Below are 278,729 nucleotides of genomic sequence, written 5' to 3'. Positions count from 1 at the left end.
TGGCACCAACCTCCTCTCCGCCCTCCGACAGGGACAACTGACCCATGTGTCCTGTGTAGCTCACGTCCTTAACCTGGTGGTGCAGCGGTTCTTGGGCAGGTACCTGGGCTTACAGGATGTCCTGAAGCAGGCCAGGAAAGTCTATATGCATTTCCGCCGATCATTTAATGCCTGTGCTCGGCTGGCTGAGCTCCAAAAGGAGTTGAACCTGCCCAAGAACCGCCTTATATGTGACATGCCCACCAGGTGGAACTCAACGTTGGCCATGCTGTAGCGGCTGCACACGCAGCAGAGGGCCATCAATGAGTACCTGTGCGACTACGGCACCAGGACAGGGTCAGGGGAGCTTGGTTTTTTCTCACCACGCCAGTGGGGCATGATCAGGGATGCATGCACTGTCCTGTCACCGTTTGAGGAGGCCACAAGGATGGTGAGCAGTGACAGTGCATGCATCAGTGACACTGTACCTCTTGTCCACCTCTTGGAGCATACGCTGCGTGGAATGATGGACAGGGCACTTGAGGCAGAACAGAGGCAGGAAGAGGAGGACTTCCTTGCCTCTCAAGGCCCCCTTTATCCAGACAGTGTTCCTGCTGTGCCACCCATCACACAGGAAGAGGAGGAGGAGGATGATTGTGTCAGCATGGAGGTGGAGGCTGGCACTCAGCAGCAGCAGCAGTCTTGTAGGGATGATTTACAGTCCCAAGAAACCTGTGGACTTGTACGTGGCTGGGAGGAGGTAGCTGCGGATCATGTTGTCCTTAGTGACCCAGAGGACTCCGGACCGAATGCCTCAGCTAACCTACGCTGCATGGCCTCCCTGATCCTGCAAAGCCTGCGGAAGGATCCTCGTATTCTTCGGATCAAGGAGAGGGACCATTACTGGCTGGCAACTGTCCTTGATCCACGGCACAAGGGTAAGGTTGCCGACCTTATCTTGCCATCGCAGAGGATGAGACATCTCCGGGAGGCCTTGCAGAAAGGTCTGTGCAACGCGTTCCCAGAGACTGGGAGGTTACAAACTCCTGGTCCTGGACAACGTGTTGCTGAGGCATCGATCAGAAGGAGCGGTGGAGAAGGTGGCCGTCTGACTGATGCTTTCAGACAATTTTTTAGTCCGCAGCCCTAAGGTATGATCGGTTCCAGCAACCATCGCCAGCGTCTGATTTACATGGTGCAGGAACACCTAGGGGCAAGGTCAGACTTGGACACCTTTCCCACCGAAAATCCTCTGGCTTACTGGGTCTTGAGGATGGATCACTGGTCAGAGCTTGCACAGTATGCAATTGAGCTACTGGCCTGTCCTGCATCCAGCGTTCTTTCAGAACGCACCTTCAGTGCTGCTGGTGGCTTTGTTACCGATCACAGGGTGCGCCTGTCCACCGAATCAGTTGATCGACTGACCTTCATCAAGATGAATCAGTCTTGGATAACCCACAGCTACCAAGCACCTGAAGCTGATGTAACCGAATAATTTTTTTTTTGAAATATCACATCCCTTCAAGACTGCCCTGTTATGTTGATTGTCTATCCTCTTCCTCCTCCGCTGATATGTTGGAAGAACATTTGTGGTTCTGGGTGATGCCATCAGCCCAATTTTTCTGCCCCTGTTTAACAGGGGCGTTTAGTTACAATTTTTGATGCAATGCTTTGCAGCAGGGCTAATTCCTGCAATAAAACTAGAGTATATGGGAGAGGTTGCAGTGTCGTGGCATCAGCACCAGTGCCTAAGGCCCAATTTTTCTGCCCCTGTTTAACAGGGGCGTTTAGTTACAATTTTTGATGCAATGCTTTGCAGCAGGGCTAATTTCTGCAATAAAACTAGAGTATATGGGAGAGGTTGCAGTGTCGTGGCACCAGTGCCTAAGGCCCAATTTTTCTGCCCCTGCTTAACAGGGGCATTTAATTACAATTTTTGATATAATATTTCACAGGAGGGCCCGTTCCTGTGCCCACCCAGAGTAACTGTGAGGACTTATAGTGTTGTGGCACCAGCACCACAACCACCAAAGGTCAATTTTTCTACCACTGTTCAACAATGGCATGTAATTACAATTCTTGATATAATCGTTCACAGCAGGGCGCTCCAGCGCCCACCAAGAGTCGCTTTGAGGGCTTACAATGTTTTTGCAAAACCAACACCTTGTTCCGCCATTTTTGCAGAGCATATAGGGCAGGCCCCTACTTTCAAACATCCAACTTACAAACATCTCCTACTTGCAAACGGAAGGAGACAACAGCAAGTGAGATGAAAAAAGATGGACGACAAAACAAATTATACAGGGGTGATAACCCTTCCCTATGTTTTCCAAAAAGCTTAAAAATAGTTTTTATGACTGGAGCTACACTTTAAAAATGTACCAGTTGAAAATTACAAACAGATTCAACTTAACACAACAAACCTACACAGTCCCTGTCTTGTTTGCACGCCTGTATACTGCTGTTCTGAGTATATAGGGCCTGGGGGCCACACGCATTTCCTTTTTTTAATATGGGTACGGGGTTCCCCTTAATATGCGTACAAGACCCAAAGGGGCTGGTAATGGGCAGGGAGGGCTACCCATGCCATTTTTCTCAATGATTTTCAACCATATTGCAGGAACCAGATATAACATTAAATCCGCAAGCAGTTTTAAATGATGTTGTTTCCGTTAAATGTCATTTTGTGCAGGGACTGTTCTAAACACGGGAAATACGTGGCACTTCACAGGCATACTACAGACACCCCCCAGGCACGTTATTTAAAGGAATATTTCACTATTTTTTTCATTTTAATCGTCATTAAATTCAGTGCTCCTGCCAAAACGACCATTTTTAAAAACATTTTAGGCATTGACCCATGTCCCCTGGGGCAGGAGCCAGGTCCCCAAACCCTTTTTAGGACAGCATCTTGCATATTAGCCGTTAAAATTAGCACTTTTAATTTCGAACGTTCGAGTCCCATAGACTTCAATGGGGTTCGTACGAATTTGGGGTCCGTTCGAAAGTTCTGGTGCGAACCGAACCGGTGGGTGTTCGGCTCATCCCTAAGTGACACTATGGACAGCCAGTAAGATTCTCATGCGTGATATATGCTTATCGGAAATGCAAACTAACAGCATACCTGCAGAAAATAAGTCAAGACTGTAGGGCCAGGCTTGTTCAGTTAATAGGAAGGCTTCAGTCCAGCTATCAGCATTTGCAGTTTTGCAGCCACAACCACAACCCTTCAGAAATGCAAGTGTAGCACTAACCCCCGAAGGAGCTACTGGTTTTATTTGGGCTTACTGTTACCTCACCTACTCGCCTCTTCGTCTTAGGAGGGTCCCGCTGGAAAGTAGCCCAATTGATGATGAATCCGACACTTAGTCCTTTTTTGAAGATTTATTTAGGGTAACAGAAAGAAAACACAGTCCTTCAATAGAGGGTTAGAGGAAAAAGGGATAGTTCGGGCACCTAGTAATTGTGGGTTAGAGGTATTAGTCAGATCCAGAGGACAAACAGCTCCACAGACTGGATCCAGCAATCACCGGATAGGCCCCTCTCACTTGATCTAGCAGCCGATGAGATGCTCAACAAAGTCTCTGCCACAGGCTTGCCAATTGAACTTTGAAATCTTGAGAGTTTTAAAAGAACTACCATACAGTACCAGATTCTTTCAGCCGACCCAGCGATACTGTATGGATATTGATCCGGGATGCATCTTCCAACTGAGTTTCCAGGTTCCTCCAGAGATACCAGCTTTGCGCTCGGTCCTCCGTTGGGAAATGTCCTCCCCTGGATCCTCCAGCTTTCTTGGCTTCTCCCCGCAGGCGAGACAGCGCAGGACCACCCCTGGATCAGCAGGCCCCAAAACATTTCTGGGCCTACACTCTCAGTTGTAAAGCCTTCAGTAGAACGCCTGAAGGTGCTACTTCAATGTTGGTCTTCTGTATGTGGTCAGGCTGTGTAAAAGTCTCACACATGTGGTATCGCCGGGAAGAGTAGCAGAATGTATTTTGAGGTGTAATTTATTGTATGGTAATTTTATAAAAAAAATAAAAAATGTAAATCTTAATTTTGCAAAGAATTGTGGGAAAAAATTACAACTTAAAAAAACTCACTTACTTAGTAACTTTCTAAAAAGGGTTCATTTGGGGGGTATTTGTACTTTCCTGACTTGTTAGTGTCTCAAGAAATTTGATTCAACTGATGTACTGAAGACCTGATCAAATGTGATCAATTTTCAGTGATTGGCACCATAGGTTTTAGACTCTATAACTTTCACAAATGCCAAATAAAATACACTAATTTAGATTATTTTTAACAAAGATATATTTTGGTCAAAATTTATGAAGAAAAATTACTAATTAGCAAAATTTTATGACAGACAACAAAGAAAAAACATTTTTTTCCCAAAATGTATGGTCTTTTTTTTATTTATAGAACAAAAAAAAACAACCCACTAGATTAAATACCACCAAAAGAAAGCTCTATTTGTGTGACAAAAGGACGCAAATTTCATATCGGTACAGTGTTGCATGACTGAGTAATTGTCATTCAAAGTGTGAGAGCGCTGAAAGCTGAAAATTGGTCTGGGCAGGAAGGGGGTGTAAGTGCACTGTATTGAGATGGTTAAAGGAAGGATGAATGGAAAAATGTACCAAGACATTCTTAATAAAAAATCTGCTGCCATCTACCAGGATGATGAAGATGAAACAAGGGTGGACATTTCAGTAAGACATTGATCCCAAACACAAAGCCAAGGAAACGCTCAATTGGTTTCAAAGAAATTAAAGCTGCTAGAGGGGCCCAGCCAATCACCTGACTGGAATTTTGTATGAAGTATTAAGCACATTTCAGTTAGCATGTTCAATACTTTTCCCCTGTGTCATTCCATTTTATGACACATAACTTCATTTCTGAAAGGTATTTGTTTTTGTTTCTTTGTATGTATGGATTGCATAGATTGTTACTGACATGTGGTGAAAATGTCATGTCAATAGCACTAGAAATAGACTTACCTATAAAAATGGTGACGTGTTCAATACTTATTTTACTCGCTGTATTTGTAAAGTATGCGTAAATTGACAGCGCTATAAAAGTACCTGTAATTAAAAAAAAATGAATGGCTTTGTATGTTGTAGTAACAGTACACTTCACTGGTAACACATTAACTTTATAACTTGAAGGGAGTCCATGACCTTGTGGCTCTATGTGTGCTTGTCTGTTCTCGCTGCAGCTTCGTTATAATGCTTTTGATAAACAGAGTCCTTTGATTCAATCAGTTGCTCAAAAAATGTTAGAAAGTTTGGGTTTAGGTGATCCTCTTTATTTCGGTGATACCTTTACTATAGATGCAAGCTTTCAGGACTCCTTAGATCCCTTCTCCATGCTTTATACAATTTTTGTATTTGCCATTAAAGCCCCACTCCGGTATAAAATCCACCCTCCCATCCTCTCCAATTATTCGCCATAATAAAAAAAATAACCTAAAAACGAAAAATTATTTTTACATAAGCAGCCTATAAATAGTTTTTTTTTCATTGAACCAGCAGGCTGAATGGAAAACAATGACTTGACTCCTCCATCCACACTGACTGTGTGGATGGTGGAATCGCTCCCGCTGAGCTATTGCATTCTGAGGGCGGAGATTTCCCTGCCATCAAAACACATTGATCAACACTGCTGCCTATAGCCAGTGCCACTGATTGAGTAGCATTTATAGAGAGGCCCGGAATAGGAGAGCAGGGACTAACGGAGGGCTGGGCATGACGAATGGTGACAGGGAGTGAGAAAGGGTTAAGTGGGAGCGGAGATAGTGTGGAGGAGAGCAAGCAGGGGCGGTGTTGGGTTAGGAGGAGGAGCTAATATAAATAAGGAGGCGTGGCTAGAAATGGGAGCAGAGGGGGCAGAACAGAGAGGAAGAAGTTTCCCACCCACCCTCCCCATTGTTAGGGTTTGGTGTTGTTTTTCTGTGTTCTGTTGTGTTTTTTCTCTTTGCAGATTTCAGGAGATCGGGTTGTCATAGCAGTGCTGCAGCGGGGGTCTTTTGGTCTTTGATGGTGGCAAGTGAACTGATGTGATGGAATGGTGGGGGGGCTCATAGGTGGTATGTGCCCGCCTTTTTGGTGTATCCCAGCGGAAGGGTAGGCTGGCATACGGAAATGGTTGCACTGCGGGAAGGGGGTTGTCTCCGGGCTGATAAAACGGCCGGAGGCCGGTTATGGTAAAGTTGGTCCCACAGTGTACTGGTGGAAATGTGTTTAAGTGGAAAGGTAACAAATCGGGTGCCGACAAAGACCAATTGACTGGGAGAAAACTACTGTTGGTGAAAATATTGTACATATGTTAATGAGGTTAATTTTATATATTGGTTAATAAAAGGCTGCTATGGCCGGTTACACTCCAAAATACTCCTGTGTCGCCTATTTATGTTAAGGTAAAGGTTAATAGAATGGTAAAATAGAATGGTAAAAAATGTATTAATGGGAAGGACATCTGGAATGCATTAGTCATGGACAAAGTGACAGAAACAAAGAAAAAGGCATTTTTTTCACAAAATGTACATTTTTTTTATTTATTTATAGCACAAAAAATAAAAAAACCCACTTGTGATCAAATACCACCAAAAGAAAGCTCAATTTGTGTGAAAAAAGGACGCAAGTTTCGAATGGGTACAGTGTTGTATGATTGAGTAAATGTCATTCACGTGAGAGCCCTAAAAGCTGAAAATTGGTCTGGGCAGGAAAGGGGGTGTAAGTGCCCTGTATTGAAGTGGTTAAATAGTCTGCAGCCCTGAGGAGATGGTATTTTTCTCCCCTGTGGGGATAGATCTGTGAGCTGAGAGGAGAGGGGGGACTGTTTACCCCCCTAGATCCTTTGGACTGGACGTTGAGCCCCAAAGTACTGAACTTCTGAACTTATCCTGCCTTAGGATTTGTGTATAGAGTTTCTTCCTGCGCTGCAACTTGATTCATGGCCCTGGCTCTAAACTGCACTTGTCTACTACTACTTGTGGCCCTGCTGCAGCATGGTCTCCAGATGTGCATCTATAGTAAGGTGACCAGATTTTAAAATTAAATCCCGGGGACATTTTTTTTTTTACTAGCAATGGCGGCAATCGGTGACTCTCTGCCTGTTGCCCCAAGGCACCCCCCATGTTGAGGGCACGCGGCCTAGTACGGCTCAGGAGGGGGGGGGGGCGCTCGCTTGTCCCCACCCCCTTTCCTGGCCGACCGGGTAGCGTGCTCGGATAAGGGTCTTGTATGGATCTGGGGGTGACCCCCACACCGTTTTTTCGGTGTAAGGGGTTCCCCTTAGAATCCATACAAGACCTAAGGGCCTGGTATGCTCTCGGAGGGGGAACCCACGCCAATTATTTTTAATAAATTTGGCGTGGAGTTCCCCCTTCAGAGCTCATTCTCTGATTGGCCACGGTAAAAGTCGCCTGGCCTGGGGCGACTTAAAGTCGTGTTGTAAGTCGCCCCAAGTCATGTTCAAGTCGTGTCCAAGTTGCCTCAAAGTCGGGTTGAAAGTCGTGTCGCCCCTGTGTGAACCGGCTCTAAGTGTCTTAAGAAATTAGATTCACCTGATGTACTGAAGACCTGATCAGATGTGATCAATTTTCAGTGATTGGCACCATAGTTTTTAGACTCTATAACTTTCACAAAGACCAAATAATATACACTAATTTGGATTATTTTTACCAAAGATATATTTTGGTCAAAATTTATGAAGAAAAATTACTAATTGGCAAAATTTTATGAGAGAAACAAAGAAAAAAATTTTTTTTCACAAAATGGATGGTCTTTTTTATTTATAGCACAAAAAAAACAACCCACTAGATTAAATACCACCAAAAGAAAGCTCTATTTGTGTGAAAAAAGGACGCAAATTTCATATCGGTACAGTGTTGCATGACTGAGTAATTGTCATTCAAAGTGTGAGAGCGCTGAAAGCTGAAAATTGGTCTGGGCAGGAAGGGGGTGTAAGTACTGTATTGAGATGGTTAAAGGAAGGATGAATGGAAAAATGTACCAAGACATTCTTAATAAAAAATCTGCTGCCATCTACCAGGATGATGAAGATGAAACAAGGGTGGACATTTCAGCAAGACATTGATCCCAAACACAAAGCCAAGGAAACGCTCAATTGGTTTCAAAGAAATTAAAGCTGCTAGAGGGGCCCAGCCAATCACCTGACTGGAATCTAATAGAAAACCTATGGAAAGAATTAAAGATCAGATCCATAGAGGAGGCTGACGTAACCTTCAAGATTTGAAGACCACATGGAAGAATGGGCCAAAATTACACCTGAGCAATGCATGCGATTGGTTCCTCCATACAGGAGGCATCTTGAAGCTGTCATTACCAGCAAAGGATTTTGTATGAAGTATTAAACACATTTCAGTTAGCGTGTTCAATACTTTTCCCCTGTGTCATTCCATTTTATGACACATAACTTCATTTCTGAAACGTATTTGTTTTTGTTTCTTTGTATGTATGGATTGCATAGATTGTTACTGACATGTGGTGAAAATGTCATGTCAATAGCACTAGAAATAGACTTACCTATAAAAATGGTGACGTGTTCAATACTTATTTTACTCGCTGTATTTGTAAAGTATGCGTAAATTGACAGCGCTATAAAAGTACCTGTAATAGAAAAAAAAATGAATGGCTTTTTATGTTGTAGTAACAGTACACTTCACTGGGAACACATTAACTTTATAACTTGAAGGGAGTCCATGACCTTGTGGCTCTATGTGTGCTTGTCTGTTCTCACTGCAGCTTCGTTATAATGCTTTTGATAAACAAAGAGTCCTTTGATTCAATCAGTTGCTCAAAAAATGTTAGAAAGTTTGGGTTTAGGTGATCCTCTTTATTTGGGTGATACCTTTACTATAGATGCAAGCTTTCAGGACTCCTTAGATACCTTCTTCATGCTTTATACAATTAGTATTTGCCATTAAAGCCCCACTCCGGTATAAAATCCACTCTTCAATTATTCGCCATAATAAAAAAAATAACCTAAAAACTAAAAATTCTTTTTACATAAGCAGCCCATAAATAGGTCAGTTTTTTTTCATTGAACCAGCAGGCTAAATGGAAAAAAATGACTTGACTCCTCCATCCACACAGTCAGTGTGGATGATGGAATCGCTCCCGCTGAGCTATTGCATTCTGAGGGCGGAGATTTCCCTGCCATCAAAACACATTGATCAACACTGCTGCCTATAGCCAGTGCCACTGATTGAGCAGCATTTATTGGACAAAGTGACAGAAACAAAGAAAAAGGATTTTTTTTTCACAAAATGTACGTTTTTTTTTTTATAGCACGAAAAAAAATTAAAACCCACTAGTGATTAAATACCACCAAAAGAAAGCTCAATTTGTGTGAAAAAAAGGACGCAAGTTTCATATGGGTACAGTGTTGTATGATTGAGTAAATGTCATTCATGTGAGAGCGCTAAAAGCTGAAAATTGGTCTGGGCAGGAAGAGGGTGTAAGTGCCCTGTATTGAAGTGGTTAAATAGTCTGCAGCCCTGAGGAGATGGTATTTTTCTCCCCTGTGGGGATAGATCTGTGAGCTGAGAGGAGAGGGGGGACTGTTTACCCCCTAGATCCTTTGGACTGGACGCTGAGCCCCAAAATACTGAACTTTTGAACTTATCCTGCCTTAGGATTTGTGAATAGAGCTTCCTCTTGCACTGCAACTTGATTCATGGCCCTGGCTCTAAACATATAGACTGCACTTGTCTACTTGTGGCCCTGCTGCGGCATGGTCTCCAGATGTGCATCTATAGTAAGGTGACCAGATTTTAAAATTAAATCCCGGGGACATATTATTATTTTTATTTTTTTTACTAGCAATGGCGGAAATCAGTGACTCTCTGCTACGGATGAGCTTCGTGTTTCTAGTCGAACATACGTTCGACTCGAACATCGGCTGTTCGCCCGTTCGGTGAATTCCGAACATTATGGGCCGTTCGCGCCAAATTCTTCTCTATTTGAGCCATCTGCCATCTGCAGGAGTTATTGGAAGTTGTGTGTGCCTCCAGCACAGCACAGTATATATCTTTATTTGCCCTTTATTGCTGGTGTTCTATAATAAAGGCATCTGCAGGAGTTAGTGGGTGTTGTGTGCCTCCAGCACAATATACACCTGTATCTACCCTTTATTGCTGTTCTCTAATAGAGCCATCTGCAGGGCTTAGTGGGTGTTGTGTGCCTCCAGTACAGTATACCCCTTTATCTACCTTTTATTGCTGGTGTTCTATAATAAAGGCATCTGCAGGAGTTAGTGGGTGTTGTGTGCCTCCAGCACAATATACACCTGTATCTACCCTTTATTGCTGTTCTCTAATAGAGCCATCTGCAGGGCTTAGTGGGTGTTGTGTGCCTCCAGTACAGTATACCCCTTTATCTACCCTTTATTGCTGGTGTTCTATAATAAAGGCATCTGCAGGAGTTAGTGGGTGTTGTGTGCCTCCAGCACAATATACACTACCCAATTGCTGTTTTACCCAACTCCCTTCAGGCAATTACCATGTCTGGAAGGCCAGCAAGGAGAGGCAGACAGGCACGAGCCGATAAAAGAGGGCAAGCAGGCTCTGTGTCTAGAGACAACAGTGCTGGTCGTGGACGCGGTGCATCGTCATCAGCACGTGGCCATGGGACACGCTTGTCCTTCTTTTCGGCAGCTGGACATGTTGAGCCGCAACATGCCAACGACTTGGTAGAGTGGATGACCAAGCCCTCTTCATCCTCCTCATCCTCTCTCACCCAGTCTCAGGGTACTAGCAAAGCAGCTGCCAACGCATCGTCTTCCCTCGTCTCAATGTCATCATCAGTGACTCCTTCCCTAGACCCACCACGTCCTCCTGAGGAGTCTCCTGAACTCTTTGAGCACAGTGTTGGGTACATGCTCCAGGAGGATGCCCAGTGTTTTGTAGGCTCTGATGATGACACTCAGCTAGAGGAAGGCAGTAGCGTGAATGCAGAGAGAGGCAATGCTCAAGAAGGACAGCAATCTGGCAGTCATGTTCCACAAGCTGCAGCATACTGCCAGGTTTGCTACAGCGATGAAGAGGGAGGGGATGATGAGGGCACTGACTCCACGTGGGTGCCTGGTAGGAGAGAGGAGGAGGAGGCACATGTCCAACGAGGCAGGATGCCCTCTGGCGGCCGGCTTAGGGGCAGCACACTGACTGAATCACACCGCAGAGCTCCGCCTGTGCAGGGTGCTGCCTCTGCGCGTTATTCTAAAAGTTCTTTGGTGTGGGCCTTTTTTGAGACGAGTGCATCAGATCGCACCGCTGCTATTTGCAACATATGTCTCAAGCGTATCTCGCGTGGCCAAAACATCAGCCGCTTGGGCACCACATGCTTGACCAGACATATGTTGACCTGCCATGCAGCTCGTTGGCAAGCGTACCTCAAAGACCCACACCAAAGAACAAAGCGGACCTCTCCTTGCTCCTCATCAGCTGGCATCTCCAACCCCACTAGACCTTCAGTCCTCTCTGAAACCTGCTCTGAGAGGAATGAAGGTGTAGAATTAGGTGTGTCACAGCCAAGTGCTTCCGGGCACTCTGCTAGCAGTACACCCACATCCCATTATAGCAGGCAAATGTCCCGGCGAAAGAAGTTCACTCCCAGCCGCCCAGCGGTTGAATGCTGGCTTGGCTAAATTGCTAGCACTTCAACTGCTGCCTTTTCAGTTGGTAGACTCGGCCCCCTTCCGGGGGAAGGCGATTCCAGCTCTCTACCGGCATGTGGAAGGCAATGTCCTTGCCTCGCTGGACAGGGCGGTCAGCAGTAAGGTGCATATTACCTCTGACTCATGGTCCAGCAGGCATGGACAGGGACGTTACCTGTCTTTCACGGCCCATTGGGTCACTCTTCTGGCAGCTGGGAAGGATGCAGGACAAGGTGCAGTAGTGTTGGAGGTTGTTCCGCCACCACGCCTCCAAAATGCTACTATTGGTTGTGACACACCTCTATCCTCCACCCCCTCCTCTTCTTCTTCCTCCATGGCCTCTTCCAGTGCTCTGTCCTCAAAACCAGCGGTGCTCTGTAGGCGTTCCAGGGGCTACGCAAGTACGCAGGCAAAACCATGCCATGCCGTGCTTGCGCTGGTTTGTTTGGGGGACAGGAGCCACACTGGGGCGGATGTTTTGTCAGCTCTGCAGGGGCAGGTCGAGAGGGGGTTGACGCCATGCCAGCTTAAGCCAGGAATGGTGGTTTGCGACAATGGCACCAACCTCCTCTCCGCCCTCCTCTCCGCCCTCCTACAGGGACAACTGACCCATGTGCCCTGTGTAGCTCACGTCCTTAACCTGGTGGTGCAGCGGTTCTTGGGCAGGTACCCGGACTTACAGGATGTCCTGAAGCAGGCCAGGAAAGTCTGTGTGCATTTCCGCCGATCATTTAATGCCTGTGCTCGGCTGGCTGAGCTCCAAAAGGAGTTGAACCTGCCCAAGAACCGCCTTATATGTGACATGCCCACCAGGTGGAACTCAACGTTGGCCATGCTGTAGCGGCTGTACACGCAGCAGAGGGCCATCAATGAGTACCTGTGCGACTACGGCACCAGGACAGGGTCAGGGGAGCTTGGTTTTTTCTCACCACGCCAGTGGGGCATGATCAGGGATGCATGCACTGTCCTGTCACCGTTTGAGGAGGCCACAAGGATGGTGAGCAGTGACAGTGCATGCATCAGTGACACTGTACCTCTTGTCCACCTCTTGGAGCATACGCTGCGTGGAATAATGGACAGGGCACTTGAGGCAGAACAGAGGCAGGAAGAGGAGGACTTCCTTGCCTCTCAAGGCCCCCTTTATCCAGACAGTGTTCCTGCTGTGCCACCCATCACACAGGAAGAGGAAGAGGAGGATGATTGTGTCAGCATGGAGGTGGAGGCTGGCACTCAGCAGCAGCAGCAGTCTTGTAGGGATGATTTACAGTCCCAAGAAACCTGTGGACTTGTACGTGGCTGGGAGGAGGTAGCTGCGGATCATGTTGTCCTTAGTGACCCAGAGGACTCCGGACCGAATGCCTCAGCTAACCTACGCTGCATGGCCTCCCTGATCCTGCAAAGCCTGCGGAAGGATCCTCGTATTCTTCGGATCAAGGAGAGGGACCATTACTGGCTGGCAACTGTCCTTGATCCACGGTACAAGGGTAAGGTTGCCGACCTTATCTTGCCATCGCAGAGGGAGCAGAGGATGAGACATCTCCGGGAGGCCTTGCAGAAAGGTCTGTGCAACGCGTTCCCAGAGACTGGGAGGTTACAAACTCCTGGTCCTGGACAACGTGTTGCTGAGGCATCGATCAGAAGGAGCGGTGGAGAAGGTGGCCGTCTGACTGATGCTTTCAGACAATTTTTTAGTCCGCAGCCCCAAGGTATGATCGGTTCCAGCAACCATCGCCAGCGTTTGATTTACATGGTGCAGGAATACCTAGGGGCAAGGTCAGACTTGGACACCTTTCCCACCGAAAATCCTCTGGCTTACTGGGTCTTGAGGATGGATCACTGGTCAGAGCTTGCACAGTATGCAATTAAGCTACTGGCCTGTCCTGCATCCAGCGTTCTTTCAGAACGCACCTTCAGTGCTGCTGGTGGCTTTGTTACAGGGTGCGCCTGTCCACCGAATCAGTTGATCGACTGACCTTCATCAAGATGAATCAGTCTCGGATAACCCACAGCTACCAAGCACCTGAAGCTGATGTAACCGAATAATTTTTTTTTTAAATATCACATCCCTTCAAGACTGCCTATGCTGATGCTGAGTGACTGTCCTGTTATGTTGATTGTCTATCCTCTTCCTCCTCCGCTGATATGTTGGAAGAACATTTGTGGTTCTGGGTGATGCCATCAGCCCAATTTTTCTGCCCCTGTTTAACAGGGGCGTTTAATTACAATTTTTTATGCAATGCTTTGCAGCAGGGCTAATTCCTGCAATAAAACTAGAGTATATGGGAGAGGTTGCAGTGTCGTGGCATCAGCACCAGTGCCTAAGGCCCAATTTTTCTGCCCCTGTTTAACAGGGGCGTTTAATTACAATTTTTGATGCAATGCTTTGCAGCAGGGCTAATTCCTGCAATAAAACTAGAGTATATGGGAGAGGTTGCAGTGTCGTGGCACCAGTGCCTAAGGCCCAATTTTTCTGCCCCTGTTTAACAGGGGCGTTTAGTTACAATTTTTGATGCAATGCTTTGCAGCAGGGCTAATTTCTGCAATAAAACTAGAGTATATGGGAGAGGTTGCAGTGTCGTGGCACCAGCACCAGTGCCTAAGGCCCAATTTTTCTGCCCCTGTTTAACAGGGGCATTTAATTACAATTTTTGATATAATATTTCACAGGAGGGCCCGTTCCTGTGCCCACCCAGAGTAACTGTGAGGACTTATAGTGTTGTGGCACCAGCACCACAACCACCAAAGGTCAATTTTTCTACCACTGTTCAACAATGGCATGTAATTACGATTCTTGATATAATCGTTCACAGCAGGGCGCTCCAGTGCCCACCAAGAGTCACTTTGAGGGCTTACAATGTTTTTGCAAAACCAACACCTTGTTCCGCCATTTCTGCAGAGCATATAGGGCAGGCCCCTACTTTCAAACATCCAACTTACAAACATCTCCTACTTGCAAACGGAAGGAGACAACAGCAAGTGAGATGAAAAAAGATGGACGACAAAACAAATTATACAGGGGTGATAACCCTTCCCTATGTTTTCCAAAAAGCTTAAAAATAGTTTTTATGACTGGAGCTACACTTTAAAAATGTACCAGTTGAAAATTACAAACAGATTCAACTTAACACAACAAACCTACACAGTCCCTGTCTTGTTTGCACCGCCTGTATACTGCTGTTCTGAGTATATAGGGCCTGGGGGCCACACGCATTTCCTTTTTTTAATATGGGTACGGGGTTCCCCTTAATGTAAAAAGGAAAAATTTAACACAATAAGGGAGCCCCCAAAGCTGCATAACCCATAAGTATACAATAAAAACACAGGAAAATTTCCCCAGGGGTCTTTTAGCAGCAGAGAGTTGGTGTGAAAATAGTTGATGTAAAAAAATAATTTATTTGACAGACAATAGTAATTCCTTGAGGTGACAAAGGGACGCATACAAAGCGTAATAGCCTATAATGAAAGGCACCTGCATTTGAGCTCAGACAAGTGGAATCACTGTTTGAGCATAGGAGTATATCCTTTTCCTTGGGGTGCAAAAAGTTGTCCTCTTTTCTTCCCCCCTCCATCTTTTTATGTAATTGATGGCATTGTATATGCCTTTGGCTCCTTCTACCAAAAATATACCTATATTAACATATGATCACCTGTAAATTATTTTATTTGTACTACTTTGCATGCATTGCAGTGTTTTATTTTTCTCCATCCCCTTGGTGCAAACCGCTCTGTTCAGCCCCGCGCCACTGGGTGGGGTGCCTCTTTTCCGCCCCGCTTCCCGGCACGGTGGGGAGACGCAGATGTCATCTGCGATTCTCCCCAATGTTTGCCTCCCTACAGTTGGGTCCTTTTTGGGCCACTGTGGGGGGCTTTCTCCGTGCCGGCGGCATTCCGTGATCGCCACCGGACTGTCAGTGACGTCACGCTTTTGCGTCGGAGGCGATAGCTTAAGCCAGGGCTTATGCCTTCCGGAACGCCGAGGGGACCATGCGGACGACGCCCTTTTGGCGTTGTAGACCTGTGGGAGGGTGGATTGGGTGGGGTCCTACACCTGCAGACAATGGGCAAATCATGCAGATACTTTAAAATCCCACAGCTCCCAGGAGATCCTGAGGTGTTCCCTGGTAGTGCTGTCATACACCAATACAAGACTGATGGAGTGCTTTATGACTGGGTAATCCTTGTACTTATGTGATACCCATTCATTTATTAACATTACTACTTAACCTACACAATATTATTTCTTAGTAATATAATTATAATTAGTGATGGACGAACTTCCGACGGGACGTTTCGCGAACGCGAAACGCGAACGGACACAAACGTTCGCGAAAACGACCGTTCGCCGCGGGCTCCATTGACTTCAATGGGAGGCGAATTTCGCAAACCTTTAGGTCGAATTTGCGGCCACGGGGTAATTATTAGGGGGTAGCACGTAGTCCCACCACCTGGACAATAGCATAATACATGTATGAGGTGAATTTGGGATCGATAACTACAAGCATTTTTTTTTTATTTGGGAAATTGTTCTGACAATTCAGGACTATGGAGCTAATGAAGGCAATGGAGGAGAGGGAAGGTCAGGGACCAGGGTAGGCAAACAAGAGGGTGCAGGAGATACAGAGCACTGACAGCAGCACCGTAATACAGAGCACTGACATCAGCACCGTGACATACAGCGCTGACAGCAGCTCCGTGACATACAGCGCTGACAGCAGCTCCGTGACATACAGCGCTGACAGCAGCTCCGTGACATACAGCGCTGACAGCAGCTCCGTGACATACAGCGCTGACAGCAGCTCCGTGACATACAGCGCTGACAGCAGCACCGTGACATACAGCGCTGACAGCAGCTCCGTGACATACAGCGCTGACAGCAGCTCCGTGACATACAGCGCTGACAGCAGCTCCGTGACATACAGCACTGACAGCAGCTCCGTGACATACAGCGCTGACAGCAGCTCCGTGACATACAGCGCTGACAGCAGCACCGTGACATACAGCGCTGACAGCAGCTCCGTGACATACAGCGCTGACAGCAGCTCCGTGACATACAGCGCTGACAGCAGCTCCGTGACATACAGCGCTGACAGCAGCTCCGTGACATACAGCGCTGACAGCAGCTCCGTGACATACAGCGCTGACAGCAGCTCCGTGACATACAGCGCTGACAGCAGCTCCGTGACATACAGCGCTGACAGCAGCTCCGTGACATACAGCGCTGACAGCAGCTCCGTGACATACAGCGCTGACAGCAGCTCCGTGACATACAGCGCTGACAGCAGCTCCGTGACATACAGCGCTGACAGCAGCTCCGTGACATACAGCGCTGACAGCAGCTCCGTGACATACAGCGCTGACAGCAGCTCCGTGACATACAGCGCTGACAGCAGCTCCGTGACATACAGCGCTGACAGCAGCTCCGTGACATACAGCGCTGACAGCAGCTCCGTGACATACAGCGCTGACAGCAGCTCCGTGACATACAGCGCTGACAGCAGCTCCGTGACATACAGCGCTGACAGCAGCTCCGTGACATACAGCGCTGACAGCAGCTCCGTGACATACAGCGCTGACAGCAGCTCCGTGACATACAGCGCTGACAGCAGCTCCGTGACATACAGCGCTGACAGCAGCTCCGTGACATACAGCGCTGACAGCAGCACCGTAAGCAGCCCCAGGAGGAAGTCAGCACAGCACAGGGATGGTGTGATCCCCTCATAATAAGAACCCCCAGGAGGAAGTCAGCACAGCACAGGGATGGTGGGAGCCCCTCATAATAAGAACACCCAGGAGGAAGTCAGCACAGCACAGGGATGGTGGGAACCCCTCATAATAAGCAGCCCCAGTAGAAATATGACACCGCTCAACCTCTTCAAAGAGGAGGGTAGGGGCATATAGTACGGTGTGCTTTTTTGGGTCAGGGAAGTGAGCCAAATGAATTAAGAAGGTCTGTGTGCTTGATTCCAAAAATTGTTTATAGACATATACATGGTCTACTGATCACATGTGTTGAATTCCTCCGAGATCCATGCCTCATTCATTTTTAGAAATGTGAGGTAGTTAACACTGTGGTGAGCTAGGCGAGTACGCTTATCGGTCACAATCCCCCCTGCTGCGCTGAACGTCCTTTCGGACAGGACACTGGATGAGGGGCAAGCCAACAGTTCGATTGCAAATTGGGCAAGCTCTGGCCAGAGGTCAAGCCTGCCCACCCAGTAGTCTAGGGGTTCATCACTCCTCAGAGCGTCCACATCGGCCGTTAACCCAATGTAGTCGGACACCTGACGGTCTAGGCGTTCCCTGATGCTGGATCCGGATGACACCTGTCGATGGGTCGGCTGAAAGAATGACCTCATATCCGAAGTCACCAACACATCTTCAAACCGGCCTCTTCTTGCAGGCGCTGTTGGATTGGTACCCGCAAATCCTTCTCTGGGAGTGGGAATTGCTCCTCTGCCAGCGCACGCAAAAGCAGAATGCAGCATTTCTCGAAGCAAGGCCTGGAAGTGCTGCATTCTGACAGCCCTCTGCGACGGCGGTAACATTTCCGCCATTTTGTGTTTGTACCGGGGGTCTAAGTACGTTGCCACCCAGTACTGGTCCTTGACCCTCATGCTTTTTATACGGGGGTCCCTATTAAAACACTGGAGCATGAAGGCCCCCATTTGCACTAAAGTGGAAGCGGTGTGGTGGCCTGGCTCCTGCTCATCATCCAGGATAATGTCGTCCTCTTCATTCTCCTCTCCCCATCCTCGCACAACAGGGATCCCAGAAAGGTTTAAAGCATGCTCTTCTTGCTCCTGCTCATCCGCCCCGGCACCATCCTCCTCTGACTCCTCATCAGACTCCTGTTGTTGACTTGTCTCAGATAGAGTAGCCCCCCCTGGGAATTCATCCAGCATTGCGACTTCCTCATCTTCCCGCTCCTGCTCCTCCACAGCCTGATCAATGACACGACGCAATGCACGCTCCAGAAAGAAGGCATAAGGTACCATGTCACTGATGGCGCCATGGCTGCGACTGACCAGTTTGGTGATCTCCTCAAATGGCCGCAGAAGTCTGCATGTGTCGCGCATGAGCAGCCACTGGCGCGGTGAAAAAAAACCCAGCTCCCCAGAACCGTTTCTTTCGCAGAGTTCATACAGGTAGACGTTAACTGCACGTTTCTGCTGGAGCAGCCTATCAAGCATATAGAAGGTTGAGTTCCATCGCGTCGGGCAATCGCAAATAAGACGTCTGACCGGCAGATGGTGTCGCCGCTGAATGTCAGCAAGGCGAGCCATGGCCGTGTAAGATCTTCTGAAATGGGCCGAGATTTTCCTTGCCTGCCGCAAGATGTCCTGGACCCCAGGGTATTTGACAAGGAATCGCTGCACGACCAAGTTTAAGACGTGTGCCATGCACGGCACGTGCGTGATTTTGCCCTGTTTCAATGCGCTAAGCAGATTGGCACCGTTGTCACACACCACTTTACCAACTGTCAAATTGAGCGGTGTTAGCCACTCATCTGCCTGTGAACGCAAAGCTGAAAGGAGTGCCGGGCCAGTGTGGCTCTTTGCTTCCAGGCACAACAGACGCAGCACGGCATGGCAACGTCTCACCTGGCATGTGGAATAGGTTCTGGGGAGCTTGGGCGGTGCAGTGGAAGAGACGCTAGCAGCGGAAAAGGAGGAGGCAGCTGAGGAGGAGAGGGAGGAGGATGGAGTAGGAGGAGGAGAAGAAGAGTCAGGCCTGCATGCAATCCGTGGCGGTAAAACCAAATCTACACGGGTGCCACGGGTTACATGCTTGACGGCCGTCAGAAGGTTCACCCAGTGGGCAGTAAAACTGATATACCTTCCCTGCCCGTGTTTGCTAGACCACGTGTCTGTGGTCAGATGTATCTTGGCACCGACACTGTGTGCCAGAGATACATTCACTTGCCGCTGAACATGGCCATATAGCTCTGGGATGCCCTTCTCTGAGAAATACTTCCTTCCTGGGACCTTCCATTGTGGTGTTCCAATGGCCACAAATTTGCGAAAGGCCTCCGAGTCCACCAGTTTATATGGCAGTAGTTGGCGGGCTATGAGTTCTGACAAGCCAGCCGCCAACCGTTGGGCAAGAGGGTTATCCGGCGTCATCATTTTTTTACGCTCAAACATTAGGCCCACGGAAGCCTGCCTTTTTGCAGAAAAATGTGAGCTTGGCGTGATGGAAGGTGGAGTGGAGGACAATTGTGAGGAGAGAGGAGAAGGAGAAGTAGAAGACGAGGCTGGACGGTGAGAGCCTGCAGTGTGGCTTTGTGTGTTCCGTTGCTCCCACTGGGCTCGGTGATGGCTGCTCATGTGCCTTCTTAAGGCGGTCGTCCCTAGGTGAGTATTGGGCTTACCGCGACTAACGCGTTGACTGCAAAGATTGCAGATGGCAACGCTATTGTCAGCAGCGGACACGTTAAAAAAAGCCCACACTGCGGAGCCATGTGCCGGTGTCCTGGGAGCGCCAGATGTGACCGTACATGGTCGATGACTCGCTCCTGATACATTTGCAGTCTGCTTTGTCCCTGCTGTGCAATGTAAGTCATTGCTGCTTCTCCTCCCTATCTGCTGGTCCATATCTCCCTCTGAACTCCCCTCCTCTTCCTCTCTTGTGGGCACCCACGTGACATCACTAGACACGTCATCATCAACGTCACCTTCCCCACCGCTATAAGTAGAGTAGGCAGCAACACCGGGGACCAACCTCCTCCTTGGGCTGATCTGGGTACTGGCGTCAGACTGCTGAGTAGCGCTTGTTGCTACCTCCTCTTCCTGATCCAATACCAAGAGTGGCTGCGCATCAGAAATGTCCTCTTGATATGGATCGGAAAATAATTCCAGTGACTCAAGCGGAAGGTATGTGGTGGTGGTGGTGGTGGTCGTGTTGTTGGTGGTAGTGTCTTTGGGGGTGCACATAGCAGAGAGTGAAGAAGAGGGTGCAGATCGAGAGGATGAGGAGGGTGCAGAAGAGTAAGGCTGAGCGAGCCACTCAACCAAGTCTGGTGCATCCTTTAAAGTAATTGAACGCACCTTCTGCAACTTCCCACTTTGGCTCAAGCCTGTTGCTCCTGCCCTACCCCTACCACCCCTGCGGAAGGGCCTGCCTCTTCCTCTGCATGTCATTTTTTAAATGACCCTGTGACAAAACTCTTAGTCCCTATACCGCTGAAGGACTGCTGCAGTATAGGTGAGCGGTCAGCAGTGGTGCACGTCAACCCTATCTATTGTGGACCTATAGCGGTCCTTACAGAACAGCAGACTGTACCGCACTCAAGCCTATGTACCGTAGCACCCTATACCAAGTTACCAGTCCTTATAAGAACTTTTGTGGACCAAGCAGGTTGTGTATTAGTGTTTAGCAGACTGTACGTCAGTCCCTATACCGCTGAAGGACTGCTGCAGTATAGGGCAGCGGTCAGCAGTGGTGCACGTCAACCCTATCTATTGTGGACCGATAGCGGTCCTTACAGAACAGCAGACTGTACCGCACTCAAGCCTATGTACCGTAGCACCCTATACCAAGTTACCAGTCCTTATAAGAACTTTTGTGGACCAAGCAGGTTGTGTATTAGTGTTTAGCAGACTGTACGTCAGTCCCTATACCGCTGAAGGACTGCTGCAGTATAGGGCAGCGGTCAGCAGTGGTGCACGTCAACCCTATCTATTGTGGACCGATAGCGGTCCTTACAGAACAGCAGACTGTACCGCACTCAAGCCTATGTACCGTAGCACCCTATACCAAGTTACCAGTCCTTATAAGAACTTTTGTGGAACAAGCAGGTTGTGTGTTAGTGATTAGCAGACTGTACGTCAGTCCCTATACCAATGAAGGACTGCTGCAGTATAGGGCAGCGGTCAGCAGTAGTGCACGGCAACCCTATGTATTGTGGACCGATAGCGGTCCTTACAGAACAGCAGACTGTACCGCACTCAAGCCTATGTACCGTAGCACCCTATACCAAGTTACCAGTCCTTATAAGAACTTTTGTGGACCAAGCAGGTTGTGTATTAGTGTTTAGCAGACTGTACGTCAGTCCCTATACCGCTGAAGGACTGCTGCAGTATAGGGCAGCGGTCAGCAGTGGTGCACGTCAACCCTATCTATTGTGGACCGATAGCGGTCCTTACAGAACAGCAGACTGTACCGCACTCAAGCCTATGTACCGTAGCACCCTATACCAAGTTACCAGTCCTTATAAGAACTTTTGTGGACCAAGCAGGTTGTGTATTAGTGTTTAGCAGACTGTACGTCAGTCCCTATACCGCTGAAGGACTGCTGCAGTATAGGGCAGCGGTCAGCAGTGGTGCACGTCAACCCTATCTATTGTGGACCGATAGCGGTCCTTACAGAACAGCAGACTGTACCGCACTCAAGCCTATGTACCGTAGCACCCTATACCAAGTTACCAGTCCTTATAAGAACTTTTGTGGAACAAGCAGGTTGTGTGTTAGTGATTAGCAGACTGTACGTCAGTCCCTATACCAATGAAGGACTGCTGCAGTATAGGGCAGCGGTCAGCAGTAGTGCACGGCAACCCTATGTATTGTGGACCGATAGCGGTCCTTACAGAACAGCAGACTGTACCGCACTCAAGCCTATGTACCGTAGCACCCTATACCAAGTTACCAGTCCTTATAAGAACTTTTGTGGACCAAGCAGGTTGTGTATTAGTGTTTAGCAGACTGTACGTCAGTCCCTATACCGCTGAAGGACTGCTGCAGTATAGGGCAGCGGTCAGCAGTGGTGCACGTCAACCCTATGTATTGTGGACCGATAGCGGTCCTTACAGAACAGCAGACTGTAACGCACTCAGGCCTATGTACCGTAGCACCCTATACCAAGTTACCAGTCCTTATAAGAACTTTTGTGGACCAAGCAGGTTGTGTGTTAGTGATTAGCAGACTGTACGTCAGTCCCTATACCAATGAAGGACTGCTGCAGTATAGGGCAGCGGTCAGCAGTAGTGCACGGCAACCCTATGTATTGTGGACCGATAGCGGTCCTTACAGAACAGCAGACTGTAACGCACTCAGGCCTATGTACCGTAGCACCCTATACCAAGTTACCAGTCCTTATAAAAACTTTTGTGGAACAAGCAGGTTGTGTGTTAGTGTTTAGCAGACTGTGCGTCAGTCCCTATACCGCTGAAGGACTGCTGCAGTATAGGGCAGCGGTCAGCAGTGGTGCACGTCAACCCTATCTATTGTGGACCGATAGCGGTCCTTACAGAACAGCAGACTGTACCGCACTCAAGCCTATGTACCGTAGCACCCTATACCAAGTTACCAGTCCTTATAAGAACTTTTGTGGACCAAGCAGGTTGTGTATTAGTGTTTAGCAGACTGTACGTCAGTCCCTATACCGCTGAAGGACTGCTGCAGTATAGGGCAGCGGTCAGCAGTGGTGCACGTCAACCCTATGTATTGTGGACCGATAGCGGTCCTTACAGAACAGCAGACTGTAACGCACTCAGGCCTATGTACCGTAGCACCCTATACCAAGTTACCAGTCCTTATAAAAACTTTTGTGGAACAAGCAGGTTGTGTGTTAGTGTTTAGCAGACTGTGCGTCAGTCCCTATACCGCTGAAGGACTGCTGCAGTATAGGGCAGCGGTCAGCAGTGGTGCACGTCAACCCTATCTATTGTGGACCGATAGCGGTCCTTACAGAACAGCAGACTGTACCGCACTCAAGCCTATGTACCGTAGCACCCTATACCAAGTTACCAGTCCTTATAAGAACTTTTGTGGACCAAGCAGGTTGTGTATTAGTGTTTAGCAGACTGTACGTCAGTCCCTATACCGCTGAAGGACTGCTGCAGTATAGGGCAGCGGTCAGCAGTGGTGCACGTCAACCCTATGTATTGTGGACCGATAGCGGTCCTTACAGAACAGCAGACTGTAACGCACTCAGGCCTATGTACCGTAGCACCCTATACCAAGTTACCAGTCCTTATAAGAACTTTTGTGGACCAAGCAGGTTGTGTGTTAGTGATTAGCAGACTGTACGTCAGTCCCTATACCAATGAAGGACTGCTGCAGTATAGGGCAGCGGTCAGCAGTAGTGCACGGCAACCCTATGTATTGTGGACCGATAGCGGTCCTTACAGAACAGCAGACTGTACTGCACTCAGGCCTATGTACCGTAGCACCCTATACCAAGTTACCAGTCCTTATAAAAACTTTTGTGGACCAAGCAGGTTGTGTGTTAGTGTTTAGCAGACTGTGCGTCAGTCCCTATACCGCTGAAGGACTGCTGCAGTATAGGGCAGCGGTCAGCAGTAGTGCACGGCAACCCTATGTATTGTGGACCGATAGCGGTCCTTACAGAACAGCAGACTGTAACGCACTCAGGCCTATGTACCGTAGCACCCTATACCAAGTTACCAGTCCTTATAAGAACTTTTGTGGACCAAGCAGGTTGTGTGTTAGTGATTAGCAGACTGTACGTCAGTCCCTATACCAATGAAGGACTGCTGCAGTATAGGGCAGCGGTCAGCAGTAGTGCACGGCAACCCTATGTATTGTGGACCGATAGCGGTCCTTACAGAACAGCAGACTGTACCGCACCCAAGCCTATGTACCGTAGCACCCTAGACAGACCAAGTTACCAGTCCTGATAAAGAGCTTTGTGGAACAAGTGAGTTGTGAATGATTAGCAGACTGCAGCAGAAGGGCAGCAGTCAAGTATAATATTCTTTCTATATTTGGAAGAAAGAATATTATACGTGTACAAGCCTATTACCGTACCACTGATACCAGTCCTGAAAAGAACCTTTGTGGAACTAATAGTAACAGCAAGTCTTTAAAATTATCCTCACTGCCTGACACACTGCTTCCTGCCTGTCCCTATACAAATTGGCAAAAAAGAGTAGGCTGGAACGATTAGCTGGAACAGCTCTTTTGTGGACCTGATAGTAACAGCTAATGATGATGATGATGATGATGATGAAGAAAGACTAATCTGGCTGAGCTGTCCCTAAAATAGCAGCATACAGCGCTCTGTCCCTTTATCTAAACTGACAAAAGAAACTCAGGCTGCTGACCTAACACCTATACCAGTCCTGAAAAGAACTTTTGTGTACCAAATAGCTAGCGTTTTCTCTGTCCCTACTCCACACAGGATCCTTTCCCTACAGTGACAGAAGAAAGAATGTAAAATGGCCACCGGATCGGGTGTATTTATAGGTTAGGGGGAATGTCCAAGTGTCCATGAGCTGTCATGTCTCAATTGGTTGTCCTGTAACACATGATAAACGTGTCACGAAAGGTTAAAGTTCTTGTATACATTAAACACGTAAGTCCGCCGGGGCGAACGACGGAAAAAGGCGTTCGAACCCGCGGACGGCGAAAGTCGGAAATTCGCCGCGAAACGACCGCCGGGCGAACCGTTCGGCCATCACTAATTATAATCCTACTCCCTCACTTTATGCAGACAGCATTCAGTGTCATATCTCTCATGTTTGGCACCTTGATCCATCTCACTTTCACCTTCTTATTCAATTGTCCACCTTTTTCTTTTCTTTCTCACACACACACATACACGCATGCATCATTCTTTTCACACTTCCAATTTTGTTGTTTCAGTTTTCTTTTTCAGTAGTTTGGTTTTGTTTTCACTTTCACACCCCCCCCTGCCCCGTCATCAGTGTACCTCACATCATGCATTTTCACTTCACCCATCACATCTCCACACCCTATCCCTCACCCACCTTTTCTTTCTGTCAGCTAATCCCTCTTATAATTAATATAACTAATGAAGAAACTACGCCATGCTATATATAACTAGTTTAATTCTTTTACAATATGAATTCATTAATTACCAAGTAATAAGCCTATAACTGCCAAGCACTTCTATATACTCCCTCTAATATTTAATGATGACCTACAAAAAGTTTTTTGCATGTCCATCTGCAGGTGTTTTACCCCCCATCCTCCTCTCTGGGTCCCATAACGTGGCCCCCTGTAAGCTCAGCGGACTATGCACCCACCCAGAGGACGCAAGGGGAACATGTGGCAGCGATGGGATCACTGGATGGTTATAATCCTGCAATGCCGGTTCATGCGACACGTCCTCATGTCCTCATACACCCATTGGTAACTATATCTCTATATGCATGGAGACATATTTTTGCTTAATTTGAAATATTATACCTATATATATTTCTATATTGTCCAAAGTCTTTAATTAGATATTTTGACATTCCCCTAGAATATAAATCCCCCTGAAGAGACCGGAAATCGCAAGGGTCGAAATGCATCGGGGTTTTTCATGTGGATACATATGTTACGAATACAATTGGCAAACCATGCTTGTACATAGAGTTTTTTGCTATGAGTGATGTTCCATGTTTGTATTTGTCGCACTACCTATATGGATGATGTATTATTGTTCATTTGGAATTACTATTGTCTGTCAAATAAATTATTTTTTTACATCAACTATTTTCACACCAACTCTCTGCTGCTAAAAGACCCCTGGGGAAATTTTCCTGTGTTTTTGGGGTTCCCCTTAATATGCGTACAAGACCCAAATGGGCTGGTAATGGGCAGGGAGGGCTACCCATGCCATTTTTCTCAATGATTTTCAACCATATTGCAGGAACCAGATATAACATTAAAACTGCAAGCAGTTTTAAATGATGTTATTTCCGTTTAATGTCATTTTGTGCAGGGACTGTTCTAAACACGGGAAACACGTGGCACTTTACAGGCATACTACAGACACCCCCCAGGCATGATATTTAAATGAATATTTCACTTTTTTTTTCATTAACCACTTGCCGCCCGCCCTATTACAAATAGACGGCGGCAAAGTGGTTTCATAATCCTAACCGGACGTCATATGACGTGATCAGGATTATGAGCACCTGCGCGCCCCCGGGGGCGCGCATCGCGGCGATCGTTGTTGCGGGGTGTCAGTCTGACACCCGGCAACTACGATCTCGGTAAAGAGTCTCCGACGGAGACTCTTTACCACGTGATCAGCCGTGTCCAATCATGGCTGATCACAGTGTAAATGGGAAGAGCCGGTGATCGGCTTTTCCTCACTCGCGTCTGTCAGACGCGAATAGAGGAGAGCCGATCGGCTGCTCCTCTGACAGGGGGGGGGTCTGTGCTGATCGATTATCAGCACAGCCCCCCCGAGGATGCCCACACTGGACCACCAGGGACGCCACCAGACCACCAGGGATGCCCAGCAGAGGTAATCCTCCCTAGACCACCAGGGATGCCAGTCAGGCACAATGGATGCCAATCAGTGCCCATAATGGATGGCAATCAGTGCCCACAATGGGCATCACTGATTGGCATGCATTATTGTTTGGCACTGATTGGCATCCATTAGTACAGTATAACACCTGTGCTGCTAATGAGTGCCCACCTGTGCTGCTAATGAGTGCCCACCTGTGCCGCCAATGAGTGCCCACCCATGCCCATCTGTGCCGCCTACCCATGCCCATCTGTGCCGCCTACCCATGCCCATCTGTGCCGCCTACCCATGCCCATCTGTGCCGCCCATCCATGCCAATCCGTGCCAGCTATCAGTGCCAATTTGTGTCGCCTATCAGTGTCGCCTATCAGTGTCGCCTATCAGTGTCCATCAATGCTACCTCATCAGTACCACTTCATTGGTGCCCATCAGTGCCGCCTTATCAGTGCCCATCAGTGTAGCCCCATCAGTGCCCATCCGTGAAGGAGAAAACGTACTTATTTACAAAGTTTTGAAACTGAAACAAAAAAAAAACATTTTTTTTTTCAAAATTTTCTGTATTTTTTTATTTGTAGCACAAAAAATAAAAACCGCAGAGGTGATCAAATACCACCAAAAGAAAGCTCTATTTGTGGGAAAAAAATGATAAAAATTTCATTTGGGTACAGTGTAGCATGACCGCGCAATTGTCATTCAAAGTGCGACAGCGCTGAAAGCTCAAAATTGGTCTGGGCAGGAAGGTGTTTAAGTGCCCTGTATTGAAGTGGTTAAAATCAGTGCTCCCGCCAAAACGGCCATTTTTAAAAACATTTTAGGCATTGACCCATGTCCCCTGGGGCAGGAGCCAGGTCCCCAAACCCTTTTTAGGACAGCATCTTGCATATTAGCCGTTAAAATTAGCACTTTTAATTTTGAACGTTCGAGTCCCATAGACTTCAATGGGGTTCTAAAGTTCGTACAAATTTGGGGTCCGTTCGAAAGTTCTGGTGCGAACCGAACCGGGGGGTGTTCGGCTCATCCCTACTCTCTGCCTGTCGCCGCTCGCCGCCCACCTCACAGCCTGTCAAATCTTACTCTTTAGGCCCCAGGTACTACTGTGTGGGGAGCAGAGGAAGATCACTCTTCCAGGGGAGGCAAGGAGATAAGCAGGCAGGCGGCTGGCTGGGATTGAGCCAAGGCAGAACATGTGAGCAGAACTGGATGGGCATACACCTGAAACTGAAGAAATATTCCCTCTGCTCCGACCACCACATGATCATCAGAAAGGGGCACGGATAATGAAAAAAAAATACACCCCCCTAATCTAGTAGGAGCGATGGAGCGGGAGTGTGTAATTCAGATTTTTTTATTCTGCACCGACTGTCTTTGAAATTGCCCCAGCCCCTGTTCAAATACAATCCGGGGACAAAACCGGGGACAGACTTGGTCCAGGGACAGTGTCCTCAATCTGGGGATGTCTGGTCACCCTAATCTATAGGCTGTCCTAGTCTACTTAAGATACACTCTCAATGACCTACCAATTAGTGTATCATCACAGCGCTCCCACACTCCCTCCCTCCAGCTGCCACTTAAAAAATTAAATATATCTATCAGAAGGTGAAAAGAAAGCAAATCTGTCACTTGAAATGCAAACAAAGGCACCTAGTGGCGCTAAACAAAATCCACACTGTTAAATAACAGTGTGCTATACTACCCGACGTGAAACAAATATGCATAAAAAATGGTCAACAATACAATCAATATTGATAAAATAACAGTAAAAATCAAACAAAAAAAGAAATATGCAGTCAAAAAAATATTATATAAATCAAACAAATAATAATGCTGTGAGTAAGTGACAAAGTGAAAAAATAAATGAAAAATGAACACAAGAACAAATAGTGCTCTAATAAAAATGTGTGATTCCAAAGTGAATTCAATAAATCTTCAATCAAGGAAAATTGATGGAAAGCAGTAATCCTAATGGTGGCAATAGTTCAAAAAATTGGTGCATTCAACATAAATATTCTGTAGCCAAGTGTCCATCAAGTGAAACGCCTCCACCGCACCCTTGGTGCTCGTGCCCCCCTTGTATAAAAAACTCACCAGAGGTATTGCCCAGCACTCTCGTGTCAGGCAAAAGCGCTTATAGTGTATACAAATGATGATAATTTTCTCCAAGCCACTTCTTATGAGAACTTCACAGGCAAAGGATAGTCACTTATTATCTCAGAATTACCTCAAGGAGACAAAAGAAACTTCCCATAGTGCAATAATGTAAAGCTAGTTTAATAAACGTCAAAGTATTAAAATCACACTCACATGGGTTCAATTAAAAGCAGGCACTTCAAATAGACAATCACTGGTCAATTCAAAGGTTCTCCCCTCATAAGCATTGGTGAGTATACTGGATGCAGGCTAGGTAGTGTCACATAGCACCGTCTCTATACAAGGTATCTGTGTGGTACCTGACAGCAGATATCTCAAACTAAAAGCAGCGCCAAATGGTGATGTTCCGTCCTTCAATCTGTATATTATCCTCCCTCCGCCGAGCGAATAAAAACATTTACTGTTATATTATGACCGGATAATGAGTTAGAAGGGTAGGTTAACCACTTGAGGACCGCCGTATTGCCATTGTACGTCAGCACAATGGCACAGGCAGGCATAATCACGTACATCCACGTGATTGCCTTCCAGCGGGTGGGGGGTCCGATCGGACCCCCTCCCGCTGGTTACGGCGGTCCGATTCGGTCCAGGAGCGCTCCGTGATGAGGGGATGGCCGTTGGTTTTCGGCCACCCCCTCTGGATCGCTCCTGGCCAATGAGAAGCTTCCTCCCCTGTGTATTGTTTACACAGGAAGGAGGAAGTGATGTCATTCTCCTCGGGGCGGTCTTTTTGACCGGACTACGAGGAGAACAGTAAAAGTAAGTGTGCACCAACACTACACTGACATGTAGGTACACACAGGCACACAAACCCCCCCCGATCCCCCCCCGCCCCCCCTCCCCCCCCAGTCACAGTGTCACTGATTGCATTGATCATTTCTTTACTGATCAATGCATTCAGTGTCAGTTGTGACAGTAAAAACTGTCAGGACAGTTAGTGTTAGGTCCAGGGTAGCCCCCTATCACCCCCCAATAAAGATTTAACCCCCTGATTGCCCCTAGAGTTAACCCTTTCACCCCCTTTTGCCAGTGTCACTAAGCGATCATTTTTCTGATCGCTGCATGTGTCGCTAGTGTCGCTAGGTAGCTAGTTATTTTTTTAGGTTCACCGCCAGGTTTTTATAGCGCTAGGTACCCCGATATACTACCCAATAATGTTTTTAACCCCCTGATTGCCGCTAGTTAACCCTTTCACCCCCTTTTGCCAGTGTCACTAAGCGATCGTTTTTCTGATCGCTGCATTAGTGTCGCTACAGTCGCTAGGTAGCTAGTTATTTTTTTAGGTTCACCGCCAGGTTTTTATAGCGCTAGGTACCCCGATATACTACCCAATAATGTTTTTAACCCCCTGATTGCCGCTAGTTAACCCTTTCACCCCCTTTTGCCAGTGTCACTAAGCGATCATTTTTCTGATCGCTGCATGTGTCGCTAGGTAGCTAGTTATTTTTTTAGGTTCACCGCCAGGTTTTTATATCGCTAGGTACCCCGATATACTACCCAATAATGTTTTTAACCCCCTGATTGCCGCTAGTTAACCCTTTCACCCCCTTTTGCCAGTGTCACTAAGCGATCGTTTTTCTGATCGCTGCATTAGTGTCGCTACAGTCGCTAGGTAGCTAGTTATTTTTTTAGGTTCACCGCCAGGTTTTTATAGCGCTAGGTACCCCGATATACTACCCAATAATGGTTTTAACCCCCTGATTTCCGCTAGTTAACCCTTTCACCCCCTTTTGCCAGTGTCACTAAGCAATAATTTTTCTGAACGCTGCATCAGTGTCGCTAGTGTCGCTAGGTAGCTAGTTAACTAGGCTCCCAAAAAGTCCCCCACATGTGGTATCCCCGTACTCGGGAGAAGCAGCAGAATTTATTTTGGGGTGTAATTTGACTTCTGCCCATAGCATGTGTGAGCAATATATCATTTAGTGACAACTTTGTGCAAAAAAAAAAAAGTTTGTAATATTCCCGCAACTTTTGGCAAAATATAAAATATTCCATGGACTCAACATGCCTCTCAGTAAATAGCTTGGGGTGTCTACTTTCCAAAATGGGGTCATTTGGGGGGGTTTTGTGCTATTTTGGCATTTTATGGCCTTCGAAACTGTGATAGGTAGTGAGGAGTTAAATCAAAAATTTGCACCCTTAGAAATCCTGAAGGTGGTGATTGGTTTTCGGGGTGCCGTGCGCGACTAGACTCCCAAAAAGTCCCCCACATGTGGTATCCCCGTACTCGGGAGAAGCAGCAGAATGTATTTTGGGGTGTCATTTCACATATAACCATGGCATGTGTGAGCAATATATCATTTAGTGACAACTTTTTGTAAAAAAAATTTTTTTTTTTTTTTTTTGTCATTATTCAATCCCTTAGGACAAAAAAAATAAATATTCAATGGGCTCAACATACCCATCAGCAATTTCCTTGGGGTGTCTACTTTCCAAAATGGGGTCATTTGGGGGGGATTTGTACTGCCCTGCCATTTTAGCACCTCAAGAAATGAGATCGGCAGTCATAAATTAAAAGCTGTGTAAATTCCAGAAAATGTACTCTAGTTTGTAGACGCTATAACTTTTGTGCAAACCAAAAAATATACGCTTATTGACATTTTTTTTACTAAAGACATGTGGCTGAATAAATTTTGCCCTCAATGTATGACTAAAATTTAGTTTATTCGATTTTTCTTATAACAAAAAGAAGAAAATATCTTTTTTTTTCAAAATTTTCGCTCTTTTTCCATTTATATCGCAAAAAAAAAAAATCGCAGAGGCAATCAAATACCATCAAAAGAAAGCTCTATTTGTGGGAAGAAAAGGACGCAAATTTCGTTTGGGTGCAATATTGCATGACCGCGCAATTACCAGTTAAAGCAGCGCAGTGCGAAATTGCAAAAAGACCTCTGGTCCTTAAGGTGTTTATTGGTCCGGAGCTGAAGTGGTTAAATGTACCTTCTTTGTGTTATATGACTGTGTTTATCTGATCGGGATATGAGCAATGGGGGGCTATTGAGAGATCCTGGCCCACATAGAGATTGTTAGGGGTGGGTGATGGCATTTACGTTGATCCACCCATTTTGGGATTTTGTCGGCCAATTGAAAGACTTGGGGAGGGAGTGGTTACTTGGAGGGGGAGTGTTTGGTCACCTGTGGCTGCAAATAAAAGGGGGATTGTTACAGCTGGATAGCCAAACCCATGAGGAAGTCCATTGGACGAAACATGTCGGGGGGCGTGGCTATACGGCGACCAGCACACACAGTAATCAAGTTGTTAGAAGGCGGAGGGAGGATAATATACAGATTGAAGGACGGAACATCACCATTTGGCGCTTCTTTCAGTTTGAGATATCTGCTGTCAGGTACCACACAGATACCTTGTATAGAGACGGTGCTATGTGACACTACCTAGCCTGCATCCAGTATACTCACCAATGCTTATGAGGGGAGAACCTTTGAATTGACCAGTGATTGTCTATTTGAAGTGCCTGCTTTTAATTGAACCCATGTGAGTGTGATTTTAATACTTTGACGTTTATTAAACTAGCTTTACATTATTGCACTATGGGAAGTTTCTTTTGTCTCCTTGAGGTAATTCTGAGATAATAAGTGACTATCCTTTGCCTGTGAAGTTCTCATAAGAAGTGGCTTGGAGAAAATTATCATCATTTGTATACACTATAAGCGCTTTTGCCTGACACGAGAGTGCTGGGCAATACCTCTGGTGAGTTTTTTATACAAGGGGGGCACGAGCACCAAGGGTGCGGTGGAGGAGTTTCACTTGATGGACACTTGGCTACAGAATATTTATGTTGAATGCACCAATTTTTTGAACTATTGCCACCATTAGGATTACTGCTTTCCATCAATTTTCCTTGATTGAAGATTTATTGAATTCACTTTGGAATCACACATTTTTATTAGAGCACTATTTGTTCTTGTGTTCATTTTTCATTTATTTTTTCACTTTGTCACTTACTCACAGCATTATTATTTGTTTGATTTATATAATATTTTTTTGACTGCATAGTTCTTTTTTTGTTTGACTTTTACTGTTATTTTATCAATATTAATTTTATTGTTGACCATTTTTTATGCATATTTGTTTCACGTCGGGTAGTATAGCACACTGTTATTTAACAGTGTGGATTTTGTTTAGCGCCACTAGGTGCCTTTGTTTGCATTTCAAGTGACAGATTTGCTTTCTTTTCACCTTCTGATAGATATGTCCTAGCCTACTACTTCCTATGCTTTTGATACTGAGAAAGAAGTGTCCTCAGCAGACTGTGCTTAATGTTTTTTTGGGGGCATCCCACACTCCTCTATCCCCTTCTGTTACAAGTTCTTCAAGCAGTAAACCTTTAAAAAGACATCTCCTTGCCTTGCCTGTTCAATGACCTGGAGTGAATGGACTGTTGTATGCCTGGCTGTTTTGGTAAAGAACCTGTTACACTCAGCAGCTCCTATGGGGGTAGCACTACATTAGATCTGTAGTTAAGGTGAAGTTCCAGTATAACCTTGAAATATAGACATAGAGTCAGTAGGATTGATAATAGGGAATGCATTCAATAAAAAAATAACATGTCTGGTTAAAGATTAACTGTGATTCATGCGTTTCCTTGTGTTCCTTCCTTGAAAAACAGCTTGGATATGTGGTTTATATGGTTTATGACAGAGAGATACACATCAGTTATAAAGATCGCCTACACCAAATCTCCTCAAATTTATAAGAGCTACCTGTATGAATCTAGGTTTGGCATACTAGGTGCAAGATATAGTTTACTTCTTCTATCCAAAGGTGTGTGTGGGTAAAGGGATGAGGAGATATCTATTGCTGTAGAATTGTTTTCCTTGCCTAGTACAAAGTCCTCAGTACTGTTATCACTAGGTGAGTGTCATTAAAGGGAAGCTCTAAGGCTGACCATAAATGCAGTGGTGGCTGGTGTTTTTTTCTGGGGGGAGCAGCTAACAATCCACCTGACGCCACCCCAACCGGGTGGCCCTGACCACCACAGCTAATAAAGATAGCCCTGACCACATCCTTCAGCACATCACAGATTATTCTGCAGGTATCATGGATAATATAGCTTGCAATTGTTTGCCCACCATCAACTAATTATGCAGCCTAGCAGGGGGCGTGACCGGATGTGTGGTGCGTGAGGTGCGATAAGTAGTTAGGAGTGAGAGGACGCTGTGTGATCTCCCTCCACCTCTTCTATGAGTTGATACGCTGGGGAGTTTGAATGATCCTCCCCTCGCTTTATGCGGCATAGCGTGGGCTAGCTGAATGCTACAAAGATCCCTGAATGGTCCCGAGATACTCCGAGTTGGCCCAAGTTGTACTGACCTGCACCGAGCTATACCGGGTACAGCCGAAGGTGACGCCGCATGCCACTCGAGTGGAGACACGAGAGCGCCGGAGGAGCTAGGCACGGAGTGCTGCTGGGGCTCGTAGCAGGGTGCTCCTGAGGGTGGCCCAAAAGACGCTCACTGTAGAGAGGCCTTGGCGAAGTGAGGGGGCCGGTGAGTATAAGATAAGGCTCCAGGACACCGTGCAGAAGACAGAGGATATTTCAGAGGCAGGGCGAGGGTCAAACACAGGTATCACTCCCAGAGCCAGCAAGGCTAAGAGCAGGAAGTCCATTAAACAAGCCAGGGGTCAGGTCAGGAGAGAATCAGTGTATTCTTCAGGCAGTCCGGGTCACAACAGGAAGTGGTAAACAGGAAGCAGAGGAACACAGGTGAGCTGAGGAGACAAACCAGCAAAGACACAGAGCAAATGGTTGCCTTTTATAGGCCTGCCAGAGTGATCAAGTGATGTGCAAACCCCCCCCCCCCCCATATCGTGCACCCGTGTGCGCCTCTGCGCTGGTCTACCCCGCAGGCGCACAGGGAAGCACCGATGCTGAAGTCTGTTGATCCTCTGACAGTACCCCCCCATGGGGCAGCCTCCGGATGCCCAATCTGGCTGGTAACTCAGGGTGTCTACGGTGGAAATCCCGTATTCCCATAAGCGAGGAGCTTGAATATTACTGGAGGTTTACCAAGAATTGTCTTAAGGGGGATACCCTTTCCACTTTACCAGGAATTGAGTCTGTCTCCCCCTCTTTCGACAATCCACTATGGCCTCCACCTCGAATTCTTCTTCACCTTCGACTTTGACCGGTGGAGGTGGTGCCACTTCTCTTCCGGGAATCGAGCTTGGGATCACTGGTTTCAATAGGGATGCATGAAACACCGTGTGGATCTTGTACGAACTAGGTAGCGATAATTCAAAGGCCACTGGGTTTACCACCCTCTTGATCTTGAAGGGACTGATGAACTTGGTGCCAAGTTTTTGTGATGGGTATGGTCATTTCAGGTTAATAGAGGATAACCAAACTTTTTCCCCCGATCTTGAAACTCTGACAGTTCTTCCTCCCCCTATTATAATATTCCTCATAGTCCCTCTGAGCCTTTCTCATAGCTTCTTGGATTTGTAAGAAATTGTTTTGGATTGATTTTACCCGTTCTAGTACTGCAGGAGTGGAGACTTCGGGGACGGAATCTGGCAGGAAGGAAGGGTGATAGCCGTAATTGGGCCAAAAGGGTGTTTGGTTGGTGGTGGAGTGTACCGAGTTATTGTAAGCAAATTTCGCGCAGGGCAGGAGAGAGGACCAATTGTCTTGAAAGCAGGAGCAGAAACAACTAAGGTATTGCTCTAGTGTCTGATTTGTTCTTTCTGTTTGCCCGTTGCTTTGCGGGTGGTATGCGGAGGATAGTGAAGACTTGATTTCCAGTGCTTTGCAGAGGTCCTTCCAGAATTTGGAGGTGAATTGGATTCCCCTATCAGACACGATGTTCGAAGGGATACCATGTAGCCTCACGACTTTCTTGATAAAGATGCTTGCTGTAGCCGAAGCAGAAGGAGTGCCACACATAGGTAGTAAATGTGCCATCTTCGAGAGACGATCTACTACTACTAGGATTGTAGTAAACTTGTCAGAACGTGGTAAGTCAACAATAAAATCCATAGAGATCTCTCTAAAAGGGCGTTCGGGAACAGGTAAGGACCTCAAAAGTCCCCAGGCCTTGGTGTTTGCCCCCTTGTTACATTGGCAAGTGATACAGGATTGGACATAGTTCTTGCAGTCCCTTCTCCAACCCGGCCACCAGAAAGAACGACTGATTAAATCGGCAGTCTTCTGGCTCCCAAAATGTCTTGCCATCTTGTGATCATGAAAGGTCTGCAAAATCTGGGGTCTTACTGAAGGAGGAATGAATACCTTGCTGTGTGCCCATAGCAAACCGTGTTTCCTTTCCAAGGAGGATGCTGTAGTTTCAGAGAGTTGGTTAGTGGCTTGTTTGGCAGTTTCTAGATCGGGTTGGAGGATTTGGAGGAAGTTGTGTGGAGACAGAATAGTTGCAGGTTCAGGTGGTTCTTCAGCTTCTGGAAACATTCGGGAGAGTGCGTCTGCTTTCCCATTCTTGGAATCGGGGCGGAAGGTGATATGGAAATTGAACCTGGAGATAAAGAGGGCCCAGCGTGCTTGTTGAGGTCGGAGGCGTTTAGCAGCTCTGAGGTACTCCAGGTTCCTGTGGTCTGTAAAGATCATGATGGGTTGAGACGCACCCTCCAGCAGGTACCTCCATTCTTCTAGTACACACTTTATAGCGAGAAGTTCTCGATCTCCGACATCGTAATTCCTCTCCGGGGGACTGAGTTTCCGTGAAGCGAAGTTGACTGGATGCAGGAGAGCCTTCGGCCCACTCCTTTGGGAGAGGATAGCACCTAATGCGGATTCAGAGGCGTCCACCTCCAACACATAGGGAAGGCTTGGATCTGGATGTAGGAGGATAGGAGCTGATATAAAGAGTCTCTTTAATTCATCGAAGGCTTCCTGTGCTTGTGGAGACCATTGGAATTTGACCTGCTGGTGGGTCAGTTGGGTGATGGGGGAAATAATCGTGGAGAACCCTTGGATGAACCTGCGATAAAAATTGGCCAAGCCAACAAATCGCTGGACAGACCTTTTGTCTGAAGGTGCCGGCCACTCCTGGATGGCTTTGATCTTTTGTGGATCCATTGAGATTCCTCCTGTGGTGATGATAAATCCGAGGAACTGGATGGTGTCTCTTTCAAATTCACACTTTTCTCCTTTTAGGTAGAGCCCATGTTCTCTGAGGACGAGGAGGACCTTCCTGACGTGGGTACGGTGCAGTTCTAATGAATTGGAAAAAATCAGAATATCATCAAGATATACTATCACAAAGTTGTCTAGATACTCACGGAATATATATCGTAGACCAGGTGGTGGAATGTGGCCGGGGCATTGCAGAGCCTGAAGGGCATCACTAGATATTCAAAATGCTCGAATATAGACCTGAAAGCCGTCTTCCACTCATCTCCATCGCGGATTCGGATTAAGTTATATGCTCCCCGAAGATCTCGTTTAGTAAATATCAGTCCAGGAGCCAGCAAGGCTAAGTGCAGAAGACAGAGGATATTCCAGAGGCAGGCCGAGGGTCAAACACAGGTATCAGTCCCAGAGCCAGCAAGGCTAAGAGCAGGAAGTCTGTTAAACAAGCCAGGGGTCAGGTCAGGAGAGAATCAGTGTAGTCTTCAGGCAATCCGGGTCACAACAGGAAGTGGTAAACAGATGGTTGCCTTTTATGGGCCTGCCAGATCGATCAGGTGAAAACCCGTCGTATCGCGCACCCGTGTGCGCCTCTGCGCTGGTCTACCCCGCAGGTGCACAGGGAAGCACAGACGCTGAAGTCTGTTGATCCTCTGACAATTACCCGCAGTGACAACTAAAATATTGAGTAATATATTACCCGCAATTACCCGCAGGGCCAACTGAACGTAATACAAATACTGATGAAATCGCCAAGTCATGTTTACCCCTAGAGAAAGAACCAACGTTGAAGGACGTGCTCCTGGCAGTGAACGTATGTAATGGCTCACTTAAAGAGCTGTGTGATCAAATGAAGGGTGTAAAGGAGGATTTGTTATTGGTCAGACAAGAACTACAGAAAACAGCCTAGAGAACAACAGTCTTGGAAAGGAGAACCAGCCAGCTAGAAGACGATATAGCCCATTAGTAATAGAAGTAAAGAGCATGAAAGAGCAAATATCGAGACAAGCGTTTGAGGAGATGGAAAACAGGAAAACAGGCTCCAAAGGGATAATGTGAGGATGGTGGGGCTACCTGAAAAGAGTGAGGCTTCTAACCCTATAGAGTTTCTGGAAAGGTGGCTGGTTGAATCCTTTGGAAAATAATCTTTTTCAACAATGTTCTCTATTGAAAGAGCACATAGAGTACCCTTCAGAGCTCCATCAGATGGAGGTTATCCCCGGCCACTTTTGATGACGTTTTAAAATTATAAGGATAAAGTGACATTATTGCGGAAAGCAAGGGAGGCAGGAAATATTCTCTTTAATGGGGATTTCTCACTGGAGCTCCAGAGACAGAGAGGGGAGTTTATACAGATCAAGCGTACTTTACAAAAATGTAAATTAACCTTCTTTATCCTGCAAGGCTACGGGTATCCGCATTGGGGGGACTCAAATCTTTAATTCTCCGGATGGGGATGAGGGGGGTGGTTACACAGGAATTGACCGAGAATTAATGCAGGGGAAGTGTGGTTTAAATGAAGCTACAACACAAAGGCCTATATTTGGAAATAACACTGATTTCATGCACGAGAATACACAAAGTAAAAAACATACTTATAGGAAAATAGTGTTTGAAATGTACACGAGACTCTCCTTTTTTTTTCTTTTTGGATTTTACTTATTTTTTTGTCACGAGGTTTGGTAACTATAAAAGGCAATAGTAAAGAGATAGGGACATGGTGTTCATATCACAAATGATAAAAATTAGAATAGAGATACAGATTGAATTAAGCATGAATTTCGTTTTGAATAGGTATTTATTACAGGTTGTTATAGCTTCTCCGCCTCGATATCTAAGATATGACACTTAACATAGGAACCTGGAATGTTAGGGGACTGGAGACTCTGGCCAAGAAAGTGGCAGTATTCTCTAAGTTGGAGGGTTGTGGAGTGGGGTTGATTTGTCTTCAGGAAACACACCTAACTAAACAAACAGCCTAGCATCTGCAGAACAGGAAATATCAATGTCAGTACCATTCGGTATATTCTTCCTATAGTAGGGGGGTTAGTATTTTGGTAAAAACAGGGGTGAATTTTTCTTGCAGACAGATCAGTATAGACGAGAATGGTCATTATATTTTTATGTACTGTATAATTGATAATGGCAGGTATATTTTGGCAAATATTTATATCCCCCCACCATTTAAAATGGATGTTATGTTCAGATTAAATGCAATTCTGTTGGATAAAGGAGATATACCAATCATAGTAGTAGGAGACCTTAATGAGGTCCTGAATAGAAAGTTGGATAGGTTCCCTATACAGATAACCTCAGATACTACAGAGAAGTGTAGAGTGAGCCAATTTTTGGAGGAAGTAGGGCTGATAGATATAAGGAGGGTGCAGAATCCCAAGGCTCAGCAGTATTCATGCTATTCAGCTTCGCACTCTATGCACTTCAGAATAGATATGGCCTTGGGGAACAAGAGAGCCTCACAGATCACATAAAAAGTTATTTACTGGCCAAGGGGGATATCAGATCACTCTCCAATAGTGATCACATTGAAATTAGGGGGGAAAAGAGCCCAGAGGGAATGGAAAATAAATCCAACCTGGTTTGAACTAATTAAAAAAGCAGATGGGATCCTCTCCAAACTGATGGAGTTCATAGAATTTAATGAAGGTACAGTGGCACCTGGTGTAATATGGCATTCCTCAGAGGTATCCTGATACAACGGTTAGCGGTAGCCAAGTTTCATAAAGATGCTAGAGGGGGGGAAGAAAAAATTCAGAGAGAGATGTTAGCAGCCAAAAACAATTATATAACAGACCCAACTGTCGAGAAGAAAAAAACATGGCTAGATAAACAACAAGAGTATAAGTTAGTAATAATGAGGAAGGTTGTGACCAGAAGACTTCTTCAGCGGCAACTCTGCTTTTGCAGAAGGAGAAAGTGTAGGAAAGATGCTGGCTCAGTTGGTGAAGTCCAACTCCCCTCCGTCTACTATTCTTACTATTAGAGCTAAAGGAGGAGAGATTATATCCAATACTACAAAGATAGTCCAGACCTTTAGGGCTTTCTAGAAAAATCTTTATACAGCTCAGAAGGTCGGAGTATGTAATGGAGGACTTTCTACCGAACCTGGAGATACCGTCCATTACGCAAGAGGAAAGAGAGGAATTGGAAACCCCAAATAACCCTTATAGAGCTTCAACAAGCAGCAGTTAGTATGGCAAACCCAAAATCCCCCAGCCCTGATGGGCTTCCGATGGAGGTAGATAAATATTACGGAGGAATTCTACTCCCGGAATTGCTAAACGCGCTGGAGGGTGGGATTAGGGAGGGGCGATTGCCTGCCTCAATGTTAGAAGCAACTATTATAGTTGTGCAGAAAGATGGGAAGGACCCCTTAGATGTTGCAGCATACAGGCCAATCTCCCTACTATGTTCCGATACCAAAATTTTGGCTAAGGTTCTGGCAACTAGGCTGAACAGAATTATTTCAAGAGTGATCCACCCAGATCAGGCGGGTTTTATAGCTAATCGATCCACAAGCTCTAACATTAGAAGGGCATTCTTAAATGTACATAATCCAACGGTGAACGAGGGACCAAGAGCTGTATTGTCACTGGATGTGACTAAAGCGTCTGACAGCGTGGAATGGGGATATATATGGAGAGTGTTGGAGAAGTTTGGAATTGGTCCTTCCTTCGCCGGTTGGATAAGGATGCTATATGATGGGCTCACTGCTAGACTAAAAATTAATAACAAATTCTCGGATAAGATAGAACTGGACAGGGGGATGAGACAAGGGTGCCCTTTCTCTCCCCTGCTCTTCGCCCTAGCGATGGAACCCCTGGCCATCTCTATAAGAACTAGCTCTGAGATAATGGGCTTCCAGAGGAAGTCGGGAGGAGAAGAAAAAATTGCGTTATACGCTGGCGATGTGCTACTTTTTCTGGGAGATAGGGGTCAATCATTAATAAAAGCAATGAATATAGTGGAGGAATTTGGTAGCATCACAGGGTTAGAGATAAATTGGGAGAAATCTGAGCTAATACCAATAGACTCCATCAGTGACTTAACAATACCAGGAATACCCCAGCTGGCGGTAGTGGATTCATTGAGATATCTGGGGATAGTCCTGACAAAAGACCTCAACCAGTTTATAAGTAAAAATCTTATACCATTATTGGCCAAATTTAAACAAAAAGTTACTATCTGGAAGCGCTTTCCACTGTCGGTAGCAGGAAGATGTGGTCTAATAAAAATGATTTGGATGCCACAACTGCTATACATACTGCACAATTCCCCAGTGTGGATATGCAGGAAGTGGTTCTGAGACCCTTTTTAGGCAATTAATATGGAAGGGGGGGACAAGCCAGGATCCGACTCCGTACTCTGCAGCTCCCTATAGGGGAAGGGGGGAAGGGGGGCTAGCGGTGCCCCACCCGGAACGCTATTTTTGGTCATCCCAGCTGCAGCAGTTAATGGGATGTGGCACTCCGGAGGGGTGTACCCCCAACGGAAGAATAATATTGACAGGGGCTCTGTATAATACAATAATTGAAGCTCTAGAGGCGGACTCTTTTTGCTATAGATACCCCACAATAAAAATGATAATTAAAATATGGAAAATAGTCAAAAAACAGATGAGATACAATGGGATGACTGATTATACTCCCCTTTGGAATAATAGCAACTTGCAAGAAGTTCTTCGGATAGGAAAAATTAGAGAGTGGGAAAAACATTGTATTAAGATTGTGCCAACTTTATAGGGGTAATACTTTCAAAAATTTTGTAGATTTGAGACGTGAATTTAACATACTACAGTGTACCTTCTATGCTTATCTGCAAATAGGACATGCCCTTGAAGCCCAATTCTCAAAACAACACTTGGTATGGAAACAAACATCTCTTTTTCAAAATATATTTCAGGTAGGCTCCCAATAAAGGGTTAATATCGGAGATATATAGGCAAATAAGTCAAGAGGCTAACATTGGGGGGAAACTTCAAAATGAAAGAGCAAGATGGGAAGAAGACTTAGGAGTAATAACAAGGGAGCAGTGGAGGAGAATTTTAGAGATGGGTCCGATGGTATCAGTACCCCCCCCCCCCCCCACAGAGGATATCTCACCTGATGTTGGTGAATAGAGCCTATTACGCTCCCAAATGATTATTTAAATTTGGAAGGAGATCTGATGATAAATGCCCCAGATGTCAAGGGACGGGTGATCTCATGCATATGTTGTGGAGATGTCCTAAGCTGTTCCGATACTGGGAGGGAGTGACCAACATCATGAGAGATATATTTGGGATCACATTGGAGATGGAGGCTATGGTATGTATACTGGGGTATAGAAGGGAAAGGGGAGAGAGGAAAAGAACTACAATAGCAATCTTAAGATGCCTGTTTCAAGCCAGGAAAATTATTGCAACTAAATGGCAATCAAAGGAACCCCCTACAGTTAGTAATTGGATTAGGACAACAAAATGAGACCTTTTGTAGAGAGAGAACAGTGTATATAAAAAGAGGTAATCTTAAGGAGTCTGATAGGATGTGGCACCTATGGTTGACTAAAATGGGCCAGCCCGAATAGATTTTTCAACGTTGCTATGCCCTTTTCCTATTTTTTTTCTCTTTAGCATAACATCTTTCTATGCTTGTTTATCCCTGCGTAGATAAGAGAATGTTTACCTGTCTTTTTATATTGGGGTGTTAAAAAAATTGAAAAATAAATAAAGATTTAAATTAAAAAAAAAATATGCAGCCTAGCAAATGAATGACCTATGGTTAGGTTTTTTTTGAACTTGGTATTGTCTTTATGTTTTGCAGTGCACTCATTACAAACACGATGGAGAAGTCTCAAAGACTGTTACAACCAGTATCTCCGTAAGCTGCGAGAAGGAAGGAGTGGTCAAAAAGATTAGCCCCATATGTCCATGCTGGGGATCTCAAATTTTTGTTGGAAATGCAAGAGTAAGTTATCAGCAGGCATATTTGCAGTAATTGACATATAAAATTGTATAATAATGCTTCTTTTAACAATTTCTTATTCGTATTTCAGAACCCAAGTAAGCATTCTTAGCTATCAACTGCTCAATACTTTGTGGGGTGTTTGATAGCTGTTCTGTCCCGCCCACCCCCAATATCACTGCTGAGTTTTGGCAGCTGGTCTTTCTCTCTGTAAGCAGTTACATTACTTGACAGTTTCACACACTGAGTGGCTCTGGCCTCACAATTTGCTCAGTGTGAAACATGCAGCACGGGCTACACACTCCTGATTGGCACTGATAGGCGACACTGATGGGCACTAATAGAGGCCCCTGATTGACACTGGTGGCACTGATTGGCAGCACTGATGGACACTGAGAGGCAGTACTAATTGACACTGAGAGGCAGCACTGATGTCCACTGATAGGCAGCACAGATTGTTAGCACTGATTGGCACTGATTGGTAGCACTGTTAGGCAGCAATGATTGGCACTGATTGGCAGCACTGATTGGTACTGATGGGCACTGATTGGCGGCACTGATTGGCAGCACTGATAGGCCACACTGATGGGTCTTGATTGGCATTGATTGGCACTGATTGGCACACAGGCAGCCTTGAGACTCTCAAAGGCATTAATAGAATCTGGAGACCATTTCTGTGGGTTACCATCCTTTCTGGTCATATCAGTCAGGGGTTTGACCAGAGGTGAGAAGTTACGAATAAACTTCCGATAATAATTGGCAAAGCCAAAAAAAGTTGCAATGGACGTAAGCCCATGGGTGGGGGCCACTGTAGAACTGCTGAAAGTTTCTCTGGGTCCATCACACTTATCAATTTAAAAATACAAGTTATCATCACTCAGCCTCTGACACACATGACAGACATCTGTGTGGTGTCTCTCTAGGGACTTGGAAATATAAGGATATCATCGAGATAAACCCCCACACATAGCTGCAACAAATCTCAGAGGACATCGTTGATAAATTCATGGAAAACTATTGTGGTATTCGTAATGGCCTGTTCTGGTATTAAACACAGTTTTCCATTCATCGCCCTCCTTGATCCTCATGAGATTGTATGCCCCTCTTAGATCAAGTAGTGTGAAAAAGATGCTTCCTTGAGGCGGTCAAATAACTCCGTAATCAATGGAATCGGATAAGCATTCTTAATCGTGAAGTGATTGAGACCCCTATAATCAATACAAGGTCTCAGTTCACCACTCTCCACCACTTCTTTTTCACAAAGGGAGAAACCAGCACCAGCAGGAGATGAGGATTCATGGATGAATCCTTGAGAAAGTTTATTGGCAACATACTCCTCCATGGCTTTATTCCCTGAGACAGACAAAGGGTAAACCTGGCCACGAGAGGGTATGGCACCAGGTTGAGGGTCAATTGTGCAATCATACGACTGGTGTGGAGGAAAACTACCCGCCTGACCTTTGTCAAAGACATCTCTAAATTTGCGGTACTCCTCTGGCAGGGAGGAGATGAAAAGGTGCACAAGACCTTAGCCACTTTCTGAAAACATGTTTTCCTGCATTATGGCGACCAGGAAAGAACCTCAGCATGAAGCCTCTGTAACCAAGGATAAACAATAACCACAGGGAAATGACTTGGAATTGGATTATCTCATGATGAAGAGCCACTATGGCTATGGTCAATGGAGTAGTCTCATGGGTTGTAGAGGTCTCCCATCAATAGCCTCAATGGCAAGTGGGGTGGCACAAAGCTGCAGCGGAATCAAGTGCATAGACACAAAGACACAATCTATGAACAGGCCCACAGCCCCAGAGTTGATTAGAGCCTGTATCTCGATGGACAACTTAGACCAAGAAAGTGTAACCAGGGGCTTATCCTTCTGGATAACTGGGGACAAAACAACACCACCTAAAGTCTGTCCCCTACAGGACCTCAGGTGAAAGCGTTTTCCTGGAGGGGTAGGACAAGACTTCAGGAAGTGACCTGCCTGGCCACAATAAAGGTACAATCTCTCCCTCCTCCTAAAGGCCCCCTCCTCCCCAGAGAGACGTGTGAAGCCCAACTGCATTGGTTCTACTTCACTGGCAGACTTGGTACCAGGAGGCTTGGGAGGGGAGGGAGGCAAGGGTGGGACTGCAAAGCTCAAAACCAAATGTACAGGAGGCTTCCACAAGTGCTCCTTAAAAGTATGGTCTCTCTTGGAGTCTGGAGTCAATGAGAATGGCAAACATGATCAACTTCTCCAGCTCAGTTTTTCTGGCTGCTACCTCATCTTTGATGGTATCCGAGAGACCATGAGAAAAAGCAGCCATGAGGGCCTCACTGTTCCAAGCAACCTCTGCTGCCAGAATACAGAATTCAATGGCGTAATCGGCAACAGTTCTTGTACTCTGTTTGATGGACTTGGCAGCAAAAGTGGAGCATGCAGGAACGTTAAATACCCTTTTTAAGGAAGCCACAAACTCTTGGTAACTCAGAATGACAGGGTTTTGTGTCTCCCATAGAGGGTTCGCCCAGGCCAAGGCTATCTCAGAAAGTAAAGAAATAACAAAGCCCACTTTGCTTCTCTCAATGGGTAACGCCTAAGGCAGCATCTCAAGGTATATCCCAACCTGGTTGAGGAAACTTCCGCATTGAACTGGATCACCCCCAAATTGGGGAAGCGGAGCGGAACCAGACATACCTCTTATAGTGGGAAAATTTGAGGCGGGTGTCTGTACAGAGACTAGAGCAGCAGCAGGGATGGCCTGCAACACAGGTTGTACTGGAACAGCCTCAGTGGAAGGATCCAGGTGAGCAGTGCAAATCAAGAGCATCCATACGCTATGGCAAACTGATCCATGCGGTGACCCTGCTCATCCAATTTGGAAAAAATACTACCAAGAAGTGGATTGCCTACATCTTCTGAATTCATGCCCTTCGCCTACTGACAGTAACCATGAATCAGACTGAGACAGAGCAAACGTAGTCAAAATATAGCCAGGGTTCGGTAACCAGAGCAGGTAGTCAGAACAAGCCAGTGAAACAGGAATATAGAGATCAGCATAGTAGAGGTAGTAAACAGGATCAGGAACCAGATGGGAAGTCAGCCAGGCAAAAGTCTTTAACAGGTAAACACAGCAGAGAGTATCCGGATATGTTGACCAGGCAAAGGCACAGGAGATCTGATCCAGGCAGTTTAAATAGCCAGCAGGACTAGCTGACAAGCAGGAAATGAAGACCAGGTGAGCCACTATGGAATGAAGAGTACTGGTAATTAACGACAGCTGAGAACAGAACTCTGAGAAGGAAGGGCTGAGCCCAGCCCTGACAGTTTGGCATCAGCCACTGCTAGTAAGACAAAACAGAAATATTTATTATAGTTGAAGAATTTAGTTCCACTGACAATGGGCATCACTATTCTTATATGTTTTCCTTCAATTCCCTCAACACAATTTTGGAAAACTGCATCGGTCCCAGATAACTTCTGTTATCTTGCACCAATCTTGGGTAATGGGATTCTTCAGGACCAAATCCCTAAAAACATTCTAGACGGCTCTGCAGGTATCATGTACAGTATTGCTGGCAGTAGTTTTGTAACTAAGAACTCAAAATGCAAACTTACAAAGGAATGTTCAGTTGCCAGGTGCCTAAAATGGCAGAGTAAATACAGTTTATTAGAATGATGCATATTAACAATAAGCTACTTCTATATTATCAATAAAAACTAGCTTGGAAGGAGGTGCCTGAGGAAGTGAAGGAAGAAAAGGAGCGGGAGAAAGACAAAAGATCACCGCTCTAAGACGATTATCTCTCCTCGGATCAGCTGTCTCTGAGTTGAGATGGGTGTCGGTCTGTTTGCAACAGTAGCATGGAAACAAAATTATACTGGACAGCCGCACTCCAAAAATTCACCTTTTGTTTCATAAAAAAGACAGAGGCCCAAAACATCCATGTACATCCACGTACACATGTACCAACACATATAGCTAACGCATTTCACACCAACAAGTGCTTAGTCATAGTCATAGGAGAAAGACACTGGTGATGTACAGGCACAATTAATATGGTAAACACAGTCACACCCACAATTATATGCTAGTATTAATTATTTCACTTAATGTAAAAGTAAAAAGGTTCAAATAAATCTCCAAATGCCACACATGAGGTAAGAAGAAGAAAAAGTAGGTATGAAAAGTTAGTTCAATGTTATGAGTCTTTCAAAAATCAGAATACTCCTTTGGAAACTGGTGTTTTGTTGCTCTAGATGGCTGGAGAGCAAAGCCACCAAATTCATCAAAACTGTAAAGAGAAAATATATGGCTATTGAAAGGTTGTTCCTATCTCAGCCCCTCTTTCCTGTGCTCGAGATGGACTCTGGTGGTCAATGAAAAAACTCTCTGACCGATCGAGTAGTCAAGACACCATACACAGTGTGTGGATGATCAAGAATACAAAGGTTTATACCGACTTCAGAGAATAATATGCAATAAACAAAAAGGGGTCGTATAGGGGGAAGGCCCCATGAACAACCAATCACATTCAAGCATTATATTATACAATTAATATTAACCTAAAAGATATTCATAGTATTTCTGCCTAGAGACAGAATAAACGTCACAATGTTTGACCTTATCACCTTGGCTTGAGACCAATGTTCTCAACACACAATATATGTTCTTAACGTCCAGCAACTAAATGTCAACTCTAACCACAGATGCATCCTGCTTCACACTTCGCCTTAGCACTTCTGGTAAAATTTAGCACAAGCTTAGCATGAGACGAAAACATTTTCTAAAACATTATCTTCTAAAACAGATACTAAGGAGTAACTCTACCTTTCCTTACAATATATAAAGAGTAAGGCCGCGTACACACGGGCGGATTGTCTGCCCAACTAAGTTCGTCAGACAATCCGACAGACAGTCCGTTCAAAATTTGCATGAACGGACTTGACCACACACGATGAGCAGACATTCCGCTGAAAGCGTGCACGATGACGTGTACAGCACGTACGACGGGACTAGAAAAACGACGTCCTATACACTGCAATGCAACCTTCGGCCGTGTAAATCCTTTCTGAGCATGCGCCATACTTAGTCCGTCCAACTTGCCTACACACGAGCGGACTGTCCGCTGAAACCAAGTTTGGACGGACAAAACCAAGTTTGAACGGACAAAATTTCGGAAATTCCGTAAGACTTTGTTCGTCAGACAGTCCGCTGAAAAAGTCCACTGAAGCCCACACACGAGCGGATTGTCCGCTGAAACACGGTTCAGCGGACTAAGTTGGATAGACAATCTGCCCGTGTGTACGCAGCCTTACTCTACATTTCCTTACAGCTATTAGCTACATTGGTCATGTAAAAACGGACAATTTTTTACTCTATTTAATTTTTTTTAACACTTCTAGCTATTCTATGCTAAAAACTAGATATAGAGTCATGGTAACCATGCATATACACGTTTTCCAAAAAAAATCGAGTAGCAGGTCCAAGTTGGCATGAACAAATGTTTTCACCTTATAATTAACATTAGTGTGTAGTTGAAGAATTTGTCTTCATGAGCACGGAGGTCGTTATAATCCAAAACTGATGCCTTCTCCTCCTCTGGTTATCTTCTTCTTCATCTATTAACACTGCTACAGCAACCATAATGACTGCTGACCCAACATACTGCATAACCAACATGTTTGCTAAGCACTATACAACACCTGACAACTAAAGAGGAAGTGGAAATGACTGAGCAGCAAAAAGGAATGATGTCACTATGACCAAATCGCATAAAATCAAAGTCGGATGAAGTAATTTGTAAAGTTGCATGAAATCGCATTAAAAGTCACATTGTAAAGTAGCAAAACTTTCTAGTCGCAACTAATGGAAAAGTAGGCTTAGACTGTAATTGCTTAAAGAGGGGAACTGGGTGTGACTTTAGAGGTACCAATTCACTAGTAAAAGAAAATATTGTAAAATGTACACTTTATTAACAAAGTTTAAAAGTTACCATACACCAAGAGTATATAACAACCAATGCATCAGTAAAACTGCATCATATGAAGTATCATCCATTCAGATAGCAACAGGAAAACCTCAATGTATTTCAACTCATAAAGAGTCTTCATCGTGAGCAAAATGGTATATTCTAGAATATAAATATATGTAAGTATCCATTCTACACTGAATTGATGATTATACAGAGACAAAACATGTTTATATATAAAGAAATTACTTACACATGCTTTAATAAGCATTAATAAAAGCAATAGAAGGATGAATGTCCAAGTGGGAGACCCCAGATAGGAAACCAGATAAGATACAAGGGAGACAAACTGACTCCTAGGTAAGTGTTGATAACCATTATGACAACTAATCAAAAATTGTATCAAATAGCAAAAAAACTGTCAATGTGACACTCTGGACCACAAAAAAAACAAAACAGTGCTGTTGCTATTGTGGATCTGTTTCTCCAACCGAGTCGATCCTTGGCACCCTGGACTCTGTCACCAATTTGTAAAAGGTTTTTTTTTTTTCCTTGGTCCAGAGGGTTTCATTGACTTATTTTTCCCTTACTATTACCGAGGAGTCAGTTGAGCCTTTGTCTCCCTTGTATCTTATCTGGTTCTCTATCTGGGATCTTCCACTTAGACATGCAAGCTACATAGAAGTGAGGGGATATGGTTGTTGGTGGACAGGCCATCATCCCTAGTAGAGATATGCAAGAAAGATCTCCTAATATAATGGGATTGAAGCAGCCCAAAATGGAAAAGTAATGGCATGTGTGGACCAAAAGAAAAAATAATAATAATAATTATATATATTATATATATATATATATATATATATATATATATGAAGTATAACTAATTTATGAATACGTTTTAAAAACTGACATACAACAAGAAAATGCTGGTGTGTAATAGAAAAAAGCCATAAGTACACAACAAAGATGTATATATTAGCATGATGGTATAAGCATATTACAGTTGAGCGATAACTGCTGCAAATTGTGAAACCCAAACGCGTTTCGAAATAAAGATTTCTTCTTTAGGGGGTTGATAGAAAGAAGCAGGGTAACTGTTACGTCCTAAGATTTAACAAGGATAGGATAGCAACAAGCTGTTATATGGTGAGTATTTGGTATGGCAGCAAAAGAGACACACAGAAGCCTCCTGAGCTGCTGTGTGGTTAGACTGCTGTGTGTCTCTCTTGCTACCATACCAAATACTCACCATTAGGGATGAGCTTGGTGTTTGAGTCGAACATACGTTCGACTAGAACATCGGCTGTTCGCACGTTCAGTGAATAACAAACGTTATAGGCCGTTCGTGCCAAATTCGTGTGGCGCTCACGGCCCACAATGCACTGCGCCATCACAGTGCATTGCTGGCTCATGATTGGCCAAGCATGCACTGTGACCCCACATGCTTGGCCAATCACAGCCCCGGCAGCGAGGAGAGCCAATCATAGGTCAGGCTGTGTAGTACACGCCCCACACTATATAAGGCCGCCAGCGCGGCGGCCTTGTGTAGTGTGTTGGCGTTTCTAGGAGTTAGTGGGTGTTCTCTGTGTACCTTCAACACAGTATACACCTCTCGTTATCGACTGATTTACCGTTCTTGCTCTTCTGTAATTGAGCTTTCAGCCATCTGCAGGAGATTGTGGGTGTTGTCTGTGTGCCCTGAGCGCAGTATACACCATTATCCACTGATTTAGCGTTCTTCCTCTTCTGTAATTGAGCTTTCTGTCAGCTGTAGGAGATTGTGGGTGTTGTCTGCGTGCCCTGACCGCAGTATACACCATTATCCACCTATAAAGCTAGCTATATTGCTCTTCTGTAATTGAGCTTTCAGTCAGCTGTAGGAGATTGTGGGTGTTGTCTGCGTGCCCTGACCGCAGTATACCCCATTATCCACCTATATAGCTAGCTATATTGCTCTTCTGTAATTGAGCTTTCAGTCAGCTATAGGAGATTGTGGGTGTTGTCTGCGTGCCCTGACCGCAGTATACACCATTATCCACCTATATAGCTAGCTATATTGCTCTTCTGTAATTGAGCTTTCAGTCAGTTGTCTGCGTGTCCTGACCGCAGTATAAACCATTATCCACCTATATAGCTCTTCTCTAATTGAGCCATCTGCCATCTGCGGGAGTTAGTTGGTGTTGTGTGCCTCCAGCGCAGCACAGTATACACTGGTATCTACCCTTTAATTCCTGTTGTTCTATAATAAAGGCATCTTCAGGAGTTAGTGGGTGTTGTGTGCCTACAGCACAATATACACTACCCAAATGCTGGTTTTCCCATCTTCCTTCAGGCCATTACCATGTCTGGAAGGTCAACAAGGAGAGGCAGACAGGCACGAGCCGATAAAAGAGGGCAAGCAGGCTCTGTGTCTAGAGACAACAGTGCTGGTCGTGGACGCGGTGCATCGTCATCAGCACGTGGCCATGGGACACGCTTGTCCTTATTTTCGGCAGCTGGACGTGTTAAGGCCGCATCATGCCGAAGACTTGGTAGAGTGGATGACCAAGCCCTCTTCATCCTCCTCATCCTCTCTCACCCAGGCTCAGGGTACTAGCAAAGCAGCTGCCAACGCATCGTCTTCCCTCGTCTCAATGTCATCATCAGTGACTCCTTCCCTAGACCCACCACGTCCTCCTGAGGAGTCCCCTGAACTCTTTGAGCACAGTGTTGGGTACATGCTCCAGGAGGATGCCCAGTGTTTTTTAGGCTCTGATGATGATACTCAGCTAGAGGAAGGCAGTAGCGTTTTTTTTTTTTATAATTTAAATTTTATTGGTTTTTTACATTTTAAAACAGGCAGGGAGCATAAGGGGAACAAAAAAAAATCAACAAGACCACCGAACAAGAAATCTATTCATTGCTTATTTACCTTATTGTATTTCCTATCTACCCTCCAGACCTCTTTCCCACTCTATACCCTACTCCCCCCCCCCCCCCCCCCTACCCTCTCCAGTGTTTGTTGGCCCTTTCTCCCCTATTTATTCTTCTAGTGCCTGGATGTAGGTTTCAGTCCTTTTGAATGATCTCCATTTTTTCCAAGTTGCCCAATATCTGTTCATTTGGTTATTCTCCATTTTGATTAAATATTCCATATTATTGATATATTCAATTCTCTGTACCCAATCTCTAATAAAAGGTTTTTAGCTTGTAACCAGTTTATAGGTTTTAGAGCTTTTGCCGCATTAAGCAAAAAAGGTACCAACATGTTTGTTTTTTCTTTTTCAATTGTCATTTGTGGGTTACTGCTTTTTTCTTCAACACCATAGAACAAACATTTCCGCGGGCAACCCATCTCCTCCCTCCTCCTCTCCTTGTCTATGTCCAGAGGTGGCTCTCTCCGCCAGCAACTGACAAGAGTGGATCAGAGGAGAGAGAAACAGCCAGAGATAGGAGTGGCTTTCTCTGTGTAGAGAGAGACCAGCCGTGAACTCTTCTTTACCCCCTTCGTCTCCTCCTCGTTCGTTGCTGGAGTGGCATCGCTGGGGGGGGGTTGCACTGGGTGACACCAACCAGAGGGGTGACACCTGCTAATGCCACACTGTTCCCACCCACTTGCTGTCTCACAAAGTGGAGCAGAATGAAGCCGCCTCTCCCTCCTCTCTGTTTACATTTACGCAGGAGGGGGAGGCGGCTTCAGTCCACTCTGCTCTACTGTGTGAGAGGGAGGAGGGAGTCCGAGGGACACCGCTGTGCCTATCCAGCGCTGTTCTGAGGTCTGTAGTTTAATGCAATACAAATGGACATGTGCTGGGGGGCACTATGGGAGGGCAGAGGGGGGTCTGCATTGATGAAAGGGGATCTGCATTGATGGATGGGGGGTCTGCACTGATGGAGGGGGAGATCTGCACTGAGGGGGGTCTGCACTGATGGAGGTGGGATCTGCGCTGATGGAGGGGGGGTCTGCACTGATGGAGGGAGGGTCTGCTCTGAGGGGGGGTCTGAACTGATGGAAGGGGGTCTGTACTGATGGAGCGGGGGTCTATACTGATGGAGGGGGGTCTGCATTGAGGGGGGCTATAGTTAGTGGAGGGGGGGTGACACCAATTTTTTCTGCACCGGGTAACACTAACCCTAGTGACGGCACTGTGCTACTGTACTAGTAAGCGACGTTTGCCAGCACAGCCACCCACTATGTCTCGTCCCTCACCTTCATATTGGCCAGGGAAGAAATAGAACAAAAATAGGAGCAGAGAAGAGGATTGTGGGACTTATAGTCCCAAGGCCTGGTCGGCCCCACTGTAACGCAGAAACTGCAGCCCACACAATCTGCCCAGCTGAATGGGAGAGAGAAAGCCAGGAGCCTGGGAAAGCTGTCAGGGAAGTGCACCCAGGACTCCAGAGGGAGTGCACAGTGCTGAGGGAAAAACATCAGAGAGAGAACTCTGCTGCCCTGTGCCACCAGAGGGAAGGTCACACAGCCTAGCGCCATCCCAGGTGGAGAAAGGAACGTCATTGCCAGAATACACATCTGGGGGCCACCCAGCGGAGTCGCCATGGGCAATTCAGAGTGAGCTGACTCCTGATCAGAGGAACCGTTGTTGCTGTATCGCTGGGTCAGATGAGAGGACCAATCGGCCATTATGTATTAACTTTCATAGGAACTGCAGTCTCTGACCATCTCCTATATTAAATCTGTGGTCTCTGACCATCTACTGTAATATGTCTGCAGTCTCTGACCATCTCCTGCAGGCCCGGACTGGCCATAGGGCAGACCGGGCATTTGCCCGGTGGGCCGAGGCCCCCCGCTCCAAAGAATGTTGCTGTTTAGGCCGCACAGCGGGAGGTAAGCAGCGACCGTGGCCTGAACATGGTTAACACAGGCCGTGGCCGCCGCTCGCCGCTACCGCTATGTGGCCGTTCTGTGTCTCCTCCGGCGGAACTGGCGGCTGCATGGGCTGAGCTGTGTGTCTCTCTCACACACAGCTCAGCCTCAGCGCCGCGCTGACAGTTCCGCTCTCTGATCCCACGGGCTGCTCCTTCTCCTCCAGCCAAGGTGTCCGCACGGTGAGGCAAGGGGCGGGGCTGCTGTGAAGACGTTTCCCCCGCTCGTGTCCACCCCTTGTCTTGTCGGCAGCACATGTGAGGAGAAAGCTTCCCTCACCATTGGCCACAACAGAGGGCCAATCAGAGACCTAGAGGGGCATCATGGGAAATGTAGTCCCAGAGAAAGGTAGCCCAATTGTTTTCAGCAGGGAGCTGACTACACTCCCCAGCATGCACACTGCTGGGGGGGGGGAGGGAGAGAAAAACCTGGAAACAAACAGAAGTGCCTGTAGCAGCTACTACAGGAGACATAAAAAACGAAAGAGAGGACTGTGCTGGGGAACTAATAGCCCCAGCACCACCAGAGAGAGCCATGCTGCACCGCACCACCAGAGAGAGCCATGCTGCACCGCACCACCAGAGAGAGCCATGCTGCACCGCACCACCAGAGAGAGCCATGCTGCACCGCACCACCAGAGAGAGCCATGCTGCACCACACCACTAGAGAGAGAGTCACGCTGCACCGCACCACCAGAGAGAGCGCCACGCTGCACCGCACCACCAGAGAGCGCCACGCTGCACCACACCACCAGAGAGAGAGCGCCACGCTGCACCGCCACGCTGCACCGCACCACCAGAGAGAGAGCGCCACGCTGCACCGCACCACCAGAGAGAGAGTCACGCTGCACCGCACCACCAGAGAGAGAGTCACGTTGCACCGCACCACCAGAGAGAGAGCGCCACGCTGCACCGCACCACCAGAGAGAGAGCGCCACGCTGCACCGCACCACCAGAGAGAGAGCCCTACGCTGCACCGCACCACCAGAGAGAGAGCACCACGCTGCACTGCACCACCAGAGAGAGAGCGCCACACCGCACCACCAGAGAGAGAGCGCCATGCCGCACCACCAGAGAGAGAGCGACACGCCGCACCACCAGAGAGAGAGCCACGCCGCACCACCAGAGAGAGAGCCACGCCGCACCACCAGAGAGAGAGCCACGCTGCACCACCAGAGAGAGAGAGCCATGCTGCACTGCACCACCAGAGAGGGAGCGCCACACTGCACCTCACCACCAGAGAGAGCCACACTGTACCACACCACCAGAGAGAGCCATGCTGTTCCTGCACCACCAGAGAGAGAACCATGCTGCACCGCACCACCAAAAAGAGAGCAGGTCAGTGTCACTGGGCAGTGTGGGCACAATAGGAGACAGACAGTACTAGCGTTGTATGGCCACAATAGGACTGGGACACTGTAATATAAAGGGGACTGCACTGTAAAGGGGCACTGTAATCATTGCAGTACCCCTTTACAGTGCAGTTCCCTTTATATCACCGTGTCCCTGCACATTACAGTGTGGAGGACCGACACCAGCCACCCCCGCGAATGTCTACCAAATCCCCCCCCCCCCCCCGGTCCCTGGAAAAGTTGGCTGCCCAGTCTAAAATGCCTGGGCCTATTTTTTTTCCCAGTCCGGGCCTGATCTCCTGTATTATATCGGCAGTCTCAAGGCAATTGGTTTCACTCGATTTTAGTTAGGAGTATCAGAGTAATTGGGGCTGAATACATGGCTCCTTCCATGGATACAGTACAATGAGTGTGTTTCATCACCCTAGGGCAAGAAGTGTGTTACTGGCAGGATCAAAGGTAAAAATAATAATAATATCTGACATTTGTGGGGTTTTTATGTTTTGTTATGAAATGCCTTAACACAGTACTTTAGCTATCATTTGTACATAAGCTAGAATTACAAAGTTTATAATTTTTCGCAGATAAACAATGTCATATCTTATATATATTTTATTTAAAAAACTTCACATTGGTTTGATAGATGCATTTTAATAAACAGAATACCAGTGGCGGCCTGTGCATTAGGGGTGACTTGTAAGGTGCCAAAAAAAAAATACACCACCTGCCACTGCAGAATACCTAGATTGATGAGAGGTATCTGGAGTGTACACTGGCCAAGAACGTGCAACTAATATCAGGAAACACAAGTGATATGCAGTATTGTGTATTGTCCACCTGGGGGCAGTACAGTCACAGCCTGTAACTTGTCCACAGCTTCCCAGATTTTTTTACATTGTGGTCCTGACTAGTAAAGCTGAGGGATCATGAATGATAAATATAAGTGACTTTTTCGGTTTTGGAAATTTTATATTCTACCCTTATGGACTGTCAAATCCTGCAAAAAAGATAATGATGAATTCAGAATCCATAATAATCTACATCTACAATGTAACATCCACAAAAAAAAACAACTACAATTTTGGTATAACTCATTGTAACACATAAGATTGCCAAAGAAGTCATATTCTAACTTTTCAGTGCTATCACACTTTGAATGACAATTGCACGGTCATGCTACACTGTAACCATGTGAAATTTTTTGAATTTTCTTCACACAAATAGAGCTTTCTTTTGGTGGTATTTAATCACTCCTGTTTTTTTATTTTTTATTTTTTTCCTAAAATCAAACAGACTATCAATTTTGAAAAAGAAAAAAAAAAAGGTTTTCTTAGTTTCTGTCAGTAAATTTTGTACCTTATACCTTATTTATCGACGTATAACATGCACCCCAATTTAAGAGGGAAGTTTCAGGGGAAAAAATAAAAATAATAAAATAATAATAATAAAATAAACCATTTTGAAGCAATCAGGGCCCATCTGCAGTCTAATCAGTGCCCATCTGCAGCATTGCTCCTCACTGCAGCTTGATCATTGTCCATCTGCAGTCTTGCTGAAATATAGGCTGCCACCGAGGGGAAGGAGGGGACGAGCGCTGCCGAAATAGAGCCGGATCTCCTGTGTACTTGGCTTGGAATTGTGCCCAGTTCCACCCCTTGGTCCGGATCCTATGATGGACATAACGCCAGTCCAATGCCGGGATGTCCATGTTAGGAGCCACCCAGGGGGCGGGACTGAGCGTGACTGCGAGCCAAGCCGAGTACACAGGAGATCCGGCTCTATTTCGGCAGTGCTCGTTCCCTCCTTCCCCCTCGGCGTATAACACGCACACAAAATTTTCCCCCTATTTTAAGGGGGAAAATGTGCGTGTTATCCACCTATAAATAAGGTAAGTAATTTGTCTCCTTCACTGATGAGCGATGATGAGGAGGCACTGATGGCTGCACTGATGATGTGGCACTTATGGTCACTTATTAGGTGGCACTGATGAGGAGGCACAAATATGCCGCACTTGTGGGCACTGATATGTGGCACTGATGAGCACTGATAGGCGGCACTGATGTGTGGCAATGACAGGCACTGGGCACAGATAGGCGGCACTGGTGGGCACAGATAGGCAGCACTGGTGGGCACAGATAGTGCCCATCTGTAGTCTAATCAGTGCCCACCTGCAGCATTGCTCCTCACTGCAGCTTGATCAGTGTCCATCTGCAGCCTTGCCAAAATATAGGCTGGCACTGAGGGGAAGGAGGGAACAAGCACTGCCGAAATAGAGCCAGATTCCTGTGTACTCGGTTCAGCATCACGCCCAGTCCCGCCCCTTGGCCCGGATCATATGATGAACATAACGCCAGTCCAATGCGGGGACATCCATGCTAGGAGCCCCCCAGGGGGCAGGACTGAGCATGGCTGCAAGCCGAGTATAACACGCTCACACGATTTTCCTCCTATTTTAAGGGGGAAAAAGTGTGTGTTATACGCCAATAAATACAGTAAGTAATTTTTCTCCTTCACTGATGGGCGCTGATGAGGCGGCACTGATGGGCACTGATTAGGTGGCACTAATGAGGAGTCACGAATATGCCGCACTTATGGGCACTGATAGGCGGCACTGATGAGCACTGATAGGCGGCACTGATGTGGGCACTGGGCACAGATAGATGGCACTGGGCACAGATAGGTGGCACTGGTGGGTACAGATAGGCAGCATTGATGGGCAGCAGTGATGAGCATTGATGGGCAGCAGTGATGGGCATTGATGGGCAGCACTGATAGCCAGCACTGACTGGCATCACTAATGGCCACTGCTTGCTGGCACTTGTGGGCACATTTTTGTGGAAATTGTGAGCACTGGTTGGCACTGATTGCTGGCATTGGTGGGCAATCATTGCTGGCACTGGTGGTCACTTAATAGTAATCAGGCAACTGATGATCAGTGCCCTGATTACATACCTAGCTGTCCCCTCTCAGGAGATGCCACCGATCGGCTCTGCTCTCCTCACAATCTGTCAGTGTGAGGCGAGGAGTGCCGATTACCCGCATCTCTGTGTTTACATGTGACCAGCTGTGATTGGACACAGCCGATCACTGGTTAAAGACCCTCGGCCGCTGCTCTTTACACAGATCGCCGTCAAGCCATGCCCTAGCAACACGGCATGGCCACGATCGATGTGCTGCACGCCCCCAGCGGCGCGTGGGAGCAGTCATTCTGGGAGGCCATCATATGATGTCCACCCAGAAAGAGAGCCGCACCGCCCAGCCGTCATTTGACAGTGGGCAGGTGGAAAGAGGATCATGAAACTTTATTTTTATAAAGAGAATTTTCCCAGAACCCAGTACGATGGTCTGGCCAGTTACAGTCTTTTTGAAGCCTATTAGAGCCTCTGGCTCTAATCACGTGCTTCAAACAACCCCCCCCCTCCCCCCCCATTGGAATCCATGCGTTCGGCACCCTGCATGTAGATTAGGGGACCAGACGCATTAATGGGGTGGGGGGGGGGGGGTGCCCCTAATGGACGGCCCACCACTGCTATGGAGGAATATGCTTTGTGCAGGGTTTACGACCACTTTAATGTAAACTGTATATTTCTTTAGATTAGGAGTCTGGGGAGGAATTCCGCTCACACAAGTGGAGGGATGCAAACAAGGACAGAGCACAAAAGCACAAAATTCTCACGATCTATGACAGGAAATGTACAAAACGGCAGAACTTCACTTACATCATCTACAGACAACATAATAATTTATTCTCTGTGATGTATGAATAATCTCTTCCTGCACCCAGTGCTAAATATTGGCCATATCTTAGTTGGTGAGATTTTACTTTAATTTCCAGGAACATTTGCTGCCAGATTTCTGTAAATAATCAGGAGAACCCCTAAAAACATATTTATTACAGGAACTTATATAGCACTGTCAACTTACTCAGCTCCTCACACACACACATATATATATATATATATATATATATACATATATATATATATATATATATATATATATATATATATATACAGAGGCGTAACTAGCATCTTCAGGGCCCGGGTGCAAGAAACCATGAAGGGCCCCTGCCAGGGACGTTGCTGGGTCTACAAAAGATCTTGGGGCTAGAGCCCATAGCAGCAAAGAAAAGAAAGTCATACACTTGGGCGGGCATACACATATATATATATATATATATATCTCTAATATACATGTGTCATTACATATCTGAGTATGGGTCCCCCACTTACATCAGGGACCCCAGAGAACTTTCCTACTTACATTAGGGTCCCCAGAGAGCCCCCCCCCCTTACATTAGGGTCCCCAGAGAGCCTCCCCTTACATCAAGGTCCCCAGAGATCTCCCCTTACATCAGGATCCCCAGAGATCTCCCCCTTTCATCAGGATCCCCAGAGAGCCTCCCCCTACATCAGGGTCCCCAGAGAGCCCCCCCCTTACATCAGGTTCCCCAGAGAGCCTCCCCTTCCATAAGGGGCCCCTAGAGAGCCCCCTTACATCAAGGGTCCCCAGAGAGCCTCCCCCTACATTAGGGTCCCCAGAGAGCCTCCCCCTACATTGAGGTCCCCAGAGAGCCTCCCCCTACATTAGGGTCCCCAAAGAGCCTCCCCTTCCATCAGAGTCTCCAGAGAGCCTCCCCTTCCATAAGGGTCCTCAGAGAGCCCCCTTACATCAAGGTCCCCAGAGAGCCTCCCCCCACATTAGGGTCCCCAGAGAGCCCCCTCCTTACATAAGGTTCCCCAGAGCGTCTCCCCTTACATCAGGGTCCCCAGAGAGCCTCCCCTTACATCAGAGTCCCCAGAGAGCCCCCTCCTTACATCAGAGTCCCCAGAGAGCCCCCTCCTTACATCAGAGTCCCCAGAGAGCCCCCCTTTTACATCAGGGTGCAGCACAGTGAACCAGTGGATTTTCTGCAGGTTAGCTGCACTTTGCCGTAAAATTCTATTATATCCTGCAGGTTTGGCACACTTTCTGAAGGCGCAACAAACTCACAGGTAATAACAGAAGTCTATGGCTCAATGCAGGTAACCCGCAGCTGCACTGCACCTGCGGATCAGTTTGAAAGCAGCCCAGTAACCACTGCAAAACAGATATGTCCATATATACTGTGAATTTAGTAGTAAACTTACCTTTAATAACCGTCTTCCATTATGGTATCGCTGGCTGTTGCTGTCCTAGGCAGAGTGCATTTGGTATCACTCCACCTGTGACAGGAGCGGGTACTATACAGAAAGCATTGAGCATTGTTAGCATTGAAAGCATATGTGGCTCTGCTCTGCAGCCACTTGCTTGCACTACCAGTGGCTTCATTCACAAAACTTCTGCTCTGGGATGGAGGGTCAGAAACCCATGATCTGGGCTTGCCAACCTGCCATCTTAGAGCAGGAGGTTGAGGGCCACATTAGAGGGCTTCGCAGGCCACATGTGGCCCCTGGGCCACTGGTTGGGCACCCCTGCTCTAGAAGCTTCTTGGATGCAGAGAATACTTTACTTCATGGAGGAATATCAGAACAAGTCTTTACATCATCATGTCTTTATTATGGAGACAGACAGGAAAAGAACACAAACGAGTGATATAACACAATAAGGATGATACTTCCTCTGATCACCTTACCATAGATAACACACTATAACACTGCAGTGCCACCTGCTGGTATAGACAGATATAATGCATATATATAGTTCACAATATAGTAAGCTATCTACTGTTGTTCTTCCAACATCCCTTCTCAACAGCATGTGCTTTGTCAAAATAACATTCTGCTTCTTCTGGAAATATTTATGATGTTCCTTCAACAAAGGCTGGATGAGCGCATCAGCATCTCCTCTGATGGGCAATATTGAATGTCAATAACACCTTGCTCTTGATTATCCCTTAGTAGGTGATCCTTGAGGTTGACGCGTTTGGTCCTAGGATTGACCCTTTCTGATTATATAAGCTTTATACATCCCTGGTTGTCTTCAAAAATGGAAATTGGTTTTGACATGTCTATCCCAATGTCCTCTTCTGAAGTTTACACACAGGTTTGCCTCCTTGCTCAAACCCTGGTGGTTGCTCCATGTAGAGATCTTCCTTAATGTCTCCATATAGGAAAGCAGTTTTAACGTCTAGGTGTTTCACTTGCATGCCCTTCTTGACTACAATGATAAAAAGCGCTCTGATGGTGGAGTGTTTTACAACGGGAGAAAATGTTTCATCGTAATCTTTACCGAATTTCTGAGATTAACCCTTGGCAACTAGTCTGGATTTATATTTGTGGATATTCCCTTCTGCGTCTGGCTTTACTTTTAAAGTCCAGTTATTTCCTATAGTTTTGCGGCTAGGAGAGAACTCTGTGAGTGTCCAGGTTTTATTTTCTTGAAGTGACTTTAATGCCGCGTACACACGATCAAACAATCGGGTGGAAAAGTCCGGCAAACTCAAGTCCGCCGGACAATCCCCCCGTGTGTAGCCTCCGGCAGACTTTTTTGACCCGAAAGTACGGCGGACTTAGAAACTAGTTTTGCACTCCAATCTTCCCGCCGGACTCGCAGTTCGGCGGACAATCCAGCCGTGCATGTGCCAGTCCGCCGTACTTTTGAAATGAACTGACTTTTCCCACCCGGAGAAAAGTCCGCTCATTTCGAGCGGGTCTCCAGGTAGGCGGGGCCCGCGAAGGAGACGTCGCTGGCCCCGCCACCTGGTATGGACTTAAAGGGGAACCCCAACGCCGAAAAAAATCGGCGTGGGGGTCCCCCCCAAGGTCCACATCAGACCCTTGTCCGAGCACGCTACCCGGCCGGCCAGGAAAGGGGGGGACGAGCGAGCGCCCCCCCCCCCCCCGAGCCGTACCAGTCCGCGTGCCCTCAACATAGGTGGCCCCAAAGCACCTTGTCCCCATGTTGATGAGAACAAGGGCCTCTTCCCGACAACCCTGGCCATTGATTGTCGGGGTCTGCAGGCGGGGGGCTTATCGGAATCCGGGAGCCCCCTTTAATAAGGGGGCCCCCGGATACCGGCCCCCCACCCTATGTGAATGAGTATGGGGTACAATGTACCCCTACCCATTCACCTGTAAAATAAAGTACAAAAAACAACAACACACAAGATAAAATAGTTTATTGCACAGCTCCAGGGGTCTTCCGTCTTCGAAGGTCTTCTAGCCGGACTCCTCCGCTATCTTCTTCTAGCTCTTTTACTAGCGGAGGAGCCCAGCTTTCTTCCTCGCCGCCGGCCTCTTCTTCCGACTTCAGGGGTCTTGTCCCCCTCTTCGGTTCTTCTGCCGGGCCACCGCGCCTTCTTATAGCTCTTTTACAGGCGGTGGCCCGGTCTTCTGTCGCCGCTGTCGTCGTCACCGCCGCCTTCTGTTCTTCTCTTCTTCTCTTCAGATGTTGCCTCGTCGCTTGCTCCGCTCACAATGACGGGGTCCGGGCGTGCAGCGACTTATATAGGGACATCACCGGATGATGTCCCCGCTCATTATGATGTCACAGTCCCAGCATCCAACGGCCAGGGTTGTCGGGAAGAGGCCCTTGTCCTCATCAACATGGGGACAAGGTGCTTTGGGGTGGGGGGGCCGTGCGGCCCCCCTTCCCCAAGGCACCCCCCATGTTGAGGGCTTGCGGCCTGGTACGGCTCAGGGGGGGGGGGGCGCTCGCTCGTCCCCCCTTTCCTGGCCGGCCGGGTAGCGTGCTCAGACAAGGGTCTGATGTGGACCTTGGGGGGGACCCCCACACCGATTTTTTTGGCGCTGGGGTTCCCCTTTACGTCCATACCAGGTGGCGGGGCCAGCGACGTCTCCTTCGCGGGCCCTGCCTACCTGGAGACGTGCGCAAAATGAGCGGACTTTCCTCCGCGTGTGTGGGCGAGTCCGTTCATTTCAAAAGTAGGGTGGATAGTACGGCGGACTTAGTACGCCGTATTAGTCCGCTGAAAAAGTGCCGTGTGTGAGCAAGTAGCCCGTTCGGAAAGTCGGACGGACAGTCTGGCGGGAAGTCCGCCAGACTAAGTCCGTCGGTTAGTTGGCTACGTGTGTACGCGGCATAATTCTTTTTCTACTGCCTTTCTCTATTTATTGGCTTCACGTTTGGCAGTTTTTCTATGTCTCCCCAGGATGTTGGTTCAAGTATGCTGTGTGTTTTGACAGTGTATGACAGGTGGTATCTCCTTTGTAGTCCAAATGGATCTTCTGATCTCAGGCAGTTCAGCAGGATCTGGTGGGGAACTTGATTTAGGCAATGAGAGTTCCACCTCTTGTTCTGACTCCTGCACAGGTTCGCTTTGATCAACCCTTTCTTCTGGTTTGCTGGGTATATTCACTTTAGCTTTCAGGGATTGTTGTTTCTGGTGATGGGCTCACATCAAAGTAAACACTACAGCTTATTGTCACTTTGTCAGTCTTTGGGTGTAGGATTCTGTAACCCTTAGTTTGCTCACTGTAGCCTACTAGAATGCCCTCTACGGCTATGTTCTCCAGCTTAGATTGCTTCTCACTTGGAACATAGGCATATGCTTTACATCCAAATACTCTGATGTTCCCAATGCTAGGCTTTGATCCATGCCACAATTTTAATGGAGCACTTTTAATGGCTCTTGAGGGTTGTCTGATCTGTAGGTAGGTTGCAGTCATGACTGCTTCTCCCCAGTAGTTGTAAGGTAGGTTGGCATCCAACAACATGCATCTGGCCATTTCTATAAGAGTGCAATTTTTGCTACACTGTTTTGTTCAAGAGTGTATGGTGCGGTTGTTTTGTGTACTATTACTTGTCTCTCCTCAAGAATGAGGCCACTTTTTTACTTATGCATTCTCCTCCATTGTCGGTGCGCATTATTCCTGGTTTGCGTTGGAATTTGTTGCTAGACATGGTAACAAACTCTTGAAGTTTCTGTGATGCTTCATTCTTGTGTTTCATCAGATAAGTAGTTGTGTACTTGGAATAATCATCAATGAAAGTCAGTAGATATCTGTTCCCGCCTGACGTGGGAGTTTAAATTGGACTGCATACGTCACTGTTCCTTCCACTGACACCTATAATGTGGCACTCTTCCTCCCATCTATATCTCTTAATCCCATCTATGTTATCTATACCAATCGTGATTCCTCCCACTGACACCGATGATGGGACACTATTCCTTCCACTGACATCAAGGATTGAGCACTATTCCTCCCACTGATTCCAATATTGGAGCACTATTCCCTACAATGACACCAATGATGGGGCACTATTCCTTCCACTGACACCAATGATGAAGCACTCTTCATTCCACTGACACCAACAATGGGGCAGTAGCTCCAGGACATTTTCTACTCCCACTGGAATCCAAAGACATGCAGGTAGGTTAATTGACTTCTGTCCAAAATTGGCCCTAGTTTGTGAATGGGGACCTTGGATTGTGGGCTCCTTGAGGGTAGGGACTGATGTGAGTGTGCAATGTACAGGGATAGGGACAATTGTATACAGTCACTCAGGTTGAACTGGATGGACTAGTGTCTTTATTCAACCTTTCTAACTATGAAACTATGAAACTATGGCAATGGGTTAGCCCCCCCCCCAAAGTCTGAAACAGTCAACTGGCCCTTTATTTAGAAATTTTGGAGACCCCTGCTCTAAGTCATCTTCCACATTGCCCAAACCATCTCACAAAGTCCCAGAAGTCTCCATGTAGTCAAATCTTTATCATTTTCAGTGAGTCCTGTGGCCCCCATTGACGGATTTGCATATCTCTCGGGAAGTTCCCAGTTGTGAAATTACTCATGTAAATCTGATGTCTGGATTACAAGAAGATTTTATTGAGCACAATGTTTATTTTATCATCGCTTCATAAGTCCTTAATATCCATAAACTCCGCTTGTATTACACATTTATGACTAAAATGCTTAACGGGAATAAACAGTGGAATATTAGTGCAGAAGATGGCTGGGATTCTCATGTTATCAGCTTAGGTTTTGGAAAATTCTTTAGAGCTAGGAAACATAAACTGTTTTTTATTCATCCACATGTTCCTTTGAAATCCAGGAAATAATTTGAGGCTAAACCTGCTTCTTACCTCTAATCTGTCTTAGAACTGAGCTGCCACATGCCAGCTGAAAGTCGAAACCAGGCTTAAGCCTCGTACACACGGTACGATTGTTGGAAGGGGATTGTCTGTTGACAGACTGTTGTCCGAAATTCTTACCGTTAGTACGCTCCTTTTGACAATTGTTAGGTTAGTACAGGCTAGTAAATTATTGTCAAGCGACAGCTCCACATCAGATTTTCAAATGGCCAGTACACCAATCCGTCACACAAAAGTCGAAAGTACAAATTAATCAATGCTCACCAAACACGAAATTAGCAGAAGGGGCCCAAAGAGTGGCCTCAAGAGCTGAAATACCTTGTAATACGTCACTACATTCATGTTTGTAGCACGACATTTTGTGTAACGTTAGTATGCAAGACAAGATCCTGGCACACGCCCTTTTGACAAAAAGCAGACGCTCGGTTGTCCAACAATCATACCGTGTGTACGAGACTTTACAGTTGGAATGCTTTCCTTGTGAGTTAAGTAGGAAGTTGTTTTCTTACTAGATCCAGTTACCTGCCTTGAAAAAGTATTCATACTCCTTGAAATTTTCCACTTTTTGTCATGTTACAACAAAAAATGTATGTATTTTATGTGATAGATCAACACAAAGTGGCACATAATTGTGAAGTGGAAGGAAAATGATAAAAATTATAAATGATTTTCAAATTTTTTACAAATAAATATCTGAAAAGTGTGGCGTGCATTTGTATTCAGCCCCTTTTACTCTGATACCCCTATCTTTTTTTTTTATTTAAAGTTCATTTGGTTTTATATTTTAAACAAACATCTATATACATTACATTATTTCAGTTAACACAGTTTAGAATACCCTTTACCCCGTACATATATTCTCCCCCCGTCGGTCTCCCTCATCTGTCTTTATCTCCTACCATCCTGCCCTGCTCCTCATCCTTTCCACCTACTACTAGGTCCACTTTTCTGTATATTGCCTGGTTTTCTTAAACTTTATCCATTTTTCTCATATAATGTTGAATCTTTCTGCATGCCCCTCTTCTCTACTCCTTAGGTATTCCATTTTATAAATGTAGTCTATTCTCTCAAACCATTCTTTTATTGTAGGTTTTTCCGGGTCTAGCCATTTTTTGGGTATTATTCCTTTCGCTGCATTCAATAAGTGTGGGATCATTGTTCTTATATTGTTTTTTTGTACTACTTGTTTTATGGAAAAAGCATGCCTATGGATCTTTTAAAATCTCCTTTCCCATAATTTCCTTTATATAGTATTGTATTTCTTGACAAAACTCTTTTAGTTTTGTACAATCCCACCATATTTGGGCCATATTACCTATCTGGTTACTAGGGATGAGCCCGATGTTCAAGCTGAACGTACCAGGTCTGGTATGGATTTTAAGGGGAACCCTGTGTCAAAATATTTTAAAAAATGGCGTAGGGGTCCCCCCAAAATCCATAACAGACCCTTATCTGAGCATGCAACCTGGCAGGCCACAGGAAAAGAAGGGGGACGAGAGAGCACCCCCCTGAACCGTACCAGACCACATGCTCTCAACATGGAGAGGGTTCTTTGGGTTAGCCCCCAAAAGCACCTTGTCAGAGGGGGAGGGGTCACCCATTTACGGGTCACCGGGTGGCCCCATCCTCCGTTATATAAGAGCTACCACAGCGAAGAGGCATCACTTGGCAGGAACCTGCAGGTGGATCAGTTGCACCTTTTCGGTCCGTTGGGCGGCGGGAACTTACCTCATGGGACATTCTTTTTTTTCTTTTTTTTTAATAAAGGACTTGTCCCAAGCTGTCTCTTGTCTTTTTTACCATTTTGACACTTTTTTGTAAAATGGTAGGGTTACTTGTACCCTTTTACCAATTCACATGGGGGAGGCCGGGATCTAGGGGTCCCCTTGCTAAAGGGGGCTTCCAGATTCCGATAAGCCCCCTGACCCACAGACTACCGGGTAAGGGTTGTGGGTTTGAGGCCCTTGTCCCCATCAACATGGGGACAAGGTGCTATGGGAAGGTCTGGTATGAACTCTGGGTGGGACTCCTACGCCATTTTTTTAAAACTTTTGGCACAATTCCCCTTAAAATCCATACCAGACCTGAAGAGTCTGGTATGGATTCTGGCGGGGACCCCTACACCATTTTCTTTTTAAATTTGGCACAGGGTTTCCCTTAATTTCCATATCAGACTTGAAGAGCCTGATATGGATTTTAGGGGGGACCCCCATGCAATTTTTTTTTTAAATTTTGGTTCGGGGTTCCCCTTAATATTCATGCCAGAACAAAAGGGCCTGGTAATAGATTGGGGGGGGGGGGGGTAATGAGTTTTATCTATATTGCTGAGACCCGACAATTCATTACAGCCACAGTCAGTTTTAAATGACAATTTTATTTATTTAATTTAATGAAAATTTTATAGAAATTTAATTTTGCTGCAGTACTGTTCTAAACATGGGAAAAATTGCCACTTTACAGGCATACTATAGACACCCCCCAGACACAATATTTAAAAGAATGTTTCATTTTTATTGTTTCAAAAAAAGGCCGTTTTCAAAAAAATATTTTGAAATGATACAGGTCCCCTGGGGCAGGACCCAGGTCCCCAAACATTTTTTATGGCAATAACTTGCATATAAGCCTTTAAAATTAGCACTTTTGATTATTCATGTTCGTGTCCCATAGATTTAAGGGTGTTTGCGAGTTCTGCTGAATTTTTTGCCTGTTCGCATGTTCTGCTGTGAACCGAACAGGAGGGTGTTCGGCTCATCCCTACTGGTTACAGCCTCTCCAAAATAATGGTGATTTTCCCTGTTGAAATCTTTGAACTTTCTCGGGTGTTAGATACCATCTCATTAAGCACTTATAATTCATTTCCATCGTTTTTATGTCAGTCGGGTATTCATGTACAGTGGTGTGAAAAAGTGTTTGCCCCCTTCCTCATTTCCTGTTCCTTTGCATGTTTGTCACACTTAAGTGTTTCGGAACATCAAACCAATTTAAACAATAGTCAAGGACAACACAAGTAAACACAAAATGCAATTTGTAAATGAAGGTGTTTATTATTAAAGGTGAAAAAAAATCCAAACCATCATGGCCCTGTGTGAAAAAGTGATTGCCCCCTAAACCTAATAACTGGTTGGGCCACCCTTAGCAGCAACAACTGCAACCAAGCGTTTGCGATAACGTGCAATGAGGCTTTTACAGCGTCCTGGAGGAATTTTGGCCCACTCATCTTTGCAGAATTGTCCTAATTCAGTTACATTAGAGGGTTTTCAAGCATGAACGGCCTTTTTAAGGTCTTACCACAACATCTCAATAGGATTCAGGTCAGGACTTTGGCTAGGCCACTCCAAAGTCTTCATTTTGTTTTTCTTCAGCCATTCGGTGGTGGACTTGCTGGTGTGTTTAGGATCATTGTCCTGCTGCAGAACCCAAGTTCGTTTCAGCTTGAGTACACGAACAGATGGTCGGACATTCTCCTTCAGGATCTCTTGGTAGGCAGCAGAATTCATAGTTCCTTTTATCACGGCAAGTCTTCCAGGTCCTGAAGCAGCAAAACAGCCCCAGACCATCACACTACCACCACCATATTTTACTGTTGGTATAATGTTCTTTTTATGAAATGCAGTGTTCCTTCTACGCCAGATATACTTGGACACACACCTTCCAAAGAGTTCCACTTTTGTCTCATCGGTCCACAGAATGTTGTCCCAAAAGTCTTGGGGATCATCAAGATGTGTTGTGGAGAAATTGAGACGAGCTTTGATGTTCTTTTTGCTCAGCAGTGGTTTTCTCCTTGGAACTCTGCCATGCAGGCCATTTTTGCCCAGTCTTTTCCTGATGGTGGAGGCATGAACGCTGACCTTAACTGAGGCAAGTGAGGCCTGCAGTTCCTTGGACGTTGTTGTGGGGTCTTTTGTGACCTCTTGGATGAGTCGTCGCTGCGCTCTTGGGGTAATTTTGGGCGGCCGGCCACTCCTGGGAAGGTTCACCACTGTTCCATGTCTTCACCATTTGTGGATAATGGCTCTCACTGTGGTTCGCTGGATTCCCAAAGCTTTGGAAATGGCTTTATAACCCTTTCCAGACTGATAGATCTCAATTACTTTCTTTCTCAATTGTTCCTGAATTTCTTTGGGTCTCGGCATGATGTGTAGCTTTTAAGGATCTTCTGGTGGACCTTACTGTGTCAAGCAGCTCCTATTTAAGTGATGCCTTGATTGTGAACAGGTGTGGCAATAATCAGGCCTGGGTGTGGCTAGAGAAATTGAACTCAGGTGTGGACAACCACAGTTATAGTATGTTTTAACAAGGGGGGCAATCACTTTTTCACACAGGGCCATGATGGTTTGGATTTTTTTTCACCTTTAATAATAAACACCTTCATTTACAAATTGCATTTTGTGTTTACTTGTGTTGTCCTTGACTATTGTTTAAATTGGTTTGATGTTCCGAAACACTTAAGTGTGACAAACATGCAAAGGAACAGGAAATGAGGAAGGGGGCAAACACTTTTTCACACCACTGTACCTCTCTCATCACTTTAGCTACTTGTTGCTCATCCATCTGTGCACCTAATTTCCCTTCCCATTTCTCAATAAATGGAGGTCTTCCCTGACCCTCTAGATCTGTGAGTGTCTTATAAATATGGGATATTCCATGTTTCAGTGTTGTCTGAGCACTACATAATCGTTCTATTATGTTCAGATTCTCCTCTGTTGTTATTGGCTGTGGTAATGTTGTTACAAAATGTTTCAGCTGTAGGTACCTCCATTCATTTATCTTTAACCGCTTTCAGATGGGACCATTTTGCTGGCTTAAGACCAGACCACTTTTTGCGATTCAGCAATTGCGCGGTCGTGCGACGTGGCTCCCAAACAAAATTGACATCCTTTTTTTTCCCCACAAATAGAGTTTTCTTTTGGTGGTATTTGATCACCCCTGCGGTTTTTCTTTTTGCGCTATAAACAAAAATAGAGCGACAATTTTGAAAAAAACTCTTATTATTTTTTACTTTTTGTTATAATAAATATCCCCCAAAAATATATAAAAAAAACATTTTTTCCCTCAGTTTACATATTTTTAGTAAAAAAAATCACAATAAGCGATTATTGATTGGTTTGCGCAAAAGTTATAGCGTTTACAAAATAGGGGATAGTTTTTTGGCATTTTTAATAAATTTTTTTTTTTACTAGTAATGGCGGCGATTCGCGATTTTTATCGTGACTGCGACATTATGGCGGACACATCAGACATTTTTTACAAATTTTTGGGACCATTGTCATTTATGCAGCAATCAATGCTATACAAATGCATTGATTCCTGTGTAAATGACACTGGTAGTGAAGGGGTTAACCAGGGGGTGGCAGTGTAGGGGTTAAGTGTTCCTAGGGGTGTGTTACTAACTGTGGGGGGCTGGGCTTTGTGTTAGTGAACACTGATCTCTGCTCCAATCACATGGAGCAGAGATCAGCGTCACTTGTTGCTAGGCAGAACGGGGGAGATGCTGTTTACAATGGCATCTCCCTGTTCAGCCGCCCCGTGAGATGATCGCGGGTATCCCCGTGACGATCGAGTCCACGGGACCCACAACCAGACTCAATGGCCGGCAACGCGCATGCGATGGCAGGGCGGCATATAAAAATGGACGTACCTTTACACTAATATGCCTACCTGTGCCATTCTGCCGACGTACATCGTCGTGTGCCGGTCGGGAAGTGGTTAATAACTCAGTTTTGTTTTTTAATTCCTGGAGAGTTCTTTTTTTCCCTTTATTTAATATGTCTTTTAATTGTGCCTTCTCAATCCAAGCTCAAGATGTGTCCCTTTACCAGGTAAAAAAAGATTTGTACCAGAAAGTACAATTAGTTGGGAATTAAATTCAAATTTTTTGGGTCTATAAATTACATCCCATACTTTAAAAACGTTTCTAGTCAAATTGTGCATGTCCCTATCCAGTGTTCTATGTTTTTTTATATCAATTTATTTTATCTAATTGTGTTTTATTAAAGTGTTTTCCATACTGACCCATCTTTTTGCATTTTTTGTGTTTGTCCACTTTATCATCTGTGCTACTATCACTGCATTATAATATCTTGTGCTGCCAATCCCCCGTGCATTTTATCTCTACTTATTACAGCATACTGTACCCTTGGCTTCTTATCTTACTATATGAATTTTACAATCATTTCATGCAATGTTCTAAGAAAGTTCAGAGAGTGCTATTGGTATCATTTGAAATTGATATACTATTTTCGGGAGTATGGCCATTTTTAACATGTTTATCCTTCCCATCCAAGATAACTGACGTATTGATATTTTCTTTATCTCTGATTTAGGCTGGGTTTTCACACTATTGTGAATTGGATGCAGGTTTCCTGCATCCAATTCTCAATAGCAGGAGGTTTTGACCGGCTCTCTCTATGGAGCCGGTTCACATATCTCCGCCGTCGCTCCAGTGCTAATTTGCACAGGGGTCCTGCACATCTTTTGGTCTGTTTCAGATCCGAATTTAGCCAAAAATAGCCACAGGATTCCAGCATGCGAAGATAGTGTGAACCCAGCCTCTATCTCATTGAGCAATGGAATATACAGTAGTTTACTTGATACATTTTCTCCAGGGAAGCTTATAGTTTTATAGCATATATAGATATTTTAGTTCTTTCTCCACCCATGATAAATGGGAATTCATTTTGTAATGCTATTGCTTCCTTCTTGTTTAAAACTAAATTAACCTGGCTTGATCTTAAGATTTGATAGTTCCCGTATTCCTTCAATTCTTTCATTATATTTGGAAGTGATAGTCTATGCTTAGATATGTAAAATAAAATATCATCAGCATATGCCGCAAACTTATGTTCTACTCCCCCCCATCTTCGCCCCCTCCACATCTGCACTATTCCATATGGTTGCCAGAAAAGGTTCCAGCATCAGCACATATAGAAGGGGCGACAGTGGGCATCCTTGTCTTGTCCGATTGAACATCTCAAATGGTCAGGATGTGTCTCCATTTACTTTGACTGATGCTGTAGGGTGGTTATATAAATTTTTGATCCGTTGAATCATTTTGGGCCCCAAAGCTGAAGGACCTACAGAGTGTAGAGGCTCCAATTATTAATTATAAAACATTAAACACTTGACCAATGCCTCCTTCCAAAATGACCAGATGACAAATTTTATTTGGAGTCAAATGGCCATAGCAGCCTTTTATTACAAACCATTAAATACAACATTCACAAGAAAACAAATTTAATGCATAACAAATAAACCAACCTCAGCTTATGCCTGATCTAAGGTTGTATCTGCCACCCAATCATAGGCCCCCATCCGCAAGTACAGCGGCTCAAGGACAATTAACCACTTACGTACTACCAGATACAATCTAATTAATACCCCAATGTCACCACCGTATTGTTAGGAAGGGACACCCATACCTCAGATGGGCCCAACCCACAATTTCCCACAACTATTTAACCAGCACCGCCTTCAAAGACCCAATAGACCCCGCCTGCTGCTATGACAAGAAAATAAGGACTAAGGTCTTAGAGAGCTTATATACTCATGATTAACCGGTTGTATCTTTCACCCAACCAAAGACCCCCAGCCCCAATTACACTGGCTCAGGGACAATTAACCACTTATGTACTACCAGATACAACCTAATTAATACCCTGATGTTGCCAACATTTTGCTAGGAAGGGACACCCATACCTCAGATGGGCTCAACCCACAGTTTTGCACAGTTAGGAAGGGACACCCATACCTCAGATGGGCCCAACCCACAGTTTTCCACAGTTAGGAAGGTGTCGGGGCTGGCTTAGCCCTTCCTTCTCTGGGCTGGCTGCTCAGCTGTCAGCTAATTGCCAGCTCTCATCTCTCTCCACAGTTACCCAGCTGTTCCTGGTCCTGCTCGTCTGACCTGCCTACTTAAGGCTGTCCATCTCACTTCATCTCTGCCTTCGCCTTGTTCACATCACAAGAAACCATCTCCTGCGTTCCTGTTTAAAGACTGGCTTGCTGACATCCCTTCTGGGTCCTTATCCTGCTTGCTGTTACTCCACTTGGATCCCTGACTTCTGGCCTGGCTGATTATCTGATCTGGTTATTGAACTCTGGCCTGGCTGACTACTCGATCCGGTTACTGGACTCTGGCTATGCTTTGACTACACTTACTCTATTTACCTTGTTATTTTTTATTAATAAACAAGTGTGAGTCAATTGTACTTCTGTCTTGGGCTGGTTCATGGTTTCTGACAGGAAGGGACACCCATATCTCAGATGGGCCCAACTCACAATTTTCCACCGATATTTAACCAGCAACGCCTTTAAATACCCAATAGACCCCCTGCCTGCTGCTATGACAAGAAAATAAAAGGACTAAGAAATTGAATGGCAAGCTAACATAAAACCTAAAAACCAACTACAAATACTGCAGCAGCTTGAGAAAGTAGGAGGCTCCCTCAAACCAAAACAAACAAGGGAGGGAGGGTGGGGAAAAAACTGTCTGATGCTGTGATGAGCTTTGACTGAGCTGTGACACGACCCCCCTGTTAGCAGAGTATAGAAATCATGCTGAAAGTTTGTTTGGTGCAGTAATACGGCTTATCAATGCATGTCATTACAGAATGGAGAAACATGAACACAGAAACAAGGAGCATCCAAGTACATAGAGAGAGGATAGAATAAAGTAATGAGAAGAACAGGTGTTTGCACTCCAACCAGCAGACAACAGGCATTTCCTGAACACCACCCTAAACTGGAATCTAGACATTGCTGTCCCTTCCGCATGCATAAAAATAACTCCTGGATGATTTGCCAAAAAACTTTAAAAAACACCCACAACCCAGACAGGGCAAACTTAAGAAGAGGGAATCCCACAACTCAATCCAAGAACCCCTCCCCGACTGATCAGTGTTAGATTTTATTAACAGAATACCCAAGTAATGTCCAAACTACACATCCTGTATGCTCATACCACCCTCACCACATTTGTTACGGCTTACCAATTCTCCCACCCAAAAAGCCCCCCCCCCCCCAAAAAAAAATGGCCAGCACAAAGACGGCCAAGTTAACCTCATAGGTGGAGAAACAACGTGTACATCATCTTCCTTATGAGAACACCCCCCATCCTCGTTCACTAGATCGCTTCATTCCTGACACACTCTGCAGTATGAGGACCAAGTTGACGCACATACTGAATGACGAATTGAGAACTTGGAAAGGGCACTGCAATGCTCCACAGCGGCAGTGAATAGGTCTAGATCAAAATTGGAAATCACCTGCTCCAGCCAAAGAGAGAGACCATTGTAAGAAACCAGAAATGAATCCCACACTCGTAAGTCTTCACACTGATCCCAGCCCAATATAAGAATGTGGCGCCTTATTGCCAGCTGTAGCAGCTGCCAGTCGTCTACAAAAAAAGTGGCCCATGGGCATACTGCAACAAGCAAAATTCAACTTGCCCAAGAGAGAGTGCACAGCATGAAGTTCATTTTTTTTTTTTTTTGCCTTGCCCAGTGGCAGAAACCGTCCACTTAAGATCTTCAAGTTTGTCCAAAGACAAATGACATTCCATCACCACAATGTGAATGGCAATACCCAGAAACCACAACTCAGTGGCCGGGTCCTCTGTGTTGTAGGGGCCAAGGGCACACCAAAAACCTGGAAAACATGATGGACCATGGCCAAAAGTGAGGCATAGAGGCATAGATAGTACTTTCAGCAGACCCCATGCTCAAGATATCATCAAGTCATGAATGACTGAATTAGGCCGGAAGCATCCCGAACCGCCCATTCCTAAAAGGAACTAAACATTTCAAACAACAAACAAGAAATGGCACAGACCATTGGTAAACATCTATCAACAACATTCTGCCCTTGCTATTTGCACCCCAGCAGATGGCAACAACTAGGATGTACCGGCAACCAACAAAAGGCTGCTGCAATATCAGTTTTGGCCAACAATGTACCTTTACCATACTGCTACGGGAGGACCTGTCACTTAATCAGGTACCATGCCAAATGACTGGTAGCTGTTCTTGCTTGCAGTTACCCTTGGTAACTGCTTTCTCTTCTTAGCCTTGTAGGTTTACTTTTTGTAGTGGTGTTACACATACCTCATAGTGCCATTACAGACCCTCGTTCTTAGGAATACACCAAATCCAATATGTACCCCTTAAATAAGTTCAGACCAGGCTCAAAGTAGTTGAAATGACTTTTACTGAAAGCTTGGCACATCCCTGTACAACATGTATAAATGTCCATCTCCTAACTAAACCTATCTGTGGCTGCCCCAGCATAACTGCACAGGTGAAGTGCTTAGGACAAGAGTCCATACTTGGCAAAACTCAAATGGAGAAGTCCATGATTTGGTGTGGCCCCATAAGCCAGCGATCCGGAGGTCCCAACAGACCTAGCAAGGTTCCCGTTCTCTCTCAAGCCTTCTCTCTCTGACCCCCACCATCCGACCCAAACCTCAGCTTACCAGATATGATCCCATAAGAAGATCCAACATTGCCTCACTGTCTAAAAGCTAAATATGCCACGATCCAAAAAATGTTAAAACTCCTCGGTCTCCTAAGGCAAATAGGTCCCAAAGAGGGTATTTCTTCTGTCAAATTCTTGTATTCAAAAAAGGACCAGCACATCCAAGCTTCAATCCAGCTTGCTAAATTACGTGAGACCCTTCCCAACATGTTTCTCTATAACAAACATCGCCTGAGGAATCGAGCCATCAAGGCTACAGCCTGGAAGGAGACATGGAGGCTCAGATCAGCTGTGCTGTGCCTTAATAACAATTTTCAAAAAGCACAAAGCACAATGAGAGCCTCTAGTAAATATATTAAACACATTTAATAAAATTCACATTCAGACTAAATAAGAACTAAGTCAAATAAAAACTGAATGAAATAAATAACATTACTATTAAAAATAAGGATTGAGAAACTCAAAGAATGGGTGCACTTTGTGAGCACATAATGAGAGGAGAACTAATTAAAAATGTATACGTTTTATTACAGCCGGATTAAAAAACATAGAATACATACACCCAACACCCTATATGGACACAGTTACCAGTTACCCAATAATAATAATGCAATTATGAAGGTTGAATCTGAGGTAGAACAATTGACTTAATGATATGTCTAATAAAGAAAATTTGATTCAATATCGCCTCCAAAACTTGCCAGTCGACACGTTTCGCTAGATATTAGCTTACTCAGGAAAAATACTGGGTAGGTGCTGGTATATTTTAAAACAAAGCTAAAAAAGTGTATATAAGTATTACATATTGTATACATCTGTAAGAGTACAAAGGTGATTACTTCAGCACATATCCAAGAGAGATACATACTGTATAACTATAATGACATGTACAAAAGACAAACAAAAAGAAGACAACACCAAACACATATATGGTTGCCTGGTGAGCCTGTGTCCAGGATACCCCACAAGACTATACAGACATAAAAAAGAGCCAGAGCCTCAAATCAAATCTATGTATATGTCAGAGCGGTACATATGCATAAATCGATGACTGTAATACATCTACTGGGTAGAGGAAAAAACTATAGGCCACTGTGAGATAGGATTCAATTATGAATAATCCTAAAAAATAAATATAAAAAAAGGTTTATGTAAGCATGAACTCCAAGACATTGAAGGGGGCCATATAGTTATATTGGATCCCTATCAGGTCAAAGTAATACTAAGATGATTCTCCCCTGGTACATAGTGAACGCATCGACCACAATGTGGCGGAACCAGAGTCCAAAGCCGCAATAAAGATAGATTCTCATCAAATACAGTATAAACCAGTGATTCTCAACCAGGGTTCCGTGGAACCCTAGGGTTCCTCCGGAGGTTGCTAGGGGTTCCTTCAGCATTGGGCAATTTCTGCCTCTCGGATAAATTCCCACTCACACCATTGATCTTTTTAGCTATCTGTAAGGAGGTAATTCTTCCGAATGACCACAAGTGTAAGGACCATTCTTCCCACTGACCATCACACTAATGTATCATGAGTTGTAGATTTCAAATTTTTAGAAGGGGTTCCCAGAGACCAGAGAACTATTTCAAGGGTTCCTCTGTGTTGAAAAGATTGAGTAAGGCTGGTATAAACCATCAAAGATCAAGGTATCTAGAAATACAGGCGATATCAACATTTAGCCAGACACATAATCATGTACATGATGAAACAACATTTATGAATGGCACTTACCAAGAGTGTAAATATTCTTGAACCTGAGATGCTTTAACTAAGTGTTAAGTAGATAAAGCTCAAGAGGACAAAGCAGCATCTAGGGAGAGATAGTAGAGAGAACTACTAAGCACAGGTGTAAGCTATAAGAGCATATCAGATCGCATTAGTGAATAGGTTAAAAAAGAAGACCTGTCTATATCACATGAGTGTGGCAGATATCCCAATTGCCTCCTTAATAATGTCCTTTTGCACTACATAACAGAATATCTTCAAAAAAGCTTGTAGCGCCCTCAAATGCCAGGGCCCATAGTTGGTAGGAAAGAGGCTAGCATTCAGTCCCCTCCAAAAGTCTCTGTCCCGAGTGAGTCTGTCACATATAGAAAATATTTAAAACCTAAAATGTCTGAGGGGAGAAGAGAGTTATCTGAATAATTTTTTACTATTAAAAATAGAAGGGAATATCTACATTAAATAAAAAGAATCTAAATATTATTTTAATTATTTTTTAAAGAAAAGGGATACCCTTATACGATTAGAATACATGTATAAATGTCCTTCTGCTAACTACACCTATCTGTGGTTGCCCCAGCACACCTGCACAGGTGATGTACTTAGGAGAAGAGTCCATATTTGGCAAAACTCAAATGGAGAAGACCACGATTTGGTGCATCCCGATAAGCCAGCGCACCGGAGGTGGACCACAGGTCCCAACAGACCCCAGCAAGGTTCCCGTTCTCTCTCAAGCCCCCTCTCTCTGACCCAAACCCCTTCCTTTTTATAATACACAGGAGGGAGGCTGGACCCCAGAAAAAGCCCACAGGCATACCCAGGGAAGGGGGCAAAAATATTAACCCCTTCCCCCTAATCTGGGCAGCCAAATAACTATCATACAATACAATAGGATTACTTACATTACAAGGAGCGCAGTCAACTATAACAACATTTTTTTTTAGTAATCTTAAAGACCATTTATGATATTTCCAAAAGCCTCTTCTGCCTCATCCTTGTAAGACAAAATCTCTGATGGCAGATGTAGAGTTCAGCAAAAATTCTGACCAGATATAGACCAGAATTCTCCCTGAGGGCTTTCGGGAAATGGTCTATCAGTGGAGAGAGAATACAGAGAACAGGGTTCCCCCTTATGGGATTTTATAGGGCCTAGTGGTGATATAACACCCATAAACAAAAATATGCATTATATATAAAAATAGAAATGTATTATGCTATAAATGATTCATAAAAAACATGACATACAAATACTTGCTGAGAAAAGCATCACTAATACAATTACATGACAACATGACATAATGACTAGATGTTATAAGGGTCCTAAAACACCACGATATAGAATGCAGGCTTCACACCCAACGCATTTCAGAAATTAGTTCCTTCTTCAGGGGTGTATCAATAGATGCAGGCATTCATACTATAAATGCAAATAGATCAGGTTTACACAAATACAACGTATCAAGACATAAACAATATAGCATTTGTCTATTGTGGAAACCAAGTCCAAGAACAGACTTACATGTTAATGATGAAAAATCGCATATTAGCCACATAAGTTTAAAAATTTAAAAACAGCCGGATCCAACCAGGGGTTCTACCTAAGGACACCCAGCGAGGTCAGAAAGCGGAAAAGCTCAGCATGGCTGATGTGCAGCGGACAAAGTCCTTCCATACGGAGTGGTGTGGCTGCTGAGAAAAAAAGCAAGTATATATATATGTAAGTTTCTGTTAAACAACAACTAAGCTGTAGAAAAGAGCAGAAGATGCTACTTATAAAAAAATATATATTAAATCAGTAGTGGGTGGAAAAGGGGAGGGGGGGTTCCCATTAGTCTGGTGAGGTATGCAGCTTGAGAGGCAAATGGCCTGCATGAAATAAGTGTATATAACACGATTGCAGTAGTCAGCAAAACATAGAGGTATAGTTATAGCTATAGAGTTCAAAATATATATAAATGATTTCAATAATCAAAATAAGGCATTGGCGTCATTATTTTGTAACCTGCAATATATGACTCTATGCAAAAACCAATGTGCTGGTCATTACAGGACAATCAAAGATGGCAATATCCCACCATTACTCACCTGAGAAGGATATGGATTGAAGCATCCCCTGGAAGGAGCTACAAGTCCCCCTGCTGCCAAATAGCATATGGAGGGGACAGGACATTCTGAGCTGCACACCTTAAATACCCCATAAAGGGCATTAGCCGTGATGTCATGGCGCCATGCTGGGCTTGTGTGCGTTCCACCCTTGGCCCCAGGAGTGCAGCGCATGGCACGACCACGTCAGTGGAGACAGTGTTGCCCTTTAACATGTGACATTTAATCTAACACAACTATTTATAATCATTGTCACATATTCCTGACGAAAGCCATAAAGAATGAAGACTCCTCAGATCTCATATATCTCTGGGTCACCAACCCAGAACAACCAATAAAACTAGGGATGCACCGAAATTTCGGCTGCCGAAACATATCGGCCGAAAATGGCCTTTTCGGCATTTTGCCAAAAGAGAATTCTTGCCGATAATGGCGCCGAAAATCGCGCAGTAGCGGTGGGAGAAACTTCGGATGACATCACTCGTTCTGTGGGCGGCTTGCGCGTTCCTCGCGGATAAGACGCCGCACTCGTAAGCACGTTCCCTGCTGAGACGCTGGCACCTTCCCCGCGGACGCTCCTTGTGCTTGTGAGACGCTGCTGGGACCCGAGAGACACTGCTGGGACCCGAGAGATGCTGCTGGGACCCGAGAGACGCTGCTGGGACCCGAGAGACGCTGCTGGGACCCGAGACGGCTTCATAGAGGGCTGCACGTACTGAAGTACAACAGTGGGCACTGTCCCTCCTGGATGGCTACCATTACTACTATTCGCCGGTGAGCAATGCATTGCCTTTTTGCCTTAAACTGCCAAACAATCCAACTAATTTATTTTACTATACTACTGAAACTGTCATAGCAGTCAAACAACATGTATTACTTACGCCTTTGTGCCTTTTGTGCCTTTTGTGCCATGCAGTATGGTATTAATTAAATGTCTTACAGTACATCGTGACGTAGCAAAAAAAAAAAATGTTATATAAAACTGATTTGAAATGGAATGGCATGCTATTTATTCTGTAGTACTAGTATACTATAAAATGTATGCCCTTGTCATTGAATTTGTCATTTGGTATAGTACAGCACACTGACATGACATGATTTTTTTAAAACATGACAGTACGCAATATAATATATTATATTTAACAACTATATATATATTATATATTTTATTGTACAACAACAAGCACATGAAGTTATAGTATTATATTATACTGCAGAATAGCGCCAAAAAAATTAAATATAGCATGCAATTGCAATTGCAATTTGCATGCAAGCAATCCATTCCATTTGCAATGAAATTTAATCAGTGCAATTATATTATATTTTGGTACAAGTCAGGAGATGTACTGCAGTGCAGACATATTATTAACTACCTTGCATGGCAAGAGCTGCAGCGTTTAAAAAAAAAAGTGATAGTTTGTTATTTTTTAAAGCTGCCTCCTGGGGTTTAGCTTTAAAATTAATTTTGTCCTTTTTTTTCTTTTCCCCCTCAGATTTCACTCCCACTATAGATCATTCTATGCTATTATTCTGCGCTACCAGCAAAGGTGGACCATGTCTGCAGTGTGGAAATATTTTAAAGTTTCTGATAAAGACCCCAAATTTGCAATCTGTAGTCTTTGCTCAGCAGAAATTTCAAGAGGGGGTACAGTGCCAAGGCATTTTTCAATAACAGGTTTGATACACCATCTAAAAACACAACATCCAGTTCAGCATTCAGATTACAAGAAAACAGTGCCACTTCCAAAAAGTGACTCAGGCTCAACACCATCTGTGGCCACGGTCTTTGAAAAGGTTAAAAAATTTGCAAGTGAGAGTCCCAAAGCTCGTGCCATAACAGATAAAATTATGGAATTTATTGCATTAGACAACCAGCCATTCTCTGTTGTGGAGGACATTGGATTCCGTAGGCTTATGCAACATATTGAGCCGCGCTACTCACTACCAAGCAGACGCTACTTTGCAGATACCTGTCTACCTGAATTGTTTTGCAGTGTTAGAAAACACGTTCAAGAGCTCATGACTACCGACATCATAGCAATCAGTTTTACTACCGACATTTGGAGTTCAGAGGTCAGTCCAACGAGCATGCTTAGCCTTACAGCGCAGTGGATAGATGACAAATTTCAATTGCAAAACATCCTACTTAACGCACGTGAGTTTGTTGGATCACATACTGCAGCAGCAATAGCTGACACTTTAAAATCCATGCTTGACACTTGGCACATTGAGAAGTCTAAAGTGCATTTGATTGTACGAGATAATGCGCGGAACATGGCAAAGGCAATGGAGGACAGTGAACTTAAAAGCATACCGTGTATAGCACACACGCTGCAATTGGCTGTGAATGAAGGATTGCTGAGTCAGCGCACCATATCTGATATTGTATCAAAAGGAAGAAAAATTGTGGGTCACTTTAAGCATTCTCCACTTGCTTATTCCAGATTACAAGCTTTGCAGATACAGTTTGGAATGCCACCAAAACGACTGCAGCAAGATGTAGCCACTCGTTGGAACAGCACCTACTATATGCTGCAAAGTCTTTTTGAACAAAAGCGTGTTTTAGCTGCATACATTGCAGATTACGAGCTGCCGGCAACACTGAGTGCACATCAGTGGATGTTAGTTGAAAATAGTTTGTCTCTTCTATCTCCATTTGAACAGTTAACAAAAGAAATAAGCTCAACTAATGCTTCCATTTCTGAAGTTATTCCCTTGATTGCCGCACTGAAGCGTCTGCTAGGAAAAGAGATAGAAACAGACCATGGCATAAAAACGGCTAAAACCACTCTACTGGAGGCTGTACCCTCTGTACTGCATTGCAACAGTTCTAGATCCTCAATTTAAAGAGCATTATTTTAATGTTGAGAAAAAACAGCGTGCACGGGAAATGATACAGGCACAAATGGAGGTGGTGGAAGCATCCGGTCAAGGAGTTTTGAGGTGTAGCACAGAGGAAAGTGAGAAGAAACGGTTGCATACAAGTGAAGAGGAACACGCTCCCTCCATATCTGATATGTTTGAAGAAATTTTACATGAATGCACCCCGGTCCATAGCAGTGCAACAACAAGTGCAGCTACCCAACGGCTGGACATTTATTTAGCTGAACAGCCTATCGCCAGAAGTGACAATCCCCTTGTGTACTGGCGCATCAACAAACAACGTTTTCCTTTGCTTGCACAGATTGCACGCAGATATTTATCTGCCCCAAGCACCAGTACAGAGAGTGAGAGACTATTCAGTCTAGCATCTCATATTCTTGACGAGAAGAGAAACCGTCTCTCCTGTGAGAAAACGGAGCAACTTTTGTTCTTAAAGCGAAATCTGCCACTTATACTGAAATAGATTTATAAATCCGTAGCATAGACTAATTCCTTTACCATGTTGTTGAACATAGTAAATAAATTGGCATTGGACTGTGCTATTGGACAATTGGAACATACAACATAGTATGACTGACTACCAGTATGTTCCAGTTGTCTAGTTGTGCCATACTGCCATTAGTTGTTTGTTCATTGTAGTAGTTCTACAGTTTTTGCACTTCTTCAATTTAAGAGATCTCCAGAGTCCGCTCGTGTGTACGCGGCATAAGACTAAGTCTAATGCCGCGTACACACGAGCGGACTTTTCAACATCCAAAGTCCGACGGAATGATTCCGTCAGACTATTCGATCGTGTGTGGGCTGCAACGGACTTTTGATTCGCCAAAGTCTGATGGACTTTAGAATATGGAACATGCTTCAAATTTTTCCGACGGAACTCCGCCGAGCCCGGTCCCTCCGAAAAATTCGCTCGTGTGTATGCTATTCCCGACGGACTAAAACCGACGCTAGGGCAGCTATTGGCTACTGGCTATAAACTTCCTTATTCGAGTCCAGTCGTACGTCATCACGTTCGCATCCGTCGGAGTTTAGTGTGATTGTGTGTGGCCAAGTCCGCTCAGTCGAAAAGTCCGTCAGAACTCTGTCGGAACTCCGGCAGAACTCCGGCAGAACTCCTTCGGAAGTCTGTCGGACATAAGTTCTCTCGTGTGTACGGGGCTTTAGTCATTTTATTTTTATATTATTTTATTTCATTTTTTTTATTTATTTTGTTGTTATGGTTCAATGTGCACTGACTGCAGTCTACACTGCAGGATATGCGGTAGTAATTTATCATTTAATTTTGTATTTTATTTGATTTTATGATTTTATCTTCTGTGTCCACTGTCCAATTTATTTGGGTTGCTTTATTAAAGTACTGTTATTTTCCATTACTGGACTATTCTTTTATTCATAAAATTAATGATTCAGTTGAATATGAATACTATAATGAATAATAATATATAAGGCAATTTTATATATATATATTTTTTTTAATATATAAAAAAAGCCATTTTCGGTTTCGGTGCTGTTTCGGTATCGGTTCGGTTTTCGGCCTAGTGTATTTTTCATTTTCGGTATCGGTTTCGGCACCAAAAAACCCATTCGGTGCATCCCTAAATATAACCTCAGTTAACAAAAGATGTTAACTGATTGGCTTGTATGAATGCATGTCCTGCCCACCATCATTTCATAGTGCCATCCTAGGACTTATTTTGTGAAGAATGTGTAGTATAAAAAAAGAAAATCCTAAAAAAAAAATGTTTTTCTCAATAGGTCAGATATGGCAGGTTCCTGTCAGTAATGAAGCAGCAGGAAGTTACGCTTCACTACTCTTGTCAGTTTAATGTCAGAGCTATTAACTGCTCAATGTACTTTGGTAGGATGGAAAATGAAAAAATTAGAGGCTGTCATGATGTAAATACTACATATAGTGCACATGGCAAGAGTTGATTCTTCTCTACTTACTGCAATGGTGATATTAATTATTGTGCAAGCATTCACCTTTGAATATCAAGTATAATATCTCTCTTTCAAAAATGTATGTAAGCATTATTGGCAGAACCAAAAACATGTTAGAATTGCTAAGAAAATTAGGAATTTGTATGGCTTGGATGTTGGAGGGGAGTCTGGGGACATTAGCAGGGGTAAGTGATAGCATAAGGAGAATATGATGGGCAGTTCAGGTCCATTTTAGGGGTAAGGGATAATATAAAGGGGGGTAGGAGGTGAGTCCAGGGACATTATTAAGGGTAAGGGATAATATAAAGTGGATAGGAGGTGAGTCCAGGGACATTATTAAGGGTAAGGGATAATATAAACGGGGTAGGAGATGAGTCCAGGGACATTATTAAGGGTAAGGGATAATATAAAGTGGATAGGAGGTGAGTCCAGGGACATTATTAAGGGTAAGGGATAATATAAAGTGGGTAGGAGGTGAGTCCATGGACATTATTAAGGGTAAGGGATAATATAAAGAGGATAGGAGGTGAGTCCAGGGACATTATCAGGGTAAGGGATAATATAAAGGGGATAGGGCGTGAGTTTAGGGACATTATCAGGGTAAGGGATAATATAAAGGGCATAGGGCGTGAGTTTAGGGACATTATCAGGGTAAGGGATAATATAAAGGGGATAGGGCGTGAGTTTAGGGACATTATCAGGGTAAGGGATAATATAAAGGGGATAGGGCGTGAGTTTAGGGACATTATCAGGGTAAGGGATAATATAAAGGGGATAGGGGGTGAGTCCAGGAGCATTATCAGGGTAAGGGATAATATAAAGGAAATAGAAGGGGGGTATACAGATATTATTAGGGGTAAGGGATAATATAATGGGGATAGGGAGTGAGTCCAGGGACATTATCAGGGTAAATATAATATAAAGAAGAATAGGGGTAAGAGTAGATAATTTATAAGTATCTCCCTCTTCCTCTGTTCCTGTGTCCCCCTCCCATTTTCTGTCTTAATGCTGACTGTAGATTCTCACTCACTGCTCACATCTCTCTCCATGCAGAGCCCCATCCCCCTATACATGGCATCCATACAGGAGCTCTGGTCTGCTTGCAGTCTCGTATTTTCCCTCTGTTGGAAGTCAGGGCCGCCTTACTGCAGATCCACACATCTATCTCATCACAGGGCTCACCTGATCTGTGAGTATTGGGTGTGGGGAAGGTAATGGTGGTCGAGGGTGGGACCTGCATTAAGGCACTATGAGCTGATTTTGTAAACATTGCACTAAAGGATCAACAGACTGGTCATCTCCTTTCCTGTACTACTCTATACACAGACTGGTCATCTCCATCCCTGTACTTCTCTATACACAGACTGGTCCTCTTCATCCCTTACTACTCTATATACAGACTGGCCATCTCCATCCATGTACTGCTCTATATACAGACTGATCACCTCCATCCATGTACTGCTCTATATACAGACTGGTCCTCTCCATCCCTGTACTACACTATATACAGCCTGGTTATCTCCATCCATGTACTGCTTTATATACAGACTGGTCCTCTCCATCCCTGTACTGCTCTATTCACAGACTGGCCATCTCCACCCCTTAATACTCTATATACAGACTGGTCATCTTCATCCATGTACTGCTCTATATACAGACTGGTCCTTTCCATTCCTGTACTGCTCTATATACAGACTGGTCCTCTTCATCCCTTACTACTCTATATGCAGACTGGTCATCTCCATCCATGTACTGCTCTATACACAGACTGGCCATCTCCATCCCTTACTACTCTATATACAGACTGGTCATCTCCATTCCTGTACTGCTCTATATAGAGACTGACCCTCTCCATCCCTGTACTGCTCTATACACAGACTGGTCATCTCCATCCCTGTACTACTCTATACACAGACTGGCCATCTCCATCCATGTACTGCTCTATATACAGACTGGTCTTTTCCATTCCTGTACTGCTCTATATACAGACTGGTCCTTTCCATCCCTGTACTGTTCTATATATAGACTGGTCATCTCCATTCCTGTACTGCTCTATATAGAGACTGGTCCTCTTCATCCATGTACTGCTCTATATACAGAGTGGTCATCTCCATTCCTGTACTACTCTATATACAGACTGGTCCTTTCCATTCCTGTACTGCTCTATACACAGACTGGTCCTCTCCATTCCTGTACTGCTCTATACACAGACTGGTCCTCTCCATTCCTGTACTGCTCTATACACAGACTGGTCCTCTCCATTCCTGTACTGCTCTATATACAGACTGGCCCTCTTCATCCCTGTACTGCTCTATGTACAGACTGGTGCTTTCCATTCCTGTACTGCTCTATACACAGACTGGTCCTCTCCATTCCTGTACTGCTCTATATACAGACTGGCCCTCTTCATCCCTGTACTGCTCTATATACAGACTGGTCCTTTCCATTCCTGTACTGCTCTATATACAGACTGGTCCTCTCCATTCCTGTACTGCTCTATATACAGACTGGTCCTCTCCATCCCTATACTGCTCTATACACAGACTGGTCATCTCCATCCCTGTACTACTCTATACACAGACTGGCCATCTCCATCCCTTACTACTCTATATACAGACTGGTCATCTCCATCCATGTACTGCTCTATATACAGACTGGTCCTCTTCATCCCTTACTACTCTATATACAGACTGGTCATCTCATTCCTGTACTGCACTATATAGAGACTGGCCTTCTTCATCCCTGTACTGCTCTATATACAGACTGCTCTTTCCATTCCTGTACTGCTCTATATACAGACTGGTCCTCTCCATTCCTGTACTGCTCTATATACAGACTGGTCCCTTCCATCCCTGTAATGTTCTATATATAGACTGGTCATCTCCATTCCTGTACTGCTCTATATAGAGACTGGTCCTCTTCATCCATGTACTGCTCTATATACAGACTGGTCTTTCCATTCCTGTACTGCTCTATATACAGACTGGTCATCTCCATTCCTGTACTACTCTATATAAAGACTGGTCCTTTCTATTCCTGTACTGCTCTATACACAGACTGGTCCTCTCAATTCCTGTACTGCTCTATACACAGACTGGTCCTCTCCATTCCTGTACTGCTCTATATACAGACTGGTCCTCTCCATCCCTGTACTACACTATATACAGCCTGGTCATCTCCATCCATTGACTGCTCTATATACAGACTGGTCCTCTTCATCCCTGTACTGCTCTATATACAGACTGGTCCTCTTCATCCCTGTACTCCTCTATATAGAGACTGGTCATCTCCATTCCTGTACTGCTCTATATACAGACTGGTCCTCTCCATTCCTGTACTGCTCTATACACAGACTGGTCCTCTCCATTCCTGTACTGCTCTATATACAGACTGGTCCTCTCCATCCCTGTACTACTCTATATACAGACTGGTCCTTTCCATTCCTGTACTGCTCTATATACAGACTGGTCCTTTTCATTCCTGTACTGCTCTATATACAGACTGGTCCTTTCCATTGCTGTACTACTCTATATACAGACTGGTCCTCTCCATCCTTATACTACTCTTTACACAGACTGGACCTTGACTACTCTATACACAGAGTGGTCCTCTTCATCCCTGTACTACTCTGTACACAGACTGGTCCTCTTCATCTTTGTACTTCTCTACTGGTCCTCTCCATTCCTGTACTGCTCTATACAAAGACTGGTCCTCTCCATTCCTGTACTGCTCTATATACAGACTGGTTCTCTCCATCCCTGTACTGCTCTATATACAGACTGGTCCTCTCCATCCCTGTACTGCTCTATATACAGACTGGTCCTCTCCATTCCTGCTAATGCCATGTACATAGACTGGTCCTCTATATCCCTGTACTGCCCTATACTCAGACTGGGATATTATAAGGAATTGTAGTAAATCCCCTCTCAAACACTCCTCCTCTCCACCTAATTAGTGATACATTCCTATACAATGGGAGAAGGTGAATTCTAGAATGTTTGCGTCCATAGAAATTGCAAAGTCCCCATAAGCAGTTTTTTTTTTAAAGACAGACTCTAGTAATGTATTTTAGGATTTTCCGTCATTAACTGGGTTCATTAGATGTAGATCTGGTATCACTACAGTGCAGACATCTGTCATCTCTTTTGTTATTATATTCCATATGGTGTTTAAGGGGGGTACAATTGTGTACAAAAACAATTGTGATTGTGTAACAATGACATGCGATGGTCTGACAAGGTGGTAAATATTATCCAGCCACCTGATTATCTATGCTATTGAATCAGACATAAATAGAAGTAGTGCAGGACAGTGTAGTGGGCAACATTCACTGATCGATATGTGCATTGCCGAAAAATGTGTTCATTTTCGTTTCATTTGTTTTTTTTTTTCATTTTTCGGGTCATTCGTTATAATCGAAATTCGAAAATGTGAAAATTTGGAAATTCAAAAATCCGAAATAATAACTAACTAATAATAAATACTTTAACAAGTTGGTTCGGCGGCATGAAAACAACGTACTGGTACGTCGGTGCGTGCACTGGCTTTTGCGGGCATGCCCCCCAGGAGCTTGTCTATGGGTCCAGCGGACTCGATGAGAGAAAGAGAGTCAGAATGGGGATCTGCCTTTGTAAACAAGGCAGATCACCATTCTGACAGGGGAGGAGGGAGAGATCAGCTGGTCCTGGTGATCAGGAACAGCGATCTCTCTCTACTCCCAGTGAGCCGATCCTTCTGACAGTTAGTAAACACCTCCCTAGGGAACACTTAACCTTTGATCATCACTAGTTTTAACCCCTTCCCTGCCAGTGCCAGTTATACAATGACCAGTGCCTTTTTATAGCACTGATCACTGTATTGGTGTCACTGGTCACCAAAAAGTATCACTGCTGCATTCACACCTGAGCATATAATTTTCAGGCAGAAAGTTGCGCCATTTTTTCCACGATTTTGCCACAATTTTGTACAGGTCAAAAGCTCACCAATGTAAAAAGCAAAAAAAACCGCCCCAAATCTGCCCGAATTGAGCTACAAAAAAAGCTCCAGAACTTTTTTGAGCTTCAGGTGTTTGGCTTCAGGCGATTTGGAGTGGAGATCTGAACCATCTCCATAGAGAATAATTGATTTATAATAATTGATTTCTTCTCCTCCAGCGTTTTGGAGCTTCAGGATTCACGCTACAAAACACTTAGGTGTGAATGGGGCCTTAGGGTCAGATTCGTCCGCCGCAATGTCACAGTCCCGCTAAAAATTGCAGATCGCCGCCATTACTAGTAAAAACAATAAAAACGAAGTCCCTAAATCTTTCCCAAATTTTGTAGGCGCTATAACTTTTGCGCAAACCAATCAATATGCGCTTGATGCAATTTTTTTACCAAAAATATGTAGCAGAATACATATTGGCCTAAACTGATGTTTTTTTTTATATATGTATATACAGTGGTGTGAAAAAGTGTTTGCCCCCTTCCTCATTTCCTGTTCCTTTGCATGTTTGTCACACTTAAGTGTTTCGAAACATCAAACCAATTTAAACAATAGTCAAGGACAACACAAGTAAACACAAAATGCAATTTGTAAATGAAGGTGTTTATTATTAAAGGTGAAAAAAAATCCAAACCATCATGGCCCTGTGTGAAAAAGTGATTGCCCCCTAAACCTAATAACTGGTTGGGCCACCCTTAGCAGCAACAACTGCAACCAAGCGTTTGCGATAACGTGCAATGAGGCTTTTACAGCGTCCTGGAGGAATTTTGGCCCACTCATCTTTGCAGAATTGTCCTAATTCAGTTACATTAGAGGGTTTTCGAGCATGAACGGCCTTTTTAAGGTCATACCACAACATCTCAATAGGATTCAGGTCAGGACTTTGGCTAGGCCACTCCAAAGTCTTCATTTTGTTTTTCTTCAGCCATTCGGTGGTGGACTTGCTGGTGTGTTTAGGATCATTGTCCTGCTGCAGAACCCAAGTTCGTTTCAGCTTGAGTACATGAACAGATGGTCGGACATTCTCCTTCAGGATCTCTTGGTAGACAGGAGAATTCATAGTTCCTTTTATCACGGCAAGTCTTCCAGGTCCTGAAGCAGCAAAACAGCCCCAGACCATCACACTACCACCACCATATTTTACTGTTGGTATAATGTTCTTTTTATGAAATGCAGTGTTCCTTCTATGGCAGATATACTTGGACACACACCTTCCAAAGAGTTCCACTTTTGTCTCATCGGTCCACAGAATGTTGTCCCAAAAGTCTTGGGGATCATCAAGATGTGTTGTGGAGAAATTGAGACGAGCTTTGATGTTCTTTTTGCTCAGCAGTGGTTTTCTTCTTGGAACTCTGCCATGCAGGCCATTTTTGCCCAGTCTTTTCCTGATGGTGGAGGCATGAACGCTGACCTTAACTGAGGCAAGTGAGGCCTGCAGTTCCTTGGACGTTGTTGTGGGGTCTTTTGTGACCTCTTGGATGAGTCGTCGCTGTGCTCTTGGGGTAATTTTGGGCGTCCGGCCACTCCTGGGAAGGTTCACCACTGTTCCATGTCTTCGCCATTTGTGGATAATGGCTCTCACTGTGGTTCGCTGGATTCCCAAAGCTTTAGAAATGGCTTTATAACCCTTTCCAGACTGATAGATCTCAATTACTTTCTTTCTCAATTGTTCCTGAATTTCTTTGGGTCTCGGCATGATGTGTAGCTTTTAAGGATCTTCTGGTGGACCTTACTGTGTCAAGCAGCTCCTATTTAAGTGATGCCTTGATTGTGAACAGGTGTGGCAATAATCAGGCCTGGGTGTGGCTATAGAAATTGAACTCAGGTGTGGACAACCACAGTTATAGTATGTTTTAACAAGGGGGGCAATCACTTTTTCACACAGGGCCATGATGGTTTGGATTTTTTTTCACCTTTAATAATAAACACCTTCATTTACAAATTGCATTTTGTGTTTACTTGTGTTGTCCTTGACTATTGTTTAAATTGGTTTGATGTTCCGAAACACTTAAGTGTGACAAACATGCAAAGGAACAGGAAATGAGGAAGGGGGCAAACACTTTTTCACACCACTGTATATATACATATATATATATATACATACATATATATATATATATATATATATATATATATATATATATATATATATATATACACATATATATATATACACATATATATATATATATATACATACATACATATATATATATATATATATATATATATATATATATATACAGTGCCTTGCGAAAGTATTCACCCCCCTTGAACTTTTCAACCTTTTGCCACATTTCAGGCTTCAAACATAAAGATATAAAATGTTTATTTTTTGTGAAGAATCTTTAGCAAATAAAAAACTGAAAAGTGGTGCGTGCAAAATTATTCGGCCCCTTTACTTTCAGTGCAGCAAACTCACTCCAGAAGTTCAGTGAGGATCTCTGAATGATCCAATGTTGTCCTAATTGACTGATGGTGATAAATAGAATCCACCTGTGTGTAATCAAGTCTCTGTATAAATGCACCTGCTCTGTGATAGTTTCAGGGTTCTGTTGAAAGCGCAGAGAGCATCATGAAGACCAAGGAACACACCAGGCAGGTCCGTAATACTGTTGTGGAGAAGTTTAAAGCCGGATTTGGATACAAAAAGATTTCCCAAGCTTTAAACATCCCAAGGAGCACTGTGCAAGCGATCATTTTGAAATGGAAGGAGTATCAGACCACTGCAAATCTACCAAGACCTGGCCGTCCCTCTAAACTTTCAGCTCAGACAAGGAGAAGACTGATCAGAGATGCAGCCAAGAGGCCCATGATCACTCTGGATGAACTGCAGAGAACTACAGCTGAGGTGGGAGAGTCTGTCCATAGGACAACAATCAGTCGTACACTGCACAAATCTGGCCTTTATGGAAGAGTGGCAAGAAGAAAGCCATTTCTCAAAGATATCCATAAAAAGTCTCGTCTAAAGTTTGCCACAAGCCACCTGGGAGACACACCAAACATGTGGAAGAAGGTGCTCTGGTCAGATGAAACCAAAATCGAACTTTTTGCCCACTGTCACGGAAGGGATGCCTAACACAGGCATCCAGCACAGAATAAACAGATCAATGGGCTGCACTGAGGAATGAGGCTCGAAAGGTAAGTGAAAATATAAATATTTATTAAGGAAAAAGGCACACCTGCAAACCAAACAAACACAGCAAACCATAAACAAGCAAGAACACAAATAATACACAGCAAACCATAAACAAGCAAGAACACAAATAATACACAGCAAACCATAAACAAGCAAGAACACAAATAATACACAGCAAACCCCAAAACCCTAAACTAACTAACTAACTAACTATATACATGGAAAGGGAACACATATATAACAAGGCAGGGATGAGAGACAAGGGGAACAGGAGGCCAGGTGGAGGAAGCGGAGCCAAGGCAGGGATCAGGGGACAAGTCACAGGTATAGGGAACAGAGTCTAGGACAGGAAGCAAATCAGGAACAGGTCTCAGGCAACAGGTCAGGCAGGGACAAGGCTAGCAGGAAGGATTCTGAAGCAATGAGCCTCAGTGAAGGGCGGGCTTATATACTTCCAAGCCATACCACTTCAGGTGCAGCTGGATTATTAGAATGTCTGTTTGCTGGGAGACACCCGCTGGTGACCACCAGAACTGCAACCTTTGATGGCAAAATAAACAGTGACACCAGCAGGCGATCCCAGCAACAACACCGTTCCTGACAGTTCCCCCCCCTAAGGAGTGGCCTCCGGACACTCCATTCTGCCCTTGACCTGACAGTACATGTAAATGGGGAAAAGTCCAGAAAAGTCTCCCCTGTGACTGCGGACTTCCTTGCGCTCTCCGGCCAGAGTCTCTTAACCAACTGGGAGGCATGCCACCCAAGTCCGACAATGGAACATGTATCCCACCACCAGGGTCTGGAAGTTTAGATCTGGAAATAAAAACAGGCTGAGCAACGTGCTTCGGGTCATCGGGCTGGGCAGCAAGCATCGGGTCATCAGGCTGGGCAGCAAGCATCGGGTCATCAGGCTGGGCAGCAAGCATCGTGTCATCAGGCTGGGCAGCAAGCATCGGATCATCAGGCTGGGCAGCAAGCATCGGATCATCAGGCTGGGCAGCAAGCATCGGATCATCAGGCTGGGCAGCAAGCATCGGATCATCAGGCTGGGCAGCAAGCATCGGATCATCAGGCTGGGCAGCAAGCATCGGATCATCAGGCTGGGCAGCAAGCATCGGATCATCAGGCTGGGCAGCAAGCATCGGATCATCAGGCTGGGCAGCAAGCATCGGATCATCAGGCTGGGCAGCAAGCATCGGATCATCAGGCTGGGCAGCAAGCATCGGATCATCAGGCTGGGCAGCAAGCATCGGATCATCAGGCTGGGCAGCAAGCATCGGATCATCAGGCTGGGCAGCAAGCATCGGATCATCAGGCTGGGCAGCAAGCATCGGATCATCAGGCTGGGCAGCAAGCATCGGATCATCAGGCTTGGCAGCAAGCATCGGATCATCAGGCTGGGCAGCAAGCATCGGATCATCAGGCTGGGCAGCAAGCATCGGATCAACAGGCTGGGCAGCAAGCACTGGGTCATCAGCCTGGGCAGTAGGCTTGGCAGCGAGCTCCGGGTCATCAGGCTGGGCAGCGAGCTCCGGGTCATCAGGCTGGAAGGCCGGGACATCAGACTGCAAGGCATCGGACTGGAAGGCCGGGACATCAGACTGCAAGGCATCGGACTGGAAGGCCGGGACATCAGACTGCAAGGCATCGGACTGGAAGGCCGGGACATCAGACTGCAAGGCATCGGACTGGAGGGCCGGGACATCAGACTGCAAGGCATCGGACTGGAGGGCCGGGACATCAGACTGCAAGGCATCAGACTGGAAGGCCGGGACATCAGACTGAAAGGCCGGGACATCAGACTGCAAGGCATCAGACTGGAAGGCCGGGACATCAGACTGCAAGGCATCAGACTGGAAGGCCGGGACATCAGACTGCAAGGCATCAGACTGGAAGGCCGGGACATCAGACTGGAAGGCATCAGACTGGAAGGCCGGGACATCAGACTGCAAAGCATCAGACTGAAAGGCCGGGACATCAGACTGCAAGGCATCAGACTGGAAGGCCGGGACATCAGACTGCAAGGCATCAGACTGCAAGGCATCAGACTGCAAGGCCGGGGCATCAGACTGCAAGGCATCAGACTGCAAGGCCGGGGCATCAGACTGCAAGGCATCAGACTGCAAGGCATCAGACTGCAAGGCATCAGACTGGAAGGCCGGGACATCAGACTGCAAGACATCAGACTGGAAGGCCGGGACATCAGACTGCAAGGCATCAGACTGGAAGGCATCAGACTGCAAGGCCGGGGCATCAGGCTGGAAGGCGTCAGGCTGGAAGGCCGGGGCAGCAGGCTGGAAGGCGTCAGGCTGGAAGGCCGGGGCAGCAGGCTGGAAGGCGTCAGGCTGGAAGGCCGGGGCAGCAGGCTGGAAGGCGTCAGGCTGGAAGGCCGGGGCAGCAGGCTGGAAGGCGTCAGGCTGGAAGGCCGGGGCAGCAGGCTGGAAGGCGTCAGGCTGGAAGGCCGGGGCAGCAGGCTGGAAGGCGTCAGGCTGGAAGGCCGGGGCAGCAGGCTGGAAGGCGTCAGGCTGGAAGGCCGGGGCAGCAGGCTGGAAGGCGTCAGGCTGGAAGGCCGGGGCAGCAGGCTGGAAGGCGTCAGGCTGGAAGGCCGGGGCAGCAGGCTGGAAGGCGTCAGGCTGGAAGGCCGGGGCAGCAGGCTGGAAGGCGTCAGGCTGGAAGGCCGGGGCAGCAGGCTGGAAGGCGTCAGGCTGGAAGGCCGGGGCAGCAGGCTGGAAGGCGTCAGGCTGGAAGGCCGGGGCAGCAGGCTGGAAGGCGTCAGGCTGGAAGGCCGGGGCAGCAGGCTGGAAGGCGTCAGGCTGGAAGGCCGGGGCAGCAGGCTGGAAGGCGTCAGGCTGGAAGGCCGGGGCAGCAGGCTGGAAGGCGTCAGGCTGGAAGGCCGGGGCAGCAGGCTGGAAGGCGTCAGGCTGGTAGACCGGGGCAGCAGGCTGGAAGGCGTCAGGCTGGAAGGCCGGGGCAGCAGGCTGGAAGGCGTCAGGCTGGAAGGCCGGGACAGCAGGCTGGACAACAGGCAGAGACACTGGCACAACAGGCTGAACAGCAGGCATTGGAACATCAGGCGCGGAGGCAGAAGTGGGGGATGACAGAATGGTATGGGTTGGGAAAAACTTCTGTTTCTTTTTGGTTTTAGCAACTGAAGATTTGTATGTGGGTACAGGGCTGTAGGTAGTGGATGCAGCTGGTAAGAGCGAAGAGTGGAAGGATGGTAAAACAGAGGGAGCAGAACTTGAGGGGAGATTCAATGGAACTGATGAAGGCAGCTGAGAAGTAGCAGAGGGGTTAAAGGCTGGGTAGGTACAGCAGGAGGAAACAGGGTACTGGTACTTCATTGGTAGCAGGGTGTATGGGTCAGAAATTGTGGTTGTTGGGGGTAATAGAGAGGAAGATATCCCAGCAGGCTGGTATCTGGACACAGAAATGGGTGGTTGGGAGCTGACAGAAGCTGAGTACAACAAGCTTGACCAGGCCTGTAATAATGGTTGCACAAAATCTGGTTTGCACATGGTTTGTCTGACCAGAGACTGCACTGAATCAATACATGCTGCAAGCACCTGTTTAGGACAAGCTGAGTACTGCTCAAAGAAAAAGGCTGAGTCATCTTCCAACAGCCACACCAAAGACTCTACCTGAGCTGCACTAAAAGGGGGTGTATAGTCATCACCTCCACTAGAGGCATCAGACAGAGCCAACTCTGTACAGATCCAAATCAATGGTTGCACATCCTCAAACAGAAAACTGCCCTGATCAACAAAAACATGGGCTATACGGATACATTCCAGCAGTTGCTCTCTAGTGTATTCACCTAATGTCTGACGACAAAAATCTCTGTCATCTGTTGCCAGAAGCGAAAGATACAGGATATCATCCAGATGCATTTTTCTTGGCAATAGCAAGTGTCCAGATCCTATTCCCAAGTGCAGCCGATCTGTTAGTATGGCTTCAGAATTCTGTCACGGAAGGGATGCCTAACACAGGCATCCAGCACAGAATAAACAGATCAATGGGCTGCACTGAGGAATGAGGCTCGAAAGGTAAGTGAAAATATAAATATTTATTAAGGAAAAAGGCACACCTGCAAACCAAACAAACACAGCAAACCATAAACAAGCAAGAACACAAATAATACACAGCAAACCATAAACAAGCAAGAACACAAATAATACACAGCAAACCATAAACAAGCAAGAACACAAATAATACACAGCAAACCCCAAAACCCTAAACTAACTAACTAACTATATACATGGAAAGGGAACACATATATAACAAGGCAGGGATGAGAGACAAGGGGAACAGGAGGCCAGGTGGAGGAAGCGGAGCCAAGGCAGGGATCAGGGGACAAGTCACAGGTATAGGGAACAGAGTCTAGGACAGGAAGCAAATCAGGAACAGGTCTCAGGCAACAGGTCAGGCAGGGACAAGGCTAGCAGGAAGGATTCTGAAGCAATGAGCCTCAGTGAAGGGCGGGCTTATATACTTCCAAGCCATACCACTTCAGGTGCAGCTGGATTATTAGAATGTCTGTTTGCTGGGAGACACCCGCTGGTGACCACCAGAACTGCAACCTTTGATGGCAAAATAAACAGTGACACCAGCAGGCGATCCCAGCAACAACACCGTTCCTGACACCCACAATGCAAAACGATATGTTTGGTGTAAAAGCAACACAGCTCATCACCCTCAACACACCATCCCCACTGTCAAACATGGTGGTGGCAGCATCATGGTTTGGGCCTGCTTTTCTTCAGCAGGGACAGGGAAGATGGTTAAAATTGAGGGGAAGATGGATGCAGCCAAATACAGGACCATTCTGGATGAAAACCTGTTGGAGTCTGCAAAAGACCTGAAACTGGGACGGAGATTTATCTTCCAACAAGACAATGATCCCAAACATACAGCAAAATCTAGGAATGGTTCACAAATAAACGTATCCAGGTGTTAGAATGGCCAAGTCAAAGTCCAGACCTAAATCCAATCGAGAATCTGTGGAAAGAGCTGAAAACTGCTGTTCACAAACACTCTCCATCCAACCTCATTGAGCTCAAGCTGTTTTGCAAGGAAGAATGGTCAAGAATTTCAGTCCCTCGATGTGCAAAACTGATAGAGACATACCCCAAGCGACTTGCAGCTGTAATCACAGCAAAAGGTGGCTCTACAAAGTATTAACGCAAGGGGGCCGAATAATTTTGCACGCCCCACTTTTCATTTTTTTATTAGTTAAAAAAGTTTCAAAAATCCAATAGATTTCGTTCCACTTTACAATAGTGTCCCACTTGTTGGTGATTCTTCACAAAAAATAAAAATTTTATATCTTTATGTTTGAAGCCTGAAATGTGGCAAAAGGTTGAAACGTTCAAGGAGGCCGAATACTTTCGCAAGGCACTGTATATATATATATATATATATATATATATATATATATATATATATATATATATATATATATATTTATTTATTTATTTATTTTTGGATATGTATTATAGCAGAAAGTAAAAAATATTTTTTTTTGGTTTTCAAAATTGTCGGTCTTTTTTTATTTATAAAATAAAAATCGCAGCGGTGATCAAAAGCCACCAAAAGAAAGCTCTATTTCTGGGAAAAAAATGACATCAATTTTGTTTGGGTACAGCATTGTATGACTGCGCAATTGTCAGTTAAAATAACGCAGTGCTGTATCACAAAAAAATGGCCTGGTCTCGAAGTGGGTAAATCTTTCCGGAGCTGAAGTGGTTAAATTATAGGTATTGGACTTTCCTTTCACATTTGGCTGTTAGTGAACGTAACGAATACAAATTTATCCGAAGTTACGAATTACTCGAAATAACAAATGCTGCATCTAAACGAAAGAAAAGTAACAAAATAATAATAATAATAAAACTTTTTTTAAATTATTATTATTTATTATTATTAATTTGTTACGTTCCATTTGTTTAGAAGCGGCATTCATTTTTTCGGATAGTTCGTAACTCTGGATAAATTCGTATCCATTATGCTCACTAACAGCCAAATTTGAAAGGAAGTTCTAATACCTATAATTTAATAGTTAGTAAGAGTTGTTATTATTATTAGTTAGTTATTATTTCGGATTTTCTAGTTTTCGGGTTTTCCAATTTCTGGATTTTCGTTCTTAATTTCGGATTTTCGTTCTTTTGAATTTTCGGATTTTCATTCTTATTTTCGGATTTTTGAATTTTCAGATTTTCGAGTTTCGAGTTTCGAATTTCCGAATTTTAGTTTTTTGGAAAAAATTGTTAAACGGGTTTTTGTTAATTTGAATATTTCCAAATTAACAAATTTGTCGAATTTCATCTATAAAACCAATTTGTAATGAAACGAATTGCACATGTCTGTTCCCCAAAGATGATATTGATAACATGACTGAACAGTGGGCTGTCTGTGGGCCTGATGGGGATGGGCAGTTATTGGGGTATTCATTTTTCATTGTAGACCGGGACTGGGCAGTTACTTGGGTATTCATGTCCTGTTTTTCACTGGGGATGGGTAGTTATTGGAGTACTGATGTTTACAGAGCTGCCATCTGGTGACGCCTCACCAAATTCTCTGAAGTCACAAGTTCAGTATACATGAAGTAGGAGCCCAGTGTCCAGTTAGGGGTCTTATGGCGTATAGGCTGAAATAACAAGTTACGCTATGCGCAGACGATATTGCAATTGTTTTTCCAAGATCCTAACTCTGTGATATGCCATGCTCACTCTGGGGAAGTTTCAGTTTACTCTGGCTTAAGATAGGACAGAATGGAAATTTCTTTCAATAGACCCTATTCCATCTCAGGCTCAAAATAGCATTTATCCCCCTTAGTGGGGTAATACAGATAAAATATTTGGGTATCCAGGTGTTCAGTAACCTGGCAAAGTTTGTGCCCTTAAATGTTTTACTTCTGTCCCTTACAAAAACTAAATTTGAAACATGGCGGCAGGGCCGTCTTTACTGTTTATTGAGCCCTGGGCAAAAAAAATTATTGCCCCCCCCCCCCATGCACATTGTCTCTCCACCCCAACATTCGAAAAAACAAAACACACGTAAACGTATGTATTGCATTGTATTGTAACTGTACTGTCTGCCCTCATGTTGTAAAGCACTGCACAAACTGTTGGTGTTATATAAATCCTGAATAATAATAAGAATGATGGGGGAATAGATAGGGAAGTCCATGATGATGGGTGGGTGGGGAGATAGCAGAGTCCAAGATGATAGGGGGATAGGGGAGTGCAGGATGATTGGGGGAGGGAAGAGATGGGGGAGTTCAAGACGATGGAGGGAAGGGGGAGATAGGAGTCCAGGATGACACACAGGGATTGGGGGGGTGTACTGTGAGGTGTTTGTATCATACAGGGCACAGAAAAAAAACAGCACAAGGGGCAATACTTGCAAATCATCCCCCCCTCCCCCAAAGTAACCATCTATTGGTCACCTCTGCACATCAGTTTGCTTACCTCTGCTCCCTCATCTACAGCTCACCTCTGTACCCCCTCCATTCACAGCTCACCTCTGTATTCCCTGTCTACCTCTGCCCCCCCCCATCCACAGCTCACTTCTCTATTCTCTTTCTATCTCTGCCCCCCCCCCCATCCACAGCTCCCCTCTGTACCCCTCCATCCACCTCTATATCTTTCCGTCCACCTTTGTATCACCCCTCCACCTCTGTACCCCCCATTCATGTTCATCTCTATATCTTTCCGTCCACCTCTGTACCCCCCATGTCCACCTTTGTTTTCCCCATCCACCTCTGTAGTACCCCCCATCCATGTTCACCTCTGCATCCCCCCATCCACAGATCACCTCTATATTCCCCATCCACCTCTGTATCCCCCCCCCCATCCACATTCATCTCTTTAACGTTCCATCCACCTCTGTACCCCCCCACCCCCCTCTGTACATCCCCATGTCAACCTTTGTACCCCCGTCCACCTCTCGGTTCATCTATGTAACCCCTCCATCTCTATACCCCCCATGTCCACCTCTGTACCCCCTCCACCTCTGTACCCCCTATGTCCACCTCTGTATGTTCTCCACCTCTGTACCCCCCGTCCCCCTCTGTACATCCTCATGTCAACCTTTGTACCCCCGTCCACCTCTCGGTTCATCTATGTAACCCCCTCCACCTCTGTACCCCCATTTCCATCTCTGTACCCCCCATGTCCACCTCTGTATCTCCTCCACCTCTGTACCCCCCCCCCATGTCCACCTCTGTACCCCCCGTCCCCCTCTGTACATCCCCATGTCAATCTTTGTACCCCCGTCCACCTCTCGGTTCATCTATATAACCCCCTCCACCTCTGTACACCCATTGTCCACCTCGGTACCTCCCCCACCTCTGTACCCCCCAATGTCCACCTCTGTACCCCCATGTCCACCTCTCACTTCTGCACCCCCCTCCCCCATGTCCACCCCTGTACCAGCGATTCTCTGCAGTCTGCACTTGCACTTACCTGATCACTCAGCAGTGCAACACAGTCTCCAGAGTCCGCTTATCAGACCCAGCACACAGCCAGAAAACTTCCCTCGGCTGTGTGCTACACAGGTCTGCCAGGTGGGGGTGGAGGCGGGAGGAACACAGAGCACTGCTCTGTCATTGACTCGGGTCCGCAGCTTCTGACAGAGGGAGAAGCGGGAGGAGCAGGCTCAAACACATGAAGCCCACAGCTGTCCCGCTCTCCTGTATAATAAATATGGCCAGAACGTGGGAGAGCACGCGCGCGGGGGGGGGGGGGGGGGGTTGAAATCGGCTGCACGTGCTACTCCGGGAAAAACGTGGGAATCGCAGGGCTTAAGTGGCAGCTTGCCTTGGGCCCCACAGCAATGACAGGGCCCAGGGCAGCTGCCCCTTTTGCCCTGCGTTAAAGACGGCCCTGCATGGCGGTCTTTGCTGTGAGCTCTTAAAGGGAAGATTAATTTGTTTTAAAATGTGTGAATCCCTTTATGTCTTTTGAACAACTAGATGTACAAATTTTCTCTTTCCTATGTAAAATTAGAGCTCCCAGATTTAGCTTAAAATCTTCTGCCTTTGTTGTTTTAACTTTGGATAGTAATTTTTTTTTCTGCCAGTAAATACTTTATACAGCCCACTTCTTGTTTCTTGACTGGTAAAAAGACTATGACATCATGCACAGCTTTCTCGCTAACGCTCGTGAGAGTTTGCCAGGAAGGGGGGGGGGGGGGGCTGGTGAGTCATAAGAGGGCCCATGAGAGCTGCAGGGCTGCAGAGCTGGAGATGTGCCTCTGTGTGTCTTTGTAAATCCAGGAAGTGAACAGGCAGCAGCTTCAGCTGCCCACAGTTAAAATGGTTGCAGCCAGACTCAGTGGAGGGAGATTTCTGCAGCATATTTGGCAAGTACAGAATCACAGTATATATAAAATAACATGCAAAGTGGTTGGAGGGAAGTTTCAGAATGGCAAAGATGTTTTTATTACAAATTAGATGAGCAGATTGAAGTTCCTCTTTAACCTCTAGGGATCCACGCTATAGCCGAATAATGGACCTGCATTGCCGGGACTAGGTCTATTGACGTGTCCCGTGCACAAGCGGCCTGCGCATCTCTATGAGACTCGCTGGATCACAGATCGGAGTAAGGGGCCTGACCCCTTACCACGTGATCAGCTGTCAGCCAATGACAGCTGATCACGTGATGTCAACACAGCCGGTAATCGGCTATTTTTTCTCCTCACACTGACAGCTCAAGAAGAAAAAAAACAGCCGATCACCGGCGGCAGTGAGCGGGACATCAGTCCCGGTCAATGCAATGTTCCCAGATCCTCTGTGCCCCCTAAAAGTGCTCCCTACCAGGGCCCACCAGCACCACCTGTCAGTGCCCAACCACCAGTACAGTGTTGTATGACCGCGCAATTGTCATTCAAAGTGCGACAGCACCGAAAGCTGAAAATCGGTCTGGGCAGGAAGGGAGGGTTTAAGTGCACAGTAAGCAAGTGGTTAAACATACTGAAGCAATTGCCAAGTTCGGGTGGGTTGGCCCTTCCTAATTTTTGACAATATTTTTTCACTGACCAGGTTTCACGCACCCATAATTGGCTTACTTGTGTAGTGCCCTGGGGTTTAGTCATGGCGTTCCTCACCAAAATCACCAAATTCCTTGTCAGGAGTAGCTACTGTAGTTAATTTCTAGGGATCCATTGACTTCTCCCTAAGTTTGGCCTAGTTGTACTTTCCTCTTCTACCACCAGGTGGCTGAGCACTTGGAAGTATTAGATTGAGAAAGACAACTCAAGGTCAGGTTATGGGTATATGGTAGAGCTGCACAATTAATCGTTAAAAAAATTGTGATCTCGATTCATTCTTTCATATAAACAAGTGGAGAAACTATCTGCTCACTCAGCTGTCAAAAGAAAACATCCAGGCAGTCTGCCAAGTTTTTTTTTTCCCTCTCTAATCCCGTCTACCTGGAGCCACTTTCAAAATGAACTGACTTTCCTCCGTGTGTGGGCAAGTCTGTTCATTTTCAAAAGTACCGCGGACTCCCACCAAAAGTCAGGCGGACCTAGTCCTCCGGTAAAATACGGTTGTGTGTGGACAGGTCCGGGGACCTCCGCTTCAAAGTCCGGCGGTTTGTCCGCCGGGCTAAGTCCGCTGGACAGTCTGATTGTGTGTACGCGGCATCAGTGTATAATATAGGTATGCAGATAGAGGGCACTCTCAGTGAAGGATACAGGTGTGCAGATAGAGGGTGCTCTCAGTGCAGGATACAGGTGTGCAGATAGAGGGAGCTCTCAGTGCAGGATACAGGTGTGCAGATAGAGGGCACTCTCAGTGCAGGATACAGGTGTGCAGATAGAGGGCACTCTCAGTGCAGGATACAGGTGTGCTGGAAGAGAGTGCTGTCAGTGCAAGGTATAGGTGTGCAGAGGGCACGCTAAGTGTTGAATACAGGTGTGCACATAGAGGGCGCTCTCAGTGTAGAATAGAGGTGTGCAGATAGAGGGCACTCACAGAGTAAAATAGAGGTGTGCAGATAGAGGGCGCTCACAAAGTAGAATAGAGGTGTGCAGATAGAGGGCGCTCACAGAGTAGAATAGAGGTGTGCAGATAGAGGGTTCTCTCAGTGTAGAATAGAGGTGTGCAGATAGAAGGCACTCTCAGTGCAGGATACAGGTGTGCAGATAGAGGGCGCTCTCAGTGTGGAATACAGGTTTGCAGATAGAGAGCACTCTCAGTGCAGGATACAGGTGTGCTGGTAGAGAGTGCTGTCAGTGCAAGATATAGGTGTGCAGATAGAGGGTGCTCTTAGTGTTGAATACAGGTGTGCACATAGAGGGCGCTCTCAGTGTAGAATAGAGGTGTGCAGATAGAGGGTGCTCACAGAGTAGAATAGAGGTGTGCAAATAGAGGGCTTTCCCAGTGTAGAATAGAGGTGTGCAGATAGAGGGCACTTTCAGAGCAGGACACAGGTGTGCAGATAGAGGGCACTCTCAGTGTAGAGTACAAGTGTGCAGATAGAGGGCACTCTCAGTGAAGGATACAGGTGTGCAGGCAGAGAGTACTCTCAGTGCAGGATACAGGTGTGCTGGTAGAGAGTGCTGTCAGTGCAAGATATAGGTGTGCAGAGGGCGCTCTTAGTGTTGAATACAGGTGTTCACATAGAGGGCGCTCTCAGTGTATAATAGAGGTTTTCAATTAGAGGGTGCTCTCAGTGCAGCATACAGGTGTGCTAATAGAGAGTGCTGTCAGTGCAAAATTTAGGTGTGCAGATAGAGGGCGCTCTCAGTGCAGGATACAGGTGTGCAGATAAAGGGCGCTGTCAGTGTTGTATATCAGATCAAGGGTGTAGGATGCTGTCTGTGCAGCAGAGGGCACTGTCGTTGTAGAATTTAGGTCGGCAGGCGGAGGGCACTGTCAGTACTGTATATAAGGTAGCAGGTAGGATGTGTTATATGTGTGTGAGCATGTTACATATACTGTATAATATATAGAAATATTTACATACAGTATAGGATATATGACTTGTTACTGAATGTGTTGTTACATGTTAGAATTATTGCTTTTCACAAGTGTCTCAATTGTGTATAGATTGTATAACACATTAGGTGTATGAGCAGATTTGGGCACCATTTGTCCCATATGTACAGTATGCTCTCGGTATGACTGATACGTGTACTATATAGACAGCCATCACATATGTTTGCTATGTATGTTGTTTGTAGGCAACTGTGCCATAACTGTATAGAATTATTATCATGTCTTATTATAAGGATAATTATAATCATTCTGTTCATGTTAATGTTCTATACAACATATACATATGTAACATATAAGAGCAGATGTCATATGTGTTGGTGACAGTCGTGTTTTTGTCTGTAAGCACCAATTCATGCGAATATAACCACAGTCACATGATCATAATGATAAAGTGAAATGTCACAAACAAGGATCATGCCACATGTATGTAATGTACAGGCAGTTATGAGACATACTTATACAGTACATGTGATGAATTGTATGGGGGACACCCCCAGTTCAAGATCCCCCATCTGCTGCTTGTCCAGCTTCCTGCCGGCTCTGCATTCTCACAACTCCAAATAAGTGGAGAGAGGAGACTGAGAGGAGCAGCAACAACTGATCTCAGCTGCTAAAAATACTTCCAGCCAGAGCTCAGAACGTCTTCCAGAGACCCCCAGAGATTGACCCCCACCTGGAGATTCCCTCTGTCCTGTGTGTATGTGAAGACCACCGTATCTGTATTACAGCCAGCAATCCACAGCTCAGTGTGTGATAGAGACCCCCGGAGACTGACCCCCACCTGAAGACCTCGAAAGGTAAACCGAGGAGATCTAAATATGTATGGATTGCAGTATGTGTGGAGACTGGAGACCCCCAGGAATTAAGGATTATAGATTGCAGTATGTGTGTAGATTGGAGACCCCTAGGAATTAAGGATTATAGATTTCAGTATGTGTGGAGACTGGAGACCCCCAGGAATAAAGGTTTATAGATTGCAGTATGTGTGTAGATTGGAGACCCCCAGGAATTAAGGATTGTAGATTGCAGTATGTGTGTAGATTGGAGACCCCAGAAGTGTCAGATTATAGATGGCAGTATTCTGTAGATTAGAAACCCCCAGGAGATAAGGATTATAGATCGCAGTATGTGTGTAGATGGGAGACCCCCCATGGTTTCTGGAGTGTAGGTTGCAATATGTGTGTAGATTGGAGACCCCCGTGGCTTTCAGAGTATAGATTGCAGTATGTGTGTAGATTAGAAACCCCCAGGAGTTAAGGATCATAGATTGCAGTATGTATATATAATGGAGACCCTCATGGCTTCCAGAGTGTAGATTGCAGTGTGTGTGTAGATTGGGCCCCCCGCGATGGCCAGATTGTAGATCTCGATGTGTGTGTAGATTGTAGACCCCCATGACTTCCAGAGTATAGATTGCTTGCAGTATGCAATCTATAATAAGACTCCCAACAGTAGCAATTTAAAAATTGTGGTATCTGTGTGTATTGAGAGCTCCCAGAAGTTCTGAATTATAAAATGCAGCATGTGTTTAGATTGAAGGTCCCCAGAATTGCCAGATTATAAATTGCATTATATGTGTAGATTGCGGGCCCCAAGGACTTCCAGATTATAGATTGCATTATATGTGTAGATTGAAGGCCCCCAGGACTTCCAGATTATAGATTGCATTATGTGTGTAGATTGCGGGCCCCAAGGACTTCCAGATTATAGATTGCATTATGTGTGTAGATTGTGGGCCCCCAGGACTTCCAGATTACAGATTGCATTATGTGTGTAGAATGTGGGCCCCCAGGACTTCCAGATTATAGATTGCATTATATGTGTAGAATGTGGGCCCCCAGGATTTACAGATTACAGATTGCATTATGTGTGTGGATTGTGGGCCCCCAGGACTTCCAGATTATAGATTGCATTATATGTGTATAATGTGGACCCCCAGGACTTCCAGATTATAGATTGCATTATATGCGTAGAATGTGGGCCCCCCGGATTTACAGATTATAGATTGCATTATATGTGTCATGCAGTCTTCCTTGTGCTCTTTATGTTACCCTCCAGGCCAATCCACAAACAGAATCTGGCTGATATGTTACACGGCACCTTCCCTTTTACAACAGGTCATGGCTTGTATAAGCTAGTGGCCGAGCGAGAGATGTCCCCATCACACCATGGATCACCAAAATTGGGTCCAAAGATTTATTCAGCGATCACATTGTTACAGCACACAGCCACGTTTCGGAACCACGTAAGACCCCTTCATCAGACATGTGATAAAAGGGTCATGCGCGGCTCTGAAACATTGCTGTTTGCTGTAACGATGTGATCGGTGAATACATCTTTGGACCCAATTTTGGAGACCCATGGTGTGCTGGTGACATCTCTCGTTCTGATTGTTCACGGTTCCAGCCAGTGGTCGCTTCAGCACCCACCCACATTTACATACAGCAACTTTTAGAGGAACGCGTGCTTTGAGAATAGTGCGTTGGAAACTTTAAGCTAGTGGCCGGATACACACAGGCATTCAGGTCAGGAGATAAATATTAATATATCAATATTAATCAGTGGACCACCGCATAGAAGCGTGTACTGCTAAAACCTGTGAAAGCTCGCTGCATTTTCTATTTCTGAACTGTTTTCAGACTCTACTGACAGTTGTTAAATCTTTGTGTGAACTAAATGGACAATCTGATAAATGTTTTTTACGTTATGCCCCATACACACGAGCGGATTTTCCATCGGAAAAAAAACTTGGATGGTTTTTCCAACAGAATTCCGCTCAAGCTTGGCTTGCATACACACGGTCACACAAAAGTTCTCAGAACTTTCGACTTTCAAGAACGCGGTGACGTGCAACACTACAACGAGTCGAGAAAATGAAATTCAATGCTTCCGAGCATGCGTCAAATTGTTTTCAAGCATTCGTAGGAATTTTACACGTCGGAATTTGTACAGGCGATCGGAATTTCTGACTGAAAAATAGAGAACCTGTCCTCAATCTTTTGCTGGCTGGAATTCTGCCAGCGAAAGTCCGATGGAGCATACACACGGTCGGAATTTCTGACCAAAAGCTTGCATCGGACTTTTGCTGGCAGAATTTTTGATTGTGTGTATGGGGCTTTATGCCCCATACACACGGTCGGATTTTCAGACGGAAAATGTGCGATCGGATCCTGTTGTCGGAAAATCCGATCATGTGTGAACTTTTTCCGTCGGAATTTCCGACACACAAAGTTTGAGAGCTGGATCTAAAATTTTCCGGCAACAAAATCCGAACGTTTACTTTCCGATCGTGTTTAGTCAATTCCGACGAACAAAGTGCCACGCATGCTCAGAATAAATTAGCAGACAAAACCTTTTGGTTACTGGCCCGTTTATAGTCCCGTTGTACGTGTTCTACGTCACCTCGTTCAGAACGATCAGATTTTCCAACAACTTTGTCCAACTGTGTGTATGCAAGACAAATTTCGGCAATTGGTGGTCGGAATGTCCGACCGTGTGTATGGGGCATAAGCGTTTTTGACACAGCTTATTTGAAGTTTTTAATTCTCTGAGAGTCATAAATATATGTAATATATACAGTATATAGCTTATAAATTGTTAGTGGTATAATCGTACATATACATACATATTTTATACTGTAAAGAAAATAACATCAATCCTTGTCTCGTATTTAGTCGCTTTGGTTGGATCACTATTAATTATTGTCATATTAATTTGATTAGTCTAGGGACAATGTTTAGTGCGCCCCCTGTTGGCTATATGACACGTAATGGTTAATGTCCTTTTGGCTCTCACCAGGTTACAAGTTGTTACAATGTGTGTCCATGGCTGAGGGATTGTCACAATATTCAAGTTTCAAGTTATGTGCAGAACTTTTCTGGCAGCCCTGAATGGAATGAACTTTCTGTTCTGTGATAAGATGAGCGATATATTTTTGGTATTTTAGTTCTGGATTGCCATATTACAAATAGCTAATTCCAGCAATTAAAGCGACAGTTATAGGGGATTTAGTGTGGGCTCAGGACAGATCGCCCTCCGGGGCCTCTGGCACTTTTATAACAGATTTTTTATTTTTTTTAATTGATGCATATTGTCCTTGAGTGCAGCTCTAATAGATTTAGATATTGGGGCACTTTTAGCTTTAACTCCTTCATGCCTGGCATCTCTACACTCCCCACTGTCTGCAGACATTTTTTATTGTATTTAAAAAACAAAAAATAAAAAGTGTTATTTATTGCAGTTTACAGCCCTTAGAAGTGTTGGCTGCATGCAGTTTCTATTTTTTCCCAGCTTTTATTACTTATGATGATGATCCTACCAATAACACACTTCCTGAAAATGTTTTTAGCCTGAAAAAAAGAAAACAAATGCAGTCATCACATATAACGTCCAGGAGCTGCACTATATTACATTTTTATTTTTGAGTTTAGATATCCTTTAGCCCTAATTCACACTGCTGAACTCGTACGATTTCAAACCCGCATTTCAATGCGAGTTCAGGGGTGATTTGAAAGATATCTGTGCAGGTTCATGCACTGATGTCTATTGAAATCACCCCCAAAGTTGCCGAAAGTAGTGCAGGAACTACTTTTGGAAAGCGCTGCAAAGTCAGCGTCGCATCGATTGGGACAGTGCCTTTGCCGTCAATGGGCTGCGATTTGACATGTCAAATCGCATGCCAAATCTCTCCAATGTGTACGGGGTTTAATTTCAGAGATGTGTTACTTTCACATCTGTTTAAATAATATCTATCTTTATTTTTAGTATTTTTCTTCCAGATTATCAAATAACTGGGTTTATTAAAGAGGAAGTAAACCCTGATGAGTTTACTTCCTCTTTCATTCCCTGCAAAGGTAAAGCATAATGGACTACTATGCATCGCATAGTAGTCCATTATGTGTCACTTACCTGACACAGGTGCCAGCGAAGTCACCGCTGTCCCCTGTAGTCCAGCGCATCCATCTTCTCAGTGGGGTCTCGCAGCTCCACCGCTGTCATTCGGCGTAGCCATGATGACGTCACTCCCGCGCATGCGCACGGGAGCCGACATGATCAACGACGAAGATGCCGCGCTCAGTGCGCCTGTGCGCATGCGCCGTAGACAGCAGTGCCTGTCTTTGGGCAAATATCTCCTAAACCGTATTTTCCTAGATTAAGGCTTACCTGTAGGTCAAAGTGTGTTGTAAGGGTTTACAACCACTTTAAGTATGTTTAGTTTAGTCATTTTATGTGAACACTACTTGTTAGGAAGAGATACAAAAAAATAGATATTAAAAAAGAAATTCTAGTAGTTTTCCTACTTTCAGATTTATGTAATTGAATAAATTCCATATTTATACCACAAAACATAATTGTGTAGCTCCAGAGCCTGCCAAACCCATTGTCTTGTCTCAAAGATATGTCTCTTAGGATGCATTTAAAGATGGAGAAAAAAAAAACTTGTGTCATCACTGTCCTCCAGAAAATACTTGTTCCCTGGCTGTCATGCTGATACAATATGTTGATTGTTTTCTTTAAGAAATTGATAAACTGTGTGGGAATCCAGAGGGAATGATTCACTTCTGCATGCGTATATTCCATTTTAATTATTGTACAACTTAGGAACAAAGGCATATTTGTGGTATGGGAACACTAAGAAATACAAGCATCTTCATTTTTATTTTATTTTTTCACATAAATGACATACTTTTTAGGACCATAAAAATATCTATTTCAACTCTATTTTTAGGGCTTGCTTACACTTGCAGTTGGCTCACAACCTCCCCCACTTAAAGTGATTGTAAACCCTCTCATATACCCAGTGAAGTGAATAGCCTTAGGTGATACACCGAGATTAAACAAATCCTCCTATATAAGTTTTACTTTTTTATCTGCAGTCTTCTTTTGTCTACAGCCATTTAAAAGAGCACAAATCCTTCTGCATTTGTAAGGAGTACAGATGAGGGGGTGGAGAGCTGCAGTTACAGCTCTTAAACCCTGTGAGAGCTGATTGGAGGAAAGGAACACCCCCCTCCACATAGGCAGAGGAACAAAGGAACACGTAGAGCTGTATTCTGAATAGACAAGCTGTGTGTTTATCTCCCTCCTCATCACAATTTTATCTCATGTGTTGAGAAAACGTCTCAGAAGGGATTCATGCTGATAATAGAGGAAGGAAGCACCAGCAAGAAACAACACTTAGAGCTTTAGAGAGAGAGAAGTAAACACTACAGATATACAGTATCTCACAAAAGTGAGTACAACCCTCACATTTTTGTAAATATTTTATTATATCTTTTCATGTGACAACACTGAAGAAATTACACTTTGCTACAATGTAAAGTAGTGAGTGTACAGCATGTATAACAGTGTAAATTTGCTGTCCCCTCAAAATAACTCAACACACACTATACCACTGGCAACAAAAATGAGTACACCCCAAGTGAAAATGTCCAAATTGGGTCCAATTAGCCATTTTCCCTCCCCAGTGTCATGTGACTCGTTAGTGTTACAAGGTCTCAGGTGTGAATGAGGAACAGGTGTATTAAATTTGGTGTTACCGCTCTTAGTCTCTCATACTAGTCACTGGAAGTTCAACATAACACCTCATGGCAAAGAACTCTCTCAGGATCTGAAAAAAAGAATTGTTGCTCAGAGCTCTACATAAAGATGGCCTAGGCTATAAGAAGATTGCCAAGTCCCTGAAACTGAGCATCAGCACGATGGCCAAGACCATACAGTGGTTTAACAGGACATGTTCCACTCAGAACAGGCCTTGCCATGGTCAACCAAAGAAGTTGAGCATCTGTGGGGCATCCTTGAAACAAAAGGTGGAGGAGCGCAAGGTCTCTAACATCCACCAGCTCCGTGATGTCATCATGGAGGAGTGGAAGAGGACTCCAGTGGCAACCTGTGGTACATGTCAAAGTAACATCAACAGGAATGGTAGGACCCAAGCTTTCCCAGCAGAACATTCCCCAAAGTTTTTCTGTAAGATTATTCTTGATATTGGTATTGCCTATGCTGCCTTGAAAATATGAGCATTGTTTGAAGAAATACGTTGGCTGAAAATCAGCATTTTTTTGTGATATGCAATAATGGTGTTGCAGTATGTCTGTTTTTGGTGTTACAAATGAATGACAAAGAACCTTCTTTTATGTAAAAAATACATGTATTCAGGGATCAGTGGTTACTATTCTTTCACAAGATTTTTATTGAAAGAAAATAATGGAGCAGAATCAGTAACATACAAAATGTACAGTACAGGAATAAAGCTTAGAAGAGCTAACATATAAACAAAAACAAAAAGATGAGATGTTAATTCCTTTCGCCAGCCGTCAACAGTTTATAAACGGGTCCAAGGCAGCATCAAGGTTGGCAAACCTATATATTTCATTAGGTAAAGGTCCATGTGGCGTAGAAGAAGTAGCCAGTGCAGGGTTTATTCCATCCAATGGTTGGCCAATGGCCAAGAGGAGAGTGGAGCCTGACAGCATGAAAATGTTACCCAATAGGGGCAAGAAGGGAAGCATGCTAGTCAATAAGGTAACAAAGGAAACAGAAAAAAATAAGACTCAAAAAAGGTAGAGAAGTGCAGAGAGAAAAAAAATGAAGGGAAGGAGGATAAAGAAGGGAGGGCAGGAAGGAGGAGGGCGCTGGAAAAAAATCAATCCCTAAGGGACCCAACTGTGTGGTCAGCTAGCTCATCGAGAATTACAAATCTAGAAAACGGATGGGTGGTCGCATGGTTGGAATCTGGTCCAACCAAGGTTGCCAGGTCCACAGGAACTTATGAGTTTTTGTTCACCAACATGCCGTGAACTCGCCTCTTCACTCCGTTGAAGGAGAGGATTGGCCATTTTAATGCTTTTGCAATTGTCTGTTTCAGGGCCATAAAAACATTATTTGCTAAGACGTGTTCTTTCTTTGTTGGACCCTCTATTGGCTTATGCAACAAGGCCTCCTAGGGATCAGGTTGGAATGTGAAATTGTACTGACCATGTTATAGACTCAAATCTGTAGACATTTAACTTTGAGACATGTCCACCACATGGGTTTCCTGTCGGCCTGGTCTGAGCATCCCAGAAAGCAAGAGGCTGGATAAGTTGGGGGATACTTTGCAATTCTCACTGGGGTGTAGTACCACCTGGGAGAAACAAAGGGCCATTTAAAAACTCCAACAAGGGGATGTGGGGGGAAACAAGACCAGCAGAATATTTGACTGAATCCCAGACCGCCAAGGTGTTGGCTAAAAATGGTTTAAGAGGCTTGGGGCACAGTCGAGGAGAGAACCAAAGTAAGGAGGGATGAGGTATGTCTTGTCAGCAAATAGTTACATAGTTAGGTTGAAAAAAGACACAAGTCCATCTAGTTCAACCAAAAACAAAATGCAATCCCATGTACACAATCCTTCACCCACAGCGAAAAACCCCAGCAAAGCATGATCCAATTTGCTACAGCAGTAGCTGTTCCTGCCAGGATCACAGTAGTAAGTCTTGTTAATAAAAGGTACTTGCCTTGATTAAATAAAGTGCAACCCACCATCAGCAAGTATAATGGGCTGCACTATATTTACTCAGGGCAAGTCTCTCTCATCAAGTGCTGATCATTAGCTAAAAGAAAATTGCCCCTCCAGCCCACCAATAAGTAATGGAGCTGATGTGCAAAAACTGAGACTTAAGTGAAGCTGTTGCCCATGGAAACACACAAGGTCTGAAGTTAGATTTACATCTAAGCAGTTCTGTGTGGGCATAGCAGCCCATTCATTAGAATAGGTTGCTGTACCTATGTTTTCTGAACCATTTTTCAGAAATGGCATGGTGCTTTTGCACCCCCACGTGTTTTCTTAAAGCAATGTGTTTTTTTTGCGGCTGTGGGACTGTGTGCAATTTACACGCACTGACTCCAGCACCCACACTGATATGAACTGAGACACATTTTGGTGGGCGTGATTTTTTATTTTTTTTTGGGTGGAGGGGCATTTCATTCTTGGACCCAAGCAGCACAATGTCTTAGGCCAACACTATTCATGTATATTGTGACATATCAGAAATGTATTCATGCAAACTTGTAAAATTGAAGACCAGTCCACTTTAAAACTAGTAGTGAAGGAGGCAACCATTTTACAGTAGCCCATATGTCAAACAAGTGACTTGGAATGGTGACATTGGACTCCCCCCCCCAAACATGTCCTCTGGGCTCCCCCACACTTTCCGCTGGGATATTATAGGAAATTCTCAGTATCTCACCACATCATTACCGCTTAGATTTCACTAAAGACAACAAACTGAGAGTAATGCGGTTTGTTCCCCTGAGTTTGTCCACTTGAAATAAAACAGTTACAGATTTGAAGTAATCTCGGTCTGGCGTCGTTCCGTTCTGTTTGAGCTTTTCATCGTCTGCCACTTCCTAAACGGTAATAATCGGTGGAAGACATGTCAGCCGCGGATTACTGGCAGGAACGCCATGTTTACACTTCTGTTCTGTCTTTTGTTGGCTCATAGAGCTTGTCTCTGGCGATCAGCCTCAGGCAACATGCTTTTATGTACCATTCATAAGAAAACTCTATTTTGGTTGATTTTTGTAATTTATACACACTATTTTGCAATACAATTTTTGAATTTAATAAAAATTGTGTGAATCCACAAGGTACAATTGTCTATTCTTTTTATTTAAATCTTTTTTATTACATTTTTAATTGACATACAAAAATTAACAATTGTCTATTCTTTAAAATGATTTTCCTGCAGTCTTGTGAACAGGACCACCCAGAATCCTCGTCTGTTTGCTTCTGTGTTAGGTGCACCACCTCTCCCAGATTTCTAAACTGAATCTATCCTCTTATTTTAGGCAGCCTGTTGTGTGGTATGTGGCATTCCCAGAAATGGCTTTAGGTTTACTGCCCTAGAAATTTGGTGATCTGTTTGCAGAGTATTAGGTATCCAAATGCAAAAAGGGGTCCTGCAGAGGGCAGCAGTGAGCTTAGTGAGCTCGTGCAGTTGGTACTTCTGTCCAGTCTGGCTACATTTTGCATGTTTTACAGGGAGACATGAACTTGTCCTTCTGCGGAAACAACATAAGTACCTCGTACAATGTGAATAATGGGGTCCTGAATAATATCTGCTTCCTGGATGCTCTGAACCTTGTCCCCCATGTCTTCCTGCTCTTCATCACCTTTCCCATCCTCTTCATTGGTAAGTCAAACTTTTTCCCATAAGCAGCCATGTCTATTCTATCTGTACACAATGAAGCTTCGTTGGGTATGTCACATCATATGCATCCTCTAGGACAATTAGGGCAGCTAATTTATCTTTTTAAATTGAATTAATATTTATACATTAGATATTTATGGGATTCCCTTGTATTGACCAAAGTATGTATGCCGGTAGTGGTCAGCTGTAGGTCATGGAGTAGAGGTAGATGTAGGAGGTCAGTATAGAATAGTATGAGCCCAGTGTAGAGAAGTGTAGCGTAGATCAGAATAAGCTCAATTGTAGGTCAGAAAATAAAATCAATCACTGCGCTCTGGAGTCTGGACTTCAACAACTTTTCTTTCTTTGATTAAACATTGGCAGAAGTGACCTCTGACATATTCCGTACTGGAAAGCACTTTGTAAAAAAGTGAAATAAGTCACCCCCTGCTACTGTTTTAATAAACAAGAAAAGTTAGGTTTAAGGTCGGTTAAAGTGGTAGAGTCATTATATAGGCTCAGAATAATAGATATAGAGAGATAAAGGTCAGAATAGAGTAGGAAAGGATCGTAAAGCGATATATACATATATTGTAGATATAGACATACACTATATTACCAAAGGTATTGGGATGCCTGCCTTTACGCACACATGAACTGTAATGGCAGCCCGGTCTTAGTCCGTAGAGTTAGTTCAGTATTGACCTGGCCCACCCTTTACAGCTTCAACTCTTCTAGGAAGGCTGACCACAAGATTTAGGAGTATGTCTATGGGAATGTTCCACCATTCTTCCAGAAGCGCATTTGTAAGATCAGGCACTGATTATTATTTTATTATTATACAGGATTTATATAGCGCTGACAGTTTACGTAGCACTTTACGAATTGAGAGTTGACAGTACAAATACAATACACTTTGATACAGTAGGAACAGGGCCGGTGCTACCACTAGGTGAACTAGGCAGCAGGACACAGCTACAGCCAGGGGGACTCTGGGAACCCTAATGTAAGGGGGGGGGGGGCTTTGGGATTCTACAGTAAGGGAAGACTTTGGGGATCCTAATGAAAGTGGAGTCTCTGTTGTAAGGATGAACTCTAGGAACCCTGATGTAAAGTGGGGGACTCTGTGGACCCTGATTTAAGGAGAGGGGACTCTTAGGACCCTGATGTAAGGAGGGGGGCAACTTTGTGGACCCTAATGAAAGGGGCAAACTCTGATGTAAGGGGGGTCAGGCCCAGGGGGCCCAGGCCTAAAGCTGTGTAAGGGGCCCCAAAATAGCTGGTCTTGCCTAAGGTGCAAAATAGTCTAGTACTGGCCCTGAGTAGGAATCAGAGGGCCCTGCTCATTAGAGCTTACAGTCTAAGCCCTTGTACACACGGTCGGATAATCCGTCGGAATCTGTCCTATCGGACCGTGTCGTTGGATAATCCGACTGTGTGTGGTATGCATCGGACTGATTCCGTCGGAATATCCGTCGGACCCAATTTTCCAACATGTTGGAAATATTTCCCGACCAACTGGGCCGATCGGACATACTCCGATCATGTGTAGAGAATTTTGATTGGACCAAGTGCCACGCATGCTCAGATCAAATTCCTACATCAAAGCTATTGGCTACTAGCCTGAATGTAGTCCCATCGTAACGAAATTACGTCATCACGTTCTGAAAGATCGGATTTTTCGCCAACTTTGTCCAACCATGTGTATGCAACAGTTTCGGACAAGATCCGACGGACAAAATCCGACGGGCAAAATCCGACGGATTTGGTTGTGGAAATCTCCGACCGTGTGTACAGGGACTAAGACGGAGGGTCAGGAGATACAAGAGGTGATAACTGTGAGGGTTGTGCTAATGGTGAAAATAAATGTAGAGTTGTTAGATGGGGGCCAGATAGGCTTCTTTGAAGAGATGAGTTTTAAAGGATTGTCTGAAAGTAGACAAAGTAGGAGATAGTCGGACAGATTGGGATAGAGCATTCCAGAGGATGGGAGAGGCTCGGAAGAAGTCGTGGAGGCGAGCATGGGAGGGGGTGACAAGGGAGCTAGACAGCAGGGGGTCTTGGGAGGAGTGAAGAGGAGGATTTGGTTGGTATTTTGAGACTACGCTAGTGATGTAGCTGGGGGCCAGGTTGTGGATGGCTTTATAAGTTATTGTTAGTATTTTGAATTTAATTTGTTGGTTGAGTGGCAGCCAATGTAGGGATTGGCAGAGAGGGATAGCAGACACCGAGCGGTTTGTAAGGTGGGTGAGCCTGGCAGCAGCGTTCATGATGGACTGAAGGGGAGATAGTTTATTTAGAGGTAAGCTAATGATGAGGGAGTTGCAGTAGTCGAGGCGAGAGATGATCAAGGTGTGGATTAGAAGCTTTGTGGTGACATAGGTTAGGAAGGGACGTATCTTGGTGATGTTATGGATGTTGGGGAGAAGGCCTGGCTCGCAGTCTCCACTCTAATTCATCCCAAAGATGTTCTATTGTGTTGAGGTCAGGACTCTGTGCAGGCCAGTCAAGTTCCTCCACCCCAAACTTGCTCATCCATGGGAGGGTTGGTACAGAGACTTATTGGGTCAAAACACAGAGGTATTAGGTTAGTTTAGAGATAAAGGGACAAGGCTGAGAGGTATAGGGTCAGTAAAAGGTCAACATAGTGAGATATAGGGTCAAGCAATGAAATGCATTGGGGGTTGCATAAGGAAATTATTCAGGATGGCTGCACTTCCAAAAATCCTTTTACTGAAGCTTCATATGACCAGTGGTTGACAGATGGAGCAAAGAGGTAGACATGTTTTGCGCAACTGTTAGCGCTTAGTCATTACCATTGTGGGTTGGTAATAGCTGGTGTATGTGGGTCAGGGTTGTTTTTTTGGGGTATCTCTTAAATTGATGTTTCTGTATTTTCTCAGGTTGGGGAAGTCAGAGCTCCAAGGTTCAGATCCATCACAACACTTGGCTGCATTTTCCTGGACACAACCTGCGATGGATTCTGACTTTCATTCTCCTCTTTGTCCATGTGTGCGAAATCGCGGAAGGAATCGTCTCAGACTCGTGAGTCCAAGCCATACCCATACACAGCATTGTGGAAAGTGTTCTACCGGGGCTTTCTAACATACAGCCAATACACAACTCATGCCAGGTGTAAAAAGCTGTCCCTACTGTGCAGAATCACATCATAAGAATCAGAATCATAAGTCATATACAGAATAAGATGTGTAATGCCCCTCCCCCACCCCAGCGTTGCTATATGCCTGTATAGTATTAGAAGGGTGACAACACTCTTCATACCCTGCAGTTCTGCACCCTTTGTGGTGCTGCTCAGCCTGCTTTGTACACAGCCACTTTCTGAACTTCTTCCTTTCTGTAAGCCACCCATGCCCACTCCCATCTCCTGCCCATTAGCTTAGGGAACAGCTACTCCTACTGTGAGCCTAATTTTATTTTGTATATGATTTATAACAGCTCAGTTTTTCCAGTTTATATAAAATATATATATTTAGTACAAATGTGTTGGTGATCTATGAGACCTATTAAATACAGAGCTTAATAAAACCTTCCTTGCAGGAAAATGAATTCGAGGCATCTACACCTTTTCATGCCGGCCATTGTGGGATTCATCACAGCAACCACATCCATCATCTATTACCACAATATCGAGACCTCCAACTTCCCCAAACTTCTGTTAGGTAAGAAGAAGCCATTGTGAAAAATCTGTAAATTGCAAGTGATAGGCCATGCAATGCATGTTAACAAAGGTTTTGGTCATAGGTGTGTGCAGGGGGTGTGCCTAGGCACCCCCTAATCACTGTGTGATTCCCCCTACTGCCCACCTCCCTTCCCTTGTTGGCCCTCCTGCCTGTAGTGCTGCTGGCTTCCCTCCTCTTCCCACAGCTGCCGCGGGGGATGTTTCAGGATGGAGAGCGAAGGAAGGGGCTAGTAATTATGTAGTTTACCAGCCCCTTCCATTTCTAAATGAACACAGTGAATACACTCGCTCACTGTGCCCATTCATAACTGAAGCATAGTAAACTATGTTTACTGTGCTTCAGTTTGTGAATGAACAGGAAGCCTCTCAGTACAGAGCGCTTTCATTCACTGCCCTGTGCAGCTGAGGCTGCAGAGAAAGGCATGTGTGTTTGAGCTTTGGGGTGCACACCACAATGCAATAGGCTGCACACACCTATAGGTGTGGTGAAGTGCAGGTAACCAGAGGGTGCAGAGATTAGTGAGCTGCAGGAAACCAGCCAATGCAGGCACTAAGTACTTGTAGGTAAAGACTGACTTCTGTTCTGGCCTCCCCTCTCCTCTCCTACACTTGCACCTGACATACTCCTAATGCCACGTACACACGACCGGACTTTTTGACAGCAAAGGTCCGACAGAACGAGTCCGTCGGACAATTCGATCTTGTGTGTGCTCCATCGGACCTTTGCTTGCCAAAAATCTGGCGGACTTTAGAAATAGAACATGTTTTAAATTTTTCCACCGGAACTCCGCTGGACCCAGTTCCTACCGAGAAATCCGCTCGTGTGTGCTAGTCCGACGAACAAAAACCGACACGAGGGCAGCTATTGGCTACTGGCTATGAACTTCCTTATTCTAGTCCGGTCGTACGTCATCACGTTCGAATCCATCGGACTTTGGTGTAATTGTGTGTGGCCAAGTCTCTTCATTCGGAAAGTCCATCAGAACTCCGCCGAAAGTCCGTCGGACCTAGTCCCTCGAAAAGTCCGGTCGTGTGTACGCGGCATAAGGCTTCATGTACACTGGTGATGCTAAACTGACATTTAGGAGCAGTTGGGCATTTTTTTTTAACTGCCCCTGAACTCTCCTCTATGTTATCTTATCAGTACATGTACACAGGGTCGTTTATAGTCGTTTCTAGGCAGTTGAGTTTAGAGGCCTTTTTTGGAAAGCAAAAAAATTAGTTCAGATGCTGAGTTTAGAGGCCTTTCAAGCGCCAAACACTTCTAGACTCAGTGAATCGCATTTAGCCATGTTTCGTTTACAGTCGTTTTTTTATTTTTGGCTATTTAAAAAAAAAAAAAATTTTTAAATGCTTCTAAACACAAACATGTGAACGCGGCAAAACAGACATTTTAAACGTGGGTTACTATTTGTCAAGTTAAATCGTTTAGGAGAGGTTGTAAAAACGTCCCATGTACCTTAAGCCTAAGAGATAATGTTACAGTATTTTCTACCATGTTCCCAAAATGTGATTTCTCAATGCCCATATGAAACGCAATCTGCCACACCAGTCACTGGAGGAGAGTCACAAATGTTTGGATTGAGTCCAGGCTATTTGGAGTAGTCTTGGCCTTGGCCGAACTGAGCTTCTGTAGACACACCTTGTAAATATTAGGGGTATTGTAACATGTCTGGTCAGATTAAGTCTTTCTTAGTAATGTATGCAATATTTGGAAATTAATTAATTCTATCCATCCATCTCCATGCTTTATTTTGCTGAGAAATCACTTTATAACACACCCCTTGGGATTTATAGCCACAACTATCTAGAGCAGTGATTCTCAACCAGGGTTCCGTGGAACCCTAAGGTTTCTCCAGAGGTTTCTAGGGGTTCCTTCAGCATTGGGCCATTTCTGCCTCTTGGATAAGTTCCCACTGTCACCATTGATCTTTTTAGCTATCTGTATGGAGGTAATTCTTCCCAATGACCACAAGTGTAAGGACTATTCTTCCCACTGACCGTCACACTAATGTATCAAGAGTTGTAGAGTTCTCATTTTTAGCAGGGGTTCCCAGAGACTGGAGAACCATTTCAAGTGTTCCTCTGTGCTGAAAAGGTTGAGAAAGGCTGATCTAGAGTAAGGGCAGATGATTCATGCAGCATTTACTTCCTGGAATCCATCTGCCCTTAGCACAGGCATGCAGGCAGGAGAGTGTGCTTGGCTAAGAAAGCCCCTCCTCCAGATGAAATTAAAAAGATGTCTATGAAAGCTCCAGGGATGTATGACATTTTGACCTAGGCCAGAAACCAGGAAGCAACAGAAGAAATTTAAAAAAAAGTTTAAAACAAGTAATATAATATACCTTCTATCTATTTACTAATCCTAGCAGAATATGGATTAAAATAATGTATGTAGACTAACAGAGTGTAGTTCTGCTTAAATATTCTTGATGTATTCCTAATATCAGCATTACTGCTTTGTCTTACATTCTTTATCATTTTAGCCCTTGGGAAAAAATTTCGCACTTGTAATTTATCAGGTCGGGTTTGATTGACTTTCAAGTGAGAATACCAACATATTTAATCAGCTTTCATTTGTTTCATGCAGCTCTCTTCATGTACTGGGTCTTGGCCTTCATCACCAAAACGATCAAGCTGGTGAAGTATTGTGAGAATGATATTGGTCTGACTCAGCTGCGGTTTTGCATCACTGCGATAATGGTCATCCTGTATGGCCTGCTCATGGCGGTGGAGATTACTGTCATATGGGTGCGGGTATGTTATACTTTCCCTGGCTCTTCTATTTATGTGACTGAATAATTCTGACCTCTTATTTCTCCCCTTTCTTATAGAAATACGTCTTCTTCTTGAGCCCCCAAAAGGTGAAGCCCCCAGAGGATCTTCAGGATTTGGGGGTGCGCTTCCTCCAGCCATTTGTGAATTTGCTTTCCAAAGCCACTTACTGGTGGATGAACCCGCTGATTATCTCTGCCCACAAGAGACCTATCGATCTAAAGACAATTGGAAAGTTACCCATTGCCATGAGGGCACTCACCAACTATGTCAGCTTGAAGGATGCCTACGATGACTTGAAGGTATGAAGTATATGGGTGCTAAGTGACCTCTTTCAGAAGAATTCAAAATAGCCCTGATGCAGGGTTGCCCAACCAGTGGCCCGGGGGCCACAGGCGGCCCGCGAGCCCTCTAATGTGGCCCGTAACCTCCTGCTCTGTGATGGAATAGAATACTGTTATTAATAGTACTAAAATCAGTGTATATATATATGGGCAAATCTGTTTTGCAGTGGTTAACGGTCTGCTTTTAGGCTGGGTTCACACTGCTGCGGGGGGAGATCCGGATGTGATTCGCACAGCAAATCACATCCGATCTCCGTAGCACTGCGAGTTCAGCCATACAGATAGTATGGCTGAACTCGCAGCTGTCCCGCAGCAAACTCGCACAGGACCCTTTTTTGGGTCCGCAACGGAATCGGATCGCATGGGGGTTCACACCATGCGATCCGATTCCTGTGCGAGTCGGCAGATCGCACTGCGATATGCCGACGGATCTGGGGGTGTCATTAACATAACATTGACACCCCCAGCCGTCCGCATAGGGCAGTGTGAACTGCCGGCGGGAGGTATGCGATGCGGGAAAACGCCGCGGATTCGCGGCGTTCCCGCATCGCAATAGTGTGAACCTAGCCTCAAACTGATCCGCAGGTGCAGAGCAGTGCACCTGAGGGTTACCTGCACTGAGCCATAGGCCCCTTTCACTTGATCAGTCCGACCCAATTGGACCCTCCATTCACCTCTAAAAAGAGTAGCAGATGTAAATAGACTTTTGTCCATTTACAAATGCCTACCTCCAATCCGCAAAGAAAAAAAAAGAAAGTAGAGTGGGCTGACATGCACCCGCTCCACTCATTGCGGCCGATTACCAAGTCGCTTAGGTGGCCCTTGATCTTCAAAAGGTTGGGCACCCCTGCCCTAATGGCACCTTTCTGGTAGTTGTTCCCTTAAGAGCTACCAGCACCTAGTATAAGCAAGCATTTGCACCAGTGTCAGTAACATTACTGACATGTGTAGCAAATTACACAATACTAGTGATCTCCCCGGCAATTGGATGCCCATCGGCAGGCTTTTCTCGGTCATGCCCCTTTGACAGAAGCCGGCCGAAAGTTTGGCTTCTGTCAGACCGTATGCCGTATGCACAGGCCGAATGTCAGCCGGTTTCTATTGAACCAGCCGATGCCGCCTGATATCTGGCCCGTGTGTATGGCCCTTAACAATCTCTTGTGACTCGAAAATCAACTTTTAAAACATGACATCAGTCGCTAGAAACCTTCTGCATCCTGAAATCATGACTTGGTAGCAGTTTCTACCAGTCCAGCTAACTTGGAAGAAGTCTCTTGTAATAGGACAAGAATTCCAGTAGTTTTTTAAAACCAGTAAACAACGTCTAGAAGTCAATTGTAATATGGAAGCGGTCTCCACCAACTTTGAAGGTTTCTCTAGCAGGCTCTTTTAATATAAGTTTCTCAAGCAATTTCCTGTAACCTGGAAGAACTAAATAGCAGTATCTCATAATACAACGTCATTTTCTAGCAGTTTATTTTAACTTGAAAGTGTTTTTAGCAGTTTCTATTCTTTTGAAAGAAGTCTCTATCAACCTCTTGTAATATTACAAGAGTGTCAAGCAATTTACTGTATCCAGGAAGGCATCTCTAGCCAGTGGCGTAACTAGAACCTTCAGGGCCCCGATGCAAGAAACCATGAAGGGCCCCCCTGAACCCCAGCCAGGGCCCTTCCCTCCAAGTCTGGCGGTGGAACTCCAGGGCGTGGTCATAGGTATGACCTTTGTGAGCCCTGTAGTTCCACCACTGGCATCAGTAGTTTTTTTTTATTATTTTATTTTTATTTTTAGGGGCCCCATTGGGGGACTGTCCCTAGGCAGGATGGGTTCCCCGTCCCCAGAAGAGATGAGGTCCTTTTCTCCAGGGCAGATGAAGTTACTGCCCCCAGGTGAGAAGGGGTCTCTGTCCCCAGGGGAGATGGGGGTCCCTGTCCCCACGTGAGATGGAGGGTGTAAGTAATGGTGTGTGGGGGATGGGGTCCTCTCACTCACCATGACCAAGCTGCAGGCCGCGCACTCATCCATGTTGGCCTGGGCTCCATCCAGTGTGCTGGACGGGTGATCAGCATATCTCCCAGAAAGACCTTTCATCATGTCAATCAATTACCCAACTGTTTGTAAAATATAAAAGACGAGGTTACACCAAGTAAATAGATACCTAAGTCAAACCTCAAATTTGCGTGTGCCCGTGAAATGGCGACAAACTTTAGTACCTTATATTTTCCATAGGCGACAATTTAAAATACCACTATAGGTCATCAGTTTATTGTCACGGAGAAGGTCTGATATTAATTTTGGCTACAAAAAAACATACTAGGGCTTATTTTCAGGTGATGTCTAATTTATTTACGGTATGTACAATAATATGTCATCTTCTTCTGGAAAAAAAAGAAAAGAAAAAATCCTGATCCTTTAACCACTTGCTTACTAGGCACTTAAACCCCCCTCAGTCCCAGACCAATTTTCAGCTTTCAGCGCTGATGCACTTTGAATGACAATTGCGCGGTCATACAACACTGTACCCAAATGAAATTTTTATCATTTTTTTCCCACAAATAGAGCTTTCTTTTGGTGGTATTTAGTTACAGCTCGGAGTTTTATTTTTTGCTAAACAAACAAAAAAAGATGCAAAAAAAAATAAATCATGTTTTAATAGTTTGTTATAAAATTTTGCAAACAGGTCATTTTTCTCCTTCATTGAAGTGCGCTGATTAGGCGGCACTGATAGGCTGCATTGGTGGGCACTGATGGGCTGCATTGGTGGGCACTGATGGGCTGCATTGGTGGGCACTGATAGGCTGCACTGGTGGGCACTGATAGGCATAGTTAAGGCGGCACTAATAGGCACAGATAAGGCGGCACCGATGGGCACAGATAAGGCGGCACTGATGGGCAAAGATGGGCACAGATAAGATGGCACGGATGGGTGGCACGGATAAGTGGCACGGATGGGTGGCACGGATGGGCACTGATAGGTACCACAGATAGATGGGACTGATGGGCACTGATAGGTGGCACTGATAGGTGGCTCTGATAGGTGGCACTGCTGGGCACTGATGGGCGGCACTGCTGGGCACTGATGGGCGGCACTGCTGGGCACTGATGGGCGGCACTGGGGTGCAGCACCTTTGAGGCAGATTTTGGGTGGCACTGTGGGTGGCACTGCTGGGTGGCACTGTGGGTGGCACTGTGGGCACTGCTGGGTGGCACTGTGGGCACTGCTGGGTGGCACTGTGGGCACTATGGGCACTGCTGGGTGGCACTGACAGGGGGGCACTTACTTTATTTCCGGATGGCACTGCGGGTGGCAGGTGGGCACTGGCAGGGGGCAGGTGTCCGCTTAAATTGCTGGCCGTGATCGGGACTGATGTCCCGAACACGGCCGCCGGCGATCGGCTTTTTTTTTTTCTCCTCGCGCTGTCAGCGCGAGGAGGAATACTAGCCGATTACCGGCTCCGTTTTATCACATGATCAGCTGTCATTGGCTGACAGCTGATCACGTGATAAGGGGTCGGGATCGACCCCTTACACGGATCGGTGATCAGGCGAGTCTCACGGACTCGCCGATCACAGAGCGCGCCGCGCGCGCCCCTCAGGGGGCGCGCAGGCCGCTCGTATCCGGGACGACGTCAATAGACGTAGTCCCGGAAATGTGGGTCCGCGCTGTTGCCGTCATTTTGCAATAGCGCGGTACCCAAGTGGTTAACCTCCCTGGCGGCATTCCCGAGTCTGGCTCGGGGTGGAGATTTTATACCAAAAGCGGTAACCCCCGAGCCAGACTCGGGACCACATCGCTGAATGCAGGGAGAGTTTACTTACCTAGAATCACTCGCAGAATTGAGCAATAGCAATTTGTGGGGAGATCCGTCATCAAATACTGAAAAGTAATGACAGTGACAATTCTGCAACTGAGCAAATTTCAGTGTTTTTGATTTGATTACATTATTGAATAATTTTTATTATTGTTATATTATTATTTGGTATAATTATTTATAGTTATTTATTATATTATAATTTATGATTTAATTTTTCAAACTTTATCATACCCGGGATGTCTGCTAGACTCTGGTTTGGACAGATTTAAGAGAGTTGTTCCTAAGAATTACAGGACTACAATATAAAACGCCAAATTTTCATGCAAAATAATTGTACCGCTTTTAGCACCTAAAATCTGAAATAATCATACCGCCAGGGAGGTTAAAGCATGATAGACAGCACAGTGCTTGTCATTTACCCCTTTAGCAGTCATTTAACCCTCTCCATGTTCTAAAAAACATAAATAAAAAAAGTACATTTTTTTCCTGTGTTCCCTGTCTTCTCTCTCCCTGTCAGCTCAGGAGTCAGCATTATGAAATTCTGTAATCCCAAAACCTAGGTTAAAGTCCTTGTAAAATTATGTAATCCATTCTGTAAAAAGATTTGATTTGATTGATTTGCTGAAAGTGCACTTAGAAGTAAAATCACTGTAGATCTGAGGGGGACATGCAAGGAAAATACAAAAACAGCATTTTAGCTTGCACATGATTGGATGATAAAATCAGCAGAGCTTCCCATTGTTTCAGATCTACCCCTCAGATTTACAGCAACTGCACTTCCAAATGCACTTTCAAGTGCACTTGCAGTGCAAAGTGGATTTACCTTTTGTAAATAACCCCCTATATACAGGCATACCCCACTTTTAAGTACACAATGGGGTTTATTTACTAAAGCTGGAAAGTGCAAAATCAGGCTCACTTCTGCATAGAAACAATGATCTTCCGGGTTTTATTACCAAAGCTTAATTGAACAAGCTGGGGTTAAAAGCTCATTGGTTTCCATGCAGACGTGAGCCTGATTTTGCACTTTCCAGCTTTAGTAAATAAACCCCATTGCGTACTTAAAAGTGGGGTATGCCTGTAATGATATAAAGACCTCGAGCGGGTCACGTGAGTGCCCAGCGGCGCTGTAAATTCGGTATATAAACACTGTACATTATATAATCTTTTTACAGAATGGATTACATAATTTTACAAGAACTTTAACTAGGGCCTATTTTCTGGATAGGGCTTATATTGCAGCCATCCCAGAAAATCATGCTAAGTCTTATTTTTGGGGTAGGGCTTATTTTCAGGGAAACACGGTATGTAACATGTCTATCACAATCAGCGTTTTCATGCGTAGGCGCCCCCTTGACGCATGCATTTACGTTCCTACACACTTCTATGTGGGGGGGGGGGGGGGCTCAAATTTTTTTAGTGGGGATTTAATGTGCTTGTGTGTAACTTTCATTTGTTACAATAAAAAAAAAAAAAAGACCTAACTTATTTTCTTCATCACATGGGGGGTGAGAGGCAGGCCCAGAAGTGACAGCAAACATGTCGCTTTCCGGGTCAACAACAAGGAGGGGAGGAGAGCGGACGTGTGTCCACCCAGTGGCACCCTCTATGTGGGTCCTGGGTAGGGGTGCCATCTCATCCCTTCAAACCCGAACACATATGAATTACACAGGTTGTGCTGCTGATTAAGGTGCTAATTAAACTCACTTGGCGCCTTATCTGCATTAAATTAGCCTCAGAACCTGTGTAATTCATATGTGTTTGGGTTTAAAAAGGGTTGCCACCTCATCCCTTTAATGTAGGACACACATTAATTACACAGGTTCTGTGGCTGATTAAGGTGGTAATTAAACTTACTTGGTGCCCTTTCTGCATTAAATCAGCCTCAGAAGCTGTGTAATTAATATGTGTCCTGGATTAAAGGGATGATGTGGCAACCTACCCTAGTCCCGGGCCCGCAAACGGGCAAGTAGAGCCAGGAATACATGGTGGGGCACATGTGTGCTGTCGCTGGTGTGTGTGTGGGGTGTGTGAAAGCAATCGGGTGGCAGAGCAGCTGCCCAAATGCTTCCATCTGACAGGCAGGAGTCTGCTTGTCAATTTTACACACAATCCCGGGGTCTGTAGCCAAAAGGAATGTGTGGACCTAACAGCGAAAGGGTTAAAAGCATATAGCTCTCAAATGTCCCTGATTTTTGAGGGACTGTGTCTGATTTGGAATAAAGTCCCTCTGTCCCTCTTTTCTCCTCCCTTCTCATGTGTCCCTCATTTTGGTCTGATCTATATAGTTCTATATAATATTTGTTTTTCAAAAAGAGAAAATGACATTTTAGAACAGAAACGAATAAAAACGTTTTTTTCAAAAAATGTTTTTGTTTAGCAAAAAATAAAAATAAATAAACCCCAGTGGTGATCAAATACCACGAAAAGAAAGCTCTATTTGTAGGAAGAAAATGTACAGTGTTGTATGACCGCACAATTGTCATTAAAAGTGTGACAGTGCTGAAAGCTGAAAATTGTCCTGGGCAGGAAGGAGTGAAATTGCCTGGTATTGAATTGGTTAAAGGATATCCAAACCTGTACAAAAATGTAATATATTGCAGCTCACAGTCCTTAGATGTGGTGGCTGCACTAGTTTTTTTTTCCCAACCTGGGAACATTTTCAGAGAATATAGAAAATACCTGTTCATCTTGGTAGATATAGGGGGTTATTTACTAAAGGCAAATCCACTTTGCACTGCAAGTGCACTGGAAGTAAAGTTGCTTTAGATCTGAGGGGGACATGCAAGGAAAATAAAAAAACAGCATTTTAGCTTGCACATGATTGGATGATAAAATCAGCAGAGCTTCCACTCATTTCAGCTCTACCCCTCAGATTTAGAGCGACTGCACTTCCACGTGTACTTGCAGTGCAAAGTGGATTTGCCTTTCGTAAATAACCCCCATTGTGTTCGTGTTACTTTTTGTGAGCTGCTCTAAAGACTATCTTGCTCCCTAGCTGTTTCACGTAATCTACCAATAACCCTACCACCTATGTAATATAGATGAAAATATACAGACATGTTTGTAGCCGTATTGGGAGAGCAGGCTAGGTGACAATTATGGCCCACCTACCATGGATGCAGTAGAGGAGTGATGTAGCCCCCCCCCCCAGGTACAGGAAGTGTAATATTTACAGGACCACCAGGTCGGTGCCAATAGTGCAAAAGAAGCTTGAAAAAAGCAATGAATGCAGCCACCACACTAAGGACTAATAAACTGCACCATATTCCATTTTTGTTTTTGGGTTTAAAGAAGAACTGTAGTCTGCGCACATAATTTGTAATAAAAACATCTTTGCCATTCTGAAGCTTCCCTCTAACCACTTTGGATTCTGTTTTATATATACTGTGATTCTGTACTTGCTAAATATGCTGCAGAAATCTCCCTCCACTGAGTCTGGCTGCATCAATTTTAACTGTGGGCAGCTGAAGCTGCTGCCTGTTCACTTCCTGAATTTACACAGACATGCAGAGGCCCACCTCCAGCTCTGCAGCTCTCATTGGCCCTCTTATGACTCATCCCCCCTCCCTTCCTAGCAAACTCTGAGGAGAGTGAGAGAGAGAGAGAGCTGTGCATGATGTCATAAGCCTAGGCTTTTTACCAGACAGGAAACAGGAAGTGGGCTGTATAAGGTATTTACTGGCAGAAATAAAATGTTTTACTATCCAAAGATAAAACAACAAAGGCAGAAGAATTAATAGATGGAAAGATGAAAAAATGACTGAAGGTCCGCTTTAAGTATACTTTAACATACAGCAATCTTTAGTCTAATGAGAGACTTTTTACTTTGTGTCATTCTCATTTTTACATGCCCAGTATTCCATGTTGATTGTAATGTTTCATATACAGATTTGTAGTCATTTCCTTTTCAGGATAGCTGTATACCAATCAGCACTGAATGGTTGGTACAGGGCAGTAAATGACAGGTTAAGCCTTTCAGAGCGCTTGAGGTTGTCAGTTGAACTCAATTAAAACTCTGAAAGCAGTCTCCTAACTATTGTTGATTCTTATTCTTCTCAGATTATAAACTTCTATTTCCCTTTAGAGCAGGGGTAGGTAACCCCCAGCACGGGTGCCACAAGTGGCAGACAAAGCCTCTTTTGCCGGCACTCGACTCTCTCCCCATCAGCAGAGCAGCGCAGGGAAGTGTCAGTGAGACACTAATGCATTCCAATTTCAGAATTCCCCACACCACACCTGCACTGAGGGGGAGGGCACTGTGCCCCCACACATTGTAAATGATGACACATTGTTTGGTTCTCTAAGTTTGCTGTAGCTGCGATCGTCAGCTTTTGTGATGGGGAAGAGATTGGGTGCAGTTCTTCTAGGGCGGGTCCCTGTTTCTAGGAGGAGGACTGTTATTGACCACTGCTAAAGCCAATCACAGTCCTGCTAGCCCCATCCACCTTCTGGAGGAAAATGACTCGCTTGGTTGCCACTACCAATCTCAAAGAGAAGGGATTTCACTATGATTGAGAAAACCACAATCAGGTGACAGTTTGTGGGATTACTGTTGTGCTTCTGGGAACTTTGTTGAAATTATTCCTGAACCTTTGCGTTACTTACTACTGAACCCCGGCACTGTGTCCCTTTATACCACAGCCAGTATTCAGCGCAATGAAAATCACACCCAACTTTTCCTGTGGTGCAGATCGCCGCACTTTTTCTCAGCTGCGGGGGCCCAACTTATGATCCTGCACACAGGCCCACTGCTTTCAGAAAATACTTCTGACCTGAGCTCATCCTATGTGACATCACATATATTACATATATCACATACATCACATACATCCCATACATCCCACACATCCCACACATTACATATATCGCATACATCACATACAAGCACATGGGCTGGATGCGAGAGGTGGATCAGCAGGATGAGTGTGCCAGGACATGTAGATGTGTCTCATCTCTGCTTCCTTTCACCACTCTACATATCACGCATATCATAGAAGAGGGTACAGAGGTGGAGCAGATGAGCAGGAGGATACAGCGATGGGGAAAATAAGCAGGAGGGGTTCAGAGGTGGGACAAATAAGCAGGAGGGTACAGCAGTGGGGCAGATGTGCAGGGAGGTACAGTGGTGGAAGAGGTGAGAAGGGGGTTCAGCAGTGGGACAGAAAAGCAGGGGTTACAGTGTTGGGGCAGATGAGTAGAGGGGTTTAGTGTTGGGGCAGATGATCAGGGTGTTACAGTGGTGGGGCCAGAGAGCAGGGGGAACAGAGGTTGGGCAGAAGAACAGGGGGGTACAGAGGTGAGACAGATGTGCAGGAGGTACATTGGTGGGGCAGTTGAGAAAGTGAGTTACAGTGGTGGGGCAGATGAGCAGATGGGTTCAGTGTTAGGACAGATGAGAATGTCTTTAAGCAGTGAGACAAAAGAGCATGGGGATACAGCGGTGGAGCAGATGTGTAGGGAGGTACATTGGTCGGGCAGATGAGAAAAGAAGGTACATTGATGGGGCAGATGAGCAAGGGGATACAGTGGTGGGGCAGATGTGCAGCAGGTACAGTGGTGGGAGGGATGAGAAGGGGGTTCATCGGTGGGACAGAAAAGCCAGGAGGTACAGTGATGGGGCAGATGAGCAGGGAGTTACAGTGGTGGAACAGATGAGCATGGGGCGGGGTTCATTGTTGGGCCAGATGAGAAGGGACTTATAGTGGTGGGAAAGATGAACAGGGGGTTACAGCAGTGGGGCAGAGGAGCAGGGGGTACAGAGGTGGGGCAAATGCAGATGGGTGCAGAGGAGAAAGGAGGTACATTGGTGGAACACATGAGCAGGGGGTTACAATGTTGGGGCAGAACAGCAGGGGGTACCGTGGTGAGACAGATGTGCAGGAGGTACAGTGGTGGGGCAGACGAGAAAGGGGGTTACAGTGGTGGGGCAGATGAGCAGATAAGTTCAGTGTTAGGACAGATGAGAAGATGGTTCAGCGATGAGACTGAAGAGTATGGGGGTACGGTGGTGGAGAAGATGCACAGGGAGGTACAGTGGTGGAACAGATGAGCAGGGTGATACAGTGGTGGGACAGAAGAGCGAGGTGGTACAGTGGTGGGACAGAAAAGTGAGGTGATACAGTGGTGGGACAGAAGAGCAAGGTGGTACAGTTGTGGGACAGATGAGCAGGGGTTACAGTGGCGGGGCAGATGAGAAACGGGGTACATTGGTGGGGCAGATGAGAAAAGGGGGTACTTTGGTGGGGCAGATGAGCAGGGTGGTACAGTGGTGGGGCAGATGTACAGGGGGTTACAGTGGTGGGGCAGATGTACATGGGAATACAGTGGTGGGGCAGATGAGCAGGGGGTTACAGTAGTGGTGCAGATGAGCAGGGGGATACAGTAGTGGGGCAGATGTACATGGGATTACAGTGGTGGGGCAGATGTGCAGGGGGTTACAGTGGTGGGGCAGATGTGCAGGGGGTTACAGTGGTGGGGCAGATGAGCAGGAGGTTACAGTGGTGGGGCAGATGAGCAGGGGAATACAGTGGTGGGGCAGATGTGCAGGGGGTATAGTGGTGGGGCAGATGTGCAGGGTAGTACAGTGGTGGGGCAGATGTGCAGGGTAGTACAGTGGTGGGACAGATGTGCAGGGGGTTACAGGTGTGAAGGTGCATGAATGGCATAAATTGAGGCTGATCTGAGGCATGAGAGTGCAGGATGTTAATTTCTCTCTATTAAAGTAGTTTAAAGCCGTTACTTTATAAAAAACCCTTTTCGCGATTGAGAGTGGGGAGGTGACATTATTTTTTATATCAGCACTAGGGATGAGCTTCGAGCAGGGGCGGATCCAGAGTCTAATCTCGGGAGGGGCACTGCTATAAAATATGTTTTTTTGGGGGCAATTTATATGGGAAATGGCTGGTATTTGCGCTTCAATCATTACGGCACCATGGTTGTTATGGTGTCAGGATGATTGAAGCGTATTATTTCTATTATTACATTGTAATATAAAATTAAATGGTTCAACTCACCATAATGCAGAATCAGTGGGAGCCCTGAGGATGTCACTTGCCATGTCGCCTGCCACCAAATGTGGATTGTCACTTGCCACGTCACTTGTCACCAAATGCGGATTGTTACTTGCCACGTCACCTGCCACACATTGCGGATTGTCACTTGCCACGTAGCCTGCCACACATTGCGGATTGCCACTTGCAACGTAGCCTGCCACACATTGCGGATTGTCACTTGCCACGTCACCTGCCACACATTGTGGATTGTCACTTGCCACGTCGCCTGCCACCAGATGCGGATTGCCACGTAGCCTGCCACACATTGCGGATTGCCACTTGCCACGTCACCTGCCACACATTGCGGATTGTCACTTGCCACGTTGCCTGACACACATTGCGGATTGCCACGTCACCTGCCACACATTGCGGATTGTCACTTGCCACGTCACCTGCCACACATTGCGGATTGCCACTTGCCACATAGCCTGCCACACATTGCGGATTGCCACTTGCCACGTCACCTGCCACATATTGCGGATTGTCACTTGCCACGTCACCTGCCACACATTGCGGATTGCCACTTGCCACGTAGCCTGCCACACATTGTGGATTGCCACTTGCCACGTAGTCTGCCACACATTGTGGATTGCCACTTGCCACGTAGTCTGCCACACATTGCGGATTGCCACTTGCCACGTAGCCTGCCACACATTGAGGATTGCCACTTGCCACGTAGTCTGCCACACATTGCGGATTGTCACTTGCCACGTCACCTGCCACACATTGCGGATTGTCACTTGCCACGTCACCTGCCACACATTGCGGATTGTCACTTGCCACGTCACCTGCCACACATTGCGGATTGCCACTTGCAATGTAGCCTGCCACACATTGCGGATTGTCACTTGCCACGTCACCTGCCACACATTGCGGATTGCCACTTGCCACGTAGCCTGCCACACATTGCGGATTGTCACCTACTGTGTCACTTTTCTGCTAAGGTGGTCTTTTCTTGGGTCCCAGAGTGAAGATAGGCAGCAGACAGATGATGCAATCTCTCTGCTGCACACAGCTTCCTACACAGTGAGGGCGGAACTGGAGGGATGCAGGGCAGTGAGAGATGATGTCATCTCCCTGCTCCCCTGCCTGCTGGCTTCCTGATTGGCCAGCAGCCCTCCTAAGCCGCCCAGCTGCCCCCCCCCCCCCTCACCGTCCACTCAGTGCGGGTACCCGCGGAACCGGCCGCGCGGGTACCCATGGAACCGACCGCGATTGGACCCGCGGAACCGGCCGCGATTGGACCCGCGGAACCGGCCCGCTGGTACCCGCGGAACCGGCCGCGATTGGACCCGCGGAACCAGCCTGCCGGTATTCTCGGGGGGGGGGCAATTGACCCGTTGCCCCCCCCCCTGGATCCGCCCCTGGCTTCGAGTTCGAGTCGAACTCATGTTCTACTCGAACATTGCCTGTTCGCCTGTTCAGCGAACAGTGAACAATTTGGGCTGTTCGCAGCAAATTCGAAAAGCCGGAACACCCTATACAAGTCTATGGGAGAAATCTAAAGTGCTCATTTTAAAGGGTAATATGCAGGTTACTGTCCTAAAAAGTGTTTGGGGACCCGGGTCCTGCCCCAGGGGACATGGATCAATGCAAAAAAAAGTTTTTAAAACGGATGTTTTTTCAGGAGCAGTGATTTTAATAATGATTAAAGTGAAACAATAAAAGTGTAATATTCCTTTAAATTTTGTAGCTGGGGGGTATCTATAGTATGCCTGTGAAGGGGCGCATGTTTCTGGTGCTTAGAACTGTCCCTGCACAAAGTGTCATTTGTGCAGGAAAAAAAGTCTTTTAAAATCACTTGCGGCTAAATTGTCGGCTCCCCGTAATACAGAGAACACTCAATGAGCCGGCGATGGATGATCATATCCAGCGACGGGGGATCTCTCAGTCCAGCGCTGTCCATACATCCTTCTTCTGTCTCCACTGCGGAGACTGCGGAGATCCCAGCGCTGACGTTTCTTATATTAGGAGGGCGGGGCCACCCGTCACCTGACCCCGCCCCTCTGATGCTGGAGAGGGAAGCCAGGGGTTCCCCAGTGACGTGTGGGTGACCCCGCCCCCTCTGATGTAACGCAGGTTTCCGTTACATCAGAGGGGGCGGGGTCACCCATACGTCACTGGGGAACCCCTGGCTCCCTTCACCAGCGTCAGAGGGGGCGGGGTCAGGTGACGAGTGGCCCCGCCCTCCTAATATAAGAAACGTCAACGCTGGGATCTCCGCAGTGTCTCCGCAATGGAGACAGAAGAAGGATGTATGGACAGCGCTGGACTGAGAGATCCTCCATCGCTGGATATGATCATCCATCGCTGGACCCCGGAGATCCGTCGCTGGATAGCAAGAGTTGATTAGCACCGCTGGAATCTTTTTTTTATTTTTTTTATTTTTAATAAAGGAATTTTTCAAAAGTGTGTTTGTCTTATTTAACCATTTTGACACGTTCTTTGTGAAATGGTAGGGGTACTTTTGTACCCCCTTACCATTTCAAACAGGAGGGGCGGGATCTGGGGGTCCCCTTGTTAAAGGGGGCTTCCAGATTCTGATAAGCCCCCCGCCCGCAGACCCTCACAACCACCGGCCAGGGTTGTGAGGATGAGGCCCTTGTCCTCATCAACATGGGGACAAGGTGCTTTGAGGGGTCACAGACCCCCAAAGCATCCTCCCAATGTTGAGGGTATGTGGCCTGGTACGGTTCAGGAGGGAGGGGGGGCCGCTCTCTCGTCCCCCCCTCTTTTCCTGCGGCCTGCCAGGTTGCGTGCTCGGATAAAGGGTCTGGTATGGATTTTTAGGGGGACCCCCACGTCAATTTTTTTTTTTAATTTGATGCAGGGTTCCCCTTAATATCCATATCAGACCTGAAGGGCCTGGTAATTGAATTTAGGGGAACCCCACGCTTTTTTTTTTTTTTTTTTTTATCAATGAATGAATGAATTGTCGGCTAATACAGAGAACACTCATTGAGTGTTCTCTGTATTACGGGGAGCCGACAATTTAGCCGCAAGTGATTTTAAAAGACTTTTTTTCCTGCACAAATGACACTTTGTGCAGGGACAGTTCTAAGCAGCAGAAACATGCGCCCCTTCACAGGCATACTATAGATACCCCCCAGGTGCGAAATTTAAAGGAATATTACACTTTTATTGTTTCACTTTAATCATTATTAAAATCACTGCTCCTGAAAAAACGTCCGCTTTAAAAACTTTTTTTTGCATTGATCCATGTCCCCTGGGGCAGGACCCAGGTCCCCAAACACTTTTTAGGACAGTAACTTGCATATTACCCTTTAAAATGAGCACTTTAGATTGTGAACGTTCGAGTCCCATAGACTTTAATAGGGTTCTAAAGTTCACACGAAGTTTAGGTCTGTTCGCAGGTTCTGGTGCGAACCGAACAGAGGGGTGTTCGGCTCATCCCTAATCAGCACACTCAATTTCTTTGAAAACATTTTTCGGCACACTGTTCTTAAAAGGCTTCCTACACCTATGTTAGGGAATCTTCCTGTTTTGTGTTTTGCAGGCAGTTCAGTGACATTTCTGCATTTCTTAACAATTGCTGTCAGAAACAAGCAGTGTTTCTAAGCAACAAAAATCTTCCCCGCACATATCATCTGCGGTGCGCTGGAAAATTTTTTGCATTCCAGATCCCAAGGATGCCATGTTTGTGTTCACCATGCACGTGACAGTAAAATATTAAAGAGAAGACCAAAAAACAACTTCAAGGAATTGAAAACGTGTATTACTTCAGGCATAATATCAGCAGTGTGTTCAGTTTGCATTATATATCACACAATGTGTGTATTTCCCTGTGCCGTGACATATTCCAGAACCAGTCTCTGTGTTCTCTGCATCCCCACACTGAACTCTAAAGCCTCGTACACACGATAGGATTTTCAGACGAGAAATGTGTGATGACAGGCTGTTGACAGAATATCTGACCGTTTGTGTCCATCAGACACTTGTTGGCCAAATTTCCGTGGACAAATGTTGGATAGCAGGTTTATACATTTTCTGCAGACAGCGGTCTGTTGTCGGATTTTCCGAGTGTGTGTACACAAGTCCATCGGACTAAAGTCCAAAGTACAAACGTGCATGCTCGGAAGCAAGGACGAGCCAGAAGCAGTCAGTCTTGTAAACTAGCATTCGTAATGGAGAATTAACATTTGTGACACTGCAAATTATGAAATCTCGAAATGCAGCGCACATTCTCTTCTTCTTTAACCTCCCTGGCGGTATGATTAGTTCTGGTTTTAGGTGCTGAAAGCGGTACAATTATTTTATTTTTGGAAATTTGGTGTTTTATATTGTAGTCATGTATTTCTTAGGAAAAACTCTCTTAAATCTGTTTAAACCAGAGTCTAGCAGACATCCCGGATATGATAAAGTTTATAATATAATAAATAATAATAAAAATTATTCAATAATGTAATCAAATCCAAAAACACTGAAATTTGCTCATTTGCAGAATTGTCGCTGTCATTAGATTTAGTGTTTGATGACGAATTTCCCCACAAATCACTATCGCTCAATTCTGCAAGTGATTATAATTTATTATCGCTGTTTCTAGTTGGTCTAAAATCACTTTTGACATAAAGGGACACTTTTTGGTTGCTATGGGCAATCTCCAAATTCCAGGCAGAAAAAACAGTATTTATAATATAAAACTACATGCAGGGCACTGCACAGACCACTAGGGACAAAGGGGGTGTGTAATTTTTTTATACAGTACTGTAAGCTGTAAGATTTCAGTACTGTGTGTGTTTTGTGTGTTTTTACTTTTTTGAATTTGGCACCGATCTCCGCTCCCGTGCGCCTTAACGTCGCAGGGAACGGAGCTCAGCGGCACTCGGGCACTGTGTGAACGGACACTGTGTGAGGACATCGCTGGATCCAGGGGACAAGGTAGGTAACTTCTCTCTGTGTCCTCCCTGTATCCAGCGATGCGATCCCGAGTCTGGCTCGGGGTTACCGCTTATGGTGCTGAAATCTCAACCCAAGCCAAACTCGGGATTACCACCAGGGAGGTTAATAGGATAATAATGAAGCTGCTTGGTGATACTGATGGAGTTATGGCAAACAAATTTTCAAAGGCTTTTTTTTTCTAGTGGTATCAAGAATAATATTATTATGGTGGTTTTTTATTTTTTTTGGGTTACCACAACACCATTATCCCATAGTTTTTAAGATCAAAGATACAACTATGTTGGTGTCTGCGACAGGAGTCACTTTGGATGGGGGGTTTTTGGAACTCAGCTTATCTTGGCGAGCTGGCTAAAGGGTCTTGGATAGTGCTGGTTCTGGACAAAGGAAACATTTACGATGGACATAGTCCTGTTGAGGACAAGGATTCGTCACAGTGTCCCTTGTCAATTTTACAATGTAACTGCCTACTCCCAAACTGTCACTTGAAGTAAAACACATAGCCAAGTATTATTCTACACAATTTTTTATTGTGCATTAAATAAAGAAAAATTAGACATGCTATCTGCCAATAGAACTTAAAGAGGGATTTCACTGTGAAAAAAAATATTAAAAGCCAGCAGCAACAAAAACTGCAGCTGCTGACTTTTAATAAATGGACACTTACCTGTCCCAGGATCCAGCGATGTCGGCAGCCGAGGCCGATCGTTCGCTCGGCTCTCGGCTGCTGCCGCCACCATTCTAGGTGAGGGAATCAGGAAGTGAAGCCTTGCGGCTTCACTTCCCGGTACCCTACTGCGCATGCGCGAGTTGCGCAGCGCAATAGGAATTGTCCGCGCTGTCTCTGGGACCCGTGTGTGTCCCAGCAGACATCGCGCAGGGACAGGAAGAGGCATAGACTCCCGTGGGAGTCTATGCCCGGAAGTGGGTTTAAATACCTGTCTTTGACAGGTATCTGCACCCTCCCTCCCCCCTGAAAGATGGCAATTGTAACACCGGAGGGGGGGAGGGTTTCGATCAGCGGAAGTTCCACTTTAGGGTGGAACCCCGCTTTAACCAAAAAGTGCATTCTATGCATCCAAAAATATAGAAAAATATACCAAATCAAAATTTCCGAAAATCATCCGGATTATTCTCCTGGAGCTCCCGCAGAATAGGCATATGACATAATTGGTCACGATTAATAAAGCAACCAATTTTTGGTCCAAGAAATCCTCATCCTCCTGTTCCTGGACTGGACTTGGGTCAAAGCAATAACTCCAATGCCAATAATAAATAACACGTTATCTCCTCCGATTCCGCAACATGGCCGGTTGATGAACAGCCGTTCAGAAACAAACTGAAAAGCCCAAAATGAAAAGCGCAAAATGAAAAGCACAAAATGAAAAGCGAATCAACACTCGCCAAACTTCTACTAACACGAAATTAGCAGAAGGAGCCCAAAGGGTGACGCTAAAGAGCTGAAAAACCACGTAATACGTCACTATGTTTGTGTTTGTTGGCCGACAATTGTGGGCCATTTGTATGCAAGACAAGTTTGGGGCCTATGCCCTTCGGACAAAAGTCTGCGATTTTGTCGGCGGAAAATCCGATTGTGTGTACGAGGCTTAACATTTCCCAAACGCAGGCTGGAAAGGTCATTTAAGTGGACCTGCCTTTACATATAAGTGCAACATGCTAAGTAATGAGGGTCCATTCACACCAAACAGGTCTGCTGCTGTGCAATTATGCATGCTAACGCGCATTGTGTCACCCATTATGTGCGTTGTGCTGGGGCAGGCCGTTTATTTGAATGGGCTTCCCAACACACCAGAAGGGAGAAAATATCATGCATGCAGCATTTTCCACAGTGCATCACACATTAGTGCATTGCATTGCGCTTCAACACATGTCTGTCAGCAAGGTGTGTTGGGGTGTCATTAAGAAGGAATGCCTTGGGGTTACACCAACACATGTAATATGATGCCACATGGTAACACACGTAAAGCTACCACAGCATTATAGTGTAAACCAGGGGCATTGCTAGGTGTACAAAAGATCTGAGGCTAGAGCCGATGGAAGCAAAGTAAAGAAAGTCATACGCTTGGGTGGGCATACACATGTATATAATATACGTGTGTGTGTGTGTATATATATATATATATATATATATATATATATATATATATATATATATATATATATATTATATACAGTCACAAAAGTGAGTACACCTCTCACATTTTTGTAAATATTTTATTCTAACTTTTCATGTGAAAAACACTGAAGAAATTATACTTTGCCACAATGTAAAGTAGTGAGTGTACAGCTTGTATAACAGTGTAAATTTGCTGTCCCCTCAAAATAACTCAACATACAGCCATTAATGTCTAAACCGCTGACAAGAAAAGTGAGTACACCCCTAAGTGAAAATGTCCAAGTTGTGCCCATTTAGCCATTTACCCTGCCTGGTGTCATATGACTCGTTAGTCTTACAAGGTCTCAGGTGTAAATGGGATGCGGGAGTGTTAAATTTGGTGTTATCGGTTGGTGTTATGAAACTGAGCTTCAGCACCGGGGCCAAGACCATACAGCAGTTTAACAGGACACTGTATTATATTATATTATATATTATCATTAAATCAGGGTCCCCAGATACCCCCCCTTACATCAGGGACCACAGATCCCCCCTCATTACATCAGGGTCCCCAGAGAGCCCCCACTACATCAAGGTCCCCAGAAAGCCCCATCCTTACATCAGGGTCCCCAGAGAGCCCCTTCCTTACATCAGGGTCCCCAGAGAGCCTCTTCTTACATCAAAGTGCCCAGAGAGCCTCCTCTTACATCAGGATCCCTAAAGAGCCCCCCCCCCCTTACAGCAGGGTCTCCAGAGAGCCTCCCCCTTACATCAGGGTCCCCAGAGAGCATCTCCCTTACATCCCAGAGGGCTCCCTTACATCAGGGTCCCCAGAGAGCCCCCCCTTACATCAGGGTCCCCAGAAAGCCCCCCTTACATCAGGGTCCCCAGAGAGCCCCTTCTTACATCAGGGGCCCCAGAGAGCCTCCCCTTACATCAGGGTCCCCATAGAGCCTCCTTTTACATCAGGGTACCCAGAAAGCCTCCTCCTTACATCAGGGTCCCCAGAGAGCCCCCGCCCCCTTACATCAGGATCCCCAGAGAGCCTCCACCTTACATCAGAGTCCCCAGAGAGCATCCCCCTTACAGTAGGGTCCCCAGAGAGTCCCCCTTACATCAGGGTCCCCAGAGGGCCTTCCCTTACATCAGGGTCCCCAGAGAGCCTCCCCATACATCAGGGTCCCCAGAGAGCCCCCCCCCCTTACATCAGGATCCCAAGAGAGCCTTCCCCGTACATCAGGGTCCCCAGAGAGCCTCTCCCTTACAGCAGGGTCCCCAGAGAGCCCCCCCTTTCATCATGGTCCCCAGAGAGCCCTCCCTTACATCAAGGTCCCCAGAGAGCCTCCCTCTTACATAAGGGTCCCCAGAGAGCCTCCCCCTTACATCAGGGTCCCCAGAGAGCCCCCCCTTACAACACGGTCCCCAGAGAGCCTTCTCTTATATCAGGGTTCACAGTGAGCCTCCTCCTTACATTAGGGTCCCCAGAGAGACCCCATTACATTGGGGTCCCAAGAGAGCCTCCCCCTTACATCAGGGTCCTCAGAGAGAGGGTGGGCAGTGAGATATGATGTCATCTCTATGCTCTCTCCCCCACCCGCTCTCCTGTGCTGCCTGCCGGCTGGCTCTTTGGCTCTGTCATGCAGCCCACCCTCTCTCCGGCTCTCCCGTTCTACCCACCGGCTCTGTCATGCAGTCCGTCGCACTCATGGCCAGGCTACAGAGAGGCCGCGGCCCGGTGATTGGGGACCCCTGCAGATACTCAGGGCTATGGGCCACAAATTCAGGCTTTAGCCCCAGAAGCCACCCCCTAGCAACGCCTCTGGTGTGAACGATTCTTCAGTGTAACACTTTTGGGCATTTATTACCCCTCACAGAGATCTTAGTACTTCCCTTGACAATGCCTTCATCTGCTTATGTTGCAGTTTGATCACTGAAGCGGAGGAAACAAACAAAATGCTTTCTCCTGCCTGCAGCGGACTGATGACATCAGCGCAGCTTAACCAGTCCAAAAGTGCTTCAAGTGATCCCTTGTACGTGCTCCACCATATATAATGAATGGATGCTTACCAGATGAGCAGACCCCAAATGAGGTCTAGTCATGTATTAATGGGCAACACCCCCCACTGTGGGTCTGTAGGTAACACCCCCCTCACAGAACCCATATGTTAGATGTGTCATCCAAAAAAATCACCTGATAATGCGGCCGGCTAGTTGTCGTCATTCATTAACCAGGCATATGTAAAAAAAGGAACAAAATCGCTCATTGCACGATTTCCCAGCATAAGAAATGTATTAAAAGAACAGTATTCTACTCACAAGTAAAATGATAACATCAGGCATTCAGAAATTAATGTCCTTTGCCCTGGCGGGCGTGCTGACATCACTGTTATGTCCTTCGACCCGACGTACGTTTTGTCTCAACAGACTTCGTCACAGGGGCAATTGCAAAACCACTGGATCAAGAGGGGGTATTAGGGGGGCTGAGGGGGGCTGCTGTACACTTAATGCATTAAAGCGGTTGTATGCCCGCAAAAACAAAAAAAACCCTGTAAGGCAAAGGCATGATGAGCTAGTATGCATCGCATACTAGCTTATTATTAAATACTTACCTTAGAACGAAGCGCCGCCATCGCCTCCCGGTCACCGCTGAGAGCTGACATGTTTCCACTGCATTTCTTCCGGGTCCGCGGCTCAGGTCACTCACATCACCTCTTTTGTCCTCTTTCCACCAAGGAGCACTGATTTTCTGACAGCATCTGCCGGACCTTCAGAGCGCATGCGCCACTGACGTCAGTGGCTGCATGAAAGGTGAATATCTTCTAAACCGTACATATTAATTTTTGTAAGTAAAAGCGAGGTATACAACCACTCTAAGATAAAAGTACATTCTGCCTTTAGAACTACGGTACTTTAAGGCAGCACTCCCACCTAAAAGCAATGCTTCTCCATAGACATGATTAACTCCTTGTAATCCGTTGTACAGTTCTTTAACTCATTACACTCTGTAAACTATGGACAACAGCCCCTCGAAACACTGCATTACTCTTCTCCAGGCTGGATTCTTAGGATGCCCCGTGCCGTGAATCAGACCCAGTATTGGAGTTCCAGTTGATAGGGAAAGAGCTTAAGCACACCAAGCCCTTCAATACCTATGCCTTCTGTCACCTATGCCAAGTCACATCGCTTCCCAACTGGCTGGCTGCGTATGTACCTGACACTAGTACTGTAGTCAATGGCAACAGCAGTTATAGCTTCCTCTGAATGGCTTTACTGCACATTAGACATTTGTACTGCATCTTTTTTGTCTCAGTTTGTCCCCAAGTAAACCCTGTTCTGAGATACACCATGCATGCACCCCTTTAGGTTTGTCCTGAAGTGACTTTAAACTAGGCAAAGATATATATATATATAATAAAGTTTTTTACTGGTGTTATTCAAATATAACAAATAAAAAGTTCAGCACAGATTTTTCCAAAACATTCTTATACAAGTTCTTCTATTCTTCTAGCGCCTCTCAGTCTTGCTCCTCTTGCCCCTGCCCCATGAGGTAGTCATTAAATAGGTGAGAAAGTACTTTAGAGTCCTTAAGTCAAATGCATGAGTCCATACTCCTGGAACTCCTCTTGGGTTCACACAAGGGGTGGTTAAGTACAAGTAGTCGATCACATCCTTAGCAGCAGGCTTGTTCTTTGTATGGGGCAACCGGTAACCGAGCCTCATGCTAACGTACTAACTTTGGCACCCCGGAGAAGGGGTTCCCTCCCTTTCTTGCTGTTTGCTCCAGCAGAAGGCAGTACTTCCTCAAAAATCCTGGAAAAATCTGGTCAAGGTTAGCCTTCTCCTCTAGCTATCCTTAAAATGATTCAAAGGTTTAACAAACCATAAAACACTTTACATCCACTTGCTTACAGACCTAGAGCAAATTGATCAATGTAATAAAATTTGGTTTGCTCAATCATTTTCCCTCGGGTATAGAGACCCAGCAATGCCAGGGGTATGCCCCTTGGCTGGACAACGTAGTAGAGAAAGATGGAGCAGCGATCTCACATGAAGGGGTTAAGCTCATTATCAGAAATGCGGGCCTCTGAACATTCATTTCTCTGGTGAAGAGATTTGGCATGTGTTTTGTTTTTCCATTGTGAGGTGAGCCACTTGTCTGGTTGTGCTTTAAACAAGTTTTTGGGTCTGAGCCAATCAGATTGCTCCATAGCTCAGATCTGTCAGGCCGCCATTCCAGTGACGTGACATATATACGAGAACATCGCAAACACAGAACTCAACACAAAATTTGACAACACTGCCGACAGCTGGGAATTTGTAGGACGTCACTTTATATAAGATAGAATTCGCTCTGATCGATCCAGGGCCCTCATTCTTAAACTGACCCTCCAGATTAACAAAGATCTGAATATTAACACAGTCATCTTAGTCCCCAAATTTAATAGGATACTGGGGAAAATTAAAATGTATGGGAGGGGTGTACTCACTTTTGTGAGATACTGTGTGTATGTATATACAGTGGTGTGAAAAAGTGTTTGCCCCCTTCCTCATTTCCTGTTCCTTTGCATGTTTGTCACACTTAAGTGTTTCGGAAAATCAAACCAATTTAAACAATAGTCAAGGACAACACAAGTAAACACAAAATGCAATTTGTAAATGAAGGTGTTTATTATTAAAGGTGAAAAAAAATCCAAACCATCATGGCCCTGTGTGAAAAAGTGATTGCCCCCCTTGTTAAAACATACTATAACTGTGGTTGTCCACACCTGAGTTCAATTTCTCTAGCCACACCCAGGCCTGATTATTGCCACACCTGTTCACAATCAGTGCATCACTTAAATAGGAGCTGCTTGACACAGTAAGGTCCACCAGAAGATCCTTAAAAGCTACACATCATGCCGAGACCCAAAGAAATTCAGGAACAATTGAGAAAGAAAGTAATTGAGATCTATCAGTCTGGAAAGGGTTATAAAGCCATTTCCAAAGCTTTGGGAATCCAGCGAACCACAGTGAGAGCCATTATCCACAAATGGCGAAGACATGGAACAGTGGTGAACCTTCCCAGGAGTGGCCGGCCGCCCAAAATTACCCCAAGAGCGCAGCGACGACTCATCCAAGAGGTCACAAAAGACCCCACAACAACGTCCAAGGAACTGCAGGCCTCACTTGCCTCAGTTAAGGTCAGCGTTCATGCCTCCACCATCAGGAAAAGACTGGGCAAAAATGACCTGCATGGCAGAGTTCCAAGGAGAAAACCACTGCTGAGCAAAAAGAACATCAAAGCTCGTCTCAATTTCTCCACAACACATCTTGATGATCTCCAAGACTTTTGGGACAACATTCTGTGGACCGATGAGACAAAAGTGGAACTCTTTGGAAGGTGTGTGTCCAAGTATATCTGGCGTAGAAGGAACACTGCATTTCATAAAAAGAACATTATACCAACAGTAAAATATGGTGGTGGTAGTGTGATGGTCTGGGGCTGTTTTGCTGCTTCAGGAACTGGAAGACTTGCCGTGATAAAAGGAACTATGAATTCTGCTGTCTACCAAGAGATCCTGAAGGAGAATGTCCGACCATCTGTTCGTGTACTCAAGCTGAAACGAACTTGGGTTCTGCAGCAGGACAATGATCCTAAACACACCAGCAAGTCCACCACCGAATGGCTGAAGAAAAACAAAATGAAGACTTTGGAGTGGCCTAGCCAAAGTCCTGACCTGAATCCTATTGAGATGTTGTGGTATGACCTTAAAAAGGCCGTTCATGCTCGAAAACCCTCTAATGTAACTGAATTAGGACAATTCTGCAAAGATGAGTGCGCCAAAATTCCTCCAGGACGCTGTAAAAGCCTCATTGCACGTTATCGCAAACGCTTGGTTGCAGTTGTTGCTGCTAACGGTGGCCCAACCAGTTATTAGGTTTAGGGGGCAATCACTTTTTCACACAGGGCCATGATGGTTTGGATTTTTTTTCACCTTTAATAATAAACACCTTCATTTACAAATTGCATTTTGTGTTTACTTGTGTTGTCCTTGACTATTGTTTAAATTGGTTTGATGTTCCGAAACACTTAAGTGTGACAAACATGCAAAGGAACAGGAAATGAGGAAGGGGGCAAACACTTTTTCACACCACTGTATATATATATATATATATATATATATATATATATTACATTATATATTATCATTACATTAGGGTACCCAAAGAGCCCCCCCTTACATCAGGGTCCACAGAGCCCCCCTCATTACATCAGGGTCCCCAGGGAGCCCCCACTACATCAAGGTCCCCAGAGAGCCTCCTCTTACATCAGAGTGCCCAGAGAGCCTCCTCCTCCCTCACATCAGGGTCCCCAGAGAGCATCTCCCTTACATCCCAGTGAGCCCCCCTTACACCAGGGTCCCCAGAGAGCCCCTCACTTACATCAGGGCCCACAGAAAGCCAGAAAGAAGGAAAGAAGCACATGGAGTTTTATTAAAATAAGAGGCAGACTCCGGCTAACTCTTTTTGAAGTTCACAGTTGGCCATAAAACTGTGCAGTCAAGGGGGTCTTATAGGTATTTAAAAAACTGCAGATTTTCAAATGTTTTATGAATTTTATTGCCATACTTGTATGCCATTTTTCCCTCCCTGGAAGCCTGGTCAAAAAACTCCCAGTTAGTAATTCATTGGTTTTCGCTAATGTTATGCTGGGAGTGAGAGCCCAACAATTTTCATGTCCTAGCAACAAGGCCAGGTATGGGGATTGCTGAGTTTTTCAGTCAGGCCTACAGATATGATGATAAACTTACTGAACATTTTACCAAGCTGCACAATTTTTTTAATATCAACTGGGGCCCCTTGATTGCATAGACTGCTTTCTGGAAAAGGTGAACCTAGCCTTTATGCATTTTTTTTTCTGAACAAACCATGACCTGCGTAGCCCAACAGTCCCCCTCTCAATAATGTCCCATACCAGCCCTTATATATCTATAATAATGAGACCACACCTTTTCTTTGGAGTAAAATGGCCACAACAGCCTTTTATTAAACATAACCAAAATATTTTACTCCCTCCAAAATATGTATATAAATATATAAATATATAAATATATATCTACAACTGTAAACCAAAACCTTGAACAACTTTTATCAACTCCAGTCTGGTGATCTCTGACGGTGACCCACTTTAATTCCAAAAACACCAACCTCACTGCTTTACCTTTTTACCATACCAGGCCTCACGCTGTGACCGCTCAGAGACAAACAATTCCTGCAGTGAAAAACCTCCCAGTATTCCGTCCACCGTTCGGGAATACAACTGAGGGGCCCATAATACCAATGAGCCCCCCCCACCCTTTTATATCACCTCTGTTTTACCGCCACCGTCAAAGACCACCAGAAATCTCACGCAGCAGCCCCCCAAAGGGCCGACTTCACTGTTGTGACGAACAGCCCACTGCACCTGAAAGACAGAAAACAAACACAACGAAAACACCAGCAATCAAACCAACAACTCACACCCAAACATGCTATCCAGTAGGGAGGGAGGGTGGGAAAGCTGCCTCCTCTGATGTCTTCCCCTCGAGACTGGTCCCGTTCCGGCTCCGCCCCCCTTTTATATGGCTCCTCCCCCTTGCGTGTTTCTCTTCCTCCACCTATCCTCTGTCTTGGTGTCTCTAGGCACCCGGTCATGCCCGCCCCTCCATTACCCCTCCCCTTCAGTACGTGTCATTCCGGGGCTCCCTTGACCTGCGTAGCCCAACAGTCCCCCTCTCAATAATGTCCCATACCAGCCCTTATATATCTATAATAATGAGACCACACCTTTTCTTTGGAGTAAAATGGCCACAACAGCCTTTTATTAAACATAACCAAAATATTTTACTCCCTCCAAAATATGTATATAAATATATAAATATATAAATATATATCTACAACTGTAAACCAAAACCTTGAACAACTTTTATCAACTCCAGTCTGGTGATCTCTGACGGTGACCCACTTTAATTCCAAAAACACCAACCTCACTGCTTTACCTTTTTACCATACCAGGCCTCACGCTGTGACCGCTCAGAGACAAACAATTCCTGCAGTGAAAAACCTCCCAGTATTCCGTCCACCGTTCGGGAATACAACTGAGGGGCCCATAATACCAATGAGCCCCCCCCACCCTTTTATATCACCTCTGTTTTACCGCCACCGTCAAAGACCACCAGAAATCTCACGCCACAGCCTGAAAAGGGTGACCACCTTACCCTTGAGGGCAACCCCACACCCTCAAAGCTTGTTGGATCCCCCCCTGTAAACCCAAAGACCACAGGTCAATCCCGACATCCGTGAGATGAACCCCATCCCCCCTTAGGTACAGACCCACATTGGACTCCAGTTCCCTGTGCCTGATCACCAGCCCTCCATTCTGAATCACGAATCTCCCCACCACCTTATTCACCCGGATCCTCGTCTTCTGAATGCTGGCCACTGACCTTGCCCATCTCCACTGCGTCCGGGCGACAATATCCGACCACAGCAGGATCGTACTGGGAAACCTAGCACGCAGCTTCAGAAAATCCGCCTTAATGTCATTCAGTAAATCCCGGACTTTCCGGGCTCCCAGGTCATTCCCCCCAGCATGCAGAACCAACACATCCGGGGGCCCATGCAGCCACACGAACCTTTCAACCACACTCACCACCCTCTCCCACCGCATTCCTGGTATCCCCAACCATCGCAATTCCGCTTCTGCCCTGGAAATCCCCAGTTGCCTCCCCGCAGGTCTCATGTCTCCTCTCCTGGCCCCCCAACACACGTAGGAGTGGCCCACGATCCAAACGAGGCGCGGTGAACCTCCATCTGAAACGAGAAACCAAAACCTGCTGATCCCCGAAAAACAATAACCCCACAGCAAAACCACTAACCACTGCCCTTACCACCCCACGGAGATCCCAACCCTACCCCCGTGGAAAAAACTCCATCAGTCCCAGGAACGGTTCCTGTATCGCATTCCGTATTACCAACCAACCAGGAATACAACTAAGGGCCATCCCACTCCCTGGACCGCCCAACCGCTAACTGAGGTCGAACGTATGACCTAAACCTACGCGACTCCCAACGACCAATCCTTCGTACCGCCGCCTCATCCAACCCGCACCGGGCCGCCTCTGTGGCCGCCCCGATGCGGAAGGAGTGTGAAGCATATTCCGACTCCTCCCAACCATTAAGCGCCAAACTTCGCCGGAAAACCGCCACGAACTGGAATCTGGACAGGAAAGACCCGTCCGCGTGGACAAGGAATGGACCCGGACTCCCCGGCCTAACCGCTCGGTAACTCCGAACCGCTTCTACCGGGCAAACCTGTGACCCTGCCAAACTGAATAAGCAAATGTTCACACCCCTACCCCGTTGGTCCGTCTTCGAACGCCTAAGAGTTATCTCCACCACTGATCCTGCCACCCGAACATCATGATCCCCCAGCCCCCCAGGAACTTTCCGGGACGGGCTGACCAACTCCCCAATCCGAAAAGCCCCGTAAAAAGCCAATGAAAAGGCCGCCGTGAACAACCGCACCTCGAACGGAGACGTGCAAACCGAAACCAATGTACCACAAATGGCCACCAAGACCCCAAACGTCACCGGACGTCTCGTGTCCCCCCTCTTCGACTGCTTCCGAAAACCCTTCAGCATCTGACGTATCCAAAAACCCTTCGACCAATCCTCCGACCCCAACAACTTAAAAAGGAATGACAAGCCCGCCAGTTTCCGATCGATCACTGCCGCCGAGCGCCCACTCTCCACGTTCCGGACCACAAAATAAAGTGCCAGCAAGCGCCCATCCCCGGCTCCCCCAGTTCCGTCCACCTCTCGCACCAACTCCTGCCATTCCCGCCATACCTTCACGTATGCCGTCCAGGTAGCCCCACTTACAGACCTGCGTATCCAGCCCGCGGCGACTCCAAGGGCAGCGCCCAAATCCACCCCGGGCACGGAATCCCGACTGCCTCCGCGCCAGGTGCCAGTTCCCGGAACTTGTCCCACTGGAAACGAGACAGGGAGTCAGCTAAGGCATTCTCCACCCCAGGTATATGCACAGCATACAAAAACACATTCAAACGCAGGCACCTAAGGACCAATTGGCGCAACAGTCTGATAACAGGAGGGGAGGAGGCAGACATGCGATTCACCACCTGCACCACACCCATGTTGTCACAGTTGATGCGCAGCTTCAAATTCCTGCAACTCTCCCCCCACAGCTCCAGAGCCAACACAATCGGAAAGAGTTCCAGCAACACCAGGTTACCCAGGAAACCCGCTTCCTTCCACGAGCGCGGCCAAGGTTCCGCACTCCACCTGCCCTGGAAAAACGCACCATAGCCCGTAGACCCTGCTGCGTCGGTGACCAATGCGACATCGAAGTTGCTCACCGGCCCCGACATCCACACCGCCCTGCCGTTATAGGAGGACAAGAAATCATGCCACACCCCCAAGTCGTCCCGGTGCTCCTCCGTCAACCGAATGAAGTGCGTGGGCGCCCGCACCCCCGCCGTCGCCGCCGACAGCCGCCGGCAGAACACCCGGCCCATCGGGATGATGCGGCACGCAAAGTTCAGTTTGCCCAGCAAGGACTGCAAGGTCGTCAGCTGAACCTTCCGACGGCCCTGGATCTCCCGAATCGCCCGCTGCAAATCCGCCAACTTGTCATCCGGCAACCTGCACTCCATAGCCGCCGAATCTATCACTATACCCAAGAAACTCAACACCCCCACTGGGCCCTCCGTCTTTTCGGCCGCCAATGGCACCCCAAAAACGCCTGCAATGTGCTGCAACGTGGACAAGAGAATCGCACACACAGCGGAGGCATGGGGGCCGATGCAGAGAAAATCGTCCAAGTAGTGAATGATTGACTCAATGCCGGAAACATCCCGCACCACCCACTCCAGGAACGAACTAAACTGCTCGAACACGGAGCAAGAAACGGAGCAGCCCATAGGCAAACACTTGTCCACGTAGAACTGCTCCCGCCAGTGACAACCCAACCACCGAAAACTGTCCGGGTGCACCGGCAGCAACCGGAAAGCCGACTCAATGTCCGCCTTGGCCATGAGCGCTCCCCGGCCGTAGCGCCGCACCCACCGAACAGCCGCGTCAAATGACGTATACGACACCGCACAGACGTCCGGGTCAATGAAATCATTGACCGAACCCCCCTTTGGAAACGACAAGTGGTGTATGAGCCGAAACTTGCCCGGCTCCTTCTTGGGGACAACCCCCAAGGGGGACACCACCAGCGAGTCCCACGGCTTAACCGTAAACGGCCCCCCCATCCGACCCAGCGCCACTTCCTTCCCCAACTTTTCGTCCACCACCGTAGGGTGCTGCAAGGCCGACCTGAGGTTTCGCGCCACCGGCGGCACCACCTTCAAGTCACAGGGAATCCGGAAACCCTCCCGGAACCCCTCGGCCAGCAGCCGCGCAGCCACCCTGTCCGGGTACCTACTTAGGAAAGGAAGCATCCTTTCCACCCTCACCGGCGTCTTCCCTCTTGTTAGCAGCGTCGCCGGGACGCTTTCCCCTTTTAAAGCAGCGAGACAGGGCGTGAGCCCCCCCGCAGCCGGAACACTCGTGCTTGAACCGGCACGCACTTCCAAACTTGCAGGCACCCTCGTTAAAAGACCAGCACACCCCCCACTTCTTTCCGGCCGACAGTCCTGAGGAGGGTGTACCCCCGGCCCCCCCCTGAAAAAACTGAGGCGGGGCCCGGGCGGAGGACATCAGCCTCATCCAGAGGCTGATGTCCTTGTGATCCCACCGCAACTCCTGACGCACCGCCTTCCGCTGCCGGAACTGTTCGTCGTACCGGAGCCATGCCACCCCCCCGTACACCCGGTGTGCCTCCCCAATGGCGTCCATATAGCAAAACAACGCCGAGCAGTGCTCGGGGTTCTTTTCGCCGATGACGCTCGCCAAAATCGCGAACGCCTGCAACCAATTCGCAAACGTACGCGGTATCAGCCTATAACGCCTCTTTTCCTCATCGTCTTTTTTCGTGTCATTGGGCTTGACCCGATCCAAATTGAATTTTTCCAGTGGGAGCAGCGAGAATATCTCCACATACTCACCTTTTGCAATTTTCTCCCGCACCTCCGGCTTCAGGTGCGCCCCGAGCGGTCCCTCGAAGCAGACGTACACCTCACAACGCGCCGCATCCCCAATCCGAACCACATCAGTACGGCTGGGTGTCGCGGCCGCCTCCTCCCCACCGGACCCCCCGCCCACCACCGGCACCGCCGTTGCGGACGCCGCGGGTTCCCCACCCGCAGCCGGCGGGACCCCCGCCGCCCCCGCTACCTTACCAGCCCCCCAAGGCGCCGTCAGGGCAGGAGATCCCCCATCCCCCCCAAACCTGTCCACCAAAGCCCGCAATCCCTCCAACAAACCCTGCATGGGCGGCGCGGGCCCCGGGTCCACCTGACCCGACCCCGCCACCGACACCCCACCCAGCGGCGCCTCCGGCGCCGCTGAACCAGCCGCCCCTTGCACCACCCCCAGCAACCCCTGCAAAACATCAGAGAAAACAGTAGGTACTGACTTACCGGGCCGACCAGGAACACGTCCCGCAGCCGCGTTGCCGCTCTCCACCGCCGGGGGAACCACGTCGTCTTCAGCGGACAGTTCTCCCTCCGACCGGTCCTCCTCTTCCCTCTCCGCAGGCGCCAGAAGCCCCCTGGGCGATCCGCTCCCAGAGGCCGCAGCAAGCAGGTGGCTGGGAAGATCCTTCACCACAGGGGCCTTGCTCCCAGACTGGCGTAGAGAACCAGACCTAGGGCGCCCCCCCGCACCACCCCTGGGCGTCAGTCCTCCAGTCTGTCCATCAAGTAAGCCCGCATCCGCCCGGCGCCCCCCACCCACCGCCCGTGCCCCCCTGTAGGCCGACTCCGTCCGTCTTGCAGAACCCTCCGCACCGCTGGCTGTCCCCCTGCTCGTGCAGGGCCCCCCACAGGGGTCCCCCACGCGAACGGTAGCCGGGCTGGACGGCGGGGAGCCGGCGCCATCGTGGCCCGTGGCCCCGCCCCCCGGGGTAGGCCGGCGGCGTGCAGACCGCCCCAGGCCCCGATCGTCCTGCTGTCTCCGTTTTGCGGGGGGGACCGACCTGTCCGCCCCCGGGCTCCGCCGATCACGAGGTGGCCGAGGGGCGGGTCCCGGCGAAAAGCACGCCGGAGGCCGAGACCTCCGGGCCCGCAGCACCGGCTCCCCGCTACTCGTGCCTGCCTCCGTCTCACCTATCCAGCGCTCCACCTGCTCGGTTAGCCACTCCGAACCCCGCACCTCCGCTTGAGCCCGCAGCCGCTCCAACACGTGCTCGATCGCCGCCATTTTGCCCAGAGAGGAGCAGCGCTGGAAAGCTGCCTCCTCTGATGTCTTCCCCTCGAGACTGGTCCCGTTCCGGCTCCGCCCCCCTTTTATATGGCTCCTCCCCCTTGCGTGTTTCTCTTCCTCCACCTATCCTCTGTCTTGGTGTCTCTAGGCACCCGGTCATGCCCGCCCCTCCATTACCCCTCCCCTTCAGTACGTGTCATTCCGGGGCTCCCTTATGTACAAAAGTTGTTTTTTTTTGTTTATGGATTGTTCCAACACCTGTAATTGTCACATTTGCTAGAGATCTTGGTCTGTTAAAAAAAAATAACCCATCTGCCGAAACTTGAAACTCCTCTTCTTTTTTATTTTGATCCATAAAAAAGGTTTATTAAAGAGGAAGTAAACCCTGATGGACACCAGGCACCACCTTAGACAGCGGTGCCTGTCTTTTGGTAAATATCTCCTAAACCATGTAGGTTTAGGAGATATTTCCTGGACCTACAGGTAAGCCTTAATCTAGGCTTACCTGTAGGTCAAAGTGATTTATAAGGGTTAACAACCACTTTAAGAAAGTGCAGGGTAAACATACACCGAGGTTACATAGCTATATGTACAATTTCAAAACCATCAATACCAATCAATCTATACATTAGCATATCATGATGAACAAATCTTATCAGCATAGTTTTAATTCCAACCTTGCAAACAACCCAAGAAGGTGCTGCCTGGGTCCTGAAGGACATGTCATCCGTCAGCATGCATTCACTAAAATAGTCTGCCCATGACCAGATCCACCGGGGCGAGCCCCGGTACATCCAGCCACGGACCCCACAACTTTTCAAGCTTCCGGTCACAACGCCAATGTTGGAAGATTATCTCATCTCTCCCACTGTGTTAATCTACTCTTTAAGGGCAGGGGGGTCCTCCGAGATCCAGTGTCATTATTAGCTTACGTGCCAAAAAAAGAGATCTAATAACAGCCACCCTTGTACTTGAAACTCCTCTTCTTGCTTCAAAAAGGTGCCAAGCTACAGGAGATGTGGTGAATATTTGGAGGACCTGCCCTTAGGTTAAGAGTAGTTGCGGCTGTGGATAGGGGGGGGCAGCGACCGTATGCCCTCTATGGATGGGCTGCCACTCTATACCATGATTACCTCAATCCTTTTGATCAACCTTTGATATTACCCTTGGTAGCTCTGCTTCATAAACCTATTGATAATATTCTTAGTCACAGATGAATGGTCATATCACATATGTTTATAGCTGTCATGCAAACCATTGCCCAGGCATGGAAATCTTAAGTTTTCCAGAAGCCAAGAGCCACATACAGGGCATGTTCATTAACGAGAAATTAACTGCTCTATTAAATGACACTCCCAACAAATTCCTCTTGATCTGGCAGCCATGACCCAATAGTTATCCTAGTTCACAACAGACATTATACCTCCTTCAACTTTGAGGCTCTCTAACACACCCTTACCGAAATCCTATATTCTTTTCCAGCAACAGACCCTCTCTAGCTAATCATGCCAGCCTCTGGGAACTTTTCTCTCTTTCTTTGTTTCTTTCTTTCTCATACATAATCCCCTTTTCTGGCCCATCCCCATTTTTTCCTATTCTTCTTTTGTTCCCATTTCCCTTTACCTCTCGTTATAGCCTATCTTCCTTTTAATTACTTTTCTTTTTATTGTCACACACTTATGCCCCGTACACACAAATGGATTTTCCGCCAGAAAAATCCTGGATGTTTTTTTGACGGAACTCTGCTCAAGCTTGGCTTGCATACACGCGGTCACACAAAAGTTCGCTGAACTTTTGACCGTCAAGAACACGGTAACGTACAACACTACGACGAGCCGAGAAAATTAAGTTCAATACTTTCGAGCATGCGTCAAATTGTTTCCGAGCATATGTAGGTATTTTACACGTCGGAAATTGCTACAGACGATTGGAATTTCCAATCTGAACTTTTTCCGACTGAAAAATTGAGAACATGCTCTCAATCTTTTGCTGGCTGGAATTCAGCCAGCAAAAGTCAGATGGAGCATACACCCGGTCATATTTTCTGACCAAAATCTCTCAACGGTCTTTTGCTGGCTGAATTTTCGAATTTCCAATCGTGTGAACGCAGCATTACAGTTTCTTTTTTTTAAACTTATAGTGGTAGAGCCCTTTATTATGCTTTCAATCCATATTGCCTCTTAGCAAGTTCTTTTCCAGCAACAAGCCCTCCCTAGCTAACCTTGGCAGCCTCTGGGAACTTTCTATTTTTCTGTCCTTCCTTCTCTCTCCCTCTCTCTTTCTTTCTTTCCTTCCTTACATTTTTTCCTTCTCCCCTTTTCACTTTACTTTCCCACCCTGATAAATAATGCCAGTCTCTGGCCCATCCCAATTTTTCCTATTATTCTTCCCCCCCCCCCCCCCATTTTCTTTCACCTCTCTCTATATTTCTTCCTTTTCTTTTTTTTTGTCACACTCTCAGCATTTCTGTTTTTTTCAACTATAGTGGTAGAGCCCCTTATTGTGCTTTCAATCCATATTACCTCTTAGCAAGTATTTTGAGGCCTTAGAAAAATCCATTATTATTTTCCTGCAACAGACCCTCTCTAGCTAACCTTGGCAGCCTCTGGGAACTTTCTTTCTTTCTTCCTTTCTTTCTTTCTTTCTTTCTTTCTTTCTTTCTTTCTTTCTTTCTTTCTTTCTTTCTTTTTCTTTCTTTCTTTTTCTTTCTTTCTCTTTCTTTCTTTCTTTCCTTGCCTCGTATTATGCTTTCAGCCGGGCCAGCACTGTTATAGCAAACATTGCACCTCTGTATTCTTCTATGAGTCTAGTAAAGAGATTTGTGGGTGATCAAATGATAAAAATGTACCAAACCAATAAATGGTTTACATTATTCTTTCTCCTTAGAAAAAGGCCATTGACCAACCTCACAAGACCCCCTCCATCTGGGTGGCCATATACAAGGCGTTTGGCCGCCCCATACTATTGAGCAGCACCTTCCGCTACTTGGCTGATCTGCTGGGCTTCGCTGGACCCCTCTGCATCTCTGGGATTGTTCAAAATCTGGAAAACTACAACAAGACCAAACAAGAGCAGGTGTGTGCATAACTTCCATGCAATGTGGGATGTGGTGTAAGGGACATTCAGGGAAAATATGTTCAAGTTATGTTTGAGGTGTGTGTGAAGTCCCCAGCCATCTCCAAGCTGCGATTAGTGTGTATAGTACAAGCACAGGGTAAACTCTAAAAAAAAAGCGAAATTCTTTTTTTTTTTTGGTCACTTGTGTTCTCAACCATTTTCTTTGCATGAATCTCTAGCAAAAACTTTTTTTTAAAAAACTCTGGATTGCACAGGAAAAGTGTTGCAACCCCTTTCAAATTTTTACTGCTTATCAGGATTACAGGAAGGAGATTGTATGTATTGAAGGCCAGGTGTAATTTATTGATCATAGTATCTGTGATAACGCCAACATGCTTCAGTGGTCTGAGGGGCTTCATCAGGGCCTAAAGCTGTCAGCCAACAAAAGGTGATCCGGACAACAGGGCTTAAATATATTGAACATATAATTGATGAAGTAGTCTGTTTCATTCGTCATTTGCTTCTTATATTTTGTTGTTGCTGGTTTCTTCCTCTTCCCTACTAACATGCTAAAGAAATAAATAAAAAAAAGTCAGTTTTCATTCAGGCATGTACTGGCCATCGGGACTACCGGGAGATTCCCGGTGGGCCGATGGCTCAGTGGGCCGGTTTCAGTGACAGCCTAGCCAAATGAATGGCTGCGCTACTCGCACAGCCATTCATTTGAGCACCGCTGTACTTCCGAGAACAGCGTGGCGCACTTCGGCTCTTTCCGCCCCCGCTCGGCGCTCTCATAACACATCTTCGGCCACCTCCGGCCCACAGTCGTCCTTTTCCGCCACCGCTCGGCTTCCCCCGCCCTGCTCCTCTCCGACAGCGAACAAAACTCGGCTATCTCCGGCGGCCCCCGCGGTAACGGACGCTGTGAGTTTAAATGACCCGGGGGCCGCCATGAGAGCAGCCGACAGGCAGAGAAGTCCCTGGAGCAGACGAGGGAGCCTGGAGGATGGCGGTGCTGCAGGAACCCATCCAGGTAACCGGCCGGCCCATTGAATACTGTATATAGCACATGGCTGTATATATATATATATATATATATATATATATATATATATAGCTGTATACAGAATATGGCTGTGTGTATGTGTATATATATATATATATATATATATATATATATATATATAACATAGCAAAGGATGTGGTGCTAAATAAAATAACATAAAAAATTCATTTGGTGAAAATAATGGTTAAAATAATATGCAAAATCCAACATAGCTAAAAGTTCACCAAAACTGTCAATTAATATTAAAATGTGCATAAAAATATTTTCAGCAAAAAAATCATATATAAAAATGCTTATAATTAAAAACCCCCCTTTTTTTGCACTCTTTTTACACTTTAATACCAAGGACATAGTTTGGATAAAATGGTTTTAATTATAAGCATCGTTTATATACGAATTTTTTGCTGAAATTTTTTTTATGCACATTTCAATATTAATTGACACGTTTGATGTACTTTTAGCTATGTTGGATTTTTTGTATTATTTGAATCATTATTTGCACCAAATGGATTTTTTTTATGTTATTTTGGTTAGCATCACATCCTTTGCTATATATTCAATTTATCTGTGGCTTTGTGTAAGGCCCCTTTCACACATGCGGATGATATGTCCGTATTTCATCCATCCGTTTGCAGATGAAATACGGGCATACATTCATCCCTATGGGATAGCGGGTGTCTGCGGATGAACATCCGCAGACACCAGATTTCATCCGCCTTCGCAACAGTCTGCACAGCGGATCGGATGAACATGGACAGACGGTCCGTGCGCATCCGATCCCCATAGAGGAGAGCAGAGATCTGACAGGGCGGTCCCTGCACAGTGTGCGGAGACCACCCTGTCCGCAGCCAGCTCAGCGGGGACAACGGAGCGATCCCCGCTGAGCGAGCGGATCATCACGGGGCGGATCATTACTGATCCGTCCCGTGTGAAAGGGGCTTAAACCTGTTTGATGTTGGCAGCTTCTCATTACTGCGGTTGATCAAAAATAGGTGTGCGCATTAGTTGTTTATTTTAAAATATATAATGCAGAGCCAGACTTCGGGCAGGTGACAGGGGGACACCAGGGGGTGGGGGGGCTGGAAAATAAAAGATCACCAGCAGTGTGCTGTCGGCTTCTGAGTTTGCATACTCCTGCTATGTGTCTAGCCGGGCCGTGATGACGTCACTCTCGTGCAAGTGCGCATTATACTGTTTTTGTGCGTGTTTGCAAAATTGGAGTGGGCCGGTCTGGATGAAGTCCAGGGCCAAATTTTTGTCCCAGTCCAGCCCTGTTTTCATTACACTACCTTATTGTAGACCCAGTGATGTCATCAATAGGTCTCTGTGCCTCTCTATGCATTACGGGCAGATTGTTGCTGGTAGGATGGCCTGACAGGGTGCTGTGCATAGCTTTCCAAAAACATCGGAGCACCACGCTTCAGTACTTTTCTCTAGAGCCCACAGCCCCAAAATGCCTTGATGAGTGAATGTCAGTTTCAAGGAGTGGGCATTCCTAGGCAGGCTGTATTTGCATGCAGACCACCCTAGGTAACGCCCGTATGTGGTGGGCTCTATCTGACTTGCTGCAGCTTCAAATGCACATTGTGAGAAGCTCATGGTGGGCAGTGAAATCATAGAAAGCAATTGCAGTAAAGGAAAGAAGCCTGTGCAACTGTGCAAGCCTGAAGTTCAGATTTAAGGTCTGTTGTTCCAAATTTTTAAAGCAATTCTGCTGCCTCCAAAAAAAATGTAAAAAAGTTGTATGCAAAAGAAGGCTATTAATACTTCTGTCCCCTGCTATCCGTACCTTGGATATTCACTCCCTTGCTTCTTCCTGATAGTTCCAACATTGCTCCAGATTGTCCACCAGCAGCAAAACATTAACACATCCTGCTTGGACCAGCCATCTTCACTTTCTCACAATCTCACAGATCTGTTTTCTCTATTTTATATGCGGCCTCATCTAGCCATTGTTATCCTGCTAATGATTTATTTTGTATGCCTTTTCCAGGATCTACCAAACACTGCCTTCGTCAGTGTCTACTTCATGTCTTCCAAGGAATTTTTGGAGCAGTACTATGTATTGGCTGTTCTTTTATTTCTGGCCCTAATCCTCCAACGGACATTCCTGCAGGCTTCCTACTATGTCGCCATAGAGACGGGCATCAACCTGCGTGGAGCATTACTGGTGAGCACAACGCCTACTGTCCCTGACAATAGCCCTTTCACATAGTGAAGAAAGTACAACACTCCCCTGAAGAGTCCAATGTTTTTAGTAGAGTTCAATCATAGTTGTACTGTGTTGAGATTTGTTAGGTGGAAGTCCTTTCCGCAGAATTTTCATCCAACCATACTCATTCTTAACACAATTCATCTGAAAACCAAACTTTTTTTATTATTGCAGTCTACGTCTCACTGCCCCAATGGGAAGTGTGGTTAAATCTCCCACGGACTGCAGTAAAAATTTTACAAGGGACCTATAATTTCTCCAGTCTGTCCAAACTAAAAAAAAAGTTTTCCCTGAGTTGAGCTTTGTAGTCTCGTGCATCTGGTATAATCTAAGTCTTTATGGTTTGGGCACCCTTAAAAGTACTGTGGACGTGTCCTAGCATCTAGAAAGTGTAGGCAGGAAAAATAGAACCCATACAGTGGAAACTGTGCTGTGTCCAAAAAAGGCAGGCAGGGGTCTAGTCACTGGTATTGCCTGTGGTTTCTTTGCAGTTGATCTGTTCCTCATTGTATGTTTATTATGCCTTGCTCTGCACTGTGTATCTGCATAGAAGCAGCCATTTTGGTAGAGAAGCAAGGTTTTGTATCCTAATGTAAGAGAGGCTCCCAGGTGACTGGTGATTTGATGACTGGTGGGGTACATATAGAGGTGGGGGAAGCACAGATCCATAGAATGGATGAAGCACAAAAACAAGGATACCATTGCCCTGCACGTCCCCAGGTTAGGGTTGCCACCTTTTCATCAAGTCAAACCCAAACACTTTAGTGGCACAGAACAATTTTTTTTTTTAATAGTATAAACCAGGGATCTGCAATTAGCGGACCTCCAGCTGTTGCAAAACTACAAATCCCATCATGTCTCTGCCTCTGGGTGTCATGCTTGGGGCTGTCAGAGTCTTGCTATGCTTAATGGGACTTATCTGCTACAGCTGGTGGTCCGCTAATTGCATATCCCTGGTATAAACTATACATATATTTTTCTGTTAAATAACATTTCTAATCATATAACAAGAGCCCCCCTTTACATCCGAGTCCACAGAGTTCCCCTTTTACATCTGAGCTCACAGAGTTCCCTTTCACTGTAAGGGGTGACTCTGCAGACTGTGATGTAAGGGAGAACTCTGGGGACTCTGACATAAGGGATGCTCTGGGAACCCTGATTTGAGGGGGAACACTGAAAACTCTGATGCTCTGATGTACGGAGAGGACTCTGATATAAGGGGGAACACTGTGGCTTCTGGTGTAAAGGGGAACTCTAATGTAAGGGGTGCTCTGAGAACCCTAATTTACCTTAGTGTACTCACTCAGAGGCAGGAGAGATAAGGGGGGAGACTTCAGTCACAGACGTAGATAGGTTGTCAGCTCACTCACCCCTTGACAGTCAGCAACTCTCATTCAGATGTATCTGAAGCTTCTGGACTTCAAATATCCAGCCCCAACTTTCCTTTTCTGAGGCACATCCCTGGGGATTGGAGTGTGGGCAGACACAGAGGCGGAGGGGTGGGAGGAAGAGGTGCAGATCAAGCCCTCTCTCCACTCCTGTCTGTGCGTGTGGGGGGGGGGGGGGTAATTGATATTGCTGGCTTTGGGCAGCATGAAAGAGAGTGTAACAGACACTCTCGGCTTAGATAACAGCAGCCAGCAACTCTGCTGGGAAGCCATAGTCCAGTCTGAATCATGAGTCCAGGTTTCAGGCAGTCTGAAACCCGGACGCATGATTCCAAACCCGAACTGTCCAGGTGGACAGGACAGGTGGCAACACTACCCCAGGTACAGCTTCCTGTCCAGCCAGGAGAACAGTGAACCTACCAGAAAATCTCATTCCAAATCTGGTGAGACTAGCAATCAGAGGCAGCTGCGTCTTAGATGATCCCATACTGCACATGTACAGCTATGAGGCTACAGAACAGGAGTTCCTAGGAAGGGGAAATGCAGTGCTTTTTGAGAAGAATTTAAAACAAAAGCTTGTTTTTTTCAGATTACTATTAAGCCATAATTCACAATTCTAAATGTTTTCTCTAAGTAAGCAAATATTAATCTTTTGAGGTCAGGTCCACTGTGAGAAACCTGCCATCGTCCTTGCCAAACACATTGTGAAATCTAGAAAAAAAAACACAAAAATTAAAACATGTAGCAGAGTCTGATGAGCAGAACTGAGCAGCCTTGTAGCATTTATCTCCTAATAGATACAGTAGCCAAAGCTGAACTCCCATCTGCTGCCTTAATGTAGCCAATACGTAAGGAGTTCTGGGAACACACATATCTATCAGCTTTCAGTTTAGGCCTAATTCTGACTTCAATTGTTCCCGCTTTGATAAGCCATCACACAGCTGGCTTTCTCCCTTTTTTTTTTTTATTGGTTTGACAGCTATTTTTTTACACATACAAGGATAAAACACATTAGGAGAGACTGCAGGGACTTAAAGCAGAACTCTACTGAAATTCCTTCCTCTGACATCACTGCAGAGTTTAAGCTTCTCGTAATGTGCATTAGAAGCTACAGCAAGTCAGATAGAGCTCATTTCCTGGCTGGAGGACATCCAGCATCATCTAGCACAGTGGTTGTCAATTTATGGGCTAAAGGGGGCCTCAAATGTGGCCCCTGACATCATCAAAGGGCTGTATATAATGTTCAGTGTATGTAATCCTCGAGAGGACTGGCAGAAACTGTCGATCTAATATAGAAAATGATGGCCAGAGACTTGGACGTGCAACATTTTTGGCTGGAGATATGCTGCAGAAGACAATAGTTAAATGAGGCTAGTAGAGATCAATGCTTTTACCCTAATCAATGTTCCTACTAGACCACTGAGGACCGCAAATCATATACCTAAGGGCAAATCATATACCAAATCATATACCAAATCATATACCTAAGGGCAAATCATATACCAAATCATATACCTAAGGGCAAATCATATACCAAATCATATACCTAAGGGCCGCATGCAACCCTTGAGTCAAAGGTTGGGTGGCAGGGATCTAGCTCTTTCATTCATTGGGTTCCAGTTTTTTTAATCATGAACCATTAGCATCACATGTGGACATTACCTAGGGGTGGTCTGCATGCAAACACAGCCCACCTAGGAACTTCCAGTCCTCCAGACTAATATCCACCTATCAAGGCATTTTTATATTTGTGCAACGCCTCCCAAGAGCAATCCCACTGCTGACTTGGTGAGGAAGTGGAACCAGGTAAGGCAAAATATAAGCAAATTAAACTTTAGCTTTAAAATATATAGTCTTCAGGTAAAAATAGAAGAAGGGGGACATGACTGAAACCTTTAAATGAATTGAAGTATTACTAAACACACACTGCTTAATTTTTATTTTCTCTTCTATTTATGTATATGGATGATGGCATTTTAGTTTTTTTTTTATTAAAAAAAGAACATTTAAGTACCTTTTTCCTAATCAATATACAGCTGTCACATGACCCAGATCTTTCCCAGCCTGTCTGCAGGGAAACATAAGCAGGAGGAGCTTCTAGTCCTCTGCTGCTGGTTACATGTTAAAAAAATAAATAAAGAAAAACAGCCTTTGGAATACAGAGTAAAAATAAACAATTAATATCAATAAACTGTTTTCAATTATCATACAAATATATATTTGAAATCAAATATTTATTATTTTTTGGCAATAACATGGTGTGTGCAGATTTCTACCAGTCACAGGCTAATTTACGCCCCTCTAGCCTGTGTCTTAGAATAAGAGGGAGGTGTTTCCTTCATTAATCTACATGTAATATTCCACCCCCCTTGTGTTTAGCTGGTTAGTATGCATGGAGGAGGAGGGAGGGAGTGGGCTGTCATTTACCACTGTGTATACGCCTACATGTGAGACAATATAGTCACATGGGCTGCTCAGATGTTATAGGGAAGAAATACTCAGCATAGAAACTCACTGAAAACTGAGCACGTGCAGAGCTGCCACTACCGCTGCAAAATCACTAGTTAAATTGGGGACATGAACAGAAGGTGGAGATAGAGAGCAGCAGGATCAACCTGTTTTTTTGGCAGAATACAGAAAACGAATCTCATAGTGACTGAGTGATTATGAACAGCATCTAATACACCATTTATTGAGAGTTTTTTTTCTGATGTGGGTTTAGTGACACTTTAAAGGTATGAATAAGGTTCAGGAGGGTAGTATTATCAGTATGTGGAAGGCAAAACAATATTAAACCCAAAAGTTAACATTTATTATTTGAAGCTTACCAATCCTTACATGTGATGGCTGTAAAAGTTTCCTTTTTTAGGCTTTCTTCTGTTTATTTTCATCTGGTGATTCAGCCTGTTTTTCAAAGACAGAAGCTCACAGTAGAATGTATCAGATTACTTGGATGAAACAATCCATTTACCACTGGCTGGGGTGATTAAAATGTAATAATCTTTATTTTTATTCATGTAAAACCTTTATCCCAAAAGGGGAAAACAAATGTTTACTGTAACTGATTATAAAGTGTGAGCTGGAGGCTGGCTTCAATTTGCTAGTGTATTCAAATCTGCTCACGCACAGATAACACCCCCCCCCCCCCCCCCACACACACACACACACACAAACACACACACACACACACACACACACTGACAATGTAGTTGTGGCTCGCTAACACAGGAGGTGTTTTATTGGTCAGATCACCAAGTGAAAACAGGCAAAACGTTAAAGAAAAGAAAATTGATGCAGCCACTACACCTAATGATTGGTAAGCTGCAATATAATACATTTTTGGTTTTAAAATCAAGAACACAGGGACATGACTTCAAACTAACAATTAGAAAGTTCAAAACTAACCTTAGAAAGACTTATTTTATGGAAAGAGTAATTAATACTGTACGTGGAAAATACTTCCAGCAGAGGTTGTCAGCAGTAAATACATTTAAAGTGATACTAAAGTCTTGTTTTTTTAGTTAAAATAACAAACATTTTATACTTACCTGCTGTGTGTAATGGTTTTGCACAGGGCAGCCCCTATCCTTCTCTTCTTGAGTCCCTCTTTGGAGCTCCTGGCCCCTTCCTCCTGTTAAAGAGCAGCTTGCTATAGGGGCAACCGAGCCGAGCCACAGCTCCCTTTGTCTATTCAAACACAGAGCCTTGGCCCAGCCCCACCGCCTTTCTCTCCTCATTGGCTGACTGATTTTGATTGACAGCAGTGGGAGCCAATGGCGCTACACTGCTGTCTCAGCTAATGAGGAGGGGAGTCCCAGGCAGCCGAGACATTCCTGTAACATTGCTGGATCTAGATGGGGCTCAGGCAAATATTAGGGGAACTGCTGCACACAGAAGGCTTTTTATCCTAATGCATAGAATGCATTAAGATAAAAAAAATCTTCTGCCTTTACAATCACTTTAAACATGCTTAGGAGAAACATAGATCTATACTCAGACAAAAAGGATAAATCTATTACCCCTCCACACTATAAAACCAAAAAACATCTGACACATGAATGTAGGGGCTTATGTACAGAAAATTGTGCCTATGGCAAGAGCTGAGAAATGTCCCTGTTCACATATCTGGTACCCATATTTTAGATAAGTTTGCCATGTTATCGACTTAAAAATACAAGTCAAACTCATTCATCTTTTCATTTACAAATGATAGCACTACATAAAAACTATAACCACACCGTGCTTGCTTTAGCTGATACAAGTTGGTCTGATATGAGTTTTTTCAATGTCTTCTCTTTATACACTTAAAGTGGTTGCAAAACCTCACATACACCCAGTGAAGTGCATAGCCTCAGGTGATACACAGAGATGAAATAAATCCTCCTACATAAGTTTTGCTTGTTTATCTGCAGTCTTCTCTTCTCTACAACCCCAAGTGCACAATTGTGATAAAATCCTTCTGCATCTGTGAGGAGTACAGAGGAGGGGGTGGGGAGCTCCAGTTACAGCTCTTATACGTGGTGTGAGAGCTGATTGGAGGAAAGGAACACACACCCCCCTCCGCATAGGCAGAAGAACGAAGGAACATGCACAGCTGTATTATGAATAGACAAGCTGTGTGCTTATCTCCCTCCGAAACATAAATTTATCTCATATATTCTCAGATGTGACTCATGCTGATAACAGAAGAATGAAGCACCAGAGAGAAACGACACTTGGAGCTTTAGAGAGAAACAGTTATAGGCTTCACTCAGATTTCATGACCAGGGTTTTTCAACCACTTTAACAGAGAAGGATCACAAAGTCTGCTTCGACCCATGGAGACTTTAGCTCCAGGTCGCGAACGGTTGCATTAGTAATGCTTACGCTGCATTCTTGTGAACATCAGTGTTGCTCTCCCCTATCTTAGCAGTTTCCCTGGGTCAACAAACTTTTTTGGACCTACAGAGAAGTGAACAGTCCTGTTTATTTTTAAATCATCCCCAAGACCAATATAAATCATATGGCTCTGTACAGTTTATAACAGGGATGCCCCAACAGACAGTCATCCTCTGTAGTGCCTGCTCCTGTCCCTGACTGATTACAGGCTGTCATGGGATTCTTTAGAGACAGCCCCTGCCAGACCCCCCTGCTAGTGCGACAGGGCCCGGTGGCCCAATGGTGGCTCAAACCTTACCTAATGATGAGTGACATGGAGCCCCCCTCATGTGGCACCCAAGGCATGTGTCCGATATGATTGCAATTAACAGAATAAACACATATCACCCAAATCGTCCCCCTCCGTTCCTCCAAGGACCTCCTGCTCTCTAGCTCCCTTGTTACCTCCTCTCATGCTCGCATTCAGGACCTCTCCAGAGCCTCTCCACCCACTGGAATTCCCAGCCCTGGTATATCCGATCAGCCCCTAACCTGCCCACCTTTAGGAGATCCCTGAAAACTCACTTATTCAGGGAAACCTATCCCATACCCACCTAACAACTGTGCCTGAGCCACCCCCATCAAATCATTATCTGCAGCTATTACCTTTTGTACCACCCCCTCTCTTTAGAATGTAAGCTCTACAAGCAGGGCCCTCCTGTCTGGTAATTCTATTTGATCACTGAGCAATGGTAGTAGAAATGTAGTGAATAAAAGATAATCTTACAGATTCTAGATGAACAATTCACATCATACAGTTCCTTTATGTTGTCTGATGTGTTCCAGGCCATGATCTACAACAAGATCCTGAAGCTGTCCACCTCCAACATGTCGATGGGAGAGATGACCCTGGGACAAATTAACAACCTGGTGGCCATCGAGTCCAACCAGCTGATGTGGTTCCTTTTCCTATGCCCCAATCTCTGGGCGATGCCTGTGCAGGTACAGCCGACAAGTAAGGCCACCGCCATAATACCAATCTGATCCCAGCCCTGTCTCTTCACATCTTCTGCCATAATAGAGTGGAAAATAGCACAATATTGTCCTCTGTACACATACTGTATGAATCTACCATCTTCTTCCAGATCATAATGGGGGTCATCTTATTGTACAAGCTGCTGGGCGTCAGCGCTCTGGTTGGGGCTGCTGTCATTGTTCTGCTCGCTCCGGTACAGTACTTCATTGCTACCAAGCTAGCGGAAATCCAGAAGAATACTCTGGTAAGTCTGGGAGAACAACTAGAGAATGATCAGTGATACGTTAGTATTATACATTTATATATTGTAGTACTGTCATATACTGCAGTGATGTACAGAGAATACTGAATCAGTCCCATTAGTCTTTGTACTAAAGGAGCTTACACTCCAATTTCCCACCACGGTCACACACTATTATTATTATTAACATTTATATAGCGCTGACGTATTCTTCAGTGCTATAGGAAAAATACTGAGCCAGTCACATCAGTCTCTTCACCAGAAGAGCTTGCACACTAATGTCCCACCACAGTCACACATTATTATTTTAAATTCATATAGCTCTGACATTTCAAAGCACTGCACAGGGAACATTGAGCTAGTCAACTCAGTTTCTGCACCAGAGAGACTTGCACTCACACACTCACAGTCATTAATCTGCAGCAGAGGAGCTTACGCTCAAATCTCTCACTAGACTACACATATACACCCACAGGCCACCAAACACACAATAAAATACTTATAGCCACCAAAGAATGGACAAATACACTGGCAGGATAAGACCAGGTAAATGTTTCTTTCAATTTGTCTTCCCCTATAAAGAAAAGTTGATTTGGTTATTGGGTGTCTGCTAAGGTCTGCTACCCAACAGACAAGGTGCTATTCATATATTATCCATCTGATGTCTCTGGATATGACAAATCTGTCCTCCACTCTGCACTGATGTATTCATTTCTCATGCAACTCCTTGTTCCACCTGTGAAGGATTATTCCACTGAAAGGCTAAAGAAGACAAATGAGATCCTGAAAGGAATAAAGCTACTAAAGTTGTATGCCTGGGAGAACACTTTCTGTTCCAGCGTGGAAGAGACGCGGATAAAAGAACTGACCAGCCTGAGAACATTCGCCCTGCACACGTCCCTGTCCAGTGAGTGATCCCCTCTTCATATCACGTACAGTGGTTATACATAAGACTTCTACAATATACTCTGTCTAAAGTTATGTTCATTTTCTACACAGAAAACTGATATAGAAAAGGGTTTCCCAACCTTTATTTACATTGGAGGAACCCTTGGCAAAAAGTTTGAGATCTTGGGGAACACCTGAAATAATGTTCACATCTACAGCTCACAGAACATTGGTGTGATCAATTGGCTGTTGATATAACAACACTTGTTTTTAGAAATAGCATTAAATAATAGAATCAATATTAAAACATTCCTATTTAACGTGTGCTTGCTTCTGCACAGAATTTAGGGTCCAAATTGAGATAAGTAGTGTACAGGGGGGCAGCAGGGCGGGGTACAGGGGGTCAGGAGGGCACAGTGCATGGGGGCACACTGCATGTGGGTCAGCAGGGCACGCTACATAGGGGACAGTGGGCAAATTACATAGGCTTGCAGCAGAGCACATTACATGGGAGCAGGGCACATTACATGGGTGCATGGCACATTACATGGGAACAGAGCACATTATGGGGCCCACATCCGGGCAATTTACATTGGAGCTTGGTATATTACATTGGAGTAGGGCACATTATATGAGAGCAGGGCACACTTTTGTGGAAGCAGGGCACATTACATGAGAGCAGGACACATTTTGAGGAAGCAGAGCACATTTTGTGGGAGCAGGGCACATTACGTGAGAGCAGAGAACATTACATTGGAGCAGGGTACATTACATGGGAACAGAGCACATTATGGGGCACACATCCGGGCAATTTACATTGGAGCTTGGTATATTACATTGGAGTAGGGCACATTATATGAGAGCAGGGCACACTTTTGTGGGAGCAGGGCACATTACATGAGAGCAGGACACATTTTGAAGAAGCAGAGCACATTTTGTGGGAGTAGGGCACATTACGTGAGAGCAGAGAACATTACATTGGAGCAGGGTACATTACATGGGAAAAGGGCATATTATGGGGCACACAGCAGGGAACATTACATGGAGCACACAGCATATTACAGTACTAAAGTTTTCCTTCATATGCAGAGCTAAGCAGGTAAGTGGCTGTGATCAATCCTCTTCTGACATGCTGTTCCCTGCCAGCCCCTCCTGTCCATCTCAGGTGATGTCACATACAAGCACCTGGAATGGGCAGAAGGGCAGGAATGGTCGGCGGGGAACAGCATGCCACAGCCAACACTATCACAGCGGCTTCCTTCTTCCTTTCCTGGTTCTGCATTTGTTGGCAGAAGGGATGCAATCTACTTGCCAGCTGCCTGCAACTGAGGGGTAGGTTATGGTGGAACACCTGGGGACCTCTCACAGAACCCTCGGGCTCTGCAGAACCCTGTTTGAAAAAGCCTGATATAGAGAGTATGTGTAAGACTGCAGAGTAGAGCATTGCCAAATAAAGTTACAGTTCTATATTTCTGGGAAATATCTGACCTATTATTTTAATATTTTGTCTTTTTAATTGGATGATTGTGACTTAGACTGATTCATGAATATTTTTCAGTATTTTTATCTTCAAACATTTTGCTGGAAATTTTACCACCCTAAAAAGTAAATCTTTTATTTCCCCAGAGAAAAGCTAGAGAAGGAATTTATTTATATTCATGTCCTTTTTCAATTTTTCAGCATTATGCCTTCTTTTTACCATTTCATTTAACTTTATTTTCACATCACACTATTACTTTTCACACTTTTAGGCTGGATTCACACTAATGCGTTTTTTGATGCATTTTGCAGAAATGCAGGGAAATTTTTTAACATGGGTTCCTATGGAACATGGTCACATCAATGCATTTTTGTGCCTCTGCTTTTTTGGAAAGGGTCGGGGACTTTTTTTTCATGCAAAATGCAGCGTTTTGCATGTAATAGAATTCAATGGACCCGCATCCAAAACGCTATTTATAGCCAATATTACTACCGCATCCATTTGAATGCTGAGTGCACACATGAATAAGGCCTTGACGCACTGCTGAAAAGTTGTCAGATAGAAGCTTGGATGAGTGCAGAGGTTGATTTTTGGATGTGTTTGATAGCGTAGAAATCTTTTTTCCAGACTGTCTGATGTAACTGCTACTTTTGCTGTTTGTTTATGTCCTTATGTAACTATTATATGGTTTTATTTTGGCAGTTTTTATGAATGCGGCCATTCCCATAGCGGCTGTCCTGGCGGTAAGAACATTTTTTCATCCTTCATACATCCTTCTGTTTCAGTTTAGGTTTAATGAAATCACAGCTGAATTATCTTTGTGTTTCTCACATTAGTTAGCTTCTTTTATTAATTGTTTTCTCCTGTGCAGCATAAACTGTGAATCAATCGATTACTAAAAAATTAGCAAGTGAAGAGATAAGATAATATAGGAACCAGAGGTGTGGCCACATCCATACATCAATGACATAGATGAATCGAATCTCGGCTGGTTCAGCAGGGATCGGCCGAGATTCGATCCATCTATGGGCAGGCTGATTGTATTGACATTGATCCATCAATCGACTTCAGTAGAACTAGCTTGTCAGATTTTTTTGCATACAATTATTGGCAGAAAAAGAAGAAAGAGTCCCCTGGGGGCTGGATTTTTAAGGCACGTACAAACTATAATGATATACAAATTATTTTATTACATAAAACAGACAAAAAGCAATTTAGTATACAGTATACATTAAAAAATACACCAACAGATATATATACAACCAGTATTGATGCTATGTTTGATTACGTCGTATCATTCATTTGAACAGAATCACCCTACGTGTTTCGGAGCTTGAAAAAGCATGTCCTTCTTCAGGGGCGTGTAAATACAACGTTTTTGTAGAATCTGATAAATGGCAAGGAACAAGGTGTCACAGTTAAATAATATCTAGGCAGGGAGTGACACACAGATGCGACAAATAGTTAACAGGCAAGGTTTAGAAATACTTACAATACTGCTAACAGGTTTGGCAATAGCCGCTGGGCGCCATTTGATAAAAACAGGTAATTATACAAGACCATATAGGTGTGTTTGACTCCGCTAGTGCTCGAGGTACATCCCCCAGTCTGTCTATACTCCAGTAGGGATTGTAGATATCATGCAGAGATAATGTGAAGAGTAATCTGCAGTCCCCTCTTGGGGGAGAAAGTTCATATGAACTGGAACTTTAATAGTTTTTTACCCAGAACTACTCCTGAATAGAAACAAAGAAACAAAGCAAGAAAAAAAAAAAAAAAAGAAAAAATCAAATAGTAAGATTCTTTTTTATAAAAGTAAAGAAATAAAAAAAAAAATATATATATATATATAATAATGATGACTAGGGTGGGGTAAAAATAAAAATAAATGTGTATAAATGAAAACTGAAAAATGAACATTGGGCAATACTGAAAAAACAAATAAAATAGAAAAAAATTGAGAAAAAGAATGATGAATACAAAAACTGAATAAAAAAGTTGAACCCCAGGAGGTGAGCGGCGCCAGTGGGGAAACACTGGGGCTGACAATTAAAGTGCCGGGCAGAAGACGGTGCAACAGTTAAGAAGTACAGATAAAGAGGTAAGAGTATGAACTGAATCTGGGTAATTCATAGAAGAGGTGGCAGCCAGCTAGTGATGGACGAACTTCCGACGGGACGTTTCGCGAACGCGAAATGCGAACGGACCCAAACGTTCGCGAAACCGACCGTTCGCCGCGGGCCCCATTGACTTCAATGGGAGGCGAACTTTGCAAACCTTCATGTCGAATTTGCGGCCACGTGGTAATTATTAGGGGGTAAAACGTAGTCCCACCATCTGGACAATGACATAATACATGTATGAGGTGAATTTGGGATCGATAACTACAAGCATTTTTATTTTATTTGGGAAATTGTTCTAACAATTCAGGACTATGGAGCTAATGAAGGCAATGGAGGAGAGGGAAGGTCAGGGACCAGGGTAGGCAAAGAAGAGGGTGCAGGAGATGATCACCAGCAGCGTGACATACCGGAATGACACATGCACCGTGATAGAGGCATCTGACAGCAGCACCGTAATACAGAGCACTGACAGCAGCACCGTGACATACAGCGCTGACAGCAGCACCGTGACATACAGCGCTGACAGCAGCACCGTGACATACAGCGCTGACAGCAGCACCGTGACATACAGCGCTGACAGCAGCACCGTGACATACAGCGCTGACAGCAGCACCGTGACATACAGCGCTGACAGCAGCACCGTGACATACAGCGCTGACAGCAGCACCGTGACATACAGCGCTGACAGCAGCACCGTGACATACAGCGCTGACAGCAGCACCGTGACATACAGCGCTGACAGCAGCACCGTGACATACAGCGCTGACAGCAGCACCGTGACATACAGCGCTGACAGCAGCACCGTGACATACAGCACTGACAGCAGCACCGTAAGCAGCCCCAGGAGGAAGTCAGCACAGCACAGGGATGGTGTGATCCCCTCATAATAAGAACCCCCAGGAGGAAGTCAGCACAGCACAGGGATAGTGTGATCCCTTCATAATAAGAACCCCCAGGAGGAAGTCAGCACAGCACAGGGATATCATAAGCAGCCCCAGTAGAAATATGACACCGCTCAACCTCTTCAAAGAGGAGGGTAGGGGCATATAGTACGGTGTGCTTTTTTGGGTCAAGGAAGTGAGCCAAATGAATTAAGAAGGTCTGTGTGCTTGATTAAAAAAATAGTTTATAGACATATACATGGTCTACTGGTCACATGTGTTGAATTCCTCCGAGATCCATGCCTCATTCATTTTTAGAAATGTGAGGTAGTTAACACTGTGGTGAGCTAGGCGAGTACGCTTATCGGTCACAATCCCCCCTGCTGCGCTGAACGTCCTTTCGGACAGGACACTGGATGAGGGGCAAGCCAACAGTTCGATTGCAAATTGGGCAAGCTCTGGCCAGAGGTCAAGCCTGCCCACCCAGTAGTCTAGGGGTTCATCACTCCTCAGAGCGTCCACATCGGCCGTTAACCCAATGTAGTCGGACACCTGACGGTCTAGGCGTTCCCTGATGCTGGATCCGGATGACACCTGTCGATGGGTCGGCTGAAAGAATGACCTCATATCCGAAGTCACCAACACATCTTCAAACCGGCCTCTTCTTGCAGGCGCTGTTGGATTGGTACCCGCAAATCCTTCTCTGGGAGTGGGAATTGCTCCTCTGCCAGCGCACGCAAAAGCAGAATGCAGCATTTCTCGAAGCAAGGCCTGGAAGTGCTGCATTCTGACAGCCCTCTGCGACGGCGGTAACATTTCCGCCATTTTGTGTTTGTACCGGGGGTCTAAGTACGTTGCCACCCAGTACTGGTCCTTGACCCTCATGCTTTTTATACGGGGGTCCCTATTAAAACACTGGAGCATGAAGGCCCCCATTTGCACTAAAGTGGAAGCGGTGTGGTGGCCTGGCTCCTGCTCATCATCCAGGATAATGTCGTCCTCTTCATTCTCCTCTCCCCATCCTCGCACAACAGGGATCCCAGAAAGGTTTAAAGCATGCTCTTCTTGCTCCTGCTCATCCGCCCCGGCACCATCCTCCTCTGACTCCTCATCAGACTCCTGTTGTTGACTTGTCTCAGATAGAGTAGCCCCCCCTGGGAATTCATCCAGCATTGCGACTTCCTCATCTTCCCGCTCCTGCTCCTCCACAGCCTGATCAATGACACGACGCAATGCACGCTCCAGAAAGAAGGCATAAGGTACCATGTCACTGATGGCGCCATGGCTGCGACTGACCAGTTTGGTGATCTCCTCAAATGGCCGCAGAAGTCTGCATGTGTCGCGCATGAGCAGCCACTGGCGCGGTGAAAAAAAACCCAGCTCCCCAGAACCGTTTCTTTCGCAGAGTTCATACAGGTAGACGTTAACTGCACGTTTCTGCTGGAGCAGCCTATCAAGCATATAGAAGGTTGAGTTCCATCGCGTCGGGCAATCGCAAATAAGACGTCTGACCGGCAGATGGTGTCGCCGCTGAATGTCAGCAAGGCGAGCCATGGCCGTGTAAGATCTTCTGAAATGGGCCGAGATTTTCCTTGCCTGCCGCAAGATGTCCTGGACCCCAGGGTATTTGACAAGGAATCGCTGCACGACCAAGTTTAAGACGTGTGCCATGCACGGCACGTGCGTGATTTTGCCCTGTTTCAATGCGCTAAGCAGATTGGCACCGTTGTCACACACCACTTTACCAACTGTCAAATTGAGCGGTGTTAGCCACTCATCTGCCTGTGAACGCAAAGCTGAAAGGAGTGCCGGGCCAGTGTGGCTCTTTGCTTCCAGGCACAACAGACGCAGCACGGCATGGCAACGTCTCACCTGGCATGTGGAATAGGTTCTGGGGAGCTTGGGCGGTGCAGTGGAAGAGACGCTAGCAGCGGAAAAGGAGGAGGCAGCTGAGGAGGAGAGGGAGGAGGATGGAGTAGGAGGAGGAGAAGAAGAGTCAGGCCTGCATGCAATCCGTGGCGGTAAAACCAAATCTACACGGGTGCCACGGGTTACATGCTTGACGGCCGTCAGAAGGTTCACCCAGTGGGCAGTAAAACTGATATACCTTCCCTGCCCGTGTTTGCTAGACCACGTGTCTGTGGTCAGATGTATCTTGGCACCGACACTGTGTGCCAGAGATACATTCACTTGCCGCTGAACATGGCCATATAGCTCTGGGATGCCCTTCTCTGAGAAATACTTCCTTCCTGGGACCTTCCATTGTGGTGTTCCAATGGCCACAAATTTGCGAAAGGCCTCCGAGTCCACCAGTTTATATGGCAGTAGTTGGCGGGCTATGAGTTCTGACAAGCCAGCCGCCAACCGTTGGGCAAGAGGGTTATCCGGCATCATCATTTTTTTACGCTCAAACATTAGGCCCACGGAAGCCTGCCTTTTTGCAGAAAAATGTGAGCTTGGCGTGATGGAAGGTGGAGTGGAGGACAATTGTGAGGAGAGAGGAGAAGGAGAAGTAGAAGACGAGGCTGGACGGTGAGAGCCTGCAGTGTGGCTTTGTGTGTTCCGTTGCTCCCACTGGGCTCGGTGATGGCTGCTCATGTGCCTTCTTAAGGCGGTCGTCCCTAGGTGAGTATTGGGCTTACCGCGACTAACGCGTTGACTGCAAAGATTGCAGATGGCAACGCTATTGTCAGCAGCGGACACGTTAAAAAAAGCCCACACTGCGGAGCCATGTGCCGGTGTCCTGGGAGCGCCAGATGTGACCGTACATGGTCGATGACTCGCTCCTGATACATTTGCAGTCTGCTTTGTCCCTGCTGTGCAATGTAAGTCATTGCTGCTTCTCCTCCCTATCTGCTGGTCCATATCTCCCTCTGAACTCCCCTCCTCTTCCTCTCTTGTGGGCACCCACGTGACATCACTAGACACGTCATCATCAACGTCACCTTCCCCACCGCTATAAGTAGAGATCTCGGAGTAGGCAGCAACACCGGGGACCAACCTCCTCCTTGGGCTGATCTGGGTACTGGCGTCAGACTGCTGAGTAGCGCTTGTTGCTACCTCCTCTTCCTGATCCAATACCAAGAGTGGCTGCGCATCAGAAATGTCCTCTTGATATGGATCGGAAAATAATTCCAGTGACTCAAGCGGAAGGTATGTGGTGGTGGTGGTGGTGGTCGTGTTGTTGGTGGTAGTGTCTTTGGGGGTGCACATAGCAGAGAGTGAAGAAGAGGGTGCAGATCGAGAGGATGAGGAGGGTGCAGAAGAGTAAGGCTGAGCGAGCCACTCAACCAAGTCTGGTGCATCCTTTAAAGTAATTGAACGCACCTTCTGCAACTTCCCACTTTGGCTCAAGCCTGTTGCTCCTGCCCTACCCCTACCACCCCTGCGGAAGGGCCTGCCTCTTCCTCTGCATGTCATTTTTTAAATGACCCTGTGACAAAACTCTTAGTCCCTATACCGCTGAAGGACTGCTGCAGTATAGGTGAGCGGTCAGCAGTGGTGCACGTCAACCCTATCTATTGTGGACCTATAGCGGTCCTTACAGAACAGCAGACTGTACCGCACTCAAGCCTATGTACCGTAGCACCCTATACCAAGTTACCAGTCCTTATAAGAACTTTTGTGGACCAAGCAGGTTGTGTATTAGTGTTTAGCAGACTGTACGTCAGTCCCTATACCGCTGAAGGACTGCTGCAGTATAGGGCAGCGGTCAGCAGTGGTGCACGTCAACCCTATCTATTGTGGACCGATAGCGGTCCTTACAGAACAGCAGACTGTACCGCACTCAGCCTATGTACCGTAGCACCCTATACCAAGTTACCAGTCCTTATAAGAACTTTTGTGGACCAAGCAGGTTGTGTATTAGTGTTTAGCAGACTGTACGTCAGTCCCTATACCGCTGAAGGACTGCTGCAGTATAGGGCAGCGGTCAGCAGTGGTGCACGTCAACCCTATCTATTGTGGACCGATAGCGGTCCTTACAGAACAGCAGACTGTACCGCACTCAAGCCTATGTACCGTAGCACCCTATACCAAGTTACCAGTCCTTATAAGAACTTTTGTGGAACAAGCAGGTTGTGTGTTAGTGATTAGCAGACTGTACGTCAGTCCCTATACCGCTGAAGGACTGCTGCAGTATAGGTGAGCGGTCAGCAGTGGTGCACGTCAACCCTATCTATTGTGGACCGATAGCGGTCCTTACAGAACAGCAGACTGTACCGCACTCAAGCCTATGTACCGTAGCACCCTATACCAAGTTACCAGTCCTTATAAGAACTTTTGTGGAACAAGCAGGTTGTGTGTTAGTGATTAGCAGACTGTACGTCAGTCCCTATACCGCTGAAGGACTGCTGCAGTATAGGTGAGCGGTCAGCAGTGGTGCACGTCAACCCTATCTATTGTGGACCGATAGCGGTCCTTACAGAACAGCAGACTGTACCGCACTCAAGCCTATGTACCGTAGCACCCTATACCAAGTTACCAGTCCTTATAAGAACTTTTGTGGAACAAGCAGGTTGTGTGTTAGTGATTAGCAGACTGTACGTCAGTCCCTATACCGCTGAAGGACTGCTGCAGTATAGGTGAGCGGTCAGCAGTGGTGCACGTCAACCCTATCTATTGTGGACCGATAGCGGTCCTTACAGAACAGCAGACTGTACCGCACTCAAGCCTATGTACCGTAGCACCCTATACCAAGTTACCAGTCCTTATAAGAACTTTTGTGGAACAAGCAGGTTGTGTATTAGTGTTTAGCAGACTGTACGTCAGTCCCTATACCGCTGAAGGACTGCTGCAGTATAGGTGAGCGGTCAGCAGTGGTGCACGTCAACCCTATCTATTGTGGACCGATAGCGGTCCTTACAGAACAGCAGACTGTACCGCACTCAAGCCTATGTACCGTAGCACCCTATACCAAGTTACCAGTCCTTATAAGAACTTTTGTGGACCAAGCAGGTTGTGTATTAGTTTTTAGCAGACTGTACGTCAGTCCCTATACCGCTGAAGGACTGCTGCAGTATAGGGCAGCGGTCAGCAGTGGTGCACGTCAACCCTATCTATTGTGGACCGATAGCGGTCCTTACAGAACAGCAGACTGTACCGCACTCAAGCCTATGTACCGTAGCACCCTATACCAAGTTACCAGTCCTTATAAGAACTTTTGTGGAACAAGCAGGTTGTGTGTTAGTGATTAGCAGACTGTACGTCAGTCCCTATACCGCTGAAGGACTGCTGCAGTATAGGGCAGCGGTCAGCAGTGGTGCACGTCAACCCTATCTATTGTGGACCGATAGCGGTCCTTACAGAACAGCAGACTGTACCGCACTCAAGCCTATGTACCGTAGCACCCTATACCAAGTTACCAGTCCTTATAAGAACTTTTGTGGAACAAGTGAGTTGTGAATGTTTAGCAGACTGCAGCAGAAGGGCAGCAGTCAAGTATAATATCCTTTCTATATTTGGAAGAAAGAATATATTATACATGTACAAGCCTATTACTGTACCACTGATACCAGTCCTGAAAAGAACCTTTGTGGAACTAATAATAACAGCAAGTCTTTAAAATTACCCTCACTGCCTGACAACACTGCTTCCTTCCTGTCCCTATACAAATTGGCAAAAAAAGAGAACGATTAGTGGTTACTGGAACAGCTCTTTTGTGGACCTTGATAGTAACAGCTAATGATGATGATGATGATGATGATGATGAAAGACTAATCTGGCTGTCCCTGTAGCATACACCGTCCTTTCCCTTTCTCTAAACTAACAAAAGACACTCAGGCTGCTGCAAGAATCAGCAGCACAGCAAACCTATCAACACCTAACACCTATACCAGTCCTGAAAAGAACTTTTGTGTACCAAATAGCTAGTGGTTTATCTCTCCCTACTCCACACAGGAACCTGTCCCTATCTTAACAGAAGAAAGAATGTAAAATGGCCACCGGATCGGGTGTATTTATAGGTTAGGGGGAATGTACAAGTGTCCATGTGCTGTCATGTCTCAATTGGCTGTCCTGTATCACATGATAAACGTGTCACCAAAGGTTAAAGTTCTTGTATACATTAAACACGTAAGTCCGCCGCGGCGAACGACGGAAAAAGGCGTTCGAACGTGCGGACCGCGAATGTCGGAAATTCGCCGCGAAACGACCGCCGGGCGAACCGTTCGGCCATCACTACAGCCAGCAAAGTAGTAGCAAAAAGTCCGACACTGAAAGTGCACCAAAGGGACATAACTATGTAATATATATATATTGAAAAAACCTGCTTATTATGCAGTAGGATAGGGAGTATTCAGATATCAAGTGTCATATATGTAGATAAAAGGATATACACTAATTAGTGAAACAGAATTCACATTAATAGTATAGAGGGGAAGGGGAGAGCTTAGACTGCCACAATCAGTATACATAGAAGTAAAACAGGAGATAAACCGCACTTTGATAGCTTACTTAGCGTTGTGAAGTTATGGGAGAGGATAGGGGGTCCAACCAGCCGGCGTCATGCAAGTGAAGTCTGCAGACGCCGATCAGGGCGGTTCTAGTAATAAAGGCACCATTAACTCCCAACAGCTGGTGCTGATTAAGATGTACCAGCTGTTAGAGAGCTCGTATCTCCCTGCACACGCCAGCCCCCTGGGCGGTGTGCGCGGGGCCATGCCCCCACGCCGCCCAAGCCACTATGCAAGCAGCACCGGGCCGAGGACACGCCCACCGCACCCGGCGCCATCAAGACGCCCATCCCGGGGACAGCGCATGTGCCCCGGGAGTAGCAAGATGGCACCGGTGTGCAGCATGCAGGACCACGCCCACGACATCCGCAAAAAGGCCCGACAGCGCTGGAACGAGGCCCCGCCCACTCCTCCCACCGGCACAGAGACTCCATCGGGCAGATAGTGTCCGCAGCAGAAGCAAGACAGGCGATAGGCCGCCAAATAACAATGGCAACCCCGTCACCATCTTTACGGCCGCCCGCAGAAAAAAAAATATTAATTATTGGCAGCGGCTATAGCCATCAGCAGTAAATACTGTGTTTTGCTGTCAGGGAAGGATCCCTTCTGGCAGAACACAATAGTGGCACAGGAAGGATTCTCCCAACAACATTGACAGTGTTTATGGGGGAATTTGGCAATTTTGAAAGAAAATCGCATCATCTATCACCTGCCTGTTCCTAGACTATGGAAATAGCCTGTGCCTAGAATAAGTGAACATGTGCCTAGAATATGGAAAGTAAAGTATTTATATCTCCTTAGCAAGCATTAAATAATTTTTAAAAACAATCTGTTACTAACTTCTGTAGCTGCATCTAGTGTGTTCTGTTTTTGACTTATAATGCACTCTGTGTGTGTTTCCAGACATTTGTGACTCATGAATATGTAGAGAGTACAAATCTTACTCCCGCTAATGCCTTTGCATCACTGTCATTATTCCACATCCTGGTAACTCCGCTCTTCCTGCTCTCTACCGTGGTCAGGTTTGCTGTGAAAGCTCTGGTCAGGTATGTCCGTAAAAAGTCATCTTAACAGATTATTAGAAAATACCTCAATGGTGGGCGCATATCCCAAAAAGAGGCTTGTTTTATTGTTAAATAATCTGATGCTGTCCTACTCTCTCAGGGAATGTCTTGTGCCAGTTAGGGTTATGTATGTCTATATGTGAATATTGGGGTGGTAACAGTGAACTTGCCAGGTTCCTAAAACAATGCTTGCACCTAGGTAGGACATTTAATAGGAGTAAAATAATCCCACACCCCCTAACCTTTATAATGTGCTACCTAATAGGCCAAGCTGCAGTAATGGATACTTGGGAATGACTTTCATTTGTTTTTTTGAAATTGGATCAAATCTGGGTCTAATGTACAGGCGGTATCTGGGTACAAATATGCGTTTTACAAACAATCCCTACTTACAAATGGAAGGAGACAACATAGGACTGATGTAATGGACTTTAACTGTACCAGTGAAGAACATCGAAAACAAAAATAATACTAAATATGTTTATTACAAATTAGTTAAAAAATATTTTACAGGTAAAATCAATTCAGAATTGTATGGCTCCAATCGATTTGACCTCTAATCAATTTGATCGGTCATTATTATGTAATAGATCTCTGTTAGTACAGTGTCAAGAGGTTGCCACGTTTCACATCTGTGCTTCCTCAGGACCTTAAATTCTTGACTAAAAATAGAGATCCTGTTCAGAAAGAAAAATAAAGGAACATAAACATTATTTGCATTTTGATTATGTGGGAGTAGACTCTCTGGCTGTATGTACTGAATAGGATATGAAGATGCTTGTTACTCAAATTGATTAGAGGTCAAATTGATTGGAGCCATACAATTCTGAATTGATATTACCTGTAAAATATTTTTTTAACTAATTTGTAATAAAGATATTTAGTATTATTTTTGTCTCAATGCCCTTCATTGGTAACATTAAAGTCCGTTATATCAGTCCTATCTTTTAAAATATTACAAAGGATGAGGTACCCCCATAGCCAATAAAACTCTATGTATGTATATATATATATATATATATATAAAACTAGGAGGGAGACAACAGGAGGTGGGAGGAAATCTACCCCTAGGAAGGGAAATTCACGTCTCCATGAAGCTTTATCAACAATCCTTGCTTCCACAACAACCCAACATTTTTCAAAATGCAATTGTCATAGGGACAGAAAGTGAGGTGAAATCCTCTGAACAGTGGCACAGACCGCAAAATAAACATTACAGGGGTATTAACCCTTCCCTATGCTATCCAAAAAACATCAATGTTATGTTTTTGACTGAAGCTACACTTAAAAAAATACTTAAACTTAACTCAAATGTACCTGTTCTGACTTACAAACAAATTCAACTTAAAAACAAACCTACAGACACTATCTTGTTTGTAACTCATGGACTGGCTGTAATCTATTTTACAGAAAAATTATGGCTTTATCTTTAATGGTGCTAACTATAATTTCATATAATATCTATAACAACATGATTCAAATTAAAACCTAAATACATGATAAATAAGAATTCCGAACCAAATTCAGCAAAGACTGATGTTTATTCAGAGGACCATAATTACTTGGGTGACAGCAACAAGTACTGCAAATGTGAAATCGGGCAATAAGTAGAAAAACCTGGGCATTCAGTAGACGACCAGGGCCTTTCAGAAGAAGATACAGAGCGCTCAGTAGAAACCCCAGAAATGCAGTAGAAGACCAAGGGCTCTCAGTAGAAGATCCAGAGAACTCAGTAGAAACCCCAGAAATGCAGTAGAAGACCAAGGGCTCTCAGTAGAAGATCTAGAGCACTGAGTAGGAGATTCAGGGTTCCCATAAGAAAACACTGGACACTCAGCAGAAGACTTGGGGTTCTCAATAGAAGACTCAGGCTCCCAGTAGAAAACCTGAATTGCTCAGTAAAATAGCCTGGGCACAGAATCTGCTGAGCTGAAATCTCAAGCAATGTTATCAGCAGTTCACTTTTACCTAACTGAGATTAGATTCATTGGGGGGGGGGGGGGGGGAGGTTGGGCAATGCTCCTCCATTGATAAAGTATGATGAGAGAGTGTTGTCACCCAAGGGCAGGACTTGTATTATTCTCAGCATCACCAGGGGAAAATATCCTAAAAAACGCAGCCAATAAATTTGGAGATTGGAGGACTGCAGTTTTCTTTTTCGGTTTATAAACTTTAATAACTACTGCTGGGCTTTGCATATCATGACTTTTACCTGCGCTATGAAGCAGATGATCCTCCAATTCTATATTACATTGACATGACATTCACATACAAAGGTAACTGTGATTGGCATGATATCATATAAATGTTTCTTATCTGTGTTTTCAATCTGAACTCTCAGATTGATGTTTTTAGTTATATTTAGCCTGCACAGCGGCCCTTATCAGATTTCTCATCTCTCTCATCTCGCTTTCCATCTCAAGTGTTCAGAAGTTAAATGAGTTCTTCACCAGCGACGAAATCAGAGACGACAGTATGAGGAATGGCGATTCACCCAGCTTGTTCGACGCCTGCAGGAAACACCCGGGAATTGTATGTCTCACCAACAGAGCTCTACTAATATAACCCTAATAATACAACGTGATACAATGTGAATCTTGATATGACATATTCAGCGGCTATAGGTACACAAATGTTTAGAATTCTGCAGCTCACTGAGCATCAAATATATAACAGATTATAAAGATGATTTAAAATGTATCTAAAGCCAAAAAATATTAAGTAAGTAAGTAAGAGGTAACATCCCTATCACTTTATTTGCTCTTGGTTTTATTTTAATTAGTTCACACAATAATAACTTACATGAAAATCTGCACAAGTAACTTTTCCAGACATGCTGGAAGTTGTGTTCCCTCCATAACAAGTAATTCACAGTTTGTTACTGTCATTTTCTGTTGCCACTTTTGATTTCTCTCTAGCATTCGCGAGCCATAAACCGGAAGCAGCCACTGAGGTTCCAGATGGACACCTATGAACAGACCCCACGGAGACAAGTTCGCTCCTCTGACAGCGAGGAAGCTGCAATCAAGGTTCTTAATAGCTAATTTTTTTATTGTTAAATAAACATTTAGAGCTATGTCAATACACATCACATTAACTGGGAAAAGTATAGGATGGATAGGAATTCACATCATTATGTCTGGAGAGAGAGAGAGATAGAGAAAAAAGAACACTTCATATCAGTCTGCGCCAAAGCAGCTTACATTCTAACATACCACCACAGTCACAGACTATTATTATCATTATTATACTCTTACAGTAAAACCTTGGATTGCAAGCATAATTTGTTCTGGAAAAATTCTTGCAATCCAAAGCACTTGTATATCAAAGCGAATTTCCCCATAAGAAATAATGGAAACTCAGATGATTTGTTCCACAACCATTTATTCATAGGTCTTTCAGTTTATAGTCCATATAAAAAGATTTTAGCAATGTGATAGGTTGTGTAACAATAAAATGTCCATTCACAAATGGCAGCCTCCACTAGGGGATTAGAAGCAAAATCCAGCAAGAGCTACGGTGTATAAAAGAGAAGAGAGACTCCTGTAAGTGAAGCAATATGGTTACATTTCATGAATGTACAACATTTAGCAACTCGCATGGTTGATTAAAAAAAGGCACATCTAAGAATGCAAGCATCCGGGGTAAAGCTGTCCACATAGACCATCCTCCGCACTGCCGGCTCTCACCGCTATCAGTCTGCAATCGTGACCGGGAAGACTACCCTGTAGTGGAGCGATCTGAAAGCGAGGCTTGATGTGGACAGCTTTACCCCGGATGCCTGCATACTTAGATGTGCCTCTTTTAATCATCAACCATGTGAGTTGCTGAATGTTGTACCCTTATTAAATGTAACCATATTGCTACACTTAGAGGCGCCTCTCTTCTCTTTTATAATCGGTTGTGACAAGATATTGCTTGTTTATAAAGTCAAAATTTATAAAAAAATTTAGCTTATCTTGCAAAACGCCCTCAAGCCAAGTTACTCTCAAACCAAGGTTTTACTGTACAGCATATGGATCTGACATATTCCAAAGTGCTGTACAGAGAACACTTAGCCAATTAGCCAGTCACATCAGTCCATGCACCGGCAGAGCTTACACTCTAATATCTTACCACAGTTACACACCATTATTATTATTATTATTATTATTATTATTATTATACATTTATATAGCTCTAACATATTTTGCAGTGCTGTACAGAGAACTCTGATCAGTCTCTGCACCAGAGAAAATGACGCTTATATGTCCGACCAGTCACACACTTTTATTACTATATATTTATATAGCTGTGCCATGTTCAGCAATTGTGTATAGAGAACACATCACATCATTCTCTGCACCAAAGGAGCTTACACTCTAATGTCACCACCACAGTCACATATATATTTTTGTCTTCTGTCTGATGAGATAATTTCTTCTGCTGATAATGTTTCAGTCAATATGGAATCCATGTTGGTTGTTTTCTTCTTATAGGTGATTGGTGGATACTTTTCCTGGGGAACAGGATTGGCTACATTATCTAATATAGATATCCAGATTCCAACAGGTAGGAGAATACTCTGAGTTATAGGGTTTCATATACAAAGAAGATAACATCAAGCACAAAGAGGTTGATTCACTAAAGGCAAATCCTTCTAATTGCACTTGGAAGTGCAGTCGCTGAGGGGAAGCTCTGCTGATTTTATCATCCAATCATGTACAAGCAAAAATTCAGTTTTTTATTTTCCTTGCATGTCCCACCAGATCTACAGTGATTGCACTTCCAAGTGCACTTGTAGTGGATTTGCCTTTAGTAAATAACCCCCATAGTCTCTCACCAGCAGAACATACTCCCCCCTGCAACTCTGGCTGTAAAGGAAAATTCCAAGTACTTCAAGGTATCGGGGAACTTGTGAATTTTCCTTCCATGTGACAGTGCTGGTGTTAGTGATTGGACATTGCTGTCACAAGGGAGAGTCCTCAATGGTGTTTGATCGTAGACCTACAGTTCACACAGACCTTTCAGTTTTAATCCTTACCCAGATAAGAGTGAAACTCCAGCCCATACTTTCAATTTTAGTTTCAGATAACCACTATCGATTTTTTTTTATTTCTGTCTATATCCCTACTAAGGAGACTCACAATCTCTATTTGTTCTGGTGTCACTGGAACCAAAAGTGGTGGGAAGTCCACATTTTTACAGTTTTAGTAGAGATGTGTTGGTGACACAAATCAGGAGCTTCTATGATCCCGCTTCATCACAGCTTCTAAAGCAAATTTATTGTTATGGGGCTTGCTCAGGTTGCTGGCCCTGGCCGTGGAGATCAGAGAAACACGTTGGCTATTGTGTCCACCACTATGATGAAAAAATCTAACTGGAATTCTGCCTATACTTACATCACTCTCTACTCCTAAATTGCTTCATGTACCCACATTCCTTCTCCCTCAGAACATTGAAACTTTGCAAAGTACACATCTGATTTGCCTTTAGTAAATCAACCCCAAAGGATCAAAGCACCATGCATATACCACTGTCTTTAACGGGCGGTGATCAGGTCCTGGTGCTATTTTCAGTCTTTCATTGTCAGGAATATCTGACTAGTGGTGGCTGGTGCTCAATATTTTAAGCCAAACAAGAGACGGACAGTAATATTAATTCGCTATTGTCAGACAAGTGGGTGGGCTCGGGGCAAAGTGCTCTGCGCCCCGAGCCAACCCTTTTTTGAAGCCAATTAGAGCCTCAGGCTCTAATCATGTGCTTAAAAAAAAATAAAAAACTCCATTGAAACCTATGTGTCCGGTGCCCCGCATGTAGATTAGGGGGCCGGACACATGGATGGGGGGGGGCGGCACCCGTGCGCCCTGCATGAGCGCCTGTATCTGTCCATCCATAGTTTACTACATGCGATATGGCACAGTATGTGTCACTTTACTCGATTTATACTAATGCTGTTCTATTAGCGTTATACGAGAGATAGCCTCTTATTTAATCTTCCTCATCAAATATTTGTCTCATTCTATACGTGATGTAATAAACCCTCTATAAATGTTTGCAAATTCCAGATTAATGTGTCAGTCTCTCTACAACATTGTGTCCTGCGCAAGAAGAGTGTTTACGTAGCAGAAATGTTTGTATATAGTGAGGCGTTTTATGTTACGTTATACTCCGAGTGTTATTAATGAGATGGCAGCGGATTTTTTCAGTAGAAGCTGCAGAAAAAGGAAAATGTTGCGCTGCCACCCAATTTTTATCTAACCTGCTCCCAGCTATGTGACCCCTTTATAACACTTAAACTGGCCATATATTTGTAGATTTTCAAACGAACATTCATATGGAAAGTCTTAGTATATTTGATGGATTGATGAATGTCGTACAGCAGTACTTCAAAATTCTGCTTGTTTTTTATAATTATTATTATACAGGATTTATATAGCGCCAACAGTTTGCGCATCACTATACAATCAAAGGGGCGACAGCACATTTACAATACAATAACATATAAGAGAGTTAGGAGGACCCTGCTCATAAGAGCTAACAATCAAATAGGGATGAATGGACTTTAACAAATGAACACCACATACACTATTAGAAATTTTTTAGTTCAAGTATTATTCTGTCCCTTTAAATTTTCATGTTACTGCGGTCAAAAACAAATGTTGATTTGACCACACTAATGATCAGAAGATCAAATGAATGTTCTTAAATAGGAACATTCCAAACAAAAATTCTACAAGAATATGGCCACCTTTCAAATACCTTCAGTAAGGGAGAAGGGGTTGTGGGGCCAACGCTGGGTGCTTGAATAAGCAAGGTGGCAGGGACTCTTTTTAAATAAATATTTTTCTATCAGTGGTGCTGAGTACACATTTAAGTAGGTAGAACAGTATGTAGAACTTTAATTACATGGGCTGCTCAAGCCTGAGGGCCCCGGATATGTACCAAAAGTCCACATATATCCCTTGGCCTTCAGGTTGGGCGCGAGGGGTCTAGAATAATGGGCCATCCATTGCAACTACACCCACCATCCTGATAGCTGTGTGTATGGTGGTCCCCGTGTGTTATTATCACCTCTCTTCTTTCAGGTCAGCTCACCATGATTGTCGGTCAGGTCGGATGTGGAAAGTCCTCCCTTCTACTAGCTATTCTCGGGGAGATGCAAAAGCTGGAGGGGAGAGTCTGCTGGAATAAGTAAGTCCATAGGCAATAGTTTTATTCAGATGTGAACATCAAGATCATCAGGTCTGCTGCAGCAGATCACAGATCGAAGAATGAACTTATGTTATGAATTAATTGATTATACATATTTCCACTGTCTGATTTTCCCAAGTTCCTGCAGAATTAGACCTGTTGTCTAACATTTTTAAGTCAGAAAATACACAGCTAAAATACATTTGTGTGATCTTTGCGACCTGCCAAAAGACACAACAAGTTTTATGTCCTCCTGTGTAGTTGGGTAGCATAGCTTGGTCAAGGTCTCACCCAGGCTCCTGACTGGACAGTAAAGGAGCATCTCAAGTCATTACTATGATCACTTTGTTGTCTTCTTCTGTCAATAAGCCTCCAGTGCTGGAATGGTAGCCTGACGGGCTTACAGTGAAAAGAGTCTCTCTGCACAGAGGGTTACTGGAAGCTAATATAAAGACAGAATTCAGGTACTAATTGCATATATATATTATACAATATTTATTTAATTACCTCTCCTTTTTATTGCGCTTTTTTTTTTTTGTAATATCAGAAACTCAATTCACAAAGCTAACACATCAGTGTAATAATTCTTATTTTCAAAAAAATGATGGCTTAGTCCAATGTTCAATTAGAGTAAAAAAATGACAGTCACATGCCTAAAATAAAGATATTTATCCTTGTGTTAAGCTTTGTGAACTGAACCTTTTACGCGTATTGAACACTTAGCACTTTCTTTGCACTGTTGCTTGGCAGCTCTGATGTTCTCTACTACTCTTATCAAGATGTGGATCTCACCTTGTAGGGAAGTGAGATTCTCCCTACCGGAGTCTCTGATGTTATGGAAATTAAACATGTATACAGCTATAAACGGTTTGTTATATTTAGTTGTTCTTAAGTGATTTAACTATTTTTACCTTTCTAATATAAGTGTATGTAGAGTCATTTTTATTTATTTTTTTAGTTTAGGAAAGCATACGGAAGGTTACAACTCCTATCGAGTTATTTCTTTGGCACCTTTGTCCTGCCCTCACCTCCTGCCCTAGAGATACAATGGTTAATGACAGGAGATCCCTCCAAAACAAATGGAATTCCCATCCAATAGAATTATCACTGGAATAGGTGTCCTCGTGAGAGGATTCCTCTATCCTCTTTCTCTAATAACAACTACAATGGTCAGTAGGACAAATCTCAGCAGTAGGCACGCAGACGGAATAATGAGAGCATCAGACTAAAGAACTAAGAGGTTGATTTACTAAAACTGGATAGCGCAAAGTCTAGTGCAGCTCTGTGTAGAAACAGCTTCCATTTTTATTTATTTTTGTTGATGCTTAATTGAACAAGCTGAAGTTAGAAGCTAATTGGCTACCATGTACAGCTGCACCAATTTACACTCTCCAGTTTTAGTAAATCATGTGAAATTCAATATATTGTTCTACTGACACTATAGAAGTTATTGTGACTTCAGAAAAGGTTCCTGCACTACTTTGGTACAACTTTTGATGCGACTTTGGACCAAAGAATGTAAAGTCAGATGAAGGTTGCAATGCAAGTCGCACAACTTTGTCTCACCAGTGGTGGCTGGTACTCAATATTTTTTGGGAGGGTGGCAAACCAACGCCAAGCCCCACAGTGGGAGATGGAAGGGAATGCAGCAATTCCCCACCTCCCCTCCCCCTGCGAGAGACAGACGAGCAGGGGAGATGGACAGGAATGCAGCCATTGCTTCTCCTCCAGGCCAAACAGGAAAGGATGATTGACCGGCAGTCCTAAGACTCCCTGGCCAATTGGGTCTCAGGAACTGTTTCCTGATTGACCGGTAGAAGAACCAGGAAGACAATAGCAAATATCAATTTGCTATTATCACACAAGTGGGTTAGCTCAGGGCACAGTGCTCTGCACCCCAAGCCCACCCTTTTTTGAAGCCAATTAGAGCCTTGGGCTCTAATCATGTGCTTGAAAAAATAAAACATTGAAATCCATGCATCCGGCACCCCGCATGTAGATTAGAGGGCTGGACGCATGGATAGAGGGGGCGGTGCTTGTGAGCACTCCTATGAATGGGCCGCCACTGCGTTTCACAAGTGTGAAAGGAGCCTAAGTTATTGATTTACTAAAGGCACATTAACTTTGCACTTTTCAAAGTGCAGTTGTGCTCTGGAAGAGGACAGGCTCCAAAGCTTAGTAAATGAGCAGAAGTTCTGCTGACTTCCATCATCCAATCTTGTGCAAATAAAAATGCTGTTTTTTTATTTTCCTTGCGTGTGATTGAATGTTCTTTGCAAAGTGAAGCTTTACCTCATTTACTAAGCTTTGGAGCAAATGCACTTGCACAGTGCAACCGCGGTTTGCAAAGTGCACAGTCTATTTGCTTTTAGTAAATCAACCCCTAAAAGTCCAAAATCCTTTAATATTAGTGTTTGCTAATAACAAGGAACCACAGAATAGCCAACTTTTTCCGGAGACACCGACACTCCCTCTTCATCAGGACTGTAGTAGAAACATTAATACCAAAATGGAAATAGCTGGAATAAATATGAAAGATTGCGGAATATTTCATAATAGAATGGGATCCAATGTTAAATCTTTTTCATATATATATATATATATATATATATATATATATATACACAGGCATACCCCACTTTTAAATACACAATGGAGTTTATTTACTAAAGCTGGAAAGTGCAAAATCAGGCTCACTTCTGCATAGAAACCAATGAGCTTCCAGGTTTTATTACCAAAGCTTAATTGAACAAGCTGGGGTTAGAAGCTCATTGGATTCTATGCAGAAGTGAGCCTGATTTTGCACTTTCCAGCTTTAGTGAATAAACCCCATTGTTTACTTAAAAGTGGGGTATGCCTGTATACAGTATATAGGCCCAATTTGTGATTGTTAATAAATATAATCATAATGTATCTAGCTAACGGCACAAAAAAAATTGAACTTGCTGGCACAATAGTGAATGCCTAAAATCTGACAATAAGATGAAGTTATTGGCTGTCCAACACAAAGAAATGTACTGTATCCTAATAAAAGTTTCAAAATAGGTACCATGACCACTAAATAGAAGTTACAATCAATGCATCAGAAACTTCTTATATTTACGATAACTGATACTCGATATTTAGCAATACATCTTTCCTCACTCCATCCAAAACTTACATACACCTTGTAACTTTATAAATGTATTTTTCACAAAAAAAGTCTTGGGAATTTTTTTGAAAGATATTTTGGTGTGCGGTATTTTTAGTATTGTAAAATCCTCAGGTTGTGTATATCCCTTAATGGAAGCTTATCTGCTACAGGGTAAGGAAAAAAAATATTTCAAAATGTTTTCCCCATCAAATCCCTTTCCATCAAAGGGCAGGTTGTTCACTTTCCTATCTATGCCCTCAAAGTGTGAAGAACCAATCATTTATTTATTACTAAATCATTTCTGTCATAACTTGCAGCCCGGATGACTGCTTCCCTTCCTCTGATGATGACGGAAGGTATGCCCTTGGCTGTGTGTGCTTTTCATGATATACCTTTTTCATTGTTTAGGTGAATATGTACTATACAATCTGGCTGTACAATCATTTTTTTTTATATCTACCCACAACTTTGTAATGCAAGAACCTGTCTGATTTCATATTAACTGAATTGTATAGGTTTTTCCTGGTATTACAGAGCTTTGCTAAGTCTAAACCAGATTGTACAATAAGATTGTATAGTGTATGGCCAAATTTAGATGAGTCATCTGTGCTGTGAATCTCTAACATGGCGGAACTCGATACTTCCCGTCACTGGCACAGCACAGGAAGTTATCGTGTCACCCAAGTGTGCTGTGTGCCCCATTGTCCATCTCTCTAACTCTGGGGTCTCGAACTGGCGGCCCTCCAGTTGTTGCAGAACTGCAAGTCCCATCATGTCTCTGCCTGGGGGAGTCATGCTTGTAACTGTCAGCCTTGCAATGCCTCATGGGACTTGTAGTTCTGCAACAGCTGGAGGGCCACCAGTTTGAGCCTGCAATTCTTCACTCATTACTAAGGCTCGTTGGAGGTTTTTATTGTAATTTCTTCTTGTTTTATTGTTTCAATCTTGAAGAGAAATCCTTGTGTGCCCCCTGTGCCTTGAACTAAACCTGAAATGAGAGACATATGGAGGAGCTATTGATGTCCAGATTTGGAAATGCTAAGTGCCTGGCTCTGTCTGGGATATACTTTCTGAGCCACAGCATTCTTTTATGTTACTTACTGCGTACTTGTTATGGCTTAGTGACACGAAAATGATCGACTCTGAAGGGTCAGCATTAGAGACCGGACAAATTTCAAATGTTTTGTAAAATCTTGCCATTTCAGTGAAAAGGTGAGAGTCAGTGGGGAATGTAAAATTAAGGTGGTAATTAGTGTTTTTTTGAAGTGCAAAGAACACATACAGTACATCTTGCAGTATGTGCACATTGACAAGTACAGAAAAATACCTCTTGCACTGCCAGAAATCTATTGAGCATCTAAATTCCTGTATTGAGTTGACAATGCTACCTCTGCTACATTTAAATCCCAAACAGTGTTGTCAGACCTACCTACTACAGTACTTCTTCTCTCCTGAACTCCGTTAGCCTCCCACTCCTACATTAATCTCTTCATAGCACAAGAGGGGGACGTACTGTAGTCTAGTAAGGGAGAATTTGGCAGGAGTTAAACGGGGGAACTTTAAATTTACTGCTGAGATGTACTGAGTATGGTATTTTTTTTTGCCCTGACATACACTTTAAGGGTGCAATGGACTTTAAATGGCTCCTAGGGATTTTTTTTCTTTCTTTTTTTAAAATATATTTTAAAGCATAACTTCACCTTTTCACAAAAAGAATTGAAAAGGTGAACTCACATCCTACACTCTCCTTTTGCGCAGCTGTGTGCATTGTCCCATAAGCAAAAATGCACCTGTGGGTTTTTTCGCCCATGTGCAACAGGCCATCTTCATGTCATGCGTTCTCCATGTGTTTCACCCTCCACCCAAAATGATGAAATCGCCTTTCTGTTATTGAAAAGCAAAAACAATTTATCCCTATGGCAAACTTCTCTAATAGACATATTCCACCTTTAATTGCAGATCCTCTACCAATACTAATTTGAATCAGAAAAGCAAACTGTACATAGTGTAAAATCCTTATTAAAACATTATAAATTATTGACATGCACTACAATTTATAGCATACACTACAGCACTAGAGCATTAGCAGAGTTTAAACCAATCCAGCCAGCATTCTCCTTGTTCATGCAACTTATCTGCCAAAACAAGTCCCAGCAGTGGCCCTCACTGGCCCTGCTCCTTTGCTATGTACCCAGGTTCCCTGCGGCTTGTTTTGTCACTGCTGACAATATGAAAGGGTTAGACCCCTTTCGCACTGAGGCAGTTTTCAGGCGTTTTAGTGCTAGAAATAGAACCTGTAAAGCACCTGAAAACTGCCTCCCATTCATTACAATGGGTGCTTTGCAGGTGGAAAAGTCCTGCAAGCAGTATCTTTGGGGCGGTTTGAGAGCAGTGTATACTGCACTCCCAAAATGCCCCTGCCCATTGCAATGAATGGGCAGCGCTTCCGGAGTGCCGCCCTGCTTTGGGGTTAAAAGCGCACCACTAGGGGCCGAAGAGCGCCGCTTAAACAGCGCTAAAGCCAAACATCAGAATGGGGAAGAAAGGGGCTTTAAGTGACTTTGAATGTGGCATGGTTGTTGGTGCCAGATGGGCTGGTCTGAGTATTTCAAAAACTGCTGATCTACTGAGATTTTCACGCACAACTACCTCTAGGGCTTACAGAGAATGGTCTGAAAAAGAAAAAAATATCCAGTGAGTGGCAGTTGTGTGGACGAAAACTCCTTGTTGATGTTGGAGGTTAGAGGAGAATGGACAGACTGGTTCGAGATGATAGAAAGGCAACAGTAATTGAAATAACCACTGGTTACAACCAAGGTATGCAGAATACCATCTCTGAATGCACAACACATCAAACCTTGAAGTAGACGGCTACAGCAATAGAAGACCACACCGGGTGCCACTCTTATTAGCTAAGAACAAGAAACTGAGGCTACAATTTGCACAGGCTCACCAGAATTGGACAATTGAAGGTTGGAAAAATGTTGCCTGGTCTGATGAGTTTAAATTTCAGCTGCGACTTTCAGATGGTGGGGTCAAAATCTGGCGTAAACAACATAAAAGCATGGATCCATCCTGCCTTGTATCAACGGTTCAAGCTGGGGATGGTGGTGTAATGGTGTGGGGGATATTTTATTGCCACACTTTGGACCCCTTAGTACCAATTGAGCATCGTCTAAACAACACGGCCTACCTGAGTATTGTTGCTGACCATGTCCATCCCTTTATGACTACAGTGTACCATCTGATGGCTACTTCCAGCAGGATAATACACCATGTCACAAAGCTCAAATCATCTCACCACTGGTTTCTTGAACATGACAATGAGGTCACTGTACTCCAATGGCCTCCACAGCCACCAGATCTCAATCCAATAGAGCACCTTTGAGATGTGGTGGAATGGGAGATTCGCATCATGCATGGGCAGCTGCAGGAACTGTGTTATGTTATCATGTCAATATGAACCAAAATCTCAGAAGAATGTTTCCAACACATTGTTGAATCTATGCCACAAAGAATTAAGGCAGTTCTGAAGGCAAAAGGGGGTCAAACCTGGTACTAGCAAGATGTACCTGATAAAGTGGCCAGTATGTGTAAGTCGTACCTGTTTATATGCAGCCCTCTCTTGTCGACATCCTCCTAAAACACACAGATCAGAGGCTATTTCTCAGCAGTAGAAGGCAGGGGGCAGGGATCTGACATCACACACATTGCAGAGCTAGAGCACAGAGCTCAGGGAAACCTGAGCAGAGGGAATGAACACACCTCCTCTACACAGAATCACAGTGAAATATACACAGCTGAGGCTGTCAGAAAGGGAGGACATTCAGTCACCCTGGATCCCTGTGGAGTTTGCTTGTATGTATGTCAACATGTATGTGTAGCGGTACCCCCGTAAGGGCTGCTGGTAGTCGTGGTCTGTCACCCTGCCCGGCCAGGCACACAACTTTCAGTCACTCCTCATACAGCCCTTGCACTTGTTTTTGTTATTTTTATTAGGGGGATTCAACTGGGGATAAGTTAATTATGAGATTGCCAGTTGATTGTAGAAACAGATACAGGGACTTGAGAACTATATACATTTCCAGTATATACACTTCCTCTCTTCCTCCAGCACAAAACATGCTTGCAGACTATCACTCCCAGGACCAGCTATCACTGATATGCAGGCCTGATACTGGCTCAGTCAGGCCCAAAGTGAATGCCCTTTGCAAGCAGGGACCACAGGTCCCTATGGTGTAGCAAAAATATAAGTAGGTAGTCCCAATGCTAGCTGTCAACGTGGCTACTGATCCCAGCAACACATCTTCAGGCCCTGCCAGCCCTCCTTGCTGCAGCTGTCATTCCCAACTCACATTAAAACAACCAAGCTTTGCTGCCAGCCAAGTCTGTAAATTGACCTAAACTAACAAAAACCTAACCACTACCACTTCTAGCACACTAGATATATATATTTTTTCAATATATATTATTTAACTAAATATAATATTTTAAACAATGTACAATTTGCTTTTTTTTTTATTCCAGCCAGTATGCACGGGGGATCTGCTATTAAAGTGGTAGTAAAGTCCACTTTTGAACTTGTACCTATATATTTTTATACGTGCTTGTAAAATACAGCATCTATTTTCAACAAAAATTTTGAATCATGCAAAATCAAGTTAGACAGAAAGAAGTGTGCAATGGCATCCTATGTATTTCTCTCTGCTCAGGATTCCTTTAGCAGAACAATTTCTCTAACAGCGATGTTCTTTGGGTCTCTAATCATTTACAAGAATGAATAATAAACATTTGGTGTGTGAGAAAGACAGACATTAATCTGTTTAGCAGCAGATCCCTATAACACCTTATAGGGCTTTTATCTTTTATTTTTAGATTGTGGTGCCATCCACTCCATCGTTTAATGTTTAGTCTAAATCAGCTTTTCTCAACCTTTTTAACACAAAAGAACTCTTGAAATAACTTTTTAATCTCAGGGAACCCCGGTTAATAATTTCTATATTTACAGCTCATAGTACATTAGGATGATGGTCAGTGGGAAGAATCCCCTATTACAGATAGCTAAAAAGATATATATATTATCTGTGCGTCATTGCTCAATGAACCCATAGCAAGCTCTGGACGAATCCTATGGTTCCACGGAACCCTGGTTGAGAAAGGCTGGTCTAAAATCATATTCACTTTCACTTACATGATGTTTGCAAAGACTAAACAATTTTTTATTTCATTTTATTTTATTGTCAATTGATTGAGTGTATGTGATTCTCTTTTCAAAGCTGTGACTAAAGATCTTGAGTTAAAGAAAATGGTAATCATTAAAATACAAGGGAAACAAACAGGCTATTATTATAAAATGTGGCCAATCGTTACAATATATCAGCAACAAACAGGAAACTGATGCAATACAAGGGCAATGAATGGGCTATAATTACAATATGTTGGTAACAAATGGCAATATTACAAAACAGGGCAAAAAACAAGCTGTGGTAACAATATGTGACCAACAAATAGGCAATTGTTACAATATAAGGACAACAAAATAGCAATTGTTATAATATGTGTACAACAATTGGGCAATTGATACAATATGAGCACAACAAACAGGCCATTGTTGCATTTCATGGGCAATAGATGGACAATTGCTACAACACCAGGGCAGCACACAAACTGTTGTTACAGTATATTGACAAAAAACTGACAATTGCTACAATGCAAAAGCAACAAATGGGCACTCTTTACAAGATGAGAGTAAAAAACAAGCAACTGTTGCAATGCAATGGCAACAAATAGGCAATTGTTACAATACAAGGGCAACAGATGGGCAATTGCTACAACAGCAGGGTGACACACAGGCTGTTGTTACAATAGGTTGGCAACAAACAGGCAATTCTTACAATACTCGGGCAACAAATGGGCAGTCTTTACCATATGAGGGTAACAAACAGGTAATTGCTACAATGCAAGGGCAACAAATGGGCATTTGTTACAATACAAGAGCAATAAATGGGCAGGGGTCACATTACACAGACAACAAATGGGAAGTTGTTAAAATGCATGTGCAACAGATGGGCTATTTTTACAATATAAGTCAACAAAGAGACAATAGTTACAATATGTGGGCAATAGATGGGTAGCTGTCACAATTTATAGGTGCCCTTATGCAGAAACTTAGGGCCCCTACAGTCATACATGTATTGTACAATATAAGCAAATCATCTTCCCCAGGGATGGTTGGTGTACACTCACTTCATTCTCTGGTGTCCACTCTGAGGTCTCCCTAACTCTCTAAATGGCCAAACTTGTTGCCTTTTCTGGGGAGAAACGCCAACCATATGTGCCATTTCCTGTTGATAAAATTGGCAGAAAGTCCCATTTATTCTCGGGATGCCAGTACAATACTCACCAGATGACAATCCTTTCCAGACTCTGAGCTGGCTCTGATCTTTTTACTCTTCCTTTTTCAGTAAGAACAGAAATTCCGTGGCCTACGCTGGACAGAAGCCCTGGCTGCTCAATGCCACAGTGGAAGAGAACATCACATTTGGGAGTCCCTTCAACAAGCAGAGGTACCAACACATTTATAGACCACCCACACCATTACACTGAAATACATAGTCTATAAATTCATACTGACATCCACTGGCAGACTGACACTAGAAGCTTGAGCATGCATTGTTCCATAAAGAGGATCATTCTGACCAGCATGAAGAATAATCAGAATCTGCATCTCATTGCTGAATTTTGACCCTTTTCATACATTGGTTGTCAGTTCTTTCAATCATGGAGGTTCAGCATCACATTTGGGTGTTACATAGGGCAGCCTACATCCAGATACAGTCTGCCTAGGAAAGCCCATTCCTCCAGATTGACATTCACCAAGGAAAGCATTTTATTGTTTGCATAACTCCTCCCAAGACCCAGCCCACTGCTTTCATCAGGTCTGGGAGCTCTGGTCTGGAAAGGAGTACTGATGTAGGGTGCTGTGATGTTTTCTGGAAGCTATGTACGACACCCTGCTTGACCCTCCCACCATTCATAATCTATGAATCCTATGATCCTATGATGATGAAATATAAAGAGAAAAGTTTTATTGTTGATGAGTGCGGATTTTCATCTTAGTCCAGTCATTGAGGCCATATATGTGGTTTCATTTACTAAAGGCAAATAGACCATTCACTTTGCAAGTGCTGTTGCACTCTGCAAGAGAATTTGCTCTAGAGCTTAGTAAATGAGGGGACGCTCTGCTGACTTCCATCGTCCAATCATGTGCAACAATTTAGCAGTTTTGTTTTCCTTGCATGTAATTGGGTATTCTTTGCAAAGTGAACCTTTACCTCATTTATTAAGCTGTAAAGAGTGCAACTACTCTTGCAAAGTGAACAGTCTACAGTAAAACCTTGGATTGCGAGCATAATTTGTTCCAGAAACATGCTTGTAATCCAAAGCACTTGTATATCAAAGCACATTTCCCCATAAGAAATAATGGAAACTCAAATGATTCATTCCACAGCCATTTATTCAAAGGTCCTTCACTTTAGAGTCCATATAAAAAGATTATAGCAATGTGGCCAGGTAACCATAAAATGTCCATTCACAAATGGAAGCCCCCAGGAAATTAGAAGCAAAATTTATCAGGAGCTACAGAGTATAAAAGAGAAGAGAGGAGCCTCTAAGCCCTTGTACACATGGTCGGAGATTCCGACTACCAAATCCGTCGGAGTAATTCCGACTATCAAATCCGTTGGAGTAATTCCGACCGATTAATTCCGGAAGAGGTCCGGAAGTGATACACACGGTCGGACTAAGTTGTCGGAAAATCTGATTGTACATAACGTGATGACGTTATCTCATTAGACGGGACTACGTTCAGGCTAGTAGCCAATAGCTTTGGTCTAGGAATTTGATCTGAGCACGCTTGGCACTTTGTCCGTCGGAGTAGGCTACACATGATCGGAGTATGTCCGATAGGAGCATTTTGTCGGAAAATTTTACCGGCAAGTTGGAAAACTTGGTCTGTCGGATATTCCGACGGAAACAGTCCAATGCAGACCACACACAGTCGGAATATCCGACAAAACGGTCCTATAGGACACATTCCATCGGAATCTCCGACCGTGTGTACAAGGGCTAAGTGTAGCAATATGGTTCAATTTAATGAAGGTACAACATTTAGCAACTCACATGGTTGATGATTAAATTAGGCACATCTAAGTATGCAGGCATCTGGGGTAAAGCTGTCCACATAGACCATCCTCCGCACCACCAGCTCTCACCGCTGTCAGTCTGCAATCGTGACCAGAAAGACTACCCGGCAGTATAGCAATCTGAAAGCGTGGCTTGAACCGCTTGTGGAGTGCAGAGTGGAAGGGATGACGTTGATGGCGGTGAGGAGGATGGTTTATGTGGACAGCTTTACCCCAGATGCCTGCATACTTAGATGTGCCTCTTTCTGAGTTGGTAAATGTTGTACCGTCATTAAATGTAACCATATTACTACACTTTTATACTCAATTGTGACATGATGCTACTTGTATATCAAGACATCGCTTGTATATCAAGTCAAAATGTATTAAAAATAAAAAAATAAAAAAATTTTGCTTGACTAGCAAAATGCTCTCAAACCAAATTACTCTCAAACCAAGGTTTTACTGTATTTGCCTTTAGTAAATCAACCCTAAGGATTTCAGTGTTCTTGTTATCAAGCCCTGGGTGTGTATTATCTGGATAAGGCCATGTGTCTTGCAACATGTTAGAGAAGTAGGACTCCCAGAATCCCTGGATATTTTTGGATGCAATATTACAGTACAAATATAGCTGTGTGTGTGTAATTTTTTGTCTTTTCTCTTACAGATATAAAGCCGTGACAGATGCCTGCTCCCTCCAGCCAGACATCGACCTGCTTCCGTTTGGGGATCAGACAGAAATCGGAGAAAGGGTAAGAGAAAATATCACTCTTGTGATATTTGCTTGCACCTACAGCCAATGCCGCAGCCCTCTGCAGCTTCAGGATTGGTGCTCTTTGACAGTAGCCTCATGAACTGTACGCGGGCCTTAAAATATAAAGACCCTGGTGCCGGCATCTAACGTTGCCTACCATACTGGTCGCTGCATTGGCATTCACTTTTTGTGTAGTACAGCAAGATGTAGTTATCTGCTGGGTGTCTTACAGGTACAGAGCATTGATAATCACCAGTATGACTGAGTCCCTGAAGACCCCCTCCATGGAGAAGCGAGTGATAAGGAGATTTCCACAGCTTGGTACTTCTAAGGTGCCTTAAGCCCTTGAGTGGTGAATCAGGGGCTGTGCCTTCTCCTTGTAGGGAACCCCCCAAACAATCTAGAACCCCCATTCCTGGGAGTAGTCCCTGGACCCCTTCTTCCATAGTGCAGAGTTGTGGGCAGTGTGAGGCTAAGAGCAATGTGTCTGTCATGGCTGTGCTGTACTTTTTCCCCTTGCTATAGAAATTGTATAGCATGTGGGTTGGCAGTAGCCCATTCTGTGTGCATAATCCTACCTCTAAAGACAGTCATCCTCAGCCCAGGTGTCTTTTTTAGCACATGCTCTGCTACAAGACAAGTCACTCTCCTGCTTCAGGCACAACTCTGCTCTGTTTTGAGGCCCTGGTCACCAAATGTGCCTTTACCTGTTAGACGGCTGCATCTCTTCTGCTCCACAGCACAGGTTGTGAGTACCCTTCAAGGGGTCCCCTCACCTATATAGTGGACATCAGGCACAAGGAAAAAAAGGACAAAGGGGCAGGCCAACACACACTGTGCACAAGGCCATGATGAGGTAAATCAGGGCTCCTTGGGTAATTCTGCCCACCTCACAATGACGGGACGCCCCCACTTCTATAAGTAGGGGGATGTCTGGTAGCTCTCTCAGCCCTCTGGACTCATGGAATTTCAGATATTTGAGTCTAGGATGTGGCATCTGCCCACTTCTCAGCTAAGATTACAGAATATTCTCATTCGCTCCTCAGGAGTGATTGTTCCGGTTCCTTCAGAGGAATGGTCGTATGGGTTTTATAACTTCAGGAATAGAGCTCCAAAACCCAATGGGGAGTTGGCCCAATCCTGGATTTGAGGTTCGCATTATCCTTCTGCAAGTCCAAAAATTCAGAGAAGGAAGAATGCTGGTGCTCTGCCACTTACAGTGGACGCTGGACATTTTAATGAGTCTGAGGACTCTAAACTGCAGCAACAACTGTTCCCCTATTTGAGGCTCCAGTTCCTGTCACATCAGCTCTGAGACTTGTGTCCAACGTGACTCACTGACGTCACTCGCCTGAGACTCAAGTCAGATGAGTGCGCCTGCAACTGTTCTCTCCCTGGCCTGTTCTCCAGCAGCTCCTGTTACAGTGAGTTACGTCGGCTCTGAGAGTGAGACTCAAGTCCGACGTGACTCACTGACGTCCCCCATTGCTAGACACCAGGCGGCCCAGGCATTAGCAACGAGTGCAGGGAAGAGGCTCCACCCACCTGTTCCTCCTGGTATTAGTCGAGTCTCTCTCTCTGCGCCGCTGATCGGCTGATGTGAGAGAGACTCGGCAGAGGCAGCGGCAGCCGCAGAGAATGTGAGACATGTCAGTGGCAGTGCTACTATTTGGGGGGGGGGGGCAATTGCCCTGTTGCCCCCCCCCCCCCCCTGGACCCACCCCTGGTCTGTGGTTGCCTGTGGAGCTGGGGTGGTCTGAGCACCCCAGGAGTGAAACAATCACATATTTTGCTGGTCTTGATATGAGAAGACTTTTTTTCTCAAATCCTCAAAATCTATAATGCCCAGCCCCAAGATTTATTTACACATATATGTAAAAAAAAGTTTGAATTAGCATTTGATTAATAACTGCAAATTTATTAAGTATTTGACGTAACCTATAAACATAGATGTGGCATATAACGATGGAGCGCTGGCTGGTAACTTATGAATTTCTCTCTAAATGTTTATTAGACGTGACAATTTTAGCAGATCCTGAAATGCTGTCCCATAAATACTGTACACTTAAAGCGACATCTGCGCACTGCAGCTAAAAATATTCCTGCTGTTTGCATTCCTTACCAGAGGCCGCTGATGGCGTCTACAAATTGTTTTGACGCTAAAAACAAAACCATTAATCAGCAGAGTGGAGCGTGACCTTGCAGGGAGCTGTGCAGAGCTGCAGTGAAGCAATAGTGAGCCAAGCCCGGAATATAATACAAGGGAGGACAGGACAGGGACATTCTCTGGACAGACACACGTCACTCCATACACGCAGTCTTTGTTTCCTGCCAAACTCACACAAAATATTCACATATCAGATCTGCTAATTGTTTCCAATTGATCAACAATGAAAAAAATTTGCTTTTTTTTAACCCGTTATTTGTGCAATGGTGAGCACCAGAATCTCAAAGAAAATTATCATGCTGAAAATTTGAATTGTTTTAGTAGATTTGCCTGTCGTGTGTTATCATCGCTTCTGTACACCTTGTACATAATTGAAGTTAAATCTGAACTCCAGCCTTCTTTTAGTCTTGCACAGTTGTACAGAAATAGCTTCCTCTGATTTCACTGCACACTGTGAGCTTCTCACAATGTGCATTAGATGCAGCAGCAAGTCAAATAGAGCTTGCGTTATTTCCTAGCTGGAGGATATCCAGCAGCATCTAGCGCTTTCCTCCCACGCCTGATTGTTCCTGATCCAGGGCCATCTTAATAGCATTGGGACCACTGTACAAAGTAAGGCACTGGGGCCCCTATCAGCCTGCCCCAATTTATGCAAATACTTTCCAGAATTAGGCTCGGTTCACATTCATACGATGCAAGAACCCTGCAAATCAACTGCGGGAACCCTGCGCATCACACCTGACTCACAGGCAGTTCACACTGCCTTATGCGAACCACTGGGAGTGTCCATACAAGTGTCAAATAAGTTAATGACACCCCCAGATTGGTTCGCATATCGCATCCCATTCAGACAGGATTTAGATCACATGGGTGTGAACACCCATATGATCCGATTCTGGTGCGGACCAAAAAAAGGGTCCTGCACGACTTTGGTCCGAATGCGATGCAAATTCAGCCATACAATCTGTATGGCTGAGTTTGCATCGCACAGACATCGCACAGACACAGCAGTGCGGTGCGAATCACATGCGATGTCTGACATTGCACCAATGTGAACCCAAAATGTAAGTACAAATAGTTGGTAGAATTAAACGTATATTTATTAGTACTTTCAAGAAAATAGATTTTAACAATAAGAAAACATGCCATAAATCAAAGACTAATAAACAAAAGACACAGTATGGGGGGAGGCAGAAGGGCACAATACTGGGATCAGGAGGGCACAGTACAGATTCTGGGACATGGCCATCCTGGGACAGCTTAGTAAAAAGCATGACTGTCCCACTAGATCTGGGACTATTGGCAAGTATGATGTAATGCAAGATTATCTTGGGGCCCCCCGACACCTGGTGCCCTGGGCAGTGCCCATGCATTAGGACAACCCTGTCCTGACCTGCCCTTTTCATTTACTGGGTTTCAATTCTTTCAGACATAGAGGCTCAACATCACATGTGGACATTACCTGTCTAGGGCAGTCTGCATGCAAATGCAGCCTGCCTAGAAATGCCCGCTCCTCAAGACTGACATCCACTTATCAAGGCATTTTGATATTTGGATAACTCCTCACAAGAGACAGCCCACTACTGGCATCAAGGCTGAGGACTCCTAACAGGAGTAATGAGATTGAGTGCTGTCACCAGTTATGATCTGCCTGCACTGCATAAAGACGCACATAAAGACTCACAGTCCCAGTTTATACAATTTTATTAAAAAATATCATTGGCAGAGAAGGGAAAATATAAGCAAATTAAACTTTGCCATTAGATATGTCATTTTAAAATATAGCTTTCAGGTATTGCAGTGTAACAGTGCAAGAAGCAAAGCAACCACACCCAATGTATCTCACTCTGGTCTAATGTGCGTAAATTGCTCTGTGTAACTGCACTTTGCACTTACCGCAGAACTAAACCCTCCTATCCTTTTCAGCCATGGAAGCTGCCATCTAAGCTTCTCTTTTATCTGCAACTGCCATGATGCTGCACACGTAATCATTAATGACCCCAGCCATTTGGTGTTTTGACAGTTTGGTTGAGAGCACAACCGATGTGACAGTTAGCATTTCCGATATGCCGGGAATGTAACTGTTTTTTTAAATTGTTCATTCAGTGGTTTAGTTCCGCTTTAATTCTTTGCTGCTTGTACTGCTTATGTGTCTGTTATCAGCATTGCTGATGTGGTGAGTAGGCCTTAAAGCCGGTGTTTACCTCGCTTCCACATATTTACCTACAGGTAAGCCTATACCACAGCTCCCAACTGTCCCTGATTTCGAGGGACTGTCCCTGATTTGGAGCAATGTCCCTCTTTCCCCCTCATTTGTCTATCATTTTGGTCTGATCCTTATAGTTGTATATAATATGCACTTTTTATCCGTCAAAAACTGTTTCCCGGTGCTAAACCTTTCATTTGAATTCTAAATTGCGGCATTTGTAAATTTTAAAAACCAATATAAAGGAATAGTAGGGGTAAAAAAAAAAAGCGCTTGTGGATTTATTTAACCTTTTTTTTGGGGTTAATTCTCCTTTAAGGGGGTGTGGCAGCGGGCGTGTTCTATGCCTACATACATTTGCTAGTAGGTGTCCCTCATTCCCATTTCTAAATTTTGGGAGGTATGCTATAATAAGGCTTACCTGTAGGTAAAATTAATATTTTCTAAACCTGTAGGGTTTAGTAGAAATTCAGCCTGCATGCAGCCTCTGACGTCAGCAGCGCATGTGCTCTGAAGGTCCAGCGGATGCTGCTGGAATATCATAGCTCCTTGCCAGAAAGAGGACTTCCCTGCGCATGCAGGGGAGTGACGTCATCACGGCTCTGGCCACTCACAGCTCCGGAGCCGCAAACCCGGAAGAAACACATGTCAGCTCCCTCAGTGGTGACTGGGTGGTGATGCCGGCGCTTCGTTCTAAAGTAAATATTTCATAATGAGCTAGTATGCAGGGCATTCGGTGCATACTAGCTTAACCACTTGAGACCCGCGCTATAGCCGAATGACGGCTACAGCGCGGACCTCCTTTGACGGGACTACGTCTATTGACGTCGTCCCGTGCATGAGCAGCCTGCGCGCCCCCTGAGGGGCGCGCGCGGCGCGCTCTGTGATCGGCGAGTCTATGAGACTCGCCTGATCACCGATCCGAGCAGGGGGTCGATCCCGACCCCTTATCATGTGATCAGCTGTCAGCCAATGACAGCTGATCATGTGATACAACAGAGCCGGTAATCGGCTATTATTCCTCCTCGCGCTGACAAAAAAAAAAAAAAGAGCCGATCACCGGCGGCCGTGATCAGGACATCAGTCCCGATCACGGCCAGCCCTGCCAGTGCCCCCCTGCCCCCTGCCAGTGCCACCTCAATAAAAAATAAGTGCCCCCAGCAGTGCCCATAGTGCCACCCAGCAGTGCCCACAGTGCCACCCAGCAGTGCCACCCAGCAGTGCCCACAGTGCCACCCAGCAGTGCCCACAATCTGCCTCAACAAAGGTGCTGCACCCCAGTGCCACATATCCGTGCCCATCAGTGTCATCTACCAGTGCCCATCAGTGCCGCCCATCAGTGCCCAGCAGTGCCACCTATCAGAGCCACCGATCAGTGCCATCTATCAGTGGTACCTATCAGTGCCCCTTAGTGCCACCCATCCGTGCCATCTTATCTGTGCCCATCTTTGCCCATCAGTGCCGCCTTATCTGTGCCCATCGGTGCCGCCTTATCTGTGCCTATTAGTGCCGCCTTAACTATGCCTATCAGTGCCCAAAAGTGCAGCCTATCAGTGCCCAAAAGTGCAGCCTATCAGTGCCCACCAATGCAGCCTATCAGTGCCCACCAGTGCAGCCTATCAGTGCCGCCTCATCAGCGCACTTCAATGAAGGAGAAAAATGACCTGTTTGCAAAATTTTATAACAAACTATTAAACATGATTTTTTTTTTTTTTTTGCATCTTTTTTTGTTTGCTTAGCAAAAAATAAAACTCCCAGCTGTAATTAAATACCACCAAAAGAAAGCTCTATTTGTGGGAAAAAAATTATAAAAATTTCATTTGGGTACAGTGTTGTATGCCCGCGCAATTGTCATTCAAAGTGCATCAGCGCTGAAAGCTGAAAATTGGTCTGGGCATGAGGGGGGTTTAAGTGCCCAGTAAGCAAGTGGTTAATATGCCTTTGCCTTACAGGTTTTTTTTTTTTTTTTGCGGGTATACAACTACTTTAAATAGCAGAGATCCTATACAGTCACATGATTAGATATAACATTAGATGTTATAACTGAGGAAGGAACATTACTCTTTTGTATGGTCATGTCTGCATGTTTTTTTATTCACTAGGGTATTAATCTAAGTGGGGGACAGAGGCAGAGGATATGCGTGGCACGAGCCCTCTATCAGAACACCAACGTCGTCTTCCTGGTAAGATGGATTCTTCTCCGAGCCCCCATTCACACCGAATCCGACTATGAAACTGTGCGACTTCACTTGAAATTGCATGTCATAGTGTGCAGTGCTCTTCTGTGTTGGTATTTGCATACATAATATTCGTTTACTTCGCAGGATGACCCGTTCTCAGCTCTGGACATTCACCTTAGTGATCACTTGATGCAGGAGGGAATCATGAAGTTCCTGCGGGATGATAAGAGGACGGTGGTCCTGGTCACACATAAACTGCAGTATCTGCCACACGCGGACTGGGTGAGGAATTTTTTTTGTATCTGAATCTGTCATTTTTTTCTGCTGTACAGCCAGAAGAAAATGAATGTACAGATTCTGTTTGCTGGCTGCCGATGCCAAGTTCTGGAAAATTTGTCAATCACTTCAAATTCATTTTACCGTCACAAAAAAAACTATTTTTTTTTACTTTTTTTAATTGAAGTATTTTCCTTCTATGTTCAAGTGGAATTCACATAGAAAGAAATACAGTGACAGCTTTGCCATGTGATCGCCATAGGGTTAGGTTTAGCTTTGTTTAGCGTTATAGTTTTTTAATGACCTTTATTTACCAAGCAAATTCCATTAAAGCAGAAAATATGGCGAAATAAGAGGTACATTTCGCAGAAATTTCAACCATGGCAAAATTATAATTTTGACACAAAATCATCCTCTCATCTCTACATTGCTAATCCCGGAGAGTAAACCCCTGACAGTCTCCCATGTCTGCACACCTGCTGTGCCCATTATAAGAGGTTCCCACCATTGCCACACTGAGTTCCTGGGTCTAACACCTGCTGTACCCATTATGAGGGGTTCCCAGGATTCTATGTTATATCATAGAAAACTAATGAGGAGGAGCTGGTACTCCTCAAGATAGGAGGAGACTATGGTAGTAGAACCACACAAAGTGGGAGTGAAGGAAATAGTTTTTATATACTGTATATAGTAATCTCTTTTCTAAAAATATACTGAATGTTCCTGGGTCTGCACACCTGCTGTACTAATTATGAGGGGTTCCTGCCATCTCTGCACTAACTTCCCTGTTGTAAACACCTGCTGTAACAATTATGAGGGGTTCCCACCATCTCTATGCTTTATTCCATGGGTTGCACAGCTGCTGTACCAATTACAATTGGTTCCCACCATCCCTGCACTGACTTTTCTGTTGTATGCACCTGCTGTACTGATTATGAGGGATTCCCACCATCCCTGCGCTGAGTTCCTGGGTCTGTACACCTGCTGTACCACTATAGGGTGTTCCCACCATCCCTGTACTTAGTTACTGGATCTGCACTTTGCTGTGCCCATTATGGGGGGTTAATTGTGTTTATTGAAAAATCTTACAAACAACAAGTTATATACAATAAAACTACAATAAATAAAACATATTTACAAAATAATTTAATATTGACTATACAAAACAAAAAAGCAAGAAATGGTGCAAACCAAATTGCGCACAACATAATCCCTGCAAGAGAGCCAGACTAAGGAACATCACCGTCACCATGCATGTAGCCTTCTATCAAAAATATATTTGACCTGAAAATCTAGGGGAGTGAAACAAGAATACAAAGAAAAGCCGAATACCCCGAGATCAACAGGCAGCAGCTACAGAGTCTTGATATTCCTCCACGTCAGGCCTTCTGCTGCCACCTGTCTTTCTCAAGACCCTGAATCTTCCCAACTTCACCCAGAATGTCCTGCATCACCACTTCGACAGGGAGGATTTAACTCCGTAAGGATACCTGACACCGTGCACGCCATGTGACATAACGGACTACTAGACTACACTAGACTACAACGGACTACTAGACTAGACTATAAAAGGGTTTCCAAATCATAATCCCGACTAGGCTGGAATGCCCCATTCATCCACTCTGCATAAGTCATGTAGGGGAGGAAGGGTATACTCAGAGCCCTCCCCACCCTCTTGTACACCTCTATATTAAAAGGGCACCGAAGTAGAAAGTGAGTGGGCAGCCCTGATCACTCATGGAAAGAAACTTCAATTTGCCCTTCACATATAGTTTCCATGAAAGGCAAGCCAAGCCTGATCCCTAAACTTCATTGGGATTCTCTCTAAATTAATCAATCACAAACCCACCCCCAAAACCAGGCTTGGGCAATCCCTTAAGGCCAGTGGCTCGCAAAAGCAGAGCTCATGATCCGCTTCTCAAGAAGTTTCCTTGGAAGAGATCTGACTTCTCCTGCTGTTACTTGCCACTGCCGAAACATTTTCAAACACGGCCAACATAAACTGGCACAGCACTTGATGCACCTGCCCCAGCACCTCTTGCTGCCTCTGCAATTTTGGAAGACGTAGACATAGAAGGATTGGACACATTCTCGGCAACTGATACCTTGCATACAGACTGGGAAGACACTGACAAACTAGGCACACCCGCAGACTGGGAAGACACAGACATTTTGGGTATTGGCACAGGCTCAGATGGACTCACAGTCACTCCATCCGCTGAGCTCTGAGCATCCTCCATGTCCAGGCGTAAAAACTCTCTCATGAGTTCAGGCTTGTTGTGCATTGTCTTAGGACACTGACTGTAAGAATGTCCCACCGCATTGCACAGATTGCGCCTTATAATGTTACAATCCTTTGCAAAATGTCCTACACCCTGACACAGAGAGCACTTTATCACTGGACAGGAGGATGCAAGATGCCCTTTATCGCTACACTTGTTGTGTAGCTGTGGCTGCCCCGGGTAGAAGATGGTCAGCCTGTCCCTCCCCAGGAAAGCTGAGGATGGCAGATGCTGGACGACATTGCCAATAACTTTTCATTTTAACTGCACAGACCACCTCCCCGTCCATATTCCCCGATCATCCAAAATCTTCTTTAGGCTCAGGATGTCTGCATACGTCCTCAACCATACAAATAAATCCCCTTGTGGTATGGATTCATTATGAACCAGAATTGTCACAATTTTAATGAGTGGCTGGCGTGGGGATGAGCCCTTTCCAGTCCGACGGTCCCCTACACACATGCTCATATTTCTCCCAAAATATGTCCAAATACTCCGGGCATAATCAGAGCCCTGAGCCGCCAAACAGCTCTGCAGCTGGGGGAGCCGGGGGAGGGATCTGTCAGTGTACTGCCCGTGATAGTTCCCTCCTCACGCCCCTATGTGATCCCCGACAGCAGACATTCCCTCTCCATCCTCCGGACTTCTAGTAAACACTCCTGCTGACCAGCCACACAGGGACAGCGGCTCCAGAGGTTACATCCAGTGGGCAGGAGGCCATGGCTGCCCCTGGGCGGCTGCCTAGTGTGCCTAGTGGTAGCACCGGCACTGCCTGCTTTGCTCCCCCTTGCCAGATACTGTCACAGCAACACCAGCATATTTTTTCTTACGTTTTTCTTACAGACACACCAATTGCAGTCTTGTCCTTAGACACAATCAAACCTGCTGGCAGAGAGTCTAATTCAGCTGGTATAGCAGTCTTTGGATTGACAGAGGCAGGACCCCCCACCCTAAACACTCAGCTTCTTTCCTGGGTTCAAGCACAGTCCTGTCCACTGCAGACTCCTGGAGAGTTATAGCACTACTGCTCCCAGCTTCTTCTCCACTATTCTCAGCAACAGCCGCTGTGTCTGGTCCAGGCAAAGTCACTGTATTGTCCATGGCGCTCCTGTCTGCAGACTCTTCCCCCAGAAGCTGACAGTTACTCTCAGCAATTTCATCTGAAGCTTTGCTTTCAGCAGGTAATTCAGGCTGCATTGCATGCTGTACATTGTCTATGGGTCTGGGCTGATTGCCCATAGCACTACAACCCTCAGCAAGCCCATTGTCATTAATGTTCACATCACCATCCTGCACATACACTGTACCTCCTTGCTGTGCTGTTACTTCTGAAATGTCATGGCTGACAGTGGGATCAGACTTCCCACCAGTTGTTGCAGACTTCATGGTGGATCTTGCTCTCTCCACGAGACTCTTTTCCACAGGGCTAGGAATGGTATCCTTCTTCTCATCATCATCTGGGGAAGCCGCATCCAAAGGGGATTCCAGCTTAGTGATGAACTCCAGCATGCCAGTACCTCCCTCAACCTCCTGCTCAGATGTTCCATATTGTTGCTGCAGAGGGAGGTGGACAGAGGCCTCCGTATTGAGGGCTCAGTAGATACCTGAAGTGTTGAAGAGCTGGGCTCATCCTCCCCGCCCACTTTCTCACTCTCTGCTGACTCTGAGATATCACGGCTGATCTCTGGGGTGTACCGGTTTATGTAGCTGAGATAAGGAGAAGAGAACATGTTCTCCGCTTCTCATCACAGTACATGACCGTTCTGTCTCAAGCGGCCAGTTTATAAAAGTGATATCTGAAGACCTCACAGCCGTTACACTGAAATATCTCCTTTCCAGATTCACCAGCTCAGAGGTGAAGCGCTTGGGAGAGAAGCTGATGCAATTAGAGGAAGAAGGCTTCTTTCTTCATAATATGAGCACCAGCGGGTTAAGAATGAACATTAACAACATATAAATATATACTATATACAAGTGTGTGTGTGTGTGTGTATATATATATATATATATATATATATATATATATATATATATATTTCTCTGTTTAATTCTCGGCAGTTCTCAGAGGAAAATTATCTTCTCCTGTGCAGCCGGTGTATGAAGCTGAGAACTGCCGAAAATTGAATAGAGAAAAAACTTCTCAGTTTTATAAACGTACACCTCTGCCTGTACCTGCATCTCCTCATTGATTGGGTCACTTTCCATACAGGAAGTGGCTCCTCTTCTCATTTGGCTAAACCGTTCCTCATTCCTATATTTCTCTTTAAATGCTCCACTATTCTCCTTCAGAAAACTCACCAGTTCTTTTTTGCTTCTGCACAGCTTGTTCCAAGTCCTTCAACTTAGGCCTCAGAGCCGGTCTCATCTTGCTGAACACTTATATTCAGCTTTCAAAGCTACCAATTTCTCCTCTTCTTTCTCAGTCAGCTTCAGCGTTTCAACATTCCTCCGTCTAAAGGCAGACAGGGACTCATCTCTCCTTGGGCCAGGCCCAGTATCTTCCACAGGCTGAGGCCTATCCAGGGGGCCCCCACCAGGGTCCTCCCCAAGATCCAGCGTCCCTCCTGGGGCAGAGAAGCAACTCTAGCCCCTGGTCTCTGAAAGCCTAGGAGCTAAAGAACCAGCAACGTCACACCTCACTTTCAAGGAGCAGAATGACCGCTTCGCACCATCCCTGTGCTAAGTTACTGGGTCTGCACACCTTCTGTGCCCATTATGGGGGGTTCCCTCCATTCCTAAACTTAGTTACTGGGTCTGTACTTCGCTGTGCCCATTATGGGGGTTCCCATCATCCCTGCACTTAGTTACTGGGTCTGCACACCTTCTGTGCCCATTATGGGTGGTTCCCACTATTCCTGAAGTTAGTTACTGTGTCTGCACTTCGCTGTGCCCATTATGGGGGTTCCCATCATCCCTGCACTTAGTTACTGGGTCTGCACACCTGCTGTGCCCATTATAGGGGTTCCCACCATATATAGTCCCTTCAACCCTGCTGTTAATTACCAGATTTGCACACCTGCTGTAACAATTTTTAGGGGTTCGAACTATCTTTGCACTGAGTTCCTGGGTCTACACACCTGCTTTACCCATTGTGAGGGGTTCCCAGGATTCTTATTGGGATTCTATTTTATATCATAGAAAATAAAAGAGGAGGAGTTGGGACTTCCCAAGCTGGGTGGGAACTATGGCAGTAGATAAAGACAAGGTGTGCAATTGAAGAAAATAGTTATTATATATAATACCCTCTTTTATTTTTTCTACAAAATAACTGAATTTCTGTGACAAGTGAAGATTTGATCTGGTTACAGATTATCGCAATGAAGGAAGGATTCATCCTGCGGGAAGGGACACTGAAGGACATTCAGAATAATGACAACGAGTTGTATGAACACTGGAAGACCTTGATGAATCGCCAGGACCAGGAACTAGAGAAGGTTTATCTTACAGTCTTATTATCTTACTCTATAGGTACATCCACCCCAATATATTACCAGAAATGATGGTTAATAAGGCTGGAGTATAATCCCTGGGCTTTTTTATTGTCTGACTCTGAGTTTATAGTAGGATGTTATGGAGCGCTCGTATGTTATGCATGTTATGAGGGCACAGGGTGACAGGGAATGATAAGAATCACCACTTATAGGGTGGAATTTGGCTTCCAAAAGCAGATTTTTTTTGGTGGGGGGGCATCAGTAGAGAAATTTTCTGCAAGTGATATTTCTCCTCAAAATTACTCTAATGCCTCGTACATACGATTGGATTTAATGCCAACTTTAGTCATTTAGTCATTTCTTCAGGCCTCGGTCAGCATAGTGCTCACACACCAACAGCACAGAGGAGCGTTTGACGTGGCAATATTAACGGGGATGTCTATGGCAATGACTAAGATGAAATTTCTTCTCATTTCCTGCTGTGTCTCCAAGAAAGTTAAGAGAAATATCCCCAGCAGGAAAAAAATAACCTGAGAGAGGTTTTAACCCTTCTGTACTGTGTCACAAACTAAAACTCTACATACTTTTTAAAGCGGAAGTTTAATCTGCTTATATTTTGTCTACCCTAGATCCTCCCTCCTTCTCTCATCAACATGCCAATTAAATGTTTTAATAAAGTGAACGATGATATATATACAGCGCTTATAGGATAACAGTAAACCAAGTGACAAGAAACAGGGATCAATTAGTATAACCCTGCAGTGATACGTTCAACATAATAATAAAAGTATCTGTTTTCAATGATTAAAGTGGTAAGCACTCCAAATAAAGTGCATTGATTAAATAATTGAAATCATTGGAGCACCTAGGTACTTTATTTGGAGCACTCATCACTTTAATCATTGAAAATATATTTTTTTATTATTATGTTGATAGTATCACTGCAGGGTTATATTAATTGATCACTGTTTCTTGTCACTTGGTTTACAGTTATCATATAAGCGCTGTATGTATATTGTCATTCACTGTGTAATTGTATATAAACTGCCCTAGGTAATGCCCACATGCAGGGCTGGTGCAAGGATTTTTGAAACCCTAGGCAAACCTAATTTTGATACCCCCCCTTCGATCCACCCCTGACTCCACCCCCTTTTCCCTGCCCATGTGAACCTCCCCCCCCCCCATAATGAAGCGCCCATCAAATGCAGCCTCAACCGGGCCTATCAAATGCAGCCTCACCAGCACCCATCAAAAGCGGCCTCACCAATGCCCATTAATGCAGCCTACTAGCGCCATCAAATGCAGCCTTACCAGCGTCCATCAATGCAGTCTACTAGTACCCATCAATGCAGCTTCACCAGCGCCCATCAATGCAGCCTCACCAGCGCCCATCAAATGCAGCCTATGAGCACCCATCAATGCAGCCTACCAGTGCCCATTAATGAATGTTTGCTTGTGTCCATTCATTCAGGAGTTGGGACACAGATACAGTCCTCCGCCCCTGGTTGCGCCTCAGACAATATGTGCAAACGCAGCGGCGGTAGCTGCTGATGCTGAGAATTAGTTGCTTGCTGCAGAAAGAAGACAGTATGAACATCAGTGGTCGGGCGCCCTAGGCAGCAGGGCACGTTAGGCGGCTGCCTAGTTTGCCTAGTGGTAGCACTGGCCCTGCCCACATGTGCTGCTGGGCCTCCATGATTGAAAACTGAAATCCAATGAAAGAGGTGGGCCAGGGATAGTCAGGGTGGGAAGGAAAAGGCTAGATGATGCTGGATGTCCTCCAACCAGGCTCTATCTGACTTACAGAATATATGCAGTGAAATCAGGGAATCAGGGTAATTTCAGGAGAGGAATGCAAGACTGAAGGGTAGGAAGGAGTTCAGCTTTAGATGGTGAATGCACAATGCTTGGGTTGTGTTATGTTTATCACTGTGATGTATATTTTCACACCTTCCATCTCCATTAATTAGTGATCGATTGCCATTGTTCAACGTTTAATGTCAATTGATTCTGTCAGAGCACCAATCAATCCATCCTTACTCTGGTATTGAATGTTGTTTGTATTAAATTTCTCTGGATCAGGACACAGACGCCGACCAAGCCACCATGGAGCGGAAGACCCTGCGGAGAGCGATGTACTCCAGAGAGGCGAAAGCTGCGCTAGAGGAGGAAGGGGAGGGTAAGGATCAGAATGCACTCAAACAGTTCAGAGGATGGCAGTTTCAGTGTCATTCCTCCATCTTGATGCTTCATTCACAGAGTATTGTGGGGGAGATCTCACTCTATTACCAATGTGTCTCTCTCCCAGAGCTGCTATCATTGCAATTAGGGCTGAAAGGACTGGCTTTCACAAAGTTAATTTATTTGGAAAAAGTACTAATTATCCTCTAAAAATGCATTATGTTACAACATTTTTGATAGAATGTAAAAGATGAAGTTGCACTGAGTAAATAGAAACCCAACATGTCAAGCTTTAACCACTTCAGCTCCATAAGATTTTACCTTCATCACCAGGCCATTTTTTGCTATTAGAACTGTGCTAATTTAACTGGCAATTGCGTGGTTAAGCAACACTGTATGCAAACAAAATTTATATGTATTTTTTTATACAAATAGACCTTTCTTTTGGTGGTATTTGATCACCACTGCATTTTTTATTTTTTGCGCTATAAACAAAAAAAGACAGAGCATTTTTTTTAAAAACAATATTTTTTACTATCTGCTATAAAACATATCCAATAAAAAGAAAAAAACTAATTTCTTCATAATTTTGGCCAAAATGTATTCTGCTACATGTCTTTGATTAAAAAAATCCCAATAAGTGTATATTGATTGGTTTGGGTGAAAGTTATCGTGCTTACAAGCTATGGAATATATACTGGAATGTTTTTTTCTTATACTACTAATGGTGGTGATCAGAGGCTTATAATGGGACTGCGATAGTGCGGTGGGCAATCTGACACTAAGACCACTTTCACACTGAGGCGCTTTTCAGGCGCTTTCATGCTAAAAACAGCACCTAAAAAGCTCACGAAAAACGTATTTACATTAAAATCAATGAACGCTTCCACACTGCGGCAGTTTGCTGGCAGGGCTGTTAAAAACTCCCCTCTCCATTGAAATGAATGGAAAGCTCTTCAAAAGCGCCTGAAAAGCTCTTCAAAAGCACTCAGTGTTTTTACTGGCAGTTTAGAAGCACCTCAGTGTGAAAGTTGCCTTACAGACACTGGGGGGGGGGGGGGGGCTGACTAACTGCTTTGCAGGGATGAGAAACAGAAAGATCATACAGAGCCTTGTGTTGATTGTCAACACAGAGTTCTGGACTCAGCAGGTCCCGGCTGTGAATCATCGGCTGGGACTTGCTGACAGGCTCCCGCTGTGTACAATCATGTGCATGCCCTAAATTCAGAAGTAGGCAGTGAGGTACGGGTACATTGCTTTGCCTACACCGTCTGCCCATCAGCAGTACATTGTGGGCAGACGGGAAGTGGCTAAATTTGTGCGCTCTCTCAAAATGACAACGAACTTCGGTACCCTATATTTTCCATAGGCTAAGCTTTAAAAGCCCCTACAGATCATCAGTTGAGAGTTACCCATGAACAGTGGCCCTAGAATTATTGCTTTTACTCTGGCATGCACGGCAATATATTACACATGTATCACAAATGACGTTTTCATATTTAGGCAGCTTGATGGTTGTGTTACATTCTTGTGTGTCCATACGTGGAGGTGGGCGGGTTCTACATTTTTTGGGGGGTGGGGGGGTTAAGAGCTTGGGTGTAACATTTTTTTTTTAAGTTCCCTATGTGATATAATATTTTTTAAGACAGGTTCTCTTTAATAAGACATCAGCAGTCTTTTAGCCCCCTAATGTCTCACCTGCCTTCAATTGAAGCTAATAGAGCACAGATCATGATCCATTAGCTTCTTCCCCAGCCACCTGACACCAGAAGATACATTTTACACATGACTTCTGGGTTTAATCTACCTAGGGCAGATCAGCGAACAGATGTTCACTGGTCTTCCTCCCTTCCACCCAGTGGCACCCACCATGTGGGTCCCAAGCCCACAGGTGGGACAGCAAAGCCCAGAAAGCCCAGGTGGGGCACAAACCAGTGATTAGAGAAAGCAATTGCTTTCTTTAGAATGCTAAAAGCCGGCTTGCGAAGTGTACAGTGTAAATGTGTGTGTAAAGTGTGCAGGTGAGTGTAAAACCTTCACTGCTACCACTGTAAGGGATGTGATGGTAAAATAGTTAAAGAGGGAGTCCACCCGAAAAAAATGTATTAAAAGCCAGCAGCTACAAATACTGCAGCTGCTGACTTTTAATAAATGGACACCCACCTGTCCCAGGATCCAGCGATGTCGGCAGCCGAGGCCGATCAATCGATTGGCTCTCGGCTGCTGTTGCCGTCATTCTCGGTGAGAGAATCAGGAAGTGAAGCGTTGCGGCTTCACTTCCCGGTTCCTTACTGCATATGCGCGAGTCAGGCAGTGCAATCAGAATGGTCCGCGCTGTCTCTGGGACCCGTGTGTGTCCCAGCAAGGGCAGGAAGAGGCATAGACTCCCATGGGAGTCTATGCCCGGAAGTGGGTCCAATTACCTGTCTTAGACAGGTATCTGCACCCCCCTCCCTCCTGAAAGGTGCCAACTGTGGCACCGGAGGGGGGGAGGTTTCCGATGAGTGGAAGTTCCACTTTAGGGTGGAACTCCGCTTTAAGTCTTACTGGATTGACAATTTTTCAAAGGAGTACGCGTAAATTTGTGTTGTACCCTGGCATGCAGGGTGTCACCAAGATGGGAAGTGAGGTAAAATCTTCCTAATAGAGACATCTACAGCTAAAAAGAAAACATTCCTGTTACCCCTTCACGCTATATTCAAAACTATACAGACAGAATTAAAACAATAAATCTTTTCAGTGAATACTGGAGATATCTTTTTTCCCCAACACACAAAAGATGCTGCATGTTCATGTTGATCTTCCCAATCCTTAATCTTCTGCAGAGGAAGAAGAGGAGGAGGATGAGGAAGAGGAAATGGCCACGGCAATGCGTCAGCGCACAAAGATGCCATGGAGGACCTGCTGGAGATATCTGACCTCAGGAGGATTTTTTCTCCTTTTCCTGATGATATTCTCCAAATTACTGAAACACTCGGTGATTGTGGCCATCGACTACTGGCTGGTGAAATGGACGACTGAACACAGAAATATCAGCAGAGAAACCAATGAGCTCAACTCGGTAATGTAAACTTACTGGACACCATATATTATTATTATTATTATACAGGATGTACTATATAGAGCACTAACAGTTTGCTCATCAGCTTACAATGTAAAATTTTTTGTCTTTGCTTCAAAATATGTATATCACAGAGGAGCTTACACTCTAATGCCCCACTACAGTCAGACACTATTTTTATACAGTACATTCATATATTTCTGACATATTCCACAGTGCTGTACAGAGAACACTGAGCCAGTCACATAATTTTCTGCACCAGAGAAGCTTACACCCTAAGCCCTTGTACACACGGTCGGACATTCCGACGGAAAATGTCCGATCGGACCATGTTGTCAGATAATCCGACTGTGTGTGGGCTCCATCGGATTGTTTCCGTCTGAATATCCGACGGACAAAGTTTTAGAGCTGGGCTATAAAACTTTCCGACAACATGATCCGATCGGACTTTGTCCGATTGTGTTTAGAGAATTCCGATCGGACAAAGTGCCACGCATGCTCAGATCAAATTCCTAGACCAAAGCTATTGGCTACTAGCCTGAACGTAGTCCTAACGAAATAACGTCATCACGTTACGTACGATCGGATTTTCTGACAACTTTGTTTATGCAACACAAGTTTTGAACAAAATCCGTCGGACAAAATCTGACGGATTTGGTTGTCGGAATGTCCGACTGTGTGTACAAGGGCTTAGGCTACTTTCCCACTGGGGCTTTTTTCAGGCGCTAAAGGGCTTAAAATAGCACCTGTAAAGTGCCTGAAAAACACCCCCCCAGCCTATCCAGTGGGAAATCCCGAGTGCTTTCACACTGGGGCGGTGCCCTTGCAGGACGGGAAAAAAAGTCCTGCAAGCAGTATCTTTAGGGCATTGCGGGAGAGGTGAATACAATGGGCAGTGCTGGCGAAGCACCGGCAAAGTGGCGCGCTAATTACAGTATTAACCCTTTTACACCTGCCAGCAGCCGAAAAGCGCCACTAAAACTACGGTAAAGCCCCGCTAAAAATAGCGGCGCCTTACCGCTTTACCGCTGACGCCCCCCCCCCCCACCCCAGTGTGATAGTGCTCTAATGTGTCTACCAAAGTCACACACTATAATTAATGATAATAATGAATTAATATACGGTACATTTATATTTCTCTGACATATTCCACAGTGCTATACAGGAAATACTGAGCTAGTCCCATCAGTCTCTGCATCCGAGAAGCTCACACTCTAATGTCACACATTACTATTATTAAAGCCGCGGTTCACACAAAAATGTAATCTCTGCTTTTCGGGAACCCTCCTCCTACCTGTCTAAGACAGGTATTTGCACCCACTTCCGGGCATAGACTCCCATGGGAGTGTATGTTTATTCCGTCACCCCCGCGCTGTCTGCTGGGACACACAGAGGTCCCAGAGACAGCAGGACCATTCGGATTGCACAGCATGACTCGCGCATGCGCAGTAGGAAATGGGGAAGTAAAGCCGCAAGGTTTCATTTCCTGATTCCCTTATCGAAGATGGCGGCAGCAGCATCCAAGGACCGAGGGATGGTTAGGCCTCAGGTGCCAACATCGCTGGACCCTGGGACAGGTAAGTGTCCTTATTTTAAAAGTCAGCAGCTGCAGTATTTGTAGCTGCTGACTTTTAAAAGAAAAAAATTGCGGGACATAAACATTTACACCAATCAGCCATAACATTATGACCACCCACCTAATATTGAGTAGGTCCCGTTTTTGCTTCCAAAACAGCTCTGACCCTTTGAGGCATGGATGCCACTGGACCTCTGAAGGTATGCTGTGGTATCTGGCACCAAACCATTAGTAGCACATCATTTAAGTCCTGTTAGTTGCGAGTTGGGGCCTCCATGGATCAGACATGTTTTTCCAGCACATTCTACAGTTGCTCTATTGGATTGAAATCTAAGGAATTTGGAGGCCACACCAAATCAAGTCAACACCTTGAAGGCACATTCTTCCATTGCTCCGTGATCTATAACTGATCCGACTACACCTTTGCTCCCCACGTTCATCAGTAAGTCTTGGCCATCCATGACCCTGTCGCTGTTTTTTCGGTTTTCCTTCCTTGGACCACGTTTGGTAGGTCCTGACCATTGCAAACCAGGAACATCCCACAAGAGTTACAGTTTTGGGGATGCTCTGACCCAGTCATCTAGCTTTTACAATTTGGCCCATGTCAAAGTCACTCAAACCCTTATGTCCATTTTTTCCTGCTTTCAACAAATCAACTTCAAGAACAACATATTCACTTGCTGCCTAATATGTCCCACCCACTTTCAGGCACCATTGTAAGATAATCAATGTTATTAGCTTTACCTGTCAGTGGTCATAATGTTATGGCAGATTGATTCATAAAGCACTGAGATATTGTGTTGTGAGTACACTGAACCAGTCACTTTAGTCTTTGAACCACAGGAGCTTACGTTGGAATGTCCCCCACAGTTGCACACTATTATTATTATACATTTATATAGCGCTGGCATATTCTGCAGTGTTCTTCAGGGAACTCTGAGCCAATCACATTAGTCTGTGCACCAGATGAGCTTACATTCTAATATCCCACCACAGTCACACACTATTCTTAAACATGTGTGTTTATTCCTGAATTCCTGTAAATAATTGTGTTGCTCATTCTGGAAATGGTGATGAAATGACAGAATATGTCTGATGTAAGATACCTCGCTTTTACAGACTGACCAAAATCGGACGTACTATGTGGTGGGATTCAGCATTCTCAGTGCGTCTGGGATCATGCTCTGTCTCATCACCTCTCTGACTGTGGAGTGGATGGGCCTCGCCGCCGCCAGAAATCTGCACACCAACTTACTGAACAAGATTATCCTGGCACCAATTAGGTATCCAACACCAGATGACAAAAAACAGAATCAATATTTCTATTGAAATACGTGTATTGTGTACACAGAGAATAACAATTTTCTAAGGAAAAAAGGAAGGTTTTTGGCAGGAGATACTTTACATGTCCCTTCTGCCAAAAATGCACTACCTCCTAGTAATTTTATACTTTCAGAGTTTATTTCCACTTTAATCTGCGTCAAATTTTTTTTTTTTTACCCTTTGATGACATCATCTTTAATCGTTATCACTGAAATTAGAGGGCAGTTTTGATGAAATTTAGTCAAATGTGAAAATGAATATTTTGCAGCAGTATCGAACTGACCAAAAATCATCGCTCATCTCGACTGAACAAACAACCTCTTGCATTAGAGTGGGTAGTTTGGGTGGGGCGAGTCAATGTTCAATCTCCTGACTAGTCTTTACCATTTTCTGTAGCTCTCGTATCACCAGTCCATAATTTCTTATGGAGATACCACTATAGGTCTGCAGGGACGTGCAGTCAGGGGAGGCAGGTGAGGCAGAGCAATGGACATAAAAAAAAAGATTGAGCTTCGAGGGCATAGCAGAGAGACCCCAAATTTGGTAGGTAGCTGAAGTCATACCCCACCACTGATCAAAATTTGGGGCTCCTCAGACCTATGGTTCTGGAGATACATGGCTCCTTGCACAGCCTGTCAGTAGCTACATACAGAGTGGCCAGTTTAAATACAAGATGGCACACTCTGTTTGCAGCAGACTGAGAGGATGAGCTCACAGTGCCTCTTACTTCTTGTCAGAGCCACTGAGCTCAATGGACAGCTTGGAGTCTTGGACCAATGGTAAAGCACCACTGGAGCAAGCAGTCTAATAAAAATGCTGCAGTGGAGGCTGTCCTCTCACTGCAGTGTCATAGAAGAGGGCATGTGTCTAAAAGACACATGCTCCCTTCCAGCCCAGCCCTCCTAACTAGAAGGAAAAAAAATGGGTTTATGTGTATAAGGTTTACCCATAATCCAATGTTTTTCTCACACACACAGTTAAGAGGGAGAAACTGCTGCTGCTGCTGAAAAGGTACTTTTTTAAATAACGCTAAATAATATATTATTATGCTATATGTTGTAATATAATCACTTATTATTTTTCTATTTACTGTGAAATTACTGATTTGGAGTTATAACTTCAAACTTCAGTAATTTGTCTGTCAAACCACCTGCTTGAGTACAGTTTTTGAAAATATAGTAAATTACCTTAAAAACAATATATAATAATTATTTGTATATTACTTACTTGTGGTAATTAACCACTTGCCACCCAGGTCAAATCTGACACTTCTCACATACATGTAAAAATCATAATTTTTTTGTTAGAAAATTACTCAGACCCCAAACATTATATATATTTTTAGCAGACACCATAGGGAATAAAATGGTGGTTGTTGCAACTTTTTATGTCACATGGTATTAGTGCAGCAATTTTTCAAATGCCTTTTTTGGGGGGAAAAAAACTGTTTCATGAATAAAAAAATTAAAAAAACACTAACATTAGCCCAATTTTTTATTTTTTTTGTATAATATGAAAGATGAGATTATGCTGAGTAAATAGATACCTAACATGTCACGCTTTAATATTGCACACACTTGTGGAATGGCGCCAAACTTCAGTAATTATAAATCTCCATAGGCGATGCCTTAGTTTTTAGTTTTTTTACAGGTTACATGTTTAGAGTTACTGAGGAAGTCTAGTACTAGAATTATTGCTCTCACTCTAACGATCATGACAATACCTAACATGTGTGGTTTGAACCCCATTTACATATGTTAAAACAAGTCCTTATGTTGGTTAAATTAGTAAACTATGAGAACTAATGAAGGTGCTATATATAATCTATATAATCAAAGAATGGTACAGGTTCTATTCTTTTATTATATAGATTATATATAGCACTTTCATTAGTGCTCATAGTTTACTAATTTAACCAACATAAGGATTTGTTTTAATAAAATCAGGACTGTTAGTAGCTCTATTGAGCACATTGTAATATTTATTTTTTATTTCTGCATTCTGTAACAGCCCTTGACCAGTGAAATCTCAGCATTTACAGGGCTGTTACAGAATGCATAAATAAAAAATAAACATCTGCTGTCCAATAGATTCCTTTCACTAGACGCGTATTTTTCCAAGGGAAACTGATTGACTGTCTGCGCCCTGACGCGTAAGCCAATTGGCTGAAGATGAAGATTACAGTTTTCATCTCACAACGCTCGGCTACGCTGTGGGGGTTTATTCAGTAAATGGTAATGTGGGGGTTTATTTAGTAAATGCTGATGTGGGGTTTATTCACTAGATAATGTGGGGGTTTATTTGTTAAATGGTGATATGGGGGTTATTCACTAAATGATGATGTGGGGTTTATTCACTAAAAGATTATCAGGGTGCACACTAAGCACCCTTAGAAAGTTTCCCTGTGTGTATCTGGCTCTGATACCAGTCAGTGCCTTACCAGTCCCTGACCTCAGCACACATCCCTGGTTTGGTGACACTGTAATGCCATGCTATATGCTGGTGTCTCTGCCCTCTGGTGAATGCTCCATAGGAGAATATGGAGAAAGCAGTGAGTGTCACAGTAAGAATAGTTTTGGGGGGTGAACTCCCACCAGGGTCACAGAAACCAATGCTACAGATTTAAATTCTGCCTCGAGAAACCAAAAAAAATAATTAACATTCGTGCCCTAAGCCAAACTGAATCCACAGGAAAGAACTCTCAGACTATCAGTGGATGCCTCATGTTCTTCCCCATCTTATACTGCAGTATTGGGTGACTTCGACACATTTGATGTCAACTACGGATGAGAAAAATGTATGCCTAGTACACACGGGGCAAATGTCGGGCGTCATTGATTGGTTCAATAGAAACTGTCCGACATTCGGTCCATGTCTACGGCAGCCAGTCTGACACAAGCCGGGCACACGGCCAGCTTCTGTTTAAGGGGCATGACCAAAAAAGGTCTGCATCCAATCAGCGCTATGGCTAGAGCGCTGACTGGGGGTGTTCTGGCAGAGGGGGGTGGCCTTGTCCGAACACAATAGCTTGGCGGGGGACATCATTTTTAAGATTTTTTCAGCAAGGGAGATCGCTGTACTAACCCCCCAAGCTCTTCAGCTTTTTTTGTTCAGCCCACTGGGTATCAGCCTTACCGTTTTTACTTGAAATTTGACATTTTCGATACATTTCTACAAAATGAATTTTCAAGTCAATGGGGAAGTTGAAACCACTGTTCCTTTAAAATGGAAACAATAGGCAGGGATCTGCATGTCCATGTTCAGTCATGTTTATATACCAAACCAAGATCACTTGGATAGCTAGTTATAGTCACATTCTGTTTGACTTATTCTGTAATGTTGATGCTTAATAGCTTCTCAAACCCACTTCTTCAGTTCTGATACGTGTCAGGAAGATATCCCAGTATTTATATTTATACAAGTGGCACAGATAATGTAATCCAATAACTATGGAATGTGTCAAGGTAGACGTCGACCATCTCAGAACAGGTTTGGAGGTGTGAAGGTTGTGGAACCACCCTGTTAAAGTTATATAGTCCATTCCTTGATGTCAGGAAGTTTGCATAGCTCTTAATGCTTTGATTAACATGTTTAAATCGTTGTGAAATTGTCAGGGGAGAGAAGTAAAATGGCTGGAAATTTATGTGGAAGACAGATAGTATTGAGGACAACTGGTTCCCAAGATTCGTAAAAGAGACCATCTACATCCAACTGGAAAATCGCCTCTTTTCTCCATCACCATCTCTGAACAGGAGTGGGGCCTTTGACACTATCTGTCTTTTACGTATAAGGCTGTATTAACATCTCTACTCTGCCAATTTGTCAGAAAATCACCCCCTTCAGCTATGTGAATGGATGTATTAACACCTATTCAGACCCAATGACACCTAGGATGGGATTATATAATTGGAACAGTGTGGCATGGCATGGAAAGTGGCAATTGCCTGGCTGTCTTCAGTCTTTGCTGACCTGGAACAAGCATGCAGCCAGTGAAGGCAGAGTCGAGTCTTTATTTAATAAACACGTCTCTTTTTGTGTCTCTGTGTGCTTTGCAGGTTCTTTGATACGACTCCACTGGGATTAATCCTAAATCGTTTCTCAGCAGATACAAACATCATCGATCAGGTGAGGTGTATTGTTTATTGTGTTCATTTTCTGTCTTAATAAAAAAAAATCATCTGTTACTGTGACATCTTTATAACGTTCTATCACCCATCACGATATCATTCTGTCTGCTGGTTCCAGCACATCCCACCAACACTGGAGTCCCTCACCCGATCCACCCTCCTCTGCCTCTCTGCCATTGGTGTCATTAGCTATGCCAATTCTTACTTCCTGATCGCTCTCATTCCGCTGGGGATCGCCTTTCACTTGATCCAAAAATACTTCCGAGTCACCTCCAAGTGAGTATGAGGGAAGGAAAAAAGATGGCACAGGGAGCTGTATTATTTTTGGTTGATCACCGGATGTCACCCTCCCTTCCTTTTTCCAGGGAGCTTCAGGAGCTTGATGACAACACTCAACTGCCTCTTCTGTGCCACTTTTCAGAGACGGCGGAGGGACTGACTACAATCCGGGCATTCAGGTGTTTGACACTGGGGGAATCTCATCTTTCACCACTTTCACAATAGTAGAGTCTTGTAGTGTATTGGCTATTGATAAATGCAGACATTTTGGAGTTTTAGATGATATCTTTTATTGGCTATTTTAAAGCAGACCCCCAGGCAAAAACACTTTCAATTAAATGTATTCACCGGAAAGGATATAATTTTACTCTATGTACGCCAAATATCTTTTTAAACACAGATATTACCTTGGAAAGGTCGCAGTGACATCATCACTGTGCTATACAGGCATAACCCACTTTTAAGTACACAATGGGGTTTATTTACTAAAGATGGAAAGTGCAAAATCAGGCTCACTTCTGCATAGAAACCAATGAGCTTCTAACCCCAGCTTGTTCAATTAAGCTTTGGTAACAAAACCTGGAAACGCATTGGTTTCTAAGCAGCGAGCCTGATTTTGCACTTTCTAGCTTTAGTAAATAAACACCATTGCATACTTAAAAGTGGGGTATGTCTGCATGTAGCCTATATAGAAGGCATAGATGTTGGAAGGATCCAGCAGGCCCCACCCACTGGAGGCTGCCTGCAGAAACCTACAGGATGGGGTGGAGTCAGGACCAGTCACCCTGCACAAGGAGACAGAGCAGCAGTGACCGGTCTTTATTACAGGAAGCTCCTACACTGAGGTAAAGTGAACAGATCAAGAAGAAATACACAAAGCACAGCAAGCTTCAAGTAAGAATACAGATGACTCTTGTATTCAGACAGTGGGCTCTATTCACGAAAAGGTATCCACCCCTTTAAAGTGGTTGTAAACCCATGAAAATAACAAAAAAACTGCAAGACAAAGGCATAATGAGCTAGTATGCATAGCATACTAGCTCATTATGAAATACTTACCTTAGATCGAAGCCCCCGCAGCGGTCCCGGCACACTGCTGTGGCTGGTGACATGTCTGTTATTTCCTGGGTATCGTGGGCTCTGGCACTCTGATTGGCCGGAGCCGCGATGACGCATGTGCGTGGGACCCGCCGATAACGGCACAGCAGCTGAAGAAACGGCACACACAAGCTGTTTCTTCAGTGTGCATATGCAGATACAGTGAATATCTCCTAAATAGTACAAGTTTAGGAGATAGTCATGGTACCTACAGGTAAGAATTATTATAGGCTTACCTTTAGGTAAAAGTGGTGTGTAAGGGTTTACAACCACTTTAAGATGAATGGTAAAATGCCTCACAGCGTTTTTGAATTTTTTTTTGCCAGTTTAAAAAAAAAATGCAAAATAAGGTAAACGACAAACAGGAAATAAGAGAAAACTAAAAAGAAGAAAGTTGTTCCATCAAAATTTGCAATATTTATTTTTTCATAGTTTTTATTGCTGTCTGTGCCCCTGTTAGAAAGATTCACTCTCTCATTTTCTACTGTTTCTCCTTATCATTAAAAGTAAAAGGCAAAGAAAATGCCATATTTTGGGTTGACTTCGGAAGACTAATAGGGGGGAATCTCCCCAATGGGAAACAAAAGCTGATGTGGGTTGTAACTCTCCCTAACTGTGCAATATCAAAAAAAAAGGTTTTGTCTTTAGTTACATTTTAAAATCATTTTTGCTGTGATTTTTGGCAATTTCATTACTATGTCTTTAGACATGTCTGCTTTGTCTGGTTAGAGCAGGGGTGTCCAAACTTTTTTTCAAAGAGGGCCGGATTTCATGAAGTGAACATGCATGAGGGCCGACCATTTTGCCTGACTTTTTTTGAACCGTTAAAATGAAATGCAAATTAAATTTTTAACCAAAGTTTATTGCAAACGGCATACTTTTCATTTCGTCACATGGATGACGAATCTACACAGGTGTTAAATCACTCTGCCTTTCATATATGACACCCCCAGATCCGTCCGCATATCGCAGTGCGATCTGCACACTCACACAGGAGTCGGATCGCATGGTGTGAACACCCATGCGATCCGATTCTGCTGCGGACCAAAAAAAGGGTCCCGTGCGAGTTTGCTGCGGGAGCGATGCAAATTCAGCCATACTATCTGTATGGCTGAACTCGCATCGCTACGGAGATCGGATGTGATTTGCACTGCAGTGCGGTGCGAATCACATCCGGATCTCCCCCCGCAGCAGTGTGAACACAGCCTTATTCTCTCTCTTTCTCTTTAATTCTCTCTCGCTTTAATTCTCTCTCTCTTTAATTCTCTCTCTCTTTATTTCTCTCTCTCTTTATTTCTCTCTCTCTTTCTCTCTCTCTTTAATTCTCTTTATTTCTCTCTCTAATTCTCTTTAATTCTCTTTATTCCTCTCTCTCTTTAATATTCTCTCTCTTTAATATTCTCTCTCTTTAATATTCTCCCTCTTTAATATTCTCCCTCTTTAATATTCTCTCTCTTTAATATTCTCTCTCTTTAATATTCTCCCTCTTTAATTATCTTTAATTCTCTTTATCGGTAATTATCTTTACCTTTTTTCTCCACTGTTCTGGCTTTCAGGCTGACAGCGCGCGGCGCTGCAAACAATCCGTGCCGCCAATCCGTGCCGCCAATCACAGGCACTGAGAGATCTGCAGCTGCTGCAGGGACAGCTCAGTGTCTGCTATTGGCGGCGTGTGCTGCCAGCTTCCCGGAGGCCTTGGACCGCCCCCAGCATCTGACCGTCAGTGGGAGGCGGGGATGAGAGGCGGGGTGAGAGGCACTAGCAGCCAATCACCGCCACCAATCCCCGCCGGAATCACAGGCTCCGGACCTGCCGCACACGCCTCAGCTTGTTAGAGAGGCGCTTGGGGTGTGCGGAGCCAGGCGGGCCATAATGCAGGAGAGGCTGGGGGCAAGGTGGGGGCCATACAAAACCGGACCGCGGGCCGGACTTTGGACATGACTGGGTTAGAGAGTAGCCATTATCATTCTCTGATGTTCTTCAAAGTGTCACTCTGGTATGCATCTGCCAAACTATCAGATTGATGACATCCCTCTCCTAATAGCTCAACTTCCACAACTTTGTAAGAATACTTGTCTATTCCAAATACGATTCTGTCTTGCAAAAATGTTCGCCAAAAATATCCCCAAAGATATTTATGAAAAATTAAGTATTCCCACTACATATGACATTTGTTCTAACAAGGGATTAGATGTGATTAGGGATGAGCCAAACAAAAATTTTTGCGAACACCGTTAAATTCTATGGGACATGAACATGAAAAATCAAAAGTGCTCATTGTAAAGGCTTATATGCAAGTTATTGCCATAAAAAGTGTATGGGGACCCGGGTCCTGCCCAGGGGACATGCATAAATGCACAAAAAAGTTTTACAAACTGACTTTTTTTTAGGAGCAGTGATTTTAATAATGCTTAAAGTAAAAAAAATGAAATATTCCTTTAACTTCCCTAGCGGTGATCTCAAGTCTGGCTCGGTTTGGGATTTTCTTACAGATTACAGTACTGTATAAAAAAATTACACACCCCCTTTGTCCCTAGTGGTCTGTGCAGTGCCCTGCATGCACTTTTATATTATAAATACAGTTTTTTCTGCCTGGAATTTGGAGATTGCCCATAGCAACCAAAAAGTGTCCCTTTATGTCAAAAGCGATTTTAGACCAACTAGAAAACAGCGATAATAAATTATAATCACTTGCAGAATAGAGCGATAGCAATTTGTGAGGAAATTCGTCATCAAACACTAAATCTAATGACAGCGACAATTCTGCAAATGAGCAAATTTCAGTGTTTTTGGATTTGATTACATTATTGAATAATTTTTATTATTATTTATTATATTATAAACTTTATCATACCCGGGATGTCTGCTAGACTCTGGTTTGAACAGATTTAAGAGAGTTATTCCTAAGAATTGCAGGCCTACAATATAAAACGCCAAATTTCCATGCAAAATAATTGTACCGCTTTCAGCACCTAAAACCAGGACTAATCATACCGCCAGGGAGGTTAAATATCATGCCTGGGGTGGTCTCTTTAGTCTGCCTATAAAGTAGCGCATCTTTCCCATGTTTATAACAGTACCACAGCAAAATGACATTTCTGAAGGAAATGTATTGTCGGATCCTGGCAATATAGATAAAAATCATTGAAAAAACGACATGCCCCCCCCCCCCCCCCAGTCCATTACCAGGCTCCTTGGGTCTGATATGAATATTAAGGGGAACCCTGCACCAAAATGTAAAAAAAGGAAAAAAATGCATCGGGGTCTCCCCAAAATCCATACCATTCCCTTCAGGTCTGGTATGGATAATAAGGGGAACTCTGCACCAAATTTTTTTTCTTAATGGCGTGGGGGCCCCCCAAAATCCATACCAGACCATTATCCGAGCATGCGACCTGGCAGGCCGCAGGAAAAGGACGCTCTCTTGCCCCCCCTCCTGAACCTTCCAGATTCCAATAAGCCCCCCACCCACAGACCCCCACAACCATCGGGCAAAGGTTGTGGGGAAGAGGCCTTGTCCCCATCAACATGGGGACAAGGTGTTTTGGGGGGACCCAAAACACCCTCCCCATGTTGAGGGCATGTGGCCTGGTACAGTTCAGGAGGAGGGGCGCTCTCTCTTTTACCCCCTTTTCCTCTGGCCTGCTACGTTGCGTGCTCGGATAAATGTCTGGTATGGATTTTGGGGGGTTCCCCTCAATATCCTCACCAGACCTGAAGGGCCTGGTATGGATTTTTGGATTTTAGGGGGGACCCCCACACCATTTTTTTTTTTTACATTTTGGTGCGGGTTCCCCTTAAAATCAATACCAGACCTGAATGGCCTGGTATGGATTTTGGGTGGGGCCCCCACGCCATTTTTTTTTACATTTTGGTGTGGGATTCCCCTCAATATCCTCACCAGACCCAAAGGGCCTGGTATGGATTTTAGGGGGGACCCCCATGCCATTTAAAAAAAACAATTTGGTGCAGGGTCCCCCTTAATATCCATACCAGACCCAAAGGGCCTGGTAATGGACTGGGGGGAGGGGGACTCACGCTGTTTTTTTCATTGATTTTACAGCCGCGAGTCGTTTTAAATTACATTTTTTCCTTTACAAATGTGATTTTGCTGCTCTGATTCATAAAACTATGTATGACCGTTATGTAGGCAGCCTAACATAGTTTGGGGCGTGGACTCAGCCCCCTGATCCACGATTGGCCAAAGGCACATGGCGCTGTGATTGGCCAAAGCATGCAGGTCAGGTGCATGCTTTGGCCAATCAGCAGCCATCAATGCACTGTGATCTTGCAGTGCATTGAGTGTCTCGCCATTTATTATGGGGCGTTCTGCGGGTGCTCAAATTTCCGAATGACCCATAATGTTCTAAATTTGGCAAACAGGCGAACACCTGAACTTACGTTCGACTCAAACATCGGGCTCATCCCTAGATGTGATATGCATGTACAGTACATTGTATTATGCTCGGCATGGTTGAGAAGTTTATGGAGCAAATTATGTATTTGCTAAAAAAAAGTCCTCTAAAAATATGTTGAAATTACAGAAGAAAAATATATTTCACTACATATAATATTTCTTGTTATCCATATTTTGGTGTCTATGCATTGCTGTTGAGAGACTACTGATCCAAAAAGGCAGGGCCTACTCCAAATTGGCTATTATTCTTCAATATCGCATGCCTGGATTACTAATTATTTAATGCATGCATGCATTTATTTATTTTCTTTAGTGAATTGACTTTAACTCTGTTTTATACAGTATTTAGTGAGTGCTTGTGCTATTTTCAGTATCACATGCGATATTTGGGGAAAATGTGTCAGGTCACCCAAATACTGCAAACGATATGCTTTGGTGAATGGAGCCCAATATTTGTTCGGGGTTCAGCTTTAAGGTCTCTAAAGCTTGCATCTTTAATAACTTAAGTTATCCAATAAAGGAGAGCCACTTAAACTCCAAACTTTCTGCTCACTTTCCAAATATTTAATCAAAGATCAAAGTAAAGTAGATGTATACCATACTGGATGACATAGAGTTTGCTTTGCACTGTGAATTATACAAAGAAAATACTTGCTTTTCATCCTTTGTTACATTCCAGAGCTGCTTATCTCCTGCATCCTCCTGCAGCCACTTCCTGGTTACATGCACTCCAGCAATAGCTGCCTTTCTCAGGGTGTGTTCCTGATGGTGACACCAGTGGACCATAGCTGTGTGATGTTTATTATCTTCAAGATATCTTGCAAAAAAACACACTCTAATCCATTTCTTATCACCTGTCACATGTAAATAAATAATAGCTTAAGCCTTGGTTCACACTATGAACAACATATGAATTGCACAGGAACCACAGAACATTCCTGTGCAATTCACATGCAATTCAGTGCGGTCCAATTTGAGCCCATTCATTTTGAATGGCTGAAATCACACCACATTGCGCCAAAGATGTGCATGCACCTTTTCTGGATCCACACTGCAACCGGATTGCATGGTCCATTTGAACCATGCGATCCAGTGCAGGCAAACGCACTGAGGGTGTTATTAACTTTGTATTGACACCTGCAGTGGATTGCAAGGGCAGTTTTATTGGAATGCGGTGCTGGAACTGTACACGGAGCGTGTAGTTTTGCCACACCACATTAGTATGAAACAAGGCTAACGGTAGGACCTCTAGATCAGAGTATCCAGTCCTCGTGATTTATTAACATGAAAAAAAAAAAAAAAACGGCAACAGGACAAAGTACACAATCTTTCATAAAATGCAACATTTGAAGCCACCAAATAGGCTATTTTCAAGTACTCCATGCTTGAAAAAGATCCTGTTTGGTGGTTTAAAATTTTGTATTTTATAGAGGACTTGCACTTTAATAATTAACATGTTGCTGCTCGTTGACTTTGCGTATTTAATAAATCGCTCTATGGACTAGGTACTCTAGAAGTCCTCTGTGCAGATGGCTGTTGTTTTACTGTGTGTTGAAAAGGTCTATGGTGGTCTCCATTGGAAACCTGTGCGATCAGGTGACAACTTAGGAGCACAGAGAAAGAGTGTTGTCACCTTATGACAGTAAGTGTCTGTACAAGGACTTATTTTAGAGTATACCTAAAGGCAAACTTTTTTGGGGGGTTTTGGATTTTGGATAGAGTGGAGAGGGATTAGAATCCCTGTCAGTTTTTATTGCTGTCTGGGCTCCCATTAGGTAGATTCTATTAGTCCTGTTTACCATTATTGGTGAAAGTAAAAGAAAATCCCAAATGTTAGGTTATCCCCAGAAAAATAATAGAGGGAAATCTTCCAATGGGGGCACCAGTTCTGGTGACCAGGGGGTTCCCAAGGGATTATTTTCATTTACAGTGATTTCCTCTCATTTCCTGTTTGCCCATGGGACAGGAAGTGAACGGAAATCTCCGAAATGGGACACAGATGGAAAAAAAAGAAATCTGACAAGGGTTATAACCCTCCCTTGCTCTGTCCAAAATGAAAAAAAGTTTTGTGTATACTTCTACTTTAATGAAAGCTGACAATTCATAAAGCTTGAAAATTACTTTTGAAATGGAATTAGCATGTTAACATTGAAAAACCCACTCTGATAAATGCAGCCTTGGCTGGAGTGCATGTAGATAGGAAGTGACTGCAGGAGATCAAAAGATGAAAAAATTGTGAAAAAAAATATTTTATTCCAAAAAGTTCATGACTCTCATTGCTCCGGCAGGAAGTCTAGTCAATGGGATGTATGTGTACAGGCCACCTTAACATGGAGAGGAGGTAATTTTGGCACGCCAAGCCAATTATTTCCTGCTGTATGATTAATAGAATGCCAACCAAAGACTGTCTTCCATTTATCCTCTGTCTAGTCTCGTATGGCTTCCAACTGTCAGAATAGAAGCATCTGGGTGATGGCTTAGGACAGCACAGACAGGTCTTATTTCATACATATAATGATAAACATGATAAATTAGTTCTTATATAATGGACTGGACAGTAAATGAAAGATGTATTATCAATCAGTGTCTCAGTGACACTTTCTGCTTTGTAGGCACGAGTCCCGATTCAAGCAGCGCATGCTGGAACTGACCGACACAAACAACTTGGCCTATTTATTCCTTTCGGCGGCCAACAGGTGGCTGGAGGTCCGGACGGTAAGGAGAGATTGTGGCACTAACAGCAACCAGTCAAAATCTTTCTATATTTTATCCTAGAAAGTGTCAAGATTGAAAGATGATTCTCCATCCCCCCCCCCCCCCCCTTCTAACCCCTACCCCTAATTCCTCCCCTCTGCCCTATTTCTCCTGTCTCCACTTTTCTTTCCTCCTTTCTGGACTTTTTTTTTTTTCTTCTTTCTTCCCTCCCAGTTTATCTTTTCTATTTCTCCTTACTTCCCACTCCATTCTTCCTCTCTCCTTTCTCCATTCCTCCCCTCTATATTCCTCCTCTCTTGTCTTTCCTTTCCTTGCCACTTCCCTCTCTATTCCTCATTTCTACCCTCTCAATTGCTCCTCTCCCTCCCTCATTTCTTCATTCCACCCCTCTCTATATCTTCTCTCCTTCCAATTCCTCCCCTTTTCCCTGTCTATTCCTCCTTTCCGCATTTCCTCTCTGTTCTTTCTATTCCTCTATTCTCCTCTCATCTTTCCCCTCCCCATCCTTCATTTCCTCCCTCTCCATCTCTTCTCTGCCCTCCCATTCTTCCTTTGTTTTCTCCATTCCTCCACTCTGCTCTCTCTATTCCTTCTCCTTACTTCTCTGTTCCTGCCTTCTGCCCTCCCAATTCCTTCTCTCTCACCTTTCCATGTCTCCTCTCTTTTCTCTTCACTGCACTGCTCACCCCTCCCAATTCTTCCAATCTACCATCTCCATTCCTCCTATGCTCTTTCCATTTCTCCTCTCTGTCCTCTTCATTGCTACTCTCTCCTAGGGATGAGCCGAACACCCCCCGGTTCGGTTCGCACCAGAACTTGCGAACGACCCCCGCGTTCGGTACGAACGTTAGAACCCCATTGAAGTCTATGGGACTCGAACGTTCGAATTGGAAAGTGCTCATTTTAACGGCTAATATGCAAGATAGTGTCCTAAAAAGGGTTTGGGGACCTGCCTCCTGCCTCAGGGGACATGGGTCACTGCAAAAAAAAGTTTTAAAAACTACCGTTTTGGCGGGAGCACTGATTTTAATGACGATTAAAGTGAAAAAAAAAAAAGTGAAATATTCCTTTAAATATGGTGCCTGCGGGGTGTCTGTAGTATGCCTGTGAAGTGCCACGTGTTTCCCGTGTTTAGAACAGTCCCTGCACAAAATTACATTAAACGGAAATAACACCATTTAAAACTGCTTGCGGTTTTAATGTTATATCTGGTTCCTGCAATATGGTTGAAAATCATTGAGAAACATGGCATGGGTAGCCCTCCCTGCCCATTACCAGCCTATTTGGGTCTTGTACGCATATTAAGGGGAACCCCGTACCCATATTAAAAAAAGGAAATGCGTGTGGGCCCCAGGCCCTATATACTCAGAACAGCAGTATACAGGCGGTGCAAACAAGACAGGGACTGTGTAGGTTTGTTGTGTTAAGTTGAATCTGTTTGTCATTTTCAACCGGTACATTTTTAAAGTGTAGCTCCAGTCAAAAAAACTATCTTTAAGCTTTTTGGAAAACATAGGGAAGGGTTATCACCCCTGTATAATTTGTTTTGTCGTCCATCTTTTTTCATCTCACTTGCTGCTGTCTCCTTGCGTTTGCAAGTAGGAGATGTTTGTAAGTTGGATGTTTGAAAGTAGGGGCCTGCCCTATATTATAGCGGTATGTACTGGGTACAGAGCACGCAGACAGCACGCACTATCTCCTAACACTACTGACTGCAAGCTCTATTATTAACCACTTGTTAGCCCAATGTTTGCATAAAGTGAAAGATGAAGTTATGCTGAGTAAATAGATATCAAACATGTCACTCTTCAAAATTGCACATGCCCGTGGAATGGCGCCAAACGTCGCTACTTAAAAAATCCCCATAGGCGACGCTTTAAATATTTTTTTACTGGTTACATGTTTTGAGTTGCAGAGGAGGTCTAGGACTAGAATTATTGCTCTCGCTCTAACATTCTCGGCGATACCTCACATGTGTGGCACATGCGAGCACATGGGGACATGGGCGCTTTAATTTTTATTTTATTTTTTTATTGTTCATTTTACTTTATTTATTTTAGTTTGACATTTTTTTTCCCAAAAATATATTTTTGATCACTTTTATTCCTATTACAAGAAATGTAAACATCCCTTGTAATAGGAATATGGGGTGACAGGTCCTCTTTACAGTGAAATCTGGGGGGTCAATATGACCCCACATCTCACCTCTAGGCTGGGAAGCCTGAAATAAAAAATAAAAAAAAGATTCTGGCTTTGATCGTACTGGCGAGTTGGTAGAAGCACCGGAGGGCGGTGAGGGGTGGGGGGCGTCTATGGCTGGGTATTTCAGGGTATCACCGAGTATGGCTGGGTATCTCTGAGTATGGCTGGGTATGGCAATTTATGGCAGGGTATTACAGAGTATTGGCGGGGTATTGGCGGGGTACTACAGAGTAATAGCAGGGTACTGCACTGCAGAGTAATGGCGGGGTACTGCACTGCAGAGTAATGGCGGGGTACTGCAGAGTAATGGCGGGGTACTGCACTGCAGAGTAATGGCAGGGTACTGCACTGCAGAGTAATGGCGGGGTACTGCACTGCAGAGTAATGGCGGGGTACTACAGAGTAATGGCAGGGTACTGCACTGCAGAGTAATGGCAGGGTACTGCACTGCAGAGTAATGGCGGGGTACTGCAGAGTAATGGCGGGGTACTGCAGAGTAATGGCAGGGTACTGCAGAGTATGCACTGGTATTGCAGAGTATTGGCAGGGAATTGAGGGGTTAAATTCGGTGAGCAGCGATGTGGGCACTGCAGATGCAGCCCACATCGCTGCTGACACCGATCTCTTTCCCCTCCGCTGTACCGATCGGTACAGAAAGGGGAGGGAGGAACAGGCGTCATAACATGACGCCGGTTTGTTTCCAAGTGATCACTCCGTCATTTGACGGAGCAATCACGTGGTAAACGGCCGCTATGAGCGGCCGTTTACCGTGATGCGCCGGGTCCTATGGACCCGGCGGTCACGGATGCTCTCGAGTGCGCACACCTCGGGGCACGCGAGAGCAGAATTCTGGGAGGCCGTTAATTAACGGCCTCTCTGAGTTAAACAACCGCCCTGAAGCCGTTAATCGGCAATGGGCAGTTGTTAAGTGGTTAAAGCTAGATCACTAGCTATATAGGTGAGGTGAATATAGTGGTGTATACTGCAGTCAGGGCACAGACAACAACCACTACACAGCAGCAAGATAGGAAATCAGCCAAAAACGATTGGTGTGTACTGTGTTGAAGGTACACAGAACACCCACTGCTTCAGATGCTAAGTAACACACTACAGGAGGCCGCCTTAAAGGCGGCCTTATATAGTGTGGGGCGTGCACTACACAGCCTGAGCTATGATTGGCCACAGGCAGGATGCCTGTGGCCAATCATGGCTCTCCTCGCTGCCGGCGCTGCGATTGGCCAAGCATGCGGGGTCACAGTGCATGCTTGGCCAATCATCGGGCAGCAATGCACTGCGCCAACGCAGTGCATTGTGGTCCGCGCGCGTCACTCGAATTTTGACGCGAACGGCCAAAACGTTCGGAATTCGCCGAACGGCCAATGTTCGAGTCGAATGTACGTTCGACTCGAACACGAAGCTCATCCCTACTCTCTCCTCTCTCTCCTCTTCTCTCCATTGCTCCTCTCCCCTCCCTCTACCTCTTCTCTCCATTCTTTCTCTCTCTCCCCTCTCCATTTGTCTTCTCCCACCTCACAATTTCTCTTCTCTCCCCTCTCTATTCCTCCTTTGTTCTCTCTATTCATCCTTTCTGCTCTCTATTTCTTTTCTCTCCCTCTCTATTCCTCCCATCTGCCATCTCTATTCTTTCTCTCTCACCTCTCCATTTCTCCTCTGTTCCCTCTTAATTTCTCTGCTCACCTATCTCTCCTCTCTCCTCTCCATTCTTCACCTGCCCTCTATTATATATTTATTTCTCCTCTCTTCTCTCTCCATTTTTTCTCCCTACTCTCTCCCATTTCCATTCCTACCCTCTGCCCTCTTCATTCCTTCCCAGGCCCCTTTCCATTCCTTCTCCTCTCACCACTCCATTTCTCTTCTCTCCCCCCTCCATTCTTCCTCTCTCTATTCCTCCTTTCTGCTTTCTCTATTCCATCTCCATACCTCTCTATTTCACCCCTCTGCCGTCTCCATTCCTTCTCTCTCATCACCTCTCCATTTCTCCTATCTTCCCTTTTAATTTCTCTGCTTACCTATTTTCATTACTCCACTTCCCCCTCTCCATTTTTCCCTTGTCCTCTCCTTTTTCTCCTCTCTTCTCTCTCCATTTTTTTCTGTCTCCCTTCTCCATTCCTCCCTCTCCACTTTCCATCCTTCCTGTCTCACCTCCCCATTTCTTTTGTCTCACCTCTCCATTTTTACCTCTTTCTAGTTCTCCTCTTCCCCTCGTCTCTATTCCTCTTCTCTCACCTCTCCATTCTTCTTCTGTCCATTCTCCAATCCTCTCTCTTCCCTTTCTCTCTTCTACATTCCTTCTCTCTCCCTCTCTAGTTCTGCTCTCTGCCCTCCCCTTCTCTCCTTTATCAACACTACATTCCTCTTTTCACTTTTCCATTCCTTCTTTCTTTCCTCTCCATTCCTGTTCTCTCCTCTTTCCGTTCCTCTTCTCTCACCTCTCTGCTCCTCCTCTCTCTCTTTTCCATTTCTGCTCTTCTCCTTTATAATTGCTCTTCTCTCCCCTCTGGTTCCATGTCTCCATTTCTCCTCTCTCCACTATCACCCTTCCACTTTTTCTTGTCTTCCCACCCCTACTCCCCTTTCACTTCTTCTCCTTCCCTATTCCTTCTTCCACCCCTCTACATTTCTCTTTTCTCCCCTCTATTTCCTCTTCAGCTCCCCTCTGCCCCCTCCACATATACTCTTTAGGTCACAGTCAGACACAGATCACTTGAACTCAATGGTCACAGTGATGATTTACAGATTTAAATCGAAAACATAATGTTTCAAACTTTCTGTAAAGTCAGTCATTTTAAAGGAGGAGTGATTAATCCTATTATGGGGAGTCCCGGTAGGTTCAGTATGGCCAACAGTACACTAATGACAAATCCCTTTGGGTTGTATTTTTCTGGAGCTCATTGATATTACCCGTGTGAAAAGAAAATGTCCAAATTCCCTGCGCCAATTGATTTCCAGTTATCAGGGGTTAGAAAATTAAAATAAGAATCTCATTGGTTGGCATGGACAAAACAATTAGTCTTTCGACATTCTTTATTCTGAATAATGTTCACATCTTCAATGTTAGCAAAACAATATATCTCCTTGTATTTTTCATCTTCAGATGGAAGAGTGGCGCAGGCCACACTTTCTCTCTTTTTTTTTCTTTTTCTTCATTATATTTAAATAATTACAATTTTATTCTGGATTTTGATGCGTTCTAGTAGGCATACCTTTTCTAGTTTATGAAATATAACCTAGTTGTTATTGCCTATTTTCATGCCTTTTTCTCAACTTTCTTAGATGTTTACTATTGCCACTAAGCATATCACAATCCAAACAAATGTTTTTTTTTTTTTTTGTCATATTTTGTGAAAGAATGTGTTATGTTTATTATTATTTGTATAATTCAAATGGTACTCCCTTGAGATTTTTACCAGCTTAGTAATGTTATATAATGTGGTGAGTGGAGTTGTCCCCCTCACACCTATATGATCTCTTCTTATATACTGGTTCTTTTATTTTGTTGTTTTTGTAATCTTTGATACAATCTAATAAAAATATATTGCTTAAAAAAAAGAGTGGCACACATGTTAATCATCTCCAACCATGTTGAACAAATATTTGTACAAAAGAGAAAAAACTTTGCTCTCAGTCAGTTGACAGAACACAGAATAGCAAACTGTTCAGGGTTAACCGTAGGGTACACAGTGTGCCAGCAAGCCCGCTGCCCCACCCCCCCCCCCCTTAGAGAAGAGCCAGGCAATGACTATTACCACAAGACTGTGTTTATGTACGCTGATCCGTCTGTCATTATGACGCAGCACAGCCCACATCTTACCAAAGTTTACCACAATGCACACTAATGCATGGCATCCCATGCAGTTTATTGCAGTGCCAATCATTTATGCCCAATCACATCTGTGGGGTTTTAATATGGTGCCATAATGCACACCTATTAACACACGTTATGCTGCACATTCATTTGCACAGTACCAAGGCAGCCCATTCAATAGGATGACAATGCACTACAATGGATCAGAAAACACAACTGTTTAGTGGTTGTGTGGTCTTGGGTTAGTTGTGTCACCTTCAAGTTCTGTTCAAGTATATTGAGCTTTGACTGAAAATTGGCATTGTTTTTAATAATAAGCTAACCCTACCAAAAGGTTTTGGCTTTAGATATACCTACTATAAACCTAACACTAGCTCTAAACTTCAGGCAAAATTTGTACTTTTATACCAAAAAAGAATCATAAATATGGCAATAAATAATATCAGATTCTAGGGAAAAAATCTTTGCCCCTTCTTGTTTCAGATTGTACCATTCTTTCTGGTATGACATCACATCCGGTCCTCGCTCCTACAGGCTCTGCTCTTCTGTTACTGGAGTGTAGCCTGTGGGAGCAAGGACTGGACATGATGTCATACCAGTCACTGGAGTGTAGCCTATGGGAGCAAGGACCGGACGTGATGTCATACCAGGAAGAATGGTACCCCCCCCCCCCCCCCCCATTAATGCTTGATGTTTTTTTTTATTTATGTAAGCAGTATTTTACAGTGGAATAAAGTGATTTTTTGATATATTACACTAATGGGCCATCCTCTTTGGCCCCACATAGTATATGGGCATCCAACAGTGCGTGGGCAAATGCTCTTAAAGTGACCATAACCCCATTACAGAGGAGGAACATCTGAGTAGATAAGAGTACCCTAGTGAGTGGGAGGCCATAGATTAGGTTCAAAATTTGTTTGGTTTAGTGGGGACCGGTTGAATTTCTATCCACCAATGGCCATTCCTGTTCATAAGAAGTCAATCTAATGGTCAACTTCTCATGGCGAGAAGAACAGGGGGTGCCAGACTAAGTGCAGCATTAAAATTGACAGTTTAATTACAGGTTAGGACAAGTGGAAACTCACGAATGGATGAATAATACAGGCACACATCATGGTAGCAGTCAGTCTCAGGACCTCACTGGAACATCCCAATAGTATGGCAGCAACGAGCAGTGGCTATGTAAACAGATGGTAGTAGGAAGTGGCCAGTCACCGCCATAACCAGCGTGGAACGCAAGATGGCGCCAGACCAGACATGACATCACTATGGAGGGCGTGCTGACGTGTAAGTAGGTGGTAGACTTCTGCTTCTTTCTCAGATGTCTGAAAAAGAAGTGGAAGCTTTGAAACATGTTATCGCCAACTTGCACGCCAGCCAGCTCTCAGTAGTGACGTCACATCTGGCTCAGCACCATTTTGCATTCTACAGTGGTTACAGCGCGATTGGCTACTTACTACTATCATCTGTTTACACAGCCACTGCCCAATGCTGCCTGTGACAGGAGTCACTTTGGGTGGAACCCAGCTTACCTTAGAGAGCTCTGGAAACTCCTTGTCCAGCTCCTCTGGCCCCTCCTATGTGTAAGTTATCCTGTGTCTGTTAGGTGCACAGGGTGACCGAGAACCCCAGTCAGGTCTGCACTAAGCAGACTCGCCGTACAATCACACCGGATTCAGTATTTCCTTTTACCCCTGTTATTGTTGGATTGTTGGAAAAACTTTGTTCAGTGTACAGTGCTGCAGCGCTGATCAGTGTACTCTGACAGCAGAGGAACCCTTGCTGTCGGAATACAGTAGCACAGTGGTGAGGATTCCTCTATCCACCTTGTATGCCCAGCTTGATTCCTGGCAGTTACACTAAGATAGCAGTGGCTCTTTGGAGCAGGGCCCCAATGGGGGATCCTCTGGTGGGTCGGTCAAAGCTTGCACACATGCCATGTGATAATCTTCTGGATGCCACTGAATATACATTGTGTGCCCTTCCTGGAGCGCCTACCTTAGGTTGCCTATAAGTATTATAGTTCATCGCGGGCAGTGATAATGAGGGTCATAAACAGCTGATATTGCACACAGAGATTTTTCAACATCCACATGAGCCCTTGCCAGTCCACAAAGGAGATCACAATGTATCCCAACGGTGGTTCGTGGTAAGGTATATAAGTCACCAAACAATTCCTTTCAGAATTATTTGTCCAGTAGATTGTTATCTATTTCAATGTCATCTGAAAGTATATTGATGGATTTTTACATTGCATTATGAATGACTGGCACAGGAAACCTTACCATGTCTTTAAATCATTTTCTTCTGCCCTCAGGATTATCTGGGTGCTTGTATTGTTCTAACAGCAGCCATCACCTCCATCACCTCGGGTATGAACGCTGGAGTTGTGGGTTTGGGCCTCACCTACGCACTGACGGTTTGTATATGATGGTTCTGCCATTTATACAGTAACACTTAGCCAGTATATGGGGTAAAGTTGACTTGCCCTATGATGTCTCTCCTCTGTAGGTGACCAATTACCTGAACTGGGTGGTGAGGAATTTGGCAGACCTAGAAGTCCAGATCGGAGCAGTGAAGAAGGTGAACAGTTTTCTGAACATTGAGTCGGAGTGTTACGAGGGATCTATGGGTAAGATTGATCTCCTGTTATTCCAGAGGCATACCAAATGTTGTTATTTGCGCATCCCATATTTAATAAATAATTTAATAAATAATTTCTAAAACTGGAGAGCCCAAAATCTGGTTCAGCACTGTATAGAGACCAGTCAGCTTCCAGGTTTTTTGTAAAAGCTTAATTGAACAAGCTGAAGTTAGAAGGTGATTGGCTACCATGCACAGCTGCACCAGATTTTGCACTCTCCAGTTTTAATAAAACAACCTCACTGTTTGTAGTTGGAAGTATTGTTCACAAAACTGTTGTTGTCATATATCTTGTTTTTTTGTGTTTCTGTTAGATTTGAACTCTAGGCATAAAAGACAATTATATATTTAAAATAATTAAATGCAACTAGGATAAGAAAATCTATTTGATTAGATTTCAGCCCCCTGCTACTCAGATTGGGAGAAGAAGGGGTACCACTAAGGACCCATAAGGTTTCTTGCATTTACATGTGCTAATAGGTTAAGAGCAGAGAGATTACTTCATTAGTCTGTTGCTGCACTTTCATTATCCAATCACCAATCAAGGGTGGGGCAGTGACCAAGCTGTGTTTTTAAACTACAGTAGAGAAAAATCAGGTCAGCAGACTGGCTGTCTAAGACCCCATACACACTATTTGATTTTCTGCAGATTTTTGTCTTCATATTTACCAAAACCATATAATATGAGGTCAAACTTTAAGAGTTTCAATTTGTATGCAATCAGGCAGGCCCTTCTACTACATGGTTTTGGTAAATCTGAAGACAAAAATCTGCAGAAAATCTAATAGTGTATATGGGGCTTAAGGCTGCATTCACACTTCAGCGTTTTGAATTGCGGGCAGTTTTGCCTAGAATCTGCCCGTGATTTGAAAGCACCGATGTGTAAATGGCAAATCGTGGGACTCGAATTTGAGATGCCATTCATTTGAATGACACCTCAAATAGCGGCATGGGTCTGCAATGATTGTGGTGTGACGACATGTTTCCCACAATGCATGTTGCTGTGATTGCAGCATGATTTATCGTTGCGACAATTGCTGCTGACCCGCACTGCGATTTGAGGTGTCATTCAGATGAATTTCAAATGCGAGTCCCACGATTTGTCATTCACACATCGGCTCTTTCAAATCGTGGACAGATTTGCGGCAGATCTGCCCGCGATTCAAAGCGCTGAAGTGTGAATGCAGCCTTAGGTCCCATCTTTTGGCAGGTAACATGGTTTTTACTTTTAACCCTTTGCCTGGAGTTCAGCTTTAAAAATGAAACAGAAATTTCTGTATAATGTTATTTTCTAGAGTACAATAACAAGGGACCCAAGATATTGTGTAGTATAGGAGCCTGTGATTTTCAAAGGTGGCCCTAACAAGGGGACACGGGGTGACAATAGGAGCCATTCTGAGCTTGTGAGATTGAATTGTATTTCATGCATGATACCGATAACACCACTTTGTTTCCAAAATTTAAGATCCACAACAAGTGCCGGATGATTGGCCAAAGACCGGAGAAATTCAAATTAGTGATCTGTGCGTACGCTATGAGAACAACCTGAAGCCAGTCCTGAAGCATGTCAAAGCTTACATTAAACCAGGACAGAAGGTATGAATATTGTCAATATCAAGTAATTGTCTGACTTATTCATCGGAGGCCAGCTCTGCTAACTACACTAATGTCATCTTGGGGTTTTGTCACACCACCCAGACCTGATATTTCAGAGGTTGGTGGAGAATTGAGTCTTCTAATGGGTTCTTCTGTCTCTTGGGGACTCAGGTGGTGCTATCTTTGTTCAGGCATCCTTCAGGGTCACCAAATATTTAATGGACTGAGATGCTGGCACAGACATGACATAACCATGTAAATCCTGGTACCTGTGTAGCTTTTGGCCCCTTTCACACAGGCCCGTTCGTATCCGCCTGTCAGTTTTTCAGGCAGATCCAAGCAGGCCATCCATTGACTTCTATATATAGGAAGGCGGATGTCAGCGGAGATGTGTCCGCTGACACCCGTCTGCCAGCTGATCCACCAAAATCAGACCTATGGTAATTGAAAATGAAAATGCGGCGCTACCAAAAAAGTGCTAAATAAAAATGAGTGTATGGTAATCTCAAAATAAATGTGGATCAAAATGTTATTCACTAAATATAAATACAATGGAAAATAAATATATCAAAAATTCAAACAAATATGCGTGTATGCAAATATATGCAAAATTAGTGAATAAAAAATTGTGGAGAAATATTCAAACCCCTAAACAATCCACATAGACAATCCCAATCCAAACAAACATAATAAAATAACCATATGAAGAATAAAAAATAGTGAATATCGTGAAAAAATGAATATTTAGACATATGATGCAAACACGTGATAGTCCATAAATTTAAAGTGCATTAATGACTAATGCCATTGTAAAATTAATAAATAGAGTTCATGCAAAAGATGTGAAGAGGCGATTCCCACAAGTGATAGATCACTGCAAACTTCAGTGCTTAATGGGTGCACCACCTATTTCCCCCAGCCTCTCACCTCCAATATCTGGTATACAGGCACTGTGTACAAGGGGTAACTGCTGGCTTCTATTTCGTTCCCACTGCTTCACCGCTGATTAACTTTTCACTGTGAGGATAAATGTTACATGCCCTCCCAATAGCTCCAGGATATCCAGGCCATAAAGAGTGGAAAAACACAGAGGGCTCTCATGTGTAGTAACTTGGCTATTTTATTGAAAACAACAGTAAAATCCACACTTACATTTAAAATATCAGCAGAGTGTGCAGCAGACGCGGACTTCCGGTTTCGGCCGTAAACCGGAAGTGATGGGTCCGACACCGAATTCCTTCCCTGACGCGTTGCGTTACAGAACGTAACTTTTTCAAAGGGTGATCGAAATAGAAGCCAGCAGTTACCCCTTGTACACAGTGCCTGTATACCAGATATTGGAGGTGAGAGGCTGGGGGAAATAGGTGGTGCACCCATTAAGCACTGAAGTTTGCAGTGATCTATCACTTGTGGGAATCGCCTCTTCACATCTTTTGCATGAACTCTATTTATTAATTTTACAATGGCATTAGTCATTAATGCACTTTAAATTTATGGACTATCACGTGTTTGCATCATATGTCTAAATATTCATTTTTTCACGATATTCACTATTTTTTATTCTTCATATGGTTATTTTATTATGTTTGTTTGGATTGGGATTGTCTATGTGGATTGTTTAGGGGTTTGAATATTTCTCCACAATTTTTTATTCACTAATTTTGCATATATTTGCATACACGCATATTTGTTTGAATTTTTGATATATTTATTTTCCATTGTATTTATATTTAGTGAATAACATTTTGATCCACATTTATTTTGAGATTACCATACACTCATTTTTATTTAGCACTTTTTTGGTAGCGCCGCATTTTCATTTTCATTTATCTAATTTTGGTGCAGAGAACACTTTTTTATGCTGGCTGCTTCCTAGATACATTACTTCCTCTCTGTAAGTTATCTTAGGTTGAGCGCACTAGCTTTCCCTATTTTATATTAGACCTATGGTAATATGTTCAGCCATCCATCTGGTGGATCGAATGAGATCTAAAGAAAATGGTCATGCTGTCCGTTTTCGTCCGATCTCCCCATAGGAATTTAGCGGGGCTCAGTGAGCAGAGACAGACCTGTCATCTGCCAGCTCAGCGGAGAGCAACCGAGTAATGTGTCCCTGTGTGGAAGGGGCCTTTGGCTGTGCTCACAAATGTTTGACACAGATCAGCCCCTGCTTCTAACCTTGTGACTTGCTGAAAAGTTACAATGTTGCAGTGTGATCACTGGAGAAGAGGTGACTGAGGAGAGGCTTTCTACGGCCTGCAGCAGACTGATTTCATCATCTCAGCCTAGGCAAAGTTACTGACTAAAGCTCAAGGTCAGCTTTATTTGATGGAAGGTGGAGCTATTCTGAAAAATACTATTGCTGGATGTTGTGAAATGTCAGGACTTTTTAAGAAAAGGATAATTCATATAAATAAAGAACAATATCAGCAACAACAATGGTAATAATTCCTTAATTGCATTTTTTCAGGTGGGGATTTGCGGTCGGACAGGCAGTGGTAAATCCTCTCTCTCTTTGGCATTCTTCCGAATGGTGGATATATTTGATGGTTGGTATTTATACCCATAATCCTTCTGTGGGTCTAAAGCTTCTCTTGTGATGGGGATCAGGGAAGCTTATTATAATTGCCATAAAACTGTGATTATACACAGATTTGGGTTTATAATACACAGCAGAAGAGACGTGAAAGGAAAAGTTTTGCTGGCGGTTGTCTATATTAAGACGGTCTCTCTGCAGGAATGTGACGTCTGTTCATTCATACCGAATGTCATAACATGACGAGATTAATGTCCGCTGCTGAGAGGTTCGCAGGTTGGAGCGTGACATTTTTACTGGAATCACACCTTTGAAGCATGAAATATGGCATGTATATGGAGAGACCTTTTCCAGCAGGGTACCTCTGCGTGTGCCTGATGGCGTGAGCTAATAATCGCCCTTAAATGATCACGGAATTAAAATCCGCCTCATAAATTTTATGTGTAAACCTGGCTTTTTCTTCAGCAGTTTGTAGTAAGGCTGTAGGGATGAGGGGAATTTGGACTTTTCATTTTCAGGAATTTTGACAAAAATCTTATTTTAGTGAGATTTTATTATTTTGGTGAAATGCTTTTGCGTTAAAGTGATACTAAACGTTCATTTTTTTTGTAATACTTACCTACTCTGTGCAATAGTTTTTTGCAGAGCAGCCCTGATCCTCCTCTCCTCGGGTCCCCTGCCGGCGCTCCTGGCATTCAACCAAACCCCCACCCCCCGCTGAGTGCCCCCGTAGTACGCCACTTGCTATGGGGGCACTAGTGTGTGCTTGCTCCTAAGCCGGCTCTGTATGTCCATAAGGCACATTGAGCATGGCTCAGCCCCTCCTCTATTCCCTCCTCACAGACTGTGATTGACAGCAGCAGGAGCCAATAGCTCTGCTGATGTATCTTAGCCAATGAGGACTGAGTGACCCGAGAGAGCCTCTGCTCGCATGCGCATTGCTAGATCAAGATTGAGCTCAGGTCAGAATAAGAGGGGCTGAGGGGGGAGCTGCACTCAGGAGGCTTTTTACCTTCATGCATAAAATGCATGAAGGTAAAAAACCTTCAGCATTTACAAACACTTTAAAGAGGAAGATGAAATTAACCCCTTCTAGGCAGCCATATGTATATATTGTATGTGGCAGCACAGAGGTGGGTCTAATTTGATGCTGCCATGCATACAGTATGCCTCTCTGTTTTTTGCTGGGAGCAAGCTCAACCATTCACCACTAGCAGTGTGACCACACTGTCAATGACAACTCAAAAACACATAGCAATAATCAGGTGTCAGTAGGATTGGCACCCCGTCACATGATCACTGTGACAGCCATGTCTCTTGCTAAACGCTATGGAAGCTAATGGATGATTTTTTTCCTGGCAGGGAAAATTATTATTGATGGAATTGATATTTCGAAGCTCCCCCTTCACACGCTTCGCTCCAGACTGTCCATCATTCTGCAGGACCCCGTCTTATTCAGCGGATCAATACGGTGAGTCTCATTGTGTGATCTGTCCTAAAGAGGACAATCCAAAAATGTCCCAGTCAGCACAAAAAGCCTTAAATCGATTCAACATTTCAGGTTAAGAACTGAGGTTTTTGTTTTGCATAAGGTATAGAGTCACACTGCTGTTCAAGGGCAGCCCTGCAGAGTACATTCCCTAACTCTAAACTGTCTGAGATTCCCTTGAAAATAGCCCCTTGAAGATACAACAACCCACCAGAAGCCCAACATTGCTTGAGGCAGCTGAGGATCCCCAGTATTTCATATTTTAAAACCTGTTTTTCTTTACTATATGTCTAAATCTCGGTTTTACCAATGAACAATTAATGCATGATAAAGGATACCCAGAGCACTACAGGTTATCTAACAAGAAATATGCTGCATGCTTTGAAACTGGTTTTGAATGTAACCTTGAATTGAGCTCTGGGTTGAAAGGGATGGGCTACTGTCATTTACTTGACTCACCTTGAGCTGTTGAGGTAATTATGGTTCTAAGATATTTAATATAAAATATTTTATTAACCCTACCATAAAAAGGAGATTTATTCTTTATTTTTATGTTTCATCCATGACCATAATGTGAAAAATGAAATATGCTAAAAACTACAATAAATTTCCTTTAAACTGATACTGCAATTAAAAAAGATAATATTACTGACAGTTTCTATAAACCATTATGTACAACCTTTTAAAAAATCCTTCACAGCGTTTTCTTTTTGTTTCTTATTTTGCCAGGGGCAGCATTGTTATAAATGCCCCACTGGAGTTGGTGGTATGATGATGTCATTATACAGAAGGGCAAGTTGGTCAATGAAAGGTCAAGATCAAGGCTTGGGGTGGGATTGTCAAATAGACATACCCTTGACTATAAATTCCACCAAATCTTGTACGCATTCTGTTTCTACTTTAATGTCAAGTCCTTAGGGAAACAGAAATTGAGGAAAAGGAAGGAGGGGGCAAATACTTCTTTACATCACCGTAAAGGTTTGCTTTTTGTAATGAAATAATGAGTTATAACATTAAATGAGAAGTATGGGATTTTTTATTTTTTTTTACTTGAATCATACTTACCCTATATAGATCATCTGTGAGCAGCTCTCTGCTCTGCCCCCCCCGCCCCGTGCTCACGGGAGCGCTGGGCTGTGGAGAGGGTGGGAGTGGCTGGCTCAAGCAGGGTGCCAGTCCACGCATGTGGGCAGATCCCAACCATATGCCGCAATCTTTCCCGAGCCTAGACTGGCTCTGTGACGTCAGCTGACAGTGAGATTTAGCCTGCTGTCTGCTGAAAACGGGTCAAAGGAATGCAGAACAAACGCACTCCTGTGATCCACAGAAGAAGTACAGCCATCAAAGCTTTGGCTGTACTTCTCCTTTAAGATTCTTTTCCCTTTCTATGTTCTCTGATACATTCCAAACCCTGAACACAACATCCATATTTTTGCAGTTGTAATTTATATCTGCTGTAAATGCTCACGATCTGTCACGTTGGCTCTCAGCACCTGAACATCTGTGCAAACAATACGGCAGAAATGTTACAGCTTACGTCATCATCATTCCACCACAACAATGTGACCGATGTCAGCGCTTGTATTTTCTCGTACAGACTGAACCTGGACCCCGAGTGTACATGTACAGATGACCGACTCTGGGAGGCCCTGGAAATCGCCCAGCTGAAGAACCTTGTGAAATCTCTGCCAGGAGGTCTAGGTATGTGTCAGGCCACAGCTGGGGGAGATGTGTCATGTGCGGTCCAGCCTGCTCTGTTTACCATTTAAAGAAATGCTGGAAGACAAGGAACAGGCGGTCTGTGAGTGGAGAGAGGAGTGCCGTGTTTGTGCTGTGCATTGTCCAGATACCACTGTCACTGTCTGCCATATAATAGAGGCCCATTACACACAGGAGGAAATACAGAAACACTACATGTAATAAATGGAACCGGTAGACCGCCATGTGCCTATAGCAGAACACACCCACTTTGCTCCTTGGGGGGAATTTTTTGCTAACACTTGTAGGAACATTTATTTAGAAATGATGTAACAAATTATTATTTTATTAAAAGAATAGGAGATGCATGAAAACATTTGTCACTTCATATGGTAGAAAGAACCACAGGAATGATCTGTGAAACGTGTCAAGGACACAAAACAGATATTTATTATTAAAACAGAGGATAGACAAAGGCATTCATCAAATACGATTCTATGGGGCCTTCTTATAACGATTAAAGAGCCCCTGTCACTAGACCATTCATTTTAACAACAATCTTCCTACATATATTGTGCATTTAACCTATTTTTGGTATGTAATTTTCCTGGAAAAGCCTCCTTTGTGTGGACATCCAAAAGCTCTGAGACTTCTGCTGGGTGCCGCCATCATGGATGTGGTGTCAGCAACCCCAGTACACTTAATTGATACCCTATAGTGGGGGTCGGCAACCCGTCGATCATTACCCTTTGATCATGTCCTACAGTGCTGATCTCCTGTCAGAACAACTTCTCCCCACAGCAGAGCTGCATGCAGAAGCAACCGGCTGTGATGCGCAGCTACATTGGCTCCTTCAATCCACCCCTTACATCCATCCTGCCATTTTTCTTGGTCACAAACAGGTGCTCAGGATAAATGTGAGACGTGGGTTAGTGGGAAAGCAGAGCACCAGAACAGGCAGTTGAAGTGCTGCTAGAGTCACTCATTAGGGAAGGGCAAAACAGTAATCTGAAAAAATAATGAATTATACATCAGGAGCAAATGAAAGGGGAATACTAGTAGCTGGGCACATGGGGACATGTCAGGATCTACAGTGGTTTATACATGTTAGAAGACACTGTCTGAACTCGACACCATGTGCTCCTGACCTGTGTACTCTTAGCTACATACTTCTGACCTGTTAACTACTTCTGACTTATAGATTCTGCATTATGTCCTCCTGACCTGTAAACTCTTCACTATGTGCTCCTGACCTGTGTACTCTTAACTACGTACTTCTGACCTATAGACTCTGCACTATGTACTTCTAACCTGTAAACTCTGCACTATGTACTTCTGACCTGTAAACTATGCACTATATACTCCTGACCTGTAAACTATGCACTATATACTCCTGACCTATAGACTCTGCACTATGTACTCCTGACTTGTAAACTCTGCACTATGTACTCCTGACTTGTAAACTCTGCACTATGTACTTCTGACCTGTAAACTATTCACTATATACTCCTGACCTATAGACTCTGCACTATGTACTCCTGACCTGTAAACTCTGCACTATGCACTCCTGTAGTGGGAAATCTTCCAGTGAGGACATTGATGACACTCCAGGTTTCCATCACTTTAGAGGGATTTTCTCTCACTTCCTGTTGACTGCCGCCCCTCTCTGCCATTCCCTTCATTGGCTACCCCTACCCCACTGTGTAAAATTAAAAATGCTAACCATAACATACAAAGCTATCCACAACATCATCCCCATCTACATCACCAACCTCATCTGCAGCTATCGCCCAAATCGTCCCCTCCACTCCTCCCAGGACCTCCTGCTTTCTAGCTCCCTTGTTACTGCCTCTCATGCTCGCCTTCAAGACTCCTCCAGAGCCTCTCCCATCCACTGGAACTCCCTGCCCCAGTCTGTCCGATCAGCCCCTACCCTGTCCACCTTTAGGAGATCCCTGAAAACTCATTTATTCAGGGAAGCCTATCCCACACCCACCTAACAACTGTCCCCGAGCCACCCCCATCAAATCATTCTCTGCAGCTATTACCTTTTGTACCACCACTCCCTCTCTTTAGAATGTAAGCTCTATGAGCAGGGCCCTCCTCTACCTTTTGTATTGTACTGTAATTGTGTTGTCCCCCTTATACATTGTAAAGCGCTGCCTAAACTGTTGGTGCTATATAAATCGTGTATAATAATAATGATAATAACAATTGAATAGAATTTTATATAATTTTATTTTAATACAGGTGGCAATAATAAACTTTATAGGGGGTTATAACCCTCCCCTACTCTATCCAAAATTAAATATAAAGTTTTGCCTTTGGTTCTACTTATACCTCATTTCCCCTATTGGAAGACTGTGCCACAAGGTAACAATGCAGGAACACAGTTGGGAGACAGGGACAGAGTGTTGTCACCCTAAAATGGGAAAAGCCTGAATAAGGACCTTAAAGGGGTTGTAAAGTAAATTTTTTAATTTTTTTAAAATAACAAACATGTTAGACTTACCTCCACTGTGCAGCTCATTTTGCACAGAGTGGCCCCGAACCTGCTCTTCTGGGGTCCCTCGGTGGCTGTCTCTGCTTCCTCCCGTAAGTACTTCTCACGTTCATGCGAGCTCCCTCGCATGGTGAGAAGCACTTGCGGGCACACTCCCGTGACACAGCCGGCGGCTATAGCCGCTCGCTATATCACTTGGCCCGCCCCCGGCGCCCCACGTCATTGGATGTGATTGACAGCAGCACGAGCCAATGGATGCGCTGCTTTCAATCCACCCACTCTAGCCAATCAGCGGCCAGGCTGTGCGGCGAAGAGGACGTCGGGGACGAGCGAGGGACTTTCGAGGGGTCAGGTAAGTAAAATGGGGGGGGGGGGGGGCTGGGGGCGCCGGCACTGTTAGATGTTTTTTTTTTCACCTTAATGCATAGAATGCATTAAGGTGAAAAAATATTTACCTTTACAACCCCTTTAATGGTAGAATCTCCACAGATTATTTTACTGATTTTCATGTTTTCTTTCAGTTTAAATAGTTTGTTTGGACTAAGTTGGTCCAGGCAAACTATTTCCTTCACTAGGTGCTGCAGCCGCTCTAAATAATACTACATGTAACTTCAGCTTCATACAGTACACAGTGCTGGGTTCCGGCTGTGAGACAGAGACTTCCCATCTCACACCTGGAACAATATTGTGTCAGTCTGAGCGTCGCTCAGCCATTCATAGGCAGCTTTGTATTCTTTGAAAGAATGCAAATCCTTTCTGATTGGATGAGGTCGTGACGTCATCAGCCCACCTTAGCCAATCAGAGGAGGCTTTGTATTCATTCACAGAATACAAAGTTGCCTATGAATGGCTGAGTGCTGTTCAGACTGACTCAATATTGTTCCAGGTGTGAGACGGGAAGTCTCTGTCTCGTAGCCAGAACCCAGCACTGTGTACTGTATTTAGCTAAAGCTGCATGCAGTATATACATTACTTAGAGCTGCTGCAGCCAGGGCCATCTTTAATATTGATTGGACCTGGGCAAAGCTTTTCTTGCCCCCCCCCCCCCATGCAGTTTCGCTCTCCACCTGCTCTGAGACATACAATAATTAGCAGTTAGACTCAAAATCTGTTTACTGAATCGGATCAGGCAGCTATATTGATTGATTGCCAGAGGTTAGTGTATCATTACCGCTCACTGACTGGTTGCTAGAGGTTACAGCACACATTACGGCTCACTAATTAGTTGCTAGAGGTTACAGCACATGATTTCTGCTTGTTGATTGATTGCTAGAGATTACTGTGAATATGACCTCGGGGGGCATGATATACATATCAATGCAGCCAGTCGCTGCTATTTACATATGAATGCTGCTGCTATTTACATATGAATGCCGGTAATTTACATGTAAACAAAGGGTCTGCAGGTGAGTCATCTGTACACAACAATAGGGCAGAGCTGGGCAGCGTTAGTAGCAGCATTTCACACTGAGATATTGGGACACAGCACAGGACTAAAACCTCAAGGAACAAGGGAATTTAAACCAGGATAGTTGGCAAGTATGAGGTAGCTGCTTTGGGCCCCACAAGAATGACAGGGCCCAGAGCAGCTGCCCCTTTTGCCCTGCCTTAAAAACGGCCCTGGCTGCAGCACTTAGTGAAGGAAATAGTTTATTTGGACCAGCTTGGTCCCCATGAACTATTTAAAGTGAACGAAAGCATTTAAAACAGCTTTAAAGCTTCTATGAGATTTTTTGGTGAGTGAGTTTACATCTACCTAAACAAAATGATCAGTTTTGTGCTTCACACTCTTATGCCTCCCTAATTTACAGCATCTTGAAGAAAGGAAACTTTGTGATGTTGAGGGGGAGTGTAAAAAGTAGGTATAACTAAACCTCTGCAGACAAGGGGAACATGTAAGAAGAAAATGGGATTACGCCACCTTGAGGACAATCTGGCTCCACTCTGCTGATTAATGCCTGCAGGAATGAATGTTAGAATTCCTCATGACCAAACAGAGTTTTCTGTTGACCTTTTCTGGATAATTTCACCTTAATTGGAATACTGTACAGGAAAGTAAGCAGCTGTACAAAGATTCAAATCTGTCAGGATCCGGATTTCTAAGAAAGACACAGTCAGGGCAGGACTTAGGGTGGTCGGGGCCCCTGGGCTTGAGTCACTTTCGGGCCCTACCTGCTATACATTACTGTATAACACGCGCCGGTGTATAACACGCGCCCAAAGTTTAGGAGGGAAGTTTAAGGAAAAAAAACTTACATTTAAATGCCCATCAATGCAGCCTTGTCAGTGTCATTTGCAGCCTTGTCGTCATTACAGTCTTATAGTTTAAAAATGGCGCCGCAGAGATACAGAGTCCTGTGTATCTTTGCGGCTCTCGGGTCCTCTCGCAGTCCCAAACAGAGCCGAGAGTAGCCGAGTATACTCGGCTCGGCTCACAGTCACAGACATCCCAACTAGGGATGAGCTCCAGCGTGTTCGCACACTCCACAGCCCACCAGGAAGTCGGCGCAGCGCTGCGCGAATCACAGGCAGTGAGACATTGCCCCGATGTGTGCTGCATTGCGCTGACTTCCTGGCGGGCTCTGCACATAGCGTGTGTGAACACGCCGGAGCTCATCCCTAATCCCAACCTGCAAAAACTAATTTCAGGGAGGTGACGCAACAAGACCCCCCACGACACATTAATATATGTGTGAACATTTTCTGTGTATGTGTGTATAATGTCACTCATATGCAGCCTATGTCACACATATACACCTCATATCACTCACATACAGCCTATGTAGGCTGTGTGTGTGAGTTGTATATGTGTAAGACACACTACAGGAGAGAATCAGAGACTGCAGACACGGTACAAGAGAGGATCAGAGACTGCAGACACGGTACAAGAGAAGATCAGAGACTGCAGACACGGTACAAGAGAGGATCAGAGACTGCAGACACGGTACAAGAGGTGGTCAGAGACTGCAGACACGGTACAAGAGAGGATCAGAGACTGCAGACACGGTACAAGAGAGGATCAGAGACTGCAGACACGGTACAAGAGGTGGTCAGAGACTGCAGACACGGTACAAGGGATGGTCAGAGACTGCAGACACGGTACAAGGGATGGTCAGAGACTGCAGACACGGTACATGGGATGGTCAGAGACTGCAGACACGGTACATGGGATGGTCAGAGACTGCAGACACGGTACAAGAGGTGGTCAGAGATTGCAGACACGGTACAAGAGGTGGTCAGAGACTGCAGACACGGTACAAGAGGTGGTCAGAGACTGCAGACACGGTACAAGAGGTGGTCAGAGACTGCAGACACGGTACAAGAGGTGGTCAGAGACTGCAGACACGGTACAAGAGGTGGTCAGAGACTGCAGACACGGTACAAGAGGTGGTCAGAGACTGCAGACATGATACAAGAGGTGGTCAGAGACTGCAGACACGGTACAAGAGGTGGTCAGAGACTGCAGACATGATACAAGAGAGGATCAGAGACTGCAGACATGATACAAGAGGTGGTCAGAGACTGCAGACACGGTACAAGACAGAGGTGGTCAGAGACTGCAGACACGGTACAAGAGGTGGTCAGAGACTGCAGACACGGTACAAGGGATGGTCAGAGACTGCAGACACGGTACTAGGGATGGTCAGAGACTGCAGACACGGTACAAGGGATGGTCAGAGACTGCAGACACGGTACTAGGGATGGTCAGAGACTGCAGACACGGTACTAGGGATGGTCAGAGACTGCAGACACGGTACAAGGGATGGTCAGAGACTGCAGACACGGTACAAGGGATGGTCAGAGACTGCAGACACGGTACATGGGATGGTCAGAGACTGCAGACACGGTACAAGGGATGGTCAGAGACTGCAGACACGGTACAAGGGATGATCAGAGACTGCACATACGGTACAAGAGATGATCAGAGACTGCAGACACAGTACAAGAGATGATCAGAGACTGCAGACACAGTACAAGAGATGATCAGAGACTGCAGACACGGTACAAGAGATGGTCAGAGACTGCTGATATGGTTGAACTCAGTGTACACAGTATATATATAGTATTGCAGGACTGTGACACTCTATTTAAACTGGTTCTGCAAGATCAAGTCAGTAATCCTTCTTTGAAAAGTGCAACCAAGTGACAAGGCAACAGCACATTTAATTTACAAAATAAAAATTTTCTTACAAACAGTGATCTGGTCAGGATTAGTGGAGGACAGTAAACAGTTAATGGGTCTGTGAAACTTCTAGCCTGAATCAGCAGGAAATCCTTCACAAAAACATCAAACTATGCAGCATACACAGAGCTCTGGCTAAATAGCTGAGCTGAAATGGTTAACAATCAGCCAAGTGTGACCAGTCACTGGACACAGAATGCCAGGGGCTGCAGGGACTTCCAGAGATCTGATCACAGTGTGCAGCTATAAAGAAAAAACAAAAGATTACAGAGGGGGGGAGGCTGATCAGTAACTTTGCACTGTCTAAAGACACATTTCTGGAAGACACTGTCCGGCCAGCATTACATGTGACTGTGCAGGGCTCCCCACCATCTTCTTCCCATTCAGCCAGAATGATGTGTGTGCTCAGTGCTGCAGGATCTTCCCATAGTCATACCTTCCTCTGCTATGTCCTCCTGGGGCTTCAGGTACTGTGCATCTCCCTCCCAGCTCCCCCATTCAGCATCTGTGTAGTCAAATGTGGCGGGCTGGGGAGGGGAGTTACACTCTGTCTGCTGCACCATACACTGGCTTGCTCCTCCAGCCCTCGCTGTTACACATTTCCTCAGCCCCACCTACTGTTCACAGCACAGCCCCGCCCCCGCTTCTCTCACTGTTCCAAATCTCCTAGGCTAGCAGCTGACAGTGGCCCTCTGAGTGACAGGTTCAGCTATGTATCTTGGCAGGGCTGCAGGGCCCCCTATTGGGCAGGGCCCCTGGGCTTGAGCCCAGTCAAGCCCAATAGTAAGTCCGGCCCTGAATACAAATCTTACCTTTTTATACTCCAGACATTTGTGGGAACAGATCCCGAGAACACTGGAAAGGTCCCAGTACTGCCCTTAAAGGAGACCTACCCTGATAAACAGTATTTTCAGGAGGGGGTCTGCATTGACAGCCTATATGGGTTCCTTTTATTTCCAAATCCTATCTATCCATCGATCCATTTGCCTGTCTATCTCTGTCCGTCTGTCTGTCTATCTATCCATCTATTATATCTATCTGTCCAGTCCTCTATCCACCAGTCCATCTCCTTATGGCTTCACTAATACTGTTTCCATATTCCTGTTGGCTAATTTGTGACTTGCAGGAAAAAGGAACATATCGTGCACGGAGCTATTGCTTTCAGGTTGTAATTTGGTTAAACATTAAAGTAGATGTAAACCCATTAAATAAATAAACAATGATAAATAAATAAAAATTTCATAGAAGCCTTTATCATATTAATGTCGCTTCAAACATTTCCCATTTTTTTAAATCTGTAGCTAATTAAAATAATCCCTGGAGATCCCACCAGGAAGGTTGATGTTCAGACTTCTCTTATTATAGAGCGATAATGCTTTGTCCAGTGTTAATTTTGTCGGCTAAAATTACTAAAACATTTTAGTTGACTAAATGAATACTATTTTAGTTGCCTAAAATATGACTAAAACTAAAACAATTGAGAGGAGTGAAATACGACTAAAACTAAAATGCCATTTTAGGTAATGACTAAAATGGGACTAAAACTAAAATACCAAATTGAAATTTGACTTCAAAATTAACACTGATCTATAGTGCATGTTCATACCTCAATGACATAAATAATAACATATTCGATTTTTAACTCCAGCAGTATATAATGAGTTTGGAAATTGTAGAGAAATGTTAACTAACGCATTACAATTTAATTACACCCATTTGGTTTTAGATGACTTAGTCGACTAAAATGTACTGGAGATTTTAGTCGACAAAGACGTAAGACATTTTAGTCAACTAAAATATACTGCAGATTTCGACGACTAAATACGATTTAAACTAAAACAATTGCAGAAGACTAAAATGGGACTAAAACTAAAATGTCATTTTAGTCCTAAGACTAAAACTAAATCGAAATTTGATGCCAAAATGTAACACTGGATTTGTCCCTGTCTCCTAATTGTGCTTCTGCGTTGCCATCCTGTCACATGCACCCTTGGTGGAGACTACAAGGGGCTGTGCTGGCACACATTGCACAGACATGGTCCAGAGCTGTCACCCTCTCGAAGCCGGTCCAGACCAATGATGTGCAGCTGAGGCTGGAGGAACTTTATGTGGACAGAAAGTGGTTGGATAAGTCTGGGGGAAATCAACAGCACGGGAAAAGGATGAAAAAAAAAGACAATTGTGTGAAGACACAGTGCACAGAGCAAAAAAAAACCCATCCAGTTAGGGTTTATATATTTTACTATTTATTTATATTAAGGAAATGACTAGGCGCTAGTATTTGCGCGAAACGTGTCTACCTCTGTGCCTCTTGCTCCACCTGTTAACCCCCTGTCACATGCAGCTTCAATAAGGAGGATTTTTGGAAGTGTAACATTCAGAATCATTTGCTTTATGATTCACAGCAAGTGAGCTGGGCTAGCACCCGACTAGTGTGTGGGGATTAACTAAAGACTCAATCACCTGGGGTGACTTTCTTTGTTTCATTTACATATTTTAACATGAGGAGCCCAGGGTCAACAACCTGCTGTTTGAAAAAGTAAAAAGAGTCTTTGTTTTGTCTTCAAAATCAGGGGGGAAAAAAAACAGCTTTCTTCAGTAAATAAAATACAAATAGTCTATAGTGACTAATATTGAAAACAATATTACCGCTCACCGCCACTATACCAGTCCCACATTTGGGGAAAAAGCCGTAGGACCTTAGCAAACAAAATCTCAGTTGTCAGACAGTCCACACTTTCTCAGAGCACTCCACTCCACCTCACAGCCAGGTGGTGACTCCTTTCTGCTCCGTTTTGAGTCTCCCCTGCAGGCTGGTTAACCAAAGTTCCTGTAGTCAGGCTTCAGAGGCATTAGCTGTTTTCCTATCAGCAATCGCTGTCCCTTTTCATATATATCAGTGACTGAGGAACGTAGTTTATCACCCAAAATGTTTAAAATAAGCTTTATTCAACCCTTCTCTTTTGGTTGTGTTGCAGATGCCATGGTCACAGAAGGAGGTGAGAATTTCAGCGTTGGACAGCGGCAGCTCTTCTGCTTGGCCCGAGCATTTGTGCGCAAGAGCAGCATCTTAATTATGGATGAGGCCACTGCATCCATTGACATGGCCACCGTAAGTCACTAGAATTATCTGGTTTTGCCATGCTCATCAGTGGGTTGTAATTCATCTTATTGCCCAGCTCCAGCCAAGACACTTCTTTTTAGATTTACATAAAGTGGACATCTATGACACCACTGGTCCCCCTCACTTCCTGTAGCATCACCAGGAAAGGAAGTGGCGGTAAAATCTTTCCTTTAGGATAACAATAAAAACCTGACAATGTTACCAATTCTTCTCCTCTACATATGTACTAAAATTGTGTTTTGGCTGGAGAACTGTTCTATAGAATGTACATGATATAGAATAATTTGTATCATATTGAGAAGTTGACATGATAATTGCAGATGTTATTTCCATGTAGGAAAACATTTTGCAGAAGGTGGTAATGACGGCATTTGCAGATCGGACAGTGGTGACAATTGCGGTAAGTAGAAGGACCACCGGGGTGTCATCAGGCACTGATCCCATTTCCTGACTCACACAATGCCCACCCTCCCTCACTGATACAAATGCTGACTCCACCAAATACACTATATTTCATTTCACATTCTCTGGAATAAGGAGGAAATGAGCAAAGAAACGGGTCTGCTTTATATAAATGGGTCAAGCTGTTGACATTAAAGCTGAACTCATATCCTCCTCCCCCATCCATTTCTCTTTCCCAGGCTCTCTCCTCCTTCTATATCTCGTTTTATTTATTTGCAATGACCAATTTTTGATGAGGTGTTACAAACAGCTGATTAAGCTAGCCTCCAACATGTATATTGATTGTGCCCACTTACGTTGTTTCTTTAATTTACCAAAATTCTAAAAGGGGAGGAGTTACAGCCTTTGAACCACACTGGCTTTATAATCAGTCAGTCATTGGGATAAACTTATATTTGGACTTGAAAATCACAGTGTGGCACTTCAATAATAGATTCAATCAGCAATAAAACCCTGACAGTGGTTCTAACCCTTCCCCGCTCCAAAATGAAAAACAAGTCTAGGCATTAGATACAACTTAAAGTGCTTTCCAGCCAAATCTTTTTCCGTTCCAGACGGAGAATGGAAGGGTCACAACCTCCTTTTACTCCTATCTGGAATTCAGTTTAAAGCCATTGTAAAGTTTTTTTTTTTGAAAATAATAAACATGCCATACTTACCTGCTCCCAGAGCACAGAGTGGGCTCGAACCTCCTCTTTTTAGTTCCCTCACCGGTGTTCCTAGTTCCTCCTCTTCTCTGTGGTATCCCATAAGAAACCACTCCCTATGGTTTACCCCCTGCAGGCTCACTCCCGAGCTAGGCTGCCTGCGTCTATAAAAATAGACAGCGGGGCTCGGTCCCGCCCCATGCTCCCTCATCACAGGATTTGACTGACAGCAGCAGGAGCCAATGACTCTCACGGCCTCAGCAAAGCCTGTGAGAGTGGGGAGAGCAGCTACAGACAGTCACAGCGCTTAATCAAGTGAAGGCTCAGGTAAGTATAAGGAGGGATAAGGGGGGTGATACTGATACCTAAACATATTTTACCTTAATGCAGGCAATGTATTAACCACTTCCCACCCGGCCAATGCACATATACGGCCGGGTGGGAGCCGTCTACTCCTGATAGGACGTTCAGGAACGTCCATCAGTAGGAGCGGGATCGCGCGCGCGCGCGCCCGCGCAGCGGCGCGATCCCGATGCGCCCGTGTCACCCGGACACGGCGCATCTCAGATCGGCAGGAGGGCTCTGTGATTGGCCCTCCTGATCACATGACGGCCGTGTCCAATCACGGCCGTCATGTGATGTAAACAAACAGCCGGTTGCTAGGCAATCGGCTTCTCCTCTCCTCACACAGAAGTCATCGCTGAGGAGAGGAGAGCAGATCGCTGCAGCCGGCTGATGATCAGTGAGTATGAGCTGTTTTTTACAGCTTTTTACTCACTGATCACTAGTCTAGTGTACACACAAATCACCACACAGTAAACACACCACACAGTATAAACACAATGTCCCCACACATGTCCCCAAAACATACATGTACCCAAATAATAAAAACACATGTCCCTAATAATAAAAACATGTCCCCCACATATGTCCCACTAAAATCACATGTCCCAATGATTATCTGCACACATATGTACGTGATCACCTGCACACATATGTACATGATCATTTGCGTACATATGTCCGTGATCACACAAACCAATTATTATACACTTAACGGAATTTTTTTTTACCAAAAACATGTAGCAGGATACATTTTGGCTTAAATTTATGACAAAATTTGATTTTATTGGATTTCTTTTAAAATAGAAAAAAGAAAATATTGTTTTTTTTTTTCCAAATTTCCGCTTTTTTGCGCTTATATCGCAAAAAATAAAAAACGGAGTCGTGAATAAATACCACCAAAATAAAGCTCTATTTGTGCGAACAAAATGATAAAAATTTCATTTGGGTACAGTGTAGCATGACTGCGCAATTGTCACTGAAAGCGCTAGAGCGCTGAAAGCTGAAAATTGGGCTGGGAAGGAAGGGGGCGAAAGTGCCCTGTATTGAAGTGGTTAAAGTAGTTCTAAAGGCAGAGGGTTTTTTCTTAATACGTTCCATGCATTAAGATAAAAAGACCTTCTGTGTGCAGCAGCCCCCCTCAGCCCCCCCTAGTACTTACCTGAGCCCCATCTCGATCCAGAAATCTTGCACAAGAGCCTTGGCTGTCCGGGACTCTCCCTCCTCATTGGCTGAGACACAGCAGTGGGAGCCAATGGCAATGTCAATCAAAGTCAATGAGCCAATGAGGAGAGAGGGGCTTAACCGTGGCTCCATCTCTGAATGGACACACAGAGCAGTGCTGCTTGCTGGGGGGAGGGGGGGGCACTCGGCAGGAGAGAGAAACGAGGAGCGCCGGTAAGTGACCCGAGAAGTGGAGGATCTGGACAAAACCCGGCTTGCAGAATAACTTCTGTGTAGAAGTTAATGCAAGCCGATCCGAAGTTGCCCCAAAGTAGTACAGGATCCTTTTTCTAATTCGGAGTGTCTTGAGTCGCTCCTATTAGAATGGTTCCATTGCAATGCATGGAGCGCGACTTGTCAGGCGACTAAGTCGCCTGATAGGTCGTTCCCGTGTGATCCGGCGCTTAGTATTACATTTCTGTTATTTTTAAACAAAAAAAACAAGACTTTAATATCACTTTGAGGGGGGAAAAAATGTTTAGGATTTAGAACCACTTTAAGATTGTCCCTCACTTCCTCTCCTGACAATGTTTTCACCAGGATAGAAAGCGGAGGCGGGAGGGAGATCTTTAAAAAATACACAACAATAAGAACACTTTGCTTTTCTAGTAGTCAAGGAAGGCTGAAAGGCCTGTCAGCTTTGTTTTGCAATGTTTGCATTGCAGATTTTTCCTCACTTTCTGTTTGATAATAACATTGTCAATGCAACAGGAAATTAGAGCAAATTAAGGCCTCAAACAGCAACAGAGGTTCTATTTACCCTTCCTTGCATAACTACATAAAAAGGTATTGGGCCTGGCTACATTTTACCTTCCTACCTTTTCCAAATAGGCAATATTGTTTCATAAATGATCTATACTTTCTTTTATTTTAAATATACTGAATATTGTGAACTTTGATCCTAGTGTAACATTTACTGGGACATTAGAGCTCCATGTATTGTCAGGACAGGAAGTCCCCCTGTTTTTGGCACAGGTGTGTCAGGGACAGGAAATGAGGGAAAATCTGGCCAATGGGGCCACAGACAGAAGAAAAAAACTTCTTTTACTCTATTGAAAAAAAAATTGTCTGTAGTTGAGCTTGAAAGCTTTTCCTGCTGTTTTTGTCTCTTCCTATTATGTCAGATGAAGTCATAAAGTTGTCCTTCTTTCTTTTTATACACCTGCCTCCGCCTCTCTCTCTGTAGAATCTCCTTTCAGTTGACCCCACCACTCTCACGCTGTACATTCTACTTTAAGCTGACTCCGCCTCTCGCTGTACATTCTTTTTTCATCTGACTCCGCCTCTCTTTGTACACTCTCCTTTCATCTGACTCCGCCTCTCTCTGCACACTCTCCTTTCATGAGACCTGACCCCCCTCTGTACATTCTTTTTTCAGCTGACTCCGCCCTCTCTCTGCACACTCTCCTTTCAGCTGACTCCGCCTCTCTCTGCACACTCTCCTTTCAGCTGACTCCGCCTCTCTCTGCACACTCTCCTTTCAGCTGACTCCGCCTCTCTCTGCACACTCTCCTTTCAGCTGAATCCGCCTCTCTCTGCACACTCTCCTTGAGCTGACTCTGCCTCTCTCTGCACACTCTCCTTTCAGCTGACTCCGTCTCTCTCTGCACACTCTCCTTTCAGCTGACTCCGCCCTCTCTGTACACTCTCTTTTCAGCTGACTCCACCTCTCTCTGCACACTCTCCTTTGAACTGACTCTGCCTCTCTCTGCACACTCTCCTTTCAGCTGACTCTGCCTCTTTCTGCACACTCTCCTTTCAGCTGATTCTGCACACTCTCCTTTCAGCTGACTCTGCCTCTCCCTGCACACTCTCCTTTCAGCTGACTCCGCCTCTCCCTGCACACTCTCCTTTCAGCTGACTCTGCCTCTCTCTGCACACTCTCCTTTCAGCTGACTCCGCCTCTCCCTGCACACTCTCCTTTCAGCTGGCTCCGCCCTCTCTCTGCACACTCTCCTTTCAACTGACTCCGCCTCTCTCTGCACACTCTCCTTTCAGCTGACTCCGCCTCTCCCTGCACACTCTCCTTTCAGCTGGCTCCGCCCTCTCTCTGCACACTCTCCTTTCAACTGACTCCGCCTCTCTCTGCACACTCTCCTTTCAGCTGACTCCGCCTCTCTCTGCACACTCTCCTTTCAGCTGAATCCGCCTCTCTCTGCACACTCTCCTTTGAGCTGACTCTGCCTCTCTCTGCACACTCTCCTTTCAGCTGACTCCGTCTCTCTCTGCACACTCTCCTTTCAGCTGACTCCGCCCTCTCTGTACACTCTCTTTTCAGCTGACTCCACCTCTCTCTGCACACTCTCCTTTGAACTGACTCTGCCTCTCTCTGCACACTCTCCTTTCAGCTGACTCTGCCTCTTTCTGCACACTCTCCTTTCAGCTGACTCTGCACACTCTATTTTCAGCTGACTCTGCCTCTCCCTGCACACTCTCCTTTCAGCTGACTCCGCCTCTCCCTGCACACTCTCCTTTCAGCTGACTCTGCCTCTCTCTGCACACTCTCCTTTCAGCTGACTCCGCCTCTCCCTGCACACTCTCCTTTCAGCTGGCTCCGCCCTCTCTCTGCACACTCTCATTTCAACTGACTCCCCCTCTCTCTACACACTCTCCTTTCAGCTGACTCCATCTCTTTCTGTACATTCTCCTTTCGGTTGACTCCACTTCTCTCTGTACACTCTCCTTTCAGCTAACTCCACCTCTGTACACCTGACTCTGCCTCTCTGCACACAATCCTTTTAGTTGACTCCACCTTTTTGTACCTTCCCCATTAGGATGACCCCCACCTCTCTCTCTCTCTGTACACCTGACTCTGCCTCTCTGTGTCTGTACATTCTGCTTTCAGCTGACTTTGCCTCTGCCTCTCTTCTCTCTTTCTCTCTCCCCTGTGCTGTAGCACCGAGTGTCCACCATCTTGGAAGCGGACCTGGTGTTAGTCTTCTCTGAGGGTATTTTGATAGAAAGTGACACGGCAACAAACCTCCTGGCCAATGCCGACGGTCTCTTTACCTGTTTGGTCAAGACTCACAAGTAGTCAGTTTGCTCCACGTTGCTGTCTGGTTGGTACAATGTTGGCACTGCGCTCCTTTCCATGTTCATGTGTCATTAGCAACCTAATCCATCCTCTTAACATGCTTGTTGTGTATAAACATTACTACCCATGCTGAACCTTTAGAAATGAGTGGTCCTGCATGTCTGCATGCTTTGTAAAGGAAGAAATATTCCATAAGCAATGTACTCAATACACACATGGGATGATGCCCAAAACCACAGTGTCAGCCAAAGATGTACAGCCTTCTAGGTCATTTTTTTAATGAATTTTTTACCCTGTTTGGGAATCACATGAAGTATGAAGTAATGAGACATATGGGGAATTCCGCAACAGGACAGAAGGGATAGAGGTGCAGTTCCTGCTACTGAGATGTCACATTACTCTCCAACACTCAAGAAGCTACCTATTCATTATTTGTATCCTACTGTTTAGAAGAAATAAGAGACCAATGATTGGTCTCTATATAGTTTAGTAGATGAAACAGATCAATGGTTGGTTATTCTGTATATAGTCTGGTAGGTCAGAATTACCAGTAGTTGGTCTGCATATAGTCCGGTAGATCAGAGAGAACAGTGGTTTGTCTTTTTATAGTTTGGTCGCTCTGAGAGACCAATGGTTGGTCTGTGTGTCCTGTAGTCTGGTAGATCAGAGAGACCAATGGTTGGTCTGTGTGTCCTGTAGTCTGGTAGATCAGAGAGACCAATGGTTGGTCTGTGTGTTCTGTAGTCTGGTAGATCAGAGAGACCAATGGTTGGTCTGTGTGTCCTGTAGTCTGGTAGATCAGAGAGACCAATGGTTGGTCTGTGTGTCCTGTAGTCTGGTAGATCAGAGAGACCAATGGTTGGTCTTTAAATACTCAACATTTTTTTAGCAAGAAATGTCTCAGCACACACCCATACAAAGACTTGCTTAGTTGGGGCACAGCAAAATACTTTATTTTGGTCTTTATATACTTTGGTAGATAGGAAAGACCAATGATTGTTCTGTATATAGTTCAATAGAGACCAATGAGCGGTCTTTGTATAGTTTTGTAGATAGTTGGTTTGTATAACATTTTAGTAAAAACAAAGCAAGATCTGTATATAGTCTGGCAGATCAGAAAGAAAGTTGGCCTGTCAAAAGTTTGGTAGATGGAACAAAGAGATGGTCTGCATAATGTAAGGTGAATAGAACAGATTGATGCCCCGTATATAGTTAGGTCAATAGTTGGTCTGTGTATACTTTGGTAGAACAGACAGACCTACGATTGGTCTATAGATAGTTTGGTTGATCAGAGAAATCTATGGTTGGTTTGTAGATAGTTTGGTAGATCAGACAGACCTAAGGCATGTCTGTGTAGAGTTTGGTAGATCATGGAACAGACTGATAATTGGTCTACATGTAATTTTCTAGATGGCTGGTCTGTGTATACAGCAGTTTGATAGATTAATAAGACCATTGGTTGGTCTTTATATAGTTTGACAGATGGAACAGATTGGTGATTGGTCTGTAAACTGTTTGGCTGTTCAGACAGGTCAAATCAACAGCTTCATTATATATCTGTAGGAAAAGAATCAGTGAGTTAGGCCCCTTTTACACGTGTGGACCGTATGTCCATATTTCATCCATCCGTTTTCGGATGAAATACGGACATACATGCATCCCTATGGGATTACGGGTGTCAGCGGATGAACATCCGCTGATACACGTAATCATCCATCTCCGCTATGGTGTGATTCTGCAGACGGAGAAAAATTCTATTTTTCTATCCGTCTGCAGGGCGGATCGGATGAACACGGACAGACGGTCTGTGTTCATCCAATCCCCCATAGAAGAGAGCGGAGATCTGACAGGGTGATCCCTGCACAGTGTGTCGGGACTGCCCTGTCATCCGCTGGCTCAGCGAGGATCAACAGAGCAATCCCCGCTGAGCAAGCGGATGTTCACGGGGCGGATCATCATGGATCTGTCCCATGTGAAAGGGCCCTTACAGTTTGGACTTTTTCTCCACAATGTGTTTTAGAAGTAGGCTGATTTACTAAAGGAGTTGAGAATGTTGATACAAAAAATTGTGTGAACACTCTCACATGATTGGATACTTGCAGATAATTGTCACAAATTTATTGAATTAAGATTCTCATCTCCTTTAGTAAATCACCCTATCTCTGATTTATGACGCCCATTCTTCGTTTCCTTCACCTTTCTAGATCTGCTTTTGATTCACAGAAAATGAAACCCTCATCATATAGATAAGATGTGTCTGCCAGAAATATGAGGGAAAACTGGACGTAACAAATAAAATGTGATTCCAAAGAATAAAATATGACAGTGAAACTTGTATCTTCCCCATATTGCATCATCATGGAATATAGAATTATTTTCCACATATATTTCTTTTTCCCACTTCTGGTGTTCGGATGGAGCTCCCAGTACAGAAAGTTTTCCAGTGGGGTTGATTTACTAAAGGCAAATAGACTGTGCACTTTGCAAGTGCAGTTTCACTCGGCAAGGCATTTGTTCCAGAGCTTAGTTAATGAGATGACACTTCACTGCACAAAGAGTACTCAATAACATGCAAGGAAAATGAAAAAACAAATTTTTTCCTTTTACATGATTGGATGGTGGGAGTCAGCAGAGCTTCCTATTAAGCTCTGCAGCAAATGCCCCGGCAGAGTGCAAATGCACTTACAAAGTAAACAGTCTATTTGCCTTTAGTAAACCAACCAAAGTGTCTCTATAGATAGAAAGAGCCACTATTTGGGATCACTGTGGATATAAAATTGGATAATCTCAATACTGGCTCACTTACCTGTAATTTGTGGTGCACATTTCTCTCTCCTTGCCAGGAGAGAAATGCATGCTGGGATTTGGCAGCTTCCTAAAAAAAACACATATTTATAACTTAACCTGGATATACACATACCGAAAATTGTCTTGTTCAACAGGAATTTTAGTACATGTGTACCGCTGTCTGGTCAACAAAAGCCTTTTCAACAACCGACTTCTGTGGAGTGGTCATGCTGGAAAACCAGCATTCAATCAGTGCTTGCAGCCAATGGCTGCAGCACTGATCTGTGTATTTTGACAGGGGGAGGAGTCCCCCCTGTCAGAATACAATAGAACAATGGAGGGAGCTCCCTGCATCAACATTGCTTGTGTGGATCTTTGAGTTTTTTCCCTTTACCCGCTGGTTGAATAAGAAAGACTTTACAGTGTATGCCCAGCTTTTGAGTCTTTTGGGGGCCTATTTATAGTAAGGATCGAAAATCCTGGTCTGTGTAACGTTTGCTGTGTTTATAATATGGCCATTGTCACATAGCCTCATATTTTATATTTTTTTCACAAAAAGGAAAAAACAAACAATACAAATAAACAAAGAAATGTAAACTAACTGAACACACATAACAATGAAGCTACCCTAAACACACCAAAAAAAAAAACACAAAAAAAACACTCTCTAAATAAATAAAAATAGTAGATTTTTTTTTTTAACCAAATTTGTCCTAAGCACTAGCAGCTCAGCGAGCAAAATTGAGTTTCTGCTTCAGCAAATTTCACCAGCATTTTGCTGAAATCACTCTTCTCATCCCTACTGACTGCCTGACATTTTTAAAATGAATATTAGCCCTCCTAAATAATGATCTTGATGTCTTCTGCAGCATCGGGTTCACACCATCCTCACGGCGGACCTAGTTATAGTGATGCGTCGGGGAATCATTATGGAGTATGACACGCCAGAGAATCTTCTTGAGCGGGAAAACGGGATCTTTGCTTCGTTTGTCCGAGCTGACATGTGAACTGTTTTTGAACGCATGCCATATTTTTATAGCTTTTTATATGAAAATGAAGTGTTTATATTTTATATTTAAAACAAAGGCATGGTGGTCAGCCAGGCCTGAGAACTTGAATCTTTATAAGGATTTTTTTTCAGTATTTGTACAGCACATAGCAATAAAGTTTTGCTCACCCATAAAAAGTGTTAAAAAAATTATTGTTGGTCTTTATTACTACTGTTGCAGAGACATCTGTGAATTGAAGTTTGTTTAAGTATTAGTTTTACATGGTCATAGATCATAAATCCTAGATGCTCTGAATAAATTTAGCAGAGTAAGTATGTGTTCATTCTGTTTACAGTGGGCAGCACAGTGGTGTAGTGGTTAGCACTTTCACCTAGCAGCAATAGGGTTGCTGGTTCAAATCCCGACCACAACACTATCTGCCTGGAGTTTGCATGTTCTCCCTGTGCCTGCGTGGGTTTCCTCCGGGTACTCCGGTTTCCTCCCACACTCCAAAGACATGCTGGTAGGTTAATTAGACCCTGTCCAAAAAGAATTGGCCATAATATGTGTATGTGTATGTCAATGTTGTAAGTGTGTCGGGACTCTACAGGTTAAAGGACCACATAAATAGCTGCAGATGGACACCGGTGGCAAGAAAAAGCGCCCAGAGGCGATTCAGTTCGTATAGGTAGCGCTATATAAGTCATTCATTCATTCATTCATTCACAGTGAGTTTAGGGTCTATTTTAAATTATTTCACCCAAGATTCACACATTTTCTTGTATTCAACTGAAAAATATGTAAACATTGCATGAATCTTGGGTGAGAACATTTATAAATAGACTATTACTGACTAACCCACCTAAATAATTTGAGAGTGATTTGATAATTAGGTTATTTTTTTTTTTTTCAAATACTTTTATAAAATTTCTTAACAAACAAAACAAAACACAAAAAGACATCATACATATTGAACCAAAAATAGAATAAATCCGTTTTAAAATACACTATAGTAATTATTAATCCAAAGGGGAAGGGTAGAGGAAAAAAAATGGTGAACATTAGTTCGTTCTTTCCCCGATGACCCCAAACATTTCTCATATGGGAACACACATATTATAAACAATGCCCCCCATGGGTATTCAATGCTGTATATGGTTTGTCCAGCCACTTTGCCCACACTTTATCATACTTACTAGGACAACCCCTATTCATGTAAGTACCTCTATATAATGGAAGATTATTATTTACCAATTGTTTCCAATACAAGAGCGTAGGGGACAGAGGTTTCTTCCAAGGGAACGCAATAGCTTTTACACTCGCTCTGACACTGTAGGAACAATAGTCTCTACCAAACCCAATAAACAGACAGACATTGAAACCGGTAAAGGAACAGAGGTGATAGAATTCAATAAATCCACTTCCACCCAAAAAATAGCTATATATGGGCAGGTCCCGAAAATACATGTAAAATCCCCGTGAATCATTCCACATGACCAACACTCTGAAGAGCACGCAGGATTTATCTTTTTAAGTCTGTGTGGAGTGATATATGCTCCATGTACCAATTTATATTGGATCATACGATCTCTCAAAGATTGCAAAGGGAAATCCTACACACTCCTCCAATCCTCCATATCTAAATCTGGTATATTTCACACCCATCTAGCTCTAAGAACCTCTAATGGCAGGATATAAATTAATATACGATGAGAATCTCGAGGTGGGCTTATCCAAACACTCAGACTTAAGCACTAGTTCTAAAGTGGATTGTCTAATTGTTAAGCTATCCTGTGGAAATTGTGCATGAAAAGTATGAAGAAGCTGAAAATATCTAAATAGATGGGAACTTGTGACATTAAAAGTCGAAGTAATGTAGAAAAGGTAGATCACTTCCGATTAGTAATCACTTGAGAAAGTATTTTTATATTATATTTAGTTCATGCAATAGGCTATGGTGTTTTAAAAAATTGAGGAAAAGTAGGATTAAACCATAAAGGGGCACTTGGAGAAAAAGCACCTTTAGGATAGTGCTCACATCTAAGACCAGCCTCCCAGGCTCGAATAGTAATGAGCATTGAAGGAATCAACTGATATGGCCCCCTAAATAAGAGAGCCTTAAGAGCATCCATAGAGCCTACTACTGCTGCTTCCAGCCGGGTAGAGGATTTATGATATATATGTTAAGTTATGTATCAGGATTCAGCCACCATGCGGCCATAACCAGGGCCGTCTTTAAGGCAGGGCAAAAGGGGAAGCTGCCCTGGGCCCTGTCATTGTTGTGGGGCCCAAAGCAGCTGCCTCATACTTGCCAACTATCCCAGTTTACATTCTCTTGTCCCTTGAAGTTTTAGTCCTGTACTACTACTGATGCTGCCCAGCTCTGCCCTATTGTTGTGTACAGGTCACTCACCTGCAGACCTGTGTTTACATGTAAATACTGGCATTCATATGTAAATAGCAGTGAGATGCATATGTAAATAGCTGAGGCCAACTGCATTGATATGTAAATAAAGGCAGCATTCATAGGTATATTATGCCCCCTGCAGTGAGGAGAAGATGTGCTGTAACCTATAGCAACCAGTGAGCAATATTACTGTACAGCAATCTCTAGCAGCCAATCAACAAGCAGAAATGTGCTGTAACCTCTAGCAACTAATCAGTGAGCCTTAAGGAGTGCTGTAACCTCTAGCAACCAATCAGTAAGCAGTAATGATATGCTGTAACTTCTGGCAACCAATCGCAATCGCTGCCTGATCTGATACAGTAAACTGATTTTAAGTCTAGCTGCTATTTATTGTATGTCTTAGATAAGGTGGAGAGCGAAATTGCATGGGGGGAGGGGGGCCCTAAGAAAATTTTTGCCCAGAGTCCAATCAATATTAAAGACGGCCCTGGCCATAACCAACTGAGTGGCTAAAAAGTATTTATATAAATCTGGAAAGGCTAGTCCTCCCTGTTCACAAGGGCGCATCTGGGTAGTTAATTTATACCTGGGGTTCGTTGATCTCCATAGAAAAGATGAAAAAAGTTGGTTTCATTTTGTAAAAAAGGACATAGGAAGCCACTGGGGAGAGTGTCTAAATAAATACATACATTTTGGTATGATTATCATTTATAAAAGATTAATACGTCCCAATAAAGACAGCGGTAGAGACTTCCATACTTTCAATTTTGACCCAATGTCTCCCAGAATCAGAGTAAAATTCAAGGAAATAAATTCAGAAGCTTGGCAGGAAATTACAACTCCTAAGTATTTAAAATTCTTCACCCACTACAATGAAATATCATTCGAAGCTGTACTACGGACCTCCATGTCTAGTGGAAACAGCAAAAACTTGCTCCAATTTACCTTCAACCCTGTGACTATTGAAAAAGAATCCAATATCTTCAAAGCCCCTTGGAGAGATGGTCCAGCATAATTTAAAAATAGTATAAGGTCATCTGCGTACAAGGCTACCCTCTATTTCAACCAACCAATCCGCAATCCCTTAAAGCGGTAGTAAACCCGCACATTTTTTATTTTTTTTTAAACCTGCAAAGCAAAAGGCATAATGAGCTAGTATGCACCGCATACTAGCTCATTATGAAATACTTACCTTAGAACGAGGCCCCGACATCTGGCCCGATCCACGCCGAGGGAGCTGACATGCTCCCTCTGCGTTTCTTCCGGGTATCGCGGCTCCGGCGCTGTGAGTGGCCGGAGCCGCGATATCGTCACTCTCGCACATGTGCGCGGGAGATTTCATTCCGGCCGCCGGCCACTGCCGGATTTTCAGGCCGAGAATCCCCTTGTGCGCATGCGCCGCTGCAGTCAGCGGCGCATACCGAGGGGGATATCTCCTAAACCGTACAGGTTTAGGAGATATTTTTTTTACCTACAGGTAAGCCTTATTATAGGCTTTCCTGTAGGTAAAAGTTTAAAAATCGAGTATACAATCACTTTAATATTGGGGGAGGTGCATAGAGCCTCCACAAATAGCTCCATAGCAATAGCAAAGAGGGTCAAAGAGAGAGGGCAGCCCTGCCGAGTTCCCCTAAGCAATGAAAAAACGGTTGACCACCCTCCCCCCAACTTAAATACAGCAGTTGGATTTCTATATAAAACCTCCAACCATTTGATAAATACCATTGGAAAGCCCATTCTGCGGAGTACCTCCCACAGAAAGGGCCAATTCCAAAGTATCAAAAGCCTTCTCTATATCTAGGGAGGCAATAACCCTAGAACCTGTATTAATATGTGAGGCATGAATAATGGTATATAACCTCCTCAAACACACATCTGTAGCCCTACCGGACATGAACCATCTGATCTGAATCAATAATATTAGACAACAATCGTTGTAATCACCTAGAGATGAGTTTTGTCAAAATCTTAAAATCTACATTCAAAACACCAATGGTCCTATATGAAACACAGGAAGATTGATCTTTTGGGTGCTTATGAATTAAAACTATATGGGCGTGACTCATTGATTCCGGTAAGGCTCCTTCCCTCAGACAATCAGAGTAAAGTGAAGCCAGTACAGGGGCTAAACGCTCTCCATGAGCCTTAAAAAATTCAATAGGAAGGCTGTCCGGCCCCATGGAAATTAAGTGATGACGAGAGGACCTCCTCTGATGTAATTGGGTGTACTATCATCTCCCTCTAATTATCTGTTAACTAGGCCAGTGTAACTGAATCCAGCCAAAATAACAATTCCGTTGGCTGAAAATCAAGACCTCCTGCTCTCTAGCTCCCTCATCACCTCCTCCCATATCCACCTCCAGGACTTCTCCAGAGCTTCGCCCATCCTCTGGAATTCGCTACCCCAATCTGTCAGACTGTCTCCAAATTTATCCACTTTTAGGTGATCCCTAAAAACTTTCCTCTTCAGAGAAGCCTATCCTGCCTCCATCTAACAACTGCACCATTTTCTCCATTAGCTCTCCCCCACAGCTATTACCCTTTTGTATAACTTGACCCACCCTCCTAGATTGTAAGCCCTAACGAGCAAGGCCCTCTGATTCCCCCTGTATTGAATTGTATTGAATTGTATTGTATTGTCTGCCCTAATGTTGTAAAGCGCTGCGTAAACAGTCGGCGCTATATAAATCCTGTATAATAATAATGACACAACTGAGATGTATACAGTGTCTGATAAAATTGCCGAAAAGTTTCAAGAATTTTAGACTGTGTGGAGACCACATCTCCAGAAGCAGTGCATATTTCCAATATCGGAATACTAGGTTGTTCATGTTTGGACATTGTGGCCAAAAAACTACCACTACAATCTCCCTGCTTGAAAAACATCTGTTTTTTATGGTATAAATCCAACCCTGTAAACTCCGCCATATGCAAGTGTAATGCCCATTTACCGTGAAGTAAAGGGCTAAAATTTTACTCTGAAGGATCTGCAGCATATTGGCTTGTTTTTTCCTCGACTATAAGTTTCAAAGCATCACTCCTTATTTGCCAAGCCTTATTAACTGCTTTAATAGCAGATATATACTGTGCCTTTGTATAGGCCTTAAAAGCATCCTATATTATTTCTGAAGAAGATGTCCCAATACTTTGTTAAAAGGGATGGAATTTTATTAGCCACATCTGGATGTAGAATTTTACACATCAAACATTTTTTAAATATCATTTGCACACTGTAATGATTTCTAACATTGTGTGTATGTAAAAATGTCAAAGTTGTACTGAAACAACCCATTTATCTATTTAAAGAGGGAAGGATGTTAGGGCTTGGTGATCAGTTCTCAGGGTAAACTTTCTACCAAACGAGAAAGTGTTGCCAGTATTCACATGCCCCACTACAGGCCAATGCCACATGTTCTCCTGCAGAATATTTTTACTCACCTGAGCTCAAGTTGCAAAAGAGACAGGATGTTCCTCTCCCTGGTGAATTTGTGATAAAACTGCACCTAAAGCAACAGTGGAAGCATCACAAGAGACACATTTTGGTGCATTTTTGAAAAATGGACAAGTGTTGGCACAGATCCTATACATGTTTCAAGGCATGTACAGCAGGCTGCCATTCTGCATCCTTTTTGACTAAGGCATGCAAAGGTGTTGTGATTTCTGCTTAGCTACAAACCTTAGATGATAGTTTTTGAATACTAGAAATAAAGCAAATTCTGCTTTATCTTTTCCGGGTAATTTGTGTAAAACATTAATGTTGGTTTGCAAGGGTTGTTTATCTAGTGATGAGAGTCTGTGGCCTACACAACGTCATGTCAACCTCAGTTTGTGCAAAAACACAATTTTCTTTGTGTAGAATGAGGCCATATTTCATCGGTCTGCGAAAAACTAGTGTAGCAACAGTTTTCTAAACAGGGGCTACTAGTTAAATTTAGTTTTTGTCTGGGTGGTAGTTAGCAGAGACAGACTGTGTAGTTTTTCACTTGGTCTTTCCCTTAGCTTCAGTTGGGTTGTGATTTCTCTCTGCTGCCAGTAGATGTCACCGGTACCACTGGAAATAGAATGCGATTTTACAAACAAGATTGAGCTTTATTTACATTTCCTTCAGCCCACCCAATAGGTGATTTAGGCCACGGGTGCATGCTAGGGGAGGATATACATAGTTGGGACAAAACATGTGCTTGCTCTCTTACCCCAAGCTTCACACATTTTTCTAATTGTATTTAATTGAACAATATGTGAACATTGTATGAATCTTGGGTGAGAACATTTACAAATAGACTATTGCTAACTTGCGCACCTAAATAATTTGAAAGTAATTTAATAATTAGGTTATTTTACAAATTTTTTTTGTGCAAAATCAGTTACTGAGTTTTTCATTGACATACAAACTTGCCCACGCAGGGGCCAAACATTACCCATGCAGGGGGGAGATCCTCCGGTGCATCCGAGGACCACACTAAGCTTAACTTATAACACACCGGTCCATCCCGGCAGCAGCAACATACCACAGCAGGGCAGACCATTAACAAACACAACCTTACTTAACTACAGTGCCTTGCGAAAGTATTCGGCCCCCTTGAACTTTTCAACCTTTTGCCACATTTCAGGCTTCAAACATAAAGATATAACATTTTTATTTTTTGTGAAGAATCACCAACAAGTGGAACACAATTGTGAAGTGGAACGAAATCTATTGGATTTTTGAAACTTTTTTAACAAATAAAAAAATGAAAAGTGGGGCGTGCAAAATTATTTGGCCCCCTTGCGTTAATACTTTGTAGAGCCACCTTTTGCTGCGATTACAGCTGCAAGTCGCTTGGGGTATGTCTCTATCAGTTTTGCACATCGAGAGACTTAAATTCTTGCCCATTCTTCCTTGCAAAACAGCTCGAGCTCAGTGAGGTTGGATGGAGAGCGTTTGTGAACAGCAGTTTTCAGCTCTTTCCACAGATTCTCGATTGGATTCAGGTCTGGACTTTGACTTGGCTATTCTAACACCTGGATACGTTTATTTGTGAACCATACCTTTGTAGATTTTGCTGTATGTTTGGGATCATTGTCTTGTTGGAAGATAAATCTCTGTCCCAGTTTCAGGTCTTTTGCAGACTCCAACAGGTTTTCATCCAGAATGGTCCTGTATTTGGCTGCATCCATCTTCCCCTCAATTTTAACCATCTTCCCTGTCCCTGCTGAAGAAAAGCAGGCCCAAACCATGATGCTGCCACCACCATGTTTGACAGTGGGGATGGTGTGTTGAGGGTGATGAGCTGTGTTGCTTTTACGCCAAACATATCGTTTTACATTGTGGGCAAAAAGTTCGATTTTGGTTTCATCTGACCAGAGCACCTTCTTCCACATGTTGGTGTGTCTCCCAGGTGGCTTGTGGCAAACTTTAGACGAGACATTTTATGGATATCATTGAGAAATGGCTTTCTTCTTGCCACTCTTCCATAAAGGCCAGATTTGTGCAGTGTACGACTGATTGTTGTCCTATGGACAGACGCTCCCACCTCAGCTGTAGTTCTCTGCAGTTCATCCAGAGTGATCATGGGCCTCTTGGCTGCATCTCTGATCAGTCTTCTCCTTGTCTGAGCTGAAAGTTTAGAGGGACGGCCAGGTCTTGGTAGATTTGCAGTGGTCTGATACTCCTTCCATTTCAAAATGATCGCTTGCACAGTGCCCCTTGGGATGTTTAAAGCTTGGGAAATCTTTTTGTATCCAAATCCGGCTTTAAACTTCTCCACAACAGTATTACGGACCTGCCTGGTGTGTTCCTTGGTCTTCATGATGCTCTCTGTGCTTTCAACAGAACCCTGAGACTATCACAGAGCAGGTGCATTTATACAGAGACTTGATTATACACAGGTGGATTCTATTTATCACCATCAGTCATTTAAGACAACATTGGATCATTCAGAGATCCTCGCTGAACTTCTGGAGTGAGTTTGTTGCACTGAAAGTAAAGGGGCCGAATAATTTTGCACGCACCACTTTTCAGTTTTTAATTTGCTAAAAAAGTTTAAAATATCCAATAGATTTCGTTCCACTTCACAATTGTTTCCCACTTGTTGGTGTTTCTTCACAAAAAAATAAAATTTTATATCTTTATGTTTGAAGCCTGAAATGTGGCAAAAGGTTGAAAAGTTCAAGGGGGCCGAATACTTTTGCAAGGCACTGTATACCACTATGTGGGGAGAGGTTTACTGCAGGAGAATCTGTGCTCACTATTAGAATGGCAGGATAATAAGACATGAAAATACTTGGGTCAATCTGCTATCACACTATAATCGTAATGTTAATCTAGGGAGTAGTTACGGCATCTGTTGCCGTAGTATTGTCATCCAACCAACAGGTCCACACCTTTTCGAACTTTTGTGGGCAACCCCTGCCCGAGTAGGTGGCTCTATAAAGGGGCAAACTGGCGTTCACCAGATTTTTCCAGAACCTGACAGAGGGGGGAGATGGTTGTTTCCAGCTCATCGTAATGGCCTTGCGTGCATAGTACAGTAGTAGAGATATTAGTATCTTTCTAACTCTGAGGATTGACATTTGTTCCACCAGCCCCAGCAGACAATATTTAGGATCATGAGGGACACTAGTCTTTGTTATCTTAGTGTTCACATGGAGAACTTCCGTCCAATAGTGTACAATTGCTGGGCAAGCCCATAAAATGTGAAAGAAGTCCCCTGGCTGATAGGAGCAGCGCCAGCACGCCGGGGAATGCGCCGGCGACATCTGGTTCAGCCTGTGGGATGTGTAATGAACTCTGTGTACAATTTTGTATTGAACCAGTTTATCCCTGGCTGAAATCAGAGAGGAGAACGGAAAATCCCAGATCTCCCTCCAATAATCCTCATCCAACCCCGGTATGTCCCCCACCCATTTCCTGCAGAGGGAGGACAGCTTGGGATAGCAGCAACCAGCAGGGACCCTTAAACCTGAGACGTGGGTTTCTCCAGGTCTTCCACCCAAAGGGTGGATTCAAGTTGCGAATACTCCAGTATAACCGGTTGACCCAAGAACTGACATCTATAAGCATGCGATATTTGAAGATACCTGAAACGGGCCCCCACAGGTACATAAAATTTGGTACACAATACGTGAAAGGGAGCGAGTTCTCCATTGGTGATAACATGTTCAAGTGTTAATATTTTGTATTTGTCCCAGGCCTGTGGATCCTGGATGGTATTCAAATGTGATAGGTTAGAATTCAACCATAAGGGGGTGTGGGGAGACCAGGAGTTCGGCAGGGGTGCCCTCAGCGCGTCTCCCACCTTCCACGCCCTCATAGTGGTGTGCATAGAAGGGGTGAGGCAATGAGGTGTTTTTTGGCCCCTGAATATTAACCCCTTCAAGGCCTCCAGAGACCTCACTACAGCTGCCTCCAACACCGTGGAAGAATTGGTCAGGTCTGGCTGCAACCACCAATGGATGGTTACAAGCTGAGTGGTCAAGAAATATTTGTGGCAATCGGGGAGAGCCAAACCCCCACTATGCACAGGCCTGGTTAGAGTAGTATATTTGAATCTAGGTGATTTAGACCCCCCCCAAATAATTTTACACATTTTTAATCAAAATCTGTTTAAATATTATTTGCACACTGTAATGATTTCTGAAATTGTGTGTATTGTTCTGTGCACAGTAAGTACACAGAGAGAAAGGCACAGTGTTCAAGCTAAAGAAGTTGTTTGTAAACAAATTTCTAGTAATCACTATGATTGGCTGTCCCGGTAATCACATGTTTGGGACGAACACCGATTGCTTCCCAATAATTATTCTGAGACCTGTACCTGCCAGTGACAGTGCAGTCTCTGAACTAGGAGCTCTCTTAGTTCACAGCTTCTTTGTACATTAACAATCTCACAGCATGGGGAACAGTGCATGGACAAGGTTAATTTACAAATTGCAGATGCCAAATGGTTAACAATATTTATCCCCGGATCAGTCTGTGGGATATTATACAGATCTCAGAAAATCCAGATGGCTTGCTGCAGTTATGTTACACTGTTATTTTACTCCCATTTAACAATTAATATTCCTGATAGTATTTAACTCAGAGCCTCAGTAGACAGCACAAAGGAAGACTGCCAATAAACTGGCATAGTGGAAATTCAGCCTTTACTGAATGTCACAATTCCAATTCGCAGTCCAGGACAATGTGCCAAGGCAGCTCTAATAAGCAAACTCTTCTATTGCTGTGAACTTTTGCTATTATCAAAAATATTTTGAAAGGCTTGTGGAAGCACTGCAACCTCTGATCACTGGATTCTATGCTGTGCATCATCCCTCACTTCTTGCAATAATTGTGGGCTGGGGGGGGGGGGGGGGGAAGGATCATACTGTACAGTAATAATAATGATTCATACTCAGAACTATCTAGGGTTATTAGTGGTATACCCCAAATACTATTTCAGTATTTGCAGATGACACCAATCTATAAGGAAAATAACGTCCTTACAGGATGTCTCCAATTTACAAGCTGACCACAATGCACTGTTTAATTGGTCAACTATGTGGAAAATGAGGTTTAATGTTGCTAAATGAAAAAAATATGCATGCATCATAGGTTCTAGGGGGAGAACAGCTGGAGGAGTCAAAAGTGATGGATCTAGGTGTTCTGCTAGATAGTGGTTGGTAACCTCTTGATCGCGGGCTACCTGTCATATATCAGGTTGAGCGGGAACAGGTCTGCACCACCCCCCCCCCCCCCTTTTTACTTCTAGCTGCCATTTTTTATCCACCCCCAGCCTCCTACGCCACGCCTTCAGCCCTTCTCTCTCCATCCTCTGCTGCTGTCATCAGTGAACAGCAGAGAGCAAGAGGCAGCACCCCTCAAGATGGAGGGCGGGAGGAGGAGCTGCCCAAATCAACTTTTCAAGTTAACCTGTCGGTGATTGGTTGCTGGGTCCTGAGCAACCAATCACCAGC

General features: G+C 44.6%; 2 protein-coding genes across 9 annotated transcripts; one reads left to right on the top strand and one right to left on the bottom strand.

The window, feature by feature from the left end:
• Positions 1-85,492: 85,492 nt before the first annotated feature.
• On the top strand, positions 85,493-267,588 carry ABCC9 (ATP binding cassette subfamily C member 9). 5 transcript variants are annotated; one of them, XM_077468696.1, is made up of 40 exons: positions 85,493-85,620; positions 114,579-114,729; positions 117,630-117,771; positions 118,285-118,406; positions 121,017-121,183; positions 121,261-121,503; positions 155,686-155,874; positions 158,916-159,092; positions 166,226-166,381; positions 166,525-166,659; positions 167,401-167,563; positions 169,727-169,767; positions 179,384-179,526; positions 181,968-182,076; positions 182,463-182,573; positions 184,023-184,095; positions 186,612-186,717; positions 190,168-190,206; positions 196,315-196,416; positions 198,701-198,785; positions 205,263-205,343; positions 205,485-205,622; positions 211,207-211,332; positions 213,412-213,508; positions 216,336-216,571; positions 219,267-219,430; positions 223,526-223,595; positions 223,716-223,873; positions 223,963-224,055; positions 232,004-232,106; positions 240,452-240,553; positions 240,646-240,766; positions 242,243-242,373; positions 244,844-244,922; positions 246,272-246,380; positions 247,996-248,099; positions 257,761-257,894; positions 258,244-258,306; positions 263,478-263,640; positions 267,272-267,410. In XM_077468696.1, exons 2-39 carry the CDS (start codon positions 114,585-114,587, stop codon positions 263,613-263,615), a joined length of 4,695 nt encoding a protein of 1,564 aa, XP_077324822.1. In that variant the 5' UTR covers positions 85,493-85,620; positions 114,579-114,584; the 3' UTR covers positions 263,616-263,640; positions 267,272-267,410. The 5 variants fall into 5 exon arrangements, with proteins under 5 accessions (XP_077324822.1, XP_077324820.1, XP_077324823.1 ...); XM_077468694.1 differs by lacking the exon at positions 85,493-85,620 and adding an exon at positions 105,106-105,354; XM_077468697.1 differs by lacking the exon at positions 85,493-85,620 and adding an exon at positions 105,107-105,354 and having other exon boundaries at positions 121,017-121,177.
• LOC143960278 (uncharacterized) lies at positions 146,365-153,012 on the bottom strand. Of its 4 annotated transcripts, XM_077468693.1 has the most exons (3): positions 152,016-153,012; positions 149,354-149,459; positions 146,365-148,278 (listed from the first exon to the last, which is right to left on the bottom strand). In XM_077468693.1, exons 1-3 carry the CDS (start codon positions 152,794-152,796, stop codon positions 148,104-148,106), a joined length of 1,062 nt encoding a protein of 353 aa, XP_077324819.1. In that variant the 5' UTR covers positions 152,797-153,012; the 3' UTR covers positions 146,365-148,103. The 4 variants fall into 4 exon arrangements, with proteins under 4 accessions (XP_077324819.1, XP_077324816.1, XP_077324818.1 ...); XM_077468690.1 differs by having other exon boundaries at positions 146,365-149,459; XM_077468692.1 differs by lacking the exon at positions 149,354-149,459.
• Positions 267,589-278,729: the final 11,141 nt, after the last annotated feature.

This window comes from Lithobates pipiens, unplaced genomic scaffold, assembly GCF_037356315.1.
Source record: "Lithobates pipiens isolate NorthernLeopardFrog02 unplaced genomic scaffold, aLitPip1_a1.2 Scaffold_8, whole genome shotgun sequence".
In the NCBI taxonomy this organism is placed as follows: Eukaryota; Metazoa; Chordata; class Amphibia; order Anura; family Ranidae; genus Lithobates; species Lithobates pipiens.
Note: the sequence above shows the minus strand (reverse complement) of the source record. Positions and strands in the feature narration are given on the sequence as shown.

What these genes read in the sequence shown, in the direction of transcription:
- ABCC9 (XM_077468695.1), top strand. Translation starts at nt 114,585, where the DNA reads ATGAACTTGTCCTTCTGCGGAAACAACATAAGTACCTCGTACAATGTG. An exon ending in TCCTCTGATGATGACGGAAG is followed by an intron (nt 190,207 to 196,314) that starts GTATGCCCTTGG and finishes TTCCTTTTTCAG; the next exon opens with TAAGAACAGAAATTCCGTGG. An exon ending in AAACCAATGAGCTCAACTCG is followed by an intron (nt 216,572 to 219,266) that starts GTAATGTAAACT and finishes TCGCTTTTACAG; the next exon opens with ACTGACCAAAATCGGACGTA.
- LOC143960278 (XM_077468690.1), bottom strand. Translation starts at nt 152,796, where the DNA reads ATGGCGGCGATCGAGCACGTGTTGGAGCGGCTGCGGGCTCAAGCGGAG. An exon ending in ACGTGTTCCTGGTCGGCCCG is followed by an intron (nt 149,460 to 152,015) that starts GTAAGTCAGTAC and finishes TCTCGTTTCCAG; the next exon opens with TGGGACAAGTTCCGGGAACT.